The sequence below is a fragment of the Bacillus rossius genome, chromosome 1 (assembly GCF_032445375.1).
Source record: "Bacillus rossius redtenbacheri isolate Brsri chromosome 1, Brsri_v3, whole genome shotgun sequence".
NCBI lineage: Eukaryota > Metazoa > Arthropoda > Insecta > Phasmatodea > Bacillidae > Bacillus > Bacillus rossius.
Genome location: NC_086330.1, coordinates 226,748,846 through 226,975,861, shown reverse-complemented (window position 1 = coordinate 226,975,861; position 227,016 = coordinate 226,748,846). Strand labels below are relative to the sequence as shown.

General features: G+C 40.0%; 1 protein-coding gene across 5 annotated transcripts; it reads left to right on the top strand.

Moving 5' to 3' along the window:
- Positions 1 to 31,578: 31,578 nt before the first annotated feature.
- Positions 31,579 to 158,083, top strand: LOC134527335 (putative sodium-coupled neutral amino acid transporter 11). Of its 5 annotated transcripts, none has more exons than XM_063359915.1 (10): positions 31,602 to 32,105; positions 52,686 to 52,745; positions 56,038 to 56,119; positions 59,771 to 59,980; positions 76,754 to 77,006; positions 99,525 to 99,595; positions 132,206 to 132,367; positions 140,804 to 141,054; positions 154,894 to 155,011; positions 157,715 to 158,083. In XM_063359915.1, exons 1-10 carry the CDS (start codon positions 32,031 to 32,033, stop codon positions 158,032 to 158,034), a joined length of 1,602 nt encoding a protein of 533 aa, XP_063215985.1. In that variant the 5' UTR covers positions 31,602 to 32,030; the 3' UTR covers positions 158,035 to 158,083. The 5 variants fall into 5 exon arrangements, with proteins under 5 accessions (XP_063215986.1, XP_063215985.1, XP_063215987.1 ...); XM_063359917.1 differs by lacking the exon at positions 157,715 to 158,083 and adding an exon at positions 156,246 to 156,623 and having other exon boundaries at positions 31,634 to 32,105; XM_063359916.1 differs by lacking the exon at positions 154,894 to 155,011 and having other exon boundaries at positions 31,579 to 32,105.
- The last annotated feature ends 68,933 nt before the right edge of the window (positions 158,084 to 227,016 follow it).

Genomic DNA, 227,016 nt, shown 5'->3' with positions numbered 1-227,016 from the left:
GCACGAGTCTGACCAAAGTACAAGCCTTTCCATCGAAGGAAATGTACTCAGATATTTGAGCAAACAAGATCCAATTTCATCTGGACCTCGACCAGCAACACCCTCATGCCACAGATGCATTGTCCCTTTAGATGTCGCACAGTTGTGTATTCCTAAATTATAACAAGCCAATTGACGTTTGTAATATACTACCCCTGTTGGAATCTTTGGTAACATGATAGTCTTTTGCAAATCAAATGTTAACACAGAACATTTACCTTCTATTGCAGCCTTCTTGTCATTTAGCATTGTTGTACGTGCTAGCTCCACCCTCCTGTGGTGCAATTCAGTGTCAGTTTTCAGGGAAGACAGGCAAGCAACTTTCTGTTCGCTGTCTGGTTCTGCTTCAGTTGCTCTGATTTTTACTGCCAGGGTGTAGCACAGCTTACAAGTATCTTTATGGGGTGGCTTGAATCCTAGATTAAACTTTGAATAAAAAAATTTTTCGTACATTGATTGGCTGACAATACTACCAACATTTTGGTTGCTCTCGTCAGTCTGTTGCATTTTTTCTTTGTAGAATCTATACATAATACTTAAATTTAGGTTGTGGTTCAAGAATTTCTTATTTGGATTATCTTGACGACAATAGTGACTACAATATGCTGGAAAAGAGGAAATGTGATCTTCAACATGCTTGATGCGGTCTGCAGAAAGTTTGTTACTTGGCGTGTGACGTCCTCTTTTATCAAGAATGATACCACTTGCCATTTTCTGCAATGCCCGATGAACACGAGCACTGTCTATGCTGAGGGTTTGCAGGAACATTTCCTTGCAAACGTTTACATCACCATTCTTAGAAGGAATAAAATATTCACGAGAGAATGTTCTTTTCTTTGTTGTATCTTTTTCCCCCTTATTACTAACCTTTGGGCGAGATTTAACTGAACAAGCAATTTCAGCTGTTTGAGACTCAAATGTTCCATTTTTCCAATACGAAAGGTAGAAGTTCTTCTTGTCTTGTACGTGAAGTTTTGAATTGCACTTATTTCTGCATATGCAGATGTAATTTCTGAAACACTTTGCTTGCAATTTCTTACCTCTGACAGAAGTGTAATATTTACCACTGTTGCGGCGATTTTTGCGAATATTTTTCTTCCACTTCTTTGGATTACCTCCATGTCTTTTTCTTCTTTTTTGTTTTGGCTCACCATCTTCATCTGCAACAAATAATATACAATGCTTAAAACCGTATTCTATTTCGTCAGCCACTCAAACAACACAATATTACAAAATGCCTATACTAAATTATTTAACTTAGAGATTTGGGCAATGAGTGTACGGAGCAATTCCAGAATAATAGGGGGACGAGAGATCCCCGAGAACACCTACTGACCATTGAACTCACGTTTAACAGTCTCAACAAGAAAAACATTTTATCAACTCACTGAAAAAAATTTCTAGTAGGTACATGTAGGGAGGCCCCTTAATGTGAAGAATGTATGAAAGCCACACATAATAAATTAAGGACTCAAGTTATTTTCAGCTGGTTAGTCAAATTTCTAGGTGCATTAAAATCTGTAATGTTTTAAAAATGTAACAAAATAATTATGTATATTATATAATTTTTGTAATTACAAATCCTGAAACTTGCCACCATTTTGCAAATATAATCACAGTGCAACAAATTATTCTATGACTAAATACAGGGGGAAAATATACATAGCAATTATTCAGTAATATGAACTGCTTTAAAAGCTACACTTTTGCTTAATGAGTTTTTTGTTAATAGGCAGGCATTTTAAACTTAGACGGTCACACATTAAAATATATTTTTCATTTCTCATTGATAATAATTGCGTAGCACTTAGCATTTATTATTATAGATAGTGTAGAAGATTGTGCCGTTCTTATACAATTATTTGTTTGTATGGTTTGCATGGTTATTTAATATGTAGTCATATCTTCACAAATAAAAAAACTATCCCTTTTTTATGTTATTTTACTTTATTTTTAAGAGGTAAATTATTTAAGTCATTTGGTTCACAGGTGAGTAAAAACCAAATTTATTTCTTTAGCCAAAGTGAACTAGCGTTATGAGCATTACTTCATGTGCCAAAGTGAACCAACATTTGTCCGTCACTTGTATCGCTTGCTTACAAGGTTTCAGAGGCAAATGCTGCACTCTATACCCCCAGAAGTGAACAGTGTATAAGTAGTAACTGTTCACACCAACAGAGCGCTCTCTAAAGCAATTTTCAGTATATGGTACACTATGGCACATAAACCAAATAGCAAAGCCATCTACAAAATGAACCATTACAAAAACTATTTTAACGAAATATATTATTACTACTTACCTTCACTAGTTGGATTTTCATTATCTGGAATATATTCGTCACTTGTTGCATCAAAGAGACCTAATGAATCATCACTCACATCATGATTATCACCGTTTTTAGTTAACAGATTGTTTTCGTTGTCCTGCATAAGCGCCATTTTATCTGAGACCTGGTTCACTCTGCCAACCACATAAAATCACAATTGTCCAATATGCTATAACAAAATTTCCCTTTTTCATCCTCTCTAATTACGATACAACCTAGTTCACTTTAGCACATGAAAGAATATCATTTTGTGAGTTACAAATTAGTTCTATCTCAAAAATGGCAAAATTGGACATGGTTCACTATGGCATCAGACCCTCCAATTGGAGTAGATCCTCAGTTTTGCTATGAACAGAGTGGAAGTTCCATGTGGCAAGTTTATTAATCCTGCTGCCCATCAAACATTACACACAGTGCAGTGAAGAGAACTTCAATTTTCTCGCCCATTGATTGGACACGGAAAATTCGTGTAATGGCATGCCTGACTACCAATATGAAAGCTTAAAATGTGGCAAAGATTATTTTAATCTCCTTCATGAGGGTTAGAACATCACCAAATGTTGATGGGACATCAGCATGGGGAGCATCTTCGGTATGAGGGTGAGAGGATTAGGTGTGACTACTGACGAATTTCGTTGGGCCTGACAATTTTGTTGTTGGAGAGTGACTGCATAAGCAGCTGGACTGAGTGTAGGAAAGTCATCACGAGTAAGTTGTGGATGTTTATGGGGTTTCTGTATAATGTCTCTGATGTGTTTTTGCCGAAAACAGCATTCCTTGAAGCCCCTAACATATGCACCTTCGCAGTTTGGTTATGTGGGTTTGTCAATGCATGGCATAGAGCAGTCCCTGCTCCAGTGCTTTTGGGCACACTTCATGCACAACAGTGTTCGATAACAAATATTGGAGAAATGGTCATATCGCTGGTAGCGTAAAAATTGCAGTGACCCGTTGTTGCGATATTTCGCCACCCGAATACCGACAGGGCCGAGGTGGTATAGGTTAAGAATCTCTCGCTAGTAAGTATTTCCTTCAAGAACGACCAAGAATGATCTGAATAATGTGGCCAGTGTTGGATGTTTGGGTCTCCAAGATGACAAATCTTTGTATTAGGGAATCCCTGGATTGCAATTAGTTCAGCTATTTCTTCAGGAGTGATACCAGGTGGATGTTTGTAAAAGACTGTTTTGGCATTGCAGTATTCAGAAAACCTAACTGTGTATGGTTGGGCGTTGTTGTCAATGAGGTATTACAGTTGTTATAGTGTACTACCCAGCTAGATTGTTCGTTACTAATTTTATCGCCATGTTGCAGTACCTTGAAGAGGCCAGCTGTTTTTTTCAAGGGCACAGAGGTATACCAATGGATTTTTGCTAATGTTTCCCAGCAGTATATGGAGGGAATTTTGGTGTTGGGGTGAGAAGTGCTCTTGGTACTGTTTCCCTGGGAGGAGTATAATATCCTCGAAGTGTTTCGTTGAGGTAATGGGAAGGTACTGTTCTGCTTGGATGGCATATATGCAGAATATGTGAACCTTTTGCGCTGTGTGTTTTCAGGGATTTGTTTGTAGAGTTTGTCTGTTCCCTGGTCCGTTTATGTCCTTGGGTCTGCCAACTAATCATATGTTTAGACATACCTGCAGCCTAATCCGAGGCAGAGTCCATGAAAGAACTACCATCGTAATCGTCGGAAAGAACATTGTATCTGCTGCCCAAAGCACAACTGGATTTGTCTGCCCAAAGGCATCTTCCCATAGGTGATCCCCGATGTCAGGAAGACCAACATCGGTGGCATTAAAGTCAATTCAAGGGATAACTGGCTATAAAGCTCCCGATGCAAGATCTAGTGATGGCTCGGTGGAAGATACAAATTTGTTTATAAATCTCTGTTGGGTATCAAGTGATAGTAGTCATTTATAGGTGGCATCGCATGTCCTGGATCGCCCCAGAGTTCTTTATTTGGTGGTAAACCATGGCCGGTAGGTTGGCATCTTCGGTAGTGATAGCTTATGCGGAGTTGTATTTGGCCTATGAGCAGTCCTCATGGGAAAAACCTTGTGGAGTAGACATAGTTGGTGTTAGTTCATCTGGTAGTTTTATTGGTACTGGAAAGTGTTTGTTTTCAGACATTGCGGTTATTTTCACTATCGAAGATACTGGATTGGCGGGTGGGCTTTGATAGGCCGGCCTGAGACAAGAGGGAGAATTTTTAATATTAAGAGAGTGGTTTTTTTAAGTGAGTCACGGGTAATGCAGCTTTCTGTGGATCAATCAAGGCCTTAGTCTTTTGAGCAGATTCATCTTTTAAGGTAGACTTTCTTGAGTCTGAAGTGTATGCACTAGTCACCCTACCTGGAATTTTGCATCGTCTGGACTCGGTCGATAACCTCTCGGCCGTATGGCTTATCGAGAGATGACACACCCATATTGGAGAAATGATGCTATGCAGCTTATTCAGAATACTTACTGACCCATGTCTTGCATGATTGTGGGTACGCCCCTAGTTAGGCTAAACACTCTCTCGTGTGGACACTCACCAGGACAAGATAAAACTGGGTTTTTAATCGTACTCACATGTTAAGTAGAAGTCATGTTCAGCTTTACTGTAGCACCCACGCATACTTTCAAGTACAACTGCACAAGCATACCTCACTCTTCGATAGAACAGTAATTTAGAAACTTATTATAGCACTCGCTCTCAGTCCGAAATGTTGTTGCCAGCATGTATCTGTGCCTGCGATTTACTTGGAAAGAAATGCCTGAGTCAACCTGTCCCACTAGCATGGTGCCTAATTGTATACCCTTTGGTTTAAGTCAGAAAACTAAGGAAAGTTTAGGCCGGGGTGCGAAAACCAGTTAGTAGATAAGCTGTCACATCACTTTGACACCACGACCTCATTTCTCAATGAAAACAGCTGGGAGGACAAGGTAACCTGCCAGCTCCATCGAAGGAGTGGTCACCAGCAATATTTTATGCCATGGTGGAACATGCCACAGCACCCAACCCAAGATACCTAGACAGGGCCGGTGCAAGGTAAATTGGCGCCCTAGGCGAAAAACCTTAATGCCGCCACCCTCCACATCGGACACCCAAAAAAAAATTTTCCTTGCCTCAAAATACATCACGTAAGCCTAAGATTTTGTCAACAAACAAATGTAAGTAGGCTTGTGTTTTTTTTACTTTTTTACTTATTACTATTACAAATCATAAACAGGTCACCTTGGACTTTAAATAATTACTTATATCAATATAAGCATTCCAAACTGTTACAAAAATCCATTTTCATCTAGTTTCAATAATCGTAAAACATATTAAATCAGCTGTTATGTGTCGTGCTGCGCCGCCCCCAGCTACTTGGCGCCCTAGGCGGTTGCCTAGTTCGCCTATATGGACGTGCCGGCCCTGTACCTAGACACTCTGGCCAGCCTCATTAGGGCAGTCCATCAGTCACAACTGGCGGATGCAGTTACCAAAATCATTGTGGAAACATGCGAAACGCGAGTCCAACCATACCACCGCTATCTAGATAGTGTACTACAGACCTGGGTACCCGGAGATATGGATGCCTGGCGCACTTACACTGAGGCACAACCTATAGTGCTATATTTTTATCATATGACCTTGCTGACTACCCAGGGGCCAAGCAAAACATGAAGGAACTCCGTAAGACCTTTCACTGGCCAGGGATCAACCACAACATAAGGAACTACATTCATCAGTGCCAGTGGTGCCAACGGTTAAGTGACGGTGATCAATTGGGGTGTAGCAACCATGCCTTCTACAGCCATGTGACCCGCTTCACACAATATATCTGGAGATTATGGAACCATACCCACAAAAATCTAGAGGGAACCATTTCCTAGTGGTGATAGTGGACATTTTCGCCCAGTAGGTGGAGGAATTAGTAGTATGTAAATAACGATCTGAGCCCTGGCGCTTGAGCCGGTCCGAAATCTTGGATTGTGACGTCACGGCGGCCATCTCGGATGACCGTGACCTTGGCCTTTGACCATCAAAATTTGCCAAAAATTTACCCAAAATTCCTCAAAATTCGCCAAAATTTCCATTTTTGTGAAAAAAAACTCCCCCAAAAATCTCAAAAAATTTTATAATTCAAAAATTAGGATTTAGAAAAACCTGAAAAGTTTTTTGCCTTAGAAAGAACTCAAAATCCTAAAAGCGGCTTAAAAGTCCTAAAAGCTAGCCACTCTAAGCCGCTGATGTCATCTAGGATTATGATGTCTCCGTTGCAATTTCTGTTACGACTACCATCTTGATGATCTTTATTTATTATCCGATTTTAATGAAAAAAAAATTTAAATTTATAAAAAAATGCAATTAATAAAATTTTAATAAAAATATTTTAAAAAACATACTTTAACTACATGGAGCTCGGAGTCCTTGGTTCGAACCCGGTGAGGGCAAAAAAAAAATAATTGGCGCCCGATCCTTCTTCCAAGGAAGCCGCTGGCAGACTGACTCCCCCACCACTTATGTCAAAGTATATAAATCGTCACCTAGTATAACATCATGTCCGCCATCTTAAAAATCCATAATTTTAATGCGAGAAAATCGGGAAACTTTAAAAATCATTAAAATAATTAATTAATCGAATTGAATAATAAAAAATTTATATAATATTACTTAAAAATCACTGTTGCACTTTTTGTTATGGTCACCATCTTGGATTATATAAATGTTGCATGTTTCGTTATGCCTGCCCTCTTGGTTGAGTACGATGTCATCATTACACTTTTCGTAACGACAGCCATATTGTATCCTATTAATGTTGCATGTTTCATTATGGCCGCCATCTTGAAAATCTGTAATTTCAATGCTAGAAATTCCGAAAAAATTCCAAATAATATTTTTAAAATCGCTTACTTCAAATTTAGTTATTTAAACGATTTCGGTCTTCAGTTCTATTTCCGGCGAGAGTAAACCAGTAATTTGTTAATATACTTAATCAATTCTCATTAAAACGAAAGAAAAACATCTTCCACCACACCCATCGTTTTGAATTGTCACCACTGTATCAATTATTGTTACGGACGCCATTTTGAAAAAAATTTTTATCCGATTTTAATGAAAAAAAATCAAAATTCATCAAAAATTTTACTTATTAGAATACTGATTGATTAGATGGATTCCTGTCCTTGGTTCGAAACCGGTAAGAGCAAAAAATAAAAATAAAACAGATCCTTCCTCCACGGAAGCTACCTAGACTGACCTCACACCACTAATACCAAGGTATATATCGTCAACTGGTATGTCGTCATGTCCGCCACCTTGTCTTCATCCGCTGGAGGCCGCCATCTTGTTTTCGTCTGCCAGAGTGTGCTAGCACCATGTTAGTATAATTTTCTGTTCACCATACCTTTGTCCTCAACAGTTGGCATTGAACTTTGACCTTGACCTTGAAATTTGACTTTTACCTTGACGACCATCATGGATCCGACATTTTATGTTTATTACATGCTACCAGGAGCTACCACCTGCTATAGGTCATTGCCACCATCTTGTTTTCGTCTGCTGGAGGACACAATCTTGTGTGTGTACTCGTATTATAGAGTACATTACCATCATGCTAGTTTTATTCTAACTTGCTAGAGTGCAGTAATCATTTATTATTACTGAGGTGCCCTGCCATCTTAAAATTTTGTGTCATCTTGGAATCGTGTAATTATTTAGCTAGAAATTCGGGAAAAATTACAAAATTCATTAAATAAATTTATAATCTATATACTGATTGATTAGATCGATTCATGTCCTTGGTTCGATCCCTGATCAATGCAAAACATTTAATTTTATATAAAAAATAATAAATTCAATAAATCATGTTCAAAATCCTAATAGAGGCTTAAAATCAACTACTACCATCATTCTATAAGCCATTACGACTGCCATATTTGATATTTGTATTTATTAACTTATAAATTCGGGAAAAATTCCAAATTTCACCGAAAAAATAACTCATTAATTAACATATTGAATCGATGGATTCCTGTCGACAGTTTGCTTCTTGACCAGTGACAAGTGTAACTAAATATTAAATAAATTTTATATTTTGGTTTCCATTACCTTTCATGGAGTTTATCATTCATTCACTCTACGAAAAACAACTCAAGTCAATATACGACAATGTTTGACGAATTAAATACGTTGACGATAAGCCTAACATGAAAGTCTAGTTTTTCGATACTTAGAATAACCTCTAAACCGTTCATGTACAAAGCCATCCATACATATAGACCAAACGTCTTCGGACCACGATACCGGGTTATAAACAATGTCAGACGTATAGACCAGTCATTTCCGAACCACACGACCTTCTTCATTGTCAGCTAATTATATTCAATTAAACCAACATAACATGTTTTTACGCTTACAAGAGGACCAAGAATCCCATAAAAAAGGAAGCACATTTTGGAAGCACCATCAACAAAAAGGAAGCACCATCAACCAAAAGATAGCACATTTGGAAGCACGATCAATAAGGCAGCGCATTTTCGAAGAACAATCAAAAAAGGTATCACATTTTGGAAGCAAAATCAAAAAGGCCGCACATTTGGGAAGCGCCGTCAACAAAAAGGCAGCACATTTTGGAAGCACAATAAAAAAGGCAGCACATTTTGAAAGCACCATCAACAAAATTGAAGCACCATAAACCAAAAGATAGCACATTTGAAAGTACAATCAAAAAGGCAGCACATTTTGGAAGCACCATCAACAAAAAATGCAATACATTTGGAAGCACAAATAAAAAGGCAGCACATTTGAAAACACAATCAACAAAAAGGAAGCACAATTTGGACGCACCGTCAATCAAAAGGAAGCACATACTACAAAACGAAAGCTCATTTAACGAAAAGGAGGTACATTCTCACGTACATTCAACTCGGTCGGATGCGATCGTCAATTTTAAGTTATGATATAATGTCTCCATCATTCTATGAATCCATCAGTTTTTAGTTCCATAAGTCATTGGCTCTAATAGTCATTGGCTCCATCAGTCATTGACTCCATAAGTCTTTTAGCTCCAAAAGTCATTGGCTCCAACAGTAATTGACTCCAACTTTCTTTTGCTTCAACAGCTCCAATGATATTTGGCTAGAATACTACGAGTCTAAAAGAGTATGAGGCTACAAGGCTACGAGTCTACAAGAATCTAGATTGTTACGAGTTATACATGGCTGCGAGACTGCATGGCTAAAAGGCTGCGTGGCTACGAAACTACATGTCTATGAAGCTACAAGGATACAAGCCTACTCGGCTCCAAATGACTGCAATGCTACTACAAGACCACTTGGCTATAAAGCTTCAATTCTACTAGTCTACAAAACTCCTCTAACTGCCTACGAGTCTACAAAGCTTCAAATACTCCAGCAGCATTATGTTATAAGATTACAAGACTACTTGTTTATGTAGCTACAAGTCTACGAGGCTACTTGGCTATGTAGCTACAAGTCTTCGATGCTACTTGGCTACATAGCTACAAGTCTACGAGGCTCCAAGACATCATGACTACGAAGCTTCCAGAACACAAGGTTACGAAACTGCGAGGATACAGGACTAATGAGTCCTTGACTACGAAGCTACATGTCTACATGGCTCCAATTGCGGCATCTGTCTTCGGCTGAAATTTCTCTTTTGCTCCAACTGCTCCAACAGCATTATGTTATAACATTACAAGGATACTTGGTTACGTTGCTACAGGTCTACAAGGCTCCAATTGCCACATTTTTCTTCGGCGGAATTTTCTCTTTTGCTCCAACTGCTCCAACAGCATTATGTTATAAGATTACGAGGCTACTTGGTTACGTAGCTACAAGTCTGCGAGGCTCCAATGACTACGTGACTACGAGTCATGTGGTTAAGAGACTGTGCGATTGCAAGTCTACATGGTTACGTGATCGCGAGGCTACAAGACTACGAAGCTTCCAGAACACAAGGTTACGTGATTACGAGGATACAGGACTTCAAAGCTTCCCGAACACAAGGTTACGTGATTTCAATGCTACTTGGTTACGTAGCTACAAGTCTACAAGGCTCCAAGGCATCATGACTACGAAGCTTCCAGAACACAAGGTTACGAGACTGCGAGGCTACAGGACTACGAAGCTTCCAGGAACCGAGGCTACATGGCTACGAGACTACATGTCTTTAACTGACTACAATAGCACCATTCAGTGGTGAGAGTTAATTTATCTCATGCAAAATAACCTGTTCAAAGTAGTGTCGATTATTGCCAACAGATGACACCACATGTTGCTTACAGGTAAATATTATTTAGTTCGCAAAAGAAGGATGGCTTCGCTAGACACCAAGGAGAAGGAAGTTCGTCTTACATGTTAGTACTTCACGGATCTCTCATGGTATATTTTGACTGAGTAATGGTTGTTTATTTTTTAAATTCTACCTGGTAAAAGCAATTGCAAGTGCTGATTTAGTAGCAGAAATTCTCGAATTAAATGTAACTCCAAATAAAATGTCATGACTCATTAGGTAAAAAATCCTTCATGCAGAGAGCGGTTTCTCAGAATAGACAGAAGCACTTGAAGAAACCACAGGAATAATCAGGAGCAAACGTATTGACAAGAATAATCAGGAGCACACTGAGAAAACCATCACTCTTTTCTTTGATAACATAAAATAACAGAAAAAAAAAATTTAATAAATCAAATAAAAATAAAGTAGTAAAAATATTAAAATGAAAAAAAAAATTACAAAAAATACATCAACAGATTCTGCAAGCTTGTGAACTTATTATTGTGCAGCCAAGATAGAGTTCTAGTACAAGCCAGAGTTTCAATTGAAGACAGATGTGTCAATAGCTGAGTTTCCAGCACTTTTGACTGTTTTTAGAGCTCCAGATTTTTATCTTACTACTTTGGAGTCAAGTTAACATCACGCAGGAGGTGGAAATGACATATTTCTTGAAATTATGTGGAGATAATTTCGATAGTTTTTACAATACAGTTTAGGCACTCTACTTTAATGACTTCCATTCTGTAAGAAACTCGCTGCTTTTTATTCTGAAGTAAACCCTTGAATATCCATCACCAATGTAAAGTTCGGTTTTTAACCCATGCTTCTCAGTCTTAATGCCGAACCTTTCTATAGTTATAGGGCCACTTATTTTTGCTGTTGAGTCTTGAAATTCGCAATTAGACTTATAATTTACTTTCACTTCCCAGATACGAGAGTCTATTTGCTTAAGCTCCGATGATGCAAGCCTTTAAAAGAAATTATATTAAACATAAAAGGAGACAACACCCATCTAGGCTTCTCAATTCTTCACAGACCGTTGTGGCGCATTGGCGTCTCGCCAGAGTGTGCGACCCATTAGTGCAACTTAGTGCTGCATAGTGCAGTGAGGCGAATGGCCACCGATTCCAACGAATTTATTTTTGCCCACATGTCTATTGACTCAGCTTTGTAACTGTTTTTATTAATTGTTACCTATGTAATCAAGGAATGAAATACAATATTTTCATTTGATTAATTATATGTTCATTAATAACAACTTTCTTAATTAGCACGACTAGGCTGAGAACATGGCTTGCATTATTCCTTTTTCACATTACACATTTTCGTGGGAAGTAAGCTGTGAATATCCTGCAGGGCTAGTCGAGTCCATGCGGCGGAACCCTTCTACATTCATTTCAGCATTGACCACATTCCATCAATAGTGTTGGTTTTAAAATTATTTTCCAATGACTGGGAGGCTAGCCCTCCATGGTTGGCTTGAACTTACCAGCCGAGTCACTTAATAATGTTTGTCAGTGCTAGGGACATTTTCAATTTACTTTGTACATTTCTTAATTTATAGTCTGGGTACAGGTCGAGGCCCAAAACTCATGTAATAGACTATAGTCATCAAGACTCTCTCAGCTTCACTCGCACATGGCCCCTGTTTAGACGAAATGTATACCAATATAATTTTAAGTTAAGACCCATGGACTTTCGGAGCCCACTCTTTATTCGTCCACGTAAAGTTGAATAAGTTTTAGGTCGAGTGCCATATATTAATTTATGTGCCCTATGTAATGATATCTCGATGTGTTGTACTTATTTTGTATTTGCGCTAGTCTAAATTTAAAGGTCTTTTTTCGTTCCATGGGTAACATTGGGGGATGGCCACCATGCAGTTTTAAGATTGTAGTTTTTTGTTTATGTTTTGTAAATCATGTATCTATTATTCATGTTCCAAGTTAAAGCAGCATTGCAGTAATGCTTTCTCAGCTTAAGTTCAACATAATGCCAGAAGGCTGTAATTAGCTCGCAGTATAACTATGTCTGCGTATTGACCACATGACTGTACAATCTGTCATGTCAACATTAGTACATGGAGATAACCCAAGCCATGTTGGCAGTAGCACCATGTATAAGAGACAATTGCCATTAAAAATCAGTCTTACCAGAATATGAGTGATATGATTCTGTAGTGATCTAGACATTCATTTAGCTTAGCAATTGGAGGCTGTAACAGCCGGGCTTATATCTATCTGTCAACATGTGCCATCTGCCAGTCAAGTAGCAACATCGCACCCTAAGTCAATGACCGTGCTCTACCTATGGACTAATTTGCAGGCCCATAAATAAAGTAAGTTTGTGCCCTTAGCATCACCAACAGTATCAGTCAGCATGGCAGAAGACGGGATTAATGTCAATTAAATAGGGTGTCAAATAAAATATTCTGTTGTTCAAACATCTGTTACATAAGTAATTTACTTATTTCCTCCAAGGATTATTATATCCTACAGTTTTGCGCCGAAAGTTAAAGCGGGTTACGGCTTATGGACTAAACTGACATAAAAAATGCTCCCCAGATAGGAAACGAACCAAAGAACCATTGTTTTACGAGTGGCATGTCACACCTCTGCCACTCATGGGGGGCTAATAAAAACATCGCATTTAATTTATTTATACTTTTAAAATACTTTGTTAGGAAGAGCCCAATTATGCCGCCAAATAGCATTTTTTTGGCACAATTTAAAATTTGAATTTTTAAAAATAATTTTACCAGTCATTTTGCAGCAAAACTTGAACTTTTTTCCCTCTCTGTACACTCCCATTTAATCTTTGTCAGGCCATTCTCCCCAATCTGTTCCCAGCACTAGAGCTGATTTTGCCGAGTCTTTTGCGAGCTAGCAGGTGCGCTCATTTTATCTCCGCTTGAATCACGCCCATCGCCTGTAATTATCCTCCGAGCTGTGATCAAGATGGCTTATCTCGGCGTTCTCCAGAGCACTGTTTTCTCGGAACTCTCCTGAGGCAAGCACCGAGAGGCACGCCCATGAGTCGTCTTAACTAATGCTTTGGCACGTCTCTGGCTTAATTTCCCACAGCAGTGCAGTTTTCACCCCCCCCCCCCCCTCTCCTCCACAGACTTTCCTGGAAACTCTGCCCAGTTCACTGACCGGCCACCAACCCCAGCCTGTCTCAAGGTCTCTACACTAGTCTTCGAAAGTACCACCTCTGCGCTCTCATAGCGGATTTGCGAATTATTTCCCCTGGGTGTTTGAACGACCGCCCCCTGGCACCTCACACAAAAAGAAGTGCCCCGTAATTCATTTCCAATCCACCAGAGTGCTGCACTAGTCCCCTCTATAAGCTCTATGCTCTCGAAGTCGCCTTGTGCGAGTCGATCTCTCCTTGTTTCGGCACCTCCTCCGTAGGTCTGGCTACAATCGGCCACAAACACCAACATCAAGTTATCGAAGCCAGTAGTTTTCAACCACCCCCTCGGAAATTTTCGGACCCTTTCGGTCCGGAATCCGAAGTTATCCCCCCCCCCCCCCTTTTCTTTCGAAAGCTGTTGCCTGTTTTTAATTACGAGTCACTACCGCCACCCAGACACTCCGCGCAGCGCTAGCAGACTGACCACCTTGAATCCTCGGCGAGCAGCACAGCAAGACTTCAGTCTGGTCGTCGTACGAAAATGTAGTCAGCTAGTCAAGGGATTTTGTCCCTAAACTCATTTCTTAACCAGTTATTAGTCAGTCTGGGTGCCTAGTAGAGATAGTTATACTTCGCTAATTTTTTTTATGGAAACGTCCGCTGCAACCATGCGTGTTCGCGAGCTTCGCATCCTGGCGGACTTCCATGCTGAGCGCTAGGAGCCACTCCCTGTCTGGTGAGTTTTTACCAAACTTTTATTCCCCGACCATCACTGTTTTTGGTGGGCATTTTCTGCCAATTTACTGACTGCCTATGAACCAGTTCTGATCATGTTCGATTTGGGTTTGTTCACAAACAGGGTCCAACAGCCGGGTGCGGACATGACTTTCGCATCTTCGCTTCTTTCCTTGGGGATCCAGGATGGCTAAGGCGCCCTGGTACCATGTAACGTGTCACCTGCAGCCAGCTTACTTCAAAACTCCAGTCCTCCAAATTCTTAGTAATGTCTACAGCGTGATAATTCGATAATTATGTTAAAGAGACTGGAACATTCGAAATTTTTTCCTTACAGGACTAATTCTAAACACTAATGTAGGTATAAATGTCTGGGATTGTTTATTTTAACCAATTGTTTTTGATTCTTTTAACTATGACAAATGAAACCTAATAGTAATATTCTAATAAGGGCCGGCCCATGCTTTAAATGTTGTAGTTAATTTATTTGTCAGCCTTTGCTTTAAATGTTGTTAATTTATTTGTCATCCCATACTTTAAATGGTGTAGTTTTGATATATTTGCCAACCCATTCATTAAATAATAGTATTTTAATATATTTGTCAATATGTACCTATATGTAAATTAAGATACATTTTAACCTGTTTGTTGAATCCATGTTTTATTGATTTATGTTAAATTAATTAAAAGTAAAATAAATATAGAAGCACTTATATTTAGACGAAATCACATTTGTTATTATTTTGCCTTTGAAACTAAAAGATCCACCAGTCTCCTAAAGTTATTTTAAGGGGATTTTACGTTACACCAGTGAATAAGATGATGTGTAGCGTGTATCCTAGCGGGGAAACTGGTTCTGATTCAAATTGTGTTCCAGGAGGGCACCAGGTTAGCTCAGCGTCTAACCAAATTTGGGTTTTGTGGGTGCATTGCCCCTGCGTGACCCACTAGGACCATCGGCGAAGTTCCGGGTGAGGGGGGGGGGGGTCCCTAGCTCGTATCATATCACAGGCCCTGTGCAGTATAATACACTGATTCCTAGCTGCGATAGGGAGGCTGAATACAATAACAAACACGAACTCGAGATTTATACTGTCGATGGGGAGGCTCAATACAATAACAAACACGAACTCGAGATTTATACTGTCGATGACACATCTTGCACTGAGTGTGCGGAGTGGTCGTTTAATCAGCTGGACAATTACAGTCGCAATTACTCTTACAGTACACTTGCACAGCGTACAAGGAATTACTCTAAAAATTACACTTGGTTAAAAATGAGTGCTCTGACGCCTTGTCACTAGTTTAAGCCCTCACGCCAGCCGATGTTAAGGGGGAGGTTGATTGGAAACGGCCAATCCCGAAAATTGGTAATTTGGCGGCGCCCAAATTCACCTGTGTAAACCGCGGCCCGCAGTTAAATTAGGTGCAAAGCTTTAAACGTAACTGTAGTCTGTGCCTGTGCACTCGACATTGAATAAAAGTTCATTGGTAGCGGGAGCGGCCCGTGCCGTAAGGTGAACTACCCCGCGTAATGTCTCGTGTTGGGAGTTCTCAGTGATAGCATAGGAAATGTGTGAAAAATTAGACCAACACATAGACAATTTAATTTAGATAAACTTTCATCGAAGGCAAGAGTGACAACACCTCACTGGGTGATCACGAAATCAATTTTTTTATTAATTATAAAAAAATTTAATTAAGTATAATATGCTTAGAATATGGAAATGGTGGTAGTTACTTAACATGGGATTTCAAAAAATATTTTATGTAATATTATAAGTTCCCCTAAATTAATAAAATAATCTGTTACAAAATTTAATACAGAAAGAATTATGCATTGTGTGTGTTTTGTGCCAAATAAATATCATTAGTATATGCGAATGCATGGGTGCTTTGTTTACGAACATGAGGCACGTGGACTGGCTACGTGGGAGGGGACTACAAGAGAGGGAGGTTCCGTGGAGTTGGGTGGCCCTGACATGGTCATTTGAATAGCAGCGTGTCGGCATTGACTGACGCTCGGCGCTGACTGCCCGGGGAAAGTGTAACAGAAATAAAAACACGTCGATGGTGCCCAACCAGATACCATAAACACAAGTAAACAATAGACGCTCTGAGTTCACTGTTTGTTTCAATCGCGTGTGATTGTTCAATGTCTGTGGTGGTGATAGCATGGGGAAGGGGGGGGGGGGGGTTGGGTATGTACGTGTAGCTGATAACCCGGGCGTGAGCCTGATTGCAGGGTGAAAGGGGGGAGGGAGTGTCATGCATGCTGATAATGCATCCTTGCAGCGCGTAACCAGAGAAAGTAGGAAGGGGGGAATGGGTCCAGCTGGTGACGCAGTGAGCCGCTAACCTCTGATAAACAATGAGTTCAACTGTTTACAACTGCGGCATCCATTTAAAGATGGCCTCGCTCTATTTACAAGGAATACACACTGTCTTACTACTAAAGTTAAGGTAAAGGTCAACTAACTCGGGGTAACAAACTGCATAAATAATTTAAAAATTTGGTTTACCTATTAGTGGTAAAAAGGAAAACGATTTTCGGTGAGAAAATGCTACTTATAGTCGCTCTACAAAAACATAACGTGCCAGCTTACAGATTACCATCATTATCGTACCAAAAAAAAATCATTATATATAATAATTTTATAGTACTAGGTATGCTTACAGGTGAAACCACACTAAATTTATTTAAAACCACCAGCTCTGCTACAACTTGTTATAGCTTTTAGAGTCTATTATATATATAATATATTATATATAAGTATATATGAGAAAATAATAATTTACGTAGGAAGTAGTTGAGATTTGGAACAAAATGGGCTATTAAAACATTGAACCTCAAAGGCGACACTAAAGGCCAAACAACGAAAAGATACCTTCCTGAAAACACTGTGGAGACTGTGGATCCTTAACTTTGGAAGGCCAGGGAAGTACCTGACAGGCGCTACGGGCACCGTGGTGCTACTGTTGCCCGGGGGGCGGTGGGGGGGGGGGGGCAGGCTAATGAGACACTAGGCCATTGATGGTGGGTCGTGGGTACTCTGCCCCATGCGTGCCCCACCAGGTACGTGGCTTGAAGTCTACCCTGAAATCCCCTTAGGCCTCTTGGCCATGTGGAGGAAGGGGTGGCATGAAATAATTGTACGCAACACTGGTTACGTTGATTTACATTTATGCAAGTGCGCTATGTGGCGTCTGAGCCGTTGTACAGTACATGAACATACGTTACTTCCAGAACAACACACGACACTAATTTCACACAATGAACTCGCCACGGCAGTCTCGCGGGACGCGGTTACGAGTGTTCTGGAGACAGCCAGTACCGTAAGTCTTAGGGTGGCTCAGTGAGCGTGACCTTAAATTACACTTACTTGGGGTTGCGGCCAGCAGGCCTATACGCGGCGGTTTATGAAAAGCGTGTTGGCTGGAGTCAGCCAGTGCCGTACGTAGTATGGTCGGCAACGCGGTGCGGAACCACTAACGAAGGTGGTCGGGATAAGCCCGGGTCCGCAAAATACACGCCGAGTCGACGTGAGCAGCGGTGAAATAAAAGAAAAGGTTTAGGTATTAAAATTAATGCAGAATGACCGGTCGTTGAAACAAAGTGAAAGGCTGCTCACGGACACACGTCTTGACCCGGCACGGAGTGGTTGGAGACTGCTGAACATGGCCGCCTCGCAAGGGAGGGAAACTTTCCCTTCTTTGTGAGTCGGCGCCAAAAGAACTTGTATTAACTTAATTTACTCTATTATAAGTTAAAACACGTTCCAAGTGCCCAATTAAAAAGTAACACCTATTAATTGGGTGTTTAAGGCTTAACAATGGTTTTAAAATATTTAATTATTTAAATTGTGACATCAAGTTAGCGACTGTAAATTTACTAACATATTGTCCCACTGTGAATTGTTTTAGAGGGATTTCTCCTAGTCTGACTCGATCATAGTCACGTGCTCTTTAATTAAGGCCAGTGGCCGCAGTGAATGTTAATAAGGTTTGTTTTCTGCTCCGTGCGTGCGGTACTCGCACGGAGTGGCTACGACACATTTGTTTCATGTCGGGTAATTAGAAATTTTGTCCTAATGGCTTTTCCCTTAATTGTATTATGGGTTCGAGCCCCCGGGGTTCAGTGCTCTTAAGTTTCTTTACGTCTATTGGGGTCACGCCCGAGGCACTCGCCTGACTGATTCCTGCTAGCCTGGGGGTGAGCTCCGAAAATGGGTTCGGGTACTAACGGTGCAGAGCACGGGTTTAGAGGCCATGGTCGGTACGATGTCACTTTAAATTAATAAATAAAAATGCATTTTCGTCTATAGGCATGCTTTGATTTATTTTGCTTCATAGGTCTTTTTTTTTTTTTAGAATAAGAACTGAGACTATTTTAACTAAGGTAAAAAAAAAAACAAGATACATCATTCTGATTTGTTACAAAAGGAAACAAACATCATTTTGATAACTGAATCAGAGAATTATAGAGTTAACTGAACAATAATGGTAATAATAATAATTTAATTTTATAATAGGGCCGGCCCGAAAATGATTAAACAAATGCCTTAAACCATAGTTTAAAAAAACTTAATACAATATGTTAAATGTATAGCTAATTTACACACTGGTGCTCTTCTTTGTTTGTTACATAAATAATTATTGCTATTGACAATGCCAAAATTATATTTATTAAGATTTCGTATGATTTAAGTCAGTTTGGAAACTGCAGGATTTGTCTGTAGGCAATAAATTATACACATTTAGATTTCACTTATTTGGTCGATTTGTTAGCAACCTGAAATTGTGTATAAATGACCCACTGTGGGTGTCATGGATCCTGATGGGGTTCTGAGGCATCGTGATGAATTTGGAAGTAGAAAATCTGTAGTCTGTGAGTCGGGAGTGATTAGTTCTTATGGTGCCAGGAAGACTATTTGGCCGCAATCTCGGTTACAGTTCTTGGGCCCTATCTGCAATTTAGCCAAATTCAAAATTATTAGACGTGCTTCACATTCAGCCGTTACATAGGCACAAATGCCCACAAAAAAAAAGATTATCGGGAAAGAGAATGGATATCGACAACTCACCAAAACAGGATGTGTCTCGCTGAGACACCCACGAAACTCGGAGTGAAACTAGTGCGGTGGATGTGGAAACACTCATAATTTAAAAATTTTAACAAAATATGAAATTCTCTATAGTAGAAACACTAACTGACTGATTACAAAAAATTAACTGAATACAAGATTTGGGAAAACATCCCTTGATGAGAGGACTACATTTTAATGTTAGTGGCGGAGGCGAATCTTGCTGAGCGCTGGCCTCTCAAGAAAGAACCGGTCGAGAAACGATGCAGTCAGTCGAAAGTCGCGCTAAGACGTCCCTGGTATGGCACCTGTGGCACTTAATTAAATCCGGCGCTTAGCCTTGAAAAAAGTAGGGGTTACTCGAGGAAACAGCCGAATAAAGATTAAGTTGGAGGGCACAGTGAGCAAAACAAGTTTAAATTTAAGCTATAAAATTAGTTAAGATGATAGTTCAAAATGCAAATTTAAAATTGTGGTGAAAAATCCTAATTGGCATCTTAATTGACCTTCGACAGCAGGAAATGGTGCTAAGAGCAGGACGACATGCTTTTGAAGGCTGGATGAATAGCATATTTTGGGCTATATGATTGGCTGCATGTCACGTGATGAACGGACAGATGTTAAGCTGGGTTTACGATTGATTTCCTTAAGAATTAGAACTTTGTCGCGGCCTCGTCTCTGGTGAAGATGTGGAGACGGGGTGGACGTCGCTCGGTTGTTCAGTTGTTGTGTTGTTTGCCCGGCGCCAGCTCTTGGGTAGAGCAGCCTCACACTCTGAGGCGGGAGTGGACCGTTCGGCCCAGTGCAGCTGACCGAGGACGTGCTGACAAGGAGTAGCCAGCAGGAAGATTGGGTGTAGAAGAGAGGATGCCCGCGGTCTCACGAAGAGTCGCTAGCGGAAAGGATGGAAGTTGGAGAGAGGGATGCCCGCAGTCTTACTAAGAGTCGCTAGCAGGAGAGAGGGATGCCCGCGGTCTCACTAAGAGTCGCTAGCAGAGGATTGCCCGCGGTCTCACAGGGAGTCGCTAGCGGATAGGTGCGAGAGAATGAGAGAGAGAGAGAAGGAAAGCCCGCGGTCTCACGAAGAGTCGCTAGCTTAAGGAAAGGAAGATGAGGAATTCAAGCCAATGATACCACTTTTGACCGAGGTAATATTTATTCTCCCAGATAGGCTGGGAGAGAGGAAAGCTCTCAAAGGTAATTATTCTCCCAGATTGGCTGGGAGATGAGAGCTGTCTAGGCTTGTTAGCCCGCACAATTTATACAAGTTTCTTCTAGAACCATCTGTGTTAAAGTTTTACATATTTCTATCTCTTTTGCCTGATGATGATCTTTTGCATTTTACAATATTATTTCCACATCTACAAAACATACTTCCAGCATACACTTAATAATCTACCTAAATATTTACAATAATAACATCTATAAAATAACTATGATACATTGTCTCTTTATATTTACACTGCCATCTGGTGGCGAGTGGTGGCACTACCAGGGCCATGGCTGCAGTGTTGCGCCGCGGACAGGACTGTGACCCGGGTTTTTTGTTTAATAAAGAGGAGGTACGACGTCAGACGCCCCCCCCTGGAAAAGCCCGGGTCTAGGCCGTCCGCGCGCCCTCCAGCAGGCACATGATGCCTTCTCTCCTCGTAGTTGCGAGCGTCAGGGCCGGCCTGCTGGTTCCGGACTCCCTGGGTCGCCATTCACCAGTGTGTCCATTTCGCTGCCTGTGACGTAATCTGCCAGGTACAGTGGGGGCCGGCGGCGTCGTCGGCGGTGTCTCTGGTTGTCCTCAGCTGGTTCCTCCACGTTGACCCGGAATTCGGCATCGGCGAGGGAGGCTCCATGCCCCCACCCACCTCGGGTAGGGGAGGGTGGTTCTGTTGTCTCAATGTCTTCCGGTTCTGTCACCAGGGGCTGCTCCTCTGTGGTGTTTACGCCTGCCTCTGGTGTCCCCGTGACATCAAGGATCAGAATTTGTGCTGGGTGCCTCCGGTGCTGTCGCCTCGGGGTCGTGGCAGGGGTTTCTGCAGGCCTCTCCATTCTTGTCCTTGGGCTCGGTGTTCCCTGGAACAGATGCTGCATCCCTTGGGGTGTGACAGATCGGTGGTTGTCCGGCATCGGTCTTATCACATCTGGAGTAGGGTCCTCCATGGCATTGCCCCCTTCCGGGAGTGCTGTTTTCCGGATGTGGTCCCGGTGTACTTTTCGCATTTGTCTACCCCGGCGCACCAAATAAGTGCTTTGACCCAGCTGCTTCAGGATGCGGTGTGGTCCCGACCACCTGGGGCTCAGTCCAGCACAGTAGTTCCTAATTGCATTGGACAGGGGATGTGTGCGGACATACACGTGGTCACCAGGCTGTAGCTCCGGTGGTTGTCGTGTGGTCTGCGGGGTTATCTGCTGAGTGTAGGCCCTCTGGTGTTCTCGCGCTGTTGTCAGCTCACTCGCCTGCCGCCGACAGCGATCCTCGGGGTCTTCGCCTTCATCTGTCACTCCGTGGGCCGTCCATTCGCCGGGCATGGGAAGATTGTGGCCTTGGACCATTTGTGCGGGGGACATCCCTGTGGCTGCATTGGTCCTGCGGCGGATGCAGAACAGGGCCTCCGCTATGTGTTCATCCCATGTGGTATGGTCGTCCCCCAGACGTATGCGCATTTGGACCTTCAGCTCCTGGTTACGTCTCTCCGTTGGGTTGGCTCGTGGATGGTAAGCCGGCGTAGTCCGGTGTTCCACTTGCCATGCCTGACATAATTCTTGCCACTGCCTTCCGATAAACTGGTTGGCATTGTCCGTCAGGAGGTCCCTGGGGTATCCCCATCGTGGAAAGAATTCCGTCTGCAGGATTCTTGCAATGGTTTTGGCTCGGATGTTACTGGTAGGATATGCTTCTACCCATCGTGTGAAGAGGTCCGTGACCACCACCAGGAACCTCTTCCCTCGGGCAGTATTGGGATATGGCCCCATAACATCCAATGCGATGGACTGGAATGGGGTAGTGGGGAGACGCGGCTGCTGCTGCTCGGTCCCATCACTCCACCGTGCCTTTCGCTCCTGGCACTTCTCACAGGTCCTTACATACTCCCGTATGTCCCGGGCTATGCCGGGCCAGTGGTAGTGCTGGCTGGTTGCCCGTCGGGTTTGGTCCGCTCCTGGATGTCCTGCCAGGTCATGATCGTGCATGAAGCGCAGAACGGCTTCCCGTGCTTCCGGTGGTACATAGATGCGCCACTCCTGGTTGGTTCCTATCCCCTTCGTACACAACATGCCCTCTCTCATGGTCCATATCTCATCCAGTCCTTCTGCTTGCTTTGCTCGTCGACGCTCAGCATCTGGGGAGGCGCGTTGGGCGTCGAGAACTCGTTGTTTGAGTTCGATCAGGTCCGCTGGAGGTGGGTCATCATCTTCTCCCACTGTGAGCAGACGACAGGTCGTGTCACTTGACCTGTGGTCATGTGCCCTATGGGAAGGTGGCAGTATTTCCTCCCATGACACGTCATCTTCCAGGTGGGAGTCCTCATCGGGGTCTCGTGACAGGGCATCCGGCAGCTGGTTTTCTACCCCAGGGATGTGTTCGACAAGGAAGTCGAAGGATTGTAGGAACAGGGCCCACCTTACGAGCTTGCTCTTGCGTCCCTGAAGTGTCCGTAACCATGTGAGACATTGGTTATCTGTGCGTAGCACAAATGGCCTCCCCTCCAGGTGGGGTCGGTACTTCTTAAGTGCCCATACCACAGCTAGGCACTCCTGCTCATTGCTGTGGTAGTTCCTTTCTGCCTGTCCAAACTTGGCACTAGCATAATCAATGATGCACCTGTCTCCCTTTTGGTCCAATTGGTATAGCACTGCCCCCACACCGTCGGTGCTTGCATCTGTCTGGACATACAGCACACTCTCGGGATTTACTCGGGACAGTGTGTGACATCTGGAGAAGGCTATTTTCAGATTGTCCAGTGCTTCCTGAGCAGCTGGGGTCCATTGGTAGCGCTGTCGAGGTGACAACAGGTCTGTCAGTGGGGTTGCGAGCGTGGCGAAGTCTGCGATATAGTTCCGTAGCCAGTTGGCGAGGCCCAGGAACCGTTGCAGCTGTTTGCGTGTTCTGGGGGGTTCTGCCGCTGCAATCTTTGCTAGGTGTGCCGGGTGGGGTCGGTTGCCCTCAGCATCCTACATGTGTCCTAAGAATTCAACCTCTCTTAGTCCGATGTGGCACTTCTGGGTGGCGCAGGTCAAGTGGTGCATTTCTAGCTGTTCCAGGACCAGCGACAGGTGGCGTGCATGGTGCTCCCAGGATTCGGAGTACACTATCACATCGTCGAGGTAGGCCACCACGAACTGGCCGATGTATCCCTCTAGTACGCGGACCATCATAGTTTGGAATGTGGCTGGTGCGCACTTGAGGCCGAATGGCATGGCACAGAACTGGAAGCGTCTGCCATCGGGTACAGTAAATGCTGTCTTTTCTCTGTGGCTTGGGGTGATTGGCACCTGCCAGTAGCCAGAGCGTAAGTCAAGAGTTGTAAATACCCGTGCATTGCCTAGACTTGCCAAGGCTTCTTCTACGCTTATCTGTGGTGGAGGGGAACTGATCGTAACCCTGTTCAGCGGGCGAAAATCCACACAGAACCGCATTGTTCCATCCTTCTTGGCCGCTAAGACAATGCGTGAATTATAAGCACTGTTTGATGGCTCAATGACCCCATCTCGCAACATTTCTTGCACCTGCTCTCGTATCAGCCGTTGCTCCCGGAACCCATATCCTCTGGGGGCTTCATATATGGGTTTGTCATGTGCAGTAGGAATCTTGTGCTCGGTCACTGTGGTGCGCTTTAGGGGATTTGCAGTGGCAAAGATGCTTCGTCTTTCTCACAGAAGTCGCCTAAAATCGTCCTCATATTCGGAGGGTACCTGATTGTCCAGGTCTTCCAACCCTGTGGGCTCCTCCTGGGGTGGTGATATGCTTCCTAGTGTGTATACTGCCAGGCGCTCACGTTTACCTAAATTTACCAGGCCTGATGCTGGCGAAATCAAGGCGTCCTGCTCTACCAACCAGGGCTGTCCAAGTACCAAATCTTCTCTGAGCCCTTCCACGACGACTGCTGGAGTTTGGGTCACCATCTCCCGTATACCCACTGTGATGATGGCGTCTCCAATAGCTGTCCCTGTTCCAGTGTTCGTAGCAAGGCGCAGGGCACAGTGTCTGGGTGTGACTTCTGAGGGTGGTACACAGTGCTGGGCGACGAACACATGGCTCGCCCCTGTGTCTATGAGCGCAGCAGTCTGTCTCCCGTTCAGGGTGATGGGGATCCGCATCAGTCGGTTTTCTAGCGTGGTGAGCTGCCCCAGTTGTTCAATGTTGTTCTCTGTGGCTTGCAGCAGGGGATTGGCTGGCGCGGGGGGTAAGTCTGTAGGTCCTACACCCCCTACTGCCCGTTTCCCGCTGGTTGTTGTCGCTGTTGGTGTCTCTGGCAGTCCTGATGCCAGTGATACGTGCCCTGTGAGCATCCAAGACGGCACTGTGGTGGTCGGCCTCCATCGCGCCGATTGCCTGCATTCCGCCATTCTGGAGATATGTTCTGGCCTGTCCCACCAGGTGGGCCCTCGATCGCCCGTGTTGCTGTCCGCCATGGACCTTCCTGCAGTATGGCCCTGCTTGTCCCTGCAGGTGCTCCAACCTGATGTCTGGGTCCTCGTTCGGGGATAGTTGTCCCGGTCCGACGTCCCAGGAGGTGTCGTAGGTTGCCTTCTGTAGCTGTTGCCTGTCGTACGTAGTCCTCTACTGTCCCATTGCAGTATGGCCTGAGGAATGGTTGCAATTCCTCTCGTATTAATGCTGTAACTTCTGGTAAAGCTTGCTCGGGGTCTTCTCCCGGGGCTATGCGCCGGTACAGCCGCAGCTTGTTTGCCACGAACTGCTCTACTGACTCTGAGTCCTTTTGGGACTCGCCGTAGAAGCGAACCTTACAGCTCATGACTGCCATGCAGTCGTCAAAACGCCGTGTTAAGCGGGTAGCGAACTCCTGCCACTGCATGTCATAGCGTCCCCACTGGTTCCACCACTCACGAGCTTGCCCACGTAATTGTTCACTTGTGCGTTGGGTCCATTCTTCTATCTGCACCCCGCATTGTGTCATCCGTTCCTGCCACCACTGCACAAACTCGCATGGGTCCTCATGTGCTAGCCCACTGAACTCTGGAAGCACTATGCGTCCTGTTGCGGTAGCTGTCTGCCCTATATGCACGTTTGGTTGCACTGCTGGGCTTGCAAGTACCTCCCAGTCTATGAGGTTTGCCCCTGCCTTCTGTGTTGGTGCCTGTGTGGGCCTTGGTGTTGTTATTGTATCCCAAACCAAGGTACCCATTGCTAACTCTGCCCTCACTGGTTTGCACTCAGATGTGTTGTGCCACTGTTCCTCTCCTGTCATTAGGTCCAAGTCCCTTGGTGGTTGACCTGCTTCGCCTGTGGTTGTCAGTCTGTGTGGTAACATTGTGTCACGAATTTCTACCAGTTCTGTCCTGCACACATTCTTCTACACTTGTTTAGTGAATATACACACTTCGGGTCGCCGAATCCTGCTGACTGTTCCTGAACTCTGGTAGTCTCGATGATGGAGTGCCACACGTTCGGGCGCTAAATGTCGCGGCCTCATCTCTGGTGAAGATGTGGAGACGGGGTGGACGTCGCTCGGTCGTTCAGTTGTTGTGTTGTTTGCCCGGCGCCAGCTCTTGGGTAGAGCAGCCTCACACTCTGAGGCGGGAGTGGACCGTTCGGCCCAGTGCAGCTGACCGAGGACGTGCTGACAAGGAGTAGCCAGCAGGAAGATTGGGTGTAGAAGAGAGGATGCCCGCGGTCTCACGAAGAGTCGCTAGCGGAAAGGATGGAAGTTGGAGAGAGGGATGCCCGCAGTCTCACTAAGAGTCGCTAGCAGGAGAGAGGGATGCCCGCGGTCTCACTAAGAGTCGCTAGCAGAGGATTGCCCGCGGTCTCACAGGGAGTTGCTAGCGGATAGGTGCGAGAGAATGAGAGAGAGAGAGAAGGAAAGCCCGCGGTCTCACTAAGAGTCGCTAGCAGAGGATTGCCCGCGGTCTCACAAGGAGTCGCTAGCGGATAGGTGCGAGAGAATGAGAGAGAAGGAGAGAGAGAAGGAAAGCCCGCGGTCTCACGAAGAGTCGCTAGCTGAGGAAAGGAATATGAGTATTTCAAGCCAATGATACCACTTTTGCCTGAGGTAATATTTATTCTCCCAGATTAGCTGGGAGAGAGGAAAGCTCACAAAGGTAATTATTCTCCCAGATTGGCTGGGAGATGAGAGCTGTCGAGGCTTGTTAGCCCGCACAATTTATACAAGTTTCTTCTAGAACCATCTGTGTTAAAGTTTTACATATTTCTATCTCTTTTGCCTGATGATGATCTTTTGCATTTTACAATATTATTTCCACATCTACAAAACATACTTCCAGCATACACTTAATAATCTACCTAAATATTTACAATAATAACATCTATAAAATAACTATGATACATTGTCTCTTTATATTTACACTGCCATCTGGTGACGAGTGGTAGCACTACCAAGGCCATGGCTGGAGTGTTGCGCCGCGGACAGGACTGTGACCCGGGTTTTTTATTTAATAAAGAGGAGGTACGACGTCAGACGCCCCCCCCTGGAAAAGCCCGGGTCTAGGCCGTCCGCGCGCCCTCCAGCAGGCGCATGATGCCTTCTCTCCTCGTAGTTGCGAGCGTCAGGGCGGGCCCGCCGGTTCTGGACTCCCTGGGTCGCCATTCACCAGTGTGGCCAGTTCGCAGCCGGTGACATAATCTGCCAGGTACAGTGGGGGCCGGCGGCGTCGTCGGCGGTGTCTCTGGTTGTCCTCAGCTGGTTCCTCCACGTTGACCCGGAATTCGGCATCGGCGAGGGAGGCTCCATGCCCCCACCCACCTCGGGTAGGGGAGGGTGGTTCTGTTGTCTCAATGTCTTCCGGTTCTGTCACCAGGGGCTGCTCCTCTGTGGTGTTTATGCCTGCCTCTGGTGTCCCCGTGACATCAAGGATCAGAATTCGTGCTGGGTGCCTCCGGTGCTGTCGCCTCGGGGTCGTGGCAGGGGCTTCTGCAGGCCTCTCCATTCTTGTCCTTGGGCTCGGTGTTCCCTGGAACAGATGCTGCATTCCTTGGGGTGTGACAGATTGGTGGTTGTCCGGCATTGTTCCTGCCACATCTCCTTCTGCTCGCTTTGCTCGTCGACGCTCAGCATCTGAGGAGGTGTGTTGGGCGTCGAGAACTCGTTGTTTGGGTTCGATCAGGTCCGCTGGAGGTGGGTCATCATCTCCCACAGTGAGCAGGCGACAGGTCATGTCTCTTGGCCTGTGGTCGTGTGACCTGTGGGAAGGTGGTATGCTTCCTAGTGTATGTACTGCCAGGCGCTCACGTTTACCTAAATTTACCAGGCCTGATGCTGGTGAAATCAAGGCATCCTGCTCTACCAACCATGGCTGTCCGAGTACCAAATCATCTCTGAGTCCTTCTACCACGACTGCTGAAGTTTGGGTCACCATCTCCCGTATACCCACAGTGATGATGGCATCTCCAATGGCTGTCCCGGTCCCAGTGTCCGTAGCAAGGTGCAGGGCACAGTGTCTGGGTGTGATATCTGCGGGTGGTACACAGTGCTGGGCGACGAATACATGGCTCGCCCCTGTGTCTATAAGTGCGGCAGTCTGTCTCCCGTTCAGGGTGATGGGGATCCGCATCAGTCGGTTTTCTAGCGTGGTGAGCTGCCCCAGTTGTTCAATTTTGTTCTCTGTGGCTTGCGGCAGGGGATTGGCTGGTACGGGGGTTAAGTCTGTAGGTCCAACACCCCCTACTGCCCATTTTCCCGCTGGTTTTTGTTGCTGTTGGTGTCTCTGGCAGTCCTGATGCCAGTGATACGTGCCCTGTGGGCATCCTAGACGGCACTGTGGTGGTCGGCCTCCATCGCGCCGATTGCCTGCATTCCGCCATCCTGGAGATGTGTTCTGGCCTGTCCCACCAGGTGGGCCCTCGAGCGCCTGTGTTGCTGTCCGCCATGGACGTTCCTGCGGTATGGCCCTGCTTGTCCCTGCAGGTGCTCCAACCTGATGTCTGGGTCCTCGTTCGGGGATAGTTGTCCCGGTCCGACGTCCCAGGAGGTGTCGTAGGTTGCCTTCTGTAGCTGTTGCCTGTCGAACATAGTCCTCTACTGTTCCATTGCAGTATGGCCTGATGAATGGTTGCAATTCTTCTCGCATTAACGCAGTAACTTCTGGCAAAGCTTGCTCGGGGTCTTCTCCTGGGGCTATGCGCCGGTACAGACGCAGCTTGTTTGCCACGAACTGCTCTACTGACTCTGAGTCCTTTTGGGTCTCGCCGTAGAAGCGAGCCTTACAGCTCATGACTGCCATGCGGTCGTCGAAGCGCCGTGTTAAGCGGGTAGCGAACTCCTGCCACTGCATGTCATAGCGTCCCCACAGGTTCCACCACTTACGAGCTTGCCCGCGTAATTGTTCACTCGTGCGTTGGGTCCATTCTTCTATCTGCACCCCGCATTGTGTCATCCGTTCCTGACACCACTGCACAAACTCGCATGGGTCCTCATGTGCTAGCCCACTGAACTCTGGAAGCACTATGCGTCCTGTTGCGGTAGCTGTCTGCCCTATATGCACGTTTGGTTGCACTGCTGGGCTTGCAAGTACCTCCCAGTCTATGAGGTTTGCCCCTGCCTTCTGTGTTGGTGCCTGTGTGGGCCTTGGTGTTGTTATTGTATCCCAAACCAAGGTACCCATTGCTAACTCTGCCCTCACTGGTTTGCACTCAGATGTGTTGTGCCACTGTTCCTCTCCTGTCATTAGGTCCAAGTCCCTTGGTGGTTGACCTGTTTCGCCTGTGGTTGTCAGTCTGTGTGGTAGCATTGTGTCATGAATTTCTACCAGTTCTGTCCTGCACACATTCTTCTACACTTGTTTAGTGAATATACACACTCCGGGTCGCCGAATCCTGCTGACTGTTCCTGAACTCTGGTAGTCTCGATGATGGAGTGCCACACGTTCGGGCGCCAAATGTCGCGGCCTCGTCTCTGGTGAAGCTGTGGAGACGGGGTGGACGTCGCTCGGTCGTTCAGTTGTGTTGTTTGCCCGGCGCCAGCTCTTGGGTAGAGCAGCCTCACACTCTGAGGCGGGAGTGGACCGTTCGGCCCAGTGCAGCTGACCGAGGACGTGCGGACAAGGAGTAGCTAGCAGGAGGATTGGGTGTAGAAGAGAGGATGCCCGCGGTCTCACGAAGAGTCGCTAGCGGAAAGGATGGAAGTTGGAGAGAGGGATGCCCGCGGTCTCACTAAGAGTCGCTAGCAGAGGATTGCCCGCGGTCTCACGAAGAGTCGCTAGCGGATGGGGGGGCAGAGAGAGGTAGAATGAGAGAGAGAGAGAAGGAAGCCCGCTGTCTCACTAAGAGTCGCTAGCAGAGGATTGCCCGCAGTCTCGCAAGGAGTCGCTAGCGGATAGGTGCGAGAGAATGAGAGAGAGAAGGAAAGCCCGCGGTCCCACGAAGAGTCGCTAGCTGAGGAAAGGACTATGAGTATTTCAAGCCAATGATACCACTTTTGCCTGAGGTAATATTTATTCTCCCAGATTGGCTGGGAGAGAGGAAAGCTATCAAAGGTAATTATTCTCCCAGATTGGCTGGGAGATGAGAGCTGTCGAGGCTTGTTAGCCCGCACAATTTATACAAGTTTCTTCTAGAACCATCTGTGTTAAAGTTTTACATATTTCTATCTCTTTTGCCTGATGATGATCTTTTGCATTTTACAATATTATTTCCACATCTACAAAACATACTTCCAGCATACACTTAATAATCTACCTAAATATTTACAATAATAACATCTATAAAATAACTATGATACATTGTCTCTTTATATTTACACTGCCATCTGGTGACGAGTGGTAGCACTACCAAGGCCATGGCTGGAGTGTTGCGCCGCGGACAGGACTGTGACCCGGGTTTTTTATTTAATAAAGAGGAGGTACGACGTCATGGTAAGTACACGACTATGTCTTAAGTCTAAATTCTTAATTTTCAATCGTAAACCCACCTTTAAGCTGAATTTACGATTGATTTCCTTAAGAATTATAATTTAACATCGAGCACACGATTAAGTCAAAACTACATTTTCCAGTTTATGATTGACATAGAAGTCGTTAATTCTAACCAATCACAGCACAAAACACATGGTCGGCCATTGTTCGAAACGGAGAAGCAGGTTTGAAATAGGTTATTGACAAATGGGATATCTATTTTTCGAAATGGATGATGATTACAAATGTCAAACATACGAATTCTAACCCAAAATACTGCCTCGCTCGGTCCAATAATAAGACATAAACTTCCGGTTGAAAGGTTCCGGTTTGTTGTGATTGGTCGCTTCCCTTAAGTTTTAACGAAAAATATAAAATATAACCATTTATGTTAAGTCTTAAGTCATCATATGGTTCGCACACGACCCGTCAAAATTCACACACGACAATCATAAACCATTCCACTAGTTTACATAGAGTCATAGGTAAGTACACGACTAAGTCTTAAGTCTTAATTCTTAGTTTTCAATCGTAAACCCACTTTTAGACGGACGGAGGTGACAGGCTATTGTAATAACATAATTACATGACACCTGGATCCGTCCCTAGTCATAAATTTTCAATCATCGTTGTTATATTTAATATGATTAATTATTCATTTATTGTTCTAAAAATCACACTACCTGAACATTATAAACAACACAGAAGTAGAGATGAGATGGTGCCTAAACACCCAGCAGACGACATATCCTATCAACTCTTCATCGAGAGGACAAGCATCGATGGCATGACTCGATTGACTTAAGAGCAACTTGCTTTCACGAGTAAAACGACCATTCACCACACTATTCTCGGCAAATGAAACATGTAAAGTTGCATATTGAGTTGAAAGGTCAAAAAGAGCCTGCGCGAAAAACTAACTTAAGAACTTCTTAATCGAACACTGTTACTTGGTAGCTCTGTTTGGCTTTTTAAAAACGTTGTTGATAAACAAGCTTTTTAGTGAGTGTCACGTGGTAAAATCATACGTAGTTTTTTTGAATAAATTACTGAACTTTATAGTTATTCTTTACGTAGTACCATTTTTTTTATTTGAAATGCAATAAATATTTATTTATGGTTTTTAGTGCAAAGATTAAATGAGTGGTTATGCGTTATACGGACGTTTCAGGGCAACCGCGGACGGACTCAAAAAACAAATGCGTGGGAGCTAATTTATAATCGCAATCGTATGAAAAAATCAATACCTCACATATGTTAGGTGGGCGAGTAGACTACAACTTGTGGATATAAAGATAGTGCTTATAGTAAGACGTATAACAGCACGAGTTTACTGAGCTGAATTGACAACCCCAAACTCATGGCGGATCAACCACTATCGACTCTTGCACCCGACGAAAGAAGTTATATTCTGCAACAGAAAACGAATCACAAGGTACAACCGTTTGATGTTATTTTGTTTTATGTCCATTATATATTATATAATTAGATAAACTAGTAGTATCATGCGCATAATTTAATTTCTTGGGTATATGTGTGTGTGTGAAACAAATATATGCACGTTAGTTATGTTTTAATTTCTGGCCAAATATATGTGAGGCGGTTGATGTAAATAAATCTTTACATTGACGTAGTGGATAAAAAGATTGAGTGAAAGAGCTCTGTTGAAAATCATCTGAAAAATATTTTTAATAGAACTAGTAATGTGGCTTGATTATCTGGGTAAAAGTTACATATTATATATCCAATTTTATCCTTGATCCTGATGGCATGATCCTGTATACACTGGTTCTGTGGTACAGAATTCTTGCTGTTTTAATTTAGTTTGTCGAAAGAGCCTCGAAATAAAAACATGTTATAGGCCTATACAGTTTGTAAGTTAAAAAGAAAGACAATTGCTAAAGACCTGACATAATTTAATGTATTGTGATATTAAGAGTTTTTGTAAAGCCAGAATTTTTCGATATACTGAATTAAAATAGCAAGCTAATGCACCACAAGATCAATATATAGGTATACAGGAACATTCCGATCAGGATCAGGGATAAACTTGATGCATGATACAGAACAATTACCATATCAAATATAAATATGTAAGTTTTGAACATTGATGTAATGAAAATCTTTTGTACAATCCAATAACTTGACAATAGAAACTAGTATTAGACTAAGATAAAATTATTTCAGTGTTAAAGATGCTGCAGGTAGGCAGGAATTGCTGTCGAAATTTCTCCGCTAGCACTCTTGGGAATCAACATGGTGCTAATTGGTTTTGAAACAGTGATTATTATACATGACTGACTTTTTAAATTCCGACACCAAGAATGAAGCACTTAAAGTACAAGGAATGTGTGGGGTGGGGTAGGGTAACGTTAAACGGGGTGAACTGATACAGTTTCAAAATTTGAAATGCAATCTAGCACATAATTTTATTCCTTAGTGATTTAGTACTACGTAATATTTCAGAAGACTCCTTTAAGTAATAACTCATGTATTTAATATTTAATTTTATTTCCCATTTTAAGTTTTTTTTTAATAAAAACTGCATGTATTAGTTCACCCCAGCAATGTGGGTGAACTGATACAAGGTATAAATTTCAATGCTTTGTAAGGCTGTTGGGGTGAACTGAGGCATATTTTAAGTTTAAAATTTTTTTAAATTTATGTATAGCCTAGGTAAAATTGTTTGTAAATAAAACATCAAATTATGACATCATAAATTTTTGCACAGTAACACAAATGTATTTTAAGACATAATTTATTTACAAAATTAACAATCGTATTTCATTTGCTTGAATATAATGTTAATATATGGTAAAAATTTACTTTAGGCCTAAATCCTTAGTTTTCATTAAAAAAATCTTTAGAAAATTTAAGACGTCCATAATGGAGAACAACAGGCTGTGGAAGACGACACAGCACTTCATGGGGGTATACTACTCTACATTCCTTGATTTCAGGCTACCTAAATGAAAGTATCTTTGTGGCACCTGTAAGATTTCAAAAAACTCACTTCTACTGTCCGTGAACTCCCATCACTATTTTCCACTATATTAGTCACTTGTGCTGCATAGATTTTCTCCTTTCTTGTAATTTGGTCCTTCAGTTGCACAACCACAAAATCACCCAAGATTAAGGTCTGAGAGTTACACGGAACTTATGATTCTGTTTCCATTTCTTCATTTCCCTCCTTGGAAATAGAGACATGGCTGGCATCAGGATCTCCTTCGTTTTCATTACCTACTACTTTGATCACTGCCACTGAATGAAATTTCAGATTTCCCTGATGTCGATTCATCCTCACCAACATTCTGGACACTTTTTCCTGTTTCAACTTGCAGTTTGACTTTTCGACAAGTTCTTGGTCTTTGTTTCTGTTTACCATATCGTAATTGGGTGATTATCACGAAAGTAAGGATTTTGGTACTACAATATTTTTGATTTTTAAACTTCTTAAAATTTTTTGGAAAAAATCAGTGTTCATCTTAAAAGGGTACTTACTTAATTACAATTATCTATTGGTCACATAGTTTTATGTCTGTAAATACTTGAATACCAATTTTGAAATTTGGGAGGCAGGAGAATGACAACTTCTAGGAGAATGACAAGAAACTGAACTTTGTATGATGGTTTAATTTGTAAACACAATTCATGATACAAATACAAAATTTGCACAGTTTTTATATAGGATCTGAGAACACAAACTGAGATGCTCTAGTCCCTGATGGAACTGGGGGCTGAATTTTCCGTAGGATATCATCAATTATGTAGACATGAATATCCCTTGGAGAAGGCCATTTCCAAGCTGTTCTTCCTAAATTAGTTGGCTCCATTGCATTGATTGTCACTGTCTTTCCTCCATCATTGTCAGTGCACGTAATTTCTCCTGGGTAGGTTTGACCTTCATATGTGACTGCTACCCATTCTCCAACTGAATACTGTGAGGTTGTATCTGAAAAAAATTCAAACATCTTAGTTTCACATACATCAGTACCTACTGCATTCCGCTCATTATGTCGTTTGACTTCAACTGTTAGTAATGTAAATTAATTATTTATTAAAATCATATACTTGTGAATTTTTTGTTCAATTAAGTTAAGTTGATACCCTTTGCACTTAATTGATTACAGGATATAATTAACTATTAAAATGTAGGATGATGCCAATTTAACAGTTAGGCTACATTAGAATGCTATTTCCTGATGTAATGTCACAATCAGCTATTAAACTGAATGTTGAATAGTACATACAGTAATTAAAAAAGATACCGTAGTTGTTAACATGCCCTACCTTGTTTGACCAACGTGAGTAACTTTTGTGAGTCACTTGAGAACACAATCCCAAAACGCTTGCAATTTTGATTCAGTGTGCACTGCAAGCAGCTCAGTGCTCTGTAACTGTGTGTGCTGGGTGTAGATGTAACTGTCACTTGATGAACTTTCATTGTTCCTTTTACAGTCACAAGTTTTCCTCCTTTATGTAGAATGTCATCAAACTTGAGAATATCGTTCACAGAGATTTTCCAAAGTTTAATGTTTGGACAATTTCCTTCCTATTTGTCAAATAAGGTAGGAAGATTTGTAATATCTGTTCCTTGTGCGATAATGCTGTCTGCTGTTCGTTTCAAACATCCACCGACACCATCCGGTGCTCCTTTACCATGGCCAGCCTCACTAAAGTTCCAAGTTGCCATTGTTACCAATGGATATTGTTCCACCACAGATTGAAACAAGTAAAAGTTTTTCTTGTTCCTGTACTGTGTGGATGGTGAATCACTCAAAAAGTGAACAATTTTTATTCGGGGGCACTGCTGAAGTAGATATTTTACCACTGGATCAAGGTGAGCCCATATAGCGGCAGGGTCATGTCGAAGACTATCAGAAAGAGTACAAAATGAAAAAAAAGTTTTTTCCCATGTCTTCAGCCTTGTAATAAACAACACCAGTATGTAATGTAAACTGCCGCCTTGAAGCGCAAAAGTGGATTGCCCGTACTTCTTCTGAATATTTGGCTGAAAAATTCTCACTGAAATCCACGTGAAAAAGAGCTTCTTCGTAACTTATATTTTCTTTCAACTCTTTGATGTATTGATGTTGATGATGGATGTTAGCCACATGATTCATGAATTTAACAATAGTACTTTCTAATTCATGAACAGCACTTCCAATGTCAGTTTTGATCTCAGTTTTTGTTGTAATTTGAAATACTTTTTCATTTCCTTGTACTACTCGAGTTTCTTTTGTTGTTACCCATTTGTGATAAACAATACTATCAGACAAATTTAATTCTTTATAAAGAATCACTTGATCTTTGCATTCATCACACTTTCTCAACAAACACTTTTCACTATTCTTTTCACAGCACAACATTTCCATTATTTCCTCTGGCTTTTTAGCGTTTATCACATCACTCACATGCAACTTCTCTGTTAATATTTCCATGTTTCTATGAGTGATACACAAACAAGTATTCCGACTGTTCACTTTGCGTGCAACAATCCAAAAAGGTTTGAATCGACAGAATGTAGTGTAACTCAGCCTAATATCCAAATCCAAATTTTTAAATTTTACATACAGTTCCTTTAAACTACCATTAAAATATCTCTTTTGTTTCTTCAATTTACACCTTGTTATGAAATCTTTCTTTCCAGAGCATTGTGTGCTGTTTTCATCCTGTGTGAGGAAATCTATTACTGTTTGTTTTGCAATTTCATTAGACTTCCTTCTGATATTCTCTTCAACATTCTTGCTTCTATTCTTTAAAAATTTGAATACATTGGTCATGCATCTGTATTTCTTCACTATTCTTCCAGCAATAACTCTTTTGAAATTGTTTTTAGTCTTGTGAGATTTTATTTGGTTGTAATTATGGGTGAGCTGACTTACCAATACTTCTCGAAAAACCAGCTTTCGTTTAAGTAATATCTTTATCAACCTTCCGCCCTTTCAAGAAACCATTTACTTTCGTTCTAGGTGTAGCATTCTTCTTGTCACTTTCGATTTTTGCAAGCAATCTTTGGTTTCGCTTTCGATACCTTGCTGCTTTTCTTTCACCTTCACGCAATTTATTTTTAAGGTTTTGAAGTTCTTTTCTCCTTCTTCTCTTTCCGGCATTCCTTCTGCCATGAACTTTCGCACAAGACGTAGAAGCTACATAAAGTGATGAACTGGTAGAGTCATTTGTTAATGGTTGAAGTTTAGAACGTGTGAAACAATTTGAAAGTTCACGTTCTGATAACTCCCGTATGTTTTCCGAATCACTGCTTGGTGGTGAATTATTGGAGAGAAATGTACATTCTTCTTCTGCTTTTTTCTTTCTTTCACGGTTTCTTTTTTGAGTTTCTCGCCATGACTTTCTTTGCTGTCTTTTTTCCCTGTGTGTTTTTTCAGCAATGGGTTTTATTTTACCTTTCTTCTTCCTGTTTTCATATTTCTGTTTACGTTTTATCTTCCCTGCGAGCAGTAATTCCGGATTGCATTTTATCTTTTCTTGTCGCTTTTTTTCAGTATCTCGTTTTTTCTTCAGTTGTTCCTCTCTGCTTTGTTTTTTCCGTGGAGCCATAAAGCCATAATCTGCAACACATGAACATTTTCTATGTAAATTTGTAACTTTGTTGGTACTCTATTGTCAAATAGGCCCTCATTGCATGCATATGATCAAGTAGCTATACTTTAAAAGTTTTATTTACTGCTGGGCAAATGTAGAGAAAAAAAAAAGATTTTGGTCTGAGTGTGTCATTATCCTGGATTTGAGTCATTCTCCTGGTAAAATCAGAACCTTAAAATGCCAGGAGAATGACTTTCATACCAAGAGAATGACAGCCAGGAGAATGACATTATCATTGGTTTACTCCATGGCTGAAGTCTTAGAACATTATTTGAGGTTAGATTTCACCTACAATGAATTGCCAATTAATATATCTACATTTTAAGTTAGAATAAAAACTTTTATTACTTGAACTTAAGATGAAAATGCTTACAGGAAAATGACAGTAGAAACAGTCACTTACCTGAATCCAAAACTTTGCTATTCTTCAGAAAACACGCAACAAATCACACACATTTTCTTGCAATGACTTTCCCTCCAAAAAGTAAAAAATATTCAGTGTACCAACCCAATACAAAATGTCTTATTATTGAAACCTATTTTCAGGAAACTTCCCTTGTTACAGGAGAATGACCTGGAAATATTGGGACAGAACTACAAATTGAATAATAAATTTCTCTTGGCTTATAAAAATCAGAAAAAAAATTAAACTTACCATTGAAGTGTTTATATGAAAGGAAAAATATATAAATGTGCCAATTTTCAATAAGACTATTAATGACATACCAGTAAGTTGCACTATATGAGATGTGGGACATACCAGGAGAAAGACATATTTAGTACTTTTAATTTTTTTTATGCATAATGCATGACATTAATAATATGACTTTAGGATGTCATAACAGTGTGTTATGAAAGGAAAATACACACATTTAATTATTTTTCCCAACTAATAAGTCTAGCTAGAATTTGTTTGGGACTTTAAAATACTCACTTTCGTGATAATCACCCAATTCTCTCAATAACCATATCACACTGACATTCATGCTCTCTTCTACAGGATTTGCATCGACCCCTTTATTGGGCAATTGGTTCAAAATTTCTTGGCGGTTCACCGGAACAATTCCCGTTTTCCTAAATCCACTCTTTATATTTTCTTCAAATTTATCTCTCAGTCCTTCAATAAGCTTTTTCAACATTGGCGGGAAATGAATTTTACTTAGCAAGCCTCGGTTTCCTTGATTTCTCCACTCTTGTAAGAGTGACCGCCATTTACATTTGAGTGGTCTGAAAAATGCCACATGAATTGGCTGAGCTAAGTGAGTTGAATGTTTTGGGAGAATTATGGAGGTAATGTTATTTTCACAGCAAGATGTAATGACAGCTTACGAAAAATGACTTGTTAGATTGTCCCCAATAAGAATCCGTGGTTCTGGTTGTTTTTCTAAAAAAGGAAGAGCTAGAAAAATTCCAATCTTCAAAATGTTTTTGGTCAAACCAACCACTCTTTGTGCACCCATAACGTGTTTCCTTTGGCCCTCCTGTACGCCACGAATCGTACAAATTCTCAGCTTTATATATAACATATAAGTGTAATAACTGCCCATCTCCACTGCATGAGAACATTAAACTTGTTGCAGATTTTGCAAAGTCATTAACCCTTTTCAGGGTGCTTCTGGCCTCTTCTACAAGCAATTTTTTTGTTGCCCGGATTGTCTGTTACATTAGATTCATCGTGATTGATGATACTGCAAGGCTGAGCACCACAAGGAGTTAGGTACCTCTAAATTATCAAAATATTGATTTATAGATTCTGCTGAAACTGCCACCCTTGCTCTTTTCATATTCTATGACATTCTTGAGCTCAATTGTTTCTTATGTCTCTTTAAAGATGATAAAACCCAGTCTTCACCTGGCAGCTTGTTCTTGAATTTTCCAACACTTTGACCTAGCCTGTCCAAGTAACCTTTAACAAACCAACCGGATATAGGGTGGAGGCACCGGTTTTGGCCACTGCTCCCCTTATGGCCACATTCATATTATTGGTCAATTTTTAAACAACAGGCTATTCTCAACCAATCAAAACCAAGCTTATAAAAATCTGCTGACTCTTAGCTACAGTTTCACCCAGTAGCCATGCATACTCTGATGCAAACAGATGTGATGTCAAGGTTTATTAGTTTGTATGTTCTAAAATGTTCACATTCTTATGGTATTTCTTAAGTGCATCCATTTATTTGGAAATTCACAGAAAATTTATTTGATGACCTAGAAAGAAGGAACTCACTTTCCAGGTAGGTAAACATTCTATTTTTTCCATGTAGTATGATTGTAACTGACATAACCATAAAATTATAAGGTACATGTGCATGGCCATTAGTGGATCAGTATTATCCTTCACTTACTAGTTATGGCCACTAGGTGGCTATAAGTGGTGATATACTTACCCTCTGCTTATGGCCACATTTTGTTTATGGTATTAACTTTTGTTATTAATATAACCACAGGCCTATTTAAAAGTTGAAAACTATGATTTGGCAATTATGTAACTCATGTAGCATTCTCAATTATTATCTTCGATAATAACCTATTTTCTATTAACTTATATACAAAATATTATGATGCATTTTGAGGCAAAATTAATATTTATAGAGGCAAAATTAGTATTTATAGAGGGTGTTATGTATCATTTGGTTAGGCAGTCTCTAGAAGTCTTAAATATTATTTTCACCTAAAAAGTCTTAATCCAGGGCCTTATAACTTAAGAAAATGGGGGGAAAAATTATATATATTTTTTAAAGACATGCTAAGTTATTTATACCAACCTTATTTTATTATTATATTAAACTACACTTTCTTTACAGGAGAATGGCTTCAAGAATCAACCGAAAAGGGGGAGTAGAAAAAATTAAGAAGAGATTCCAATATTCCCCTTCCAAAGTAAGCAGTGCCCTAAAGGCAATTGAAGATGGAATGCGTGTAGCTACAGCAAGTAAGCTATATAGTGTTCCAAGGACAACATTGAGAAATAAATTATCTCACATTTCTCCAGCAGAATCTACAGGACATTGCGGACCTCATTCTGTCTTAGGGAAAGATATAGAGGACATGTTAGTTCAGTGGATCATTGATTGTGCAAACATGGGATTTCCAGTAGACAAAGAAGATTTGTGCTCTTCAGTGAAAAAACTTTTGGATGAAGGGAATGTACAGCAGAAATTATTTCTTGATAACCGTCCTGGTAAGAAGTGGTATTATTCTTTTTTAAAGAGACATCCTGTCATATCACAGAAACACGCAGAGTACGTTAACCGAGCTAGAGGTGCAGTGACTGAAGAGAAGATAAGGGCTTGGTTTAGGGAAGTTTATACTTCTTTAAAAGATTATTCTGATGTCTTGGAAGACCCCAATAGGGTGTTTAACATGGATGAAACCTGTTTTTGTTTAGTTTCAAAGGGTTTGCTGATTTTAGGGCCTCGTGGTCAACAGATTTATGATGAATCTTCCAATTCAGATAAGGAAAACATTACCACATTGTTTGCAGTGAATGCAAATGGCAAGTTTGCTCCACCTCTAACAATTTATAAGTATACACAAATACCTGCCAACGTAATAAAATCTGCTCCCCCTGAATGGGGTATTGGAAAAACTGAGAATGGGTGGATGACTGGGGAGAGTTTTTTTGAGTATATCACAAATGTTTTTCTACCATTTTTGATAAAGTCTGATATCAGTCGTCCAGTCATAGTATTTCTTGATGGACATAGGTCTCATCTCACCATACATCTTAGCAAGTTTTGCAGAGAGAACCAAATTATTTTAGTAGCTCTCTATCCGAACTCTACCCACATTTTACAGCCACTAGATGTTGCAGTATTTGGACCGCTGAAACACAATTGGCGAATTGACAATGATAACAAAGAAATCACAAAAGCAGAGGTCCCTTTGGCTTTATCAAAAATTATATACGAACCAAGCATGCAGAAAAATGTTAAAGCTGGGTTTGAATCAACAGGTCTACATCCTTTTGATGCAGATAAAGATGACTATACAAAATGTATTGTTCGTAAGTTGGCAACCTCTCAGCAAGATACACATGTTGAGAAAGAAGAGATCGTGAAACATCTTAAGTACTTTGAGTCTAAGATTGATGGTGATCTGCTTCAACAATTTAGACAAACGAAAAAAAGGACTCATGAGTGGGAAGGGAACCCACATGCCACTTTACTTTTTGATGTGTGGGAAAAATTTTTTGAAGACTCTCAGAAAACACCCCGTTGTAATGAACTAGTGAATGAACTTGAGGCTGGTCCAGATGGAAGAGCTGTTCCTGATCATGATTACAGCACGCCACATCCTGCTGCACAAATGGAAGCTCATGATTTAGAAGGCCAAAGTATTCCTACAACTGTTGATATTTCTTCAGGCATGGATCTTGACCTGTCATTTACAACAGTTTCTATGGAAAACCTCTTGTCCCCTTCAGTAAGTTTATCTGATTTGACAATTTCTCCTGGTCTCATGTCCCTCCCGATTGATTCACATATTCCTTCAACATCAGCTATGCCTATTTCACTTTCCAGTGATGTAGAAAGACAATCCACATCTGATACTCCTCGATCCAGTGATAGTAAATTAAAAAGCTCAAGTGAACCTACTGCTATTCAAATAACCCCTCCAAAAACACTAGCAACAGTTTTTAAAGATGTGATTAGATGGCCAGATAGTAAAGACTCTAAAGGTAAGAAGAAAAAAGAAATAATACCCTCAGTAGTAACAAGTGATAAGTGGTTGGAATTTAACACACTAAAGGAAGAGGAGAAGAAAGAGAAGGAGAGACAAAAAAATGAAAGAAAACTGAAGCGTGAATTAAATAGGAAACAGAAAGAAGCGAGCAAGATACTGAAAGTAGCTAATAGGAAAACTAAAATGAAATCACAGAAGCCTAGTACTTCCAAATCCAGTTCAAGCAGCTCAGATGAAGAATGGGTTGAAAGTGGGGACAGTCTAGATGATGTTGAGTTAGGTGAATGTGATTTAGATGATCCTTTGGACGTAGAGTTGAGTGGTGTGAAAAATCTTAAAGTAGGAGATTTTGTTTTGGCAAAATTTAGTTTTACAGGAAAAAAAATCTCTCTGTGTGACAGAGTACAAGTACGTTGGTGTGCTTTCAAAAATAATTTCTGATTGTGAATATGATATTCAGTGTTTAAGATGTATTAACTCAAAAAAAAACTGAACTTGTGATCATAGAGAACGACATTTCACAAATCAATATTTTGAACATTATTGGTAAATTACCTGATCCAATCCTCAAAGAAGAGGGTCGGATGTTGGTAAATGTGTTTCCTGGTGCTGTAAAAACTGTTGAAAAACACTAGGATATTGTCATTTCAAACTAGGCTAGGCTTATTGTCATGTTTTAAATTAGCATATTTAACTTAATTAACTTTTTTATAAGTGTGTTTTTTGGTTATTTAAGCCTTTATTACTTAGAGCCTATTTCAGTTAAGTAGAGAACCCCTAACATTTCCTTTGAGTCTAATTTTATATTTATTTTTTATTTTTTGTTTTTTTATTATTTAAAACTGAATATATACCTTAAGTTTAAGATTAATTATGCTGGCCATAAGTGGAGAAAGTGATGGCCATAACTGAATACAGAGTGGCCAAAAGTGGTGAAACATGTCTAGAAAATGTATTTTTTTTTTTATATTTTATGAATTATTTACAGCATAAATTTTACCATATGGGAAGATGAACGAAACTTCAAGTTGTAAATTAAAAATCTTCCATAGTTTATATCAATATTTTTTGTAATAAAAAATATGTTTGAAGTACAAAAATGTCTTAATGTGGCCATAACCGGTGCCTCCACCCTACGTATACGTTAAAGGAAATGCCCACTCACCGAGTTGGATGATGTGATCTTAAAAAAAAAGAACTGGTTAAAACAAATTTACCAACATAATAGTTATTACGTAAGGAAACAGAGGGTTAGGTACCTATCATACCGGGGGTATGATAAAGTGCAATACTTCAGCCTACCTTTCAGACTCTCTTCTTCCAGCTGACTTAATGTTGTTTGACCACCCTGTGGTTTTTGCTGCACATACTTACATTTTCTATATTTCTTCATTTTGTCTATTCCATACTTTTCGGATGCCTCTCGGTATGTAAGATTCCCATTCTGGACCTCGTTAACTGCTTTGTTTAAGTCATCTATTCTAATAACTTTTATTGGTTTTGTGCCTGGAGGCCTTTTGTAATATCTAGGCATCTTATTTGGCTCTGAAAATATAAATGCAATGACATTTTACGTTGACGGGGTGAACTGATACATGTATCACTTCACCCCAGCTCAGACATGATATGTTTTAAAATAATAAATATTATTTAGTAGCTTTTAATATAAAAATAACAATAATCAGACATTAACAGAAAATATATGGCTTACCTATTTACATATGTCCGGATCAATCAATGCACTGGAACCTACTTTGGCAAATAAAGTTTCCAGACCTTCAAAATATGTTTACTCAAACCTCAAAAGCCAATTGATTGTTCTACAGAATGAAGCAATACATTTACATTGATGGGTAGTATATACCTAGTAGAGGTCACCGAGAGGTTGTTATGTGGAAGATGGACTGAACAGGCCACTTTAGAAAACTAAATACAGTAGTGATACAATTTCCAGCATTTTCTGCGGAAGAATTGTGACCTATCGGAATCATGAACTGCCCTATCCTGTAATTGGTCTCGCTCTAGAAGAAATGTAAGTTCATTGAAGCGGTTGAAGAATGAGTGTGTTGAAGAGGGACAAGCTGAACTATGTGCAGGAAGCCAAGATTGTACAGCTACATCAAAACTTTTTCTCAGGTGTTCAGACATGTGTTACAACAATGTGTGTCTGATTAAATAGTTCGTCATCTGTAGCTTTTAGTATCTTTTTCAGGCGTCCATTTCTACAACTGCTATTGACAGCTCACCACAGGCGCCAGAGATAGCAATGGCAAATGACATACCATCATTATCTCCAACCAATCGTGCTCTGCTGACAGAATACCATGGTTGCATCCGTACCTTGCGGCACTGAGTCATGATGCACCTTGTACCGGCTGAGCACCTAGGGTTATAGGTCTCGCCTAGTCCTCGTTGCCGTTATGCCGAACAGCAACTCTTAAATCGTGGAGGTGTGGTAGCTTGTTCTCGTCCCCTATTTTCATTTCCTGCCTGGGTACTTTTACCACTAGTACGTTGCACGACCTACGTGGTACTCATCGTAGATGTGCCTGGAAGATACCGTGCCTCGCGACTTCCTGAGCCTTCATGTTTATCCTATCTCTCGCACATCCAAATCTTACAGTTCATGATCAGACTGTGATTGGTCTTGAACAGAATATCTGCAGTCCCAACGAATAAATCGTGGGCATGCGCATGCATCAAAGCAGCATGGGCGGAGATACTCCAGTCTCCTCCTCTCAATACATCGTCGTGTAGCAGCTTTCATTGCCACCCTTAATGGGGCCACACAGTACTGATGTCTCCGTGTTCTGTTCACTGTACAGAGCTGCAAATGTAATCATGTGACCTGCATGTGATGAGTACTATTTCACCCAATAAATCCACCAGATTACATTCTTTTTGATGTTTAAATTTAAAAACCAAGAGTGTACTTCATTTCCCCTTAAAATTATAATTTAAAAGTCTTTTGTCCAACTTATTTACTAAGTAGAGAATTCTTGATAGAATAGTTCACTTATAGCAATTTTAAGTATTTACCCCTCAATTTTACTGGTATTAGTACATAAAACCCTACATTTGTAATTGATTTAATAGCTTTTCACAACTAGCATGTTTTTCAGAATTCATTCAGATCAAATTGTATATTTCTGAGAAGTTAATAACTTAAAAGCACTTTTAACGTATTTTAGAGGTGGATAGCATGACCTAAATTTTGTTTTCTTCATTTCAATTATGTTGTCAGTTGCATGAAATACCTGGGTACATATGTTTACCTAGGATTTTCATAAGAACCAAAGTAAACTATAGCAATGCAGGAGTAAATAATTTAAAATTTAAGAATTAGAAAAAATTAGTAGCTAAAAGAAACTCACAAAAACTCACCTATTCAGAGGCTGTAAAAATACTTATTACAGTTTTTTTAAATCTTGTACTTTTAGCCTGGTATTTGTATGTCACAACTGATACATTCAATTAAATATTCCAGTAGGTGTGAAATATCACAAAATGGCACATGATAGCAGCTAATGAAAACCACATCCAAAGAAAGATTTCCTCAGCACTCAGCACACGGTGACTAACAATACTTAAAATATTTACTAAATTTTGGTTACAATGAAACATGTAGATAAAATATAAACACTAGTGGTTACAGTTTTGCCAAGTACTAAGGGTTTTTAACTATCTCCGGGTTTAGACGTCCAGTTATGGAACTATGAAGTGCTGTGTATTTATTACGAAAACAGAGAATCTTAATGTCTCAATATCTTTTGGTACAATAAATATCGCTCATGTAGGCCTATCTCTTGTAGGCCTAATAAGGTAAATTTTTGTGAAGTACTTAACATAAATATGAATCCTGAAACTTATTTTAGAATTTTAATTAGTAAGTGGTTTTAAACCTGTGTAATTTTATATTAGCTACTTGATGGTTTATTGTGTTACTATAGTTATAGAAGTGGTGTTAGTTGTTTTGTAATCTCATGTATCTGGAGTAAACTTCATTAGGGTTTGTTTAGCAAGTAATTCTATGCATTGGTGTGAATACTGATGGAGTGATGGTTGTGCCTTGAAAGTTGGCAGCACTGGGGTTAAAAAACTTTTAATAATAATATAAAATAATTTCACTGCAGTAAAATCAGAAGTAATGTGCGGAATCCCAATCACAAGTGTAACAATCAATCATGTTATTAATTTCAAAATATCTTAAATCAGTACTGACATGTTAACAATGGCATATTCCTTGGTGGGAACAACCACCCAAGAAATAGAATTTAAACTTACAAGTTTAAGACTACATAGATAATCACAATAATCTGTAAGAAAGCAATACATTATTAACCACAATATTACAACCAGGTGCCACCAGGTGTCGCGGGCGTTAGCTCCACCAGCTGGCGACAAGTGAAGAAGTTACTATTTCTGCCGCTAGATGTCGTGTGTGGTCCATATTTGCACATATTTTTTCTGTAGCAAATCATCCTTGAAGTAGGCCACTGCCTGGTGAGTTCACGTCAGGGGAATGATCCTGGGCTAAGTTCTGAGAACCAAAAGGGAGGGGGGGGGGGGTGACTGGGAGGTGAGGGTGGACAAAAAACGCAAGGAGGCTGGGAAGTGCCCTAACGTGACTTTCTATGAGTGAACCTAACACGTATGCGTGACGGGAAGAGCTGGTCTAAGCTCGTCTCTGAGAAGTGGTAACAACTCGTCCAGAGCTGTTGTGTGCAAATTTAGTCATGCAGGGAAATAATGTTACAGGCCGCGAACGTGACTGCAAGCGGGAGAAATGTCATCCGGGCTGCTAACAACATCTTTAAACTTGCAAAAGATCAGATTGGCCCCTGAGAAAAGTTGCCTCAGACCACTGCCGCAAAGTTTAACTAAGTACAGTAGGTACACCAGCCTAACAAAGTGTAAATCACCCAATTGTAACGAAATTATATGGAAAATAAAATTTCCAAAAATAATTTAAAATTATAATAAAAATTAAAAAAAAAAGTGCCGAAATACCTAATTTCCGGCACAGTTTCACTTGTTTGGCACGGAGGTGCTATGATACTTCAGAGAGTTCGCTCTTCCGGTCAGTCTCTCATCAGCGGCCGAGGTAAGATGTGTGCACACCCTGGGGACTTCCCCCATTGCATCACTGATAATTACTTCTGTTTTCTCATCTCAACTATTCCAATTCGCTTTCTACATGTCCTCGGAGCTTGCCTTAATCGGCTGACTGTTTAGTTAATTATTGTTATTTCCTTCAAGGAGCTTTGAAACCAACCTACGACAATCTCTCATGTAGTTGTGAGGGTGGACTGCATCTCACTTATACCGTTACATGCCACGGGGCATTTTTAGCAGTTGAACTTGGTATTTGTACGAGGGCGTGTGATAACCAACTGTGGAAATAAATGTGTGCTTGGAAAACCATTTTGTTTTGGCCTCCACCTTCTTGTCAAACCTGAATTTGACCTGCAGGCGAGCACAACTTCGTCGCTCTCTGTCGTGAGTCACGCACTTATTGCGTGCCCTGATGAAACACAACCAAAACATTCCCGACTCTCCTGAGCGACGGACTTAAATGATTCTATAACTTTGCAAATACTGAATCAAGAGAACTGCGTGGAAACGAGTGATAAGGAAAATATTACTTATTCAATAATATATACTAACTTGATTTGAAAAAGGCACAGATTTATTAACCAGCTAACGTCCAGCAAAGTTACATCAAATACTTTTTGACAAATGGCTGTTACTATAAACCCTATAATGTTATTAACATAATGATCAGCACTCATTAATAATATTGTGTAAAAAAAACATAATTATAGAAATATAGCAAATTAAAAGCCAGAGAAACATTACAAAATTAACTATTACACTTGCTGGCTTCAAAGAAAATGCGGACAGCTCTAGCTTAGCATCCTACACATTATTAAATAACAGTAGAGTCTCGTTAATCTGGACTTGTCCGGACCGGACCCTGTCCGGATCACCGAAAGTCCGGATTAACCATAATCAACTTTAAAATGTATCAAAAACAAGTTTTATAGGTATGCTTAAATATCAACTATGTTTTATTATAAAGTACTTAAGAAACTATGTACATGTATGTAACTTATTTATAAAACAATTATATGTATTGTACATACCACATGTAATTAAAAAGTATAAAACAATTAAAGGTTAAAAAAAATTACAATTTACTCGAAAAAGTCTGTAATATTCTTTTGTTTTAATGAAGATTGCCGTCGTTTTGCCGTGCGATCTCGTAGGCGCCTCAAGGTCAGTAGCTCAGCAGACAATGTGTCGCTTTGCTTCTCTAAGCAACTCAGCAACCCCTCCAGCATTGTAGTTGCTTCACCATGAGTTGGGCCAGCTGATTCCTCCGTACCTCCATCGTTATCTTCCGAACTGTCTATTTCAGTTGCCGTGTTTGCAATGCACGCCTCCACGTTTTCATCTTCACTTAACATTGGATGACCAATACCGCTGTCACTGTTAATCCATTCGGATATGTCATTCTCCTCTATGTTGGCCCAACCCTCCAACTGTTGAAAAACATGTACAAAATCAAAGCTAGTTGAAGTTGGTTGAGTTTGGTCTTGTGCCTGTTTTTCCTGTGAAATGCTTGGCCACAAATTTTTCCAGCTTTTTTGAAGAGTTGACGGCTTAATTTCTTCCCATGCTTCTGCAGCCAAGTAAATGACATTCTTCATTGTCACTTTTTAAATATGATCCGGTAAGTTAGCTGACGGGTCTGCTTCTTGTTGCTCTAAAAGAGACATAATCAATTTTTTCCTATATCGCCGTTTTATTGCTTCAATCACACCTTGATCCATAGGTTGTATCAAAACAGTCACGTTTGGTGGCAGAAATTTTACAAAAATTTCATCATCTCGCAATTCTTCTTCACTCGGTTGGCATGGTGCATTATCAATTAACACCACAGGTTTTTCTGTGCGGTTTTTGTCTCTCAAAAACTTTTTTATTTTAGGAACAAATGTTTCAAAAAAACCAAGCTTTAAAAAATTTTTCCGTCCATCCATGCCGATTTTTGTGAAGTGTACTGGGCTGGAAGAGCATTTCTATTAAGATTTTTAAGGGCCCTAGGCTTAGCCGATTTGCCTATAACCAAAAGTGGAATTTTCAAGTTGCCAGAAGCATTACTACAAGGGAGCAAAGTTATTCTTTCTTTTTTTACCTTATGACCTTGGGCTACAGAATCCAATTTTGATGCTAATGTTTTTTTAGGAAGCATTTTGTAATTTAATCCTGTTTCGTCAGCGTTAAACACTTGGCAAGGCTCTAAGTTTTCATCTTTAACAAACTTTTCAAATTTTACTTTAAAGTCTTCACTTGCACTATTGTCACCTGACAAAATTTCACCACTTACACTAAGTTCACAAACACTGTGTCGATCTTTCCAATGAGATAACCATCCCACACTGGCAGTAAAAGCAGAGTCACCTTTTAATTTTTCGTTGAGTTTGAGTGCGAACGCTTGTAATGTTACGCCAGACAGCGGAACGCCTTGTTCACGTTGTTGGCAAAACCAAATGTACAAAGCCTTGTCTAAAGTTTCATTTTTTGGTTTTTTAACGTGCTTCTGTTACCCAGACTGTCCTTACTCACCATTTTGGTACAAAAATCTTGAATTTCTTTCCGATTTTTTTTCCAATTAGAAACAGTTTGTTTTCCCACTCCTAAATCTTGCGCGATTCTAGTTAATGATTCATCCACATCAATACGAAATAAGGCTTGGTGTTTTTGCTCCATTGTTACAGTCACTTTCTTAGGTTTATTAGCTATTACGTTGCTCTTAATGAGTTCACACAATACAACACTCGCACTGAATAAAAATAACTGTCACAAGCACCTATCACCAGCACGAGTAACCATCGACTGAAGGGAACGAAACAAAACAACTCGCAGGTATAGAGTGGGTCACTTCTTGGAAAACAGACGATGAGCGGAAAACTAGCGGTAAGACTCCCGGCAACTGAGGGCAAGAAGACTCTCTCTTAGAAATGTATTTTCTTATTTTCCTTTGTCACAAATATCTTTTTCAATATTTTTTATTTATATCCGTCCGGATTAACCGGATGTCTGGACTAGTGAGGTCCGGATTAGCGAGACTCTACTGTATAATTTTTTAAAAATTATCATGTTAAAATTTAATATCCTAAACAAATATCTTCATAGATATTTATTTTAACTCCTAAATTCCCTACGTGACCATGTACTGAAGTTTTATTTTTGTAATTAGAAAATTTCGCCAATGTAGATACCCAACTTATTTACACCGTAAAAATTATCCATTCATAATTCTCTGGTGAGTGAACCAGTTTAAGTAGTTTTTTAAGTCGTAGTAACTTGTCACGAAAAACGTTTCTCCAGTCTAATAGGGCAGTTACTGCCAGTAGGTGTACACTAAAGATTTTTCTTTGGTTAAACTCCAAAATTTTCGTCACAATTTTAAATACACTCGGCAAGGTAATATTACATATATTTGCTTTAACAGCTTCATGAAATTAGAAACTGTTCCTTTTTCTATGTCCCACCTGAGTCTCTGATGTCTTCCAGGGTCTGGGTATAGACTTGGCACGAGCAATATAAAATTGTAAATTGATAACTTACAGTTTCTCTTCACATATCATAGGTGACACACACCCATTGTGTATTTTCGTCGCTCCAGTCCTTGCAGAAATCCACAGCCATACACCATCACAGCCGTGAACACTACAGCGGTCGACCGTTATTTTCTTCTCCATGAATTCGGGCCACGAGGTGCCCGAAATGCAGTTCGCAACTCACTCGTCTCAGCGCCTGAGTTGGACTGCGTAGTGCGTTAAACCATATACACGCCAGCTTCACGATCTAGGTTTCCCCTTTGTATTTTTTGCACATTACTGCCATATAGCGGCTCATGATCACACTGTTTGATTTCCAAGTCCAATTAGCGCTGCACTATGGGCAAGTTTTGAAACTTCCCACTCAATAGTTTCGTTTCTGGATGTTCTCAATTTTTGTTATATTATCGTAGCTAAAGAACGACTAATAAAATACACAATAAAATAAATGTCTATATATTTTAAAAGCTGTTGCGTACATTTATTAAATTACTATTACCTACCTATTAGTGCTGCCCTTAATGAGATATTAAGAATTACAATAAAATAACTACAAAAATAAAATAAATAGAGCACCAAAAATTTAAACACCCAAAAATAACGTCCTAGATTTGTTGTGGCCTAGGCAAGGGCCACATTGCTCTCTGACCACGTGTCGTCCATCAGTAAGTCTCAGGCAAGTGGTAGTCTGAAGAGCCCACGTCACTGACTATCTGTGCAGCCGTGCCCGATGCCGAGAGCAGACCAGGTCTGTGTAATTTCTGATTGGCAAAGGAGGGTTGAATCTCATCTCCACAAGGGCAATGTCACGCCCTGGGAGGAGTCTCAGCCATGTCTGTGTGCCCTTCTCATACAGTGGGGCCCTCTTAATGACATAACATCCAAAACGTACCCTCTGAGCTTAACAATACTAAAATTTCACCCTCAAAGTTCCTTGAGAAGTATAACCTCAAAAATGCAGGAAATGATAATTCCATGCTCTGGGGAAATGTCACATGGCACTTACATGTGACACGTTTGATACTCCAGTTCGGCTAGCCCTGAGATATAAATAGTACACTCTTGTTAAATAAAATTATAGTTGGGTTTTAAAAAGGGGGAAAGGTTTTACCATTTTTCCCTAAAATAAATAGTTTTCATATATTTGTCACGCTCACATTATTTTAAAGAATTCTACGTTAAATTTGGTGTCTTGAGTTTTGTGTTATAAGTTCATTTGCAACATGAGAGCACATGATTGCTGGTTACTGAGATTAGAAATTCACACATCACTGGAGAGTACCGAAAGACTTGGCGCACAATTTTTTTTTTAAGGTAGATTTCCTAACACTACAACTACCAAGAGAGGGTGACTTGAACAAGTTATATTACCATAAAAATAAATAGGTAGTTTTTTTTTCCTGTAGCTAACGTTTCCTAACTAGGGCAACATTTTAAAACAATTGTTATTCCTTGTATTCAGAGTACTGTTGACTTCGACCAACAAGGAAGGCTTTAATCAACTATAAGCAGTCTTCAATAAGATAGACTTAATGTATATGTAGTTTTAATTACAATACCTTGTACAAGTGATAAGCAAACATCAATGTTGTATGTGGGATTAAAGGGCAATAAGGTTTTTAAAATGTTTGAGTATCTTCTAACAGTGCTAAATAAATATTAATGTTATTTGTAGGATTGTGAACAGTAATATTTTTATGTGTATGTGTTCAGCAAATATTGTAGTCTTTATATTATGAGTTTTCGTTTGCTGAATTCTTCAAATAGATAATAAATAGTTTTTCATTTCAAACTTTGTATTTAATTTCTGAATTTATATGGAAATGAGGGTTTAAATGCCTCAGCAATTAACATAAAATAAGGGTATGTACAACACCAAAAAAATCCAAGTTTTCTTGCATTTCCACATTTCACAGGCAGATCCTTCTTAATTCCAGTACATACATATTGGCTTTTTTTTCTTCCCCAATTTAAAGAATCCTTAATATCAAAATAGCTCAAATTAATTGTAACTAAAGTAATTCCAAGAGCTGTCACCTTTATTTCCATACAAATTTAGTTAATAATGATGAGATTATGGTTGATTTTTCCAACAGACGGGTGGAAGTATTGCCTCCGAGGATGGAACATCACAATCGGACACAAAACAACTTGTGGTAAGGATTTATTCTAAAAAGTTTAAAATTATCATAACAATTTACATCTGCATACACTGTATCAGTGGCATGTTAATATTTTTTTTATATTATGAATGGATTCTTGCCTTATAGCACAATATAAGAAATAAAAAAAACCAAAAATTTGCAGGTGTTAAAAAAGGTTAGAATGTAATTTATAACGTTATTTCTTTTATGATTTGGTGTATTTCCATTCAATCGAGCTGCTTATTTAAATGTTGTAATAAAAATTTGTTTAGAAAGTGTAACCTCCTCTCTCTCCACACACCACTTGGTAAGGGGAATGAAGTGATAAAGGTAGTCTATATGGAACAACCTAGGTTTAGGTACGTCATATTTATTAAGCTGTATGTGGAAACAATGTTAACGACCAACAAACATGAAATGTGCTCATATTCTGCTAAAAAGATTAAAGATAGCATATAGACTTTACTCGAGCACTCCAAGAATGAACATTAACAACTCTCTTATACTAGATTCAAGGCAAACCTCAGTAATTATCATTTAATCAAACAGTTACTGCACAGAACTTGACTAGCTTCAAGCAATAATTGGAAATTCAATGCAACTTATTAAAACTCTGAGCACAATTATCCAACAGGGGTGAGGAGGCTGGAGAGTTGTGTCACAGGCCACACCAACTGCCAAACATTGCATAAACCTCAATCAAAAGTCCACACCTTTCATGTCAGTACCCATGGACACATTCCATAAATGAGAGTTATGATAGCATAACCCACACCCACTCAAAGAGTGAATAACATTAAAAAAATATTGAAGGTACAAGAAAATCAGAAATTTACTTATAATAATAGGAAATATTTATGTACTAATTAAATTGCTAATCACACTCTAATTTCATGTCCAGCCATTTGCTGGAACCAACCAACACTAAAAACCGGATATAATTCCTCCTTCACTTGTAATAATACTTTACACTATCTCGACAACAATGGTATAAATTGCTAACCACACTATAGTTTCATGTATCATCAATTGGTTTAAAACAGGAAACACAAAACTGCTTTATGTATTTTTTATCTTATATAAATAATTATAACTGCTTCTTGTCCCATACCAATTTATAGACAATTTTCTCACCACTCAATGGAGCTTAAAACTGACTAGATGCAATTTTTTTATACAACTGGTTAAGCACTAACAAAATAACCTATGTCTGTTCTTCTAAAGTACATCAAACATTTTGCGACTCAATTGAGTAAACCTCTTCAATGCCGACAGCATGCACTAAGATTTGAGAAATAGTTTATTTTGATTTTATTTATCAAAACTTAGTTTGGTTTATAATAATCCATCCACAGTTAGTAATTTAACTTTTCACTACAAAATGGAAGCTTACTTTACTAAGGCCAAAAACTTAGTTGCCCAGGTGCACTGGTCCCATAATAAATAGCAGACATAAGACCTTCCCAACTCTTCGTTAACTGCAAACAGGCCTGCTCTGAAACAACAGGAAACCATCCCATGCCTCGTGCCTGGTAACATGGCTGCTATTTTCACCAGCTAGACGATGCGAAGAATCCATGTCGAATGTGGTCACATCCCGCATGAAATTGTAAGAAACCCAAAATTTAGATACCTGCATTCGTAGACGAAGATTAATGTAGCCACTATGCTATATTACTAGTGTAACAGCAACACGATCATCCTACCGTGCGTTGTGCTACTACCGAAACACAAATTTTTCTAAGTGACACACACTCGCTCCCAGCCATAATGAGTAATATTCTATAAAATTGCATTAAATGCTATATTACAATCCTACACATTCAAGCTAGTTGAAGTCCCATTGTCTTCTCTCCTCTATCCGCCTTATTTTCCTCTGCACCACATCACGCAACTCCTTGCGCAAAACTAACAAAAACAAAATTTCCAGAGCCATACCAACCTCAGGTAGCAAAGGAAAAAAAAATACTTCACCCATGAAAATCTACATAGGAGTGCTACGAGCGCCCTTCCCTCAGACCTCCCACAGCACAACAAGCAACTGCGTCGCATGGCCAGTGCTTCACCACGCCACAAGAATGTGCGGCAATCCACAAACCTCCACAGACGTGAAAAAGGATTTGTGACAGCGAAGCCATGTCACAAAAGTGACATTATTGCAACTTGTCGGGTAGTACTTATAGCACATTAATTGGTTCTGCAAACATTTTTTTTTTTTTGGATTGGGGATGAGAAAACCCATGAATTTTTTCTTAGTTCATCATGTTAAGTTAACAAAAAGTATTTAAAGTAATTGTTTTCTGTGTTGTATTAAAATGATTAGGGCTTACAATATTTTTCTGTAAACAAAGAAGCAACATTATTTTTTTTTCCTAATATAACAAAATTAGCATATATATAAAACCAATAAATCCAGAAATTCTTAATCAGATGATGCACACTTCACACTATGCAAAAAATTATACTTTAAACAAATTGTACACAGACACACACACACACACACACACACACACACACACACTCACACACTCACACACTCACACACACACTCACTCACTCACTCACTCACATTCACATTCACACACACTCACATTCACACACACACACACCTAAAAACCCTGAAAATAGTTTTACACATTTATGTGTAAAACTATTTTCAGGGTTTTTAGGTGTTTAATTGGAATTTATTTTATGATGCTTTCCATTGGTCTAGCCAGAGTGATGAACGTGACGAGTTGCGATGATGATGGACTGATGCTGAGTTGAGGTGTCATGGCCACAAGGAGAAGCATTCCCACCACATTCAATTGATCATTAGGTCATATTTGGGTCACCTAGTTCCAAAACTTGTGCTAAAAATTTTCCAGGAAATTAAAAAAAAACTTCTTACAACTATATATACTAATATTATATATATATATATATATATATATATATATATATATATATATATAAAAATTGTTATTGCACACTTTCTCTCACACTCTCACACTCACTCACACTCTCATTCTCACACACTCACACTCTCACATTCCATCACTCTCTCACATTATTTCTCTCTCACACATTTTTTCTCTCTCTCACACTTTCTCACACACTCACTCTTGTGCTGGTGGGAGGTTTGAAATATGTGGTGGGCCATGGAGGGTGTTCGTCAGAGGAGAGGGGTATGAAGTGGGGGAAGGCACGTCAGGGCTTAAGGGAGGGCGTAGCCTGGTTCCATGTAAATGTGTTCATATACTATTTGGAACATGAAAGTCATGACATTTAACAGTGGTAACTAATGTGTTTTTTTTTTTTGCAGGAGAATGAAGACAACTTTCGGAACAGCTTGCCATTCACGAGCTTCAACTACATTAACTCTATCATTGGCAGTGGAGTTATAGGTGAAGTTTTGTTCTCAGGCATACTCCTGTGAATATTTAGTATTATGTTTAATTTATCAAATAGACACTGTGATGTAAAATAGTTGTAATAAAACTTTTTTTTTTATAAAGTCCTGATTTTTGTTTACTAGGTATTTGTAAACATCCTGTTAATGAATACTGGGATGTGTGCATAATATTAATTTAGACTCTGAAGTAAATTAGCAGTTTTGTTTTAGTACATTTCGTAAGCTCTTTGTATTTTCATTTCTTAGTGGGTGGCCACACCTCAGTAGAAATCTCCTCTTCCCAACTCTTTTCAGTAACAGAAAAAGACTACAAAATTGTACTGTAAGTGGACTAAAAAAATTTACAAGAATAAGAGCCAAATCTTTATTTTAAAACTCGGTTAATAAATATGATTTTGATTGTGGTTACAAATTTTAGGGGTTTTTATGACAGTTCTAAAATTAATTACATTAACTTTTATTTTTCAATAAATTTAATTAGACAAAATCTTGGAAAATTAAGGGAATTTTATATTTTAATGTAACTAACTCCTGTAATTGCATATTTTATTTTATAGTGTAACAATATACATTTTTAATGTTGGCAACTGTAATGAGATAAATTCTCACACCTTACCTTCTTGAATTTCTTTCGAGCTGAGAATATATCTATCAATAAAATTCAACTTGATTAATAAAAACTCAGGCCAACTCTACCTAATTAATCATGAAACTAGCAGGAGCTGGGGTCCTGAGTACTAACCCAACCGTCTGGTTGTGTTGCTGTGTAGGATGGCTCCACAGACAGAACATTAGCCGTAGGCAAACTGAGCTTGTGGCCTACTGCACTGGTTATATGTTTGATGCTTACTCCTTCAAGCAGTTGTACATGTTACCAGTGTAAGAGATTGTGTTTAAAACACATTAATCTAAAAATAAACAAGATTATATCATGTAAAGTTAGCTCTTATTAGAATTTTATTTTCCTGTGTTTATCTGTGAAAGATAACACCTGTATAACAGTTTTCAAAGTTCAAGCACCGTTTATGAAGACCATTTTGACTGCCGCAAATTTGAAATATTTGGCAAAAATTTATTTTTTTCACCTCAATTCCCTAATATAAACTTTGTTAGCCCATCCTGAACAAATTTTTCCTGATAGAGTCCTGTAACATTTTTCCAGTGCTGCAACTGAGAACCCGGTGTGATTTTGCCAAGCAAGTATTAGACATAAATTTTCTTCTTCAGGCCACGAACGCAACCAGTAACAGTGTCCAGCTTCGTGACCAAGAGAGCTTTTCTCAGTGTCCTCCCAGGGCAGCTCTCTTCCCAGAGCTCAGCTTAGGTTAGCAGCTCCAGTCATGCCTTATTCTAATGTTCTAGGTCTGTCAGGCACGTATCGGCGCCCGCTCTAACACTTATCTCACGAGCCAGCTGACCCCCCCCCCCCCCTTTTTTTTTTTTTTTTCATATTTCCATGAACTCCAGCCAGGGCACTAACCTCCGCTCCCGGCAAGCCTAAATCAAGGTCTTCTCGCTGGGTGAAAGGCCTGCCTTCGCCATCTCGCGGCGAAAATGACAACCACCTAACTTTCATTCCGCGAACTCTTCCGGCCGCCACCACTCCTCTCTCTAGTTCTGTTTTAGCCTGACAGAGCGCGAACCAGCAGGGCCCATAAGTGCCAGGCTTACGCTAGTCCCGCTTGCGTGACTTTTGTGAACTAACCCAGAGTTTGTTTCACCTGCACCCCGACGGAGTGTGCTGCTTTCAGCGCGAGTGACCTCCGATGCCCCTTAAGTTAGGCGACCAGCCACCTTCATTATTTTCTTTCTGTCGGCCTAACCTCCAGCCAATCAGAGGCCAGTTCCCCCACTTTCTGGGCCTCTGGGCCCCTAACACAAGTTCTTAACTACATGCAACCCTATAGATTGTTTGATTCGTCTTTCTGTCATCACTGTGGTCGTATCTCTTCAGTGCTTCTTGCCCGTGACTATTCAGAAGCAATGTCACCGCGACTAACTTAAGGGATGTGATCCCATGTAGTCCAGAAGTGATCCCTAGTTATTTTTTTTATTGTCTAGATTGCTAGTCGCTTTAGTTAGGATTAGTAGGTAATCCAGTAGCATGACTCACGCGTGGCTACCGAGAGCACTTGTGCAGCTTCGAAGGGAGTGATTTTCTTCATTCCATTCCCAGAATGGTAAGTGTAAAATTCTACACCCTTTTGCATATAGTTGGCTCCCTACTTAACTTTTGCCCTGACTTCTCGATTATTGTTGCTTGTCTTGACCACTGGACCCCCTTTTTTTTTTGTGGTTCCAGTGGGGTCTAAAAGTTCAGGTTTTTCTCAGACTCAAACCATCACGAAATTCAACTAAATTTATATGCTGGCTTCTTACGTGGACATGAATTCTACGTGTCTCTCCCGCTTCTAGTCACAGCCAGTGAACAGTCAGCGATGAGATATTGTTGAATCAAAATATATATAGTCTCGCACTGGTAGGGCTAACAAAATAGTTAAATTATTTATGTTGGTTTTTGTGAAAGCTTGATTATCTCAAAGGAAAAGGTTAGATTTATATTACATGTAAAATTAATAATCTGTTTGTAATTGATAAATTCTGACAGCCGGGGCCCCAATTAAATTTGATTTGTGTATTCCTGAAACCATCAAAAGAAATTAATGAAAACTATAACTAACATTAAATAGGGTAAGCTTTAAGAAAACTTCTTTTTTATTTATTTCTTCAGATACGATCAATTTTCTACTTCCTATTGTGAGAAGTAAGTTTTCTTTTTTTTACTGTTTTTCCCTTGTGTACCTCGGAGTATACTGTAGTATGTTTCACCCACTTAAAGCAGCTTCCAGGGCTTTTATAACAAAATTAATATAAAGCTTTTTTTAACTACATAAGGGCAGTAACAGATTGTACCAGAGCGTGGTTTGCTTATATGCATACCCTAGTGTTATAGTAATACCCAAAAAATTTTTTTTTTTTTTAAATCAAAAATATTTTATATTTCATCTTACTGTAAACTGTGCAGATAGTATTTTCACCTCGTGCTACTAAATTTTACTCCTTAAAAGTTTTCCAGTTATAAAATAAAATCATCAGCTTTGTCCCTTGACTTGGCGGTTTCTTTCCCATCCAGTAGGGTTTATATATGTGCTCGTATTCTACTCCCGACCCATGGGGAGGTTGACATTTTGAGATCAGAAGACAAAATTTAGTTTAGTCTCTCGCTGGCCGTCACTGGACTTTGGCGTGGGCTCACAGCTGCTGCGCGACGTGTCTTATTGTGCATATCCCCCCCCCTCCCCCCATCCCCAACCCTGAAGGCTGAGCCGGCAGATGACTGGACATCCCCTGTTATCGCCCGTGCATGATAACACGCTGCAAAATGTACAACCCCCCCCCCCCCTTCCCCCTTCGCCTTTTCATTGAACTTTCGTGTTCCGCGCAAGTGAAACAGGTTATAAGTACTCATCTGACTGATTGTGGTAAAATAGGGTGTAGCCATCACCTAGTGTAAATGAAACATGACACTACAAAATTCTTATCAATACTACTAACACAGTTACAGAGTTTCCAGTTTCCAGTCTTAGCTATGCAATACTGAAGACTGCTGATGCACATGTAACAGCGCAAAGTTTTGATGCAGGAATGCCGTACGCCCTGCATCAGGCGGGGTTCGGCCTGGGAATTTTGCTGCTGCTGTTGGTGGCCCTGTTCACTGACTACTCCCTGGTGCTGCTGGTAAGAAGCGGTCACCTCAGCGGCAAATTCTCCTACCAGGGCCTGATGCAGGCTGCCTTTGGCCGTCCGGGCTACGTGCTGCTGCTCTGCCTACAGTTCATGTATCCCTTCATAGGTGAGCACTCTCTTCACCTTCTGTGATCATCTTCTACTAGGGCCTGATGCATCCAACTTGGGTTACGATCTGCTGCTCTAACTGCAGTTTATCTACCATTTTTTTTATAAAAACATTTGATTTAAACCTTGGTTTAAATCAGCCAACCCTGGAGGAATGCAAAAGTCACACTTCCAAACAAAAACGATGGATGCAGTGTTTGTAGTGGAGTGTTACAGTTAAAAGTGTGGGAAATCTCACGTAAAAAACAATAACGTTCGGGTACGGTTGCATCATAAAAACCTGTTGTAATAGACATGTAAAATTGTGTTTGTTGCTAGTCGAAGAACATTTAGAATGATGCTCACGATTCTCACAAAACTTACAAAATGCACACACAAGAACTCTGGCTTGTTTAGTTTTATATTTTTCCCTCTTCCAGTCAAACGTCAGCGCAGCAGTTGGCCAAGTCGCCTTGCAGCCAGTGCGAGACGTAACAATGGTGCAGTTCATGTTTTTTCACATATACTGCTGAGATATTTGAATTGAACAATTTATACTTACTGATAAAGTAATAAATTTTTTGAAAAAACAGTTGAGATTTTTACGCACATATTCAATTTAATTTTTTACAGAAAGTGAAAAACATTCTTTTGGGTTGCTCTATATTTTTTAACAAAAAATTGGCATTAAAGTGCAACCCATGTGCTGATAAATATGGTATGATCACAAAAACCTACCATGGAACAAAATGTAACTGTTAGCTACTGTATTTATAGTACATAATTGCAGTATATGTATGTATTAGGCCTTACTGAAAAGTCAATTACATCTCAATTTTATTAAATTGGCTAGCAGCTAAAGACAAGTCACGGTAGTTCTGAGTCATCGTCTCAAACTAGTGGGCCAGTTAAGTGCAGGGCCGCTAAAAAAATGCCCAGTTGGCGTTAAGAAGGAATCCACTATATGTCTGTAGTTGTATGTATATGCGCACACATTGTGTATACATCATTTGTATAATTTGTTAGTTGATTTTTGAAATCTTTTTCCAGATTTTTTATTCTCTGCGACCTGAAACAGTCTAATTGGCTAAACATATGATGTCTTTTTTTACGGAACAGCTGTTGGACAAAATCTTTTGTTAAAAAGTAGTAATTACCATGCATGATTCAGAAATGCGGAACCGTATGCCAATGTAGGGGAAATGTCCAAACACCTGCGATTCTTCATAAAAGACAGTCCAGTTCATGCACGTGTAATACATATTAAATGCACCAAAACTAACTAACCCCAGCTCACTCGTCTCAGTTTACCAAACAATTATCAAGTCTAACTGCTTCGTAACTTATCTTTTGTTAAGCCTATTAAAAAAAAAGCTGACTATCCAAAAAAACTCCTAAAATTTTCAATACCTAAAGTTAAACAACTCATAAACTCTGTGCCGTTGCTGTTCACCTTTAAGTCCATGTAGTAAAACACATTGGTTGCCTTTTCACAACCAAGAAATGACCTAAAAATTGCTAAACGGACCCTGTAACTTGTTTTGTGAAGCAGTCGTAACCCATTTCAAGCCCTTAATAGTTCTTGCAATCACAGTTAATCCTAAGTTTTTGTATAATAATTGGGCCTGAACATAATATAGAGGTCCTTTTAATAGGCTCTCTAGCTCCAGGGTAAATTTATGCTTCCACAAACTACTTGGTTGGAACAAACACGTTCAGCTGCCAGAGCTGTCGCTGGCCTGCTGTGCTGGACCCACTCATCAAGCTCACCTGTTCTGAAACACTCGTTCAGCTGGTCACCATCGCCTGAAATGCACGCCCGCGCACTCGTGGCTCCTACCAGCCCTCCACATACAGCCATAGGCTCTCTAAAACAAAAACCAGAACCATCCTTAATTTGAAGTAAAGGAAGCAGTAAGATCCAAGCCTTAAGGTCTCCTAAATCAAGATGACAGATCAATTTCCGCAAATTCAAGTTCGTTAATAAAACGTTTATGTTAATTTAGAGAGGAATTGGACTTGTGCTGTTTGTAAATAATGATAATTTATCATAATGTAGGAAGAGTTTTGCTGCATATTTCAACATTTTAAAAATTCTTGTGTTAAACAGACCACTACATAATCTACCCCAGACATTTGTTTACATTTGGTGTTTCGTTAAAGTACAGTTAAATCATTTTGTGAGTGTTGTTGCTATAAAATAACATCGTGAACTGATTTTATCTTTCAAGGAGAGTTTTGGTGAAAAATATATCATAATTTTGGCTTTTATAAATTAATTCATAGATATATTGGAAAATTATAAATACGAGTGTGTGGTGTTGATATTTGCAGTTCCAGTGCTGCTGGTATATTTCATGGTTTATTTTTACATTCTTAAAAATAAATACCTACAAGTATTTAAGTGCTTTCTTTAATTAAGATCGTAAAATTGGTGAACATTGGAAAAACAACATTTGGCTCGTTTCATCTGAATGGCGCATTACTCATTTTCGGGATTGTAGCATCTATTTTGGTCTAGCAAAAACTGAAATTAATAAAACATTTTGGATACATGCCTTCAAATTCCCCCGTATAAGTGATCTTGTTTTCAATAAAGTGTTGTATTGTGCAGTAGAGCCTGTGTAACCTTTCCTAGGATAGGATGAATGTGTAATTATATTTTGAATATGAAGTTGATGGAATTAACATGTTGAATAATAATTGTTCATGAGTAAAAATTACTTTTTACACACTACAATTTTAATACAAACAAATTCTTAGTTAATTCTAAAGATTTTTTTAACTTTTTTTTTTACTTTAAGTAGTTTACAATTTTAAAATATTTTTGAGTTAGGTACATTTAGAAAAAGCATTAAATCGTGAGAACAATCGGTTGCATTAGGTTATCTACTTTAAACATATTGTATCATGGAATGATTGATTCGGAATACCAATTAAAAATGTAACTAACTTAATCTAACCAACCTTTTTTACTATTTAACGCTTTTAATGTAGCTAACCTAACCCAACTGAACCTATTGTTATAAGTTTTTACTGTATCTACCCTTCTTACCCACACTTTAAAACAGTAAACTACTGATAAATTACTTTAGTAGGTATCACTATTCCCTCTTCAAAGATCTATTCAAAACATTTCAGAAAGCCAAATAAATGTATTTTGGATTTTTTTCTCCCCAGAAAAGATACTCTCCTTCAATCATATTTTTAGGAACTACTGCTAATACTTAATAATCATATTTTTAGGAACTACTGCTAATACTTAATGTGAGCTAAATAGTGGATAAAATTATTGTTCTTGTTTACTTATTGCTTTATAACTGCATATTTGCATGTATTGTTATACACATGTGATAAAACACCCCTCAAATGTTCAATGAAGTAGTTATTTACAATAAAAACACTTGAAATTTAATAAAAATTTGTTCCATGTGAAATAAAAGTTATTTCATGTGGTAGACTTATTTGTATCAACCCTGAATGTGTAGGCCTACTAGAAGTAAATGGGAGAAAAATATTATTTTTAATATTTTTGCTTAAGGTGAACACAAGAGAAAGGGTGGCGTTGAGTCATTATCAGGTTAAAAACTCATACCTTTTGTTAGACCTCAACTGCTTCTCCATTTAATCAATTTCCTCTCAAACTTCAATCCTGTATTTGTTTTTTTAGCTTTAAATCTCCTTTAGACTGGTTTTTCGTAGTAAAGTATAAGCCACATGGATTTATTTAATTCTCATGATGTATTAAACTAATGCTGCTGGTAGAAGACAGGTATGCACTCTACTGTCTGCACTTGTCCCAATCATACTCAAAGCTTGATTTTAAAAAGTGGTACTGGGGATGGGATGGATCTTAAAATCTTAAAATCTGCTTTTGCAGTTTTTACAGAAATAAATTTTAATCTTAAAAAAGCTCCTTGACTTAAAAATTATCTTGTGTTATATGTTAAATGTGTTTTAAAAGTTTTTCCAACACAACTCCACCAGCATTGACACTTTTTTTCTCTTTTTGTTTTCTAGCAAAATGTTTCATGGCTAATGAATCAAGCAGAAAATAATTATATTGTAGTCCCATTAAATCCTCTTGACAAATCCAACTTGTCGTGACACTTTTCCGAGTTAATTTATTTACCCAACCTAAGTATCTTTTATTGAAATTGATCAAATATGTTTTGTAGTTTGTACATACTATTTACTTAATAAATTGAAGATAAAATACAAATGCTGAGATAACACGACAATTACTTTTGTGGACTTTATTCAGCATGTTGAATAGGAATATAAAACTGTCTAGAAAGTATGAGTATAATGTATATTTATATTTTGAAACTGGCAATATCAATAGGTTACATATTCACTACAAATAAGTTTCTACCTGAGTTCATCATTCAAAATGTAAACATTAGCTTATAAAAAACAGATGTTTTCTTATTGGCTTATAACCATGACGTTTCCGTGACATCACTAAGGTTGGTGTACGATCGTATGATGTCCGGCTTTTCTTTTTATTTAGGACAAGCTTTTACCCGCGGCTTTGCTTGTGCTGCTGTCCTTAAATAAGTATCAAAGATCACTGCAAAGAAAATTAAATAATATAGTAAATGCTTTTTTTAATGTGTAACTGGGATCATCAGTATTTAAAAATTCTAATCTACAATTTAGCTTTAAAAACTGAAAACATGCTTTATTGAAATATGTTTCAATATTACAAAAAATAAATAATTTTAAATACTAACATTTTAAAAAGTTCAAAGTATTATGTATAATAAATTAATTTTTCTTTAAAAGAGCTTAAATCAGAGTATTATTCTAGGATGCTCCTGTATACTATGTTACATACAGTAAAACCTTTTTGTTGCGACCTCATTTATTGCGACCACCTCTCTATTACAACCCGATTTCGAGGAACCGTGAAAAAATTGCCGAAAATCCGAAGAAAATCGGACAGAAAATAAGTTTCTTGTGGTGAGTAGCGTGTTACTGCGTTTCTCTTGCCGAGTGCTGTACTGCGGTATGCAGCGGATATCTAAAAATAGATACCACTTACTGTCGACCGCTGTCAGCGCTTGACAATCACCATTCCACGTCCCTTTGCCGGCAGGGTGCAGATAAAGGTTTTTGTGGCAACGTGTTTACGTTTAGCATTTTGTGAGTGTCTAGTGTGGTACGCAGTTAAGGCAAAGCTACCTGCTGAATTTCTCTTGATTTTGATTACTATCGGTTGACAATGTTTGCTTAGTTTTTGAAGTTCGATTTGGTATATTTTCTGGCTTGAATTTGTGAACTATTGTTGATGACTTATGCAGGGTTTTTTTTTCCGATTGTGTATTATGTCTTAATAAATAACTTACCATTAAATATTATTTACTATTAATACAATGCAGGAACATGTTAGTCGGCCGCTCGCTCGCCCTCCCTTGCTCACCCTCTCCCCGTACTGTGCTTAGCGGCCGACCTCGGATGCTGCTTGTACTTGTTAACAATCACGTTATCTGCTTCATTTTAACGAGTAGAGTAAAAATATTTTAAAACTGTCAGCAAATTGATAAAAGCTTTATGTGTCCGCAAAACAAGGCACAACACTGGCCCGCCAGTTGTTTTCATTCAAAACGTGGCTAAAGAACTTGCATGGATCAGGCTGAAAACATCCGGCAATACGTGTAGGTTATAAGGAATCTTATTGTGATTTGAGATGTTATGTTTTTCGAGTAGATATACACAGCGACCGACTGGATGCACGCCCGCCTCGACTTGTTTTAACTGCCGCAGCGATGTTTATCTTGACAGCTCAAGCAATTATCTTTTCCCGTGGGTGACAGAAAAAGGTCGCTTCACCCAGCATGAAAAAAAAAAAGCTACGCCACTTCTTCCCCACGCAGGAAACACACTGGCTGCCGTCTGTCTCCCCCGCATAATCTTTCTTCTAACATTCCACGTCTCGCCTCTCGCGCGAGCAATAACGAAGCGACCACGCGTTGGGCCGTTTTATGCTTTGTTTGGTGACAGCAGCTTGATTTTATTCGGTATATTCCTTTTCATAGGACCCTTGCTATTAAAATACATTTATATTCAAGTTTGAAAGCTTGTAAATTCCTTGCCAGAGATGACTGAACTCGAACTTGGTGTGAAAAGTGATATATTTTTTGACATACTTTTTTTGGGGTGTTTTTGTGGGGAGGGAGGGGTCCGAAAATATTTACAACGATCTTACCCCTCCCTCATGGGAGAAAGGAGGGTGAAATGAGCATTTTCTCACTGAAGGTTTTTCAAAGGAGAGCGAAGTTGGGGTGTTATAAGAGAGGATACTAGATGGTTTGTGTGTCTGGGTGGGATGAGCTAGCCCTGAAGAATGTTACCGAGGGGAGGGAGGGGTGAGCTTATGCATCATGAAGCCGCTGCCGCCAGCCAGCCGGGCGAGCTTAGTGTGCGCCCACTCGCGTTGCAGAACCTACCGCTGCCATATTTTTAAAGGAAATGTCCCATTATTTTTTTGTTATTCTTACATGAACATTATTGGAAGTATTAAAGCCGACACATAATGCTGTGTGTTAAAATTAACAGATTTTAATGATCTTTCATTTATTTATTTTTTAATTTTTTTTCTTCTGATTTTCACATTTTGGTCAAAATGTTCAAATTTTTTACGGTTCCCGAGAATGTATTCGTAAAATAACTGCTTCGTTAAATCCGGGGTTGGTGACATCGGGGTTCTAGTGTATTAAACTACGGCAAGCAGAAAATGTACATGTAAACTAACCAGTAAAAATAAACTGTCTTTTGACATGTATTTTCTTTAGAGGTGGCCTGTAGGGCGATGGACTTGTCATGAAGGTTGAAGTGGGTTTAAAGCAAAGCCGTCTAGCATTGTGAGTGACAGCTTCATGCCATTGTACGGCTCGTTTCTTAGCGATTAGCAGTTTGTTGGGGAGGGGGGGGGGGGGGGGGTGAAATAAACTGAAAATTTCGGAAAACATCTATTACGACCCTTTTCCTGGGAACCGTGAGGGGTCGTTTCAGAGATGTTTGACTGTATTTTTCTGTCCGATGCAAATATGTGTAGATTTCGGGCATTGGACACACGTGAACTGGCTACATATAGTTGGCCATGGGAAAAGCATGGCTTTTTCAAATGCATCCCTGCTACTTGCAATGTTTGGCCTTGCGCTTTGTTGATGGTAACAGCCAAACTAAACCCGACATGAAACTGAACTCTTTTGAATTGGAACAGTAGATTAGTGGGGATAATTTTAATCCGAGGTATGATAACACTTTCCCCTTTACCGACACCTGTTATAATAGCGGCACCAAGTATATTCTGCCGCCTCGCTTGTTCTTGTCTTCTTAATTCTGGATGAATACAAGATTCTTGAGTTCGAGCAATTTTTGCCTCCTGGGCCCAAGATGAATTCTTAGACAGGTTGTATTTACATTTGCGAGGTATTTCGAAAAAGAAATTAAAGTAAAAACTGGAAATACAGTGAGATGAAAATAGACACCTTACCTCAAAAATTATGAAAGTTTAACTATTGCTTGGCGGTGAAAAAAAAATAAAAATAATTGTGGAAGCAGATGTTATGCTAAATTCAATAGTCATTTGACCACCGGTATTACAGTATTAGATTGGCGAATTATTTAATTTACTTATTGAAACACCTGATGGTGTTAAATTTCATTCATATTACTCAAACTAAGTTGGACGATGATACATACCAATATTAATTTTTTTGCCCTTCAAAAAAAATATTTTTTTTATAAATAAGTCATATGTCTTTTACTATACCCCTGAAAATATGCGCACAAACTTTCATGATGATCGGTTGATTAGTTTCCGCGTGAAAGAGTAACAAACAAACAAAGAAACAAAAGTTTACATTTATAATATTGTTACGATTTACCGCGGGTTCGTAAAGGATAGCCCAATTAAAGATTTTATTACACTACACAGTTTTATTGATGGCCACTACACTTACATTTAATCTTATAAAATTGCCAAATAATCAATTGCACTTAAAAAAAATGTTGCTTCCCCAGTCACTCGTTTCTTACAATCCACACACCTCGCTGGGCCGCACCTCTGGCGCAACTCTCGCCGCAGCGGGAGAACTCCCGACTGAACTCTCACTGCTCACTTACTCCAGGCCGGCGTCCCGGGCACGTATATATAGGCCTAGACACCTTCCAGAACTCCCGAGTGCGGCAGGGGCCAATCGCGTCATTCCGCGCCGTCCCGACGGCAGAAATCTCTCGAAACACGTGTCGGCGGCTCGCGTAACTCCGCAGCTGTCTAGTTTCGGATGTCAAACTAACAGTGCCGCGCGGGGAGCTGAGGGCTGGAGGGAGGGGAAGCAGCGACCCAGGTGCGCACTTATAGATGTAAAATACCCAGGTATATATAATTAAGGGTAAATACCTTGGGTACTTACCCAGGTAAATACCCAAATTTCATAAATACCTGGGTATTTTCATTAAATCAATGATAATTTTAATTATGTCGAGTTTTAATAGTTTCATAAAGTAATATGTTACATACACGATGTTAATGAAAGTATGTTGCAAACTTTAGCAGATGATTCTTTATCAAAAACATGGAATAGTTATACGTTACCATTTTTTCCAAACACAATTCTTACGGGGGAAAAGCAACAGTGTGAAATATTTAGAAAAACCAGACAACTAAATTTGTTTTTGGGGGGAATAGAGAATAGGGTAACCTGACCTGACCTATTATTATCATGAAGGGGAGAGTTTTATCTTAAGGTTCCCCCCCCCCCCCCCCCCCGAAGGTTAGATAATTCAACACACTAAAGATTTATCAAAATATTGTAATTTTACTCCACATCATTTTCCATACTTTGTCAATATTAACTATTTTAAATTTTTTAACTACAAATTTTCCTTAGAGAATAGTACTACGCAAAAAAAAATGGTGTAGTGTAACTCTTAAGACTTGACTACTTTGTTTTTGGAAGAAGGAATCACCTTTCAAAGTGTTAGCATACTTTCATAACATCATGCATTCAACACAAAAGCACACAAATTACATAACTAATCATATTTACATTTTTGTTTTTTAAGTTTATGTTTTTAATATATTTTTTGTAGTTTTATTTTAACCCATCTGTTATTACTTTCCAGTCCTTACTTAAATATCACATTAATTAACCTACAATGTTATTTAACTTACACTATATCAGAATAAAAAGTAAACACGTATTTTCAAAATTTTCTAAGAATAGCTGAGAAATTAATTGCATGTTTATTTGTTCTTCACTCTTCATCTGTGCAAAATGGACTAAAAGTTAAAAATATTCCTCGACTAATATTTTTAATAATACTCTTCCATGTGGTCCATAAATGATGATATGCCAAACCCTTCTCGTGAAGATGTGAATTTTGAAGTTTGTGCTAAGCACCTAGTATTACTTTCATCTGGTGACGAAAACGTAGAGTTTTTAATACTTAAACTTGATCCTGGTATCGACTCTGTCAGTGACACACTATGGTTATGATCATGACTTTGCAATACTTTTTCACTGCTTTTTTTGGATGTACACATCACTGTTTGAAAAGGTTTTACAATATTGCTGCAATAGAGAATATTCTTCATATCTTCAGGACACTTGAAACACTTTTTTATATGATATGTCATTTTATTAACATTAGTATGTTTGTATGTTTTACAACAGTATTTACATTGCACTCCTTTACTCTTCTCTTTAAAAAATTTCCAAGTTGGCCCTTTCTTTTTTCCCCATATTGAGAAACTCTTTAACAATGAAAATTAAAATGAAAACATGGTAAATTGAACACAAGAAGTAGTGAGGTTATGTATGTTTAACTTCCTTCACTGCATCATCATCATGTAACTCAATGAACAACATGGCTGCTAATCTACAGTGGTTCAGTGTAGCCATATTCTAAAAACCAATGAAAACAAAAATTTCCCTTAAGAAAAAAATTATGTTTTAGATTTAGAATAACTAGCAAATTTTGTAAAAATTATAATCTAAAATATTGAAATACTTGCTGCTATATTTCATTAAAAATTTGATATATTTGTTTAACTTTATTTATGATTACTAAATGGTTTTATAAGGTTAATTAGTAACAGATAAGCATAAAGTTACAGCAATAAAATAATGAATATGCCATTTGATTATACACTTAAAAAGTGATTTTACTTTAAAAACCCTCATTTTGGGTATTTACCAGAGGCAGGGGTAAGTACCTAGGTAAATACCCATTTATAAATACCCTACCCACCGGGTATTTACCCAAATCACAACACTATGCGCACTGCACATCTCATGTTACGGCGGCATGTGATGCAGCCCAGCTAGCTCTGCACCTGCGCGTGACATGACCTTGCTCACGTTCGTAACAATATTATAGTAAGGATGAGGCTAGCCTTTACTTATTGAAGTAAAGGAGCAGATCTGCCTTTTAGGAGTAACATTAAGGACGGTGCCTTCCTTCGTGAAGGAAGCCTAAATCTAACAGAGAAGGAAGATCTCTGCATATGGCTGATAGTCCTCACTTGCTGTGCAGTTCACAGCACCACCAGTGCAGCCCTGTGGCTAATCCATAAAAAATCATTTTCCTGTGAGTCTAGATTCCTACAGCTTTAGCTACCCAGAAATTATGATCCTCTTTATACATTTCTTTTCACACCTTCCACAACTTAAGCCACCAATAAATTATGATCCACTAACACATTTCTTGAAACATCTTCCACAGCTTTAGATGCCCAGAAACTTAGATCCTCTGACACGTTTCTCTACACTTGTGGCACAGCTTTCGCTACCCATGTAACATAACATAATTCCTGCCCCCTGCTACCAATAACACTTTGAAATGAGTGTGTGTTATGTAATGATGTTTTCTTAATGTTTCATAATTAATTATACTCATGTTTATTCTATTATGGGTAGTAATTTAAGTCATTTTGTTTTTGCTTTAATATTATTATTAATCTTGGTTAAGTTTTATATAAATCTTAATGAGTGTGTTTTATTATTATTTGTTTCACTATAATTTCTTTTTAATTTCAAATTAACATGTGTATTAATTACATTTGGTCAAATTTTAAAGCATATTCTGGGCAGTAAGACTGTAACATTGTAGAACATTCTAGAAGATTTAAAAAGAGAGGAAGACATGGGCACGAGTATCTGTTGCCAGTAAGTTATTTTCATGCCTAAAATTAGTGAGAAAAACCAGCACGTGAGTCCGCGGCATCGCCACAATGAACTAGAACTTTCACTGGGTGCTGCCTGGCCAGCCAATCAGAGCAAGCCTTGAGGTGGTGTGATGTATCTTCCTCGACTCTGTGATTGGTCAGTTGGCACACTGGGTTGCCTCCCTTTTATTTTCGCCTTTTTAAGGAAAGACAACTTTGTTGTCCAATGAGTTGTCGCTCGATCATCGCTACGTGCGGTCGCGTCGTCGGCAGCTCACAAATATGAAGTGAGATTTACGAATAGAGAACTTCACGCCTGCTGGTCAAGGCCAGGCCGAAACATAATTTTTTTGATAAGTTTTCAGACGTTTAGCTATAATAGAAATTTAACCCCAGGCATCGGCATCGATCCAGGGTGACTATTTTTTTTTTGTAATCGAGTGACGAGCTAAGCCTGCAGTGAATGTGTGGAAAATCATCTGCACATGTAAGTTGGGATCTGCTGTTTTTTTTTGTAGAAGTAATAATAAAACAAGACTGCCTTAAAAATTAAAAACTCTTTTATAACCTAAGGGAATGATTCATCTCAAGTGTTGGCAGTAAAATGAATTTAAAAATGAAGATTAAAAATCTTCATATATTAACAAACTTTTCAAGTGATTAAAGTGTCTTGTTACTATTCTGTGTTGCTTAACCAAATCAATCTGGAATGTAACACCCAGAAACTTAGATTCTCTGACACATTTCTTTACACCTTCCAAAGCTTTAGCCACCCATAAACTACTGCACAAAAAACCCTGGAATGACGGTCATGATCCAAAAAAACTTTTATAAAAAATTTACTGATAATTATGTTTTTGAAATGTTTTTTATGTTAATTGGAAAGGTGAGGAACTATTTCTTTGAATAACTTAAATTAAAAATAAATTCGACAAGAGGGTTACAATTACTGGGTCAGCAAAAGAAGTTTACATATATCATACAAAATCATCTTGGAGTAAAAAAAAAAATGAGAGCGACTCTTGTCAGTACTCGCCAGTGATGTGTAGACATCTAACATCAGTAATAAGCAAATTCAAGTGGTCTCATGATGTTTATGTTAGTAAACTTGTAATATGAAACTTGGTCATCAAATTTCATGCAGAATCCTTTAAAATAATCCAGAGTGTCATAAATATACTGAGAAGTAAAATACTAGCTTTTCAAGTAACACCCCGCTCCTGTCTGAATCATAAACATTTCTTGCCACCATTAGGTGCAGATAGCAGCATGAAATAATTAGAAATTTTAAACTATTATGAACGGCTTGATAAAAGTGGAAAAGACTTGAAAAAGTCTTAAATCTCTGTTTTGAACCTGATTTTTGACAAGGAATCTTAGTTAAATACTGTCCATCTTGTTAAAATTCGCTAAACCGAAAATACTATAAAGTTTCCGCACATGTTAGAAGTTAAACTTCTTTGGCATTACTAAAATATTTACCTGAAACATTTTAAAACACATAACACTAAGTAAATGTTTATTTGTTTTTGCTTAAACAACTGAACTGTCAAAAAAACCTTAACCTTATTGAGTGGATTAAACATTATTATTATATTATAATGTTATTAAAAATGTTTAAAAAGGGGGGGGGGGGGGTTTGTCTGTAAAGTGGTTTACGGACGATAAATTTACGTGATAATGTCATAAGAAAACATTGATGAAAAATTGCATACTTTTATGAATTGAATTGAATTATTATCACTGAATTATCATTATTTTGTATAATACAAAGAAGGAGTTAATTGAAAATTACAATTTTTTTCATTGAATACTAAATAAAAGCAATTGACTTTTTATACAATCATTTATATGAGATAATAATTTTTTAGTCAAACTTGTAACATAACCTATTATTACTGCACTCGCCGACCGATGCTACTTTTTTTTAATAATCAAAGAACAAATATGTGAGATTATATCGCTAATCAAATTCTTAAAATGCAATAATTAATTACCTTTTTTGCCGCAATTGTTGTAATAAACAATGGAAACCACATTAACTTTTCACTTCACTTTATAAACAGTTGAAAAAATAGTTCACATGTAGGTTGTGTGCTACCGCTGTCTCTCTTCTACTCGGACGCATCGGCCGATGGAGTGGAAGAGAGATAGATGCGTCACAAGCCAAACGCTTGGGCCGATTGTGCCTCTCTATCGCTTGTTCTGCGCTCTTGCTTGCACGCTCGGCTCTGGCGGAACGTGACGAGTCATGCTTTTTCATGCGTGCAGTCAGCGTTCATCGATTCATAAGACGTTATCACGTCAATAAAAAAGTTTTTCCATTGACGAGATTTGAACCACGTTTCTTGAAGTCATCAAGCACATGCTCTACCGCTGTGCTACTGAGCCTATTGGGAATGAAGAAGGAGGGCATGTAATTGAATAATTTTATTGCTAGTTTTCTTACTATTTTAAAATGTGAAATTATTTTTTACTCTTACTTTTTTAGTCTATCAAATACATTCCAGGGTAGTTTCACTATCATTAAGTTACATTGGGCACACCAATACATTTGGTATGCACCTTAATATTTATGAAAGTGTCTATATATGGGTTTATATTGCTACATGTGGGTCCAACATCTTGTTTACACATTTCCATTCATTGACTTATATTCCAATTTCATATTATTACTCCTACTACTAAATACTGTATACCAAGAGCTAAGATGTTTACACATCATAAAATGTTTTGTCACTATTTCTTAAAGTATTTTGAACTTTGAACTGCCAACAGTACAAAAATTAACTACTACAGAAATGATAATTAGTAAAAAAAAAGTTCATAATATTAATATTAATAGAGATCTAACTGTGGCATTTGCCACAATACATAATCACAACTGTATCAAACCGCAAAAGGTGCAGCAATTTTATGCTGAGATTAATCTATCTACTATTTGGTTTTAGTTCTAAGCCCTCATTAACTATGCCCTTTTGAACTAACTTTTGCCTACTATTACAAATAGAATATGCTAATTTATGAGCATGATATTGTGGAATTGTCACATTTTCACAAACGGTATCTAAAAATTTCTTGGGGGATAATCCCTTTCCCCCACCCTAATACACAACCCTTCTGGCTTATACACACATGACAGCACTGGTCTCATTTCACCTACCGGCCACCACTGGACAGAACTGTCTATATCACCAATGATAGTGACGTTACGTACGTCATTTAGATCATGTAATTGGTAAATTTCCAAGGTCAGATTTATAATCAAAGGAGGTATTTGAAAATAAAGTACACCTATCCCTCACTTAGCACATCTTCAGATTGCGTGAATTCATTTAGCACAATGTTAATTTTATTGCCCCAGTCTTGAATAGCACGTCATTAAATTTCAGTTAGCACAAAATCTCCGCAGCAAAAAAAAAAAAGTCGTGCATGACGCCACAAAGTCCGTTTCAACTTCTGTAAACAACAAATGTGCAGTGGCATGCAGTTAGGATTATGAGGGGGGGGGGGGGGAGGTGGGTTGGAGAAAATATGCGCACGCAGGTGTAACTACGCTGTCTGCTGTTGTACAAACATCAGCTATAGCAAGTTAAGTTGAGGCTATGGAGTGTAAAGGACCAAATGTTTTTATATCCGCATGTATGACGCCATGCCGTACCATTGTCACCTAGCCACAGACCAGGCTGTGAACTCAATCTAGCCAGTGACAGGGAATTCACTCAAACAAAAGCAACATCTGCCCATCCAGCTGCGTAATCACCTGCAGTTGTAATCATAGTGGAATCAGGCTTCGAAGTGAGAGCATAATGCACCGTGTTAAAGTATTTGAGACAAAACTAGAAGTATTATGGCATGCAGATTGTCATGAAGGCCACACTTATGTTGGTCGCACTTTAGTGTTAAGCAAGTAAAGTACATAACCACGTATGTCCCGTTACGCAGTGTCATATTTGTCATATAAAGTGCGATGGGAGGTATATAAAGATTAATGGTGTGACATATTTATCATTGAGTGTTATTCTACACTTTTATATTACATAAAGTATATTTTCCTACATGATTTTGGAACACATTAAATAAATTAGCCTTGCTATTTATGGAAACTAATGCTTCAAAATACGCGATTTTGAATAACACAAGCATTTTTAGGACCGCATTAGTCGTGCTAAGTGAGGTATGGGTGTAGATGTTTTTGAAATAGTTTATAAATATAGATTATAATGTAGCTATCATGTGTTGAAATATATTAAAAGAAAAAAGAAAAAAAAACTCTTTAATACCAATAAATTGTCTGTAAAAAAAATGTGTATTTTGAGTATAAAACATATTTTTGTGCACTAGACAGGTTGTACATTTGTTTTTGTTTATTATTTATCTTTTCAGGCCTATAATTTTGCCAATATCCATGGGTACTTCTCACACGTTACACCTATTTGTATTTACACCTGTGCCATTTATTTTCACTTATTAATTAGTTAATATTTTGCCTGCAAACAATTCTCTATCGAAAAAATAGTTTCAAATAAATGTTAATGCACTTGTGGATACATCAATGCAAAGCTATCTTGTCTTGTTTAATTTTTTTTAATTTTTTCTTCTGGTCATTTTAATTCACATTGTTTTAAGGTAACCACTCTGACCTCAGATTATAGGTCCGTTTTCTGTAACATTCATTATTATTTTTTTCTCACATTTAGAATTTTAATTAAATCCGTATACATACATCAATACCTTTAATATTTAGCAAAGTACTAGTATCACTATTGTGTGTTATAAATGAATACCTAACATATGTATTTTATTTCATATATATATTTTAGTTTTTGGATATGACACCCATTATTTTTGAATGGCTGTACTCTATTTAATTATTGTTTATCTAACAATTTGGCACAAAAGTCACGAAAAAGAAATGAAACTGAAGCTCTGGTCACAAAAGTAACTTAAACTTTTACTAATTTACAATTTTTAGGTCTCACTTCAGTTTATAGTCCCTCATGTAATATAAATAGTTAGAGATATACCACCTAAATCATTTGGAAATTATCTCGGAAAAGGTTTTATTTTTCTAACACAAAAATTGGCATGTTCCTGCAAATAGTGAATCTATTTTGTATTATGTTTGATTTTTGCTTATTACATATGTGTGAAATGTGACCTTGTCATGTAAAAAAAGTTGCAAGTATATGCTATTGATAGGTCTAAAAAAAATCCATACAATTGGTTCATAAGGTATATGTACATTCCCTGATAAGTCACTAAAGAACCATAGTAAGTATTGCAACTGTGCACGTTAAACGACTTTCGTGGCCCATGTATCATTTTTTTAAAAATATCTGGTGGATTATCCGTGATTCTGGATGATATGCAGTACTGTCCCCTTGATTAGCATAGATGATTAGCAGTTTACTGAACTTAACTCAAAAACATCAACCAACTAATGAATTTAGAAGAAATAGTTCCCAGAACAGAAATTTATCAGACAGCGTGAAGCAAGTTAAGTATGCCGTTATTTTAATCTGTTTTCTAGACTGATGGATGGACTATTGAGATTGGTCGCAGACGTGATTGCCAGTGCTGCACCATGGACTAAATGTGTTGTGTTGGTAGCCATGGTGAGCTACAACGTGGTTGTGGGCGACACGGTGACCAAGGTGCTGGCACGAGTGACTGGAGTCGGCGCGGACTCGCTGCTGGGACACCGAGAGTTTGTCGTCACCATGGCAACGGCGCTGGTGGTGGTACCGCTGTGCCTGTACCGCAACATTGCGCGCCTTGCCAAGATCTCCTTCCTGTCACTGGCGTTCGTGACCCTCATCCTGGTGTTCATCCTGGTGCGGCTGGGCTCGCTGCGCAGTCAAGTGTGCGTGTCGGTACCACTGCTTGTTGCAGGAGTATGTATTAATGTGCATGCATCTGGATTAGTTAAAAATTCATTCCACCATCATTATATAAATATTTTGGAAACATTAGGAAATATTGAATTTTTTATCTTGTTTTACAACAAAAAAAAAATAGAACACTCAGAAGTTTATGAAATATTCAAATTGTTGACAGGAATTTGGTTGCGATTAAAACCAAACTGGAGATTGGAGATTTACATACCTCTTAACTACATATTTATTTTCTAAGAATACAAATCACGGCAATTAATTTGTCACACGTGCGAATGTTACGTTCTCTCTTGCAAATCCAAGTCAAAGCTTATAATAACCATTTATTTGAAATGCAAAGCAATAAAAGAAGATACATTGTCTGTGTAAAGAATTTTTTTGCAAAAATAACATATAATATTTAGCATAACATAATATGAAATGCTGTGTTACCGATTTCTGCTAGCACATAATAACTAAACTCTGTTAAGACAAAATAAGTATATTTTATTTTCAAAAATAATTTCGCTGTTTTTAAAACATATCACATTCACAATATGTACAGTTGTTTTATGGCAGGGACTCAGGGTCAAGTTCATAGTCATTCTTCAAAAGCGCAGTTTACTCTGATTCACCTGGCAACCTCTGTGCCTCTCATACTTCTTAAACACCTTTCGAGTGATTGCCAGCTGATAGAATGTTCCCATACACTTTCTGCAGATGGCAACACTGCACACAACTTTCTCATGAGAACTGCTCACAGTGCATGTTTAAGAATGTTTGATTGTCTTTTATCCAGTGTGTCATCAAAAATACCATGCATGTTTGTTTATTAAAGGTAGATGTAACTTTTGTGATGGATATGAGCTCTAAAATTTTAGATTTTACTCCCAATTTTAAGATATATATAAAAATAAATAAATAAATTTAAAAATAAAAGGTTTTTTAAATTCTCTAAAAATTTCCATAAGAACAATACATTTTTCAAATGCTTGATCCTTATACAAATCAAATGCCACATTATGAATGTACTTTCTCAGAGCTGGAATTTCATATTTCAGACCTTCAAAGAATTCAAAATCATCAATACAATTCCTAAATTTCTCACCATCTTTTTGCCATCTCCACAACACATGGGGAATATGCAATCCTTATGGGCGAAATAAATTTTTACCCGTACCAATTTAATTTCAAAGTGAATCTGAATGGTTTTCATGTAGCAAATATGTTTATAGAAGTTACAAGCACATACAAATGTTTTATGTAAAAAATTATGTATCAAAACGTTAATTATTTTGTCAACTCAAAACCAAACAAGGGGTTGGCTTTCCTCATCTAGCAGTCAGCGAACCATTAAAAGACGTTTCTGCCGAGAAGTTTGTGTTATAAAGTGTTTTGGTGAGTGAATAGCAATCGGAAAACAACTCTGAATTTGGCCATTAGGTATGTGAATTCTCTTTTTTTTTCATATTAAAATCCCTCCAATAACATTTTAAAAGGGCCCAAGGATTTTTAAGCTTGAATGTATAAGTGAAACTTCACAATAGGATAAAATTCTACTGAAACATGATATTGCAATGTTCCTCTGTAATTTGTTTTTCCTTTATCATCAGGTACTGTTGTTTGGCAGCTCATCTCAAATAATGCAGTGCATCAGTGTAGCTCATTCACAATTAACACTTGTAGTTAAATCAACATTTGTGACCCAATAGTGTTGTATTAGCCAAATCGTATCTCTCTGGTATGAGTCGTGGCTCATATCGACCAATCACGTCCGGCCAACTCGCTGACTTGTTCGTCAGACTTGCCATCATCTGTCTATTGCGCATGATTAGATGTACCTATCTACTTATCACTTTGTCGGCTCACATCGGCAGATAGTTTTAGTACAGTTATGTGCAAAACATAAAGAACAGTCAATAAATGAAAATGAGTTAGTAAATAATATAATAACTCAGCAACAATCTATGCATCGTTAGCTAGCCATCACCCCTTCCTTAAAAAGTTGGGTAGCAATGTAAAATTTGGTTCTACGTCAAGAGGCAATTCTTAACTAAACTCAGACAATCCTTTTGACTACTGGAGGGGGAAATAGAACTACAGTATCAAAATTTAAGTAGGTATACCGTCTCTTATTCAGGTTAGTACATTGTAGTTCGTTAAATGAGAAAAATAATTAATTATATGGTTGTTAAAAAATAAGGTATCTTTTGGATTGTCTGTCACATTTTAATAACTTAGGATTTGAAGCATGTTGTTTTAGCAAAATTTAGAGTATGTAGAACTTAAATTTGGTCAGTAAAAAGATTCAATTTTATAAGAGAAACTCCATTGGTCTTTCTTTAGTTTCACTAAACAGTAATAGACTCCGAGATTGCTGATTCAGATTGACGCTTTAGAAATTAATGAGTGATCAAAGAAGATAATTGCTTACATTCTTTCGAGACTTAGCTTCTGCACGGCAGCCGTTGCTGGTTATTTTTCAGTGGCACAGCAGTGAAGTTAAAGGTAGTGCATATCCGGACATTGTGAAGAGAAGCACGAAGCAGCCCAGAGGGGAAGAAGGGAACAGAAATGGAGCTGCAATCTCTTATACTGGAACCCCATTGCACAAGTCAAAAGAGAGCAGTGGTCATAACAAGAAAAATTACTGAACAAATACTGTTTCCAAAAAAAGTAAGAATGAATCTTGGGGTTAGTTTTGGGTAGTGAGTTCCTCTTACCGCTGTGGGAAAAATTCTCCGGCTACGTCATTGTTGAGCGGAATGGCACAGGTAATCTGAAGAAAAGATCATACAAATCATAAATAAAAAGTAATGACACTAAATCACTACATGACCATAAGAACAAGCACGAGGGAACAAGTTCCGTATCAGTTGGGACTTCATTCGTTCGTTTTTCTTAATATCCAGAAGGTTACAAATACACCAAAATTCCCTATCCTGGCCAGCATATTCTTGATTATCCTTTAAAAATTGTAGTCAATAGCCTGAATGGTTTTATAGGTCCCTAAATGAGCAGCTACTGGGGAGGTATGGTAACACCCGAAAACCATGTCTCAAACTATGGGGAAGAATTATTTTAAAGGGCTTAGATTGTGGGGACCAGTGACGATATCATCATCCAAAATATTATAGACTTTTTCAGTTTTACACCTCTCAGTACCTGGGGTCTGGTAGCTAGACCAAAAGGGACGACCTTGTACTGGTACAAATTACTTGGGACACAATATCCTGTGAGATGTTTTGAAGTGGGATCTGATGATAAGCTGAATTTTAATCACTGAAATTAAAATATGTGGTATGGCCCGGCGGCAAACGCATAAATGTAAAAAAACATTTGGTCCTTTACACTCTATAGCCGTAACTGAACATGCCATAGCTGATGTTTGTACAACAGCCGATAGCATAGTAAGACCTGTGCGTGCATCTCTTCCTCCCTCGTATAGCTAACTGTATGCCACGGTACATCTGGTGTTTACTGAGTTGGAGATTTCGTGGTATCATACCCGACTTTTTTTTTTCACCTGTGGCGATTTTGTGCTAACTGAAATTTATAGACGTGCTCTTCAAGACTGAGGTAGTAAAACTTACATTGTGCTAAATTAATTAGTGCAATCTGAAGACGTGCTAAGTGAGGGATTGGTGTATTATGTATTGGTGATGATTGAACGTTTCATAAAGGGTATATGCTGATGATTATATGTTTGCTTATTGGTATTAGGTAGTGTTAAATTTGATAACATTCAAATTTAATAGTTTCCTTATCAAGTTATTCCTGTTCTCTATAACAGTATTGTAACCATTTGGTTTTGTTTCCTTGAAGAAATTGAATGATTTACTATTTCCTATTACCTTATAAACAAACTCCCAGTGGATACCCCAGAAAGGGTTTCTTTGCATATTGAAATTACTGCTCTACATTGCTCGCTAATTCAAGGTTAATTCGATTTAAACCTTTTCAGAAATAGTAATAGGGGGAAGTCCCCTAGTGGTGGTTTCAGCAAATAAAATCAAAAACTACTTCGAGAAATGTGACTTAATTTATAAATTAGTTAAGTCAACAAAGTTTAAAATAAAAATAAATGAACAAAAATGCAACTTCAGCATGAACATATTTAGCAAATTAAATTAAACTTTGATAAAACAATGCCATCACTGCAAGTGGCACCTAGTACCAGACAGATTGACTTTGAACCCCAAGCGCCAGAAATTTTCAAAACATCCTGCTCGATCGCACATGTAGGAATCGGCACATCCAGGAGTGTCTGCACATGCTTCCCTAGCCCGCGCATGGCAGCTGGAGCACTGTGTCCATACTTGGTCGACATCCTCTAAGCACACTACACAAGAAGTTGACGACAGCTGTCGTATCTATCCTGGTCCCTAGGCCCGCTGTTGCCCATAGCCATCTGGTCTGGGCATGAGTGTAAAAAAAGTGCTTTTGAGCGGTGAGCGCACCCGAGCGCGGCGGCTGGTGTGATAAATAACAGTGTAATCGGACCCGGACCGTATACTGTCTCTCACGCATCTGTGCGTCCCCCTCCCCTGCTTCCCGCTCGCCGTGCGCCGGTGCGTGGGAGGCAGTCTTAGCTCGCCTCTCATCCGGGACGGACACGTCTGAGCGCTGCTCCGCGCTTCGCCACTAGCGACTCGTGAGTGGTTCGCCATTTAGCAGCCAGTGCCTTAACGACATAAACAGAACTACGGACATACATAGACTGAACTAAATGGCATCTCGAGCGGCCAACAGCTCGAGGGGTCGCTGTTGTCCAGGCCCTTGTTGTAAGCCACAAGGTGAGAACCCTTTCACTCCCTGAGTTTTAGGCTGGCCGGCGCTCTCGTCACGACAGGAAATCAATCGCAACAGAGTCAGTCAGAGTCAGAGAGCCAGGTGTCGTCATATGGCGCCCAATGTGTGTGGCTTAGAAAACGCAAAATTTGCAGTCGTGAAATCCGCTATTTTAGCTGCAACAGCGACTCGCGTAGGGACAGATGCAGAGCGGAGACGGGAAGTCAGTGAGCGCAACTGATACGCGGCGTTGCACAAAGATTAAGTTTCCTCCCGGCTCGCCGAGTAAACTCAGCGGAGATAAGCTTCACACCCCCGACACGCCGACACGCCGACACGCCGATAGTATCGCGTGGCTGCTTCTTCCGGCTGCGGGAGCATTTTCGGTATCTTCGCGATAACATGGGCGTGACAACCCGAGGCGGTGTGCGTGCGGGTACGAGACATGAAACTGCCACCGACGTTTTCCCGACCTGTCGACCAGGTCGGACAGCCGCGACCATGAACAAACAGGACAGTAACTAGACATTTAAAAACCTAATTTACTTTTTTCAAGGCACAGAAGGAACAGGCGCAGTCGATAACAAATCGGACGCGTGGTCCGCAGAGGACCTGAAATCGACAACCGGAAGAGAAAGTGTCAGCGCGAGTGACAGCTCCAAGGTGACGTGCGAGGCGCCGTACTGTCAGGGACAACAGGGGGAGAGAGCGCGCTGTCACAGCTGTGCCGCACTGAAACACCGCAAGTGCAAACGACCAGTGAATTCGCAAATTTTCGTGACTGACTTTTTCTGTGCCTAAACTGCGTGGCAAAAATAAAGGGCGAACAGATGGGACAAAAGACACAGACAGTCCGGTATGCGAGTGCGTCTGTCGCGCTATCGGAGTTTAGTGGACTGGAACACGAAGATCCGTGGGTGTTTCTAGGTACATGCCAGGACAGACTTCCGCGTTATTCCGTGGCCCCAGACAAATGGGCACCACGCGCTAGCGCTCAACTGCGGGGTCGCGGCGAAGCATGGTGGACTATGGCAGGGGACTATCGATTGACTTGGGACAAATTCGCCACGCAGTTAGAGCTGCGCACACACACACAGTGCCAAAGGACATTATTTTGCCAACCACAGGGTGAAGGGGAAGGAGTGGAGCATTTCATGTATGACAAATTGCGACTGCACTGACGTCTAGCACTAGGTGATGACTTGAGCTGAGTGCTGCCCGTCATCGTAGAGCTCCTGGTCCCCGAAATTCGCCCCTTCTTGAGGACTGCGGCAGGAAGAAGTCTCGAAGACTTCATTGCGTGGGAAGTGGAGCAGGACTTGCAAAACCTGCGGGCCGCACCATTGCTGCCACCGCGGCAACACGCACGACAGATGTTAAACCCCGGACTTTATTCTGCCCCGCCAGAAGATGCCCTGGCGGTAGTGCCGTACTCATGGCCGCCACCACAGCGCGGGACGCCCATCATTGCAAGCGTACCACAGCAACGCGTCGCCGCACCACAATACCCGTCGCGGTGGAGTTGGCGGCAACCACGCGGAGAGGAGCAGCACGGACAGGGGGTCTGCGACGAGCGACCCCCCCACTACCGATACTGCCCCACCGAGACCCATCACTGGCACTGAGAGTGCCCAGTCAAGGCCGCCCAAGAAAAGACTAGCGGAACTGGAACAACGTCGGCGGGAAATGCCTAAGCGGAGGCGGGCAAGCAGCTGGCTGGCCGACAACAGCACGACAGGCAGCGCCCTGGCCGACAACAGCGCGATGGGCTGCGCCCCGGGTTTGCCAACGAGCTTCCCTGCTGGCATCGCGGCCCTGGCAACCCTTACAGCAGTGGCCGACGTGGAGGGAGAGCTGCCCCGACTCGGCCGCTTGGGGCCGGAAGGACTCGGGCTGCTCCGGATCCCCGTCTGTGCGAACGAGCAGGATCTGCTGGTGCTGGTGGACACTGCTGCGAGCCACTCCTACATCGCGGTGCACCTCGTCCCCAGTACCGAGGTAACACCCTGCCCAGGAGTGGTGCAGCTGGCCACCAGGAATGCCAGCACGACGATGGCAGGAATCACTAAGGTAAGACTCGATATCAGGGACCATGTCAGTCACACCGAGGCCCTAGTGGTGTCCGACCTGCGGGAAGAACTCATCCTGGGGGCTCCATGGCTCGAGCAGGTGGACGCGACCGTGGAGTTCCATGCCGGGCGACTCCATCTCGGTACGTGCGGACGCTGGACAGTCTATGGTGTGCAGCGCCCCCAGCTACCTCCCCCCGACTCAGTCACTCGCCTGAACGATCTTCGGCACAACGTGCCCAGTGAGTATGCTGATCTCATCAACCGTGTGCTTTAGGGCCAGCCCCAGGTCTTCGCCGCAGCAGACCGTTTGCGGCGCACCACCGTTACTGAACACAGGATTCCTATGGTACCCCACAAGCCACCTTATGAGAAGGTGTTTGGGTTTGGGCCCCGCGAGCAGGACGCTATTCAGATACAGATAAATGAGATGCTGCGCGACGGGGTCATTGTACCCAACACCTCTCCCTACAACTCACGAATAGTAATGGCATCAAAAAAGGACGGAACACTGCGCTTTTGCATGAATTTTCAGCCTGTGGACTGCCTTACGATCCCAGCCCCGCCTCCACTCATAAACATTACTGATGCTCTGGCCGGGCTGGGAGATGCGAAGATTTGTACCACCATTGATCTAAAATCCGGATACTGGCAGGTGCCAGTGAGCCCCGCTGACCGCCCCAAGACTGCGTTTACAGCACCTGACGGTCTGCGGTTCCAATTCTGTGCCATGCCGTTCGGACTTATGGATGCCCCCGCTACTTTTCAGACCATGATGGTGCGTGTCTTGGATGGCTGGCAAGTTCGCCACTGCTTACCTCGACGATGTCATCATCTGGTCCCGTACATGGAAGGACCATGCCCACCACTTAGCTTTGGTCCTCGAGCGGCTGGCCAGGCACGGACTCACATGTGCACCCCAAAAATGTCACATTGGGGCGGAGGAGATAGAGTACCTGGAGCATGTCGTGACAGCTGAGGGATGCCAAGCGAGACCTGTGCAGCTGGAGCTGATTGAGAAGAAGCCAGCGCCATGCACCAGAAAGCAGCTCCAGAAACTGATGGGACTACTGAACTGGCTGTGGGCATTCATCCCACACTTCTCAACGGTCACAGCTCCGATGACCAGCCTTCTGTCAACCAAGACCAAGTTCCGGTGGACAGTTGCCGCGGACGATGCCTTCCGCCAAGTTAAGTTCATGTTTCAGTCAGGACAGGATGGGTGCAGTCCTCTACCAGGTCGACGACAAGGGGCGGAAGCTGGTGTTCGAGTATGCCAGTTTGGCCAGGCCGAAAGAGCAAGAATGCCTTGCAGTGGTCTGGGCCATCCAGAGATACCACCATCACCTCGAGGGCCGCACGTTCACGCTACGTACCGACAGCCAGTGCTTGCTCTGGCTCGACTCAGCACAGGGCCGGAAGTCAAAGTTTGCTCGTTGGGCTATGATGCTCACGGGAGTCTCCTTTTCCGTCGAGCATGTGCCAGGAAGAGAGAACCAGCTGGCTGATGAGCTGTCGAGGCATCCAGATCCAAACAACGAGTTCCACTATGACCAGGGATGGGAGGATCTCCTCCCCCCAATGCCATAGCCCACCGGCGACTGTCCCGAGCCTCCACCGTACACGCTGTACGCGCTGCGGGGGCCATGAGCTGCCATTCACAACCCTGAACCAGCCACAGTAGCGGAACTGCTCACGCGGGTGTGCGAGGAGCAGCACCGGGACCCAGACACGCACGCGCGCCTAGCCGACTGTGGGGCCCGTTTGGTCCCAAATCACCGGAGTCTGGAGGGGCTGCAGGAACAGTAGATGGCAGGCGTACGCGCCCCCAGCTTTTAGACCCACCATCCAGCACTACTACCATTACAACACGCTAGCCAGTCATCCCGGTGCAGAACAGACACTGCGGGAGGTCAAGTGGGCTTTCCACTGGTCAGGTATGGCCTCGGACATTATGTTACGTCCGGGCTTGCTGGATCTGCCAGCAGCGAAAGTCCCGCTCTCCTGAAGGCGAGGAACAGCAGGTTCCACGACGACCTCAGGTCACTTTCCACACGGTCGCCATGGACATTATGGGTCCGTATCCTTGCACGTCCCGAGGCCGGCGCTTCATCGTCGTGGTCACTGACGTCTTCTCCCGCTGGGCTGAGGCGTTCGCGGTGGCCAATGTGATGGCTGGTACCCTGATTGCACTTCTGGAGCGTGAAGTCTTTCCGCAATACGGGTACCCAGGTGTCCTGCTGACAGACAACGGGGTGCAGTTCGCGGGGAGGCAGTGGAAGGTTACCTGCGGTAGGTGGGGGGTGGAGCACCACATCACTCCCACCTACCATCCACGCGCGAAACCTACCGAACGTAGGAATCAGGACATCAAGACTCAGTTGCGGATCAGGTTAGATGAAGACCATACGAAGTGGGATCTACACCTCCCCACCCTCCTGTATTGTCTACGTCGTACAACGAACGTGGTGACGGGATACTCCCCAGCCGAACTAATGCAGTGCTGGAACCTCGCCCTGCCTGGGGAGGTCCAGGCGGGAAGAGTAATGGCGCAGGCTCCAGTAAAAGAGCTGAGGGAGGAGGCGCAACAGCGCCAGGCACATTTCTTGGTGCAGCGCACCCCCTAGTCAACACCCCCCCCCCCCCCCCCCTGACCCCGGGTCAGCAGGTCTATGTCCGGTGTCACCACCTGTCTGCTGGTGACCGAAAGTTCTGCGCCGGTTTGGCGCCGAAGTGGGCGGGGCCGCAGAGGGTCATGGCCTGGTTCGCCGTCTAAACAGGCGAGAGGTGAAGGTTCACCGGGATGACCTCCGGCTGGCCAATCTACCCAATATGCAGCCAGCTGCTGCTCCAGCCAACCCGCGCCAGGTAAACCTGACCTGGGGTTCACCTGTTCAAACACCCCCCGACCGAGAGCAAACAGTGGCCCCAGATAAGCTCACACCAGGGAACAGTGCCCCGGAAACCCGTACATCTGACCACCACAGTCATTTCCCAAGAGACAGAAATGGAACGCAAGCAGTCACAAACGCCGCGGCTTGCCGCTCGGCATGAACATGGGCGAGCTTGAACTGCTCATGGCCCACCTTTTCCCGGAGGACAACAACCCAGTCGACGGCCTTGGAACGCCGAGGGGCCAAGAGTTGTAGATGTCTCTGAGGACGACAGTGTCCCTAACGATCCGGCCACCCCAGAGCCGGTATTCAAGGCCCCCTACGACCCTGTCATGCACAGGCGCAGCAGTGAGAGTCCGTGGTGCCGCCGTTGCTGGCGCCCGTCAGCGCACCAAATTAACACAGAAGGGTTGACAATCCAGCTCCTCAGCGGGGAGGGAGTGGTCCAGCCCCTGGTCATCGACATGTTCCCAGACGAGCCGTTCCGTGGGTTCCCCAAGTCCCACTTCGCCCAACCTCATCCTCTTGCCGCAGACGACCTCATTACTGTACACATGATCACACTAGGGCCACAGGAGTGTTAGGCAGCCTAGTCCGGTGTCGATGGGCAAAGCGGCCTCGGAGAAAAGGGGTGCATATGACGACAGCTGTCGTGTCTATCCTGGTCCCTAGGCCCGCTGATGCCCATAGCCATCTGGTCTGGGCATGAGTGTAAAAAAAGTGCTTTTGAGTGGTGAGCGCACCCGAGCGCGGCGGCTGGTGTGATAAATAACAGTGTAATCGGACCTGGACCGCATACTGTCTCTTACGCATCTCGTGCGTCCCCCTCCCCTGCTTCCTGCTCGCCGTGCGCCGGTGCGTGAGAGGCAGTCGTAGCTCGCCTCATCTGCGACGGACGCGTCTGAGCGCTGCTCCACGCTTTGCCACTAGCGACTCGTGAGTGGTTCGCCGTTTAGCAGCCAGTGCCTTAACGACATAGACAGAACTGCGGACATATATAGACTGAACTAAATGGCATCTCGAGCGGCTGACAGCTCGAGGGGTCGTTGTTGTCCTGGGCCCATGTTGTAAGCCACAAGGTGAGAACCCGTTCACTCCCTGAGTTTTAGGCTGGCCGGCGCTTTCGTCACGACAGGGAATCACTCGCAACAGGGGTCAGAGAGCCAGGTGTCGTCAAAGTTCTTCCTATTTCAGAGCTTTTGAATTAATGCTATCTTTTTCTTGTCTTTATCTCCACTTTTTATTTGGTGTTTTGTTTCCCTTCTCTTCTATTGCTGTTTTGAACTTAGTTCTCATTCTTTTTCTCGTTAATGTGATTTTAATTCGCGTGTTCTTCAACATCAATTTTGTACGGTGATGATGTTACATTTTCACTTCTTTCATATTTTCTCTTCCAAGCCACTGATAGTTTTTTGGCAGCATCTGGCAATGTCAACAATTTATGGATAATTTAAACAACATCTGGATCAAAGCTCTTTGATGGCTTATGACTGCTGATTGTCCTTCGTGACGGATAGTCTTTAGAGCAAGAACCTTTCTTAGATGTTTGTGCATGCAGCTGACTCCAGTTTCATCACAATTATAAATGTTGGAGGGTGGAAATTTCTACTGTGTTATCAGTCTTTCAAGATTGTCATAAGACATATCGACTTGTGATTCGGTAAACCCTAAGGCTCGTACCATGCTTGTCGACTCTGGTACTCAGTGAAATGTCAGGATGTATCTGCATGAAAGTGTAGTAAAAATACTTCCCAGCAGCACCGTTCTCTTTATTAAAACAATGAGGATTCTTCATAGTTTCAGCTAAGTAGAAAGCTAACTTCAAAAACTCCCTTTTCATCAGCAGCAGACATCTTTTGAATACATTTTTTATGTGGTCCACTAAAACTTGTTCGTACTCATATGAGCAGGTGATAGTGAATCTACCGATCTTTGGTTCGAACGTCAATTCTTCTCCACAGTTTATTGTCAATATCTTATCTTGTAGAGTGCTTTTTCGGATGTTACAGCGTGAGGATTCTGCTGTCATACTAATTTTTTTTGACAAAATCTTACATATCGCAGTTTTTAAACTTTGTTGGTCCAATTTTCCTTTTTTTTGTCTATTCCTTTTATCTCTCCGTTCTTCTATTCTCTAAAACAACGTACAACAATTATTATAATAAGTGTAAATACTTATGAGAATAAACAACTTTTTCACTGACCGGTGTTAAGTGTCCAGTACTATGGGACAGGGAATCGCCACAATTATGTGTTCCATACCAAAACTGTTTTGGAAATCAACAAAAACTTTTACAGTCTATGAATAATAATGGAACATTACCTTTATCAATAATTAGCATAAACATTTAAACATAAACACTTGGCAGTAACACTCATCTGGATCCAAGAGATGCAGTGTTTTCCTGCCGAGGGCTTTTGCGTCACTGGCGAACTGCGTCCCGTGACCCTGTATCGCTACGCTCCTCCGCGCTATTTTCAATTGTTTTTGAATCGAATGTGTTGTACTTGCCGAGATAGTTCGAGTGTCCGACGCTAGGTGCGTCCGGCGTCCGGCGTCACGGGACTTCCCCCTAAACTTAGATTGTAAGACATGAGCTAGCAGGCTAAGATATAATTAAAATCTGAATGTTATTGAAATCAACTTCATAGTAGTTTTTATAGTTTTCACATAAAATAGCTCTGCAGGTTATGATGGAATTCTATTTTGAAGTTCTGTGTCTGCATTTGATTTGAAGGATAATTATTACTCTGGTAACTTCCTTTTGGTAATAGTAGTTTAAATATTTATGTTGCTTACAAATAAATTACTTGCAGTCGAGATTTACATTGGATGTTGTGCTGGCGCTCATTAAAGTTATAGTTATATTATGTTTCTAAGTGTCAAAGATTTTGACAACCTTGCAAGGGTATAATTTTACCATCAAGGTTGTTTCAGAAAACCCTATGTTGATTTCAAATATTTTTGCTTAATATATTTATAGTATATACATCTTGCTAAATGTCATACCTCCCATTGTTTCTGTGAATCCCACCCATGATTCAATTCCAATATTTTTCATTCTTAGAGCTATGGGGCATTAAATCCCTAAAACCAACCAAGTCAAGAGGACCGGACAGTATATCTAATTTCATCTTGAAAGATTGTAATAATCTAATTGTGCCTCTGTAACAGCATATATTTGATACTAGCTTGAAAACAGATATCTTCCCAGACAAATAGAAAATTGCTAAGGTTATCCTTACTCATAAAAAGGCAGTAAACTACAAGTTACCAATTATAGGCCCATATCTGTACCAAATGGTTTTGCAAAATTTTTTGAAAAACTTGTATTTAGGCAACTGAATTTTAACCTTAAAAATAGATTATCTGAACATCAACATGGGATGTCATCTTCAACAAATTTACTGTCTTTTGTAAAACCTATATGCTGGAGTAACTAATAGAGTTTAGGTTGATGCTTGCTACTTTGAATGCTTTCAAAATTTAGTATATGTAATAAATATTTAGGTTGTTTTTCTAATCATCTCAAAGACAGATGGTTTTGAAATGAATTTTCAACAGGAATATGAATGTCTTTAATCGCGGGTTGGGTGTCACTTTGGCTGTAGATTTGACACTGCTTAAAACTCGCAAACTATGAAAGCTACAGAGTTGAAGTAAATATATCTTAGTAGAGCAGAGTTTGCTCGTGGGCGTTATGTGTGACTCACCAGGTTAACATTTGCGGTGATGATGTAATGAGCGGTGGCGAGCGTCAAATTAAAGTCATTGAGAGTTGTAACTCCGAAAGTAATAGACCTATTTGCATGGCTTGAACTTTAATTTGCTAGTGAATGAGCACTGAGTGGTACTAGCTGAGTGGAATAACTATAAAGTTACTAACTTTGGTTCTGGAGCCATTAATCACAAAAAGTCTTAGCGAAAACAGGTTATGTTGGAGAAAAGCAGAAGCAATTTAAAATGCAGAGAATTGTCATAGTTATCGAATGAGTCAAACTGTAGCTGAGAAAAAAATGAGCCAGTGAGCAAACAAGCCCCCGAACGAGGCACGATATTTGTGCGCTCGAGCAAGCCTCAACCACCTACCTTGCGAGAAGCGACGGGAATTGCAGAAAATGGTTTATAGTGTTACAAGGACACTAGCGTAGAGGCTAACTATCCCGCCTATGCACCTTCCTGTGGGTGGGACGTAATTCAGATAGTTCCCATGCCTGCATTATCACTACAAGCCTAATTTAATTAGCAGAGGCAAGTTTTTATCTACATTCTCCTTTCCCAGTACTTTCCAATTGAGTCCGGAGAATTCCCTGTGGCTGGCCAAAGTTCAGCACATTCCCATATCCCCATCAGCGTTAAGCAGCATAACTAGGACGTCTTTGTTCTCGGAGCTTCAAGTGTTAAGGCAGGGATTCTGATGACACGACACTTCTGATGGCTTCGATACTTTTCAAGAGAAGGACATGTGAGGTATTTAAATGGAGAGACTGACCTGCGAGGGCAGTGAAGTGAAGAGCAAAAGTGGACTCCGAGTTGGTTGGTGCATCGGGAACCAAAGTATCTGTGATGTGTTTGCGACAGACTAGTGATAGTGCGAGGCAGTGTGTCAGGACAGAGGTGCGGGGTAAGAGACAAGCAGTAGAGAGAACCACTGTCGAGCCGAGCTCCAGTGCGAAAGGTAAACTGTAGATATAATTAAAGAGTAATTAATTTTTGGACTGAAATTTTAAGTGTTTAAATTTTAGTTTTCTAGAGTAAATAGTAGCTAAGAAATAAAACTAGTTAATAAATTGTGATATCATTTTCAAACCTGTTTTCTCACTTTTAGCTCTATAAATTGTTACAACTTACCTCCATTTTGTTTTAAATGTAATCAAACTTGTCTTGCAAAATTCTTTCTTTCTTATCTTTGTTGTTTTTTTTCCTTGTTTTATGTCATATGATAATGTATGTTAGATTTGTGTTTTGATTTTGTGTTTTGATTTATTTATGTAAATCCTATGCTTGCTTTTGTCTTTAAGAGTATTGTATTTTAGTGTTGTCATTCATGTTGTAGTCCCTTCAGGTATGTAGTTCCTGCTAGTGTCAGTTGGCTATCTGCCGGTAGTGCCTACCTGTTGTAGTTTTTTCCCTGCAGGTTAGTGTCTACATGGGATCGGTGTTTGCCTGCCTGTAGGGCCTACATTGTCCTTGTACCTGTCTGTATGTCCTGCCCAAGGTTCCCCAACTGTTGGTGGGCATGTGACGAACTTAAATAAACTAATAAATAAAATAATGTTTGGTATTTCTCCTAATTTGATTTTATTTTGTTTTTTCAAGTGTTGTTCTGTGTTATTTTGTTTTGTCGTTGTTTACCACCAAATTGTGTCCCCAGTTATGTCACTGATAATGGACTTAGAGCTGGCCACTAGCTAAAAGTTTTGCACGACTCAGTGTTCATGCTTCCTTTGGCGACAAGAGAGGCAACACATGATGCCTTAAAGTATTGATTCATATGGAACATGTCCTATATTAAAAAAAGTTTCATCAACAAATCGTCCAACATTTTTTAAAGAAGACATTAAACAGCTATAGAAAATATTACAACAGTGTTATTTTAAAGGCTTTTCATGTATATGTATCACTTGTATTATTAACTAGTGGGTTATCTGCGAACATTGATTATCTGTGGCATCACTCACCTTGATTTGATTAGCAAAGAATGCAGGTGATAACTATGACGAATTATATTGGGCTTGGAGAGAACTATACTGAAGAGTTCCAGTTCGTCAATTTTTATGTTTCAATAGTCTTGGTCATTAGAATCAAGTGTTTACTTATCATTGCAAAGCACTAGGTAGTGCTCCATGGGCGGTGACTGATTTGTGTGAAAATCTAGTGCTCATGTGGCAAAGAAGCTCATTTGCTGGTTTGCCCAGCTTCCAACATGTCTCATACTTCATGATTCATGAGCATCAGTCCAAGTGGGACCTTCTGTTACCTTGCACTTCCCATCAGTGTATGTATTGGTAAATGTTGCCAATTAGCAAGCAAGGCAACAGCCAGCTCTAGAGAGCTTGTAAACTCAAAGTTGGCCCTGTGGAGAATGGGGTAGCCCAGTCATGTTGTATAGCAGGTGAAATGCTACACGAGAGGCCAGCCATAACAACGGCATAGGTAGTTCACGTCATTGGAGGATACAGTGCATGAATGAAAAGCCTTACATTTGTGTACAGGTGTGGCAACCTTAACTACTTTTTTTTGTTTAAGTATTTTTCATTGAGACAAAAGAAGATCGTCTGCAGTGGTGTTGGTCAAGAAATGTGAACTACCATGCTTTCACTTCAAGTGTATGAGTAAGCAGACTAATACAATTAACATTAATAATTTGTATGTACAAAGCTGATTGGGGGACAATAGAGTTATTTTATTTTGCGTCAGTGTAGCAGGTCGTAGTTTGATTGTAGTATGTGTGTTTGAGATCACTTTAATGCCTTAAAATAGTGTATACTTTTGAAACATTTTTCTAGGTTTTAGTAGTTTTGCCAAATGCTAATAAACATTAGTTATTGACCTGCATGTTTTTTTTTTTTGGTTAAGTAGATTTTTAATAGTTATGCTGACCATATTTAGTAAGGGCAATACTGGGCAAAGTTTGAAAATTTCAAACTGAATAGAACTTAACATAAGGTTTTATATAGTGTTCAAAAATCAAACATTTGTTTGTAAAATCAAATGAATTCAAATTACGTAATATGTATGCCAATCCTGAAATGTGGTATATAGTACAATTAAATTTTTGTTAGGAATTAGGTCAAACTCTAGGTCAATAGGAAACAGTACCCTAATATTTGAGTTGATTTAATTCTTTTGTGCGTAACATTATCCAGGTCAGGTGAACTTCCACTACTCTGAATTGAAAGTCAGTGCTGTATCTTGCAGCAACTAACTTCCGTCCCCATCCCTGGGTTGGAAAGCAGCTTCATTTAACATTTAACTTTAAAAGTTTCTGAAAACACTGCCTTACTATTTACCGCGGCTCTGACTGCAACAGGGTATGGGCCCAAAGCAAACATACAAGCAGATGACTGGTAAAAAGCCAAAAGAAAGCAAGACATTTAGGATGCATGATAGTAGTAAACAGAATTTAAACTCACTAAAATTGTTGCTAAACTTTTAATAAAAAATATATTATATAAACAAATGAGGCAAAAAACCCTTCAATGGCAACGAGTTAAAATTACTTTTACAATGGATTTATGAAAAAAAAATTACCAACTAACTTTTAATCACGCATGAGAGACAAAGCAATCATGCAGTTATAAAGTTATTTTAGTGATGGGATTTTCGATACTTCGATACCTCGATACCTCGATACCTCGATACCTTCGATACTTGACGGTATCGCAAAGTATCGAGTATCGAAACTGTAAGTTCGATACATTATTTCGATACTGGAATGCTTGTTCATTTGTATTAAATTAAGTTTTGAGTCGCCATCGTACATAATACAACTACAGTAGAACCTCGATGATACGTTCCCGTTTCATACATTTTCCCGTGTCATACGCCGATTAATTTTGGTCCCGCCGAAAGTATTATATTTACAATGGTTTACTTTCACGGAACATACACTTATAAAATCATTAATTTCCCATTTCATAGGCTTTTACGAAGCGGAAAAGTCCTAAAATTCACAAAAATTTTTGATATTCCTCCTGATAAACTACGTTTTAATGCTTTTATTTTGAAAAACGTTCATTGTACATTGTTTGTAAGAATATAAATTTATCGCACCATAGATATGGATAGTATCAGGAAGACTGTGCACTTCGCTAGTAGCATCTATGGCCAGCACCAAGCGAGACTAGTGGCGCAAACTAGCAATGATTATGAAAATGGTGCACGCACTTTACCAAGGCACGGATCTCATATTTTGTGCATTCATTAATCTTTGAACTGAATATACCCGTTTGTTGTTGTTTTCTTACGATCGGATCGTTTTGTATTTTACGTTTCTCAAGTTAAAATTTTATTGAAAATTGTTCTGTTGCATAGTTGTTTGTAAAATGAAACAAACAAGCAAAAATTTCTGATTTTCTTTTTACAATAGCCTAATTTTTTTATTTATTTCTAATTTAGGCTTGGTGACTTTTCTTCCCCCTCCAAGAAAGGACTTCATAATATTTTGTAAGGCCTCTGTTTCTCATGTCAGCTTTACTTGATTATGGACTGTATTTTACATTTCTGGTGGTTTTATTATATGTATATATAATGATGAATTCATATCTTTTATTAATATAATGCTATTATTTACACATTATGTATTTAAGTTTAATCTGACATTGTGCTGGTATGCTAGATTGAAAATATATTGTTTAAAACTAATTTATGTTATTTGTAATAATTGTTACTTAATGGGAAAATATTTTTCCCTGGAGTATCAAAAGTATCAAAAGTATCAAAAGTATCGAAGTATCGAAAGTATCGAACTGAATAAACAATACAGAATCGAGTATCGAAAGTGTGGTATCGTCCCACCTCTAAGTTATTTTTTTACCGTTTAATACATAGACAAACTAGAATATTCTGGCAATTATAACAAAAAAAAACATATCTTTAATAGTTACAAATTATTTAGACACTTTTAATAATATTTACTAAAATTATTTAAATTGGTCATAGATACAACATAATTTGGGAAGCTTGAAAAAAAAATTAACCCATTTGTTACACAAAAAGGTCTTAAAAAAGTTTATTAAAATATTTTGCCAGCATAATTAACTTAAAACACAGTAACGGTCATGTTTAGGTTCAAATAGCTTGCAACTTGCAAACACAAAGATGGGGCCCCACTTTAGTAAATGCAAAGTCCAGTTTGGAACATCATTCGCATGAGTGAGGTAACTCACGCCTCAAGTTGCAGTAGGTGAAAAGGATGCAAAACCGTCCTTAAATACTCTGCGCAGGTTTCACCGTCAGCTTCCCTGAAGCAGCCGATTATGGTGTTTGCCCGATTCCGCTGGCGAATATCCACTTCACATTTTGACGGAAATTTTGCTTGCGCGACTCGTAAAGTACTGTTACGTATGTAAAGTACTGTATAGAGTTTGAATGTAAGTAACTAGGTGTGCGCCTAGTATTGCCGCCTGGAGGCAGGCAACCCACCTGCAGTTGCCCCCTGGTGGCGGGCCACCTGCCCACTCAACCATCGCCTTGCGGGCCCATCGCCACTTTATGAAGTTGGCTGCCTGTGCCGCCCCATGACGTCGTCACCACGTGTCCAAGTGGTGACTACAGTAGAGACTATTCTGGAGAGAATAGATCGTTACGAAGCCAGCTGGTAATAATAGGGGACCCTGGCAACACACAGCAGAAGTCGCCAGACAGAAATCTACAAGCAGACCATAGCACACAGCACCTTACTAGAAGCTGAACTAGCACTGTGACCAAACAGCAGCACCAGCTGTGTGCATTGTCACATAGCATTTACCGTAGACTCTTCTATTACGTGCATCCTGTCCCCAACAAACTGCTGTGGCATTGATGCTCGCAGATTAGCCTGCGGTAGTCTCAAAGCTGAGAAAATCGGGAAAGTTGATTGTTGCTGGTCACTTAATGACGTTTTCATTTATCTCAAGTACACTTATTTTATATAGGTTTGAAATTCCTATATAGTTCAAGAGTTGTAACATTAAACCTAAGTTTAATCAATAACTTTGAAGAAATAATGTGGCCAGTAACACTGAATTTTATAGTAGAACTAGCTAAAACTGGCCACGCATCACTGTGGCTCAGTCTGAAATTGTTAGGAAAGTAAATCAAAGTATTCTAGTGAACATAGATTCACCGGACAAAACACATAATTTAATTTAATAAACTACTTAGCGTTGCTGTAGCTATGCTGTGGAATGAAAGGAAAGGAGGAAAAAAAAATTTCACATAAAATAATTTTTTATGCTAGTGAATGGACTACGTTTTTTGTTTGTCCGTTTTCTGCATGAACATAAATATCAGATGATTTACCGACTTTTGAGCATGCAATGTATAATTTCCCTGAGTGAAGCTTTCATTTACTAAATTCAAGCCGCACACTTGCAAAGATTGCCATTGCGCTTTATTGCTAGTCATAGCGAATGCAAGGCTTATTGTAAATTGAAGCCGTTTGAGCTCAAATTCTATGTTGATCAGAATGAGTGGTCTTCGTGGAATTACATAATACGTCTTCACCTTTCTGAGGTTCAATCAGAATTGTTACTTGAATTAGATTGTTCATCATTTTTTTAACTACCAATTGTGTGCCATTGCATAACTTTGGGTGATAAATGTTTCATAATAACATAATTGGCACTCCAGCTCTCAAATTCAGTATGTATGATGATAATGTGTTCAAATCGAGTGGATTAAGAAATTCAGTTGAAAAATCACTTCTTCACTTGGTTTGACACGGAGTTAATGGATTTGTATGTCACTGTTTCACCTGCAATTCTGTTTAGAATGATGATGTTCATATTGTATACGTCAACATTTGTAGCTGCTAGAATGGCTCTTCCACTTAACCATGCATGATTTTGATAATTTGTTTAGATGCTTTAGAAAACCATTTGTACTAATTCTTCTTTTGAATTCATGATATTGCAAAAATTATAAGGGAAGGTGATTTTTTCTGCTTCTGTATTTGTAGGTACTGTGCCACTACCGACCTCGAGTAATTGTCTTAAAAATATGTCAGCTGTTGGATCGTTTTGAAGCTTGAACTCTCACATTTGTTGTTAAATGCATTTTTTTGACTGTGCTCCAAACAGTTGAATATTTAAAACAGGCATTCAATTCATCAACTGGTGTTGAGCGAGGTATAACTGGAAGAATTTGCCTGAAGTCACCGGATAATAACACCAATGATCCACCAAATTTAACTTGATTTTTTTTTCAAATCTTTCAATGTATCGTTTAATGCTTCCAATAACTTCTTGTGAGCCAACTCGTAAAACTGCTTACTATTATGGCAAGTGACAATTAAACAGGCGGTAAAAGTAAATTTTTTTTTTATTTGTGCACACATTCCAAGAAGAATATTTTCTCTCCGTGTAGAGAGTAATCTCCTTTCTGGCTAGACCTTCTAGAGATAATTATGTTGTAAACTACATATTAGCAGAATGTGAATAAAACATTATCAAATTCTATTTATAAACACATATTTGTTTTTCTTTTCCAAAAATGCTCAGACCCGTATATGTTTATTTCCAACCGAACTCCATAATATAAATTCGTGCTTCTTACTTTGAAAATGATGGACTTCCCGGAAAATCTTCAGTTTCTTTTTTAATTTCACTATAAAAAACTCGCGTATTGAAATGCAATGTTGTTTCAAAATTTATGTCAATTGATCAACTACTTTTCAAGTTTTGCGAGCACAAACATACGGAGGCTTAATTTATTTATATATATATATATATATATATATATATATATATATATATATATATATATATATAAATAAATATAAGATTGTCAGTTCTATAATCCAGTTTTCTTTTAGGGGTACACAATGGGATTTTGACAGCCAATCATGCAAAAATATTACTCCCAAAAAGTTTATTTGATTTCATGAATATAATGTATTCCTTAAAGTCTTCTAATGAGCAATTTTTTATTTAAACATTTAGTAATGAGTGCTTGTCATCATTCTTGATCCACCTGCCCAATTTCTTAGAAGTATAAATTTGTAAGCTTACACGTATTACATTTCATAACGTCTACATAGCACTTTTTTTTATATTGTTACTAGTATAATGTGGGGATAAAACTGGGTTTGTAAGGTATAGCCCAATTAATTGTTTCAGTTTTTTTTAAAACTTCTAATGTTTATGCCATAAATTTAATCAAAAACACTTTCAGTCCAATCTCTGTCTATAAATCAGTCTCATGCCAATCAATCACGCATTATCACTGCAGACTGGACCTTGGCTCGAGAGTGGGTCACTCTTCTGTCCGCCTCTGTCCGCTTCCCTCGCACACGCACCCACACCACGCCGCAGTACAGTCCTCAGCTATCGCTTGTCACATCTGACTGGCTTGCCAGGCCTTCACTCGCACCTCACGATAGATCCGGTTCGCTCAGCAAGGCCCACTTGCCGTCTTCACCTCTTGCTGATCACACGGGTATCCCCGATGGGGAGAATCTCTCCGCTCTTCGCTCAGAATTCTCACGGAGGCCGGCATAATTGCTTTTATAATCTTGGCAGACTTTCTGGAACTGACTGGGGGGGAATGGAAGTGTCGCGTCACCTTGTGCCGGCCCAACGCCCGAAAAGTCCAGAAAGGCTGTGTTTATTCATGCCACTCCACGCGGTGGCCTCGGGAAACCCGCATAATTTCCAGGCATCTAAAAGGGTCATTGAAAATGCCATGATGTGGGACGGTATTATGGGAGTGGAAGGGGGGTAACAAGGACCCTTGTATTCCTGCCAGTAACACGTGGCATGCCTTGCATCAGTGGACGGCGCGTGACGTCAGTGGCCGTGTGGGGCCGCCAGCCAGCTCCGAACCTGGCACACATCGCCATCCTGTCTGCGTTCGTAACAATGTAAAGTAGGGATGAGAGAAAGTTTTGCTAATACTTAAAGAATATATTTGAGTAAAAACCATTAAACATTAACAAGGGACAATTTCTAGTTAAAAACAAGTGCATGTTTGCTTGCTTGCAGCATTTACCATTGCAACTTATCAGCAATAAGTAGGTCAAGAGAAATCAGTGACTTATACTGTTCGCAGGCCGAGCACAGATGATGCGTGGCAGTTTGCAAATTGGAACGTCATTCCTGCTATTGGGATCATGGCATTTGGTGAGTACTTGCTAAACATTGCTACGAAAACTCTACCCGCAATTTGTCTGGTCTATAAAGTGTTTGTTTTATTTTTTAAGGCTTTAATGTACTACCAATATATAAAGCTTTTAATATAAAAATTTTTAATTTAGAACACGAATCTTGAACAAATTGTAGAAACTGACTGATGTCACCTTAACGTGCAAGTAACTTTTATTATAAAGTGGTGCACCGATGCGGATACCGATGAATCGTAATCGGCGATTATGGGTACTTACCGATTAATCGTAATCGACGATTATCTTAACGATTACTTTGCCGATTATCTACGTCCCGGCGTAATTTAGTAGGTTTTTACCGTGTAATATTTTGTTACACATTTTAGGATGAAATACGGTAATATTTGTATATATATTACAAAATTCATCTAACTCCGTCATATCAAGATTACAGATATTTCGTTAAGTTTAATTAATCTCATTGCCTCTAACAATAAAAAATACATTTTTCCTACACGTTTATTTACGTTTCGTCTTTTGTTCTGTCTTTTGTTTAGTGGCCTTGTACATTACCTATAGCCAGAGACGTAAAATAGATGGCACGCAATCAAAATACCACAAGCAGTTGCAGTGTATTCTATGAGAATCGATCTTTTCGAGTCGTAGTAGCAGTTCAAGATCGTGGTCCCGATACCTTTCAGAGTTTATCACTGCGTTTTACAAACTCGTTATGGGCGTCTTTGGTAATATAATCCGTTGTTGTGTTATTTGTATGTGACGTGAAAAGTGAAAAAGTATTTATAATTTTATACATTCAGTCAACATTAATAATCTCACATGTGCTAGAATTGGTTTTGAGTCATTTTTATATAATTATAGTGAGATGGCGACTAGGGAGAAAAAAAGTGAAGTGCGGAAACATTTTTATATAAACTCAAGTGAACAAAATATAGCAACATGTTTACATTGTTAAACGGTAATTTCTCGATGCAACCTTATGTGATAGTCGATAATAATGCTAGTTTTCCGCAACATTAACTTACCCATTGTAAATTACAATTATTAGACTGTAGTTCAAGTTGTTTACAATAACAAATATAAATAGAAGTTAATTTAATTTACTCTTTGCAATGACTTAATAGTGTATTTTATATAATTTTATACTGTTATTATAACTGTATTCTCAATTTTACATACTCTTGTAATTAAATTCACATGGGAATAAAAAATTTTGTGTGCATTATTACACTTAAAAAAATTATTTCATTATAATCGGTAACTGAATCGGTATCTGCCGATTATTGCTCTCATAATCGGTAATCGAATCGGTAATCGGTAAAGCCATATCGGTGCACCACTAGGGATATAAGTTAATATCTGTATGATGGAATTTTGCTCAGAAGTCTCAAATTAAAATATGTAATGCATAAAAACTATGTATAGCTCTATTAAAAATAAAATAAAAATATTTTGCTGTAAGTTTAACAGAAAAAGAAAACATTGTAAAACATAATTAATTGATATACTGACATGGTCCAGGGCCACACCCACCTGAGCTCGATGCTCCATCTCCCCCCTCAGAACCTCCGGCTCTACTGCGTGTGCGTGTGCCGTGTGATGTGTGCCGGCGGTTAAACAGTGCACATGATTGCCACTGGGAGCAGTGCAATGTTCCCAGAAAGATGTTCTCTTTTACTCCATAGGCTCTGTTGCTTTTCAGCTACAATTAACAACCTTTTATTAAATAACCCTACTAATTGTATTGTACTCATGTGGACTTGGACATTCTGAAAGGCACCCCTAAGCAGCAATATTATTTGCAAACTTTAAATATTCAAATGTAGTTATTGTAAAGTGTTTTTTAATATAACTTTATTTGACTTAGTTAGGTGAATTGTTTTTATATGTAAGTTTCGTAACATAAGCAGCATGAATCTAGCAACTCATAAATGTCATCAGCAAGGCGGGAGAGACCTGTTTAGTGGCTATTTTCTTATATCCGCCAGTCTCCAACCATCCCCGCCCTAGGTAGGAAGTGTCTGTACCCCAGGGACTTTATCGCTTGTCATCACTGACCCGTTACTTCTGATTTCATACTTTAATGTTTTAAATTGTTTTATTGATATCCTCAGGGCATGCCTTGGTCGGCAGACTGTTTAAAAAATTTTGTTACTCTTTTTAAGGTTCTTTGAAACTACCGCATGAGGAGCTTGTTGCCCGAAGCTTCTTTACAGTGTTGTAACGAGAGAAGTTTAAGCTGCAGCTGCGTGTAAGCAACCATGCCAGTAAATCATGTCAAGAGTGAGATTTTTTCAGTTCTTTATCATGGATTGACTTCTGGTATCAGGTGTCGGGATGTCTCTAAGAGCCCCTTATAAGCGTGTCCGATGCTCAGATTGGACCAGGTCTGGAAGGGTTGAGAAGGTTTAAGAGGGGCAGTTTGAGTCTCGCCCACACACGGGCGATGTCTTGCCCCTGTCAAGGAGTTTCCGCCGAGTCCGTGTGCCCAGCAATCATTCGATGGTGCCCAGGTACACACTATCGACGCCTTACGACATCAATACTTTATGATTGGCACACAATTCACCAACCAACTATTTCAGTTCTTTAGAATTTTTTTTTGCTGTTAACATCATGGGTAGTCCTCAGAACACGTACAGACCCACACTGCCAGGCACGTATCGACCTGGGTGGCCTTCAAACACAGGCGTTCAGTGCCATGCAGGTACAGACCTGTGCTCTACGGTCGTGAAAAAACTATTTATACTTCTTTATTTAATGGAAACTGATGGTCTATCATACAGTGGGATTTTTCAAGAAATTATTAAAAACAATAAAGAACCCTAAAAGACTCTAAAAATTCTTACAAGTTCACAAAGGTGCTTGTGCCAGAACTTGTTCCCTACTGGCGTAGAGTACAGGTTCATGTGTGGCAGACATTTTTGCTTCCATTTTAGGTTGGAGACTTCAGGGTGTCTACTGACCCTGGAAAACCTGGAAAACCTGGAAAAATCAGGGAATATTGTAATCAGGGAATAATCAGGGAAAAATCAGGGAATTTTGTGGTAGGTTGTAGTTGTCAATACGTTTTTTGTTTATTGATCTGCTTGCATTGACGTAGCATCAAGTGTATCGCGTCCCATTATTTTATTTTTGGATGGAAAATAACGAACAGTTCCCACGTCCATTTTCTTTTATTTACCATCGAATTCGGAAGTGGCGTTAAATCACGTGATACAAACTGGTTCAAGCTGGTCTGTTATCCTGCTGATGTACGTACTGCAGCATGTGCTTCCCACGTTCGGATTATACCGACAGGTGCATTTAATTTTAAGTATCTATGGATGCCCTCAACGTTAACTGGGCATTTTTGTTAGCTTTGAAAATACATATCACAGACACTTTTGGTGAAGATTCACCATCTTTGCTAGAAATTGGTAGCTGTGGACTTCATATGGTCCATGGTGCTTTCAAAACTGGAATTTCTGCTATACAATTGGATGTTGTTAGTTTTTTCAGGCACAGTTACTATTTGTTTATGCATGTACCTGCAAGGAGGGCAGATTACATTAGAATAACTGGATCAGAGCTTTTTTCCAAGAAATTTTGTTACATTCCATGCGACCCGGCTAACACATAGAAATGTAACAATACAAACAATGTTCTTTAAGAATTTATGATTACGATGGTCGATTCAGATAATTTTTAGTTACATCAAAATATGTTTTAAATTGGAAATGAAAGAGTTTATTGCATTACTTTTTGTTTATTTCATTTCAAACCAAAGAAACGATAGTTTTTTCAGTTACATGACAACACAATTCAGATAAATTTAGTTCTACAGCTTTGTTACTTGCACAGTTTTTGTTCTACAAATTTTTTCGAAGTCCTTGAATTTTGATAGGATGAGGTCCAAATACATACCATACCAGACATTTTTCTGTTGATCGTCGTTGAGTCTTGTCGCTCACAAAAAAAATAGAATTTATTACTGTCCCTTGGTTAGCGATGTAACTCAAGGTACGGTCGCGCACTGACCGAAGTCGCGCGAAGTTGGGCCGTTGCCGACGCCTAGGGCCTAAATTTCTAGTTACATTATTCCGAAAAAATCTTTAGGTTAAAATTTACGGCCTGGCCCCAGCCCCTAGGCGTGAAATTTTCCCTTAGTGCAACTCCATAATATTGTGCGAGTTGCCGACGACGCGACCGGACTGGACGACAATCGAGCGACAACTGAGTTGGTAGACGAGATTACCTCCCTTGTATAGGTGAAGACAAGGGAAGCAACCCCGTGGGCCAACCGACCAATCACAGTACAGCATTCATCAACATGCCCAAATAAGGAATTTCGGCCGAGCGCATCACACCACGCCAGGACTCGCCCTGATTGGTTGGCTAGTGGTAGCCTCCAGAGAACCTTCCAGACCGTCGCGAAAGCTATGCGTCCACGTGACGCGTAAATCCCCAACAACGCATTTACAACGAGGAAAATAACTTGCTGGCGCCAGTGTGTCGCGCCTGTCTGCTCTTCCTTCTGGGCTTTCCAGACTGTTCTCGAATTATTCCACTACAATCTCAATAGAATTCATAATTTACCCAACTAATTTACATATAATATTTAAATTTTAGCAATTGAAGTTGAAATTCAGAGTCAAAATTTTAGTTTAAAAATTATGTCCTGTAAAATTATATTCTCCATTGCCTTAAATAAAACAATTAATGAAATCATACATCAAAATTAGTTATGAGCTGGAGTTAACCCACAAATTAATAATTAAATATCTCGGGAAAATAAGTATTTTAAGACTTTACATGAAATTTAAAAAAAGTAATTAATAACAATTTTTAACATATCTGAACTGTTCTCTATATCAACAAAAAAAAATATCCTTCACATCAAACTTATTCTTGATATTCTTATGACCCATTTTGCAATGCTACATAACCCCCCCCCTACTTTTTGATTGAATTTGCAAAATTAAATCAAAAAGTACACAAGTGTAAATTGTTGAAACAAAAGAAATAACATACCATAACAAATCAAAAAAGTGTAAACAAATGTAACAAATTAACATCAACATTAGAAATGCAAATCTTGACACAATAATAGCAAACCATTACTTTTCATATTATTACAAATCTTTAAAACACAAACAATATAACTCAAACATTGAAGCATGACATAAACAAATCATTTAAATTCTCCTTACCAAACTAAAAGTAATGTGTTTTAAGTTTTAAACATGAGCAAACATGATTACAATAGAATAGTGATTTTTTATTTTTTTTTTTCAGTTTACTTATGTATCGCTTTCCTTAAAACAACAACAAAAAAAAAAAAACAACTTCAGACAGAGGTTCAAAGAGTGACAAATCAATCTTTAACAAATAACACAACACAATTATATAACACAGAACTTTCAACAGGTTATACATTAACAAAAATATTTCATTGTAGTTTCATGTTCATTAATCTTTCAAAAATATGCAAAATATTCCCCATGAGTTAAATCACTTGTTCAATTTTTTTTATTTTTTTTTTTTTTTTTTTTTTTTTTTTTTTAACACAAATTGTTTACAGTACCAATACATATATACCTTAAGCAATAATAATCAATCTTTGCACAACTTATTTTCAACACGAATGTACCTTTTAATCATGCTATAAAAGTATATACACAACTTGCTTAAAATTCACCCTTTTATTTCTTCAATTACACTGAATTAATTTTCCACGGTCTGAGTAAAGAGATGTGCCAATTAGCATCATTTACTCTGTAAACATTGTTGCTTATGATAGCTTGTATTTTATATGGCCCATCATACAATTTGAAAAACTTGGATATCTTACCATCTATAAGGGATGACAACTTGTGTGAAGTAATTAAGACTTCATCCCCTTCATTGAAACTCGTTTGTTTGATAGTTTTGTCAAATCTGGCTTTCCTTGAGTTAGCTTTATACATTAGTTTTTCTTTTGCCTTATCCAACTTTTCTTTTAATTCCACAATGTCGCTTTTAGGAAATTTAATTGTATTTTGGAGCTTTGTAGTTGGTAACATTTGTAGCATCAATTCGATAGGTGTGAACCCTGTACTCTCATGCCAACAATTGTTGATCAGTTTCTCTACCTGGTCTACAATGCTTGCCCATGCATTATGTTTCTCATTACAGTAAACCCTAAATAAACGCCCCAATTCTCTCATTACTCTTTCAGCAGGGTTGGCAGCTGGGTGATATACAGCAGTGTATTCTAGTTCGATACCTAAAATACTAGACAAGGTTTTCCAAACTTCACTCCGAAATTGGGGACCATTATCAGAGATTATTTTGTCAGGGAGACCTATTTCTTTTACATAAACATCCATTATTTTATTAGTAACAATCTGAGCTGAAGCCTTTTTAATTGGATACAGTTTAACATACTTAGAAAAAATGTCTAAAACTACCAGGATGTATTTGGTACCACCCCTTCCACTTGGTAAAGGTCCAAACAGGTCAACGCACACAATTTCTAAAGGCTTGGTAGCTAAAACATTTCCCATGAATCCTTGGCATTTCCGATTCATTACTTTAGTTTGTGCACATAGTAAACATGATTTGATAATAATAGCTACCATCCTGTATATATCTTTAAAAACACAAAACCCTTGAATATATTTGATAGTTTTTGTAACTCCAAAATGTCCGCATTCTGCATGCATCAAAGTACATACCTCATTTCTCAATGTATTGGGGACACACAGTACCCACTTTGGCACCCTGCTGGATACATTTTGGAATAAATATTCCCCTTCCATTACAAAATTTTCTCTTATCACATCCCTACAATTTGGAGATCCTAATTCTTGTATCACTTTCTGTAGCCTGGGATCTTTACTTACTTCTTCTGCCAATTTCTTAGAAAACTCCCTTATTCCCTCTCCTACCTCTTGCATTTGTTTTCTTAAACTACGAATTTGGAATTCCTTCATTCGGGCCGATTGTGAATTTGTTGCAACTCTAGACAGTGCATCTGCAACAACCTGTTCTTTCCCTGGTACATGTTGAATATCTAAACTGTACTCTTGTAAGGATAAAATCCATCTAGTGATTCTGCCATGTAATAGTTTACACGAATTCATGTGGCATAAGGCCTTATGATCAGTTTGCACTGTGGTTTTCTTACCATAAATGTAGATTCGAAATTTTGAACAAGCAAATACAATACTTAGTAGTTCTTTCTCTGTAGTAGTGTAGTTTATTTCTGCAGAATTCAGAGCTCTACTGGCAAAGCTAATTGGAATTTGATCCCCTTCCTGATTCATTTGGAAGAGCATAGCACCAACTGCCTCACCTGATGCATCACAAGTAATATAAAACTCCTGATCTAAGTTTGGGTGGTGCAACAAAATTTTCTTTTCTAATGCTTGTTTTAGTTGTTCCACTGCTCGCTCCTGTTCCTGTCTCCATTCCCAACACTGATTTTTTTGTAACAATTTTCTTAATGGACTACAAATACTGCTAAAATTTGGAATATATTTCCGAAAAAAGTTAAAAAATCCTATCAGCCTTTCTAATTGTTTTCTGTTTGTAGGTGATGGGTAATCCCTAACTGCTTTTAATTTGTCAGGATCGATACAAATTCCTCTCGAGTTTACAATATTACCCAAAAAATTAATTTCATCTTTCAAAAACTCAGATTTCTTTAAATTTGCAGTCATGCTTCCTTCTTGTAATTTTCTCAACACTAACTGCACAACTTCACAATGTTCCTCAAAAGTTTTAGTTGCAATCAGAATATCATCTACATATACAGTTACCAACTGTAATACTTCAGGTCCCAAAACATGTTCAAGCCCTCTAATGAAATAGCTAACTGATACATTTAAACCGAAAGGCATCCTTTTGAAACAATATGTTTTCCCTTGATATGAAAAAGCAGTGCAAGGTCTAGATTCTGCATTTAAAGGGATCTGCCAATAAGAAGCTACTAGATCAATTTTTGAAAAATAGGCACAGCCTTCAAATTTTTGTAAAAGCTCATTCATAGGTTCTGGTGATTCTCTATCAGGAACAATTAACTGGTTTAATTTCCTAGCATCTAGACATAATCTTACCCCCCCATTTTTCTTGTTAACCACAATGATTGGGTTCAAATATTCGGAACTGCGCCTTTCAATTATGTCCCCATCAATCATATTCTGTATTTCCTTTTCAACTGCTGGACTTAAATTATATGCAACTGGGTAAGGTTTCTGTACAAAAGGTTGGTATTCTTTCAGCTTCAAGCGACATTCGTATTTATTATTTGACCCAGGGAAATTGGCAAACGCTTTGCATTCCCTTCGCAAAATTTGTTTAAACTCAGACTGCTGTTCGGAGTTCCCACAATGCAATATTATTTGTTCTACTTCAGTTTCTATATGTTCCCTTTCTAAAAATTTACATTCTACCCCAAATCCCCTTTCAGAATAATTTCCCATGATAATTCTTAAATGAAATGAGTTGTTTCTGTTATCAGTTTCAGCAAAAGAAATTTGTGCTCCGGTTACATGTATACACTGCCTTGAATAATCAATGATAACCTCATTGGATTGTAACCAATCCGCTCCTAATAGTACATTTACATTAAGTCCTCTAACTATGAGAAAAACAACCCACATAATTACTTCACCTATTTTGATTTCAATTAAAACTTGTTTTTTCACATTTTTATTTCTTACTCCAGTTGCTCCTATGATTGTGATATTTGAAACTGGTAACACTGCAACTGATTCCATTACTTTACTTCCTAGCGAATTAAAATATTCTTCAGACATTGCAGTTACTTCACTCCCTGAATCAATTAATAATTTAACTTTTGTTTCTGTACTGACAATTTCGCCTTGGATTACTGGACATAACCCCAACTTTCCTTCAATGAATTTTGCGGATTCGTTGTAATTTTGTAAAAGATCCTCCCCTTCGTGTGTAGTATTGGGTTCAGTACAGCCCTGTTTTTTCAACACCTTACATGACACTCCTGCCTCTACAAAATGCCTAGGGAAAGTATCCGAGGCTAGATCTTCCCTATCTAAGAGTTTAAATTTCTTGCATTTCCTTGTCCTTCATATCTCGGCCTATCCTGTCTTTCCCTGACTCTCTCTTCCCTTGGATTTTCCTGCTGAACTCTCTGTCCCTCCCAACGTGGTCGTGCGTTACCCTGCAACTCTTGTCGATGGGGTCGCTGAACGTGTTCCCTCGGCATGCCCTCTGGAGGAAACCTCTCCCTAGGTGGCCCTCTCTGCCTTCCTTGGAGCTCTGGCTCCCTTCCCCTCAGTCCTTCCTCTCGCTCATTCCTCCTGTCTAATGTTTCAAGCAATGCAATGACCTCCTCAACACTCTTATTCCTAGCCCCTAAAATGCAGTTCTGTACTTGCTGGTAAAAATGGTGTACAATATGGGAAATAAATCTTTCATCAGTAATTGGATTATTCAAAAACTTTGACTGTAAATATAACCTTTGTACGTAAGGAGCCATGGGTCCGTCCCTTGCTCTGTGTTTTCCTGAAAATAAATATTGTAGGAAATCATCTTGAATGTATATACCCCAATACTTGTTCAAAAATGTTAATTTTGCCTCTTTAAATGTTTTCCATTCATTCTCTTTATGCATTGCCCATTGTAATGCAACACCATCCAATTTAGTGATAAACAATTCTACCTGTTGCTCATCCGAACCCCTAAGATACCCGAATACCTTCTCACATTTGGTGATGAACTGTATTGGAGTAGCTCCTCGATCATCCCCAAAAAATTTAGGCACTGTTTTTTCAAAAGTGTTTATTTCATCTACAGTTAAAACCGAACTTCTAATGTTACCCTGTCCATTCCCTCTAATATTACTCAGCTTTTCCTCTATTTTTTGTAAACATTCTCGACCTACATCATCCCTAAAATTCTCAAACTGGTTACTTATTTTTGAATTTTCTGTAAATATTCTTTCGACATTAGCTTCAAAATTCTCTTGGACTTCTCTAATTTTCTTTTCATTATAATATATATTTTGGAAATTCTCATTTACTTTTACCTGCAAATTTGTGATATCCCCTTGATTTATGGCTATTTTGTTTTGTACACTTTCATTATGTTGTAAGATTTCGGAAATTTTTTTACTATGTTCCTGAACTGTTTTACCTGTTTGTGTAGAATTTTCCTGGATTTGGCCCACCTTTTTTTCACACATGTTTACCCTAGATTTTATCTCCTCCACCTGCAATTCACAATTATTTACTTTGTAAACACAGGAAGAGATTTGTTCATTAAGATCGTTCCTAAGCGCATTAAATCGACTCTCAACTGTATTGGTTAGTTCTTGTCTTACTTGTGTAATTTCTTGTGTAAGTTCCTGCTTGGTGGCATCTAATTTTTGTTCTATTATCTGTCGGAATTCTGTCTGACCCTGTGACATGTTATGCATCATTATCATGAGTTTTTCTAACATTTGATTAGCCATATCTGACCCCCCCATAACCTCTACTGGAATACTAGTTGCAGGCTGTTCCATGTTTTCTGACTGCTCCTGTACCAATTCAATGTTTAAATTTGGATCAGAAATTCCTGAAGTTTCAGGAAAACCCGTAAGGTCATCCTGACTGTCGGTACTCATTTTGTACAATTATTATGAATTACAATAAAAACGTAAACAACCTTTTAAAACACAAAAAAAATTGAAACAAGTTATTACTACAAAATTTTAGACCATTAAAACGTAAGTTTTGTCCAATTTAGACTTGCTGTTTCTGGTGATTCATCCCTCGTTGTCCCGCTAAGTAGGTACCAAGATGATTATGTTGGAATCGTGTCCCGCGTTGTTCCGCGAAGCTCTGCTCTACGATGTAGTTCTCGTCGCATTCCTTTCCCACGACGTCCCACGCTGTTCTTATACGGTGAGTGTTGACTTCTCATGCTCGTCTTCGTATGTCGAAGTTTACAAGTAGGACGCGGAGATAATTGCTCACACGATCCACACACGAATCACTCGTTCACAAGTTATAGTTTTGCCGATGTTCTAAAAATGTTTATGACAGTTAATTTAAAATTGATGATTGGATTTTCCAGAACAAGTTTTCATTGACGTTAAATGTTTTTTTCCGAATTTTTTTTTTTTTTTTTTCAGGCAGTGTCTAAATTCGTGCTCCGCGGCTGGGCGGCCATGTTGTTACATTCCATGCGGCCCGGCTAACACATAGAAATGTAACAATACAAACAATGTTCTTTAAGAATTTATGATTACGATGGTCGATTCAGATAATTTTTAGTTACATCAAAATATGTTTTAAATTGGAAATGAAAGAGTTTATTGCATTACTTTTTGTTTATTTCGTTTAAACCAAAGAAACGATAGTTTTTTCAGTTACATGACAACACAATTCAGATAAATTTAGTTCTAAAGCTTTGTTACTTGCACAGTTTTTGTTCTACAAATTTTTTCGAAGTCCTTGAATTTTGATAGGATGAGGTCCAAATACATACCATACCAGACATTTTTCTGTTGATGGTCGTTGTGTCTTGTCGCTCACAAAAAAAATAGAATTTATTACTGTCCCTTGGTTAGCGATGTAACTCAAGGTACGGTCGCGCACTGACCGAAGTTGCGCGAAGTTGGGCCGTTGCCGACGCCTAGGGCCTAAATTTCTAGTTACATTATTCCGAAAAAATCTTTAGGTTAAAATTTACGGCCTGGCCCCAGCCCCTAGGCGTGAAATTTTCCCTTAGTGCAACTCCATAATATTGTGCGAGTTGCCGACGACGCGACCGGACTGGACGACAATCGAGCGACAACTGAGTTGGTAGACGAGATTACCTCCCTTGTATAGGTGAAGACAAGGGAAGCAACCCCGTGGGCCAACCGACCAATCACAGTACAGCATTCATCAACATGCCCAAATAAGGAATTTCGGCCGAGCGCATCACACCACGCCAGGACTCGCCCTGATTGGTTGGCTAGTGGTAGCCTCCAGAAAACCTTCCAGACCGTCGCGAAAGCTATGCGTCCATGTGACGCGTAAATCCCCAACAACGCATTTACAACGAGGAAAATAACTTGCTGGCGCCAGTGTGTCGCGCCTGTCCGCTCTTCCTTCTGGGCTTTCCAGACTGTTCTCGAATTATTCCACTACAATCTCAATAGAATTCATAATTTACCCAACTAATTTACATATAATATTTAAATTTTAGCAATTGAAGTTGAAATTCAGAGTCAAAATTTTAGTTTAAAAATTATGTCCTGTAAAATTATATTCTCCATTGCCTTAAATAAAACAATTAATGAAATCATACATCAAAATTAGTTATGAGCTGGAGTTAACCCACAAATTAATAATTAAATATCTCGGGAAAATAAGTATTTTAAGACTTTACATGAAATTTAAAAAAAGTAATTAATAACAATTTTTAACATATCTGAACTGTTCTCTATATCAACAAAAAAAAATATCCTTCACATCAAACTTATTCTTAATATTCTTATGACCCATTTTGCAATGCTACAATTTTGTGCAATCAGATGGAATACTGCAGTTGCTGAGCGTGCCATGAAAACTTTACCCCACCTAAAGAAATTTGTTAGTGAAGTTTCTATTTCATCTGTGTCTTTCAGTGTAGTGAAAAGTGCTCTTGAAGATAATCTTCTAGAAGTAAAATTGACATTCTTCTACTCTGGCATCAGAGCTGGAATTGTTTCTCACAATGTTCCAAAGTGAAGCACCCATGGCACCTTTTCTCTATGATTCACTGGTAGACATTTTATTAGCTTTGGCAGGAAAGTTTTTGAAACCAGAGGTACTGAAGAGCTTTAGGGAGAAATGCAATGTATCTCAATAGGATGTAGATAACCAGGAAAATCTATTGTTTGCTAACAATATCAAGTTGGGTTATGCAGTATGCCATGCCATCAAGAAAGAGAAAGTACCATTAAAGTCTGTCCTGTTACTGAAAAATGATGTTAGGACTTGTCTAAAGGTTATGGTAAAAAAACTCAAGACAAAAGTCCCCTGAAGTTCAAACTTACCAAGGGAATTTCCTGCTTATGTCCGTCTGTGGCTTTAAATTCGGGTGTGAGGAAACAGCGTGTGAATTACAGTTTAGAATGTTGTCTTCAAAACAAGTGGCTATAAGGACAAGAAGCTGATAACATTGAGTGATCATATCAGTTGGTATGTTCCTCGCAAGATTCTGAAGCACTGTTCTCGTCTTTTTCTCGAGAAGACTGGCGTTTTGATCAATTGTGGATGCTCATCCTTAAGGCCCATACAGTAGCTGCCAAAACAGGCCTTCTAAAGTTTGTGAGTATGTTGTTGGTACTTTCCAATGGAAATGCATCATTGGAAAGAGGATTTTCAGTGAATTCTAATCTGCTGACTGAAAACTTGCAGGAAGAAATACTGAACGCACTAAGACAGATGTACGACTTTGTTGAACGTTCTGGAGGTGTAGAGCATGTTGATATCACCAAGTCCATGTTACAGTATGTAATAAATGCTAGTTGTAGGCGTAAGGAAGCCCTGCAAACAAAACAAAAAGAAAAGGAAGCTACAGACAAGAAGAAGGCAGAAAAAGAAGAGTTGAAGAGGAGATCAAGGCATTGCAGTTGAAGAAGGCTCGAGTGTTGGATTTGGCTCGTTCTGAAGCAAGTGCAATAGACGCAAAAGTTGAGTCACTACGAAATTGATGGGAGCTTCCTTTTACTTATGTTTTTGCTAAAGTAAGTGTGTGAAATATTTGTAGCAGCATGTTTTATTTGCCATCAATTGAGTCACTTTGGCCACGTCTGGAAGTTTTTTTTTAATAATTTAAGTGAGTTGAAACTGTATTTTGAAACCCGTCAATGTACTGTTATGCAGTTTTTTCAGTTTTGTGGAATGTCGTAATTGTGTTACAAAAAACCTGGAAAAATTCAGTTTTAGACCTGGAAAACCTGGAAAAATCAGGGAATTTCATTTACTAGATCTAGTAGACACTCTGAGACTTGTATGTGTACAATTTCTAGTAGTTAAACAGATGAACAGCAACCGATTGCTTTGACATCTGGAACCCAAACTACTACTATTTAAAAACTTTAGTTGTGTCAAAAGACATCAGCACTTTTCTTGGTGATATCAAGAAAAATATATTATCTTATTAAGTGGCTGACCAGCCGATTTGGGTGGCTGTTTAGACAAATTTTTACCTCCCTTTGCTAACCCTGAATCCTCCGCCTGATGTTGAACTCTCTTTTTATATCTACTCTCACATTTTACGTACTAATTTTTGAGAATGGTGGTACGGAAATTAAACTTTCTTATTTTGTTTTATGTTTTGTTTTATGAAAATATAATTCCTCACAAAGTTGTGATATTATTTCACTTGTAGTTTTCAATAACATTGTTTGTTTTTTATTTACTTTTATGTGCTTTAAGTTTAATTACAGTTGTTTTAATTAAATAATTAGTTCAATGTTTTCGTCAAAATACCTGCATTGGCCTGTACATTACGTAAAAATCAGTTTCCCTGACTTCACGTGGCTATTTCAAATTGAATGTGGTGAGTGTTGCACACCTGCCTGGCTTCAAAGTATTTTACTCTAATGGTATAATAGTTTAAATTTAATCACTTACTGTTAACTTGGATACCAATATTTTATTTATAAACCCTTAGGGTTACAATATAAATATTTATGAAATGAATCAGTTGAAATCAAACGTTTAAATCGATCAACAATAGACACAATCAAACCATTTTAAGCATATAAGACTAAGCAAAAACTCAAATTCCAAAATTCTACTAATGTACATTACTTGTTATGGGGAGTACTGAAATTCCTCTTGAGTGTATAATTTATATTTTCTGCTGTTACACACGTCGGTTAAAGCATGAGAACAAGGACTTGAAGAAGAGCGAAGAGTAATCAGTGCTAGTTATTTTTATTAGACACATTAGATGGCATTTTAAAAAAAGGAATGCTTTGAAGTATCGTGAAGGGGAAGGGGAAATCCACCTCACTTTACCTCAATGACGTTAACAATAAGAAACATAAAAAAAAAACTATGGCCCTTGTAAAGGGACAGGCAGAGTGCCAGACGTGTTGTGTAACCCCTAAAGAAATAAGCGTAAATATCAGAAATACAAAAATACACAATTTTATTATTCTTTAAATCAAGCCCCATATGAATATAGAGGGGCAACATATAACAAGAATTACGTAAACAGGTACTGATGAGCAATACAAATAGCCAATATACAAATGTTATGTGCTAACGTTATTTAAGTCATGGTAATAGCAGGTAGAATGCTGTCTGTCCGGACGTGAGAGGTGCGGCGGAGAAAAAACGACAAACGCCCCGACGGGAAATGGGTCGAAAGCAAGAAACAAATTCAAAGAAATGCACAAGGTGAAACACACTGGCAATGCAAACCAGGAATTACAAAACAAATTCGGTGTCCAGCAAACATTACTTTATGAGGCCAAAAAGGAGGCAAACCAAACATGACGCAGAAGGCAAATTACAAAATTATCAAAAAAAAAAAAAAATGTAAGACACCGACCAGAGAACACCTCGTAGCCATGCGTAACACGGCGCGACGCCGAAGCACCCCTCACGGCGATCGCTCCCGGAACAGAACAGAACGAGCAAAATAATTACACCCCTATATATAAAAAATCCAGATGGCGCTAGTGTCGCACTCAGTAGGCCTGGAAGGAGGCGCCTACGTCACGCGGACGTCACAAGGGAGTGCGGGAGGGGGCTTTAAGGGGAACGAGGGAAGGGGAGGAGCCGGCGGGCCACTGAATGCCGAAGCGCACGTTGCAAATTCCCGCCCCCTGGCGAAGCCTTCCGCAGGACGATGAAGCAGATGACTGCGACGATACGAGGAGCGACGAGTAGAGTATCTTGTATGTGGTTTCTTCGAAGTAGAGTGAAAACTCAGCGACGCCAGTAGGCAGCTGGAGTACAGATGGCTCACACGCACCAAGTCCAGTCCGCAGACGGGGGAAGTTTCGAGCAGGACTGCAGCGCCCGGAGCACCCCAGCAGCGCGGAACGGCGATAAGCAGGAAGAAGTATCTAAAGCACAATCCATGAAGAAGCCGCCACACGACACACAGCGCAAGCGCCCGCCCCCAAAACACCACAAGGGCTGGTGGCAGGCGAACTAGAAGAGGGGGCGGCGGTAACGGAGAATAAGAGCAGGTACGTATCACAGCTTCCGATCCAGCCCGAAACTGCAAGTCTCACAGGGCATCACCGCCTGGCGCAGCAGTGCACGGAGGGGAGGCGGCTCGCAGCGGCGCTCGAAGAGGGGCGCCAGTGTGCTGCCACATCACAAACACTCCGACGAAGCGCGCCACAGCAGGAATCACTGCTCGACGAATCTCTGGGCCAGGCAGGGGCTGCGTAAACAGTACACGGGAGTCTCTAACACTACGAGAGGGCCCACCTCGTAGGAGACAACCAGCAGGAGCGGCGGGCACACCGACGAGAAGAGATGGCGCAGTCACTGTCGAGGCTTACGTCCATAACACGTAGGAAGCAGGAGCCGCCAGAAGAGCGTGATGCAGGCAGTGAAGAGTGGACGTCTCCTCTCTTCGCTGGGTGATGACTGAAGAGCGGCGAAGACGGCTCGCCAGCAACAGGATAATGGAGGTGGCGGAGAGGAAATTACAAAGAAAAACATACAACACACTGCGCCATCCACAAATACTAAAAATATAGCTGCCCAATCACACAACTTACTTTCCAGTGCACTGGAAAGATTCACATAGTTTAGTAGGGAATAAATATACAATAAAACATAAAATACATTGTAAAAAAAATAGCACCCCACTCAGCCAACAACCCTTATATAGAGCTGGGCTGCCGTACTAGTTGCATACTGTAAACACTTATTCAAGATTATTAGGACATAAATAATAAATCATAATATGGCTATAACTGTTAAAATACAAGTCTTAAACTATCCCTAGAAAATAATTCCAAACTTCCATGGGAAAATTTTAACAATAAGGCTAGGCCAGAGCAAAGAGCTCCAGATGAATATTCATAAATGACATGCAGGTAAAATCAATAAAAATACAACGGGAGAGAAAACCTGCTAATACTTACTAACAAAACAACTTACACGTTAAGACACATAAACTTTCAGCTGGCTTACATGGCACTTTTTATACCTGGATTTTTTCTTACAATCCTGGAGAAGTACAGTATTACTGCCCAAAAAACGCACGATAGTGAACGGGCCCTCATATGGGGGAAGCAACTTAACATTGATCTGTGCCGCTAAAGAAGGGAGAACATATGAACGCACCAGTACAATATCGCCAACCTTAAAACCATGGGGCTGCCTAGTTTTGTTGTACTGCGTCTCGACAATGTGGCAGGCCTTCTGGAGATTACAAGGAACAAGATCAAGAATTTTCTCGAGGTCAGCCTCAGTTAGGGCGGAGCTTAGAGACGGCAGTCCCCAGAGATTCAGGAGAGGGTGAGTGAGCTCGCGGCCCAAAAAGGGAATGGAAGGAGGAAAACCGGTGGCGGAGTGCACAGCAGAGTTAAGACCCATGTTAATGTAGTCCAGATCGGAATCCCAAAGTGTCTGATCTGAACGATAAAAGGAAGTGAGAACCCCCTTGAGCACCTTGTTGACACGCTCTGATTGGTTGCCCTGAGGGAAATATGCCGAACTATAGATAGGTTTAATTGCCCATTCAAAGCACATATCCTTGTAGATGTTAGACTGGAAGTATCTGGCATTATCAGACACGAGCATGGCAGGGGCTCCAAAGAGCTTCCACACTTGTTCCCGAAGGGCTTTGACAATCGAAACTGCTTTCATGTTTTTTAGAGGTAGAAGTATGACAAATTTAGTGAAAATATCGACCAAGACAAGCAAGCATATATTACCCTTACGCGAGCGCGTCAATGGTCCAAAGATATCTAGATGGACAACATGCCAGGGTGCCACTGGCGGGTCTGCACAGTACAGGCCCACCCTAGTGTTTTGGGGTGGCTTCGAAATCTGGCATCATGACAGGATCTGACAAAGGCACGAACGTCGTTGCGAAGATCCGGCCAGTATAAATGCGCAGAAATGCGGCGGAAGGTTTTATCCATACCAAGATGGCCTCCGATCAGGGACGAATGGTAGTATTTAAGTACCATAGGCCTTAATATTAATGGCACAACTGCCTTACGAGCTCGACCCGAGCTGCCAGTAAAATAAATCAGACCCTGTTCCTCCACAAATGGGACCACTTTCTTGTCTCGCAAGTCCTTACGGATTTTCTGACAAACAACGTCGTCAAGCTGACACTCACGAACATTAAGGTAGGACTCCGGGAAAACCTTGCACACACATAGGAGTTCATCGGGACTAGGTGACTCGTTCTCTTCAACCAAAAACTCTTCGGGACAAAACATCCGCGAAAGCGTGTCGGCCACTACATTGTCGGCTCCTCGAACATGATGGATAACAAAGTTAAAACGAGAAAGACGAAGTATCCAACGTCCCAGCTTGCCCAGTTGTTGAGGATGGTTACAGAGCCAGCTCAAAGCCTGATTATCTGTAAAAAGATCGAATTCCCTACAGTCGAGATAACATTCGAACTTTTCCAAGCCGAACAGGCAGGCAAGAGCCTCCTTCTCGTAAGTACCTAACTTTCGTTCAGACTCCAGTAACGAGCGGCTGGCGAAGGCTATTGGCCGGAGTTTGCCCTCTTCCAGGTGGCCGAGAACTGCTCCTAGAGCAATGGACGAGGCATCAACAAACAGGGCAAAACGCTTGCTGAAATCAGGCAGAACCAGAACGGGAGGAGAGCCCAATTGAGACTTCAGGGTAGCGAACGCCTTTTCCTGTTCGGGGCCCCAAACAAAGGGAACGTCCTTTTTACGAAGGGCATTTAAGGGGGCACAAAGGGCAGCAAAAGTCTTGATGAAGCGGGAATAATACCCAAGCATGCCCAAAAAACGTTGCACGCCCTTGATATTCTTAGGTCTGGGGAAGGCGACAATGGGGGCAACCTTATCCGGGTCCATGAGCAAGGAGCCCTCGGAAATAACATAGCCCAGAAACTTCACGAACTTTCGGCCAAGGGAAATTTTCTTAGGATTGACCGTAAGTTTGGCAGCACGAAGGCGAAGGAAAACCTCCCTTAGGTGGTCAAGGTGCTCCTCAAAAGAATTGCTATATACAATAATGTCGTCAATGTAGTTGAAAACAAAACGAAATTTGAAATCACTTAACACGTGATCAAGCACGCGGCTCAAGGCCTGGCTGCCAAAACTGACGCCCATAGGAATTCTGTTAAACTGGTAATGACCGAAAGGGGTTGAAAAGGCAGTATATTTACGGCAACTTGGGTCCAACAGACATTGGTGGAAACTATGATTAAGGTCGATAACAGAAAATATACGAGCCTTGCCCAAGTGCTGTAGAGCACTCTCCACTGTAGGTAATGGCCATCTGTCATCAATAATCTTCTGATTCAATTCCTGGAAATTGTGAACTAATCGCCATTCCGTACTGTCCTTCTTGGGTACCAAGAAGGTTGGGGTACTGAAATCGGATGTAGATGGGGTAATAACATCGGCAGCCAACAATTTTTGAATAATTTCTCTCATGAACTGAAGTTTCGGGGGTGACACTTTTATATATCTGCTACGAACGGGTACCTCATCCCTCACATAGAATCGATAAGGCAGTACATCACACCTGCCAATCTTGTGGGTTATCACATCTGGAAACTCGCTTACTAAGTCAGCGATAGCCTGGTCGGATTCGTGACTCGTCAGTTCCTTACAGGACATGACAATGGGCACGCGTTTTTCGTGCCGCAGCTGAATTTTTATAGATGGCGCAAAACCAAAAGACAACTCGTGTCTATGAAAAACCAACACGCAACGCGTGTTACTAAGGAAATCGAGACCCAAAACAAAATTAGACGCAAGTCCAGAAACCACAATAAACTTCCAACTCCAAGAAAATGTGTGAACCTTAAAGTGTAAAATCACCGAGCGACGGGCGCGCACGATGTCGCCATTGGCCACGGAAATGATTACATCAGGCTCATTGACAACGAAACGCTTCAAATGACGATGCTGGCTAAGCAAACTGTCAAAACATGCCTCACTGATGCACGAACAAGTGGCTCCTGTATCGACGAGAGCAGGGTAAAAATTACCCAGTACAAGTAAGGGAAGAAAATGTAAAAATGCTTGAGGAAAGGATTTGCGCATAACACGACGACTACGACCCTTCCTGCGTGTCGTCAATGCCGGTTTCCCGGACATTGGACTCGGTAATGGCCCGCCTGACCACAGCGGAAACACCGCCTTTCGCCAGCATTAACTCGAGAACTAGTGCACTCGGCCGTAACGTGTCCGAAAACACAACAATTAGCACATCGGCCACGGCCGCGAGTATCAATCCTAGCGGGGAGCGCGGCTGCGTTATTCACGGCCAAGTTCAAGGTCGCGGCAAGGGGCGGCTCGCTTACACGAGCAAGCGCCGCGCCGCTCGACACACCGCGGGGGCTAGCAAGCGCGACAGGCGGCTCGCTTACACAAGCATGGATACCGCCGGTCGGGCGGCCACGCGGACGGGCCGGCCCACCGGGAGACTCGTTCACATGAGCGCGCACCCCGGCGCGTGAGGCGACATGCGGAAGCAACTCTTCTAACGAATGACGTAACACGTCACTCACTGGGGCGCGTCTCTCGAAAACAGGCGCGGCGTCGCCGTAACATGCACTTCCGTCAGGTGGTCGCGCATAAGTAGCAGGCCGACAGTCAGTCATGCCGACATGACTGGGGGGAAAATATTCTCTACTGAAAGGTGGCGACTTAGAGTACGCGCCGCGCGTAGACACGGGAAATTCAGAGCGGTACTTGCTTGCCGCAGCGATACGGCTTTCTACCTCACCGCCCCACTCACGTAAGGCATTCAGGGTAGATGGAGGTGTCAACATAGCGCAGTTCTGAAGCACAACCGGCGCAAGATTACCTAGGATCAACTGCACAAATTCCCCTTCAGGAATTCCCAAACTCAAAGCATCGGCATAATCACTAACAGAATTTACAAACTGAGTGACAGATTCATCGGGCTTTTGAAAGCGAAAAACCAGCTCTCGTTTACACACGTCGAGAACACGGGGCGGACAAACAGTGTGAACCAACTGTTTTTTAAACGCCGCGAAATCGTCTCCATGTGAAATAGCCTGCGTAAGAAGTTGCACATAAGTGCCAGTGCACTTACTCAGTAGGGCTTTCATGAAAGCCTCAGCAGGAACCAAATTCAATTTAAACAATCGCTCCGCGGCGATCACAAAATCCAAAGCGGCACGCGGCTCGCTTCCGCCCAACACGGGGAGCGGCTTTAAGGCTACAAAGAAGAGCTTCTGATTAAAGGAAGCGCCCGTGGGCGGACTCACGTCAGGAGGGGACTGCCGTGTCCGGGGCTCAGGAATGGCTGCACACGAGTCACGCAAAAAACTGAGCGAGGCGCGCGCGAAGCACCGCCACGGTGTCCGTCGCCGAAGCCTCTAATTGATTTTCTTCGCAATGTTGGATGAGTTCCTCCTTGTGCAGCTTATATAACCAGGCAACCCCCGGTGAAGACATGGCTCTGAAACAGTAAACACAACAGCAAAAACACTCCGCAAGCAGAGTTGCGCAGAATTTGAAGTATCGTGAAGGGGAAGGGGAAATCCACCTCACTTTACCTCAATGACGTTAACAATAAGAAACATAAAAAAAAAACTATGGCCCTTGTAAAGGGACAGGCAGAGTGCCAGACGTGTTGTGTAACCCCTAAAGAAATAAGCGTAAATATCAGAAATACAAAAATACACAATTTTATTATTCTTTAAATCAAGCCCCATATGAATATAGAGGGGCAACATATAACAAGAATTACGTAAACAGGTACTGATGAGCAATACAAATAGCCAATATACAAATGTTATGTGCTAACGTTATTTAAGTCATGGTAATAGCAGGTAGAATGCTGTCTGTCCGGACGTGAGAGGTGCGGCGGAGAAAAAACGACAAACGCCCCGACGGGAAATGGGTCGAAAGCAAGAAACAAATTCAAAGAAATGCACAAGGTGAAACACACTGGCAATGCAAACCAGGAATTACAAAACAAATTCGGTGTCCAGCAAACATTACTTTATGAGGCCAAAAAGGAGGCAAACCAAACATGACGCAGAAGGCAAATTACAAAATTATCAAAAAAAAAAAAAAAATGTAAGACACCGACCAGAGAACACCTCGTAGCCATGCGTAACACGGCGCGACGCCGAAGCACCCCTCACGGCGATCGCTCCCGGAACAGAACAGAACGAGCAAAATAATTACACCCCTATATATAAAAAATCCAGATGGCGCTAGTGTCACACTCAGTAGGCCTGGAAGGAGGCGCCTACGTCACGCGGACGTCACAAGGGAGTGCGGGAGGGGGCTTTAAGGGGAACGAGGGAAGGGGAGGAGCCGGCGGGCCACTGAATGCCGAAGCGCACGTTGCAGCTTTAAATCAAGATGATCTTAAAAAACCAGCAGGACATGGTTATAGCCGAGTTGGAACACTCTGTGCTTGCTCCCTCACCTGGGTTATGTGCAAACACAAAATTAAGTACAATAATGACTAGCCAAGAAAAGTTTCATCAGAAAAATATTATGGGCTTGGCATTAACACCTAAAGTATATATATATATATATATATTTTTTAATTTTTATTGTCACATGCCCACCAACAGCCAAGGGCTTCAGCATTGGGCACGACACAAAGATACAAGACGTAGACATGAAGGTCGCTGCTAGTAAACAGACACCCCCCTGCGTCTGCACCAAGAGCAGGCAAGCACTATCTGAGGTGGGATCCACAGCAGGTAGGCGCATCGCAAATGGCCAACACACGTGAGGTGAGTGAGCCGCACACTTGCAGCGACCAAAACAGTACAGGACAAATACAAAAAACATAAAGGATATAAAATTACACACAACGTATACAATTGATATAACATAGGAGTAAAATAATTACAATGATAATAGCAGTATACAGTAAAATGCATTGAATTACAAACAAAGGACAAAATAAGAATACTAAAAATACAATTGCGAATAAATATACAATATTGCATAAAGAAGTAACAAGTATTTAAAGTAACATATATATAAACTGTATTAAAAGAAAACAATGATGAATTTGTAAACTACTAGATTTGTGATCTACTTAACTAAATGACATATTCATTTTATTAAAGTTTGATATTAGTCAGTATAAAGATTATTATTCTTGTGAAGGGTATACATAGGGAGGATTGCAGGCGACTATGAAATTGCGGGCAGATGTTAAAACAATTTTTCCGTCACAATTAATTGTTATAATTATATTTAACACAGTATTACTCACAGTATTATTCATCAATTTAGAATGCAATTAAATATATTAAAGCCCTTTCAAAATGCCAGTAAGATAAAAGCCCTAGATTGGATAAATAATAAATTAAGATAAGAATATTACAATTGTAATGTTCCATGCATAAAATTGTAAGTAAGAACAATATTGGAGGCTTAATACAAAATTAGAGACCAAGAAAATATTATTTTACTTGACGAACAAATGACACAGTTGTGACAAGCTGTTTTACTCGTCTGGTAGATTTTAGTTGGGATGTCCACCTCTTGTATAGACTCGCCAAGCGAGTACGCTGGACTCTCTTAGTTAACCAACCTTGCCGTGGTATGGCGCCTCGTTCGGCATCATGCTGCTTCCTCACCAGACGACCGCAGTTCATTTCTCTCGTTCCCTGAAGCCTTACACTCACAATCAGTGAAATTATTGTAGAAACTAACTCCATTGTAGCATTCCCAAAAGTAGTCACCAACAGCTGCGTCAGTTCTCAGGCAGACGATTAGTCCATCTCATGAGCAGAGTCTAGCCAGTTCTAAGAATATTGTCGACAGTCATTTATTGTATCCCCAAAAATATGTAATCCACAGTGATGTCATCTAATGCCTGCTTTGCTGTCACGCTCGCTCCGCCTTTTACTCACCCTTGTCTACAAACTACAACTCGCTGAGCAACTTCACCAAGTTGACTCGTTCAGCTTCTTCACTACTCGCTGAGCGACTTCATCAAATCTTATCGTTAAGCAGCTTCTATTCGCTCACACTTAAACTTTACTCAAAACGTTCATAAACAAGGACAAATTTTCTATATTTATTATTAATGTGGGAAGACTGATGGGAATACCAAACTCACTAAGACCATAGAACTGGGCGTCAGTAGCTTGACATCAGTAATGATGGCAGGTGGTGGCATGGAGAGAGGTGAGGCTTAGTTGCTGGTTTAGGTGGCTCTCTGCTTGCTCTTCAGAGGAGTGTATTTACCCATTCCTTTCAACGGACTTCTGTGTCGAGACCCTTCTTCACCAAGCTGGCTTCCACTTGGCACGGACGACCGGCGACGTGGCGATCAAAACAGCCACACCATTCAGGTCTACATGGGGTTGCACTGCAGTGAAAACACAGCTCCAGGCATAAAAAGGGGAATACTGTTGGAGTTTAGCTGTTGGTATCCACACGCATATCAGGGGTAAAACACAATAAGTTATCGGAGGCAAAGAGTTCTCCAATAATTCTGCAGTCTGCTTATAGACGTTGGATAACAGAGTCTCGTATATAATCCTATGTTTCGGCTTTGCTGCTAATACCAGCAAACAGCGATCCCTTGTAGGTTCGCACTCTGTCGTAAGAGTGGTGCCCCAATGTGGACCCTGTGCTTCTGCATGCCGAAGTTCTAGTTAAACATAGTTATCAATTTTCATGGTTTCAGGTAGTATCAGTTGTAGTGAGTATCCACTTGAAGTTTGACGATAGTAGAGTCGGCTATTATTTCACTGTCTTAGGGCCAGTAGCACCATCCTGTTCTTTGATCTGCGATCTAATGATATTAGCCCAAGAATGATCCAAGGCTAATCCCTCTAAACATTGCGCCAGCACATGCTGGGAATACGCAATCTTTGCTCACAATACAATGGTGCAACAGAAAATGTAGTGGAACGATGATCAAAACAGTGAAGGTGACCAAAACGTCATGAGCATACTTAATGCTATGCTGATCTTATTATTGCAAAATTATTTCAATTCCTACATATATGAGTCCTTGATAGTAATCATAGTAAGCAGCAATTATAAGTTTACAAACTAAAAGCTGATGTGTGAATAGAAAAAGTAATAAAAAACCAAACACAAATTTACGAGATGGATGAGTGACAAATTAAATTTTTTTTTTATAGAAAACAAATAGTTATGATTAAACGACTACATAATATCGCCCACTATGATTTACTCGCACAACAGGCACAGAACCTACAAACTCTCGGCCATGATTATTTTTCTGATTCTCATGCTGTAGATGAATAGCTAATCTTTCTGAGAATGCACCAGCCAACTAAGAAAGGGGCAGGGTTGTTGGGCCCTTAAGCCACCAGTGTGCATGCGCAACACAGAAGCAGAAATCTGACCAGTACAAGAGCAGGTGCAGAGATAGGCACAAAAAGGTGATGGAAAACAAGGCAGTTGGGGGAGAGGTGTCGTGACGATCGCTGTAAATTTTCTTTGAGAGAGGTGCATGTTGAGCCCACAACTCAAATTTAATAGAAATTATATATTTATGTATTTAAAAGAATTGCTTGTTAATTACAGTTTGTATAAGATTTGCCATGTTTACTTGCACGAATGAGCTCCATAATCACATAATTATTACCTTTACAGTTCATAATTTCCTTATCTTTACAAGCTGGTTTGGCGCTCATTCATCTAGTCTTCCCATCTCTTTCTGAGTATTATTTGTTGTATCCTATTATTATATTTTACTTCCATTGTCTTCTCTGAATGCCCATTCCCTTGCCACCTTGTTGTGCTTCCTCTGTGATCTGCATCGGTTCTTGTGCTGAAACAGTAAAGAGCATTACCACGGGCTGAGTTTTCAAACCACGAACCGCATAATTTCAAACCCTTAACTCAGTACAAAATTAATTATGAGTCTTGTGGTAGATTCACTACCATGTTATGTGATCTGGAAAAGATAACACAGGAGTGCATAAAAGGAAACACTTCATACTCAAACTTTTGTTTACTCTAAAGCCCAACCAGCAAATAAAATGGACAAGCATACAACAGTATTGTGTGCCAAATAAGATACAATAAAGATACAAGGTCAATCTTTAATTCAACAAATCTAAGTGTATGCTTTAGCACTCCAATAAGAAAGGTTTCCTATTTTTGACAGTTCATTAGATCAAACAACATTTATGACAAGAATAAGGCTTCTGCCACTTAGCATACAACATATGAAATGTGTAGTTGTAAACATATACTTGTTTAGATAAAGAATTTTGCACAACTGCGTGCAATAAATTTGATGTTTTAAAGAGTGCATTGCACAGAAAATTCTTGAATACAAATATGTCAAATGCCTTTGAATTGTTAACATGAATTGATTACTATAATTACACTAAGCATGGGCAGAAGCGAGTTGTTATGATTAAACTTTAAGATGATCTCATTTCTTGACTATTCCAAGATGGGGTGATAGGGGCTCAAGACTAACAATGAAAGACAATTCAATATAGAGACTTGATTTACTGTCAAGTACCGTTACAGTGTTAGCTGTCATCTACTTCCGACAATGATCGGGGAGCCTCGCTACCACACCTCGGCAGGTTCCTTACCCACGCTGTGCTGGGTCGCACTCGCGGCAGGTTCTCGACGACGGACTGCGGCGGCCGAGGACCACGGCGCTCCGTGGTTCCGATGTCGCTCGGAGCGCCGCGTGTCCTTTCTTCTCTCGCGGTCGGTTACGCGGATCGACTCGCTTTCCTGACGCGCTTATTTATGTATTGCTCATCTGTCGTCGGCACACGTGATAGAGCGTCTGGAATTTTATTGTTCGCACCTTTCACTATTTTTGCTTCGAAGTCGAACTCAGCAACTGATGTGGCAAATTTTTGTATTCGCGTATTGTGTTCCGCCATGCTTCTTAAGTATCTCAAGCTAGCATGGTCTGTCTGAATAATAAAATGTCTGCCATATAAATTTGCTTAAACAGATGGCAGAAATATTTTATGGCGCCTAATTCTCGTTCTGTTGTTGACCAGCGAGTTTCATTGGATGTCAGTTTCCTTGATGCATAAGCTATAATGTGACGGTTTCCGCGTTCATCCTTTTGCATTAAGGTTGCACCTATTGCCGTTTGGGATGCGTCACATGCTCAAATTGTTTCTCGGTTTTCAACAAATTTTTCTAGTAGTGGTACTTCCGAGACTGCCTGTTTTAACTGTTGGAAAGCAGTTTGCTGTTTTACCCCCCAATGGAGGTTCGTTTGTTTTTTTGTAAGCTCTATTAATGGTTCTGCCACGTTTGCGTAGTTTTTTATATATCTCCTTAAGTATGAAGTCATGCCCAGAAATGACCGTAACTGCTTAATGTTTTTTGGTTGTGTCATACGGTTTATGGCTTCCACCTTGTCTGTATCTGGTTTTATTCCATTCGGTGTTATACAATGTCCCAATATTTTTATTTCATCCTGTGCAAATTTGCACTTTGCAGGGTTTACTTTTACGTGAAACTGCCATAACCTGTTAAATACATCCTGTAAATTTTGTAGATGTTCCTCGAATGAGTCTCCCATAACAAAAATGTTGTCTGCGTATGCTATCACAGAGTGCCATCTCAGTGGTCCTAATAAAATATCAATAAACTCTTGAAAATAACCTGGTGAGTTTGAAAGTCCCATTGGCATTTTATTGTAGTGGTATAACCCTATTTTGTCAATAGTGAAGGCTAACTTATGTCTGTCTTCCTTCCTTACGGGTATAGCGTAAAATCCTGAAAATAGGTCCAGTGATGTTATGTATCGCGAGTTCTGTAACGTCTGTAATATATCGTCCGTTCGTGGTGAAGGATATGACATTCTCTTGACGTAGTTATTTAAGAGACGAAAGTCTGTTAAGAAGCGTATTCCTCCGTTCTTCTTCTGTATCACCAGTGATGGTGCTGCGTACACACTGTCCGACCTCTCGATAATTCCGGCTGCCTCCATTTGCTGCACCTGTGCCATTAAAGCTTCTCTAACTTTTGGCGCGATTCTGTATGGTCTTGTGTGGATCGGTTTGTCTGTGGTCAGTTCGACTTTTATTTGATAATTTTTAGTTTCCGTTATGTCTTGCATTTTAAATGCAAAGCGATCTTCGTTTTCTTTAATAAGTCGTCGTAACTTTGCTTGTTCCTGCTGAGATAACTTTTTATTTATTCCTTCATATGGTGACTTCGCTTTTTCGTCCTGCATTTCTTCTACTTTACGATTACATTCTTGAATCGAACCTGCATATGTTTGGAAGTTTTCATTTATCATTTCTATTTGAATTATTTTCTGGGATTTTGCTGTTTCCATGACAATTATGCCTTCTTTCATAAATGGGACCACGTTGTACTTTTGTAGAAAGTCACACCCAAGTATTATATCTAAAATTAAATGTTCGTTTACCAGGAATGTATGTGTGTATGAATATCCTTGTATACTAAATTTTAATTTTACCGGGTGTGTCGGAGTCGGGAGTGATTCTGTGGCTCCCACAAGTGTGATTTCTTTCTTCAATGGTTCTAGTGGTTGGTTCGTGACGATAGTAGACGCAATGCAACTGCACATACTTCCTGTGTCTATTAATGCAATTCTAGTGGCCTCTCCTATCTTGACAGCGACCTTGGGCGTTCTTCGTGTCTTTTTATTTTTTTCCCGCATGTGGTCAGCTGATTCTCTTCCTTTCTTGTCACGACATTGTTTGTCAGCTACGCCACCTCCCTGCTTACTCTGCATTTGTAGCGGTGCATGCGCGCCTGCTGTCGCCGCGTCATCAAGTTTGCAGCGATACTTCCTGTGTGTATTGTTCTCTCTCCACGGCAAGTGTGATTGTTTCTTTTGCAAACCAAACTTACGTTGAAATTCCTTGAACCTTTCTGACACATTTGTGTGCCACTCAAAATCTTGATTGGTAAATAATGGGCATTTATCTAAATGATGTCCTGTGTAAAAACACATTGCGCATGTATCCTGGAATTTGTTTGGTCCTCTTACCTGTGCTACTTTCTTAAATCTGTCGTTCTCTGTTACATTTGTACGACTTCTTGTTCTGTGTCTCGGTTATAAGATCCTATTTGCGCTTGACCATTAATTTCTTGACCTTCCTTATCCTTTGACTTTCTCCTTGTTGCACGTTCACAGTGTTGTTTCTCTTGTGCTATTGAAGTTCTTGAAATTTTTATTTCACACCTTGGCTCTTCGTGTTCTTTTCTTTTAGGCATCTTTTTAATAATTGTTCTATATTGGTTTCTATACAGCGAAATGCATTTATTATCAGGCATAGCCTTTTGCTTGCTAACTTCGGCGTAACTACTTTTTATTCTTGATTGATTTCCGTTTATTTTTTTCTGCTTTGGGAGCGCGGGAATCACTGTTTTCACTCCCTGCAATATTCGTTTTTTGAATGTTGATCATACGACCTGCCCTTATTTCTGTATTGCCAGTTATCCCTGTTTATTTCTCTGCTCTTGCTCCTATCATCTTCATTGTTATTCCTCCATTGTCTGTCTTCGTACTGTCTTCGTTCATTGAACGTTCTCCCATTCAAACCTTCATTTCTCTTTTCAGTTTTTCGTATATTCTCAGCTTTGTCATAATTTGCACGCTGCTCTCTTCTATGACTGTTATTTTGGCTCGGCGACTGCCTGTAATGCGTCTGTCGCATAAAGTGTTGAGCATGCTGACACTGTGCGCAACTATTACTAAGAGCATACTGTGGAGGTTTGCTTCTATATCCCGATCTATTGTTTATAAATGTCCTGTCCCTGTATCTTACTTCCGTTGGCCTGTACTGTGGTTTTCTTGTTTTTTCGTGGGTGTCTTGTTGCTGTATGTTTTGTTTCGTGCTAGCTTTGTTGACTGTTAAATTACATATTTCTTCTCTTAAATTACTTATTTCCTTTTCTAATAATTCTGTATTAAGTGTCGTGTTTTCAATGTTGGCTTTGTATCTACTATTTCCTATTTCTATTTTTCTCAAGCATGATTTCATGTCATCTAACGTATGAATGTTTTGCAAAATCAACTTGTCCACGACAGATGGTAAAAGTGACTTCCACAAAATGTCCAAAATCTCTTCGTCCTTCATATCTGCCTTATAGCGTTTTGCTAGGTACACTATATTTTCGACATGCAAGAGACTGCTTTCGTCTGCCTGTTGTCTTCGAGAGAGCAATTCTTGTCTGCGTCTATTAATTTTGTCTGGCAGCGTAAATAAGGCTTTTAATCTTTCGACCGTCTGTTGCCACGTCCTGGTTGAGTCCTGTGCTGTCTGTAAGTTTTCATACGCCCTCTTGGCTGTACCTCGTAGATATAGTCCTAACCGCTGTAGTCGGTCCTGGTCTGTCCATCTCTTGATTTCTCCAATTGTATTGTAATTGTGTAGGAACTCTTCTATATCTTTGAACGCTTTGCCTTCGAATGTACCTATAGGTATTTTAGACTCTAGGAAAACTTTAATTGGTTGCTGTGCCATGTTATTATCGTATGTGTGTGTTTCCATGTGTTTGTCTTTTATGTCTACAGCGATCCTACCGTTGTCTTCCCCGGCTGACTTTCCTGAATCTATCTGGTTAAGAACGTCGTCATACTCTATGTCAGTGTTCTGTGTTGGTTCTACTCCTTGTGAAACAAGTTTACTGAGGAATGCTCGAGTAATACGTCTCCCTGTGTGATCCAACTGTTGTACCACCTCTGGATTAGTGGTAACAAGCTGCTGTGCTCGTGCGACTAACGAGTTAAAATCCTGTGTGGCATTTGTGTTTGTATCCTGACTCAGCCGTACTTGCGAGGCGCTAGCCTTGGAGCCGGGGCTTGCTGACAGTGTTTCAAACAATCGCTTGGCTGCACTTTTAATATGTCGTGGTCCCTCGTCATTCGCCATATATTAACATTACTAACAAATTACACTCTTAATACTAGAGTTAGTATAAGAAAGGCAGCATTAAAAATGGTTAGTTTGCATGCAATTTTATATAAGCACTATGTCTATTTAATAGATGTGATAGGTCTGGCTACACCCGTAAAACAAAATATTACGGAAAAGGGTGGGTGGTGGGGTGATAAACTAGTAGCTCGCAGCAAGAGGTGGGAAACTTAAGGCGCCTCCACCATTGTTATGATTCAACTTTAAGATGATCTTATTTCTTGACTATTCCAAGACAGGGTGATAGGGGCTCAAGACTAACAATGAAAGACAATTCAATATAGAGACTTGATTTACTGTCAAGTACCGTTACAGTGTTAGCTGTCATCTACTTCCTACAATGATTGGGGAGCCTCGCTACCACATCTCGGCAGGTTCCTTACCCACGCTGTGCTGGGTCGCGCTCGCGGCAGGTTCTCGACGACGGAATGCGGCGGCCGAGGACCACGGCGCTCCGTGGTTCCGATGTCGCGACTTCAGCCGTCCAGTCGCCGGTGACCAGAAGAAGCCCCTTCTCGACGGTGGCTGTCGTGTTTATCCTTCTGTCCGCGTCCGTGTTGATGTTCCGTGTTGTCCCCTTTTCTCTCGCAGCGGCGGTCGGCCTTCGGCGACCCGCGTCGCTGTTTCGCTGGCGGTGTTGAAATTGCTGACACCTCGTGTTTGACTCAGGGCGAGCCTTGAAGCCGCTTGCCAGAGTGCTCAGAGCAAGTCATAACAGAGTGAACTCTATTTATTTAATTGGGGTAATTCTACTATCTCGGTAAAAGTCAGAGGAACTCTACAGATGGCTGCACGCTAGCAAATATCCGTTGGTATGGCTGGGTTAAAGCAGAGACAAACAACCAGAGTGAATTCACAACGCATAACAGAGGTACATAGCCTTGATTTCTATTAGGGCCTAACAAGCAAGTTAAATTCCAATTTCAAATAAGTAAGTGAAAAAGCAACATAATAACATTGGGCAAACCGTTTTGCTTGCAGTGCGCAAGTTCACAAACACTAACAGTTGCAAATTGCAAGATGCAGAAAATTAACATTGATGTGTGCCATTACAGCAAAGTTCTATTCAAAATGCAACTCATTGAAAGCCCTTAAATAACTAAACTTAAATAGAATTTCAAAAGATAGAAAGCCAAAAGGGAGTCTGAAAAAATTAATTAATTATTCAATATTGTTAGCCAGTCTCGTGCTTCAGCAAGACAAGCCTGCTCAGACTACAATCAAGCTGATATGTAGCTTTAAGAAGGAGAGTTACTCATTGTGAGCAGCATACTAAACCCCAGTGTGGCAAACTGCGCAGGCATGGACGAGACAAAGTCATGAAGCAACCAAAGGAACAGAGGTGAACAAACAGCATCCTGCCGGGAGAATGACAGTCAGGTCTGGCGAGTGGTTCAGATGTTTGCAGTATGCTCCCACTGCCGGCTCAGTGCCATCAAAATCTCATTCCATTTAGTTATATTTTTGGTTCGCTGTTGTAGCCTTGAGCTGAGGAAAGTGGTGAGTAGCCTAGGAGTGGAATGTTTCTCCTGTAACGACGTGTGGGAACGTGGTCTGATGTTTGCAGCCTTCATGTGCCATCACAACACGTTCCTGCTGTATGGCTCCATCAAGGATGCCGACCAGAGCAAGTGGGACACTGTCACTCATGCATCTGTGTTGTCTTCCTTCTTGGCGATGGGAATATTCAGCATCGCCGGGTACGCCACCTTCACCGGGCTGTCACAAGGTGAGAGTGTTCTCCATCGACACAATTCTAGTAGCGCACAAATTTGTATCGCATTATATAGTTTACATGATGTAAGTTGAGTTATGACTGGAACTAAGGGGAACTGATGATAACACTCTAAATGTCTGTTCACTATAATTTAACCATATTTAATTATTAAAAAGGAAAATAAATCATTTTTGATAATACAAAATATCACTAAGTTTACGGTGCCACATGCTAACATGATGTTTAATCTGTGAACCAGAACTTGCCAGAAGTACTATAAATTAGAGATGGGTCGAAACTCAAATACTTGAGCCGAGTCTATAACAAGGCAGACCTCCGGCCACCTCAGATTAGTCTGACTGTTACGTACATGTAGACATTTAAAAAAAGTTTTATTAGCCGCCAAAAATTTTTTTAGTACATTAACATTATCAATGACCTTTTTAATTAATTAAAGTCTTGCTAAAAAGTAACTGGTTTTTACTGCACTTTATGTCTCTGTAATGAAAATTCACAAGTCACAGTAGGGGCTATCTTCTGACTAAGAAACTTTACATGATAAAAATGAAACTTCAATTGTTCCAACAAACTAGTACATGGCTTGTGACACTGACAATACGATATTACTCCCGATGACATCTCGCAGTAGCTTCTAACTCAGGGTACGAATGGTCGAGAGACGTCCTCTCAACGCAGCCACCAGTGTTTAGAAAAGGCTCCACTTGGGTCTGCCCTCTGCCTGTGGTTGCAATATTCAAATTGAAGGAATGTCCAAAATGAATATTTTACAGCACAGCTCAGACCACAGGCATGAAATTATCCTCAACTTACATAAAATGTTCATTAATGAGCTACCGCCTGAAACACATCTGTTACTGCCCCTAAGGCTCCAGGAGTTGTATTCCAAAAGAGTTGGGAACACCTTCATCAACACTGAATACCATTATTGCCAAATAGGATGAAATACATTTTCAGGCTGGCAATATTTCATCAATGGGAAGATTTGGAATTTTAACATAAAAATATTAAGTAGACAAGGATGTTAAGCTGAAGAAAGTTTTTGTCCTTTATAGTTAAATTCTTCATCATGTTAAAATTTTGGATAAAATCTCTTTTTATGGTCTCAACCTGCCTTTTTTTTAATGATTAGAATATTTTGTCACTAAAAAAAGGGCTTTGCATGCAATTCAATGCAATACAATCATGCGATAAGTTCAAAAATTTCAGTGGCCTACTCTGTTGATTTGGTTTCTCTTTAGTTTCTTTTCAGCTTATAAAATCTCTTCCCATCTCCTAGTCCTGAAATAGGCATTTTTCTTTGTAATAGAGGCAGTTTAGGCTTAAATTATTAGAAAGCTAATTAATTCCTTCAGAAATATTTTCTTTAGGTCTTTCTGTACTTCCTCAGAAAAATCTCAAAACTCCAGCATTAGAAGCATTCTTAAATTTTGAATTACGTCTGCCATCTTGTATTTTCCCAAAAAATGCCATAACTGATCAATGTACAATCATAGGGAGATGCTGTTGGTGCTAAACGTTTGTGTTTGGAAAGAAAAATACATCAATGCAATTAAAAATTCTAAAACAGTGACTTGATACAATTTTATTAACATAAAACTGTTTTGAAAACATAAGCAAAAAACATTGTGGCTGATTCACAATGTATTAACTGTGATGCACGGTTTTCAATAGTTGGTTCAAATAGACCAGGTGAGTCACCTGAAAATATGGTCGGAATACCTGTTGATGATTCCAGTTTACAAGCCTTTCAATCAATTTTGCAACTTCCATGATGACAATGATGACTGCCAGTACCTGCTGTCTGACCTTATAGAGACACTTTTACATTTCAATACCAAGAGTGTCTTGTTTTTTCAGTTAAAAGCATCTGCAGGAGCTTTTTCTCAATTCAGCCAGCATGAAATGTTTCGGTACTGTTGATTCTTTTAGGCCAGTCACTTTGAGGATTGAAACAGACAGTTGGTATGCCAACAGAAAAAAATTAAAATTATTATAGATGCAGCTATTGTGAGAGATAAGCTCTCAAGTTTAAGATTGCTTGACATATCCAACCTGCGAAGAAACGTTGAAAGTGGGAGGAAATCAGGTAGGTGAAATGCTCACTCATCTGATTTCTAGTTTAATGAAACCAGTGAAAGATTCACCTTGCAACCAGAAGGTTTTTAGTTTTCCACACACTATAAATTCTTCAGTGTGTGCACATTCATTTGTGTCATCTGTGTGTCTGTGCAGGTTGGAGTTGGAGTGTTTCTTCATAGGCATTTCGATTGAGACGATTAATTAAACTTCTGCATAATTTAGGTGAGATTTGTAAGTATCAAACTTCTATAACAATGAAAACTTCAAGTGAAGTTCAGGACAATGTATTTGTGCAGTATTTCTTGGACTATGCAGATCACAACACTAAACTGAGGATGGACATGGAACTTTTCATGTGATGAGTAGAGTGCAGTGTGTGATGCCTTCATCAGTTCAGATAAGTTCTCGTATTTCATGATCTAAGATTATGCTAATGTAAACTGTTGTTGGAATGTTTGGCATCATTCCAATTGTTACTCACAACCAGTCCAATAATCATGGATTAAATTGCCTGGCAAAGGAAAAGTAGTCTCCCTGAAATAGTGGCCGATGGGTGCCGTAATTGGAACCACATACCACAGGATTTGGATGTTGGGTTTCAGGTCAGCTTAAGAACCTCATATGGGATGAAGTAGTTTCTTGGAGATGGCCGCAGGAAAAGATGTTACAAATATTCAGCAGTGCTACCTTTGCCCTTCCTTCATTTTCAACCTTCTAACCCCACCTTCATTAACACCTATCTTCATTTCGCGGCTGAATAATGCAGGAAGCAACAACAAATGTGTTTTATGACATTTGATCAGCAGATTGTCATTAAATCCATGGATAAATTTTCTCAGGTGGATGGAGCTGATGGTCTGTTTAAGGAAATAATCAGATTAGGTGGATTTCATTTGCTTATGAGTCACATGGGTGTGGTGGGCAAAGTCATGGGTGGAACTGGTATGAAAGAAATGTTGTACACATGCTTATGCATTATTAGCTTATTCACTTTCTCAGGCAGCTATCACTAATTTAATTTTGGAGAGTTATTAGGAAGATGGAATTTTTAATCTGTTCTGACAGTGAAACTCTTAGGGAAATTTACAAGGTGATAAACTTGTCTTCCTCCGAGGAATCTTTTCTATCCAAAGTCAAACCTTTACTATGTGCTGTTTCCAGCATGACAAAGACACTAGAAGAAAGATGACATACAGCTAAACTTTGGCTGCAATGTTTTCAAACAAATTTCTGTAGTGAATGACTTTGTAAGAGCAGAAATACAGGTATCTGTAACATTCTCTTCTTCCTCCAATGCATTCTCAATACAGCTAGACATATTCATTAAACAAAATCATCCCACCTCTATCTCCAGAATATGTCTTAACTTGAAACTACTTTGTCGCATCAAGAATTTTAATATATCATCATCAGGGTTACTTAAAGCTCGGCAGTCAAGTAAGTTTTGGTGAAGTGTTTAGACAGACATGACCATAAAGCAGGCCCTAATGTGATTTATGAAGGTCAAACTTTGAGGATAAAATAAGTGACATGGATGTTTTAGTTGTTGAAATTGTGAAAACAGAAGCGAAGTCAGGACGATCAGCTGTTGTTGGTGTGGATATAGATCTACTTGCACTCATTGCTGCCTTGATTCAACCCCAAGGTTCTGTGTTCATGTCGTTCTGAGAAATTTTGCAGCCTCTGACAAAACACCTATATTTCATACACGTTTATATGGGATGCGACACAGCCTCTGTTTTGTACAGAAGAGGTCCAATTTCAAGATTCAAGAAGCTAAAAAATTACCATGACCTGCAGAAAGTTGTGGCAATATTCAGCAAACCCAAATGTGTCTCAAGAATGTAGCATGATTTGAGGTGTCGATTTTTAATGAAACCAAGTCAAAGCCATGCTCTGTGTATTAATGCTGTTTATAGCTTTTCTTTACTTGGGTAAAATATATTTTTGCTTTAAGAACTTTATAAAATATTTGTGCCCTATAACCACTTCTTTTTTTTTTACAGCTCTGCTTTACCACCTTTAGGTGATATTTTGTTCAGGATTGTCAAAGTTATTTAATTTTATTTAATTTAAAGTAAGTTTTGAAAAATATTCTCATGAAGTTAATCTTGGCCGGGTATTGGGTTTGAAATTAAGGAGCTTGTCCTCGCGGGAGCAGTCTGCTGGCGTGTGAGTGCTGCCCTCAGCTGCAGAGATGCCGCTGTTTCAAACCATGCTTTGCTTTTAGCATTTTACAGATCTCCGACTGGATGTCTTGGCGACTTCCTAAATTATTTAGAGAATGTGTTGATAGTTCATAACACCACGTGGTTAATGTTAGGTGGAGACAGGTTCATGATTAATATGTATGTGTCTCATGTGGCAGTTATAATTTGGGTCATAAAAATCCAATTTTTTTGGGGTAAGGGTCACCCTCGAATATGAATCGCACCATATATCTGTCTACAGTAGACTACAAGTGAAGTCTTTGTTCCGTGTCTCAGCTTATTGGTGCGAAAGAAATACGGCCCTGGTGTTAACCCTTTGTCTTTTTGCCTGCTTTCTGTGTTACTTTATTAGGTACTGTGCAGAAGGGAATAAACCAGCCCACATTTCTGCTCCCCTACTTATTTACGACCCGTCCTAATAACAAAAGACAGCCTGTGTCCCTTCCTGGCTATTGTATTTTTTAAACCAGTCCTTTTCCAGAATAGAAAAAAAGGCGTTTTATAAAAAACTAGTACAGTCGGTGAGAAATTTGTGCTGGAGCTGAAGAACGTAAATGTGTAACAGATAATTTCAGTTTGCTAAATAATGACATAGATAAAACTAGTTCTCTTAGAGTTAGACATTAAAAATCTTAAAATCATGTCTTACAATCGGGTTGGTGAAATCGAACAGAACAAGAGACAAAATGAAGCAACAATTAATTAAACAACCATTTAATACGTAGCTAAGACATATTGTAAATACAGAAACATACTTACCTCTCTTATATGAATAACTGAAGGCAATTACTATAAAAAAAAATTCTGATGCACAAAATAATTTTAAAAAATGTTGAATATTATTAAAGATGTTACTTGCTGAAAAAATGAAAAAGGTTGATATTAAAATTGTATCAAATGATAACAACATAATAAATGCCATGTCAAATCCCAAAGAAGTTGCAAACACACTAAATAAATATTTTACAAATGTTGGAAATGTTATGGCTTCAGAAAAAAGCCTTAAAAATAATTCCAGTAACAAGTCTGTACATTATTTAGTTAATACAAAACATTTTTCAAAGATCTTTAGTTTTAATTAGCTCCTATATTAGAATCTGATATACAATCTATTATTTCTGAAATGAAAAACTCCAGTGCATTGGGTTCTGATAAACATACTAAAAAAACACAAATATAAATTGTGTATACCTGTAGCTCATATCGCAAATTTAAGTTTCAGTTTCAGTAAATTTCCTGAACTGCTAAAAAACACTATTGTTTTACCCTTGAAAAGGGGGGGGGGGGGGGGAGAAGGGGAGGTTTGCTTCAAATCTTCAAATTTTAGACCAATCTCGATATTAAGTAACATTTCAAAAATTTTAGAAAAATGTGTTGAAAATCAATAAAGTAATTTTTAGATATTAACAATATACTGTCTGTAACAATATAGGTATAGAAAAGGTTTAAGTACAAGTGAGGCTTTAAGTAAAGTAAAAAATTTTGAGCACAAAGCCATAGAACAAGATAAAAAAATGTGTTTGTGTAATGTTGGATCTTGCTAAGGCTTTTTATATAGTCTCACATAAAATACTTATAGAAAAATAGTATAAAGTTAGATCAAGAGGTTTAGGAAACACTTGGTTTAAAAGTTATTTAGAGGTTAGGTCTCAGAGAGTAAAATTAAATAATAAATTAGGAAACTCCCTAAATAGAAACATAGGGGTCCCCAAGGGCAGTTCTTGAGCCAATGTTTTTTAAAATATAAATGATATATGTAACATTAATATAGAGGGTCAGATAGTTTTTTTGGCAGACAATAGTGGCATTTTATTTTCTTCTGAAAATAGCCCTTCTGTATTTTAAATGATTAATAAAAACTTAAAAAATTTAAAGATGTATTAGATGATAGTTTGCTTTCTCTGAATACAATAAATAAAATATATTATTTTCTCTGCCAACATTTGTGGTCAGCCTATCAAACATGAACTTAATTTTCATGTATGGAACTAAATAACCGTTAACTGTGAAAAATATAGGGTCATAGAAAGAGTACAGGATATAAAATACTTAGGTATAGTGCTAGACTCTTATCTAAAATGGGAAAAACATGTTTTTTTTTAATTTTACAAACAAAATTTGAAGAATTGTGTCTAAATTTGTTGAACTAAGATCTATATTATCTCTTGAAGGATTTAGAATGGTTTACTTAGCTATTCTGTCTGTTCTGCAGCATGGCAGTCTGACTTGTCAATCAAGTCAATCAAACCACTTATTACAATTCAATAACTTATTCTGTGTGTCATTTCATTTCAAAAAAATAACAAAAGATACCCATCCAATGAACATTTTAAACTTTAAATAATATTTGATATTAAATGATTGTATTTTAGAGCTGCAATAACGAGTATGTATCGAAGGGAAAATCAGTTAAATTATGTAGCTCATAATGATCCTTCATGGCATAGACAGAACTAAATTTACCTTTTCCTCTATTTCATAAAGCAATTAAACAGAGATCTTTAGACTTTTTTCTTCCAAAAATTATAGTTATTAAGTTATTATGCCTAAAAAAATTAAAAGAATGATTTTCAAATAATAAAAATGTATCAATCTTTGGCTGAATAATTTAACTGATGAAGAGATTTTTGTTATATTTAGGTAAGGTTTAAAATACTGTAGTAGTTTATGTACTAGTTCTTTTATTTTAAATATTAATTTTGACTTTTTATATAAACATTTTTTCTGAAACAATTTTACTTTATCTTGTATTTAAATTAATTGCCCTTTATTAACTTTAAAGTTTATAAAAACTTATATAAGATGTCTTAAGTTATTTTTTATTATTTATTTTTTATTTGTTACAATTTTCAAAATGTTTACACAAGTCAAAACACCACATGTAAATAAAGTGACTAGATGCACTCACACACAAGCTTACTTTTGTGAGTGCTAAATTTTCCTGTTTATTTAGTGAATTAGTCAGTGTGTGGGAAAAAAAAACAACTTATTGTTATTATAAATGGTTGTCTGGAGCTGAGTTGAAGTTCAGCAATCATTTCAATTTTGAGCTTTCCTCCTTCTTCAGCTGCTAATGCCAGTATAGTCTGTGAGTATAGACCAAGTCCAGGCGTGAAAGAGTAACATTGTTTCAGCTAAATATTGAGGCAGGACCTTAAGCCTATCACATCCACCAGACATTCTGCTGCATCTCCTACCTTGTGGTTGCCAAGTAGTCTGTTCCCAAAATTGTGAGTGCAAGTGAAGTGGGCTAACAAGCACCACTATGTGCAGCAAATGTGTGGGAGGGTCCTGCTTCAATTAAAATATTCCGGATTCCAGAAACAAAGGTAACTGCGATACCGAGAATCATGTTGACGCCAAATTTACCAGCCACTCAACCAGAGAAGATTCATATACAAAACAAAGACAAGTTCAATGAAGGATTAAAATTTTTCAGACATATTGAACTCTACCTGTATATTTATACATGTTCATTTTTACTTTTAAAATTAATTCTATCAAGTTATAAGTTTTCAAACAAATTCTACAGTACTTTAGTTAAAAATCAATTTTTGTATGTTTTTGAACCTTTTTTTTAGTTAGTAAAATTATATCAACTCTCTGTTTAGACTTTTGATTGCGGTATTGCGTTCTTCTTCCAAAACAGAAACGTTTAACACCAATACACATTCTTATGATTGGCAATTTCTGAATAATGGCATATTATATAAAATTCCATGATGGTGGAATTTATTCCAAATTTTAGAATGTTCCCCATGCAAGATATTTTGGGGATTTATTGGCGTAGCACAGGGGTACCCAAAGAAGATTTCAAAAGAAATCAGCTTCATAATAATTATTTCCATCTGCAATCTTAGTTTGCTTAGACTATAGTGTAACATAACTCCTATAGTAATTGATGTTAGTTTGACACATAAAAGGTATTAAATATTCCCATTTATATTTATACAGCAGTAATACTTCACCATTACTACCAAACAACTATAAAGTAACAGGCCTAGGCCTTTGATTAATTAGAAAGTGTTTTTTGTAAAGATGTATTATTCATTTAAACTTATTTTGTAAACTGTACCTCTAAACAACTGGCCTGTTAGTTGGACACAGGCCACTCTGACACCATGGTTCTGTGCGACAGGAGACCTGCTGGAGAACTACTGCTGGGATGATGACCTCATGAACTTGGCACGCCTGCTCTTCAGTGGCACCATCCTGCTCACGTTCCCACTGGAGTGCTTCGTGGCACGCGAGGTGGTGCAGACGGCCTTCTTCTCCGACAACACGGGCGAGAGTCTCTTCAACCACGTCGTCATCACTCTAGGGCTGGTGGTCGTCGCACTGCTCATCTCCCTCATGACCGAGTGTCTGGGCATCGTGTTGGCCATCAACGTGCGTTTATATACTTGCTGCCTCAATCCTGTCTCCTTGCAGAAGTACCCAGGTCTAGAACCTTGCTTCCCTGCTCCTGTCTACTCTGCAGCAGTTTATAGGTTTAGAGACTTGCTGCCTCAATCCTGTCTCCTTGCAGAAGTACCCAGGTCTTGAACCTTGCTTCCCTGCTCCTGTCTACTCTGCAGCAGTTTATAGGTTTAGAGACTTGCTGCCTCAATCCTGTCTCCTTGCAGAAGTACCCAGGTCTTGAACCTTGCTTCCCTGCTCCTGTCTACTCTGCAGCAGTTTATAGGTTTAGAGACTTGCTGCCGAACTCCTGTATCCTCAGCAGCAGTTTACAGGTCTATAGACTTGCTGACCCTCTATGATCTAATCTGCTGCAGTTCATAAGTATAGAGATATGTTTCCTTACTCATCTACTTGCAGCAGTTCACAGGTCTAGAGACTTGCTACCTTACCCCTGTCTGCTCTGCAGAAATTCCCATGTCTAGAGACTTGTTGCATAAACCCGTCTCCTCTCTACCAGTTCGCAGGTTCAGAGACTTATTGTGTTGTTCCTGTCTCCTCTGCAATGCAAAAAAGGTATAGAGAATTCCTGCCTAGCACCTGTCTTCTCTGTAACAGTTGCAGGTTTAGATACATGTTCTTCTCAATCTTGTCTTCTTGTAAGACGTTTATAGGTCTAGAGACATGCTGACTCGCTCCTGTCTTCTCTACAACAGTTTACAGGTCAAGAGACTTGCTGCCTCGCACTTGCCTAAAGTCCAGCAGTTCACAGGTCTAGAGACTTTTGATTATGCTCCTGTCTCCTCTTCAGAAATACACAAGTTCAGGAGACTCTATAGCAGTAAACCTTTTTATAGACTTGCTGCTTAGCATTTGTCTCATCTGCAGCAGTAAACAGTTCTAGAGATTTGTTGCCTTGATCCTGTTTGCTATGCAATAGTACTTAGGTCTAGAGACTTACTGCTACACTCCTTTTTTACTGAAGAATTATACAAGTCTAGAGAGCGGCTGTCTAGCTTCTTTTGCCTCTGCAACAGCACCAAGGTCTAGATACTTGCTGCCTTGCTGCTGTTTCCTCTACAGCAGTACACATGGTTAGAGACTTGATGCCTAGCACTTATCTCATCTGCAACAGTACCTGGGTCTGGAAATTTGTTACATCGCACCTGTCTGCCCTGCACCAGTACCGAGGTCTAGAGACTTGCCGCCTTGCTGTTTTCTCCTCTGCAGCAATATGCAGGTCTAGAAACTTTCTGCCTCACATCTCTCTCATTGGCAACAGTACCCGTGCTTTCCTCTGTCTCCTCTGCAGCATAAAATAGGTTAAGGAACATGCTGTTTTGCTGAGGTCCTTTCTGCAACAGTCCGGGTATAGTGCCATGCCTTCTTGATCCTGTCTCCTCTGCAACTGGAGACTTGTTGCCTTACCCTTATATCTTCTTCAGAAGTACCTAAGTCTGGAGACTTGCTGCCTTACTCCAGTCATCTCTGCAGCTGTACACGGATCTAGTGACTTGCAGACTCGCATGTGTCTCTTCTGCAACAGTACCCAGAAATAGAGACTTACAGCTTTGCTCCTATATTCTTAGCATTGATACCCAGGTGTAGAAACTTGCTGCTTAGCTAGTATCACATTTATCCTTAAGCCCTTGGGTAGAATGCTACAATTTGGACATTCGACTAGAAGCAGCTTATAAGTATAAATTACATATGTGGCAAAAAAAATAAATTCACGTTTGCTGTTTGTGCGGAGATCTGTCCTCCAAAACACACAATTGCTAAACAGCAGTTAAAGGTTACAAATAAGGGTTGAGAGTACAAGAGTTAATTTCTTTATATGGTAATCTTTAAACACTTGTTAAATACTGCAGTGAGTTATGTTAGCAAAAATAGAATACAAAAACAGTAAAATTCTATGATAAAAGGTTAACCTCATTATATACAGTGAAACCCCTTATTTACGTTACCCTTATTTTCGTTTTCCCGTTATTTGCACTATATTCTTCAGGTCCCTTTTAGTTCCCATTTAATCCAATACAGTACTTTCACGCGAATTACGTCTCAAAAATCGAATCCATCCCGCTATTTACGTCTCGTAATAACCATAGTAGGCCTAAAAACATTGTGAAAAACGTAACTTTTATAGTGGGCAGTGAACATTTTAAATCGCAAAATATACAAATTTTATAACATGAAAAGTTGCTTTTATTTCTAAACATATAATAATTTAAGCCTAGGCGTGTAAAAGTCCGAGTAATTATAGCAGGTGACAATCTAAAATGTACTAGGGAAAAACGTAAACTCACGAATGTATAAACGTTCTGATACTATATTTATGTCACAACTTAGCCGAAATACTGGTACGAGACATAAACTTCACAAGATAAAATGAGCGGAGTCTTGGTAACTGTTTTATACGTATTTTATAATTTCGGAAGTATTGTACAGTTGACGCATATTTTTTAAACTAACCATTTATTTCTGGGGATCGTAAATAATTAATTATTGGTATCAAGAAATCAAGATGAACGTAAACTTGAACATGTAACGGCAGCGAGAAAACTGGTGGGTATACCAATAAACTGATATTAGAACTGGACAAAACTGGTACACGGGAGGTGGAGCTTATTTTTTTTTCCGCTAAGCTCGTATCTATTGGCTGGCTGCTGATGGAACGTCACGAATCTGGGCGGAGCGTTGAGTGAGTTATACTGCGCATGCGCAGCTCAGAGAACAGAGAGAGCCAGCCGGCGGCTACGCCGCGCCATTACAACAGCTGATTGAGTACGATGACCTCTCTCCGCGCACTGCGCGCTATATTGACGATAAATTTCCAATTTGCTGCCCTTTTTTTTAATTTTTTTACTGTGGTGCAATGCGCATGTGTAATGTAGCCCGTATTTGTTATGAACGCTGCAGGATGCGACCGTATTTTAATTAACTTTAACGTATTTCTTACTTTTCCCTTTATTTACACTTTCCCGCTTTTTACACTTTTTTACTTTGTCCCCATGAAACGTGCAAATAAGGGGATTTGCTGTATAACCTTTGTGTAGCCAACTCTGATAAAAATTTTATATTGGTACTTATACACCAGTAGAACCCTGTTATAATGTTTTTCAAGGGGGCATAAGGAAAAGAAAACATAAGCAGAACATATCAATTTAGCACTTGTCTGTTTAAACTTTTTACCAATTGACTCTTCAAGCTATATAAACAAATTTTAAATTAAAACCACTGATAGTTACACTTAATGCTCAAATTTGTTAAACCAAGCCAACAATTTTTCAACTTTATTGTGCTTCCAGCTTTTATTTTATTTGTCTTTAAAAACACACTGTCACATTTCTGTAAAACAATTCACTATTTGTGATGATGGTGATGAAATAAATTGAACTCTTTATCAGCAATAGAAAAAATTTAATTTTTTATTCTTGTAATGTGGAATAGTTGGCAAATTAAAATATTGTAGGACTACATACATACATACATCTGAAAATACACTATTATTACAAGGAATGTAAGGATTTGTAATTTTTTTTCAAGACAAGGGTGCCAAATAGACACATAACTGAAAAAGTAATGTATGTACCTTCGATATATTGAAAACAGCGTTAGCCAGCACTAACATGTAGCCCTAGTGTTCTGGCACACTTACATTTAGTTTTTCCTTACAATCCTATTGAACAATCTACATCTAGGGTATAGCAGTGATTGTAAACCAAAATGCATGTGAAGTAAAACTTTTAACATGTTAAACTTCACAGAAGGAATAAGTGTTGGAATAGTTATGTTCTAAAACTTTTTTTATGTTTATTGAAATTTATAAAACAAATATTATAAGCAGGAAATGTACTATTTGTGAAATGTATGCAGGAAATAAATACATTGTTCGTATGGGGAAAATGTTGGGACTTTAAATATATGACATTATAAGCAGGAAAACATAAGCTGGAACATTATAACAAGGTTCTACTGTATTTAAATTAAAAATATAAATATACATATATTATAACCACATGAGTATTCTACATATATTTACACATTTCTTACAAGCTCAAAATAAACTTACAGTATAATACAGTAAGTCCTCGGTTTACGTCGGGGTTACGTTCCTGAAAACCGCGACGTAAATAGAAACGACGTAAAATGAGCCATGTTTCATGCCACCGGCCGACCACGGCCCAAGGTCGGCCGGGAGCGCTGGCATACAGACGTGACAACGGGCAATTTTATCAGCAAATTACAACCGACAGCGTGGGAAACAAGTCCAACTAGTACTTCTCAGCTTTATAGAATGGTTATTTAACCAGCTGCTTTATTACCTTTATTGATTGAAATATAAAAACAGATATATAGTACATACTGTACGTAATATAAACGCATAATGCATTCAAAGTGTAAGGATACAAAGTGGTTTAGCGCTACACAGATTTTACTTTGAGTCATTCGCGGGAGAAAACAACTGTTTTCTTTTGGAGGCTGGTAAGAACAAAGTCAAAAGAAATGCATACATACAATAAAAGTACTATAAGTATGACAAACATTGAGAGCCCTTGATTTAAAATAATCACATGAAGTAATAAACACCTAAAAGAGGTTATACAATAGCGCGGCGCAATTCTTACAATTTACGTACGGGAATAATTCTAATAAAAATCAATGTAAAATATTTTTCATGAGAAACACTACTTTAAATTTACGTCGCAAACAATATAAATTATATCATTTTACGTAACAACGGCACGTTTAAAACTCCGGCCAACTCAATGATATCATAGCGACTGAAGTGCCAAGGAGTTGGACGAAAAGGGGTAGGAGAAAATGCTGTGTCGTTGCGGGAAGTAGATAACACTTCTACGTTTGAGATACGTGGGTGGCCGAGCGGGCGGGCTGGTAGTATTGCATCACCGCGCGGAGAGCAGCGGAGAGCAGGAAGCATCCCTCATTATGTATGATAAGATAAGGCGGTGAACGTGTAGCTTACGCTACATAGCATAAACTAACTACCGAAGGAAACAAAAAATTATAAACGAATGATATACAGTGTTTTGGTTAAAATAAAGATTTACGGTCATTGTAAACGACATTATTGTGAATCGGCGACAACTTAAATTGAAACATGAGTACTCAAACATTAGCGACGTTAATCCGAAACGACGTAAATCGGTACGACGTAAATAGAGGACTTACTGTATATATTAAAAACTAAATTACAATCTAAATTATACCTACAGTCAAACCTCATTAATACGAATCCGCTTAGTACGAAATTCCCGTTTATGCGAAGTACTTTCACAGTCCCAGAAAATAAGTTATGCTTTCCTATGTTATTCAGTACTTTTAATATGAAATACGGTTAATATGAATTACGAAGTTGTTTTGATCCCTCAAGTAGCTGTTAACGTGTATAAGTAAACGGTTAATACGAATTTCACAGCCGAAGTCTAAAGTAAATCACGTCTTCATAACCGTCATGTAAACAAACGTGTCTCCAAAGATAGATGTATGCAGACTTGCCAACTTGTACGATTTTCCCGTACAATGTACGGAAAAGACTTACTTGTACGGTTTACGGGGACGTATGGAAATCTTCCGGATTTTTTGCATTTTGTAGTGTATGTTGGTGAAAAGTGAAACGTTAGTTGCTCGCGCTCATGTGTCATGTTTAGGCTTACTGGCAATTTTTTTTTTTTTTTTTTTTTGTGATTTACTGTTAGTCACGCTGTACCCTTTTCGCCACCAACCAATACAAATATTTTCACAAATAGAAAATATACTGGTAAGTTTTGGATAATTAACGTACTACGAATACGTTTGTGTGGCCGTCTTTTGTTTAGATAGCTGTATGCAGCGACAGTTGCGCGCGCACAGGTCAGTGTAAACAACATGGCGTCTCGCAGCGCGTGCCTTTGTTGATTGCTAAGGTTTTATATGCATATATTCTTTGCCAACTCACGTAGAAAGTTCTTTTGTGCAGTGGATCTAAATCTGGTTTACATTTTTGTGCTCACACTTTCGCTCTCCGCCCGCGAAGATTTAATTTCCTTCATGTAAAAATATTGTTGATAGTTGACGACGCTTCAGGTGGAAAATGCCTCCAAAGTTGAAAAAACAGTATATGCAAGTTTTCCTTGACGTTTACGCGAAAGATTTTCCGTGTATGATTAAATCTGGAAAAGGAATAAACTTCGCGTTTTGTTCGATTTGTAGGTGTGACATAAATATCGGACATGGTGGCAGAAGTGATATAAATGCTCACTTAAAATGTTTAAAACATGTTTCGAATATTATGAGTAAGGAGACGAGTTCAAAATTTCTTGACTACTTTGCTAGGAATGAAAAATCTGACAGTGCTGTGATAAATGCTGAATGTCTTTTCACAAGTTTTCTTGTGGAACATAACATTCCGTTAAGTGTTTCTGACCATGCCGGCCCACTCTTTAGGAAAATGTTCCCAAATTCTGAGACCGCCAAGAGATACGGTTGTGGTAGAACTAAGTCGACAGCTATTATGCAAGAAATGGCTGCATCTGCCACCGAGAATATTATTTCTTTGTTGCAGTCTGTACCATTTTCGATAGCAACAGACGGCAGTAATGATTCAAATTCTAAATTATATCCTTTGGTAATTACATTTTACGATGAACATTTGAAGTCTGTAGTGTCCAAATTGCTTTCGTTGCCAGTTTTAAAGGGGGATGCCACTGGCCGAAATATTGGCAACCTAGTAATTTCAGAATTGGAACATTTGAATGTCCCTTTAACACACTTACTTGCATTTTCTGCAGATAATGCTCCAGTTATGCTGGGAAGCAAAAATGGTGCAGCTTCTGTGTTAAGGGAAAAACAAGAAGCGCTTATTGTAGTTGGGTGTCCCTGTTATCTGATTAATTTGGCAGCGGAGAAGGCAGCTGCTTGCCTCCCTTGTAATGTCCATGACATTTTGATAGATGTCTACTACTATCTTGAAAAAAGTTCAAAAAGAAAAGAAAAACTGCAGAAATTTCAGACGTTGCATAACAAAGAAGCACGAAAGATTCTTAAACACGTGTGCACTAGGTGGTTGTCTCTTGGAAAAGGTCTTCTTCATTTTGTGGATCAGTGGGATCCTTTATTAAGTGTTTTTAAAGATGAGGTTACTGTTCAGAAGAGTGATTCATCTCTTCAAACATATAAAATTCTTAAACAAAGTACTAGTGCTGCACCCAAATTCTCCACGTCTTCAACACAAGTTTCGCCATTTCTAGTTGTCACATCCAGCAAAACAGTAGGTCTATGCAGTTCTGATGTAAGGAAGCCTGATAATGAGAAGGAAATTAAGTCCAAATCAACTGAAGCTTCAAGATCAAAATCTGGCCTGTGTGCAAAAAAACGTGAAACACAAGACATTTCGACTTCATTTGGAAAGAAAAGAAAGTTGGATTCAGACAAGGAAAGTTTGACTCATTCTTCACCAGGTAATGCTAAGCAGAGCTTAAAAAACATAAATTCAAATATCACAAGGGAAGAAAAAATATTTATGTTTTTATCCTCACCATTGAACAAAGCCATATGTTATTTTTTGCTTCATGTGACACCTTCTTTTGATAAAGTAAATGTCATTTTGCAGTCAGCGACTCCTCAAATACATGTTGTCAGGAAATTACTTTGTGGACTTCTTCAGGAACTCTTATCCAAATTTGTCAAACCAGTAGCAATCAAGAACAAACAATTTCATGAAGTGAAGTATCACTTGCCTGGAAACCAGCTAGAAAATTCAGAAATAGTAGTTGGTTGTCAAACTTCAAGGGTTGTTGACATGTTGAGTGAAGCTGACAAAATGGTTTTTTTCACTTCAGTTAAAAAGTATTTGATAATTGCCTGTGACTATATATTACATAAGTTTCCTCTAAACGAAGAAGTGTTGCAAAAAGCAGAAGTTGTAGATGTTGACAGGATTGAAAGGGCTTCATTTTCTGACATAAAATTTTTCCTGGAAAATTTTCCTTTATATTGCCTGTAAAATAAAATGAGAGTAATGACTGTGCAATTGACGAGCTACAAAAACAATTTATTTCACTTCAGCTAGAAGATGTATCTCCATCATAAACAAGGAAGACAGAATTGATGCAAAGTGGGTTAAATTAAGTTCTGTTGTGGGTGCTGATGGACTGCCAAAATATGACAGATTAGCAAAAGTAATGCTCTCAGTGTTGAGTTTTCCTCGCAGCAATGCTGAGTGTGAGCGGGTATTCAGTCTCGTGACCAAGAACAGAACTAAGTTCAGACCTCAGCTTTCAGACAAATCTCTAGAAAGTTTGCTGGTTATGAAATGCAACAAATCAGGTGTTTGTTATGAACAGAAATTTTCTGATGACTTTTTACAGAAAGCGAAGAAAGCTACTGCAGCTTCTCTGAAGAAGCAGTGATTTTATCCAGTTTTTTAAAGTGGTATTGTGAGTGTGTGCTACTTTTATGGACTGTTAGGAAATTTAAAACTCTAAATATGTGTTTAAAATTGTTTGACTTTAACTAAGAATCCACTTAATATTCAACCAAACACCATTATAAGTTTTAACACTTCTGGGAAATTAAGGTAAGTGTGACTTGAGTTGTATATCTTAGTATGTTTAAGTTTTAACTTGTCACAGTTCCTTTTTTTTTTTCTTCCAGAATATTTATTTATTTGAATGCACATATTTTGTATGCCATTAAGACGGTGCTCAACAGGTCATGATGCCATAAAAGTTTTGATAACATCTCTATAAGGACATCAGTTTTTACAGATACTTGTTCCAAAACTCCCGCGAGAATTTTACGCACTTTTTAAACATTTTTGCTTATTGTACTATTTGAGAATTTTAAAAGTTGGCAAGTCTGTGTATGTATCCTACAGCGCAAAATGGTAGAAAAACAAGATGAAAAGTTCAACTCTAGTGGTGATTTTAGTAAGTAAACTAGAAAAGATGCCATGTTGTAAATGGAAAACGAAAAGAAAAGTACTCTATACCAGGGCTGCCACCACTTTGAAAACAATATCCTTGATTGAAATGTGAAATATCCTGTAATATCCTTGTTTTGAATATAAAATATCCTGTAAAATCCTGTACGTTAAAAAATACAAAAAAAAATTCAATTTTTATGAAAATTACTTGATCATAATGTACGTAACTATACTTCAATCAAAACAATTCAATTTTTAACACTTTATACAAGTATTTACACACACACGCGTAGCCTACACTTCACCACTGGCAGTATTTAACAGGGACTGGAAGTAACGCTCTACTAGTAACAACGTTATTTGTAACAGTTACTTTTTATGGTAACGATCGTGGTAACGCAATATATTAAGTTTTCAATAACTGTAACTGAATTACATTTTTCTGCCTTAAAGTAACGATAACTGTCGTTACTTCTTGCGTTACATTTTTTAAATGTATTTCTTATTGAACGAACAAAGATTTGTTGATTTTTTTCAATCCCAGAAGGAATAAACATATATGTATCTTTACTTAACACAATCTGTTTTATTAGCTTTTAATTATAACAATATTACGTATCACATATTTAGTTTTTCACAAAGTAACTGTTAAAGTAACTTATAGTTACTTTTCTCAGAACTGTAACTGTAACCGGTTTATTTTCAGCAGTGTAACTTGTAGTTGTAACAGGGTTACATTTCCAATGGAGTATTTGTAACTGTAACTGAGTTACTTTTTAAAAGTAACTTTCCGGTCCCTGGTACTTAAATATCACTTTTTCAGATGTTTTGCCCTATTCCTCATTTCTTCTGTTGGCTGGAATTCTGCCATATTCTTCCTAGAAGAGATATGCAACAAAGCATTTAGCATTGGCGATTCAAGACATGACCTGTGCGCTGTCTTGATAAGGTTGAGCTTACTAAATATCCTTTCCACCCCTGCATTGCTGTGTGGAAGAATAAGCATTGCCTTTGCAAGTTTACAAAGCAGTGGAAAACATGTTTTCCCATTAATTTCATACTGTGACACTTTATGCTAGGCCTGCCACCAAATTAGGTTCCTAAATCCTCTTTAGAGCATTTAAAAATCCTGTAAAATTTATAGCCATAATTGACACAATTTATTTTTCGCTGTAACTTATAATATGCATTGCATTCCAAAACATAATTTAAAAAAAAAAATCAAATGAATGTAAAAATGTTTTTAAGATTTGCCACTTACATTACAAAACTAATAGTTGGTATCACAATAAAATGAAAAATAATTTAAAAATTTCTCTTCAGTATAGGCTTTGGTGCTTTTCTTATTTACAAACTATAAATACATCCATACAACTGAAGTTATTTACAAGTTTAAAAAAAAAAATGTATTTCACATCATTAACTAGCTACTTTTTCATGTTCTGTGCTCTTTCCCGCATCTCATCAGTGGGCTTGAAAGCCAGACCTGCAGATGTTCTCATTCTGCAATGCAACAGCGCATTTAACATTGGTGATTCCATTGACTATCTGTAAACAGTTTTAACCATCTTGAGATTGCTGAAAACCCTTTCCACAGCAGATTTTCTCCAGTTGCAGCTCCACTCAAAGCCATTACTTTGTACAGATGAGTTTCAACAATCTCAGATTGAAAGAACCTTGCTAACATTACAACCTGCCTAGTGACTGAAACATCAGTTGATTCATCAATCATCTGTGTGAAAAATTGTGTTTTCATTGCATAGGTAACATAATCTGCAACTGATGTACCCAAATACTGAATAATTATCTGGCTAGTTTTAGTGCGAGAACAATGAAAGTTTCATGAAATTATCACTGAGTTTCACAGATAAATTGTTTTCACAAACGAAGTTTGCCCATAACAGTTCCGCATCAATTATTTTGTTTGGTTTGGTTACAAAACTCGTCAAAGAACAACTCTGATCAGCAGCTCGTTGGTTTTTCGCATGAACTTGCGTCTTCAAGCCGCCCTTTGTCACGTTCAGTTCCGAGTTGCAAGTCGAACAAACGGCGGAAAATTCCGTTTTGCCACGCCTCAACCATTTCAATTCTTGCTCCCATTCTTTACGATAACGCTGTTTATAAAGTGACCTGTCCGGCGAAGCCTTTCGTTTTTTCTCCATCACAATCAGCTAAGACCAAAACTACTACTTAAATCACGTAAGAAGTTTGTAAACAAATGCCGCACCTAAAACATTGTAACGGCAAAAAAATACCAATGTTTACTGACGCCATGACAGTTCTTAGCGTTTAACACAACAAACAAAAAACATTTCCCTTGAAACCATAGATATTGTACTTCATGAAACGCTATTTGGGAGTACAGTACAACCCTGTTATAACATTCTCCAAGGGACCAACATAAAAAAATGTTATAAGCAGGAAAATGTTTTAAGCAGGAAATCATCTTCACTTTGTAAAAATTACGCGTGGATTGATTAAATTAAAAAGTATAGGTAAAACAACACAAAATACAGGAGTAATACACTAAGTACAGCAATAGAGTGGAAAATTGGTTAATTTTATTTATAGATAATACCTAATAATATGCTAAAGAAAAAAAAAATGTTTTGTACGATACAGTTCAGAGTCAAAACAGAAATATTCAACTCTTTTGCAATCACAACACGCATTTAGTTGGGGTTCCTGTCCACTTGGTTAATAAACTGAATTTTTTCAGCTACAGAATATATTTTCGCTTACATTTATCGGCCATCATAGCCGTACAAAAACCTGAATAAAATTTCAATACGGCGTATTTTAATTAAATACGACCGTGACTACAATAAGTAAAAAAAATAAATAAATACGGTAAAGGTTAACCACAAACAAAAGCCGTGAATATATCCATAGAACAGTTAACCATCTCAAGGTGTTAAACCTTTGAAACAAAAACCAGCACCATAGACTACAGTAGCACTGTTTCCGACCATGTATCAGTGCACAAAATGCGCATCATAAGTATAAAGGAACAAGTCATAGGTTAACAAGCGCGAACAGGACGCCATATTGATAGTCGATCCGGTGCAAGTTGTGGAGTGCGTGTGTACCACGTCTATGGTGAACTACTCAAATGTAAACATCTGATGTTTGTATATGCGTGCTGTATTTTCTAGCTATGGTTTCGCTCTAAATTATGACTTTGAAGGAAGGGATACTGCAAATTGTGGCAGTTATCAAAGCAAATTTGAACGTTAAAGGCGGGAATGTAGAAATTTTAATATTGTTACAGGCGGGAAATTAAAGCATTGTGATAAATGGAGAAATGACGGGACCATGAAATTATGGTGTTATAGGCGGGAAAATGTTAAAAACGGGAATGTTATAACCGGGTTGTACTGTAAATGTTTTTGGTTTGTGGTTAAACGATTGGAAGTTCCATGGCGCTACACGTGATGTGAGTGTTTGCTTTACTGTTGTATGCTTGTATGGTTTGACAACTTCAAATAGGTAGTTGAATGTAAATATTTACACGAACGAAATTCAAAAATGAAAATATCGGCAAAGCGTCGTAAATATCCGTGAATGTCGCCGTTTATCCGTTAGTCCGTTTTAAGCTTCAAATATCCGTGAAAACGGATAAAATCCGTAAAAACGGCAGGCCTGCTCTATACCTTATTAATATTAGTCGTCGAAAGTGTACATACGTAGAAGTTTAAACAATCTATGGAAATAAGTTCTGATATTTTCCATTGTTAACGCACGTGTGTCTTAACCTCAATTTTGAGTGTGAGTTGTTTTGTAATATGACTGCGAAACGTAAACGCAACGACCTTACATTGCAAGTTAAAGTTAAAATTATCGAAGAAGTAGACAATGGAGAGAGAACGAAAACTGAAATTGCGAGACAATTTAACATCCCGCAATCGTCGTCGTCTTCAATACTACAAAATCGTGAAAAGATTGAATCAGCTTTTGCGAGTTCGTGCAAATTATCAACAAGAAAAAGAATGAGAGACCCAAAACATCAAGAAATGGAAGCTACCTTGTTGCAGTGGTTTGAAGAAATGCGTGCAGCAAACTTGACTATTTCTGGACCTATGATTCAAAAGAAGGCAGACTACCTAGCATTGAGGTTAGGAATTTCAGACTTCAAGTTTAGCAATGGTTGGCTACAACGGTTTAAGGATCGCAACAATCTTGTTGGCAAAACTATGTGTGGGGAGTCGGCAGCAGTAGATACGACCAAAGTTAAAGATTGGATACAGTCTGCTCAACCAATACTTGATCAGTACTGGACTTTGATAAGCTTTGTAATGTGGTAAACAATGCCTATAAGAAAAAAATAGTGCAAACCAGAATTGATGAATTTTTGAATAGAAAATGTGTCATGAATGCAAGTTTATTGAAGTTTGTATTATGATTTATTCTGTAAGTGTTGCATTGGGTTTGTTTTCTTCAGTGTTTACAAATTGTTATGCATGTAGTGAAGCCAGCTTATTCTACCAACAGTGTATATAATTTTCTTTATGGTTGTAAATATAGGCATTTAAAGTTCAATCAATTTTTTTTTTGTCATGATATCCCAATAGTTTGGTTAATACAAACCCTCGTTATTACAAAGTGCTAAAATTATGGTCCCTTTAGGTTTGTAATAATGAGGTTTGACTGTATCAGAGTCTTAGTTTTATTTGTTTGGTAGCAATTTTCTTTTCACTCATTAATAGGTCCTTCTTGTGATGCAAGGCGGGAGGGATTCTACCCAACATGTCTCGTTAAGCCTGTAGAAAAATAACCAGTAAATTTTGAAATAATTCAGGTTGATACTTATCCTTGAAAATTTTGTTCTTTGTGCAAAACCGTTACATAAGTCGCTGTCAAATGCTCCTCTACTCACTTTTCTGCGAGGATTTTGCTTCTGACAGGAACGCTGCAACGCGTCCGTCCACGCTGGTGGCGGGCGCTCGAGTTCCTCTCCTCCCCGCACGCTGCCTTCACTGCCCTACAGCCGCGCCTCAAGCGGCCGCAAGCCAAAGCTTTTCAGTAATGTCTTTTCTTTTATTGTCTTAAAACAAATGAAAGTTTTCATACTATTATTAAAGTTACGTATCACAGTAAATTATAAAACAAAATAACAAAATAACAAAATAAGGTATCAAAATAAAATAAGGTGTTAAATATTTTAAAATCCCAATTAATACCAACTATACAACAATAAATTATATTGTTTTATATATATATATATTTTTTTTTTTTTTCCATACCATACCTTTATTATATAAGGATTTTTCCTCCAAATTTCATGTTTGTAGGATTAATATTTGATATACCATTTTATATTTACTATATTGAAAACAATTATACCACCTTTTTACACCTTAGGCAATTAAATTGCTGAACATTAATGATCAACTACATGATTATTTAAATTTTAGAAATTTGATACTTTAGTTGCAATTATTTATAAACATAACAAAAATCTTAAACATGTAATCAAACTACATGTACATAAAATGAGATTAAATATCCATAGAATCATGGGTACAGAAGAAACATTTCTCTCACAACTGTTATTAGTCTTAATCAAACCTATGCGTAAATAACTCAAAATATTGACTGAACAATTGATTGTAACCTTCAAAATCTGGCTGCTTGCAATCGCTCATTTTAGTTTAAAAGCATATTATCTGGTGATGTTGCGTGTTTTTTAACCACAAGATAAAATACATAAAAACTAACACAACAGTTGGAATAATTAGTCATCTTTATTGTTTCTTTGCAATTTTTGAAATCAAAGTATCATATTTACAACTATGCATATTCAATTTTTAAAAAAAATTCACAATTTTATCTAAAAAAATTGCAGCAATTTGCATAAAATTGCAGCAATTTGCATAAACATTTGTCTTATGCAAATGTGAAGTATATTCATATAGTATTTAATTTTTTAATTTCAAAAATTAACCACCCAAGTAGAGGCACGACAGGATACTAGCCACCCACCAAGACGATCCGGGTTCAATTCCCGGCAAGGCTGATCACGGATTTTAAGCAATTGTGAAACGTGGCAGACCTTGCTGTGACCTGGAGGGTTCTGGGGGTACTCCTGTTTTCCCCACCAGTTCATTCCATCCCAGCTCCATGCCCCATCGCCCGTATGCTGGCAGAAACGACAGGTCTGTTCCTCGGGTGGGTGTGCAGGGCATGCTAGCAGCAGTGCCGTAAGCTACCTGCGTCTGGAGTGTACTGATATGAGGGGTGTGTGGTGGTGATGCAGGGCGTGCTAGCAGCAGTGCCACTGGCGTACGTGCTGCCTGCTGTGAGCTACCTGCATCTGGAGTGTACTGATATGAGTGGTGTGTGGTGGTGATGCAGGGAGTGCTAGCAGCAGTGCCACTGGCGTATGTGCTGCCTGCGTTGAGCTACCAGCGACTGGAGTGTACTGATATGAGTGGTTGTGGTGGTGATACAGGGCATGCTAGCAGCAGTGCCCCTGGCGTACGTGCTGCCTGCCGTGAGCTACCAGCGGCTGGAGTGTACTGATATGAGTGGTGTGTGGTGGTGATGCAGGGCGTGCTAGCAGCAGTGCCACTGGCGTACGTGCTGCCTGCTGTGAGCTACCTGCGTCTGGAGTGTACTGATATGAGTGGTGTGTGGTGGTGATGCAGGGCGTGCTAGCAGCAGTGCCACTGGCGTACGTGCTGCTTGCGTTGAGCTACCAGCGACTGGAGTGTACTGATATGAGTGGTGTGTGGTGGTGATGCAGGGCGTGCTAGCAGCAGTGCCACTGGCGTACGTGCTGCCTGCTGTGAGCTACCAGCGACTGGAGTGTACTGATATGAGTGGTGTGTGGTGGTGATGCAGGGTGTGCTAGCAGCAGTGCCACTGGCGTACGTGCTGCCTGCTGTGAGCTACCTGCGTCTGGAGTGTACTGATATGAGTGGTGTGTGGTGGTGATGCAGGGCGTGCTAGCAGCAGTGCCACTGGCGTACGTGCTGCCTGCGTTGAGCTACCTGCGTCTGGAGTGTACTGATATGAGTGGTGTGTGGTGGTGATGCAGGGCGTGCTAGCAGCAGTGCCACTGGCGTACGTGCTGCCTGCCGTGAGCTACCTGCATCTGGAGTGTACTGATATGAGTGGTTCGTGGTGGTGATGCAGGGCGTACTAGCAGCAGTGCCACTGGCGTACGTGCTGCCTGCTGTGAGCTACCTGCGTCTGGAGTGTACTGATATGAGTGGTGTGTGGTGGTGATGCAGGGCGTGCTAGCAGCAGTGCCACTGGCGTACGTGCTGCCTGCCGTGAGCTACCAGTGGCTGGAGTGTACTGATATGAGTGGTGTGTTGTGGTGATGCAGGGCGTGCTAGCAGCAGTGCCACTGGCGTACGTGCTGCCTGCTGAGAGCTACCAGCGGCTGGAGTGTACTGATATGAGTGGTGTGTGGTGGTGATGCAGGGCGTGCTAGCAGCAGTGCCACTGGCGTACGTGCTGCCTGCTGAGAGCTACCAGTGGCTGGAGTGTACTGATATGAGTGGTGTGTGGTGGTGATGCAGGGCGTGCTAGCAGCAGTGCCACTGGCGTACGTGCTGCCTGCTGTGAGCTACCAGCGACTGGAGTGTACTGATATGAGTGGTGTGTCGTGGTGATGCAGGGCGTGCTAGCAGCAGTGCCACTGGCGTACATGCTGCCTGCCGTGAGCTACCAGCGACTGGAGTGTACTGATATGAGTGGTGTGTGGTGGTGATGCAGGGCGTGCTAGCAGCAGTGCCACTGGCGTACGTGCTGCCTGCTGTGAGCTACCTGCGCCTGGAGACGGGCCCGCTACTGTCTCAGGTGAAGGTGCCTGCGCTCAGCCTCGCAGTGTTCGGTGTGTTTGTGGTAGTCACCGGGGTCGTGGTGCTGGCCATGAATTTCTCCGAGGTTGGCACCTGCAGTCAGGGTCACGAGATGCCCTACTGCAACGTCACTTCCCGCTAGACCCCGCCTCTTTTTTGCGTTTATCTTTATTTGAAAGTTATACTGCTGTTTTAATGTGTTTCTGCTCGACTAACATGCATTTATACTTTTAATTTTTTCCACGCTTGTGTCGATGTAAAAATACAAATGCAAGATAGTGTTTATTATGTGTTATTAATGACCTTTTACCTAAAATTGTTTCAGTTGTAATATTTAGAACATTATAAGGGAGTTAAATGCTATAGAAATTTTTTTTTGTGTTTGTAATGGTTTAGATTTTTGTGTTCAATTACTGAGTAATATCAGCAGTATTATTCTTCCTAAATATTAATTTAAAGATGTTTGACAACTTGCTAGGCTCTTCCATGCCCACTGGTGTTGCGTCTGTATTGCTGTATTGTGAGGGTTTAATACAAAATGTAGGAGATCTTTTTTGCTGTTGTGTGGTGCTGCAAGGCAGAACTGATAATTTACAGTGATCAAAGAATGATCCCAATAGGTTCAATGTCCTGCGAAGAGCACAATAGGAACGAGATAAAACACCAGAGTGAGTTGATACAACAATAATTAAGATCAAACAGCTAAATATAAAGTACAATCCTTAAGAATATATAGCATCATTCTAACTGCTGAGTGTAATACTACAAAGTGGAGGCTTCAGTGAGTGCAAAATCACAGCAGAACAATTTAATTGCAAAATCCACACTCCAGAGGAAATATATTGCATTCGAAATAGGGTAAATAACCAGAATGTTATTCCTTGGAACAAGAGGAGTAAAACCATAACTCACCAAATTGAAGTGTCTCGCAGGAGATGTGTAAAAGCTAATCATTGCAAAATTTACAAACATACTAAATTGACCTGAGGAAAAGTGCAACCTAATAGTAAAGCCAAATAAATTTTGCAGGTGGCTGGCTGAAAGAAGGTAACTTAGACAAGAAGTTACTGAATACTAAAAAGTTGCATTATCTGGTATGGCCATTGCATACAGTACACATCCAACTAACTATGAACAAAATTCTGCCATTATTCACCTTCACAAACATGCTGAAGCACTGGACAATCTAAACAGCAATAAAGCAATACCAGTGGCTACAGCCCTATTTATCCAATAAAGGCACCCCAGCCATGCATGTGCCTCCTTAGAGAAAACCAGAGGATGGTGGGTAAAAGGCTGAGATGGAGCGAGATGTAAAAAAGGTTTTAAGAAAGAGGAGAGAAAATAGAAGGAGCATGCCAATGCACCGCCGATGACGCATTTTTAAGTCTTCAAATCTTTGGTGCCCTGCCCTAACTGTTTCTTCGCTGAGGAGGAAAAAATGTCTAGGCCACAGTTCTGCACTGCCAGTCCAAGAAGATAAATTGAAGAGAGAAAAATTGGAGAATCTTCTACTTCATGTAGTTCCAGGTATTCCACAGAAAAACACCTCTGTAACTCTTGTAGGAGGAATGCTGATGAACAGCAACAGCTCCAGTAAAAAGTCTAGCAAAAACTCTGCTCAACATTAATTTAGCTATTCACGCGGCATGGCTACTCTCACTGCAGCCTAGTCACAGTGGAGATAAGAACCAGAGGCGAAATCAGCTGTGCACACCCGAACTCGCCGTGTTGACACATCGTAGGCTAGCTGCCATTTTTGTGGCAAGTATAATTCTGTCTTTGGTATAGCGTTTTAAACTTTGGGATGCTGCAGAGATCAGTTTTATGAAAATGAATGAGTTTCGTAAACGTTTTGGAGCCACTTGGTGCTCGGCACCAAACTGTTCAAACAACAGTGGTCAACCTGAAAAAAGAAGCTTCTTCAGATTTCCTATAGATTAAATACTGTAAGTAAAAATAACGTGTCAACCTAGTACCTGTTCTGCAATGTTGATTCCACAACTTGCAAAATGTGGCTGTTACTTTTCTTTTTCTATTTGTTATCTTAATTATCAGTAATATTTTAGAGTGTAATGTGGGTTTGTTAACTTATGCAGTAAACGAATAGGTATAGGAATTATCGCGATTAAAATTGGCCTAGCATGTTAAAATAAAATAGCTGCTTATAGACCTATAAGTGTTCAAGTAAAACCATCAGAGTGCTTTAAAACATAAGTGATGGGCTAAAATTTTCATTTATATGTACTTTTTTCATGTGGGTAGATATGGTGTTGAGTAATGATTTCATTAACATGAAACGTAATCAGTTGTTACCTAACCTAAGGTAAACCTAACCAAACATAATTGTAACCTAATAAACCTTATCCCAATGTAATATAACCTTATCATACTTAAAAAATGAGGGTAAATGTTCCGTATTGCGTATCCACGTATATCCAGATATACCTTTGATCCTTATGGCATGATCCTGATGGCATGATCCTGTACAACTGAACCTGTGGTACATGATGCTTTTTTTTTAGCAGTGGGGATTAGCGTAGCGCCGACACATTTTACAACGCAAAAGCTGATATAAAAAATAAATTATTTGTAAGATAAATTACATCAGGTTTCGCGCTACGCCTCAGCGCTACATGTCTCTCCCACTGCTAAAAAAAATAAGCATCATGTACCACAGGGTCAGCTGTACAAGACCGTGCCATCAGAATCGTACCATCAGGACCACAGGGTTAACTTGGATACGCAATACGGAACTTTCACCCAAATGAGATTAAGTTAGTTCTTTAGTAAAAACAGGGATTTTTTTTCAAGACTTTAGCACGAGAAGCTATTCCTGATATTTACTATATAATTTGAATTTATTGCAACAGGTTGACTACCTACTGTCCTATGCTTTACTCACTTAGGTACGTACCAAAAGAAAGGAATGATTAGTGTGCACGTCATTTGTGTTTTTTATATATATATATTTTTAAATATTTCTGAAGGATCAAATGCGACAAATTTGATATAGTTCTTCCCACTATTTTTTCTTGTATGCAGATATGGTCATGGATGTGTGCTGTATAACCTCTGATTTCACGCAAATAAAATATTTCGTAAGTTGCCTATGCAAACACGCCGTCACACATGGACAAATAGGCTCGTCAATTAAAAACGCTCTAACACAACAAAAAATTACCGTCTCATAATACTTCACCACTAGCCAATCTACGCATGAATCGTAACTGAATGCATTCATTATGAATGGTCCACGCATTAAACCTTAATGGCAAATTTAATATAATTATGTGTCGAGTAGAAATTTTACGGAATAATGATCCATACTTCAGGAAAACATAGCATTCAACATGTGTTTATGAGCAGCGCACACGCCACAAACATGGCGGCCAACTTTTCGACTGTCTACTGTCGAGTTCGCCAAGATCAAAGAGACCGCGCCTCTATTTCGTCTCTGGTTCACTTATATACTCTGTGGCCTAGTGCTGCTGGTTATCTGGGCAACAGGGCGCCACGTCAACTACAGCAAAAGCGAGACCAGGCCATCGGCAGCTCGGCGACCATGCACCGAACATCACCCAGGTAGAGCGTGGTCAGGGGCTCGATTCTGAAATGCACACTGCGAGTAGGTGGTAGGCATGAGTGTTGTCTGGTTTCCCGCCTGCGGGGCATGTCGTGGTATTCTCTAATACTAGCGACAAGCCACAGGCGCTCTCTACAACCAGAGCGTCAATTTACAAGCTCTCCAGTTGCTAGGCTATGCCCATTAATGACAGTGCGTGCAGTTTGACCAGTTAATTCTTGTGGCCAATGATTGTAGCCTCGTGCACAGTAGCTTGGAAATTGACGAATGTTGTCATGAGCGACAAGCTGTGGCTGAACTCGAGGCTGTGGTCTGTCTTTAGTATTTGAGAATACCACAATCGACCCACAGGCGGGAGAACCCGTCATTGCTATCACCTAACCGAAGTCGTCAACATGGCGGACCGATATGTTGCAGCATAACCTATATATCGCCCAATTCATAAACATTGGGGGCCAAACCATTCATAATGGTGTGCCAAATGAAAACTTTTGGTAGCAAAACTATTCTCAAATACAAATTGTAAACTTAAAATTTCATATAAAGGAGTAATCAGAACTTTAGAAATGCGTTAGAAATTTGGCATTACTACATTGATTACTCACAATCTCAATGCGATTAATATTGTGCTTTGATAGTGTACTGGCAAAGTGTGCTCCTTCGAACCATATGTAGTAATTTTTTATTGGGTTCAAATCGCATCACCAAAAAGAAAACCTTTTTTACATATACAAATTGTACTTAAAGCAAAAATTATTTATTAATTTTTTTCTCTATTTAATAGCCTTAACAACTTTTAATTCATAACTAAGTCTGTTGTTAGTTCAGTTATTTCATGATGGGCATTATTATTACTTAAAAATATGTGCTTTTTCCTTGTCGCAGTTGGTAAATAATTTTACAATTTTTAATTTTTTTTTTCAAATTTTTTTGTTGTTGTTTAATGAGTTTTAATAACTAATAAAATTTAAAAAAAAATAGTAGTATTTAAACTTGTAAAGTTAAATGAGGAAATTTTTGCTGTGAGTTACCTCATTGTAATTTTTTAGTTATATTATAAAAATCAAACATTAAATCAGACCCCATTTCCATTATATTCTAGTTTACTTAATATTAGTGGGTGTTCACAACAGTATAGCAGGAAAAATTAATTTTTTTAATTAAAAGTTACACAGAAAATTTTTTTCTGTGTGCAGTATATTAAGACACCTTTGTTGCATTTTAGGCAAATTAGGTATAGAAGAAAAAATAACACATCCATTCCCAGGTTACATTATTTTAGATTCTACTGCTGAAATGTTCATGTCCTTTCAGTATTTGGTCAGATTATAGCGATGTGTTTATTTCTACTCATATACGTGGCTGCTTTGGTCGACAACTATTGAGGCTGTTTTCCTGTTGGCACATTATGAATCGTGTGTGTGAAGAACCAAATTCATTATTCTCTACTGACATACAAACTGTCATGCTTTTATACCTATGGGAATCTCAAGACAATATGGCAGAAATTAAACATTGTGTAAGGCAGGCTTAATCGCATCCCAAAGTGTGTCTGCTGGTCGATATGTCACAAAAAGTATTTAAATACAAATATTATTCTGTAAACTGTGCGTATGAAATATGGTTGGTAATTCCTATTGTTATACTTTTTTTGAATTGTGTAATTAATTTTTGCATAGATGGTATAACACAGAAGAGTTAATTTGTGAAATAAAAATCTAATTAGCTTAAATTCCAAAATATTTTATTTAGTAGGGTTTTCTTTTAGCTTCCTGTTCTTAAAACTGTAAAGACATTGCTGCTGAACTGTGCTCTGCAACATTTCACTCATTGATGAACCACTAATAGAGTTGAACAAGGATAAAGATTGTTAAAACTTTTATTTTTTACATAAAACCACACATTTGACACAACAATAATAAGTTTACTTACACAAGGAAGTACTGTGCAACCAAAGCTGAAGTAAGAAAACATATTGATCAATTAAGATTTTTTTTCCTTGGTAAATTTAATGTTTTACTATAGTGGCTGTATATCTGAATAGAAATTGCTGTAAATGTAACCAAATACTGAAAATACACAAAAATTGGAAGTCATTGATTCTAAAAGAATGTAAATAATGGAATTGATTTTTTTGACGTGACAACGTCTAATAAATCGAACGCTGGCTGCACGTATGAAAAAGTGTCCCGTAACGCACATTGTCCCACTACAATGTGTCCCATTACACTCATTATACGCTTGCGCCGCATCTCTCTTCCACTTGATTGAAACAACCATCGATTTGACTTTTCAATCATGTTTTCGTCGTTTGAATTATTAATGTTATGTAATTTAACGATCGTCCACCGATTTTCAGCACAATCAGTACGGTTATTTAAAAGTAATGTTGAATTTTCAAATACGTTTTTGTACGAACAATGGTGTTTTACATTTGCACATAATAATTCAAATTATACCCGGGATCTTTTGTACAATGTTTTAAAAAATATTGTAACACATTATAAATAAGTTTGGTGTATTTGGGATGTGTATTTGTTATAAAATCGTATTATAAAAACGAAATAATATTATTCCCCTACGGTGCAGTCATCTACGGTGACGGACGCGAACCAAACGAATCGCGCTATCTACCTGCTTCCTCGGCAACCAGGCACTCGTTAATACATATTTTCCTTTGTTTATCGCGAGGGACATTATTAATGAATTATAAATAAAATTTTGTGTCCGGGGCCACAATTGCATATCATTTTGAGCACTGGAAGACATAAAAACGTAAAATATTCTCGACAAATTTTAATCTCGGCCCCAGTGCACCACGAGCGTCTGGGTTGGAGATTAAAGCCGAAATTCTTTCTATACTTACTAATACTTATTTTATTAACTGCAAGGGCAATTTTTATTAAATTCTACGTTTCATTTCACGATGAACAAACTTCGTTGTTAAATGTGTAATTGCGAAAAAGCGTAAAACATTCTCGATGATCTTGAAGTTAAATAGCAAACATGTATAAAAGTTATAGTTAAAATAATCTTCTTGATAAAGTAATAAACATATTTGAATTAATGAATGCAAATAAAAATAAATTTATCAATTAAATTGTAGATTTCATTTCACTCCTTCTTTGTATCCATAAAAATAGTGATAATTCAATAAAAATGATTCAATTTTATTCATAAAAGTATGCAATCATTTCATCAATGTTTTGTTAAGACGTCACATTAAACTATCGTCCGTAAACCGACTTTACAGACAACCAATTTTTTTCTTCATAATTTTCTTCTAGACTTCACTTGAAAAAAATAATGTGTATAATTGATGTGTCATCAATTGAAAAAAGTTATATCCATCTCTGGACAATATAAAATTAATTTTGCCTTCTGGATGAGCTAATTTATTATTTTAAGTAATATCAGAGTGTTAATGTTTTATTTAGTTTAGGAAACCTTTGATATGTACCTTATCCTAAAAGAACATGCATTTAATTTATAGGAATAGCCTACATTCACATTAATTAATGTGTTATTCGTAATAGTTAAAATTAACAATGAGTCATGCCTTTTTAATAGGTTATTTGGTGTTAGTTTAGTGATGTGTTGTATGACTTATTAGTTATTAACCTTTTTGAGTAGGTAATTGTAAAAAAACAATTTTTTTTAAAGTAAGAACCTAGAAACAAGCAAATTTAAAGATAAGTGAAGTTATCACAAACTAAAATTCTAAGTTAAGGTAATCCACCTCGCATTTCTATCAATAGTTTGTTTAAATATACGTACATTAACTTCCTTGTAAATTTCTTTCCGTTACAAATTTAATATACATAAATAATTTTTTTAATTACTTTTGTTTTTATTGTTTATTTTTAAATCGATACTTAAAATTTCTGTAGGCCTAACTAGTATGAAATAAGACAACAAATGTACAGAAATACCTATGTATTAAAAGGAATTAGAGCAAATAAATTAATACTGTTAATAATAACATTTTGCATAACATAAACTGTATAAAATGTAATAAGTAAGTACCTATATATGAAATTAAAAAATGAATTGTAATGACATGGTCTAAAACATGTATTGGCCTTCATGTTTCATTCATTGGCACCATTCACTTTACTGTTGTGCTACAGGCACACATAACCTACAAACTTGAGATGTTGCTTTATAAATGTAATGAAACTAGTTTAATCACTAATTCTTAAAGTTTTGTTTATTTCATATTACAATTATTTAATTTATCAAAATATATTCATTTGACACAACAATATTTTTGGTATGTTTCTAGATGCCCAGAAACGCGTGTGCATGCTGCCACATGCGCGAGTCAGCCATCTTGATAGCTTCGGCTCGTGGGTATAGCAGAAAATAATAATACTATTTCTCAGCATCTCAGCATTCAACACTAGTGGTGCCGCCAAGTAGTCGACAGTGCTCGGAGGCTACGACAAATAGGCGGGAGTCTTGATGTTGCCTACCCATGTTTTTGTAAATTGAGAATACGGATATTGTCGGAAAGCAGGTAGTCGTGAGCGGGAGTCAGAACAGTGCAAGTTTGGTGCATTTGGAACGATTAGGCGGGAGTCTTAATGTTGCCTTAACCATGTTTTTTTTTTTTTTCTACATTTGAGAATACTGTGCTGGCGGAAGACGGATTGTTGTGAGCGGGAGTCACGCCAAGACGAGACTAGTGCATTTCAGAATCAAGCCCTTGGCCACAAGCACGATACCATCTCTCGAGCTGATCACCTGACCAGCCATACAACCTCAACTAGGAGAACAGACAGGCATCGACTCGCACATATATCCTGGACAGACAGGAAGACATCACTTCACCAACAGTGGTTCTCAAGAGTCAACAGCAAGGTAGATCAGCGGTGGGCAGAGGACTCAAAACAGGACCAATGTGAAAAATAGGTGCTGAGGTCAAAGCGGGCTGGCTGTTCGACTGTGGCAACACAAACTGAGGAGTTGAGAGGGGGGAGGAATCGGACAGTGGCATGTCAACCACATCTGGGTGAAATAGCAGGCAAGGTGAGTCCGTTACCACATTCACACTACCCTTAACATGGCGGATTTTGAAACTTTGCCTATCTAATTTCCCCAATTGGTGAGTGCAGTTAAAACGCCAACTCAGTGCCAGGTTGCCAGTATACAACTCAAAACCTTACAGTCCAAGTATGACTCAAATTTATTGACGCCGAACAAGCTAGATAATGCTTCATTTTCATATGTTCCTAGGTGATGTTTCGAGTCCGAAAGTATTTTAGCTGCAAAGATAAAAGGTCTTAACACACCATCTTCACAGTGTTGCAGAACATTTACCTGAATGTTTTTTTATGTCAAAAACCAGCAGGAATAAAACCGAAAGGGAATACAACAGTCAATTCAGGGAAACGGAGGCTTATTCTTAATCCTTGCCCTATGCAAACTCCAAGTTATTTTTGCACAGGAGATATAAGGGAGAATAAATGTGAGCACTGTTGGGCATGGACCTTGCCTAAAACCCTAGTAGGCAAAGGAAATACTGAACACTATGGAGGAAATTTTATCCAGATCCAACAAAAGTTTACCCTGCGAATGGGCAAAGCCTAGGAATTTCACATGATTTTTATTCCACAGGTAAATTTTATCAGGATTCATGGTATGTCCAGTGGCCTTAAGCCATGTTAACACTTCACACAAATGATGAATAATAAACTCGGTACTGTACACAATAATATAATCTTAAATACCATCACTGAGCACACATGATCAAGCACTTTACTCTAGACTAGACTCAGGGGCGCAACAACTAAATTTCCGAAGGGGGGGGGGGGGGGCAATATTCCTTTTTTTAAAGAATCATCGATCCCCCCTATTGCAGTGGGGGGTCCGGGGGCCCTCCCCCGGGAAAATTTGTATTTCAAGGTGGAAAATGGTGCTATTTAAGCAGTTTTATTATCTAAAAATTGATTACATAGCACTTTCTTGGCCCCCGTTTGCCCCCACTTCAAGGTTTCAGAGGGGGGCAAAATACCCTTGCCCCCCCCCCCCCCCCCACTTGTTGTTGCGCCCCTGACTAGACTACTACTGCTATGGACACCCATCAGAATGCAATTAAACTGAAACTGACCTTATGGAGTATAGATTGATACTTGCGGCAGCAATAGTGCTTCAGACAGTGATAAAAACAGGCATTGAAATCTACAACTTTCCTGTTTCCGAGAGAGGGGAGAAAAACGTACAGAATCTTATGATTAGGAGCTGGAGATTACACACAAGCCTTAATTCTATTAAGTTAGTTTTATAAGAACTATAAATGTGGGGATGCAATAGCCAGAAACAGGCGGCTTGATGACTCCCTCTTTCAACATATTATTGATGTCATGTCTTGCAGCTTAAATATTGTATACTGGGGTCCCCTCTTTCAAATATTTTTTTTTTTAAGGAACAGATCATATTTGTCCAAATGTTTAGTGATAATGTTTGGATAAGATTGCATTAAGTTCGCTATAGCCTTAGCATTGTTAGTCTTGGTGTTGCTGACGGAACTAGCCAAGACCACTGACGAAGCGGCTACAAGAGTAAATAAACTTTTCACAGCTGGGGAAAAAATAAAATGCAACTAATAGTTAAACACTTCAAGTACACTGTCTGTTTTTCCCCAAGAAATCTAAACCTAAAATCAGGCCGAAGAAAATTTCTCTGTTGGCCAAACATATGTTTATACCACAGCCTTTGACAATGTGGTGAGATAGGAAGGGTGCAAATACTCACCAGTGAGAGATTAGTGCCAATTGTCAGTAAGAGCTGGGGAATGTTTCCATACATGGAAACATTAAAAAGTTGTGAAATTTTTTTCTTGTTGGGTTTATATTATTTCCGACTGCTGCCACCATGGCCATGTCATCAGGTGGCGACTCTAGAGATATTTCCCGGGCATGTGAGTGTCTCGGGAGACAGTCTCTACCCTGCTAGTCCATTCATTTGTCGTTAGCGTCGGTTGGTCACTTGCTACGACTGCCTGACCACTGGGGCAGTAAAACAGGGTCTCAGCCTTCCACCCGCGGTGTGGGTGGCATTCCCTTGCCTCTGTGTCCTCCCCATCTGAGCTCGGTTCTGTTATGGTCACTGAGAAATTAGAGCATACATCAACTGCGAGTACGGTCTAGAAGCCTCGTACAGGTCCGACTCCAACCTCTCCCGAGTCGGGCTCCTCCACTGTGACTGAGAATGGTAAGGGTTCGGCACTCGGGATCAGGGTTCCTTGCGGCTCAGCCTCCATGTCCAAGCCTCGGAACGGGGTCTCTGTAGTGTCTTTCATCCCCTCCCCATTGTCGTGTGTACGAGTTGAGAGATCGATTATTCGAGGAGAGATCATTTTCGGGGTGGTCGGGTTGGGTTCGAGTGCGGGGACCCTAGTGGTTGATACTGGAACTGTCGGGCCTGTGGGCTCTGAATCGCTTGCCATCAAGCACAAGTCGTCCCTGTATATTCTGGCCAGCCAGCCACTGGGCGTGCGCACCACATGTGAGGTCGGCCCAGTGTGCCAGAGAACTTGTCGTGGCTCTGACCAGTTTGGCACCAGACCGGCACACAAATTCTGGGCGCCCGCAGATAGGTGGTGCTGTCGCACATATACCCACTGCCCGGGCTCGATAGGATTCTGTGGGCGGATGGTTTGTGGGGTATTGTTCTGTAGGGACTGCTCCTGCTGTTGACAGGCTTTACCCAGAATGGCCTTTGTTGATGGGCATATTTCTTCTCCTAGCTGGTTTTCTGTGCGGTTGGCCACTACCCACACTACCAAGAAGGGGCCTAGTTTTGCCCCTGCAGTAGCTCGGCCAGTGAATGTTCAATGACTATGTTGGTCCAGTGGTGGAGGCAGTACAATTACAACTTAGAATGGTCTTCCTCAGATGGAGACTGAGCTACAACTTTACCTCCTGATTCCTCTGCTCTGTAGATTTGGCTAGTGGGTGGTAGTAGGTGGAGCTGGAATGATGGGTAGTGTCCCATGGGCGACAATCCACCCTCTTATGTCTCCCCCCGAATTGGCTGCCATTGTCTGTAATAAGGACCTGCGTAAACTGGTAGTAGGGAAAAATTTCACTGTCCAGAAGCGCAGCTATCGTTCTTCGGCCGGACATTGGAAACAGTAAACGCTTGTACTCATCTGGTAAAAATGTATGTTATGACTACAAAGAACCACTTACCCCGCAAAATGTGTGGGTAAGGTCACATGATGTCTAGTACGTACCACCATATGGAAGAGCTCACATAGTCGATGGGGGCGCTGTTGCTCGATCCCATCGGACTGGCGAGCCTTCCTCTGTAGACATATTTGGCAATTGCGCACATACTCTCTCACATCCCATGCCACTCCAGGCCAGTAGAAGGTTCGGTGGAGTTCCTTCTGAATGGGCTCTGCTCCCAGGTTGCAGGCGAGGTCATGATCATGGATAACTGAAATACAGACTGTCGGGCAGCTTCGGGCATGTGTATGCACCAGACTGCCAAGTCCACTGGGGCCCTGGTATACAACACCCCCTCCAGACTCCTATGATGGGACTAGGGTTGTGCCCCGCTGTTTGCCAAGATATCACATGATGCCGTGTAGGTTCGTTGCACCTGATGGACGAGGGGCGACTGAAATGCTGCCCCTTGGAAGGGCAGCCCTTCAGGATTTTTCTGGCAATGGTTTGTTTGTACAGCGACTGGAAGGGCAGCCCATACAATTTCTGAAAACATGTTTCTTTAAGTGTTTAAATAATCCTGAAAACTTGCCCCTTGGAAGGGCAGCCCATCAGGATTTTTCTGACAGTAGTGTTTTTGAAAGGTTGTCTGAATTGTTGCCCCTTGGATGGGCAGCCCTTCAGTATTTTTCTGAAAGTGGTTAGTTTGTAAAGCGACTGGAAGGGCATCCCTTCCAGTATATTAAAATGTGTCTATTTTCGTAATTTTATAATCCTGAATTGTTGCCCCTTGGAAGGGCAGCCCATCAGCATATCTTTAACAGTGGTGTTTTTGAAAGGTTGTCTGAATTGTTGCCCCTTGGAAGGGAGCCCATCAGGATTTTTCTGACATTGGTGTTTTTGAAAGGTTTTCTGAATTGTTGCCTCTTGGAAGGGCAACCCTTCAGGATTTTTCTGGCAGTGGTGTTTTTTGAAAGGTTGTCTGAATTGTTGCCCTTTGGATGGGCAGCCCTTCAAGATTTCTGACAGTGGTTAGTTTGTAAAGTGACCTAACCTAACCTAACCTAACCTAACCTAACCTAACCTTACCTGACCTAACCTAAACTAACCACTGTCAAACAAATCCTGAAGGGCTGCCCATCCAAGGGGCAACAATTCAGACAACCTTTTAAAAACACTACTGTCAGAAAAATCCTAAAGGGCTGCTCTTCCAAGGGGCAACAATTCAGACAACCTTTCAAAAACACCACTGTCAGAAAAATCCTGATGGGCTGCCATTCCAAGAGGCAACAATTCAGACAACCTTTCATAAACACTACTGTTAAAAATATCCTGATGGGCTGCCCTTCCAAGGGGCAACCATTCAGGATTATACAATTACGAAAATAGACACATTTTAAGATACTGGAAGGGCTGCCCTTCCAGTCACTTTACAAACTAACCACTGTCAGAAAAATACTGAAGGGCTGCCCATCCAAGACGCAACAATTCAGACAACCTTTCAAAAACACTACTGTCAGAAAAATCCTGATGGGCTGCCCTTCCAAGGGGCAAGTTTTCAGGATTATTAAACACTTAAAGTAAACATGTTTTCAGAAATTGTATGCGCTGCCCTTCTAGTCACTGTACAAACAAACCAATGCCAGAAATATCCTGAAGGGCTGCCTTTCTAAGAGGCAATAAATCAGCTCCCCCATGGACGACCCTGATTTAATCAGTAAAGGTGTCGGGCACACCGGTTTGGGTGTGTTGGGTGGTGGTTTACAGCATTGCCGGGTCGGCTCCCTGGCAAGGAATTCCAGCTACTCTCTTCTTGGTATGTGGTCTCAGTATCCAGGTGGCTGGACAGCTCGTTTGCCAGTTGTTTCTCGCATCCGGATACATGCTACACATGAAAGTGGAAATTCTACAGAGTCAGAGCCCAGTGGGTGAATTTTGACTTAAGGCTCTGCACTGAGTCCAGCCACTTCATGGACTGGTTTTTGGTCCGCAACGTGAATAGCTGGCCCTCTAGATGGTGCTGGTACCTCGGTACAACCCACACCACCGCGAGGCACTCTTGCTTGTTCACATGGTACGTGCGCTTGGCAGCTCTAAACTCGGTGAAATGCCTATAAGCATAGAGGCGGGGTGGGAGGCCATAGCATGGCAAGGATTGAGGAATGGTATTTGTTACACAACAACAGTATTCAACATTAATTACGTATTTTAATTAGGCCAAAAAAATTGATTTATTAATTAAAAACAACCAATATGGTCCACAAAATATTCAAAATCAATTAAAGTAATTATACACACAGCAAAATTTCAAGTGAACGAGCCATTATCAAGGCCACAAAAAAAAACAGTCTAGTTTTACAAGTTACGCGGGCGAAACATTGCGCGAAACATGGCGCGGTCCCATTACGGGCCATCAAAAGGGGGCGTCACAAGGTAGACACATTGAAAACAGCAAAATTACAACAAAGTCGTTATGTAGGGAAAACCTACTACATAAAGCGTGTTACATGCGTTAGAGACGTAAGTTACATTTTTAAAACATAAGTATCAATTATGTTACATTTTACGTACGTCGATGTCTCAGGGGAGAACAGTTACAAACAAAGTGAAGTTAAATTATTCAATTAAATCCAAACATAATTTTCTAGGTGGCGATCGAAAGGGAATTTAAACAAAACAGACAACAATTTACAAAAGCTTACATTATGGCAAGGGCCACCGCCTCACTCCAAACTTACATTTTCTTTCCCCCGAAGTCGCTCGCGTACGTCGTACAAATTTAAGCCTAACTGACTAAATGCTGGATTACAAAGCTACTCGAGCTCTCGAAAGAGACTAAGACGAGACCAGACAAACTAGACGAGACAAGACAAACAAGACCGAATTAAGGCTTTACAGCCATTTATAAGGCATAGGTTCGGTACAGAGCACATGCGCCGACCGGAGGAGGGGAGGCGAGGAGCAAGCAAGCACACACTAGGAGGGGGAAGGAAGGAGGGGACGACGTGACAACGCCCGCGCTGACGCGCGGATTTCGAATGAAGCGGCGATCCTGACGCTTCATTGGCACTAGCGTATTCCACCACCCAGCCATTCTCTCCCAAATGGTAAAGCACCACAGTAGTATAGGAATGACGGTACTAGATCAGGATGCAGGTAGTGGATTGAAGATTGTCGGTCCGCCATCTTGGATTTGTGACGTCACGACGGCAAAAATTCCTCAAAATTCCTCAAAAATGCCTCAAAATGACTCAAAATTTCCCGTTTTAAGAAAAAAATTCCCGTTTTCGAGGGAAAAATTCCCGTTTCGAGGGAAAATTTCCCGTTTTATTCCTTAAAAATACCAGCGGCTGAAAATTCCTAAAACTGGCTTAAGCATCCTTAACTCAAGCCAACGTTAAGCCATTTATAGGATTATGACGTCACCGCTGCAGTTTCCGTTACGCCCGCCATCTTTAAATTTACTATCCAATTTTAATGAAATAGAAAATTTTTTAAAATTTATAAAAAAATTCAATTAATAAAATTTTAATAAAAAATATTTAAAAAACATACGTTAACGACACGGAGCTCGGAGTCCTCGGTTCGAACCCGGTGAGGGCGAAAAAAAATAAAAATGGCGACCGATCCTTCCACCACGGAAGTCACCTACAGACTAACCTACCACCACCAATAACAAGGTCAACTAGTATGATGTCATGTCCGCCATCTTGTCTTCGTCTGCTGGTAGCCATCATCATCTTGTTATCGTCGGCGAGAGTGCGCTGACGCCATGTTAGTTTAATTCTTATCCGCTAGAGTGCAGTAATCATTTATTATTGCTATGACACCCGCCATCTTGTCATTTGGCCGCCATCTTGGAATCGTGTAATTATTTAGCTAGAAATTCGGGAAAAATTCCAAAATTCATTAAATAATTCACTCATTAATTTACAGATTGATTCGATCAGTTTCAGTCCTTGGTTCGATACCCGATCGATGCAATAATGTTTAATTTGATGTAAAAAAATAATAATTTCATTATTCCATGTTCAACATTCTTAAAGAGACATTAAAACCTCTACTGTCATCATCATCCTATAAGCCATCAACACCAACATATTGGCAATTCATAATTTTAATGCTAGAGATTCGGGAAAAAGTTCAGAAATCATTAAATAAATTTCCAATCAATGTACTGATTAATTAGATCGACTTAGGTCCTTGGTATGATTCTGGACGATGAAAAAAAATAACAATTTAACATAATAGTGACAGGTTCGAGAAAAAAACAAAAACAACACAAGTTCTTTCACAAACATAATATTTATTACATAATATATATTCTACTACAGGATCACTTACGAAAGCCAGCAATCTTATAATCATTTAGTTCCGCAGCGGTGTGAAATGACTAATTCTTAGCTCCAATCGGTTTATACTAGACAGAGTCCAGCCAGAACCTTTACAGACATAGTCCACCTCTTCTTGACAGAGTTTCTGGATACCGTATTTAACAGTTTGCTTCACATCGTTAGAACTGTAAATTACTGCAGCCGATGTCTTGAATGCACACTTCTTCACTTTGTCATCGAACGGATATGGCTTTCCATATATACAGTCCAACCACAAGTTATATTTCAAAGGTCCGTTTGTTGCTACATCATCAGTAAGCTGATTATCTTCTGTCTGATATCGTCAAGAAAATTACAAATGTCCTTTGACTCACCGAACGTATTTAGATAATAGTAGTCTTTCAACGTTCCACGAAATGCAGACTGCGCCAAGTAGAAGCCATTATCGTTCACTTGTAATGCTCCGAACACAGTCTTAGGTTTAGTTCCATGTTCAGACGTCATAACAATCGGTTGCTGGGCATCTGTTTTTTTGGTTGTACGCTTTCGTGTCTCCAATCTAAAGCGAGGAGTCGAAATGTCGGCAGGTAGTTCAGCAGTAGGAGCACAGACTCCACCTTTACATTTTTTCGCATGATGTCGCAAACTGTCAGTTCGAGTAAACCATTTAAGGCACTCATCACATCGAAACTTCATGCGAGAAGGATTCTTCGTGCATTTGCTGCGCTCATGTCTTCGTGCATCATGGGAAAATGCGAACGACGTATCACAGTAGCTGCAAGGATACCGTGGTGATGAAGACGATCCTTTCAGACCCGATCCAGATACAGGCGTTGCAACAGTAGTACCATTTCCAGGCATTCTCTTATGCATATCGATGCATCGTTGTTGTGACGAAACCTTTACTTTCTGCCGCACAGCAGGACCTTTGCATGCCTTCATGTGCGTTTTCATATTATCTTTTCTGGCGAACTGCTTATGACATTTCTCACAAACAAACATTTTACGATATAGGTTCTTGACACATTCGCTCCTCTCGTGTCGCCGAGCATTGCTGTTGTTTGAGAAAATCTTGTCGCAGTAACAGCACCGATGTTCGCTAGTTGTCAAATCAGCATCCATTGAAGTCTCCATCGAGGTCGTATCGTCGATCGTCGTGGTTTCCTGCACATCCAGCTCAGTAGTCATTAAGCTATCTTCTGCTGGTGGTATCACATCTGTTGAAATCTCCTCCAATGTTGACGTCGTCGTCGTTGCCAACGAGATCTGCTCCACCATTGTCGTCGCTGACGTCAAGGTTCCCGTAGTCGATGGTACAACGTCCATCGAGTTCGGCGTTTAAGTCGATAAAGATGCCATCGAGTTCTCAAGAACAGGTAATTACGCGACTTATGCACCAGATGAAATAATCTAGGTGATCCTTACACCGTCGTCGACAGTAACAAACTAAGCGACCTGCTGTATAGGACTCGCTTATATACATGCACCGGATGGAATAATACGCTAGTCAAATCAAGAATCATTTTCAATTATACTAGAGTCAAAACAACATTTAAAAATAGAAGGACCATCAACGAAAAGGCAGCACATTTGGAAGCACCGACAACGAAAAGGAAGCACATTTGAAAGCACCATCGACGAAAAGGAAGCACATTAATTTGTCATTGACTCCAATATTCATTGGCTCCAATATTCATTGGCTCCAATATTCATTGACTCCAATATCCATGAGCTCCAATATCAATTGGCTCGAATTGCTCCAAAAGGTTCCATCAGCCTTTTGGCTCCAACAGTCTTTTGGCTCCGATAGTCATTGGCTCCAATAGTCATTGGCTCCAATATTCATTGGCTCCAATAATCATTGACTGCAATATTCATTGGTTCCAATATTCATTGGCTCCAATATTCATTGGCTCCAATATTCAATGGCTCCAATATTCATTGACTCCAATATTCATTGGCTCCATCAGTCATTGTCAACTACAGTCTTTTGGTCCCAAAAGTCTTTTGGCTCCAAATATATTAGGCTTGAATTCTTCGAGTCTAAGAGACTATGAGACCACATGGCTACGAGTCTAAAATGATCTAGCTGGTTACGAGTTATACATGGCTTGCGAGGCTACAGAGCTACGAAGTTTCTAGTACACAGGTTTACATGACTGCGAGGATACAGGACTGCAAGTCTGTAAGAGTACTTGACTACGAAGGTACTCGTCTACATGACTCCAGTTACCGCATCTGTCTTCGACGGAATTTTCTCTTTTGCTCCAACTGCTCAATCAGCATTATGTTATAAGATTACAAAGCCTCTTGCTTACGTAGCTTCAAGTCTACGAGCCTCCAATGCCTCATGACTACTAGACTACGAGTCATGAGGTTACGAGTCTATGCGATTGCGAGTCTTCTAGGTTACGTGATCGCGAGGCTATAGGACTACGAAGCTTCCAGAACGCATGTTTACGAGACTGCGAGGCTACAATTCTACGAGGTCCCAAGACATCCTGGCTACGTGACTACGAGCCATGAGGTTACGAGACTACGTGACTACGAATCTTCAAGTTTACGAGACTGCGAGGCTACAGAGCTACGAAGCCTCTAGTACACAGGTTTACGTGACTGCGAGGATACAGGACTACCTGTTTTGTTTTTATTTTAAATTTTTTTATTAATTTATTTTTATTTTTAAATATTTTTTTCTGTAATTTTATGATATCAAAGAAAACATGTGTCGTTTTTCTCCGTGTGCTCCTGATTATTCTTGCCAATATTATGATGGTTTTCTCCGTGTGCTCCTGATTATTCTTATCAATATTTTGATGGTTAATCCGTGTGCTTGCGATCATTCCTGCGGTTTCGGTCAAAGGTCAAAGTCACACCCATCCAAGATGACAGCCGTGACGTCGCAATACAAGATGGCGGACCGTGAGAAATCTGAGAAGCACTAGCAGGAAGGACGTACTTCCTTCTCCTTGAAGACTATCGATGCCATTCTTCTTATGCGATCGATAGTGAACAACCCGCATCCCGCATAAAATAAATATTATTTTACCTGCAAGCAAAACGTGACGTCATCTGATGTTGAAAAAGCGGAACTGCTTGCAGCAAGTACCTTTGCATGAAATAAATTAACTCTCACCACTGAATAGTGCTATTGTAGTCAGTTAGAGATATAAACTTTCGTTGCCATGCGGCCAATTAGTCATGCATTCTCGTAACCATGCGTTCTGGAAGCTTCGTAGTCCTATAGCTTCGCGATGATGTAACCTTGAAGACTTGCAATCGCATAGTCTCGTAACCTCATGGCTAGTAGTCTCGTAGTCATGATGTATTGGAGCCTCGTAGACTTGTAGCTATGTAAGCAAGTAGCTTTTTAATCTTATAACATAATGCTGATGGTGTAGATGTAGCAAAAGAGAAAATTCCATCGAAGACAGATGTGTCAATTGGAGCCTTGTAGACGAGTAGCTTCGTAGTCAAGAACTCATGCAGACTTGTATTCCTGTATCCACGCAGTCACGTAAACTCGTTTTCTAGAGGCTTCGTAGCTCTGTAGCCTCGCAGTCTCGTAAACATGAAGATTCGTAGTCACGTAATCTCGTAACCTCATGGCTCGAAGTCGCGTAGTCATGAAGTCTTAGGACCTCGTAGAATTGAAGCTACGTATCCAAGTATCCTCGTAGACTTGAAGCTACGTAAGCAAGCGGCCTTGTAATCTTATAACATAATGCTGGCGGTGCAGTTGGAGCAAAAGATAAAATTCTGACGAAAACAGATGCTGTAATTGTAGCCTTGTAGACGAGTAGCTTCGTAGTCAAGTACTCATGCAGACTGGTAGTCCTGTATCCTCGCAGTCACGTAAACCTGTGTACTAGAGGCTTCGTAGCTCTGTAGCCTCGCAGTCTCGTAAACTTGAAGATTCGTAGTCACGTAGTCTCGTAACCTCATGGCTCGTAGTCACGTAGCCGGGATGTCTTGGGACCTCGTAGAATTGTAGCCTCGCAGTCTCGTAACCATGCGTTCTGGAAGCTTCGTAGTCCTATAGCCTCGCGATCACGTAACCTAGAAGACTCGCAATCGCATAGACTCGTAACCTCATGGCTCGTAGTCTAGTAGTCATGAGGCATTGGAGGCTCGTAGACTTGAAGCTACGTAAGCAAGAGGCTTTGTAATCTTATAACATAATGCTGATTGAGCAGTTGGAGCAAAAGAGAAAATTCCGTCGAAGACAGATGCGGTAACTGGAGTCATGTAGACGAGTACCTTCGTAGTCAAGTACTCTTACAGACTTGCAGTCCTGTATCCTCGCAGTCATGTAAACCTGTGTACTAGAAACTTCGTAGCTCTGTAGCCTCGCAAGCCATGTATAACTCGTAACCAGCTAGATCATTTTAGTCTCGTAGCCATGTGGTCTCATAGTCTCTTAGACTCGAAGAATTCAAGCCTAATATATTTGGAGCCAAAAGACTTTTGGGACCAAAAGACTGTAGTTGACAATGACTGATGGAGCCAATGAATATTGGAGTCAATGAATATTGGAGCCATTGAATATTGGAGCCAATGAATATTGGAGCCAATGAATATTGGAACCAATGAATATTGCAGTCAATGATTATTGGAGCCAATGAATATTGGAGCCAATGACTATTGGAGCCAATGACTATCGGAGCCAAAAGACTGTTGGAGCCAAAAGGCTGATGGAACCTTTTGGAGCAATTCGAGCCAATTGATATTGGAGCTCATGGATATTGGAGTCAATGAATATTGGAGCCAATGAATATTGGAGCCAATGAATATTGGAGTCAATGACAAATTAATGTGCTTCCTTTTCGTCGATGGTGCTGCCTTTTCGTTGTCGGTGCTTCCAAATGTGCTTCCTTTTCGTTGGCGGTGCTGCCTTTTATTTGTCGGTGCTTCCAAATGTGCTTCCTTTTCGTTGGCGGTGCTGCCTTTTCTTTGTCGGTGCTTCCAAATGTGCTTCCTTTTCGTTGGCGGTGCTGCCTTTTCGTTGATGGTGCTTCCTTTTCGTTGTCGGTGCTTCCAAATGTGCTATCTTTTTTTTGGCGGTGCTGCCTTTTCGTTGTCGGTGCTTCCAAATGTGCTTCCTTTTCGTTGGCGGTGCTGCCTTTTCTTTGTCGGTGCTTCCAAATGTGCTTCCTTTTCGTTGGCGGTGCTGCCTTTTCTTTGTCGGTGCTTCCAAATGTGCTGCCTTTTCGTTGTCGGTATAATTGAAAATGATTCTTGATTTGACTAGCGTATTATTCCATCCGGTGCATGTATATAAGCGAGTCCTATACAGCAGGTCGCTTAGTTTGTTACTGTCGACGACGGTGTAAGGATCACCTAGATTATTTCATCTGGTGCATAAGTCGCGTAATTACCTGTTCTTGAGAACTCGATGGCATCTTTATCGACTTAAACGCCGAACTCGATGGACGTTGTACCATCGACTACGGGAACCTTGACGTCAGCGACGACAATGGTGGAGCAGATCTCGTTGGCAACGACGACGACGTCAACATTGGAGGAGATTTCAACAGATGTGATACCACCAGCAGAAGATAGCTTAATGACTACTGAGCTGGATGTGCAGGAAACCACGACGATCGACGATACGACCTCGATGGAGACTTCAATGGATGCTGATTTGACAACTAGCGAACATCGGTGCTGTTACTGCGACAAGATTTTCTCAAACAACAGCAATGCTCGGCGACACGAGAGGAGCGAATGTGTCAAGAACCTATATCGTAAAATGTTTGTTTGTGAGAAATGTCATAAGCAGTTCGCCAGAAAAGATAATATGAAAACGCACATGAAGGCATGCAAAGGTCCTGCTGTGCGGCAGAAAGTAAAGGTTTCGTCACAACAACGATGCATCGATATGCATAAGAGAATGCCTGGAAATGGTACTACTGTTGCAACGCCTGTATCTGGATCGGGTCTGAAAGGATCGTCTTCATCACCACGGTATCCTTGCAGCTACTGTGATACGTCGTTCGCATTTTCCCATGATGCACGAAGACATGAGCGCAGCAAATGCACGAAGAATCCTTCTCGCATGAAGTTTCGATGTGATGAGTGCCTTAAATGGTTTACTCGAACTGACAGTTTGCGACATCATGCGAAAAAATGTAAAGGTGGAGTCTGTGCTCCTACTGCTGAACTACCTGCCGACATTTCGACTCCTCGCTTTAGATTGGAGACACGAAAGCGTACAACCAAAAAAACAGATGCCCAGCAACCGATTGTTATGACGTCTGAACATGGAACTAAACCTAAGACTGTGTTCGGAGCATTACAAGTGAACGATAATGGCTTCTACTTGGCGCAGTCTGCATTTCGTGGAACGTTGAAAGACTACTATTATCTAAATACGTTCGGTGAGTCAAAGGACATTTGTAATTTTCTTGACGATATCAGACAGAAGATAATCAGCTTACTGATGATGTAGCAACAAACGGACCTTTGAAATATAACTTGTGGTTGGACTGTATATATGGAAAGCCATATCCGTTCGATGACAAAGTGAAGAAGTGTGCATTCAAGACATCGGCTGCAGTAATTTACAGTTCTAACGATGTGAAGCAAACTGTTAAATACGGTATCCAGAAACTCTGTCAAGAAGAGGTGGACTATGTCTGTAAAGGTTCTGGCTGGACTCTGTCTAGTATAAACCGATTGGAGCTAAGAATTAGTCATTTCACACCGCTGCGGAACTAAATGATTATAAGATTGCTGGCTTTCGTAAGTGATCCTGTAGTAGAATATATATTATGTAATAAATATTATGTTTGTGAAAGAACTTGTGTTGTTTTTGTTTTTTTCTCGAACCTGTCACTATTATGTTAAATTGTTATTTTTTTTCATCGTCCAGAATCATACCAAGGACCTAAGTCGATCTAATTAATCAGTACATTGATTGGAAATTTATTTAATGATTTCTGAACTTTTTCCCGAATCTCTAGCATTAAAATTATGAATTGCCAATATGTTGGTGTTGATGGCTTATAGGATGATGATGACAGTAGAGGTTTTAATGTCTCTTTAAGAATGTTGAACATGGAATAATGAAATTATTATTTTTTTACATCAAATTAAACATTATTGCATCGATCGGGTATCGAACCAAGGACTGAAACTGATCGAATCAATCTGTAAATTAATGAGTGATTTATTTAATGAATTTTGGAATTTTTCCCGAATTTCTAGCTAAATAATTACACGATTCCAAGATGGCGGCCAAATGACAAGATGGCGGGTGTCATAGCAATAATAAATGATTACTGCACTCTAGCGGATAAGAATTAAACTAACATGGCGTCAGCGCACTCTCGCCGACGATAACAAGATGATGATGGCTACCAGCAGACGAAGACAAGATGGCGGACATGACATCATACTAGTTGACCTTGTTATTGGTGGTGGTAGGTTAGTCTGTAGGTGACTTCCGTGGTGGAAGGATCGGTCGCCATTTTTATTTTTTTTCGCCCTCACCGGGTTCGAACCGAGGACTCCGAGCTCCGTGTCGTTAACGTATGTTTTTTAAATATTTTTTATTAAAATTTTATTAATTGAATTTTTTTATAAATTTTAAAAAATTTTCTATTTCATTAAAATTGGATAGTAAATTTAAAGATGGCGGGCGTAACGGAAACTGCAGCGGTGACGTCATAATCCTATAAATGGCTTAACGTTGGCTTGAGTTAAGGATGCTTAAGCCAGTTTTAGGAATTTTCAGCCGCTGGGATTTTTAAGGAATAAAACGGGAAATTTTCCCTCGAAACGGGAATTTTTCCCTCGAAAACGGGAATTTTTTTCTTAAAACGGGAAATTTTGAGTCATTTTGAGGCATTTTTGAGGAATTTTGAGGAATTTTTGCCGTCGTGACGTCACAAATCCAAGATGGCGGACCGACAATCTTCAATCCACTACCTGCATCCTGATCTAGTACCGTCATTCCTATACTACTCACCACCCCTATGCCAACCTGACTAGTGTCTGTCTGCAAGTAGATAAATACCTCTTGTTTGAGTCGCGCCAGAGTGTGGCACTTCAGGAACAGGCGCTTTATCGTCCGGAGAGCATGGTCCATCTCACTTGTCCTCCGAAACTTTTCCTTTGGTGACAAGATGTCCATCATTAGCTTGGTCACACTGGCAAAGTCGGGAATGAATGAGCGTAGCCAGTTCAGGAGACCCAGCAGGCACGTAACTGCTTGCGGGTGCGTGGCGTGGGTTTTGCCTTGATCAAGTCAAGTTGGGAAGGTAGGGATCGATGGCCGTCAGCGCCTTCAATGTGACCCAGGAATTCCAGCTCGATCACCCCGAGGTGACATTTGTTTGGCAACATGTGAGGCCAGGCCTGGCGAGATGTTGGCGAGAAGTGCTCCTACATCTGCGACCAGATTATCTTGTCGATGTAGGCCGTGCCAAACTTGCCAACGAAACTGTTGAAAGCCTAACGAAGCCCACACAAGTCGGACCCTGGACATGGCTCTCAACTGCCAGGACAAAATACCAAGCTGTATTCTAGTATACATTGGACAGTGGAAGGGTGTGAAAAAATCATAAAACTGAAAATCGTGTTTTACAAGTGCGTGGATGGCTTTAATAAAGTCAGAGCCACAATTGATGTTAACAGAAACAAAATAATTGAAATTTTATAACATACAGCCAAACAAATTATTAACTGCAGATGGCTTAACATACATCTAAGGTTATAAAAGTTCGTACCATTATACAGGAAAAAAATTACCAAAAAGGCCTAATGCAGAAATATGCATCAAATATATAAGTACTTAGTATAATTGAAAGATACAATCATAACAAAAGGGGTTGAATGTGCACGAGCATTTAGATTATACATTTAAAGATATATTTATGTAACTTACTAACATGATTAAACGATCGTGTCATCTATAATTAACGCAATTTTCAAAACATATAATGAGTTGCTAAGGTAATAAGACCAAGGAATAGCTAGCAGTGGAAAAACACGCAGTGTGAAGCTCTATTTAGATTCGTCGACTGGGGCTCGGCCCAAGGCTATGCAGATGACAAATGATGTACATTAAGATTCATACCGAAACACTTTATTTAAAAGGCAAATAATGATTAACAGTGAAATTTCCATCTAAGCCTATGGGGAAATCTGAATTAAGCATGAAACAAAATTGTAAAAAAAAAAAAAAGAGTGATTGCGGACGCGCCAACCTTGCGGGGCATAACTACAAATTTAAACATATTTAAAAACCAAAAACAAATCACACGCATGAACTAAGCTAAACCCGAACATAATTTCCATTGTGGCGGCCGAAAAGGAATTTTGAAAAAAGATAAAGGTTAATATAGAGGGGGAAAAAATATAAACTTCATTATGATCAGGGCCACCGCCTGACCCGCACAAGACAACAAAACACTTACATTTGCCCCCCGAGGTCCGTCGCTCGGCCTATCGTAGAAGTACCTCTTACCTCAAACTACAATGACGATCAGCTCCAAGACCATGGAAATCTAGTCTTAAAAAGACTCCACGCAGGTTACCGTGCGTGCGCCAACACCGGGAGGGGAGGGCAAGAACTTAGCAAACGACACAACAAGCAGGGGGGGAGGGAGGACGATGACGTTGCCGCTCAGGCGCAGGGTTCAAATCTTGCGGGACCTGATTGCTGCACAATCCAAGATGCGGACCATCATGGCCTGGCATGTCGCTGGGATGTCTATCAGCCCGAACAGCATGACACAGAACTAGAACTTGCAGCTATCAGATGCTGTGAACGCGTTCTTGGGTCGGTCCTCGGGGCGAATGGCACCTTCCAGTATCCGGACTTTAAGTCCAGGGGTGAAAATATTATGGCATCCCTCAGTCTGGTTATTGCGTCTGTTATTTTATGAGAGGAGTTGGTGCGGGCATGGTAATGGCAATGACAGGCTTAAAGTTCATACAGAAGCAGAGAGAACTATCTTTCTTCTTGACCATCACCACTAGACACATTTGGGGACTCGCTAGGTTATATTACTCCATCACATATCTTCTCCTCGATTTGACTTTGAATCACCTCCCACTCAGTGTGTTCGAAGCTCAACAGCTTCACGAACCGAGGCTTGTGTGGCCGAGTGGGGATGGTGTGTTCTGTTACTGTGGTCTGGTGCAGCATGTAGGTTGCCGCAAACACCTGGGACTGTTGTGTCAGTAAACTGTTGAATATGACTACATGCTCAGGAGGGACGTTCCAGAGCTTCGCTAGTGCGATGGTAGGGGGATTTGGGAGGGGTAGTTGTTGACCCAGGCAGTACACACTCCTCCGGCCCTGTCAGCCCATTTGCAGCTTACCCTTGTGTATGTCTATTGTGGCATCCTCCTGGGATAGCTATGGTAGCCCCAAGATGAGCTCATCCCTCGAGTTCGGGAACAACAGGGCTGTGGTCTGACCGGACATGTCTCTGTTGTTGATGCTTACTTTTGCATCCCCAGACATGAGCGTGTGGCTCCCCTTGGTCAGCTGGATTTCCACTACTCCGGGCTCCACATACCAGTCTCCCATTCACTCGGACAAGCACACGGAGCCACACTCCTGCCTTGTATCCCAGTCATCCCAGCCAGGGTGGCCTCTCGGTAGGTCCTGCAGCCGCCACCGGGGCCATAAGGTGCTCGGCATAGCCCACCACCAACCCGAAGCCCGATGCATTATGGTTGTGCAGGCCGGCCCCACCGAAGTCAGGGGGGCGGGTCGGCAGTTCACAAGTTCTCGCAGCTGTGGCCAGCATCGCTGTTGTTGTGGCACTGCTGGTGGCGATTGCCGAGGACTCAGGGCTCGATGCAGAGTGGTCATGTGCGTCACTCCTGTTTGTCTTTTGGGGTAGCCCAGGTTTATCTGCAGGTTCAAAAAGTGCTGCCAAGTTCACTGGAGGCACTAGGTACTCGGCATCGTTCCCCGAAGACCTAGTGCTGAATGTGTGCGTCACTCCTGTCAGCCACAACAGGTGATATGAGCGTGTGGGTGCAGTCTGGTCGAGTGGGTGGAGAATGGTGGCCAGCTGGTACACCACCCCATAGAGTCTCCTTCGTCGGGCATATGGAATGCCAATGATACTGTACTGTCGGGCAGTATTTACACCTGGATGGCTGCTCGACTGTGGCATTATGCCTATTGTCATTGCACTCTCTGTGTTGTACCTGACGGTCCAGATGGCCCCTGCCAACCTGCTTCTAGTGGTGCCTGGCGATTAGTTTATGTGCGTGCCTATTGGAGTGCTGGCTGACCCACGTGCAGGAGCACAACAAGTGCATTCTCGTCGGTCAATGGCACCCATGACATCACCACCTGCCACGTGTTCGGCACTCAAGCACCACCCTAGCTTCCCGCAGGTCCATTTCCACTTCCCTAGCTATCCCCACAAACACCTCCAGTCCATTTGTTACAGCTCCTCGGATAAACAGGTTCATCTCTTATTGCAGTAACTCGACTCGACAGGAGCTCCCTGGACACTCCGCACTCCCCTAGGCATCTGTGCTTCTACGCTTCTAAGCTCTCGTCCTCCTATTGCATGCGACAAAATAACTCCTTTTGTCCACTAGTGTGCACGTGCGCCCTGTCGAAACGCGTCTCGAGGAACATCGCGAAATCATCCTACTCTATCGCATAGTCTTCCGTCTCCTGCCACTATGTCTGCGCCATGCCTCGTAGTTGTCTGCCGTACTGTTATGTGAACTTCCAGCCCTCCACCAAGCGATCCCGGCACACCCATATAAACATTCGTGGGCATTCGTGGGACTGCCCAGCGAATTTCGGTAATGTGATTGGTCCACCTACTGCTTGATGCACCGGTTTCCGTCTCTCTTGTTCGTGTTGCATCACATGCTCCTCACAGATCTGGTACATGCACAATTAGTCGAAGAAAATCGGAAACTCCTGCGCCTCAGTACAATGTCGGTTCTGGATTATGCCGAAACTATGACTCTCGGTTACCTCTCCTCCCTGCCGGTGACAGTTCACTGCTTTACATATCACCACTCGCTCCCGCACCAATTCGTTCATCCCAGGTCCGTGCCTGTTTCTAGACCTGCGTGTGCATCGTGCTCCCGCACACTTCTCTAACGAGCCACTCGTGGCAAGAGAGACTTCATGCAAAACCAGTTCATGTCCATTGTTACATGCGTAGAGCTCTTCATTACGGCTGGCGCGGCTGTCAAGCTCGAGCGTTGAGCCGTGGCATCGCTGGCAAAGTGTGGACAGATAAAGGTACAACCTTCCCTCCCTCCTGGCTGAGGGGCCCTTGGCCACCGGCCTCTTGCCTCGTGGAAGTCTCATTGTTCGCGTGGCCACGCAGTGTTGATGACTGAGTTCGTTCGGCAAAGCTCGGGTCGGCCCGGTACGACTCGACTCGGCTGTGCTTGCGGAAGCAGAGGTGGGGGAAGCTGTTCCCTTGGCAATTTGATAGTGATCCTTCGAGGATGTGCCGATACTTGATCACGCACATCTTGGCTTATCTTACACTGACTTCCTGCCACGCTCTACACCTGCTCCCGACTGCGCAATTTGAGCTTAGAAAATTTGGAAAAATTTAGAATGTTCATACTTTGGTCGCCACACTAGTTGGGCGTAATCTTGTCGTCGATACTTCTATCCCTTGGTTAGCTGATGGTGCCTGATAGTCACTAGGTAGCTCTCGGGGTGGGTCTCGGCCACATGGCTAGAGGGGTAGTGAAGACAACTCGAATGATGGTCAGGATGATTTGCAAGTCGTTTAATTATTTGGATAAAGTCACTTTACAGTGTGCTGTTGTCGCACCCAACCCACATTGCTCCTGTGCCGAAGCATTCTCCGACGTGCTTACTAGAACTAAGGTACATGGGGGCCCACCCAACTACCTCGGTGTTACACGGACGAGAGTTTAGAAGCGATCGTCAACACACAAGAACACAACACACAGAGCACAGTTCATTGGTACACGGAAGGCTACCTGAGCCAGGCAAGATGCGATTAGTGTCCAACGAGACGACACAATGTACACAATACTAGTTACTCTATAGTTCAAAGCAAACATGGACAATTCACTGACATAAGGACAAAACGCAGATCAAAACTATGTTAAGCAGCAGGCTTCGTGGACCATGACGGATGAGGACTGATTACGTTTCCGAAAAGAGAAAGAGAAGTTTAAGGATCTTATGCTTTGAAGAACTACTGTGAGTGGCGCAAAGAATGAGAATCTTGTGGTTTGCATATAGCATGTCCAATCCCGGTACCGTGCTGGCGACTACTGGTATGTGCCTCTGCAGCTCCCGGCTGCAGAGGAAACACCCTCCCCCCCCCCCCCCCACCGCCTCAACAAGCTCGCCAAGTGTGGGAATAACTTGCCTGGGATTGGTGATAACGGCTCACGGAGAACAATAATGGTTCTTTTTTAAAAGTAAGATAAGTTACTCAGTATTATATTAAGTACATAACAATTACCAACTTTATAAATCACAAAATGTGAAATATGTCTCTTAATTTTAAAATTATCGCAGCAGGAATAATACACATGAATATCACCGCAGAGAGTGGGCGTTAATACTCCATAATAGCCTATGTGACTGGCAGAGCACCATGAGGCGACATCACCCTGAAAACAAAAACAGTAAAGGATTTTAAAATACTGTTACTAATGGTCAACATCCTAATCTACTTTAAATAATATGACAATGCCATGTGATACTATCATCAAATTGAAAATGAAAAACTCAATAATGCAATGTTAATTTTTATATTTAATTTTTTCCAACAAAACCTGCTGAAGAAAATGTCCTTTTAAATGTTTTAATTATAACTAAATATAGTGAAGTCACATTGGTATTGTAAAAAAGAAAATGCCCGTTTTGATATCTGAACACGATTTTTTCGCAAATCGCCTTTCTTAACACTAGTGTGAGTACACCACCTCGCGACCACCCAAATTGTCAGAATGTTAATACACAAAACCCAATTTAACTTACCTAAACTACATATTTGAAGAAAATTCAGTTATTATAGTTTTAACTACTCTCTGCTTTTAAACTTGTCGTATGTAAAATGCCACAATTACATTGTTTTTTCTTCTAAATCAAACATCTGAATAATGTTACTATAACATATTAATTAGTTAAATTGTATGATTTATCCCAGTTAAGAGACATTTTGAATTTCAGCCACATAATAAAAAGAACTCAAAACAGAAAAATGGACTTTAATAAGGCCTTTGGTAGTTCTGAAGCAATATTGTTACTAAAATAGAAAAATGAAGTGATATTGTGATGTAACCAACTCGTGTCTTACATCCTTACTAATATTATAAATGCGAAAGTAAAGCCCAGTCCAGAATGTGCAGTCGGCAGTTGGCAATCTGCAGTTCGCAGTCGTGCAGTCGGATATTGATATACGCATATCCCTTTCAAACTTCTCAGTGAGCAGTCGAGCAGTCGGCAGTCGGCAGCTCTGCAGTCGGCGATCGCCAAACTTAATCTTGGACTGCCGACTGCTCGACTGCAAGTTGTCTGCTAGCCAATCAGATCGCAGTATTTTGTCGACGTCATTTCGTGTGTGTGTATATATGTATATATATACATATATACATACGGGATAAAGAAGAAGAGTTTTGTAAACACAGCTATATGCACACGCATTTTTTGTGTATTTTGGAATATTTTTGGCATGGAAGAAATCAATCACGAACTTTTAATTGACCTAGTGCATAAAAGGCCGTGGCTATACGATCAAAAAAAAAAAAGTAGTAATTATCACAACTCTGTATATAACCTACAAGGCCCCACAAAGTGGCGCGTAATGTTTAAGTAATATGAGAATAGAAAGATCCCTACTGATTTACTTTTGATCAGCTACGTGTCATTTTCACTTGTTTTATTTACACTGACGAATCAAACAATACCTACCTCGACTAATGTTTTCCAATTGTGAAATGTATGTATATTTGTATGCATACAACTTGGTATTTATCGTTATGGTCGCCATCTTGAAATTTAGACGCCATCTTGGAAATCCGTAATTTTTATGTTAGAAAATCGGGAAAAATTCCAAAATTCATCAAAAAATTAACTTAATAGAATTCTGATTGATTATCTTGTCACCATTTGACCTTGACCTTGAAATTTGACCTTGACCTTGAACTTTGACCTTGACCTTGAAAAATGCATAAAAAGTTTCTGATAGCTTGTAAACTTATCATTGTTGAGCAAAGATAGAGTTCTTGTACAAGCCAGAAATTTATGCATTTTTTTATTTTTTTTTATTTTTTAATTAATTTATTTTTATTTTTAAATATTTTTTCCTGTAATTTTATGATATCAAAGAAAACATGTGGTGGTTTTCTCCGAGTACTTATGATTAATCTGGTCAATATTATGATGGTTTTCTCCGTGTGCTCCTGATTATTCTTGCCAATATTATGATGGTTTTCTCCGTGTGCTCCTGATTATTCTTGTCAATATTTTGATGGTTTTTCCCGTGTTCTTGCAATCATTCCTGTGGTTTCTTCAAGTGTTTCTGACTATTCTGAGAAACCGCTCTCTGCATGGATTTTTTTTGGTCTAATGAGACATGTCATTTTATTTGGAGTTACATTTAATTCGATAATTTCTGCTACTAAATCAAAACTTGCAATATTTTTATCAGGGGGAATTAACAAATATCATTGCTCAGTCAAATTAATATTACGCCATGAGACATCTGTGGAGCACCAACATGCAAGACGAACTTCCTTTTCCTTGGAGTCTAGCGAAGCCATCCTTCTTTTGCGATCGTTAGTAAGCATCCCGCATCCCGCATAAAAGAACTTAATATTATTTACCTGCAAGCAACATGTGGCGACATCTGTTGTTGAAAAGCAGAACTACATGCATAAAGTACTTTTGCAGGAGATATATTAATTCTCGCTGATGAAATATGAAAAAATTTCTATTTAAGTATTGGATCTAATTTAAAACACTCAATTGGTATCTGGCATTAGTCTCAGTAACTAACATGAATTCCGATTTGGGATCTGACGCTGTATCGAAAGAACATAGGTGTAAGTTTTGCAGTAAAGAGTTTATCTTGAGAAAGAATAAAAGACAACACGAGAAGAATGACTGTGTTAAAAATCCACTGCGCAATATGATAAGTTGTGTTCGATGTAGCAAGTCGTTTACGCGGAGAGGGAACCTAAAAAGACATGGTAGAACTTGTAGCGCCAAGCCTGCGTACAAGCTAGAGGACAACGATGAATCTACTAGCCTAAGGAAGAGTGATCTGCATTACGACAATAATTTTCTTGGCTCTTCCGATCTCGACAAAGAACTTAAATTGAAGAAGGTTGATGATTTACGGAAGAATGAAGACAATGGAAGAATCCTTAACGTGAAAAGTGAGAATATATTCCAGCCGAATTCAAGTAGATCTTTCCTACTTTGTAAAAATGATGGACTCCTAAAAAGAAAGCATGAAGACGATGAAGACACTTCAACATCATCAACATAGAATTATTACGGTAAATTGTGTGAAGACGATTCCTTCTACGGTGATTGTTACAGTGACTCTGAGCCTGTTGACAAAGACATAGACTATGATGAAGCACCTAAAGCTGCCAAGATCGAAGAATGTGGCGGTGTCCTGAGACCGAAACGGAGGAAACGACGTGATATATTAAATAAATCTGATCAAGCTTGTGATGATCACCGTCTCAAACATGAAAGTTACCCTGAGGTTGGTGGTAAAACGGAAGACACCACAGATCATAATATTTATTATAAAGGTGCAAGGAAGATGGTGGTAGAAGAGATGATTACACATCATGGAAAGATCCAAACATATTGGTTGACCGGCTAAGACTTCTACATGGTTCGCTTTGTGCAGGAAACTATTCGTGCATCAAAGAAATATCCTTCATACTCAAGGAACTGAGGAATGCTGGCTACATACAATAATGGCTTGTTTTACTTGCATTTGTATAATGTAAAGCAATAAAATAAATAATTTAAATTATAAGAATTTAATGTTTTTATTTCTTGTATTCTGATTTCTAAGACTTAGATCTCGTAACTTGTGCTTCCTTTTTGCCTTTTTTGTGGTTGTTGATGGAGCTTCCAAATGTGCTGACTTTTCGATGATGGTGCTTCAAATGTGCTGCCTTTTCGTTGTCGGTGCTTTCAAATGTGCTGCCTTTTCGTTGTCGGTGCTTCCAAATGTGCTGCCTTTTCGTAGTCGGTGCTTCCAAATGTGCTGCCTTTTCGATGACGGTGCTTCCAAATGTGTTGCCTTTTCGTAGTCGGTGCTTCCAAATGTGCTGCCATTTCGTTGTCGGTGCTTCCAAATGTGCTGCCATTTCGTTGTCGGTGCTTCCAAATGTGCTGCCTTTTCGTTGTCGGTGCTTCCAAATGTGCTGCCTTTTCGTAGTCGGTGCTTCCAAATGTGCTGCCTTTTCGTTGTCGGTGCTTCCAAATGTGCTGCCTTTTCGTTATCGGTGCTTCCAAATGTGCTGCCTTTTCGTAGTCGGTGCTTCCAAATGTGCTGCCTTTTCGTTGTCGGTGCTTACAAATGTGCTGCCATTTCGTTGTTGGTGCTTCCAAATGTGCTGCCATTTCGTTGTCGGTGCTTCCAAATGTGCTGCCTTTTCGATGACGGTGCTTCCAAATGTGTTGCCTTTTCGTAGTCGGTGCTTCCAAATGTGCTGCCATTTCGTTGTCGGTGCTTCCAAATGTGCTGCCATTTCGTTGTCGGTGCTTCCAAATGTGCTGCCTTTTCGTTGTCGGTGCTTCCAAATGTGCTGCCTTTTCGTTGTCGGTGCTTTCAAATGTGCTGCCTTTTCGTTGTCGGTGCTTCCAAATGTGCTGCCTTTTCGTAGTCGGTGCTTCCAAATGTGCTGCCTTTTCGATGACGGTGCTTCCAAATGTGTTGCCTTTTCGTAGTCGGTGCTTCCAAATGTGCTGCCATTTCGTTGTCGGTGCTTCCAAATGTGCTGCCATTTCGTTGTCGGTGCTTCCAAATGTGCTGCCTTTTCGTTGTCGGTGCTTCCAAATGTGCTGCCTTTTCGTAGTCGGTGCTTCCAAATGTGCTGCCTTTTCGTTGTCGGTGCTTCCAAATGTGCTGCCTTTTCGTTGTCGGTGCTTCCAAATGTGCTGCCTTTTCGTAGTTGGTGCTTCCAAATGTGCTGCCTTTTCGTTGTCGGTGCTTCCAAATGTGCTGCCATTTCGTTGTTGGTGCTTCCAAGTGTGCTGCCTTTTCGTTGTCGGTGCTTCCAAATGTGCTGCCTTTTCGTAGTCGGTGCTTCCAAATGTGCTGCCTTTTCGTTGTCGGTGCTGTCAAATGTGCTGCCTTTTCGTAGTCGGTGCTTCCAAATGTGCTGCCTTTTCGTTGTCGGTGCTGCCAAATGTGCTGCCTTTTCGTAGTCGGTGCTTCCAAATGTGCTGCCTTTTCGTAGTCGGTGCTTCCTATTGTTTTTCCTTTTTTTGAAGGTGCTTCCAAATGTGCTTCCTTTTTTGTTGATAGTGCTTCTATTTTTTTAATGTTGTTTTGACTCTAGTATTTTAGTAAATTGTTCTTGATTTGACTAGCGTATTATTCCATACGGTGCATGTATATAAGCGAGTCCTAGACAGCAGGATGCTCAGTTAGTTACTGCCGTCGACGGTGTACGGATCACCTAGTTTGTTTCTTCTGGTGCATAAGTCATGTAATTGCTTGTTCTTGAGACTTCGATGGCATCTTTACCGACTTTAACGTCGTACTCGATGGAGGATGTACCATCGACTACGGAACCATGACGTCGGCGCCGACGATGTTGGAGCAGATCCCGTTGGCAACGCCTCTGACAACACTGGAGGAGACTTCGATATGTGCTGTTCCACCATCAGCTGAAGTTTCATCAGCATTGAATACTTCAATTAATGAAGAGCGTACTTCGCATCAATGCAAATACTGTGGTGCATCATTTACTATCACCTCAAATGCTCGCAGACATGAAAGAAGCGGATGTTCTAAAAATGTTCAAAGAATACAATTTCAGTGCAATAAGTGCAATAAACTAATTTCACGTCTCGATAGCTTACATCGTCATTATAAAAAATGCTCCGAGACGTATAATGAAAATGGTTATTGATTTGACTCATGTGTTGTACCGGCTAATGAGACTATATAAGTGCTATGAACTTCAGTCCGTCTCTGGCTGTGGTGATGAACGGATCGGATAGACATTTAAAGTCATGTAAAAGGCTTAGTCCGTACAGTAAGAAGTCTGTTTGAATCGAGGAATCCAAAAGGCTTTGGTAATTTGTCTGTGTATTGTTTTTTGTATTGTAGTAGTGTTGTATTTATGTAATAAATTTTTTTAAAAGAACTTGTGGTGTTTTTATTTTCTCAAACCTAACACTTTTTTAGTTTTTTTTTTAAATTAAAGTTGTTTTGTATCGGCCAGGGATCGAACCAAGGAACTTAGTCGATCCAATCAATCATTATATGGATTACAAATTTATTTAATGAATTTTGGATTTTTTCCCGCTTTTCTAGCTACATTATTACATGATTTCAAGATGGCGGCCGAATTTCAAGATGGCGGGGGGCACCTCCATAATAAATGATTACTGCACTGTAGCGGGTTAGAATACAATTATCAAGATGGAAATGTACTCTATAATACAAGTACACACACACAATATGGTGTACTCCAGCAGGTGGTAGCTCCTGGTAGCATGTACTGAACATAAAATGTCGGATCCATGATGGTCGACAAGGACAAAGTCAAATTTCAAGGACAAAGTCAAATTTCAAGGTCAAGGTCAAATTTCAAGGTCAAATTTCAAGGTCAAGGTCAAAGTTCAAGGTTAAGGTCAAAGGTGTGGTGACAAGATAATTATACTAACATGTCTCCAGCACACTCTAGCGGACGAAAACAAGATGGTGATCTCCAGCGGACGAATATAAGATGGCGGACATGTCGTCATACCAGCTGATGGTAAATACCTTGTTATTGGTGGTGGTAGGTCAGTCTGAATGTGGCTTCTGTGGAGGAAGGATCTGATTTTTTTTGATTTTTCGCCCTCACCAGTTTTGAACCAAGGACGGGAATCGATATAATCAATCAGAATTCTATTAAGTTAATTTTTTGATGAATTTTGGAATTTTTCCCGATTTTCTAACATAAAAATTACGGATTTCCAAGATGGCATCTAAATTTCAAGATGGCGACCATAACGATAATTGCAACATTAATAGGATCCAATATGGTGGTCGTAACGTAAAGTGTAAGAATGTCATGGTACTCAACCAAGATGGTGTGTGTAACGAAATATGCAACATTTATATAATACAAGATGGCGACCGTAACGATAACTGCAACAGTGGTTTATAAGATTTTTATTTAATTCGATTATTTAATTTTTTTAATGATTTTTTAAAATTTTTCCCGATTTTATAACATAAAAATTGCGGATTTTCAAGATGGCGGGCGTAACGGAAATTGCAACGGTGACGTCATAATCCTAAAACTGGCTTAACGCGACTAGCTCTTAGGATTTTTAAGCCATTTTTAGGAGTTTTGTGGTTTTTAAGGCAAAACGACTTTTGTGGTTTTTCGAAATCCTGATTTTCCCTCGAAATGGGAATTTTGAGGAATTTTGAGTCAAAAATGGCCGCCGTGACGTCACAATCCAATATGGCGGACAGACAATCATCAATCCACCGCCTGCCGCCTGTTTCCGGACATACATTCATATACTACTGCTGTAACTCGCGGACAATATATCACCCGGTGTTCAGCCCGGGCAAAGCCCGGTACTGCAGCTAGTGTTTCTATATGTACTTAAATGCAAAAGCTTGGAAGCACTGAGCAAAAGTTGGGAGCGAGCCCTAATACCATATTATCTCCCAGAGGTGACACGAGTGGAAACAAGACGAATTTAGAGCACTCACTGGAGAACAGGTTGAGTGTTTGAGGATCGACAAGGTAAAAAAATCTTAAAGACTACGGTGTTAGTTTATAAGCATATTCATTTTATTGTTGACATGGGATTATATATTAAAGATCAAATTATTTCTCTCTCTTTTTGTAGAAATTTCCATTATTACAATGCAGTCTTACTTTATAATTGTTTATACATCATTTCAATATAAGTGAAGTTACTCTCTCGTTAAGTTACCAAATGTTGCAACTTATCCTAGCCCGGCCGGGGATCTAACGGAAGTTAACATACATTATATAAAGTAGGATACAATATCGAATTTTAACCATACCAACTCCACTTGTACACTTATATTAAATTATTTCTAAAATTACATTATTATTTAATCATGCTAAGCCAGATAAATTTCGATACTGCTGTCATTTACAATTTTTGTTGTAACAAAACAATGTTATTGTCCTTAACAGTGATTACAGACTAATTTCATAGTCCTGTTGGCTGGCGCATGTCGTCAAGAAGGAGAACAATGGTGGCCGAGAAGAAAGAGAAGCCCGCTGCAGGGTCGCTGGTGGAAAGGGTTGCATCTTTAGTTGAATTTTGTACTCGGGAGACGCCCGGGGTGATACTTAAACCCACTGCACAGAAGCACAGTGTAAAATAAGGATATTGGAAGTTTTCAACTATATAAAAACAAAAGGGGAACTTCAGACTAACTATTGTGGAATGAGGCGTAAATTATTACTCACCATCGTGGGTTGCAACGCGCAGATTAATCCATGCAGGAAATATGACACGACCGCGGGTGTCGAGCAAAACTACGATGCACTTCCGGCACTACCGAATACTGCTTAAAATCAATAATGAAAATACAATTTTTCGGGAACACTCCCGGATCACAAGCGACTACATACTAAGTAGCCAACTGGAGAGATCACTGGAAACAAAATTTAACTAGCGAAATAATTCGCGGACGAAGTTCCAGGACACGATCTGGGCTCGGTTGAGACAGAAGGATGACTTCTTTCATCATGGGAAACGCAGTACATTAAAATGCCGAAAGGCGTCTGGGGGGCAATGAAGAGTGGGGGATCCAGGGCACTGATTGGCTGGTACCCCGTCAGTTAGGGGCCTAGGCATCAACCCGAGGGAGGGGGGTATGTGTGTATCGCAGGTGGACTGCAGTCCAGGGGCAACTCGTAGAGGGGTGTAACAGGCTGGGACAGGGGGGCACTCTCGTGGCGAGTTACGGAACTAAATGCAGTTGGTTGCCGAGGCCGCCACGAGAGATCGCGGTGGAGGCACTGCACATAAGCTAGGACCAAAGGGGCGACACTGGCGCTCCGAGACGAGAGGCTGGGGAAGTATACGGGCTCGTGGTCGATACATAGGTCGCAGAGAGCGCGAATGTGCCGCGCTCAGGCGGGTAAAGACGGAATTGAGATTTAAACTTTAGTTCACGATACCACCGAGAGGTACCGTTTGCGGTATGGCTGCGAAAAGGAAGACCTTGGTAGGAGCACTTCTCGGAACAGGGTGGGTGGTGTAGGGGGGGTGGGTTATGCACAGTCAGTGGGAAAGCGGGGCTCCGGCCCGAGGCTACGTGCCTGGCCGGGGTGTAACTTGGGCCGAGATGCCTGACCTAACTCGCCTACCGCAGCTGAGTCTCAGGTCGGAAGCCGACCCTGAGAAGCTTGCCGAAGCACAGAACAAAACGTGAGTCCGTGACAGAATGGATCAGGAGGTACTAGATAACACACCAGGGCGTGTTCTGGACGGTGGGAACTAAAGCCTGTCCAGCAGAGTCGGCTGGACACAGTTATCCTGTGCTGAGGGAGCCTGGGAAAGGACTGCCAGCAGCTTGGCAAAGTTTAAATGGGAGTGAGCCTTAGAAGGGAAAAGTTTAAATATGACAAATATTTAGGGGAAACAAAGTAAAATTAAATTGAAGCAAAATGTTTTTGAAATGGTAATCCTAGGGATTTTTTGGCACAGTGAGTATAGTTGCTTAATGTAGGTTATGTACATTGAAATACTTTAAAATAGTAGGAATGTTTAAGTTGTATAATTCGCTACATTAAAAATACTGTTACGAATGTGAGCAAGTCCGCGACACATGCAGGTGCAGAGCTGGCTGGCGGCTGCCGCAACATGAGATGCACCGCACGCGCCTGGAAGATAACAAGGATTGTCGCTTTCCCCTTTACTTCCCACTACTCCCCGCGCGGCGCCCTGCCTTGACCCATAACTGAAATCTGAGAGCTGCGGTGTTACGCGAACCGCTGACACGTGTTTCGAGAGATTTCTGCCGTCGTGTCGGCGCGGAATGACGCGACAGGCCCCAGCCGAGCTCGTGAGTTCCAGAAATGACGGCTGATATATAAAAAGAGGACGTCGGCCTCAGCAGGAGAGTTCAGAGAGAGAGAGAGAGAGAGAGAGAGTTCAGGTGGGAGCCTTCCTGCGGCGGAGCTTCCGGAGCGATAGTGCTGCGGGTGCGGCAGAGTTGTGAAGTCCTTGGACGAAAGTTCCAGGGCAGGGAGTGAGTGAGTTCAGTGAAGTCGGGAGTTTTCCCGCGGCGGAGTTTCCGGGCGATAGAGTTGCGAAGTCCCTGGACGAAGGTTCCAGGGCGAAGAGTTCAGTTCCGGGCGATAGTGTCGCGGGCGCGGCGGAGTTATGAGTGAAGTTCCGAGCGAGGCGTCGAGTGGGATCTCGGGGAAGGGGAAGTGCGATGGCGGCGGCAGAGTGTGGCGACGGAGTCCTGCGACAGAGGACCACGAGGGGCGCTGCGGCGAGAGTTGTGCCAGAGGTGCGGCCCAGCGAGGTGCGCGGTGTGTAATAACAAGTGACTGGTGAAGCAACATTTTTAAGTGCAATTGATTATTTGGCAATTTTATAAGATTAATTGTAAGTGACATAAGTAGTGACCATCAATAAAACTGTGTAGTGTGTAGTAAAATCTATTACTTAATTGGGCTATCCTTTACGAACCCGCGGTAAATCGTAACAATACCATAAAGTAATGTGGGTCATTGGTTTGGTTAGGTATGCTACATTAAAAATATGTAAAATTATTTGAATGGTTGCATAGAAATTACCATTTTTAGAAAGAAACCTTAACCTAACCAACCATCCTTACTACATTATAATGTTATTAATGTATCTAACCTAAAAAAAATCTTTCACACAGTAGTTCTCAATTGTTTACTCTTTTTTTTCATGGAGAATTTCCCCAGTAGGCTTATTATAACATGTGGTAGGCCTAATTGTTCCATATCACATATTTACATTATCTCCTGATCCTTGTTACTGCCCTTGTGTAGTTAAAGAGTGCTTTATATTAATTTTGTTATAAAAGCCCTGAAAGCTGCTTTGAGTGGGAAAATGATACTACAGTATGTATACCCAGAGGAACACAAGGGAGAAACATTAAAATAAAGTGAAATTACTTCTCACAAGAGGAAGTAGAATATGGATAGTATTTAAAGAAATAAAAAAAGAAGAGATTTGCTTAAAGCTTGCCCTTGTTATTTTTAATTATGGTTTTCATTATTTTCTTTTGACAGTTTCAAGAATTAAATTACACATCTCAAAGTTTCTGGGGCCCTGGCTGTCAAAACTTATCGATTACAAGTACCTATATATTAATTGTACCTGTAATACAAATTTAGCATTTTCCATTGACCAAAGACGACATGTCATAATCAAGTTATCACAAAGAAACTTACATAAATATTTTTACTAGGAAAGTTTATGGTTAAACTTTTGTTAGTCCAACCAGTGCGGAACTATATAAGATTTAGGTAACTATTTCGGGTTTAACAATTTCGGATATCGTTGACTGTTCACTGGCGATGACTAGAAGCAGCTCAAAGGTTAGTCGGCTGGAGAGATGCGTAGAATTCATGTCCGTTCAAGAGGGAAGTAAGTAAATTTAGCGGAATTTGACGATGGACTTGAAGCGGAGAAAAGCCCGAACTCTTGGACCATCTCTTGGACCCGACTGGAACCAAACGAAAAGGAGGTCCAGTGGTCAAGAATAGAAATTAAGGGGACAAGCAACCGGAATCGAGGAGTCAGGGAAAAAATTACATAGAGAGCCAACTATAGACAAAAGAGCATAGAATTTCCCACTTACCATTCTGGGGGCGGATTGATGAAACTCACTCCCTCTAAAGATGCAGTAGCGCTCGTGGTAGCCACACGCGAGTCATGCTACAAGATTACCTAGTAATCAGAACTTCGTGAATATCAATCTTTAATATAAATAAACTAGGGATCACTCCCGAACTCACTGGGATCACATCCCTTAGGCTAGTCACTGCGAGACTGCAACATGAAAGGAGTCGCGGGTAAGAAGCACCAGAAAAAAACGACCATGGTGACGACAGAAGGACAAATCAATCAGTCCTTTGGACTGCATGTAGTTAAAACATGCGCTAGGGGCTTGGAGGCCCAGGAAGTGCTGGAACTGGCCTCTGAATGGCTGGAGATGGCGGCCGAGAGATCGACCCGCCGACCTTAAGAAAAAAATAACAAATGGCTGGTAGTCTAACGTAAGGGGCATCAGAGGTAACTTGTCTCGCACCGAAAGCAGTGGGCTCCATCGGGGTACAGGCGGAACAGACTCAGGGTTAGTTCACAAAAGTCCCACAAGAAGGACTAGTATAAGCCGGGCATTTATGGGCCCAGCGGGTTCGTGTTCTGTCGTGCTAAAATAGAAATAGAAAGGTGTCTTGGCGGCCGGTAGAGGTCTCTCGATTCGCTGAACTAAAGTAAAGTAGTAGGCATCTTCGCCATGAGATGACGAAGGCAGACCTTATGCCTTCCAGCGAGATGTCCTTGGTTTCGGCTCACCGAGAGTCGAGGTTAAAGGCCCGGCCAGTGCTCTCGGTGAAGTTTGTGGAAAATATGGAGGAGTGGATCTGCTAGCTCGTGAGAAATGTCTTAGGGCGGGCGCCTATACGTGCCTTACAGCCCTGGAACATTAGAATGGGGTGTGACTGGAGCTGCTAACTTAAGCTGAGCTCTGGGAATAGGGCTTCCCTGCGAGGAAGCTAAGAAAATCACTCTCGGTCACGAAGCCGGACACTGTTACTTGTCGTTTTCGTGGCCTGAGGTAGGAAGAAAACTGATGTCTTATACTTGGCTGGCGAAATCACATCAGGCTCTCGGTTGCGGAGCTGGGAATACATAGCGAGACTCTAGTAGAAAAGATTTGATCAGGATGACCAATGGGCTAACTAAGTAGTAGTGTACAAATGTATGTTCTGACGCTGGGTTCCGGGTGTGGAGTGGTATGAGTTAAATGACCAACCTCTCTGACGTCTCGGCTGCTTTCTTGGATGACCTTGACCTATGCCTTTGACCTTGACCTCGATCTTGAATCCACCATTTTGGATCGGCAATTTTTTCTCGATTATTTCAACCTTTTGAATTCCACCATTTTTTTAGAAATCTCCGCCATTTGATTTATGATATGACCTTTGCAATTTTCGTTATGGCCGCCATCGTGAAAATCCACAATTGTTATGCTAGGAATTTGGGAAAAAATTTTAACATTTATAAAAAAATTAACTAATAAAATATTTATTAAATATTATTTTAAAAATGCACTTATGTCATGAAGTCCTTGGTTCGAACCTGGTGAGTGCAAACTAAATAAATGGCGACCAATTCTTCCTCCATGGAAGCTGCCGGCAGACTGACATACCACTTATACCAAGGTATATAGCACCAGAAAGTATGACCTCATGTCCGCCATCTTGAAAAGCCGTAATTATTATCATATTTCAATGGAAAAAAAATAAAATTTATAAAAAAAAATAATTTTATAAAATTTAATAATAAATTATTTTTAAAACACCATTTCGCATTTTGTTACATTCGCAATATTGGATTCTAGAAATGTTACAAATTTCATTATGCCCACCACTTACTGGACACTATAAACATTCAAAGGAGACATAACTGGCATACAGAGATAACAATCCACTGGGTAGCTATTAGGTTTTTTTGTTACAAAGACTGCGAATTGCACAGGTAAGTGATGACGCTCACCACATTGTATGCTGTGCTGCCAAAAAATCTCCAGACACCTCGTCTAGTAATGCCACCTGCGGTACACAGCTGGAAAGGCCGACCCGACATTTGGAGCCGACACCTTATGTCATCAAAACGACACTGCAGTTCCTACAGCTGTCGTGCCAGACATAAAAATCCATGCTGGTGATCGACATGGATCCACATCTAGTCAGCGTCCTGCACCCTGGATGTGATAAGTATCTTTGTAACATATATTGTTGTAATACCTACAAAAAAAAATAACACTTTTATCACTCAAACAAGCTGTCCTTACCAGATGGATGTGAAATAGAATTTAACCTCTCTATACCTTAACTCAACTGTAAGATTGATGTACCTCTTGTGGCAGAAAATCCCGGACCCACCTGCCAGTACCAGACCCTGCTGGCGGAATACACCTCAAGCCCACGCCCAGAGCACGCATGACTATCGAGTGTCGTGTGTTCGTCCGCCGTGCCAGGTGGATAATCATCCACCAATAGAAGTCCAAAGCTTTTGTAACTTATTTTCCTTAATTATTATTTTATAATATAAATACCATCATTCTTTGTAATGTTTAAGAAATTTAAAATCATCCACTGTGCGAATAGGCTGTAAAACCCAGTCCTAATTGCTCCCGCGCTCTGCGTGCTTTGTACAGGCAGAAGTCATCACACTGGCTCATGGGGCGGAGCACGCGCACACCACTGAGTCAACACCGCTTTATTCATCTATCTTAGCCACCATAGCGTAAGTATTTTCATACCCTTCCTCATCGGCCCTGTTGCCGGCCCCAATCTCGGTGAAGTTCCACCAAACTCACAGCTCAAACTAAATTCATAGTTCGCAATTGCATGTCCGCGAGTTTCGCGTATTCTTTGGCAGTTGATGGACCACATTGTATCCTATTCGCGAGAGGTCACGCTCGTGGACGTATCCGTCTTTGCCCGCACTGGGCTGTCTCTGGACGTTCAGTGTAAATTAACTTCATCTCATATTTTCATTAACCTGCTGTATGCTGCTTATCCACAAATATGACCCTTCGCCTGTGTTTTAGAGCAGACATTCGCTACATGCTGTATCACACCACCCTCGTGGCATAGCTTCACTTACCTGAATTGAACTTTGCCGTCTGCACAGTGTGCTGAGCATCTAGTCATCGCGCACATGATCTAATTCCGTGTATTTGTAACTTTAGTGCCTTTTGTAGGGTTGATTATTTCGTGTCTTGCCTTATTCAGTAGTAGTATAGGAATGGGCATACTGGGACTGGGTTCTGGGTGTGGATTGTGATTGTCGGTCCGCCATCTTGGATTGTGACGTCACGGCGGCCATCTTGGAGGAGTGTAACGGGACACATCTTAACGGGACAAGTTTGACCTTGAATTTGATCCTCAAAATGTGCCAAAATCCGCCAAAATTGGGCAAAATTTGCCCAAAATTCCTCAAAAATCGCCAAAATTTCCATTTCTGTGGAAAAAAGTTCCGCCAAAAAATCTCAAAAAATTCCACAATTCAAAAATTCCCATTTTCGAGAGAAAAATTCCCGTTTCGAGGGAAAATTTCCCGTTTTTAGTCCTTAAAAATCCCAGCGGCTAGAAATGTCCATATGTAGGCTTAAGCATCCATGTCCACAGCCTACGATAAGCCTCTGACGTCATCATGGATTATGACGTCACCGTTGCAATTTCCGTTACGGCCGCCATCTTTAACTTTTTTATTTATTATCCGATTTTAATGAATTTTTTTTAAAAATTAATAAAAAATTTACTTAATAAAATTTTAATAAAATACTTATAAAAAACAAACATTTACGACACGGAGTTCGAAGTCCTCGGTTCGAACCCGACGAGTGCAAAAAAAATTAAAAATGGCGACTGATCCTTCCCCCGTGGTGGGTGCTAGCAGACTGACTCCCACCACTTTTCTTCAAAGCATATATATCGTCACCTAGTATGACGTCATGTCCGCCATCTTGTCTTCGATGCTGGAAGCCATCATCAATGTATCGTCGGCTAGAGTGCGCCGATAACATGTTAGTTTAATTCGTATCCGCTAGAGTGCAGTAATCATTTATTACTGTGACACCCGCCATCTTGTCATTTGGCCGCCATCTTGAAAATCCGTAATTATTTAGCTAGAAATTCGGGAAAAGTTCCAAAATTCATTAAATAAATCACTCATTAATTTACATATTGATTCGATCGATTCCTGTCCTCGGTTCGATACCCGATCGATGCAAATAATCTTAATTTTTATGTAAAAATACCTAAAAAATGACAGGTTCGAAAATAAAAACACTGCAAGTTCTTTTACAAACATAATATTTATTACATAATTTATATTTTACTACAGGATCACCTGCGAAGGTTAGCAATCTTACAAACATTTAGGTCCGCATAGGCGTGAAATGACTAATTCTTAGCTCCAATCGGTTTATACAAGACAGAGTCCAGCCAGATCCTTTACAGACATAGTCCTCCTCTTCTTGACAGAGTTTCTGGATACCTTGTTTAACAGTTTGCTCGATATCGTTAGAACTGTAAATTACTGCAGCCGATGTCTTGAATGCACACTTCTTCACTTTGTCATCGAACGGATAAGGCTTTCCATATATACAGTCCAACCACAAGTTATATTTCAAAGGTCCGTTTGTTGCTACGTCATCAGTAAGCTGATTGATTATGTCCTGTCTGATATCATCAAGAAAATTACAAATGTCCTTTGACTCACTTAACGTACTTGGATAATAGTAGTCTTTCAATGTTCCACGAAATGCAGACTGCGCCAAGTAGAAGCCATTATCGTTCACTTGTAATGATCCGATCACAGTCTTATGTTTATTTTCATGTTCAGATGCCACAGCAATCGGTTGCTGCACATCAGTTTTTTTACTTGTACGCTCACGAGTCACCAATCTAAACTCAGGAGTCGTAATTGCTGCAGGTAGTTCAGCAGTAGGCGCACGGACTTCACCTTTACAGTTTATCGAATGTTGGCGCAAATTATCAATTCGAGTAAACCATTTATGACACTCGTCACAGCGAAACTTCATGCGAGAAGGACTCTTCGTACATTTACTCCTCTCATGTCTCCGTACATCATGTGCAAATGCAAACGTCATGTCGCAGTAGCCACAAGGATGCCTAGTTGAAGACAAACCCGAACCAGATGTCGCTGTTACTGCAACTGAATCATTTCCAGGCATACTCTTATGCACATCAATGCATCGTTGTTGTATAGAAACCTTTACTTTCTGCCGCACTGCAGGTCCTTTACATGTCTCCAAGTGATGCTTCAAATTAGCATTTCTTGTAAATTGCTTGCGACACTTAATACAACCAAACATTTTACGATAAGGGTTCTTGGCACATTCTCTCTTCTCGTGACGACGAGCATTGCTGATGTTTGAGAAAATCTTGTCACAGTAACGACATCGATGTTCGTTAGTTGACGATTCGCCATCCATTGAAGTCTCCATCGAGGGCGAAACAGCGTTCGTCGAGGTTTCCTGTACAGTCAGCACTACCGGCATTAAAGTCTCTTCTGCTGGTGGTATCACATCTGTTGAAATCCCCTCCAATGTTGACGTCATCGTTACCAACGGGATCTGCTCCTTCTCCGTCGTAGCTGTCGATAAGGTTCCCGTAGTCGATGGTACAACCTCCGAGTTCAACGTTAAAGACGGTAAAGATGCCATCGAGTTCGCAAGAACAGGTAATTACGCGATTTATGCACCAGATTAAACAATCTAGGTGATCCTTACACCGCCGTCGTCAGAAACAAACTGAGCGTCCTGCTGTCTAGGACTCGCTTATATACATGCACCGGATGGAATAATACGCTAGTCAAATCAAGAACAATTTATTATAATACTAGAGTCAAAACAACATTAAAAAAATAGAAGCACCATCAAAAAAATAAAGGAAGCACACTTGGAAGCACCGACAACGAAAAGGCAGCACATTTGGAAGCACCGACAACGAAAAAGGCAGCACCATCATCGAAAAGACCGCACATTTGTCATTGGCTCCAATATTCATTGGCTCCAATATTCATTGATTCCATCAGTCTATTGATTCTATCAGTCTAGTGACTCCAACAGTCATTGACACCAACGGCCTTTTTCTTCATCAGCTCCAATGATATTTGGCTAGAATGCTACGAGTCTAAGAGACCATGAGGCTACAATTCTACGAGTGTACAAGACTCCTCCAACTACCTTCAAGTGTATAAAGCTCCAAATGCTCCAACAGCTCCAACACGCAATGTACGCGCAATACATGTAATTTACACACAATAAATGTAATGATTACACAGTACACACACACAGGAAACGGAACGTACACACAGTACACACAGGAAACGGAACGTACACACAGTACACACAGGAAACGGAACGTACACACAGTACACACAGGAAACGGAACGTACACACAGTACACACAGGGAACGGAACGTACACACAGTACACACAGGAAACGGAACGTACACACAGTACACACAGGGAACGGAACGTACACACAGTACACACAGGAAACGTAACGTACACACAGTACACACAGGAAACGGAACGTACACACAGTACACACAGGAAACGGAACGAACACGTAATATTCACGCAATTGACACACAGTACACGCAGAGTACACGCAATTTACGCAAAGTACACCCAATGTACGCAATGTACGCAATATATATATGTAATGTACACACAATGACTACGCTTCGTTCGCGCAGGACAAACATTTAATGAAAACGAAGACAGATGCCGTAATTGGAGCCATGTAGACTTGTAGCTTCGTAGTCAAGTAGCCTTGTACTATTATAACATAATCGAGGTGCAGATCGAAGAGATGCTGGCGGGCGGAGTTGGAGTCAAAGAGAAAATTCAGACGAAGACAGATGCCGCAATTGGAGCCATGTAGACTTGTAGCTTCGTAGTCAAGTAGCCTTGTACTATTATAACATAATGCTGCTGAAGTAGTTGGAGCTTTGTACGCTTGAAGGTAGTTGGAGGAGTCTTGTACACTCGTAGAATTGTAGTCTCATAGTCTCTTAGAGTCGTAGCATTCTAACCAAATATCATTGGAGCTGATGAACCAAAAGGACGTTGGAGACAATGACTGTTGGAGGCAATGACTGTTGGAGCCAATGACTGTTGGAGTCAATGACTGTTGGAGTCGATGGCTAATGGAAATATAAACTGTTGGATTCATAGACTGATGGAGAGATTATATCCTAACTTATCATTTAAGATCATATCCTACCAAGTTGAATGAACGAGAGAATGCGCCTCCTTTTCGTTAAATGAGCTTTCGTTTTATAGAATTTCCGTCCAAACGTGCTTCGTTTTCATTAAATGTTTGTCCTGCGCGAACGAAGCGTAGTCATTGTGTGTACATTACATATATATATTGCGTACATTGCGTGTTGGAGCTGTTGGAGCATTTGGAGCTTTATACACTTGAAGGTAGTTGGAGGAGTCTTGTACACTCGTAGAATTGTAGCCTCATGGTCTCTTAGACTCGTAGCATTCTAGCCAAATATCATTGGAGCTGATGAAGAAAAAGGCCGTTGGTGTCAATGACTGTTGGAGTCACTAGACTGATAGAATCAATAGACTGATGGAACCAATGAATATTGGAGCCAATGAATATTGGAGCCAATGACAAATGTGCGGTCTTTTCGATGATGGTGCTGCCTTTTTCGTTGTCGGTGCTTCCAAATGTGCTGCCTTTTCGTTGTCGGTGCTTCCAAGTGTGCTTCCTTTATTTTTTTGATGGTGCTTCTATTTTTTTAATGTTGTTTTGACTCTAGTATTATAATAAATTGTTCTTGATTTGACTAGCGTATTATTCCATCCGGTGCATGTATATAAGCGAGTCCTAGACAGCAGGACGCTCAGTTTGTTTCTGACGACGGCGGTGTAAGGATCACCTAGATTGTTTAATCTGGTGCATAAATCGCGTAATTACCTGTTCTTGCGAACTCGATGGCATCTTTACCGTCTTTAACGTTGAACTCGGAGGTTGTACCATCGACTACGGGAACCTTATCGACAGCTACGACGGAGAAGGAGCAGATCCCGTTGGTAACGATGACGTCAACATTGGAGGGGATTTCAACAGATGTGATACCACCAGCAGAAGAGACTTTAATGCCGGTAGTGCTGACTGTACAGGAAACCTCGACGAACGCTGTTTCGCCCTCGATGGAGACTTCAATGGATGGCGAATCGTCAACTAACGAACATCGATGTCGTTACTGTGACAAGATTTTCTCAAACATCAGCAATGCTCGTCGTCACGAGAAGAGAGAATGTGCCAAGAACCCTTATCGTAAAATGTTTGGTTGTATTAAGTGTCGCAAGCAATTTACAAGAAATGCTAATTTGAAGCATCACTTGGAGACATGTAAAGGACCTGCAGTGCGGCAGAAAGTAAAGGTTTCTATACAACAAAGATGCATTGATGTGCATAAGAGTATGCCTGGAAATGATTCAGTTGCAGTAACAGCGACATCTGGTTCGGGTTTGTCTTCAACTAGGCATCCTTGTGGCTACTGCGACATGACGTTTGCATTTGCACATGATGTACGGAGACATGAGAGGAGTAAATGTACGAAGAGTCCTTCTCGCATGAAGTTTCGCTGTGACGAGTGTCATAAATGGTTTACTCGAATTGATAATTTGCGCCAACATTCGATAAACTGTAAAGGTGAAGTCCGTGCGCCTACTGCTGAACTACCTGCAGCAATTACGACTCCTGAGTTTAGATTGGTGACTCGTGAGCGTACAAGTAAAAAAACTGATGTGCAGCAACCGATTGCTGTGGCATCTGAACATGAAAATAAACATAAGACTGTGATCGGATCATTACAAGTGAACGATAATGGCTTCTACTTGGCGCAGTCTGCATTTCGTGGAACATTGAAAGACTACTATTATCCAAGTACGTTAAGTGAGTCAAAGGACATTTGTAATTTTCTTGATGATATCAGACAGGACATAATCAATCAGCTTACTGATGACGTAGCAACAAACGGACCTTTGAAATATAACTTGTGGTTGGACTGTATATATGGAAAGCCTTATCCGTTCGATGACAAAGTGAAGAAGTGTGCATTCAAGACATCGGCTGCAGTAATTTACAGTTCTAACGATATCGAGCAAACTGTTAAACAAGGTATCCAGAAACTCTGTCAAGAAGAGGAGGACTATGTCTGTAAAGGATCTGGCTGGACTCTGTCTTGTATAAACCGATTGGAGCTAAGAATTAGTCATTTCACGCCTATGCGGACCTAAATGTTTGTAAGATTGCTAACCTTCGCAGGTGATCCTGTAGTAAAATATAAATTATGTAATAAATATTATGTTTGTAAAAGAACTTGCAGTGTTTTTATTTTCGAACCTGTCATTTTTTAGGTATTTTTACATAAAAATTAAGATTATTTGCATCGATCGGGTATCGAACCGAGGACAGGAATCGATCGAATCAATATGTAAATTAATGAGTGATTTATTTAATGAATTTTGGAACTTTTCCCGAATTTCTAGCTAAATAATTACGGATTTTCAAGATGGCGGCCAAATGACAAGATGGCGGGTGTCACAGTAATAAATGATTACTGCACTCTAGCGGATACGAATTAAACTAACATGTTATCGGCGCACTCTAGCCGACGATACATTGATGATGGCTTCCAGCATCGAAGACAAGATGGCGGACATGACGTCATACTAGGTGACGATATATATGCTTTGAAGAAAAGTGGTGGGAGTCAGTCTGCTAGCACCCACCACGGGGGAAGGATCAGTCGCCATTTTTAATTTTTTTTGCACTCGTCGGGTTCGAACCGAGGACTTCGAACTCCGTGTCGTAAATGTTTGTTTTTTATAAGTATTTTATTAAAATTTTATTAAGTAAATTTTTTATTAATTTTTAAAAAAATTCATTAAAATCGGATAATAAATAAAAAAGTTAAAGATGGCGGCCGTAACGGAAATTGCAACGGTGACGTCATAATCCATGATGACGTCAGAGGCTTATCGTAGGCTGTGGACATGGATGCTTAAGCCTACATATGGACATTTCTAGCCGCTGGGATTTTTAAGGACTAAAAACGGGAAATTTTCCCTCGAAACGGGAATTTTTCTCTCGAAAACGGGAATTTTTGAATTGTGGAATTTTTTGAGATTTTTTGGCGGAACTTTTTTCCACAGAAATGGAAATTTTGGCGATTTTTGAGGAATTTTGGGCAAATTTTGCCCAATTTTGGCGGATTTTGGCACATTTTGAGGATCAAATTCAAGGTCAAACTTGTCCCGTTACGATGTGTCCCGTTACACTCCTCCAAGATGGCCGCCGTGACGTCACAATCCAAGATGGCGGACCGACAATCACAATCCACACCCAGAACCCAGTCCCAGTATGCCCATTCCTATACTACTTTCAGTGTTTATCGTGTGCCACATACCGAACTCTTGCGTGTTTCTTCATCTGTAGCCACACTTTGCCATGCGCGGATTCTCTCGTCACCCGACATTCAAACCAGTTTAGTAGCCACGCTCATAACTATAACTCTCTCATTCCATTGGTACACAGGGACCTGATCCAACACCACAATGTAAAAGGCTGTGTGTTTTGGCAACACTATGTACGAGGGATTCTGATGTAATATATTAGTACCATTTTACACTCTATCCTACTTTATGTAAGTAATGATTCCAGCTACATAATATAGTGTGTATTTTGAACTCAACTTCAATTATAGCCACCGAGCCTAGTGAACCAAGCTGGGGCCGGCGATTCACCAAATCATCGGTTAGTGATAAGAGCTAGCCTGGCATACTTCCGGAATCAAATCTGACTTAATTCTCTCCAGCTCCCATTAGGCTCACCCCGCGTCACGAACTCAGGACCATGGGTGATGGCAAGGTAACATGTACACTTTATGTAGAAATATCATTTTTATCTGCAAAATTTTATGTTGTTAAAGGAAAACAAGGAAAATGTTTAGCTAGAGAGCAGCCATTGTATGACATTTTCTTTAAACATTTACAACGAGAATGTCAATAGGTTTCAGATAAATGTTTCAGCATAAAAGTATTTTCATAGAGTATTGCTTGTACATGTCAGTATTAATCTGTATCTTTCGATGTGATTAATAATGGAATGGAGACTAGTCTCTGTAAGGTAACATATTGTACATCATATGCTGAGAATTCTAGATATTATAACTCTACCAGTTTATTTTATCATTGACCATAGAATTTAAGATACCTACTGTGCTAAAATGCTATCACCTTGATGCCGTACCTACTTGACTTTTAATTAAGTCCCGAGTTCCAGCCCTGTCGACAGCGCGCCTAGGCTTTGTTCAAAACGTCACTTCCGCTCTGTGTGTGCGGGAGTAGAGTCCTGGAGCCCTATTCTTGACGCTGTTGGAATAATTCCACTGGCGGAATGATCCGCAAGTTTCATTCCGACAGACAGCGGATTGTCTATTCTTTAAACTGTTATAGGGGCTATCTGAATCAACATTGTCGGGTTGACGAAACGTTTCTATGTAAATGTGGCAACGTTACTTTCAGTGTTGATGTCACAATGCGGACAGCAGCGTTTCTCATTAAGGTGTGTTATTTTTCTATTCTATTCATCTGTGTAGTTTTTTTTACTGCTAACAACACAATTTTCTTGGTTTTTTTCATTTCTGTCTTCTTTTTTTTTTTAGATTGATGTGGAAGTAATCAGTATAAATATATAAGTAATAATTAAAAATTAGTTATAAAGTTACTTCAAAAAAATGGAATATTCTATGACATTAGAAAATTATATGAAAAATATTGTGAAATGCAAACGTCAGCTTTATTTATGTGGGAAAAAGTAAAACAAAACAAATATTTACGTAAATGTTTTCAGATTCGTGTACGTTTTTGGTAATTAAAAATTATTTTCATTTAAAAAGACAAATTAAATTAGTCTATAATTTATGCTAAATCGGCTCCAACTCGTATCATATTTTCGTATATTCTTTGAAATGAAAATAATTTTTTTGCAGTGCTTCTATTTCAACAAATCGTTTATGAATGTGTACCTAAATTAAGATTTTTATAATCACGAGATGCAGGTACTTTTTTTTTTACGAATAAATGTGCATAGCCTATATAACCCTACCACTCTGGTTCTGATCCAATCAAAACATGACATAATTTCGATGTTTAGTGTGAAAAACTAATTATGTTATAAGGAAACTATGTAATAATGCTTCCTTGTCCTTCTGCTGTTCACTCCCTTCCCTTCGTCCTGTGTTCGCATGCGCCCCTCTCCCGTTTCATGCTGCTATTTTCTTTTATATATAAGCCTTGGATTGATATAAAATCTTCAGTTCGAGTAGACACCCCCTGTGTTCGTGCAGGGGTGCTGCGGATACGGCCATGGGCGTGTAAGTATTATGCTTTGGAGTTGCGTTTGTTGGTTTATTGTAGTGGCTCTTATAGTAACGCAACATGTAACTCTCTTATACTTAATCTCTTTTTCGGCTTGCCACGCTCTACATTATGTTTGTTGTCAATGTTTGTTCATGTAATTGTGTGTAAATTAAATACCGCCCATGATCGAATCCAGTTGCGCTATGTTCTTAAGTGCTCTTATTAAAGTCTTTAACATTAATATAAATGTGTCTATCTCTACGTATAATGTTTGCATTTATTCATTTCACACTATTAAATCGCGTTATTCACGATCTATTTTAATTTACACGATATGAATAACACATTCGGGTTCTAGTAATCAATAGTTTGCATTGAACACATGGGATTACAGATGGTGTACTTGCTTTAATCACACTAGTTCGCATAGAACGTATTTATTATTGTTACTGTAATATTCCTTTTGTAATCAAAGTATGTACGTAATCACGTGTTTGCACACCTTACGTAAACTACTTAGTCAAGATCACGTATTTTTATATTTCATTTGAAATTACGTATTTGTACACATTTATAATCATTTAATGTTATTATTATGTATTTTGTAATTCTTATGAATTTTGGTATCGGGTTCTTTGCGAGCCCCTGAGGCGTACACTTACGCTTGCATACAATCTGTTTTAGCACTCACAATTGTTTAACTAAAATGTATCTAGTTATTTATCCTTTCGAAGACGCTTATAAGAAGGTATATTTAGTAGGTTCTATGACAGGGCTGGGGGGTGAGGGATTCGGGGATTCACGACGACAATCTTGGATGACGTAATTTCCGGCGGCCATCTTGGATTACGTCACTTCCGGCGGCCAATTAGATTACGTCGCCTCCGGAGGCCATCTTTAATTACACCATTATGTTTTCTAGAAACTTACGCCATTTTGTTTTCTAGAACATTCCACCGAATTATGACGTCACGTCCACCATTTGTGAAAATCATAATTATTAACTTAGAAAGACGGGAAAAAATTTATAAAAAAATATTAATAAATTTTAATTTAAAAACTTGATGACATCGTCATCGAGCTCCTCACTCCTGTGCGTTGCACTTTTCGATACGATGCCATCATCATCAAGCTCTCCACTCCTACCAATGCATTATAGTTTGCTGGAGGCAGCCATCTTGTTTAGTGGATACCACCATCTTGATTTCATCTGATGGATGTCGTCATCGGGTGTAGGTTTCTAAAATATGTAGTGTATGTAAGGTCGAGTTTATATTTCCTACCAGTGTTGTTATGACCCTAATAGACCAAAATATTCACTAATTTTGTTAAAATAAATCACAATACACAAAATCCAGTCATTTTGTTGTTGTGACCACAATTTATTCTTAAAGACATACAATGTATGTAGGGGTGTGTTCATATTTCCCAACAGAGATGTTATGAGCCTTATGGACAAACATTTTAAAAAAAAAAAACCACATTCATTTTGTTTAAGACCGCTACATTTTGTTAAAGACATAGTAGTCATTTATGATGTTTATATGTAAAGTCTTTGATATATGTTATCAAATATCAAAAGAATCTTCTCATCGTTGCGGATGCGATGGTTATAGTAATGATAATTTTTAAAAAAATATTTAGTAAATTTAATTTATTTACCCAACCATTAACCATTCAGGACCAGATTTTTTAGAGTCCTCACACGTAAGTAATATCTTTATTGATGTATCTTCTAAGCAGTATCATGTTTGCGTACTAGTGTTTAAAAAGCTGCATGGAAGCAGATATTCTTAAATGTTTGCATATAATTACAATTAACTTTTGAAAACAAGTCCATGTTTGCGTACATGTGTTTAAAAAGCTGCATGGAAGCAGATATTTTAATGTTTGCGTATATATTTTCATTTCTCAGAGAAAAATTTAAATAGGATTACCTTGTGGAATGCAGGTGTTAGGCTATGTTAAAATAATAAACAATTTGTATGTAAAATCATATTTATTGAAATAAAACCAGGCTTTTCACGAAATAAAAACCTCAAGAAAAGAAAAAAAACTATATAACGTAAACGGAAACTATATACAAAAACGGAAAAGATATACAAAAAACGGACACTATACATCAAAAAACGAAAACTATATACAAGAGTGTCTTAGCGTTGTGGATGCGATGGTTATAGTAACAATACTTAATAACGTTTTCTTCCATCAAATTTAATTACTTACTACTACATAGTCATCACAGGAACCAGAAATTTTTCAAAGTCCTAAACCACAAGTAGATAAGTATCTCTTCTAAGTAGGGACATGTTTGCTTACACGTGTTTAAAGAGCTGCACGAGAATATTATGCTACAAACAAAAATACCTATTCACATTTGTACAGTATTAGATGTGCTCCCTCTCCACGAGAGAGACCATAGCCAACACATAACATTTTACGTATCAACTTTATGTCTGATCGCTATAGTGTATATGATGCAGTTAAAACACTCACCACAGCAATTACCGACTGTCGCTACGAGCAAAGCCATTACCTACTGCCGCTACGAGATGCACTTCATATAAAATTAAGTCGTAGCAAGAAGTCGAAGTAAATAAAATATCAAAAAAATATTTAACCCTATTTATAAAAAAAAAGACACTCCTTCACACCATCTTCTCCCCCTTGTTAACACAATACCATTCAGAAGGCGTTACCGACCCCCTTCACAACACCCCACTCCACAGTACTTTCCATACTAGCCATCAATTACTCTGTCCACACACCTAAACAAGCAGCACACAGCTCCAAAGTCGATAATTGAGGAATAAGTGCCTAATATCCCCCCCCCCCAATTACCCCGGAAAACAATATCCTTCACAGTCAGAGTGGAGGTGTTCACAGGTACATCTGCGATGTCTTCCTTTTCTTCCATCGCAAGAGCTTCTTTCTGGCCGCTAGCCTTTTGACAGCACGCATAGAACTCATCCTCAACTATCTTCTCATAGCTGGCACGACACATCTTACTAGCTCTGTTGATAACTACGAACGATACATCCTAAGGGTGCAATTGTTCAACTGTCCCCACCCCTCTACCCTTTCTATTGCAGTCTTGTTCGTGCGTGCCAAGCACACACATAACTGACGCACAGCCTTTGACGTCAGCAGACCTATTACCTCCCCCCTCACCCTGATCATCCACACCTCAAATAGCTGCGTCATTTAGACCTGTCGCCACACGTCCCCAGCCTCCTTATACCATTTTATGCACCTTCGACGAACATCCCGAACTCTGGTAACTAGTGAAAAAATTAAAATCTACTGATGCCATATAAAATTAATGTTTTGAAATGTTGTAAATTATTATACTTATAAATGCAAGTCTAAAATAAATAAAAAATGTATTAATTCATGTACTGTTTGAATTTTTCACTAATTTCCAGAGGTCGGGATGTATATCGAAGGTGCATAAAATGGCATAAGGAGGCTGTGGAATTGTGGCGACAGGTATAAATGACGCAGCTATTTGGGGTGTGGAAGATCAGGGGGAGGGGGGAGGAAATAGGTCTGCTGACGTCAAAGGCTGTGCGTCAGTGACGTGTGTGCTTGGCACGCACGAACAGGACTGCAATAGAAAGGGTAGAGGGGTGGGGACAGTTGAACAATTGCACCCTTAGGATGTATCGTTCGTAGTTATCAACAGAGCTAGTAAGATGTGTCGTGCCAGCTATGAGAATATAATTGAGGATGAGTTCTATGCGTGATGTTAAAACGCTAGCTGCCAGGAAGAAGCTCTTGCGATGGAAGAAAACGAAGTGTCCAGGGAAGACATCGCAAATGTACCTGTGAACACCTCCACTCTGACTGTGAAGGATATTGTTTTCCGGGGTAGTGGGGGGGGGGGGGGATATTAGGCACTTATTCCTCAATTATCGACTTTGGAGCTGTGTGATGCTTGTTTAGGTGTGTGGACAGAGTAATTGATGGCTAGTATGGAAAGTACTGTGGAGTGAGGTGTTGTGAAAGGGGTCGGTAACGCCTTCTGAATGGTATTGTGTTAACAAGGGGGAGAAGATGGTGTGAAGGAGTGTCTTTTTTTTTAATAAATAGGGTTAAATATTTTTTTGATATTTTATTTACTTCGACTTCTTGCTACGACTTAATTTTATACGAAGTGCATCTCGTAGCGGCAGTAGGTAATGCCTTTGCTCGTAGCGACAGTCAGTAATTGCTGTGGTGAGTGTTGTAACTGCATCATATACACTATAGCGATCAGACATAAAGTTGATACGTAAAATGTTATGTGTCGGATGTGGTCTCTCTCGTGAAGATAGTTGAACATCTAATACTGTACAAATGTGAATAGGTATTTTTGTTTGTAGCATAATATTCTCGTGAACGATTAAAGCTGCATGTGTTTTTTCTTTCATTAAATATTTTATGGGGATATATACCCAAATATTTATAATATCTGCTTCCGTGCAGCTCTTTAAACACGTGTAAGCAAACATGTCCCTACTTAGAAGAGATACTTATCTACTTGTGGGTTAGGACTTTGAAAAATTTCATGGTTCCTGTGACGACTTTATAGTAGTAAGTAATTAAATTTGATGGAAGAAAACGTTATTAAGTATTGTTACTATAACCATCGCATCCACAACGCTAAGACACTCTTGTATATAGTTTTCGTTTTTTGATGTATAGTGTCCGTTTTTTGTATATCTTTTCCGTTTTTGTATATAGTTTCCGTTTACGTTATATAGTTTTTTTTCTTTTCTTGAGGTTTTTATTTCGTGAAAAGCCTGGTTTTATTTCAATAAATATGATTTTACATACAAATTGTTTATTATTTTAACATAGCCTAACACCTGCATTCCACAAGGTAATCCTATTTAAATTTTTCTCTGAGAAATGAAAATATATACGCAAACATTAAAATATCTGCTTCCATGCAGCTTTTTAAACACATGTACGCAAACATGGACTTGTTTTCAAAAGTTAATTGTAATTATATGCAAACATTTAAGAATATCTGCTTCCATGCAACTTTTTAAACACTAGTACGCAAACATGATACTGCTTAGAAGATACATCAATAAAGATATTACTTACGTGTGAGGACTCTAAAAAATCTGGTCCTGAATGGTTAATGGTTGGGTAAATAAATTAAATTTATTAATATTTTTTTAAAAAATTATCATTACTATAACCATCGCATCCGCAACGATGAGAAGATTCTTTTAATATTTGATAACATATATCAAAGACTTTACATATAAACATCATAAATGACTATGTCTTTAACAAAATGTAGCGGTCTTAAACAAAATGAATGTGGGTTTTTTTTTTAAAAATGTTTGTCCATAAGGCTCATAACAACTCTGTTGGGAAATATGAACACACCCCTACATACATTGTATGTCTTTAAGAATAAATTGTGGTCACAACAACAAAATGACTGGATTTTGTGTATTGTGATTTATTTTAACAAAATTAGTGAATATTTTGGTCTATTAGGGTCATAACAACACTGGTAGGAAATATAAACTCGACCTTACATACACTACATATTTTAGAAACCTACACCCGATGACGACATCCATCAGATGAAATCAAGATGGTGGTATCCACTAAACAAGATGGCTGCCTCCAGCAAACTATAATGCATTGGTAGGAGTGGAGAGCTTGATGATGATGATGGCATCGTATCGAAAAGTGCAACGCACAGGAGTGAGGAGCTCGATGACGAGTCATCATGTTTTTAAATTAAAATTTATTAATATTTTTTTAATAATTTTTTTCCCAATTTTCTTAGTTAATAATTATGATTTTCAAACATGGTGGATGTGACGTCATAATTCGGTGAAATGTTCTAGGAAACAAAATGGCGAAATTTTCAAGAAAACAAAATGGCGGGATTAAAGATTACCTCCGGATGTGTCGTAATCAAAGATAGCCGCCGGAAATGATGTAATCCAAGATGGCCGTCTTGAATCTGTGCCGGAAATTATGTATTTTCTACGTTTTTTAAAATTTTTATTATAATTTTAAATTAATTTGGAAATTTTATTTTCTATATAATTTTATTACAAAAGGGTGATTTACACTTTGTTAGGCTGGTGTACTGTACTTAGTTAAACTTTGCGCCAGTAGCACGAGGCACCTTTTCTCAGGGGCCAATCTAATATTTTGCAAGTCTACAACGTCGCTGGCAGTCCGTTTGACATTTCCCCCGCTTACAGTCACGTCCGGGGTTTGTAATATTATTTCCCTGCATGACTAAATCTGCATACAACAGCTCTGGACGAGTTGTTACCATTTCTCAGAGACGAGCTTACCATAGATTTTCCCGCCACTCATAGAAAGTCACGTTAGGATGCTCGTTCCCAGCCTCGTTGCGTTTTTTGTCCACCTCCACCCCCCTTAGTTCTCAGAATTTAGCCCAGTATCATTGCCCTGACGTGAACTCGCCAGGCGGTGGCCGACTTCAAGGACGATTTGCCATAGAAAAAATATGTGCAAATATGGACCACCGATGACATTTAGTGGCAGAAACTGTTAATTCTGCTCTTGTCGCCAGTGAGTGGTGCTAACGCCCGCGACACCTAGTGGCGATTTTGCTAACCTCCTTCTTTCCTTCCCCTTTAGGCCACCAGAGAGCAGCACCGGCTGCGCCATAAGGCCCTATGCTTTCAATTCGCGTCCTGTAAAAGTCGATCCTATGTAGCTTCCTGTGCCTGCTGGTAGAGAGCACAGCGGTCGTCACTTGGCGCAACAACTGAAGGTGTAGTTACGCCCATCTCGGTCACCTCCGAAAGTTTTCGGTCCAGAGCCAAACCTTCCCCCTCTTTTCCCTAGGGCCGAGCGCCCGTTTTAATTAGGAGCATGCCCACCATTGCGACACTTTTGACTTCGGCTATTCACTGCGTCATCTCGGCATCTCCTCTGTTAAGAGGCTTTTTCGTGGAAACGACGAACTCTTCCTTCGATTTAGGGATGTAATCATCGGTGTTAAGGGATGTGATCCCAGTTTCTACATTTAGTAGTAGCCAGCCAGTCGTAATTAGGCAACAATATCGTTTTAGTTTATATTTTATTATTTCGTTTTCTTCCTAAATCATGGTTTCTGCCACGTCATCCGCGCTATTCTCGGTCCGCGCCTTTCGGATGTCTGCGCGAGACATTTCCTGAGTCCAGTAGCTACACCCTGTTTGGTGAGTACTTCGGTCTCTTTTCCCTCCCCGAATTCCCGTTTGTTTGCCTTTTCGCGCCGACTGTGTTTGACTGTCTGGAAGCAGGTCTAATTCGTCCGAATTTGGCTTGTGTTTCAGACAGGGTCCAACATTTGGGCACCGAAATTGTACCCAACATGTTGTCCAGGACCTCCAGCTTCGAGTCTCTTTAAGAAGAGCTTCCTCCCGGCCAGATGTCCAACTTTGAAGTCCCGGGTGATATTTAAAATATAACTTCTCCCTACAACCAACGAATGAACTTACCTTAATGAATACCAGCGAGCAGTGACATAGAGAACTTAACAAATACGAATATGTAAAATTATAATAACTATAATATGTCAGGAGGGATACATCAATTTTTCTGTTTCTGTGATTGCTCTGTATTAAAAGTAGTGTATGACTTGTTAAATAATATCGGGCCGGCTCCCTTTTAATAACTTTAATATATTGTTAATACCCTTTTATGGTGAAACTAAAACAAATGGTAAACAGATTTACATTAATACTTTTTAAATAAACCAGGAAACCTATAGACCAATCTACTTATGTAGTAATTTATTTATTTCTAGTTAACCTATATCTACTTGAACGATCCTCTAGCTCCCAAGTAGCTTGTGTGCAGGGAGTATCAAATTGTCTTATTCACCACCTCGTGCCACCTCTGGTAATACTTGTATTTTTCTTTATAATTTTTCTCAGCTGTTTCCTAGGCCTTTTTTTATTAAATTAAAATAATAAAATTTTAGTGCACGAAGGGCGTATCAAATTCCCGAATCCCCCACCCCCACCCCTGTTCCAGAACCTACCAAATATACCTACTATTATATATATATTTATTTACTTTTTTTGATTTTTGTACATGCTTACAAAATTTTCTATTTGTACTATTTTTAATATATATTGTTATATTATTAACATATGAATAAATGACTCTAAGGGATGAAAAGTCTGCTTTTGAGTAATTTAGCTTACTTGATCTTTCTTATTACTGTTTATCGCCTCAACACTTAGAAGCCTCCTCTCACGGAGATATGAGCGCAATACTGCATGGTCACTGTATGCTTCAGGTATGTATATATTCTAAATAATTATTTGTCTCCTATTAACATTATTATTTTTTCTATGCAACTCTTTTTTGGATGTAAATGTAAAATTTGCAACATAAAATTCCAGTTTGACTAGACTTTAAAAATTTTTTTGCCTAAAACATTTTTTATTTTATGAAATTAATTTTATTTTGTTATTAATATATTATTATTATTTAAAGGCTTTACAGGAAATAAATATAGCTTTCCAGTGGTAAATTTGATACATTCCAGCTTTTTTTATATTCTCATTTTTCTAGGGGAGATGTGTTTGACATAAATATGTTTGCATATACCACATGGCTTTATTATATTCTTTCAGCTAGGATATGATAATTTTTACATAAATTTAAAATGGAATTTATATTGTGGATATCTTTGCATGTTTATAAATATGTCATTAGAGGGTATGATGCTCCAGATAAAAAAAATAGAGGGGAAGTTTGCGAGAATCTGGCTTTCTTATTGTAGGTAGGTATGTATGTATACCTACTATATAAACAGGCTATAATATATCTTCAATTTTTGGAAAACTTGCTGGGTGCTTAGGGAGATTTGTTTTTTTTTTTTTTTTAATTATTTTGGTGTACGATATTTCATTCTTGAATGCTTGTAATATTAATATTAAAATAAATTACATATATATTTTTAGCATATTTAATTTTTTGTAACTTGTGTTTTTCATCCTCTATGTGAACTGTATTATCAGTATTTTATGTTTTGAAATTATATGTATTGTTTCAATTATAGTTTGTGGTATGGGTTTTTAGGTAAAGAGTGTATATTTGTAAACTTTGGAATATACAACTTGTATGGATTGTCCAATGAAGTATAATTATTACTATAAAACTTGTTTTATTTTTACTTTGATATGTTGATATGTCATCTTGCAAGAACCGAGAAACATTCCCTCATGTGAGGAGACTGAGATTAGTAGGTACTGTATTGTTGTGTGCACTTTCACAATTCCTAACTTGAGGAAATGAATGTCCTTTGTTTATGTATTGACATCGTCCGGGCCTGCGGCTCCTTTTGATTCCGATATGCCACCACCCAAACACCACCACCCTCCATTCAAACCTCCCGCTAACGAGTGCGTGCGTGTGCGCGTGTGTTGGTCGCCCGTGCGCTGCACCCCTAAATATAATTAAATGCATCATTGTAAGGGTAATTCTCATGGAAACTCGAAATTCCTGTCCTAGCAATTTTTACAATAATCCTAAGCGATTTAGGATGGTATTTTTTTTTTTCGGAAAGAATATCATCAAGGCTAAAAATGTTGGTCATAACTTAGGAACCGTACGGGCATTTGTGAAGAATAATTAATATATAGTACTCTGAAAATCATTCCCTCACTATGTCCCAAACTCCAGATTAAAACATTGTCTAAAGTTTTTATCGAAAATTTCTTAAAAAATCTGTTTGCAACTATGGCTTGTCTATTGTAAATATAACAACTTTTCAAAATTTCTCTGAGTTTAGGATCATAAGTCATGAAAAAGTTGTCTAATGTTGACTTAACATGTGTCCAATGAAAAATTATCATTCCCTCACATCATTACCAACAGTCGATAAGTATGTATATTCTTGAGGACTTTAGTAATAGTCTCATTAGTTTTTGATAGTTGGTAGTATGGTCACTTGTTCGAAATGGCAAATTGACTTCAAGCTTGTTAAAGTACTTGTTGGAAGAAGATGTCATTGTAATTTTTTAAAGATTACATTTTAAACAATCATTCCATCGCAGCGAAGAATAAAGAAGGTAATTGTAATATTTGAATTTTGATGACGTAGTAAAGCATGTTTTTAAAGGTAGAAAGCGTAGAGAAAAGTTAGATGGTTACAAAAGGTTATGTTGCGAGATTTTTTAGCTTATGGTTTATTTTGTCATTCCCTCATCGTCATTCCCTCACATTTGATTATTTTCAGTTATATTATAAGTTTGTTCAAAATAATGTTCAAGAATCTCACTAAGAGATTTTAAAAATTTCTAAAGAAGTACAACATTTTTGGTAATTTTATATTGATAGTTTATTGTTGTAATTGAACTGTGATTACTACTACGATAAGAAAAAGTTTTGGTTTAAGTATTCTTTTACTCATCTTCAAGTTGCAATATGAGTTTTAATTCATAATTTTTAAGTTAATGTAACCTAGTAGAATTCTAAAGATATTTAAAAAATAAATAATACGATTTCATATGAGAAATGAATATAAACATCATTTCCTCACCTCAGTCATCATTCCCTCACATTTGATTATTTTCAGTGCTCATAAATTCGTTCAAAACTCATTTATTCTGGGGACCACGATATTTTTCACTTCTAGTAACATGAGTACTACAAATTTAAGAGAAAACGAAGATGAATTTATTTAATTATTTTTCATTAATTTATTGATAGGTAATTTCGGGATTTCATGAGAATTACCCGTAAATTGTTTTATTGTTTCCCGAGTGTGACGTGACGGCAGATCGGCCGGGAGGGTTTTATGTACTTTCATTTAGAATTGATGTATTTAAATATAAGGACGTTTCCGGACATTCACGAAGTACACCGAAGGAAACCGAAGTCAGACACTATTTAAATATATTCCTTAATACTTGTAATTTTTATTATCCTTTTTTAATATTCAGTAAATGTCACGTAAATTTTTAAGAACCTTTTTCATGTTACTTTAGTTCCCCGTGGCACGGAATCGAAACTACCATTAACGGCAATTGTTTCGGCGGGAGGACGCCATTGTGTATCATTGTAGCTGAGATCTCCCCCAGTCTTCCGCATTGGCGTAGCTGTGTTCATAAAGTTTAGGGGGGGGGGGGGGACAAATAATGATTCTGATGTCATGTAAACCCATTCCCCTCTTACTAAGACGGGTGGTCCGGGGGTCCTCCACCGGAAAATTTAATTTTAAAAGTGCAAAATAGCGCTTTTTAAGCATTTTTGTATCTAACCGTTGGATACATCGATGTTAAAATTATTGTTTCCTTAAGATTAAATTTTATGAGTGAAGAATTTACAAATAAAGTTGGGCAGAAGGCAAGGAGGGCACAACCTCTCTTTTTTTTTTTTACTCGAATGGAATTAAATAGTAACATTTTACAATCATAATGATATTTTTATAAATTATTTTCTACAAATAATTCATTTACGACATTATCAATATAAATTTAAAAAAAACATGTACACTTGGAAACATTAAAAAAAATTGTTTATAATTCATAAACTTTGCCTTCTTGTCCACATAATAATATTATGTCACGACTACTTTGACTGATTAGCACTACACATTTAAAATCTCCAGCACACGTCACTATTCGATATATTAAATAACACTGAACATTTTTGTTGTATTAAAGTCTTCACTCATTTAATAACAATGTAAAGATTTAATCAGGGTAAAATCTCCTGCAGTTACTAAGGTCACAGGGGTAACTAGGACTTGGTGAGAGGCGAAAGCTCGGTCACCGCGCGGCACACAAATTTTTTGTTTTGTACTTTTGTGTGTAATTGTTACGCTTGTGGTTTCTATGTTAGTTTCCTTACTCATTTTTGAACACAGACACCTGTGGCATTGCTTTCACAATTCAATGTTATACTATCCATCCGGTTAATGAGCGACGGTGGGAGTGGACTTGACCTATCTGGCAGTGGCGCTGCAGGTCAAGTAACCGGGCCTAAAAACGGGCTGTAAACTGCACGGCGAGGTTTCCCCTTTAGCCTTGTAGTCGGTGAGGAGATTCAGGAAACCCTGAGGTCTCCTCTGCCTGCCCTGAGGTTACCACACACCGATCAGAAAGGTGATTGTCGTCTGAGGTGTCGGAACTGTTGCCGGTTCTAGTATCCGAGACATGACCCATCAAGTCCGCGGAAAGGGTGTGTGATGCGATCATATAGCCTCTCCACACCAAATGGCAACCCTCTGCCTCCACGTTGGCACCACTGTTGGGGGAGGATTGTGGTGGCTATGTTGGGACGGGTTCCTCAACCGCTGGTCATAGCACCTCTCTAACTGAAGAGGGCGCTGCCGGGTCCAACTCTGCCTCAGTGCATCCTCAATTGCATGTATGAGACCGGAAATGGTGAAAGGGCTGAATCTGCGGGCAACAGCAGATGCGATAGAAACCTTTCCGGGGGGTTCGACGGCCGAGCCTCGGTGCATCGGTCCCAAAGGGCCCCATAGTGAATGGATTAGGCCCTATGGTAAAGGAATCGACTGGGTATGGTGGTTATGGTGACGGGCGACCGGGCCTAAAAACGGGCTGTAAACTGCACGGCGAGGTTTCCCCTTAAGCCTTGTAGTCGGTGGAGGTACTGAGGCAACCCCCAGGTGCCTCCTGCCTTGGCACTGTAGTTGCCATTTTCCAGCTGGGGCTGACGGCGGTCGTCGCCCGACGAGTGCAGTCGCATCCGGGCCTTAACCGGCTGTAAACCCGCCGGGCCGAGGTACGGCGGGTCGGAGGGTTTTCCGAGGCGACGAGGACACCCCGTGGCTGCACTCTGAAGCCTGATGGTCTGGTCAAGCTACCGGCGAACAGTCTGCCGACGAGACCAAAAGTTGGTCGTAGTACGGGGAGAATCCACCATGTTTGAATGGTGCCCCGCTGAGGTTTCCTCTAAGGCCCAGGATTCTTGTTGGGTAGGACTCGTACTTGGGAGTGGTGCTCCGAGTGCTTTAGGGGTAGGTATCAGGGTTCCCTAGCCCTATGACATGCTGACGTGATGAGCGACGAGAACAGCTCCGGTTACCAGCCTGGTCAGCTGGAAGAGGTTGGGTAGGCCTCCACCGGACCGCGGGTTCACTGGGTGATTGAGGGGTCCCAGTGTGATGCGGGAGACTGGGGTACGCGCCAGAAGTGATGATAACTCCAGAGGGCTAAGGGAGCATTTAACTTTCTGGTCAGCTGAGTGGGGTAGGGGGCTGGAGGTGGTGCTTATGCTGGGATGGGTAGCCTCAGCCCCTGTGTATAGTTAACGACTCTAACGCCCCTCCTGGTTGCGTATGCGGCGTATCCGCATTCATGCCCATGGGGTCCCCAGCCATAAAATCCTGTTAGGCATGAAGGCTGGGTTATCAAATAGGAGGAGAGATCCTCAAAACTTGTTAATGAGCGACACTATTTTTCTTATGACAACTATTTATATTAAGTACTTAAGTGGAGAGATCCCTTTTGAAGGAGTGTATCTGGGCGAGAAAAAAAATGAGAGGGTGTTTAAAATGAGGTGAACGATGTGCCGCGCCGAAAATAAAAGGCAGTGAAAAGGGAAAACAGGAAATCCCTGAGAATACCAGCTTTCCGAAGCATCATCCCGGCATAATTTCCACATCCTAAATTCGGATGACCCCACTGAGAAACGAACCAGGTAACTTAAAATAACTGCATTTCTAAGAAAAGACCACTTTTTATTTACGTGAATACTTGTTCTATGTTTAGTATAATTTTTTATGTATGCATAGCCGTTAAATAGGTTATTAAATTTTTTCAATGTTTACAAATCCTTAAGTTAACCTTTTAATTTTCTTATCACTTTTATGTTTAAGGATGAGTTACTACCAGCAAGGGACAGAAACTTAAGAGACTACAAATTATAAAATTACAGTTAAGAGTTAAGTGTTAAATGTAATGGTTTAATGGTAATTCAAACCAACCTTCTACCCCCCCCCCCCCCAAACACACACTTGTTCTTGCCACTTTATTACAAAGAGAATAATTAATAATCAATTTTAAATGTGTTGTACCGCCAGAATTTTTCTCATGATAGGTTGTAACTCACCTCAGTTCCACTTATTACTGGTTCACTTCCGTTCGATGAAGTTTCAGCATGAGCACCTTCACACTGTATTTTGGCTATTGAAAAATATGCTAAAACAGTTTTTTGTTTTTTCATTGTCGATAAAATGAAATGCTAATGCACACGTAAGTAGTTTGACTCTACATTTACAACTCTCTGGTCTACTGCTCAACACATGTTTCTACACCCCTACTCCTAACACCCAACACGACAACAAAATAGTGAAATACTTAAGGTTATTCAAGGATAGTGCAAGTACACTCACAGACGATATGTATAGGAGTATGATACATGAGGAGGGAAAGAGCTAAGCTGCCTAATGACAGCAGACATTAGGTCTGGTTGCAAAGTGGAAGGGGTGTAGTCCTGCAGGTATACTCTATTTCAAATAACATCGGTACGTTTTGACAGTTTAAAATAAAGTCACTTTACTATTTGTTTTTGAATGTTATAATTTCGATGCTGGGCATATTTCTTGCACATAAACATTTGATACATGGTACACGATTCGCTTAAAATTGCTTAGATTATTCTTAGATTATTGATTTATTCAAATAGCATAACAGTAATGCGGAATAATATTATAAAATAAAAATATCACGGTCTAGAAAGTTGGGGGGGGACAGTCCCCTCCACACAAAAAGTTCAGGGGGACACGTCCCCCCTGTCCCCCCGGTTCCTACGCCCCTGGTCTTCCGCCATCAACGACCGAGAGTAGACGCTTCAGCACTCCGGGGACCTCACCACTTGTTCATCACTGCTTAGTAATTCTGTTCGTCTTTAATTCTCTTTAAATCTTTTTCGTTTAGTCCTCGGAGCTTCTCACGGTCGGGGGACTGCTTTCATAATTACATTGTGACCATTACCGGTCTTTTTTCCTAAGCATTATATGTAAGTCGATGTGTGACCACGTGGTTGGTCACTTCACTTAAACCGATTCGGGCCGCGGGCGTTTGTTACAGTTTAAATTGTGTGCGTGTGTAATAGAAGTTGGCCAAATAAATAAGGGCGTATAAATTTAAATGTCTATTCTGTTTTTTTTAAAATGTGTGACTATCTCTAGTGTGACGGCGTGTGGGACGCCTAAGAGCCCACGGCGTAGGGAATAGCGTGCCCAACGCTGAGAGCGGGCAGGTATTAGGCCTACTAGGTTGGCTTCAGGGGGAAATTAAAATCACGTCTCACATGGGCGACGTCACGACCCTGGTAAGGAGTCTCTCATAGGTCCGTGCCCGTTGCACGGTGGCGCCCTTAAATTCCGAGCATTCACCGAAAAACCCCGCTTTATTAAAAATCAGTATGTATCAGTATGTATGAAAGTATTATGTGAATTGCTCTATGGTTTAGCTATTGTAACTATTTCACTAGCGGGACGATTATCTGTAATTTTCGATATTTTCTTTGAAATCAGGCTTGCCTTCAACTTATGTGTATCCTGTATTCTGAGAGGGCTAGGTGTTCATTTCAAGTAACATAACAGCTTCGTTATATAGTACAGCCCTGCTGAGATCTGTAACTTATTTCTCCATTGGGGTGTTGCAGATGGAAGGGGGGCTTGCCTCTCTATTGAGAGGTCTTGGGTGTGAGTGTTCCCTCCGATATTCATGGATTTGATATGGTTTTCCACCTAA

Coding starts and splice junctions, on each gene's coding strand:
- LOC134527335 (XM_063359915.1), top strand. CDS start 32,031: ATGGCGGATCAACCACTATCGACTCTTGCACCCGACGAAAGAAGTTAT. Junction 56,120..59,770: donor CATTGGCAGTGGAGTTATAG/GTGAAGTTTTGT, acceptor GTTTTGATGCAG/GAATGCCGTACGCCCTGCAT. Junction 99,596..132,205: donor TATTGGGATCATGGCATTTG/GTGAGTACTTGC, acceptor TGATGTTTGCAG/CCTTCATGTGCCATCACAAC.